Source organism: Mastacembelus armatus, chromosome 19, assembly GCF_900324485.2.
Source record: "Mastacembelus armatus chromosome 19, fMasArm1.2, whole genome shotgun sequence".
Lineage (NCBI taxonomy): Eukaryota > Metazoa > Chordata > Actinopteri > Synbranchiformes > Mastacembelidae > Mastacembelus > Mastacembelus armatus.
The window spans coordinates 13,486,659-13,759,514 of NC_046651.1; the positions used below are offsets into that span (position 1 = coordinate 13,486,659).

Below are 272,856 nucleotides of genomic sequence, written 5' to 3' on the forward strand. Positions count from 1 at the left end.
AATAGGCTAAAACATGATGGTGAAAATGGGATAAGTTATACTTGCAAACTATCAACAAGCACTGTCATTGTGAGAATTTAGCAGAAAGCACCACTGTGCCTACCATGAGCCAAGGGGAAAGAATTTGTGTCTATATGGGAAGTATATACAGTAGCCTACATATAGAGGAATAAAGGAGACGGAGATCCTGGTCAGATCCAAAATCTAAGCTGTCACATAAAAATACACAAGCTACACACACTGATTGGTGCGCATGTCGCTAGTAAGCTACAATTACATTATTTGGACTAAATTAATATTCAAAAACCTCAAATACTCAAAAACCCTCCAGCAGTCAAATTTGCATGAATATAGTGTGGTGAAAATTAATATTTTTGGTTTGTATGATCACAGCTTACTACTGTGAGAGTTGCTATATTAAAACTAAATGTTTGAATTTCACACTGTTTATGAAGAAGTATAATAAAACTTTGATACAATCTTTATATACAGTATATACTTTTAGAAGGTTGACTACACTAGACCTGCTGTAATGTTAATTCCCACAGATTTTTAGCTCTTACCTCCACTGATGTCACTGTGGTGTGTATCTTTACTGTGTTTCCTTAAGTCAACTTTTTTTAAACTGTCACTGTGGGCAATCCAAGGAGAGGCTTTCCCATTGATCTGTTTCCAACAAAGGACAGAGTTCAGAAACAAGATGGATTTCATCTATCTATTATCTGATGGGACTCCTCCTCTTTAAGAGGATATAGATTTTCTGCCACTGATTCGAGGAGTTAGGTAGGGCTGAGGATCCCCTTCTTCAAGAGGTAGCACCCAGTGGATTTTTTTGGGAGAGACAAAAGGGTGCTGTACTGTATAAACTTCAAGCCAACATTTATGTTTTTTGGTAACCTGGAAATCCTGTTTCCCAACACAAAAATGCTGTGCTAATGATTTTTTTCATCTTGGGTGCATTAATAACCTGCAGAATTTGTCTTCCATGTTTTTCATTTCAGCCTGACCACACTGGCTGTGGGTCTTCTTTCCTGTTTTTGCAATGTATTCTACAGCTACAAAGTGGACAGCATGCAGGTTTAGCAGCATTAGTGTGCCAGACTGTCCACAAATCATCTCCTTAGCCCTTCCATCAGACTCCCTGCATTTGGCTTGTGCTGATAAGGCCCCACCAAAATGACCAGGGGGTCAAAATTTCACTACTGAAGTCAATGGCAGAGATAGACCACTGTGTCCATCAAAGTGTAACTTCAGGCTGTCTCCACAGCGTTGTCATTTCCCAGGCAGTGGGATGCTTTGAATTAATCTGAAAAACATGGAGTGAGAGATAGCTTAGACAGTTGTGAGGACTGACACTCCTCTTAACCTCTATTTCTAACACATTGTCAAAACACTCATGAAGGTTGAATGCAGTTACAGAACTTCACAGTTCAAAAGAGGGACAGCAGTGATTATTCTATTTTATTGAAGATCACGTAAAGATAAAATAAGAATCAACAATTTGGTGGTCTGTATGCGCCATAGGCATTTAAGATATACCATAGTTACTGGATCTTATATATGCTATGAGCCTGCAGATTTTTAGAATATTGCCAGAGAGATAGATTTAAGCCACAAAGTTCCTCAGACATCTCCCGTGACATTTACTTTTTACTTGCAACTATGCTTCTTAATCTCAGAAGACTGCCTACACAAAAACAACAGGTGACTTTCTTAAACAGGGTTATTGAAAGTGTGATGAAGAAGATAGGAAAGAAAAAAGTATTTCTAACAACAAAAAGTATAAAATGAACTGTAAAATAAATATAACAAAAACAACAATATCAATAGAACTCTTTGATTATTACTGTTTAGCTGATTACAGTAAATAGCATAAATAAATTGGGCTCATTCACTCCCTGAATGACTCTTTAGTTGTCTTCTACTTTTTCTGGAAGGATAATGTCTTAACTACATTACCACCCTTAACTAAATGTACATGCACAGTGTAGAGATTTGCCTTGCCTGGGTTGATGATAATATGTTAATGCAGCAGTAATACAGTTTTCTGTTTAAGCACTTAATCGTTTCCCCTTAATAAGGGATTATACAATCTAATCTAATGATTACTTAAGATTTAACTCAGATAGGTACTAAATTCTTATATTTCAATTGTAAATATTTCAAAGCTTGCTGGGTCACAAACACAAACTATGTTAGTGATACGAGGAACACGATTTGATAGAATATGTATTTACATCATTACAGCATGATTGCAGCAATTTTGCAGACGTTGCGCCACTCATAAAGAGTTTAACCGTATTAGAGTGGTGCTGTATTAGAGTCATTCATCATGTTGCACTTGAATGAAAAGTGACAAAAATAGTTTTGTAAAGAATAAAAAAACTGGAGCATGACAGAGAAGTTCAGGCCTCGGCCCCTAGCCTAGACAATCAATTGGTTGAATTTACCATTAATATTTAAAACTATGCCAACAATTTCTGTTGTAGAACAACAGCAGAAAACAATCATGCTTAACATCCAGCGGGACACCTGACATTACACAAGGACTTCCTAAGGGCAATGCAACAACAATGCACACACATGCACACACACACACACACACACACACATATACACACACACGCATACACATACATATACCTTAAGACCTTAGAGAAGCTAAACCATCCTCATTTCAGCATTATGTCATTGCAAACTGTCAGAGGAGCCTCTTGTTGTTCTATAATGATGATCAAGTGCTTCAATCCACCAGACTTTCCTTCTTTGCTCTGCCAGGAGCCCTGTTTGCCAAATGATAAAAGGCCTTTTATGATCCCACTTTTCTCTTCCTATATGTATTGTTTGACATATGTTATCCCCTATATTTCCCTGACCCCTCCTTGAACCCCAAACATCCATTTAATGCAGCGGATAAGCAGCGGGGAGTGGGTCTCTGCTCTGGGACCTCTTGGCACTCAGTTCTATGCTGAAACACTTATCCCCACTCACCCACATCAAATTCATTTTCTGGCATTGACGCGGAGCAGCACCGTGGTCAGATCATTTTGAGTCAAGGTAAACTGCCAATAGTACACGCCATGAAACAAGATGAAACATGAAATATGTTGGCACACAATGAGAGGTGTTCATCTCCTCGCAATCTTCCCCTAACTTCCTCTCATTTTCATTTTCTCTCACTCTCACTTGAGCTTTACTGGCACCATAAACCCCAAAAGGCAATTACCATGACAACAGCAGTCAGGATTTGCACCACTGTAATTAGTGTGGTTAAAAAAACAAAGAGAATTATCCGTTTTTGTCTGCGAATTGATATGACAGACATCAGAGTGTAAGGTGCAGCCCTGGGGATGAACCTGTGGGTATAAACAAGAAAGTGAAAAATCTCTGAGCTCCTGAAGCACGAAAAGAGAAAAGCAGAAGGCTTGCTGTATCAGGTCAGTGTATTAAGATGTCCATTAATCACTATGATGCAGTCGAACCAATGAATTGTGCAGCCTGTCTCTGTGGAAGTGATGTCATGCTCATGTCTGTAGTAAAAAATATGGTGGAGAAGGGACCGCTCCTAATCTCAGCAGGGCTACAAAAAAATCATAAAACATCTGATGAAGAGACTCTTTCTTCAAGTATGTAAACAGCAGCTATGGCCCTTGATTCCACAGCGGGGGGAGAGAGTGGGAGGGCCATTTGTTTTCTTTTTTCTCATTCTCTTGAAATTCCCAGCATAGCTCATCCAGAATCTCATTGCCCTGGATCGCAGCTTGTTGGAGGTGTGTGCAGGCTCACCTCCAGCCTTGCTCAGCCGCTGTAATAGATGTGTTTGTTGCTAAGTGGCTGTTGTAATGGGATGCTTGTTTGCCTTGCTCAGTGCACTTTCATCCTTCACTGTAGTGCTAATGCCACACAGCAATTTGTCTCACGGCTGCACTGCTTTCCGGTAGGCAAAGAAAACAAAGAGTCGTGCAGAATCTTACACTGTGTATGCACATCTGAATGTATGTTGTACATGTGGGTTGAGTATTTGTAGTCATTTGCCACCAATGAGGGGGGTGAAAAGGCCATATCACTTTCTGCCTAAACCCATCATTTTATGCTGCTTTTGTGCAGATCATAAAGGGTCTCCGTGGGCTGTAGTCCAGTACTGAACCAACAAATCACATATACTGCAGTCCTCTATGAATAGAGGAGAATGAAAGATAGGCAGAGGTGGAGAGAAGGGTAAAGACAGCTCCAGGTTTCATCCCACACACTCAGACTGTCACTGGCCTCCATGAATCATCCAATCATGGATAATCTTCACTGCCCGGCACTGAAGAAAAGTCCTGCTGTTTTCTCACAAGCAGTCATTCCAATTCAAAGGGCCCTTAGTGTCGTGTACAGTTATTGCTGCCGTCAATGCATCATTTATGTGTCTGAGTATCTTGGCTTCTACGCAGGATGACCCGAGGTCAGCCTGTAGTGTCATTAAATATTCAATGCCTCTCAAAGTAGAAACAGACTTCTTTAATTTTTGGTTTCTGGAAGTGAAATCCTCCTTGTTAGAGCATCATTAAAAACTCTACTAGTTTCTTTGTCAAAAGAAGCTGCCATGTTGGAATCATTTCTATATACAGTGTGTATGTGTGTGTGTGTGTGTGTGGATGAGGAAACACTGTACATTACCTGTAAGTGACATTTAATTTAATTAGATGTAATCACCTGGTGGTGCATTCTTATGGGTCTCACCACAACCTGACTATGTGTAAAGAAATACCAAGCTTTGCTACTGTAGCTGTTACAGATGTAACCTTGTTCGTTTGTTTGGAAATGTGCTGTTTGCTAGTCACATAATTAGTGTCCTGATCTCAGGGGAGGTGTTTTTAGTGTATTTGTTCATCATTATTATCATGATCAAATTAATAAAATTGGAGCTCATGTGATGTCACAGAAACAGATCAAAATATCTTTCCTCAGAAAGGAAGCATTGGTTCATTAGGATTTCTTTAATATCTAATCTTTACAAATACGACTCTAAACTACAGTAGAAAATGTTTCACAAACTCCAACTATTTCTGTATTTTCTATCTCTTTGTTTTGCATGTGATGTTTTGAAATGTGGCCAGTGACAAGCCTTGAATGGATTCCACGCTGTGTTTTGATAACTGGGCACTGTGCTGAGTCCTCACAGTGGACCCAGAGGAGGCTCTGATTTCATGCCAAAATAGGGCCCAGCTGTTTGAAACAGAAATCAGACTCTTTTTCAACAAATGCATTTTCACCTTGGTTTCATAGTAAGTCACACCATTCAGCGCTAAATGACAATTTGTCTAATAGTAAATACATTTGATAACAGGCTTGGACAGTTCATTGTAAATATGTATCAGCTGGGTATTTTGGAAATACTCCAAGACTCAGCTGCCATTGCCATGAAGAAGAAACCAGACAGAGGTGCAGATCAGAGGAGTTGCAATTGTGAACAAAACACAGTACCTGCTGCTGCTGCTGAATTTATCTGAAATTGACCCAGAATTTAAAAGCTATTATTGTTGCTGTTGTTATATTAGTTAGTGGATCTTTAAAGGCAAACACCAGTGAGAAGTTTAACTCTAGATCCTTCCTTGGCTTTGTGTCTTTACTCGTGGGACTCTGGTGTATGGCAGTGAATCCACACAGCAGATCTCTCTACCCATTCACTACACAAGGCTTTGCCAAATCATTTACATAGAGCAGACGTAGTATCTGAGGTTCACTTGGTGCGATGTGCAAATGGTGACTTACCTTCACATGATGCTGGGGTTGAAGCAGGCCAGTCAAGGTCACAGCCAACTGTGGTGATCAATTCTGGAAGTGGTGGGTTGTATGCTCAGTGAGCTTTGGTTTGGGTCCACACGTGGTCCGATACTCCAAGACACCACAGACAGCAGCCCAGGGCTACATGATGCTGCAGCTGACCATCACAAGAGATGGGGAGACTGCAGACAGGCTCACTCAGCAGCTTCAGTATAACTGGCTTTGGTTGTATCTCCACACAGAGCTGTGTAGAATAGCGGAAGAGGAATTAATTTTATTGTGTGACCTGTAAAAATGTTGAGGTACAGCTTGACATCATGGTCTGCATGATAATATTACAAAGACTTTCTGAAGAGCTGAAGTTAATTTTCTCTCTAAAATCATGAATCCATCATCATGAAGTAACTAAGGGATGAAATCCTGGATGTGCGCTGAAGGGCATGAGCCAGGATCCACAGAGAGGGAAGTGTAATCTGCCAGCACCGACACTGAGCATTGACCCACGACCAAGGGCTGATGGGATACAATTTCAATCGACAAGCTCAGTCATTGGTCGGTACAGACCTGAAGCAGTTCAGGTCATATTTCTCTGGCCTTCATTAATTGGTATTTTGACTACAGTCCTCTCTCTTGTGGTAGACCACCCGTCCACCCACATGAAGTCCTTGAAGTGTGACATTGCAATTACACTCACCGTGACACATGGGAGAAAATCCCAGTCTGTTAATAGAGATCTGGCCAGCCTCTTCCACCCTCTGCACTGAAAGGAAAAAGGAATTTTCAATAACATGGCCATTTATAGCTGCTACCACATGGAGGAGTGAAGCAGAGAGCAGAGACAACTACTCTTCACTACTGGTGATTGTATAAATGCTAATGGTTTGGCAATCAATATAGCATTACAGTATTCACAGTAAATAGAATTAGAACTTGGAAACACTGTATAAATGATCACATGATTGATATGGTTAAGAACTAAAACAGCACATTATGACTTGAGCATATATGCAGCACAAAGAAAAGGTCAGTGCAATGGAAAAAAAAAATTATAATAGGTCAATTTCCTGGTGTAACATTATAATTGTCAATGGCGATGCTAAAACAGAGCCATTTTTTAAAACTAATCACCAAAGTGTCTTATTTAACTATAATATTGCCTGTAATGAAAACACACTTCTTCCATAATCAGCAAAATGAATGCAGAGCATCTTAATGCAAATATCACTGCCATTATTCAAACATGGTGCCTAAATATACACAACTGGACCAGCTAAAATACAGTGCAGACATAGTAATTATGTACATGTTATATTATGAGCAAAGATATATATATATATATATTTAGATCTACAAAAACTTGCTCATACAAATAAATCACGACACATTTTACATAGAAAATATTTTATATGGTGCTGTTCATTTGAACTATTTAACAAAAGCACAGATGTTCCTTTCAGGTTCGGCGCAAGTTGATAAAAAAAATAGAAAACTGTGTGTGTGTGTGTGAGAGAGAGAAAGAAATCTCCATAAAAATCTGACTTTGGCTTGGAGGCACAACTTGAATTCCATGACTAATAGTATTTAGTGACTAAAAAGATTCTCTCTTATGCAAACGCAGAATAATTAGTTGTTTTCTAATTAAGAGGAGGAGCTGCAGTTTACATACATGTAAGAAGTTTCTCATACAGTGTCTGTGCTGTCAAGATTGTAACACGTTACTGTGATTATAGCATGTCTCTGAAAGTATAATCCCTGTGCAGTGAGATATCCAGCCTGCACTTTGAAATTCAGCATCTGCAGCAGATGGATTTAAAAGTCTGCCAATGCTTCCAGTGGGTTGAATGCAGGGGATGTTATTTTAGGTGCTGAATTCAATTGTCCAAACTGGGTGAAATTATTGGTCATGACATGAATGGTATTGTCTTTTCTTAGCTATCCACTATATTAACAGTATGATATATTAAGTAATAGGCGTGCCAAGACCCTCCCACCATTTCCACGGATTGTGATTATCTTAAATATTCTCATTAAGCTCACTCTGCTTGGATTCATTGACTACACTGTTTGGAATAGGCAGCTGGAAGAAAGGTCTGCACATGTCACTCAAGACTCGAAGTGTCACGTGGAAGGCCATTAAAAGCTAAAACTGCATGAAGAACCACAAAGTGACAGGACAGAAGGTTAGCTAAACATCAATAACAGAAAAAAATACATCTCAGTGACAGGGGGCTCTAAAGCTGGGCTTTGGCCTCCAAAGGCAAATACTTAACAATTTAGACTCTTTATTTTCTTCATTCTTAAAAAAATAAAGAGATAAATATTTTGTTTACTTTTTGAAATTCTCTGGTGGGTTTCCTCACAGTTGTGGTGCATGGGGCAGTGGTGCTGTGTTCTTGGTAAAGCCCCTAATACATCACTGCTTTGCTTTAGCTGGTAAACCAGCTCTTCATGGATAAATGCACTGCATTTACAGTACATAATGCTTCAGTCCAAAGAGCTTATACAATTTGCCACTCACCTACTTCTAGCACCAAGTTACCATGCATTGGAATAACCACTGGGAACAATCAGTGCTTGCTTCAACTTAAATATATGGACAAGAGAAGCCAGGGATCGAACCCCCCACTGTGCAGCCAGCGGGAGACCTAGATACTCTAGGTTAAATGAAGAACATTTTAAAAAAAGCTTAAGTTACATGCCACTATACTACACAAGGTTTTACTTCCAGCTGATGTGAGCCATTACCAACAACCCTATTTTTTTTTTTTAGGTCTGACAGATTCTGAAATATGGCAGGAATGTGTTCAAGTATTTTAGAGCGGCTCTTTTTAATTCTCTGCAGCAATTGATTTGGAAATATTAAAAACAGATCTACATATAAGCATCTCTCTTTAAGAATTTCCATTTCATTTGAAACAGTCCTGCTGATTGTACTGAAGAGAGTTGGTAATTTTATCCATTTAAGTGAAACTGTGGGCCATTTGTGGAGCATACCTTATTCAAACCTTGGTCTTTGAATAATTGATAAAGGTATGAGAAAGAGTAAAACTCTCTGGAGAGAGTCTCACAGAGGTAAGCTATGTTTCAAACACTGCAATCAAGTTTTTAACCAGTCAAATGATAGAAAACATTGTGGAAAACATGATGGGAATATGGTATTTATGTTAGTTTTTAAGTATTAATTCGAGAAAACCTCATCTCCTCATTGGTTGATGCACATTGTACCTAATGTTTTGATCTCCTGCTGTTTTTTTTTTTTTTTTGGCTTTCCAGTGACATCACATGCATTTTTGTCAAATCTGTTTCCACTGCATAAAATAATGTTTCACTTACAGATGAAAGATAAAAACTGTTGTAACAAGTAAAGTCTTTTTGCTTTTAATTTATCTATTGGTAAGGAGGATGCTTTGCACAGGCTTTGCACAGGCTTCTTATTGTCATTTTTCTTTATTTTTCAAAACAGAAATGGACCTATGGGACCTCAGTGTGCCACACATTGACAGTCTCTCCGTACACTCTCATCCTGTACAATTTTCCTTTCCTTTTCCTTAGAACAGTCATTCCCTCCTACTTCTTGTGAGCTTCTTTTTCCTGAGGAGGGGAATAAGGGGGACCTCATTTCTCTCCACCTTCTTATCCCTAAATCCAAGCTGGTTTCCATGAGAAACTGGGAGGAATGTGTTTCATTAACATTCTTTGTGCAATGCATATGCACTTCTTGTTCATCAAATCTAAAGCAGCCTACCGCCTCCCTAATCGAAAGCAGCCCATGACGCCTTTTAAGTGGGGCTCAAGTGTCTTCTAAGAAGCAGCATGTCCATATGAATGCCACAAATGACCACATGGTTGAGTGTGTTGATCCACAACCAGTTTCGTGTGATCCCCTAGCTAGAAAGAAAGGACACAAATCATTTTGGCAAGATTATGGGAGAGAAACGACATGGACTGCTGTGCTGTCAGCCCTTTAGAGGTGATTAACTGATTGTGTCTTAAAATCTAACTTCAGCTGTAATTTTTGTCATGTTTTTTGGGGAGTTGTTTTCCCTCACTGTCATATATTGTTCCTGCTTCGATATTTTCAACCTGCTCATTGCCAGACAAGAGCCAGGGGGTCTTTTTCTAGTTTAGAACAACTAAGGGGCCCAAGGGTCATGGGGACTTCCACACTAAAGTAACCTCTAGGGTAACATGGTTTGAGTCTGGAAACACACACACACACACACACACACACACACAAACACAAACACAAGGAAAAGTGGGTCTCATATAGCTGTCTGTCATTCAAACACTTCACATGTTCTGAGTAGTGACATGCAGCTCAACAAACATGGATACTTCAGTGGCAGCAGAATGATAAAACTATCATAGCAGTAGATTTTTACCCAAAATCCAGTCGGCTCATGAGAAATCTCTGCAGTGTGATGGATGTAGTCATGTCTTTTTAGTAGGATGTAGTTTTTATCTGTGATATGTCTTTGAAGAATTTTGTTGACTTTTTGAGGGCCTACATTTAAAAGGATGGTTTATCCAAACTGCAAAGTACATGGTGTATTTTATTGTTCAGGTTTTGCGTGTGGGAATGAAGATACCATAGTTTTGGTTTGTGCAGCTGAGAAGCACAAATAAAATCCCATTGACCTCCACTGATTTGGGACAAGGCTTGTGACTCAAATGTATATGTGGTCAGTACTCAAGGAGATGAGCTGATGCTTGCACAGAGACTGGAAGGAAACTGGTTGCAGGAAACACAAAGCAGATCAAAACAGGCTCTGGTTGCTCTGTGTGGTCTCTTTGTGGAGCGGTGGATGTGGATAGGCAGCAGAAAATCAGACAGAAAGTCATTGATTTTCCCGTGACATGCCCAACCCCCCAAAACACACCCCTTCAGAGTCAGACGACTGGCGTGGTGAACATGCACACCATCTCACATACAAACACGCTCCTCAAACCCGGAGCCCTACCCCCCACCTCAGCCCCACGACCGCCCCCTTTTCCCCTATCTCTCTCTGGCTGTCTCTCTCTCTCTCCCCCTGTCTCATTTATGCCTTTGCGGAGCAGCTGCTGCCCAGAGAACTGAGGGAGAAGCATTCACATCTGAGCACATTAGTCACCAGATGTCACCTTTTGCTGCCAGGCCATCGAACATCCAGGCAGACAATGCCCCATGCATTCTGAGCATCTGACTTACGACGTCTCCTACAATGGGGGCTGGGTGGCACTCTGGACTCCAACAGCCACGGCTGATGGAGTTCACAACCACGTCGACAGTGACACCTACAGCTCGTCCACACACACTTGAAATGGAAAGCTTTACTCTCGAGGCATTAATATCAAAGACTGCCTTGAGATACACAAGCTGATAAGAGATGAGATCTCTTATGCAGACTGGATAAAAGCAAACAGATTTCACACCAAAACTGCAACTTTTTTATCTTCCCTAAGCATTTTATTCAAAAATGTGGAGAGAATTTTCAGTGTTTACCTGTTTTCTGTATCCTAAATATGTCTGAGCTGCTCAGAGATCTGAGTCATGTGGCGAGATGCTTTCTGACAACCCTGATGTTGCCTCCGATACCTGCAACAGATCTGCTGCTGTCACCTTGAGGGTATCAAATCTGTGTTCAGACTGAAAGATGGCAGCTCGGCGTTCTCTGCACTACAGACACAAGAAGACAGTTTGCATGTATTTGCCAAAGTAGAAGGCTTCAGTCAGAGAAGTAAACAGTGGTAGGAGTACACAGAATAGTAAAAAAGGGCCCAGAGGCACAAAATGTATGAATTGCGGAATTCCATTAACTGGCACATGTACTTTTTTAAGCCTCAGGTTGAAGTGAAAGTTTTCTTTTTCGAAATATGCATCTCTTCCAATTGGATTCACTCACACTCTTGAATAATTCATGGGGTTTGGGACCCTTCCAGGGGTCGCAACATAAATCTGAGGGGTCATGAAATAATTAAAAGAGTATTCTACCAATTTAGCATTGCACTCCTATAACACTGTTAGATTCATAATAGACAGTTAACAAGAAAAGTAGAAAAATCGATGCAGCAGAATCAGCAATATTCTTTTGTATTCTACTGATTCCTCCTGCTTTTTCTTACAGTGTCCACATTGTCCACTGTGCAACTCAACTTTAGTTAATTCAGTTTTCGTTGTGCTGGTGGCAGCTAATGTAGCCTCTACTTTCAGCAGAACTAATGCATCAAGCTCATATTTATCCAACTCTTGCTTTATGTGATCTGTAGTTTATGATGCACATATTAGTTGAATTAGACTTTATTTACATGACCTAACTGTCCTTGCAGTTTAATCAATCCATTCATCCATCCATCCTCTATACCGCTTAGTCCAATTCACAGTTTAATCCATACACGACTATTTTGCTTAAGACAGTCATATATCCACAGATCAATGATCTGAATCAGACAAAACAACAATTTAAGTGCTCCTTTACCCTCAGTGTTTATCCTTGTAACACCTTATCTCCTCCCTCATCCTACATCCGCCCTGCATCTCTTTCCTTCCTTCTCTCCATATATTAAACGATGGGTGGTGGATGGTTTCCCCTCACAGTGCTATCTGCTACGTCGAGTCACCTCCAGACACATTAGCATATTTATCATCAGCTTCACAGACTTCAAAGTCTGTGCTTGCTTTACAGAGAGATGGGGAAGCGCCACCAGGAAGCTGGCGCAGATTGCAAAGCACTAGGTGTTCCCCAGGGATCAAATATCTATTTAGGTAAGAGGAGGGGGGAGGCTATAAGCAGAATTTAATTCATTTATTTGCAGAGGTGATGATGTCTTTAGCAGTGACTTTAAATATTTGCTCAGTGCTAACCGCAGTTTTCACCACAGTTTTGTGATGTTAACACACAGCTAATGCTGCAGGGAGCACTAAAGATTTTTAAGGGTTTTACTGGATGCTGTCAGGAAGATTATTTACATGCCTCACAGCATAACATATATCAACAAAGCAAACAGAATGGAAGTTGATTTACCTGAAATGCCATATCAGAGTGCAAATGAATACCCTTTTTTTTTTTTTTTGCGCTTCTGTTTCTAGATAAATCCTCTAATCTGTACATCCATGCTGCCAGGAAACTGGATAAACAGTACACTAAATCTTCTGTAAATAACATCCGTCATACCTGCACTTTTTCTGCCCATAAAAACAGACAGGGTCAGGCTGCATTTGTCCTCTCTAAACGCACACTTGACAGCTTGTCCCACTGTGTTGCTGGTGAACCAGCCACTCAGGTTAAAGAGAGGTCAGTGAGCAATGGGTTTCCTGCTGCATTACTGTACATGGTAAACTTAAGGACATACAGTATGTGTGTACTGACTAGGGGTTGCACTCAAGTTAAAGTGTTCTAATAATAATCTTATGTTTTTGGAATGCACATGTCCAAAAAATGAAAGGGTAAGATTGTAGTGGCAAATAAAAGTAATATAATCTCTTTGAAAGATATAGCAATGAAAGTTGTGTATGGAGATCATTACTAAACATACACACGTATGTCAAAACAAAAGGGTTGTCAAGAAGCTACAGAGTAAATCTCCACAAATGTTTCACATCAGATGCAGCTTTGCTGAACTTTGAGATGTGAATTGCTTCTGTTGGCCAACAGTAATTTGTCTTGATGGTGCTGACTTCGAAGCAAACAGAGCTGGTCAGTCCAAAATGGAGAAAGCTACCATAAACTGTTCACTATGCACCATCCACTGTTAATGAGACCTCCTTTGTCCAAGTATAAACGTCTGCAGGTATGGCTGCAGGTATGACACTTGCACAGGTCAATGCAATGCAAAACTTGAATTTGTACCATTTATTTAATTTAGTTTTGCCCCATTAGCAATCCAGCTAATAAGATTACTAACTCAATAAGGTTTTTGTTTTTCCTCTTCATAAACGTCTTGAATGAAATAATGTAAAGTACGAGGAAAATAAATTTTATTAACTGTCTGATGCTAAAGCGTGTTCCTGGCTTTCTAGCATGTTAGCCATTAAAACACCAGCTGGTCCTGTAAGTAGCCCCTAATTCATCACAGTTTCTTAACTCTGACCTTTGCACAGTGCCTCACCTATGCAGAATGATGATGATGAAGTCAACATTGACAGGGTACTATTTTTGTCTACCTATCACATGACACTTAAAGCTCAGGGCTTACTTTTGTTTTGATCCTTTTTAATGTGTAGTGACAACTACCACTGTGTAAAATGCATCCTCACATTCTCTCTTGATTTTTAAACATACATGCTCTGTTAATAATGTGATTTGAATCATTAATACACTACATTGTAGGCACCCTTTGTAATTGGAAAATTAGTTACAGCACAGTGTCTAACTGCTTCCTACAACACTAATGCCAGCCCTCTCTCTGTGTCATCTAAACCCTATGCTAATGAAGCCTGGGCCCACAACATGCAGGAGGTTGAATATCAATTTAATCAGGCCCTCCCTGCAGGGGCTTTCAGAGAGAAATGACAGCCAAAGTGCATTAGTAATTCTACTGCTGTCACTTCTCATAGCTACTTACCTTGCAAACAAACTGCTCTAATGGCACCTGCCTGCTGGGCAATTTGGGCACTGTAGAGGCAACAGAACATGAAATGGACTGGAGACCACTGACCTAAAAAGGAAAGGGCCACATCTAAACAAGGAGTGGCTGTCTTATCGTCATAGTGGAAAGCATGCGGGCAATGTGTATGGAGAGCTCATAAACCTTATTCAATGTGTATCTCCACCTCTAAGACAGCACTTTGGAATCAAATTATGAGAAACGTAGCAATAGCAGCAACAGTTACATCAATCAGAAGCCTTCCTCAGGAAAAAAAAAAAAAACACCTGACCAGAAATGCCTGCAAATTTGTTTTGTCATCAAAAGTGGCTTATCCTTATATCTTCTATTTAAAATCTACAGATAACAGGCACAAATAAATACTTTAATACACAAATGAATAGATAAAAGGAAGAGTTCATTACCTCCACTCATACAATTGAATTGCTTTGACATAATCCCCTCTTATTCCTCAAGGGGATGGGGGAAGGAGGGAGAGAGCATGATGGGATTGGTGGTAGTGTGTGCGTGCATATGTGCATGTGTGTGCTGTGGGTGTTATGGCTCATTTTAGTGTCAGCCTCTGTACGTCAGCAAGGGGACAAAATATGTCATTTCTCACTGCATCCAGCATAGCAGCCCGTGTTTTCATTCACTCTGTGTCATGATAACACATTGATGATACTCTGTGGCAGCTTTAGACATGAAAACTGGTGAACTAGCACCCCCTGTTGTTAATACTAACATACTGACTGACTGATCTACCACAAGTGTTATATTTTTTATATTTTGAAATGAATCTATCATGCTGATTTTTTGTTGTACACTTTCGCTCCTGGTTTTCAGTGTCAGACCAGGAGAGAAAGCCGCCTGCTTGCTCAATATACTGTGGCCAGATGCCTCTTAACAGCCAGGCCCCTACACATCAATATGTCAGGTCAATAGTGTTGGGTGTTATTGAATGTGTCAGAGAAAAGAACTTCACTTGGGGAGGTGGTGGGGTGGCAGGGAGTATCCAGGTATCCTCCATTCGAGCAAATCTATTCCAGGACTGCAGAGAAAGACAAAAAACCCAGGCCGGGACCAGTGGAGCAGGAGAGAAGGATAATTTATTCAAAGTATAAAAGCATCTCTAAAGCCTCAAATGACAACCACTTCTGAACAAGACTCTGGATTTTCTATTACATGATGCTGTAGCTGATGCTCTACAAAACCCCAATTCCCACTGTCACACAGCAGCAGACAGACTTTGTACATTGCTGCAGACCTTTTCACATGTGCCCCTGGTGACATGATGATGTGTATGTTGTTCTCTGGTCTTTAACATGACAGAGACACGACGGAGCATTCACTCACAGGCATTATGCAAGCCCATAATGAAGAGCAGCCTGGTGTGATTAGTATTTTCTGGTGCCCATATTACATCCTGATTAGATGACACAGAGCAAGACTAAACATTTCCCATCCAGTCAGGGCGACTGCTCATTTAACCATGGCAAACTCTGTGGCAAAGGGGTGTTTTTGCACGTGTTTCACCACCACGGCTGGTTTCGTTCCTTTAAGTATGGATGAATATTTAAGTGCCGTATGTAGTTGTTGAGACCATGGTCTGCTTAACCAGGGTCGGCTGCTTTTTCAGTGGACTCCCTCTCGTCTTTAACTACTACAGCACCCCAGTGAGAGTCCCCTTCAACACAAGTGATTCATGGTCTCATTGCTAAGGGCTGGGTAATCACAGCCATAGAATCAAATCTACCACACTCGTGTTGCACCAAGGAGAAGAGTCTGTAATAAAATAAGCCTCTTCTCTGCTCTCTGTTTTTATTTTTTATTGTCTTTTTGGCTAATGGCATCCAGATTCAGGAGTTGGGTTGTTGTTGTTGTCCACTGATGGAATTAAGGAAAATGATTTCATTACAGAGTATATTATTGACCTTCTGACAAGTCAAGCCAAAGAACTTGATTTTGTTTATTTGTTGAAATAATTGGTCTCACCAAAATCAGCTAGTGGCACCAACATGTTGAACATGAAGGCCTTAGACTGATACGCTGAATATGCTCTTGAAAAGGTCCGGGTTGCATACAGACTATTTCCGTTTTATACATGCTTATTATGATCTGGTTGCATGCTGAAAGGTTTGGCTTTATCTGCACAAATTTTGAGATACCTACATTTTCTGCCACTGTTTCAGTACAGTTGAACTGAAGGATCCTTGGCCACGAATCTTTCAATGAACAACAGCTTACTTACTCTGACTAGTCCACACATCTCCTTGTAAAACATTTTCACATGTACTAATTCTGTAGTAGAAACTAGTTCCAGATAAAACTTTTAGCAGCAACAATGGCTAAGAAGAAAAATATGTCTTTTTGTAATTTAGGTGAACCGACCCTTTACAAAAAGAGACTCAAAAAAAAGAGGTGTGCATCAATAGACACAGATGCACTCAATGCCAGAACACATTCACATACAGCTCTGATCTTTTGCAGTATGCAAATGTTTTGCCATCAACTTGGCCTAGCGGAGAATGACAGGAACATTTGATGCAGTGTGGCTTTTTAGTGGAGTCCCTGCAGAAAGCTATTTTCACAGGATGTTATGTATGCATTTTTCAGACAGATTGCTGCAGGAGACAGGAGCTCAGGAGGGGAGCAAACACGACTGGAATGAAACACAAGCCATAGTCTGCTGAGTGAAGTCAACCACTATGCAGACCATAAAGCAAGCTGCAGTCATTTCACGTTTTTACAAAGTACAAATAACGTGTTCAATAAACGTTGAAAATCTTTACATAGAGCTACCCCAGGGGAAATGAAAGGTAATTTTTTAAAAATCAGTTTATTTCTTGGATACTTGTTCACACAAATGAACAAGCAATACTTCATTTATTGCATATACTACTCAACCAATTACACAATACCTCTGAAACACTATGCATCTTTGACTCCACTGCTTCTATAGTTTATTTGCATAATATAAATGTAAAATGTGAGTGAGTGCTATGCTGTCCTGCGTACAATATACATTAAGACACCTTTACAGAATCAAAGTGCACAACCACTTTTTCTCAACTAAACATTAGAAAAACATACAGTTTATTGATAATATACATTTTCTTCATTAGCTCCCGCATGACTAACAGAAATGTGTGTAATTTCTGACCTACTTGATTTAAACATACAGGCTAGAGTGGCCCTAAAAAGACAATTATCACATGTATGACTTAGATGCTGACTCCCACTTTATGGATCCAACCTGTGGACAGTTTGAGTGAAGGACTGACAGCTCAGACCACACAAAACTCCATCACAATTGTTTGATTTCATAACAATGAAAAGCTTTAGTTCATGCCAGATCTCATTTGTGCAGCCACTTTTGACTGTATGAATCATTGTTATATTCCACATATCCATCATCCAAGCACAGTCACTTCAGCATAGTAGCAAGTAATTTTACCCAAACATTAACATTATTACTCCTTTATCCCATGTCTTCTACACAGATAATGGACTAGTAAAGGTTCTGACCTTTTGCCATGGATAGGTGCAGCTATATCCTCAGTTTCTTTAGCATTATATAAAGCATAGAACCAGCTTCTTTTGTTAAACAAATGAGATGTTTTCCACTAACTCACAATGTCTAAGCATAAGCTCATGCATTAGCTCAGGCTGACAAACTCTACCAGCAACAATATCTGACAATGCTAAAAACTAGAAGGCTGCCATTGTTTATTTCTATGTTAAATCATGGTTTAATAATTACATCTAAATGATTACTAGCATTGCTTCCTTAACATGACTCCTGAAAACTACAGCATAACCAGGAAGTGGACAAATCATCATAATGATAATAATCTGCACTGTCACATACACTGAAATACCTGTCTATCTTTCCTTTTGAATTATGGTGCCATTTATCTTTGCTGGATTCAACAAGCACAGCTACAGAGTGCTTCAAGAAATCTGTATTTTTCCTTGGCTTCCTGCTGTTTCCCCGAGACAAGCCCAGACCCAACCCTGCCATCTGCTGGCTCCATCCAGGTGAACAAAAACACATACTGGCAGATAACCCAAACCACCTTGTGTTCTCACTATGAAGAAAAAATGTCACATAGTCTAATTTCTTTTTTGTGATGATTCTGAATAAAAAGATTGAGACTTGTATGAACAGTAACAAGTGATCTTAAATAATTTTGGTAAAAACAAGTTTAGTTATGGAAGAAAGAGAGAACGGGAGGGGAAAACGGAGTCTGCATGGGGAAGAGAGAGAAGGGGTTTCAATGCTTCTGAGAGGTGCCTCATTTTCCAGCACCATCTGTTCCTGGTTCTGAGAGCTGGAAGCCTTGTTTGTGTCAAACACCTCCCACATGCTCTGAGCAGCCAGACATCAACAGCAAGGACTCCATCACCTGTTTCAAACAACTGCACAATGTGACCCACTGCATCCTTTAACTACTAATCACACTGTGTTTGATGATGTTGTTAACCTTCTCCTTGAGAGGTTCCTTCCCTGAGGCTCCTACAAAAGTACCAACCAGCCCTGAGCCACTGATAATCTGTGCTTTGGAGGTGGATGACAATGAAAAGGTTGATGGAGGTAGAGAGGTGGAGGACCAGACTGGACCTGGAGGCTCGTGCTGGCCCTGCTTCCCCCCCAGGAGGACGCAGCGATAGAAAGAAGACAGAGGTGTATGAACAAGGCCATGCTCCTCCATTTCAATCAGCTGCTGCCGTCTCACATGGCAGCAGAGCATCCGGAGGGGAGGCGCCGTCATGAATCCTAATTGCTCCCTTTTCACCACATTGCAGGGTGTTTCTATGCAAATCTGTCCAGAGAGGTATCTAGTTTATGCAAGGCCAACTGTATGAACTGAAATGTGAGCAGGAATCTCACTCAGACAAAAGCCTTGGTGGTGGGATGCTGGTATTATAATTCATTTGGATAAATTATTCATCTTGCACATGGCTCTCCTGAGTGCAGGACAAAGTGCAGTTTCACACACGTAGCTAATGTTTTGACATGTATGTATTCCACTACATCGATGGGCACTGGCCTCAAGTTAAGATATATTGCTTTAATAAGTGTGACGAAGATGCAAAATAACGAGTTGTCTGGGAGGTGAGTACGGGGGTGTCCACGGAGAGATAGAGAGAATCGAAAACATTACTCTTTAGCATGTGGACCTGTGGCTGTTGCTGAGACTTCTGCCACATTTTTATGTGTTTCATGAATACTCACATTTGCAACTCCTACATACATACCTTACACGCCAATGCAGTTAATTGTGAATTTGTAAAGCTCTATCTGGGTAAATCCTTAGATGTGTTCATAATTAGTACTGACAAGCAGCAGGGACTCTTACATGTGCTGGCATGATGAAAATATGTGACGCTTAATATTAATCAGAATGTTTATTTTCTACGTTATTTGCTGCTTGAACATCACAACATGCAGCCAAGGACTAATACAAACTACATTAATTTCATGCATGTCATGTCACAATATTATTTTACAAACCTGAATAACTGCAACAGAGGTGACATGTTTATCTTTCCTTGCTGTATATACAAACTGTGTGACAACTGATTGTCTGGATACCATGTGATGATATGTACATATTTATTTTTCAAAGTTCCTAATGCTGTCAGGATATAAAATAAGAATCAGCATCTTCCCTTATCCCTGATGAATAACACCATAAACATGATGTTTTGATTGAAGACTAAACAGACCTCACAGCTCAAACATCACTCTTGTGAATCCAGCGGAATATAAGTCCATGTGCAATCAGTGCGAGTTATGAGAAGAACACAGTGAAGCCCTCTCCATCCCCACTCAGAACATACATACACATAAACACAGATGCACTCTGATACAGAGCTTTTATTACAAACCAATTTTTCCTAAATAACTATAATCTATACTGTGCTCCCAATGGCTCTCATAGGAAGCTTTTTTATCTCATCTTCTTTCAGTTTATTTCAAGTAATTCAAACCCACTAAATCCAAATATAAGGAGACATGGAGCCCTGCTGCTTTGACAAGTTAAATGACTACAGGCAATGATGTGCTTCCCAGCCAGTCTGTAAGCAGCACACGTCGCCAGCCACCGCCTCACTGTGTGTTTAACGGAAATGTGCGTATGTGTGTTGACGTGCATGCTTTTCCCACATGCACTTGCAGCCGCCCGACCCTCTGCAGCATCTTTTTGAGGTGAAATTGAAATGGATTGTGTAGCTCAATATTTTATTGACACCAACTTCACAGAATGTTGCTACAGTGACACCGAGGATAATTATTTCACCACAGATTTCTTCCTCTCTGCATTTCACTCCCTCTCTCTTTCTGCCTTCCTCCAAGCCCTTCCATTCCTGTAGAGAATTAGTTCTGCATAAATTACCCAGTGGAATATTGAATCAGTCTCCAGCCACCAAAGGCGAGTCTGTGTGGCTGATTACTGAGCAGTGTGCACAACATGCATGCAAACACACACACACACACACACAGAGCAAGAGAGAGAGGGGCCTCTAAGCGAGGAGATGACACCATTGCAGAAAAAAAGAGGAAGACGAGGAGGACAATGACAAGAAAGAGGGGGGACAAAGAAGGATCAGCCAATCGGAATATAGAGAGTGAAAGCTGTATTAGCTACCATAGCTGTACACTATTTGCTCATTACTTAGTCATTAGCAGGGGCATGGTTTTAAAGGAGGGAGGGATGAATCAATTGTCATGGGTCAATGTTTTGCAGCCCCATTATGAACCTTGGGTGGCTCTGTAAATTAAGCCCAGTAATTACTCATGTTAATTACACAAAGATGGTGGTCACATTGATCCACAAATACATTTTGCATAATGTTATTGATATAATGAGTAAACACTGGGTTGCACTCAAGTTGCACTTATCAGATGAGGGAAGAAGACAAAAAAATATTTTGGTAATTTATTAATTAAGCCATTCATCAAGCAGAAATGCCAAATATTCCCTTGTTCCTGCCTCTCAAGCATAAAGATTAGCCACTTTATTTAATTTAGATTTTCAATTGAATACTTGAATGATGAACTCTAGGTTGAACAAACCAATTTAATGACACCATGTTGACACCGGGAACTTGTGATGGACATTTTTAATATTTCCTGCTATAAGAGACAGACTGATAAGTTGGTCAATTGGAAAAATCATTTGGGGATTGCTGGAACTAGTCCTTATTATTATTGATTAATCTCTTGGAAATTGGCACAGGGCATTATCTGGTCATCATGTGCAAACAAAAAGGCTTCAAAAAAAACAGAAGTGAACAAAAAGGAAATTTCCAAATCATCTAAAAACATTGATCTGAATCTAAATTTATTACAGTTGCATCATACAAGGACACTGACCAAAGCCCATGGATCCCTAGTCCTGAGAGGCACCCTGTTTTCCTCGATCTGAGCAGTCTGACATGTTCAATTCCTCCACAGGGAGCACTCTGTGTGTGTGAGTGTGTGCCTGCTCATGATTATCCCACTGTACTTTATTTGATACCGTTTTGTACACAGAGATACTCAAGAGGCACTTTAAGAGGCACTGAGCTGCTCATTCTGAAAAATAGTGTTAGCAGCTGTCCCTCAAGCGTTTTTTGGGATAATTTCTTATGCTCTTCACATATATTTACAGACTAATACAATAGATCTCTATGTCCTTAAGTCACATGTTCTAGATGTGAAGAGTTAGATAGACCACACTCTTTGGGGACTTGTTACCCATGAGAGACAGACTCAGGGAGCCCAGGCCATGTTGAACACTCTATCTGAGGTTTAATTAGGGGGCTCTGTAGATCTAATTGGCAACAGAATTAAAAAATGAAAAATCTGATTCAGCCAAGCAATTTTCACTGTCGGTGCTTATAAGTTGACAGAAATATTAATCAGCACAAGACTGTTGTGGAGCAAAACCCTCATCAGGATGTCATCAGCCCCTATCAGTGCTTCCATGCCAATGCATCAGCCAGCACAGGTATAACAGCAAGGTTGTTTAGTCTCCGCACCTCCTGGAGCTGTACACATCTAGCTGTTTGAAATTCATTTAGTGCCATCTAGTGGCTGAACTCCAGAATGTGACAAATATAGTGTGTAGCTATGATGTACAGGCACAAAAGGGGTCAAATAGACATCAACATGCATGGTAACACACAACACACAAATGCTTATGCAAATATCAACATATATTATTATAAATGCTAATATATCAGCCCATTAGAATACATTCATCCCCTACTAACTAACTCTTACATATCAGTATTAACAAACTATTAAAGTAATATAAGATAACCAAATACACAATAACTTCCATCCAAGTGGGATATTAATCTTCTTAGAAAATGAAAATGAATAATCTAAAATATCATCTGTCCCAAAATGTCATTCTTTTACTTGATGCAACACAACGCTGAAATCATTAAATACACAGATAAGTTCACACAAAACGCTTCAGATGTGATTATTTCAGTGGTTTTTCGTTGTAGATGAAAGTAATGAGACTCAACACCAAACCTTATGTGCAAACATTACAGGTTTTGGCCGTTAGGTGTCAGCACTCACCTGACACTGACTGTGACATGACTCTCTTTTCCGTCGTCGTTGTGCATGGGCTTCTGCTGCTTTCAGGTACTTCTTGTAAGCTCGGAAATTCTTTTAAAAAAAAGATATGTATTTATACACGCTTAAATGTCGCATCGTGGCGTCTGAGATACATCTCAGCCATTTGTCATTAATAACATGTTAAAATCAGTGACCCCGTTAGTTTTTATATTTCCAGACCCTCTTTGCAAAATTAGTGCGATTGGCAAAGCGTTTTCGATATATTTAGTGTTTCTTCTAATTCTGTATTTTAATTCATTGTTTATTTCCACAAAAAGTTAATTTATAGTAACTATTAGGGCCAGTGATAACTATGAATTTATGTTTCAGCACAGGCTTCTCTGTGGGGGTGTGTAAATAAATACCACACTAGGTGACACGATAACATTACTCACTGGTCAGCTGATTGAAAGTCAGCATGTTTATTTTAGTGACGACTGTACTTATCAGTTCATGTTATATTTTACTGTTCAAAAATGAATACTTACCATTCGTTGACACGCCACACTACTTTCCTCCATGCTCCTTAAGTAGTCGAAAAGTTGGCAGACTTTTTAAGGTGAAAAATCCCTAGATTCCCAACGACCCCTGAAGGCAGCGCTGCAGTTCTTCACATGCTATCAACACATCGCATGCTGCTGCTAGCTATTCTACAACATGGGACTGTGAAGTGTCAGCGTGCTGGTTAAAGGCTGGCCTGCTGGGATGAGGACAGGATAACAGATTGTTAGTCGTGTTGTTATCGGGTTGGAAGAAGCGGCTAAAATGGTGAAGGAGCAGTTCAGAGAGACAGATGTGGCCCAAAAAATGTGAGTATGACAGACAGGAACACTTCTCGCTTGTTAGCTTGCCGATTAGCCGGTGTCAGTCAGTTTGCAATGTGGCTAATAGTCACAGTCGTTTATTAGCTTAATGTAATAAAAATCATCATTGACCCCATTAACGTTTTAAATGATTCAGTGGTGACTGTGTTCACTAGTTAGCTGTCGTCCTGACACCTGAGTTAACAGTAGTTAGCTAACCTAGCTACCCTGACTCAGGCGGTGAGTTGAGAACTGTTTTATTTCATTAACATGTTATTACATAAGGCCATTTAAATAAGAGCCAACTTTTAAAACGAGGTCCTGTTTACTTCTCATTATATATACTGTGTCTAAGCTGCTGCTATTACAGGAAAGGAAACATTAGACTCATATTTTGCTGCTTGTATTTTCACAGAAGCCACATCTGCTTTGGGATGAAATCAGCTGAGCAGATGCGCCAGCAGGCCCACATCCAGGTGGTCAGTAAGAACCTGTACAGCCAAGACACCAAACACACTCCACTGCCCTATGGAGTGTTGGACCACCGTATGGTAGACTATTTATTTACCTTTATTCACAGTGACACAAGAAAACCTGTGTATTTTTCAGTCTGTGAGTTGGAGCCATTATTAACAAGCTCTGTATTTTGGTTCAGTTTGACTGTTTGTCAAGATAATCTCACCTAAACCTATTTTAATAGAACTAATGTAGCATTAGCACATATTCCTTTATGCTGCTAGAGATTTTATGTGTTTATAAATTTTGCAGTAAGTTCAACTGCATGATGTCTTCATAAATGCCTAGGGTTGAACATGAATGAGTTGTATGCATGAATTTAAGAAGAATAACGTACTGTAGCCGTAATCCGTCCTCATGCTGCAGGCTCATTCCTCCGATATCACGTTTCCTGCAGGGCACCAGTGAGAAAGACAGGCCATGTTTAACCTGTGGGAAGAATTTGGCAGAATGTCTGGGACATTATGGTTATCTGGATCTGGAGCTGCCATGTTTTCATGTTGGTTATTTCAAAGCCATCATAGGAATCTTACAGGCAAGTCTGATGTGGTTATTAAAGCACATAACAAATCATACAAATTTTACATGTTATTAGAAAACTATATAGTTGAGTCATTTGGAGACTCAAACCTTTTGGGAAACAGTAAACTGTTAACATAATCAATATGGAGATAAGCCCTTACGCTCATTTTGCACATTGTGACAGTTCAGGCCTTGATACTACTAAATTACCTTGAACAAGATACCTCATATGGAATGCAGTAAAGCAGACATATATTTTTTTTTTTCCTTTAGGTGTCACCAGAGTATCAAAATTAGAAACTGGTAGAATATACTGTTTTTAAAAATTCTTGATTAATCTTTCCAGTGTCCTTAAAAAACCAGCTAAATAAATCAAACTCTTATTATAGTTTTAACTCACATGCATATTAAATCATCGTTTATAAAACACTGCAACCATAATTTTACCATTAACAATATGAGGACTTTAATGTGGTATTTTATCATGTTTCCAGATGATTTGCAAAACGTGTTCAAGCATAATGCTGACAAAGGAAGAGAAACAGCAGTTCATGGATTACTTGAAGAGGCCGAATCTAGCCTATCTCCAGAAACGAGGGTTGAAAAAGAAGATCTCTGATAAATGCCGCAAAAGGACAATCTGTTTGAATTGTTCAGCCTTCAATGGTGAAAATAGAGATTTGCAGTTGTGATATTTACTTAGTTTTTTTTTTTTGTGCCAGCCATCCTGATGGGATTAATGCAAAAGCTGATTCCTATGTCACTTTTACTTTTAAGGGCCAGTGAAAAAGTGCGGCCTGCTTAAGATCATCCACGAGAAATACAAAACGACCAAGAAGGTGGTGGATCCTTTTGTGTCAGACTTCCTGCAGTCCTTTGATATTGCCATTGAGCACAACAAAATGGTGGAGCCTCTTCTGACCAGAGCACAGGTGAATCTTATACACCCTTTCACACTGTTGGTGTGATAAACCTGCTCGGAATGAAAAAAGGACCTCAGAAATGGGTTGGTTATGAAACCTCAATCACAAATAAGTTCTTAATGTTTTCTTCTAAATCAGAAATAAATTGCTATTTTATAGCAACACCAAAAACTAATTAATTAAAAACTTTGACTTATTTTACTAAATGACAAAAAAAAAAGTCATAATTATATTCCTCAGACTATAAAATCTGGACATGAGCAGTATTACTTATTTGTTCTTTAGGAAAACCTGAACCCTCTGGTGGTAATGAACTTGCTAAAGAGGATTCCTCAAGAAGACATCCCCTTGCTGCTGATGAATCCTGAGGCAGGGAAACCTGCAGACTTAATTCTCACGCGCCTCCTGGTACCTCCCCTGTGTATACGCCCCTCTGTGGTCAGTGACCTGAAGTCGGGCACTAATGAGGACGACCTCACCATGAAGCTCACAGAAATAATCTTCCTCAACGATGTCATCAAAAAGGTTACTATTTGTCAGTGAAAGTGTCTTATTACCCTTTATCCAGTGTGGGGTATATGCAGGGACCTATAAAGCTTGGGCCTGTAGTTTGAAGGCAGTGAACTTTACACTGATGGATGAATCTACTTTACAAATAATGATCTGTGGTGGCTAGTGATAACTTAAAGCCTTCTGAGTTGGACTGCTTTGTAAAGGGGCTTACTGTGTAAATTCAAACACCCCCAAAAGCTGCCCTGGTTTGTTGTCAAATGACTTGTAACATGAAAATGTCCTAAATGCAGTTACCAGCTGTTTTGTTTTTCATGAACATAGCTCATATTATCAAATTCTTTTATCATTCAGCATCGTATGACAGGTGCAAAAACCCAGATGATCATGGAGGACTGGGACTTCCTACAGCTGCAGTGTGCCCTTTACATTAACAGCGAGCTTTCTGGCATCCCCCTCAACATGGCACCTAAGAAATGGACCCGAGGCTTTGTGCAGAGACTGAAGGGGAAACAAGGTGGAGTGTATACATAATTAACTAAATGTCCTGTTCTGCGTAAAGCACTTCATGTTGGCCTATTGTTGAAAGGGGCTGTACAAATAATCTTGTCAAAGTGAAAGATATAGTAATCATTAAGATCCTGCTAGGATCATTATTTACCCGCTGAAGTAACTAATCAACATTTTTCTAAAAAAATATGTTTACCAGTTATCAGTCTTAATCAAGTATTCTAGTACTTTATGAAACATTCATTAAAGAGCAGTTTTTGAGCATACATGAAGCTTTATTTACTGTGATAACTCAGGTCGATTCAGAGGAAACCTCTCAGGGAAAAGAGTGGACTTCTCTGGCAGAACTGTCATTTCTCCCGACCCAAACCTGAGGATCGATGAGGTGGCTGTCCCCGTGCATGTGGCCAAAATCCTGACGTATCCAGAGAGGGTAAGGCCTGCTCCACAGCTGCAACAGATACATCAAACAACCACTTCCCGTTAGAACTGAACTAAATTTGGTATCTTGTCATAGGTAAACAAAGCAAATCTGGAGCTAATGAGGAAACTTGTTCGCAACGGTCCTGAAATTCATCCCGGAGCCAACTTTATTCAGAACTGTCACACAAAGATAAAACGGTAAAGCTGGCTGCTCCTTACACAAATTGAGACCCATTTAAAACAAATTTTTCCTTATATATTTTTCCTGTTTCACAACCAAAACTCAATCTTTGCTTTACTGTCAGGTTTTTGAAATACGGAAATCGTGAGAAGATTGCTCAGGAACTGAGATTTGGTGATGTGGTGGAAAGGCACCTGATAGATGGAGACATTGTCCTCTTCAATCGACAGCCCTCTCTGCACAAACTCAGTATCATGGCCCACATTGTATGTTTAGTTTTTGATTAAAAGTTAAACTTTTACTCCAATTGAACAATAGTAGAGGAGGTGACTTTGATAGAAATTTGTCTAGTAATTTGTTCCAAACAGATGTTACAATAATTTGCATACTACTAAAAAATGTGTGTCAGTCTGTCAACCAAACTAAATGATTTAATGTGTTGTTGTTTCAGTGAGTTATGAACATTGGGGTTAAACCAAAGTTTGAAATAGTTTTAATTTTACTTTATTTTGATCATGTAGCCATAAAGTAAATGGCTACTTCATGTATGACATTTATTTTTATGCTTCTTAAATTAACAGGCCAGAGTCAAACCGCACAGGACATTTCGGTTCAATGAGTGTGTGTGCACCCCGTACAACGCTGACTTTGATGGGGATGAAATGAACCTCCATCTGCCTCAGACTGAAGAAGCCAAAGCTGAGGCTCTGATCCTGATGGGGGTATGTATCGTTACACTACACATGGTCTATAGCATGTATGCGCATTTCAGTGTTGATGTCCAGCAGTGAAAAGCGGTCTCTGGGAACTGCATTGGACACAAATTATCTTTTCTTCCAGACAAAAGCGAATCTTGTCACTCCAAGAAATGGCGAACCTCTGATTGCTGCTATTCAGGACTTTCTGACAGGTCAGTGCCATGATGTGCGGCAGCCAATTACAGTACCTTGTTGTATGATGTGACGCTCCAAGTGCTTTTAAGTTACCAGCAGAGAACAGTGGTCACTGATAAAAGGAAAACTGCAATTTACAGCACATGCATATACCTGGAGAAGCTATTTCCTGTGGTAAATAAACCACTAAAGATGTAATAAAATCCTTATAACACAAAACACCTCTTTAAATGTCTGAAAAATCAATATGTATTAAGTAATCATGGTCTACTTGGTTCGGGAGCACGTTAGCCATATTTGAAAATAGGCTTTAATTGCCGTTCATTTAAGAGTATATGTCTACCTTCTAGGGGCCTATCTCTTGACACTGAAGGACACCTTCTTTGACAGAGCAAAAGCCTGTCAGATACTTGCATCAATTCTTGTGGGCAAAGATGAGAAAATCCGTGTCTCTCTTCCCCGTCCTGCTATTATGAAGGTACAGTGTTCCACTCTGCTGAGACCTACACAACGTCTGTTTTTGTCACTTGCCTCTAATATTTCTCTCTGTCCCCATCAGCCCATGGCTTTGTGGACGGGCAAGCAGATCTTCAGCCTCATTCTGAAGCCGAGTAAGGAATGTCCAGTCAAAGCCAATCTGCGGACCAAGGGCAAACAGTACTGTGGCAAGGGAGAGGATCTCTGTTACAATGACTCATGTGAGTTTCTTGTGTAAAAACATCCACAAAGTATATCAAAGTAAAATGTTTAAAACAAAATCTTGATTATGTTAGTTTTTTTTTTTTTTTTATAAGTCACGCCAGAATAGTTGCTTTTAGCAAAAATGCAACATGTCCGCCTCTCAAGCACCCCATCACCTTGGTCGTGTTTCTATCAATTGTTTTTTTTTTTTTTTTTTTTTTGGTCACATACCCAGTCGTGGCGATCCACAACAGTGAGCTGATGTGTGGCAGCATGGACAAGGGCACACTGGGATCTGGATCCAAGAACAACATTTTCTACATCCTGCTGAGGGACTGGGGTCAGCTGGAGGCTGCTAACGCCATGTCCCGCCTCGCAAGACTCGCACCAGTGTATCTCTGTAGGTGGTCTTCAGGATTTTCACAACCAAAATATTTAGTTTTGCTCTGAAAATTGAGATATTGAGAAAATTGTTGAGCTTTGGCAAAATAACCTTAGAAAACATAGTAATTTTAAGTGCTTAATCAACACCAAATAGTTCTAAGTACTGAATAATATACGTAGTGATATTAAATTTACCTTTTTTTTTTTTAAACCCTTGACTTTCAGCCAACAGAGGCTTTTCTATCGGTATTGGTGACGTGACACCTGGCCAGGGTCTGCTGAAAGCCAAACAGGACCTGCTGGATGATGGCTACGGGAAGTGCGATGAATATATTGAAGCTCTGCAGACGGGAAAATTGCAGCAGCAGCCAGGCTGCACAGCAGAGGAGACTCTGGAGGTAGATGGGACAGCATATGTTCATTCATGAAAAATGTTAGCATTCAAGTAAATTTGCACATTGGTAATCTGGCTCTTCAATGCTACTTCTTGCTAAATCAGCCACATTCATACTGAACCACACTGAAGCTCTTTCAAACTCCATTATATGACAGAATAGTAGCTTACACAGTGTAATCAAGTATGACCAATTTATGCTGTAGATGTACCATCAGGTAATGTCCTGTTTACTTTCATTAGTCCATTTCTACCCTATGTATGCCCTGAAAGCTGAGATTCAGTGTCATTGCAGAGATTGAACAGAAGGTTGAGCGATATGAATGATTTCCTATGGCGCTTACTGAAAATAGTCTTAAAGGGAGATTTCAAAAGGAGTATTCAAGTGTTGTTGTCTCAAAAGTTTCTAAATATGCTCAAGGACACAGTGTGTTTTGGGTGGTTTGGCCTTTGCTATATTATATGTTTGCTTGTCAGCTGCCAAGGTTCTGTTTGTTGTGTGTGTTAATAGGCTCTCATCCTGAAAGAGCTGTCTGTCATTAGAGACAGAGCTGGCAGTGCCTGCCTCAGAGAGCTCGACAAGAGCAACAGCCCTCTGATCATGGCTCTTTGTGGTTCCAAAGGTAAGGTCATTGGAAAAGAAACTTATAAAAGATTTGATTTATGATTCCATATTTTCTTGAATGAATATCCTTTTTGGTGAATATAGAAGAAATGGATCGGAAAACCACAACAGAAGTAGGGGCTCCAGAGGTTTTAGGATTCATGTGACCTGATCAGTTTGATTTAGTTTTATCAACAATCCCACATACAAATAGGAGAAAAAAAATACTTACAGACATCATAATGCGAACACTGTTTTTTAACAAAGAATTATTTCTGGAAATGATCACAGGAAAATTTGCTTTATGACTCTTGTTCAAAGAGAACTGCACTGCACTTTTTGCCTACCCCTGTGTTCTGATAACCTTCCCTATAGCAAGGCATTGAAATAACTGTTTGAAAGAGAGCAAGAAATCACTTCTGCCTCACAGTCAGCGAGAACACACACACCTTTGCCCTGAAAGAACAGTAGTTATCACGGTACAGTAGACTAAGGACTAAAAATGTGTCACCAGCTGCCAGGACAAAAGATCTTTTCAAAGGGAGCAAATGAGATGAAATAATGCAAACTTCTAATTTTAGTGGTCAGGGTTGACACAGAAGTTTAGTTAGGAGTTAGGTAAAACCAAAACAAAAAATATCTTTGAAAAATCATGCAGTTCAGCCCTGATAATACATCATCATGTTTCAAGCAGTTGTGTAAGTCTCATAGCCTTATTTTCAATAATTATTGATTCTATTTTCATTATAATTAATGTTCTTGTTTGTGTCTTCATCTATCTGTTTTGTATACACATAGGATCCTTTATTAATATCTCTCAGATGATTGCTTGTGTGGGCCAGCAGGCCATAAGTGGCTCTCGAGTACCTGATGGTTTTGAAAATCGCTCCCTCCCTCACTTTGAAAAGCACTCGAAAGTAAGATTCGGCTTGTTTTAATTATTTTCCTCATGCACACTGTTCTCTGACTTTGTTTGGATATTAAGTGGGTTTTTTGAGCTCTGACAAATGTAACAACATAGTGCAAAGTGTCACACAGACTCATCTGTGCTGAATTGCAGCAACATTATTTTCCACAGTTCTTATGCATCCCAGTCTGGGATAAGCTAAACCTAAAGGAAGCATCGGCACCAGTTATTACTGTAGTGTCTCTGCTGATGTTTCTGTTTCTTCAGTAGAAGAATAAAAACCAGCAGGATAAAACATTAAAAGTTGACAACAGCAACAACAGTGGGCACATTTTGCATGTGTTTAGAATGCTCAGAAGCCTCCTAAATGACTTAATGATTTTTCTTCAGCTGCCTGCGGCTAAAGGCTTTGTAGCTGATAGCTTCTATTCTGGCCTGACCCCCACTGAATTCTTCTTCCACACAATGGCTGGTAGGGAGGGTCTGGTGGACACTGCTGTGAAAACTGCAGAGACTGGCTACATGCAGGTATTGCTTGAGGATTATATTTTTCCCCTGAACTCACTCCTATTGCTTTTATAATGTCACGTGGCTGAATGTGATTGTGTCTAGCTGTGGTATCCTTAAAGGCCTGTATTGTTAGTCCAGAAAATATGGTATGCATTTATACCACTTTTTGTATTTATGAAAGTATGAGCTTGGGTGCCACACAAACTGTTTGTTTGGAGCCAATAGGCTGTTGATCTATAACTTTTTTTTTGAATTACTTATTCTAAATGTTAATATTTATAATCTCAAGTCTACTTTGGAAAAAAATGAATCAAAAGTACCAAGTACATGGTACTGAATGGGGATAGATTTCCTCATATATATATATATATATATATATATATATATATAGAGTACTTGGGCTGAGAGTAGAGTTTCTGGTTAGCCCAGGTAGTGTACTCATTTCTTCTTTTGTGTTTGTCTACAATATTTTTTTGTGTTCCTACTGGTGTTTGGATAGAGACGACTGGTGAAGTCCCTGGAGGATTTGTGCTCGCAGTACGACCTAACAGTACGCAGCTCCACTGGTGACATTATTCAGTTTATTTATGGTGGCGATGGTCTGGACCCTGCTGCAATGGAGGGAAAGGATGAGCCGCTGGAGTTTAAGAGAGTCCTAGACAATATTCGGGTGAGTTAAATCAGAGCAGAGTTTATGGTCTTAACTTGGCATCATTACTTTCCTCTTAGGATGGTCTATGCAATTGTTTAAGCACTAATCGGTTACACAAAATACAAAGGACAGTTGTGTCACTGAAAAAGCCAAACCAAGCTCTGTCACGTACTATTGGCTCTGGGAGAACAAACACGAGTGGGAGTATTGTCTCACAGAGAACAGCCTATTGCCAGCCACAGAGACAGCTCATTAACAAAGAGGCTGCTTGTGTGCAAAGACAAAGGAGTTAAATAGTGAAAAGTACAGCAAATTTATTATTTACTGATGAATCAGTTAATTGAATAAAATTACAAGGAGTTTTAAATGGATTATCTCTGCAGCAAAGCGCTCTAGCTGGCTTAGTAATTTGATTAGTTAGTTCTGTTATTGGCAAGATAAATCATTTTTCCTAAATGACACATCTGAGACAATATAGAGCATAAAAGAGAAAAACAGAATAATAAAGAAGGTTGATCATAGTAAGACAAAGTTATTGTCTGTCTCTATCTACCATCTATTTATGCTTTATCACTTGATACTCAGATGGTTACAGCCATCGATCAAGAGATCAAGACCAAAAGGTAGTGATTTATATGTGAGTACCAGCCACTGTATGGAGGTTAGAAAGAACTTGTATGTTCTACTCAGTAGGACATTTTTCTTTGAATTTGCTGTAATTTCAGATGCACAGAGGAGCAGCTAGCTGAAACCGTCATTGGGCAGTGAATGAGTAAGTGCTTGTCCCATGTTTGGTCCTAATTATCTCACCCCCCCACCCCACAGGCTGTTTATGCTTGCCCGGACGAGCCTGCGCTCAGTCAAAATGAGCTGGTCCTCACTGCAGATGCTATCATGAAGAGAGCTGACTTTTTGTGCTGCAGAGAAAGCTTCTTGGAGGTAACCACATTACAGCATGACGGTTTCTATTAAAGTTCTATTTTGTTAAGAAGAGCAGGAAGGCTCAGAACTATTACATTTATTGACATTGTGGACAGGTAGTTATACAAACAGTTACTGAATTCCTAAGGTGAAGTGGTTCATAAGTAGCTATACAAGTAGTAAAGTGTAACTGATGAGTGGACAACAATGATCTAAACTACAAAAATACAGTGATAATATGTTATGAGCCAACATAACAATAAAGAGCTACAGCACACAATGTTATCTACAGACAAGAGTAACATCTTAAGTACAAAGGTGTTTTTCTGATACTAACCAACTCAAAATAAACTACACTTCACCATAATTAAAGAACATGTCACCCAATGCAATGCTGTTCACTGCTGTGTATCACCACAACAGTGATATAAGAGTAATAAGCTATACGAGCTGTATACAGTGTATTGCCAGCCTTATCCTTTTAATTGGCAGAAATGTTCAAGATGAGAACAGTGGTATTTTCTAGTACGATAAATGCTGCAGGATGTCTCTACAAGAATACAATCAAGGAAAAATATATAATTTAAAGGAAGGAAACCAGAAAACTGGCAATCAGCTTTCAAAATTTTGTGTAAAGGTTTTGAGGGTATTGTCACAGGTTAATTGTGCATAGAGAAAATCATTAGCCCTCCTGTGGCTATAATGCATCTGTACCAGATATTATGTTCACACAATGATTTAAATGTATCATATGGCTCAGTCTTTATTGAATTTAGACAGAATTCGATAGAAACAGGTAATTATGCTTCATTTAGAAAAATAGTTATATTTTATAATATTCACAGTACAGAAAAATAATGTCAGCTTCCCCCTTTTTTTGTGAAGGAGTTAACTGACACAGGCTCAGAGAAGTATCTGGAGGTATAGTGAACAAAAGCATGCTGGATTGTGCTTTAACTGAATTGAGAATGGTGTGCCAGTGAGATTTGGAAAGGATTAAAAATTTCTATAATCCTGTAGGTTTTGCACTTTGATTATACAAAACTTTATATTATATCATGTTATTACCTTTATGTGCTTAAGAATCTTAGACATTACGATTTTTTTTTTTTTTTTTTTTTTTTGAGAAATTATTCAGTTACTGGGAGATTGTATTCTCCATACTCAGCCTTTTTATGACAACATCTAACAACTGCATGACAGTGTGCCGTGTGTTGGACGGTTATTTGTTCTGAAAGATGTTAATTAGCCCTTGGGATAGACCTCTGAAAATGATTCTCTTTCTTCAACTGTAGGAGATAAGGAAATTTATTAAGAGCATCTCAGAAAGGATCAAGAAGACCAGAGACAAGTATGGCATCAACGACAATGGCACCAGTGAGGTAGACATCACGGATCACTTTGCTCTAGCAGTGGCTTCAGACCCATTCACTTCTTGTACACTTCACTGTTGTTGTATATTTAATTGTTAAAAGATTACAATGGCCATTCAGTAGGTCTGAATACTTTTGGCAACCACTGTATATTTCTGAAACGTAATTCTATTCTATTTTGAATTACAGCCAAAAGTTCTTTATCAACTTGACCGCGTTACCCCAACCCAGCTGGAGAAGTTTCTTGAAATGTGCAGAGACAAGTACATGAGGTACAAAACTAATGTTGTAAAGTTTTCTTATTTTGTGATTATTATTTTTTTTTAATCTAGTGACTTGTTTTTTCCCTCCACACGAAAATGTATCTATAAATGAGGAGTGTTGAGATTGTCAGTTTATTGAGTGGAGTCAGCTGAGCTACTTCTCGTCTTGCTTTCAGAGCTCAAATGGAGCCCGGCTCAGCAGTAGGGGCCCTGTGTGCTCAGAGCATCGGAGAGCCTGGTACTCAGATGACCCTGAAAACTTTCCACTTTGCTGGTGTAGCATCCATGAATATCACTCTGGGCGTGCCTCGCATCAAAGAGATCATCAATGCCTCCAAGAACATAAGGTATGATATGATATTACAGAAGTGTTTTTTTTTTCCTACTTCATCTGTCATTTCACAGAGAAGAAAAAGATGATCTTTCAGAGGCTTTGTCTCGATGTCTCCTGTGTAATTAGTTGGAAATTATTGCTGCCAGCTAGAGCACAAAGTCATTCATGATCACTCCATCATCAGTTGAATGAAAGTAATTCTCCAGTTTGACATGCTGCCATTATCATTTTTTAATTTTTTTTTTAAGAGAAAATTTTGTTGCTTAAAAGGGTTTAACCCACTTTCAGCAAAGCATGATTTGTTGATCACTTGTTTAGGTCCCTGGCTTAGATGCTGAGTTAGTGCATTTAGCAGAATGAGCCATGCTAAGTGATATTGTCTGTGCATCGCTGTAATTAATACATAAAAATCATATACTTTCCACTCAGCACCCCTATAATCACTGCTCATTTGGATGTGGAAGATGACGCTGACTTTGCCAGGCTGGTGAAGGGGAGAATTGAGAAAACTCTTCTGGGAGAGGTACACCAAACTGCAACATTTTGTAGACACTTGACTTACAAAAGAGTCATTTCAAAAGAGACTCAGATACTTCAATAAGTTGAGGTTTGGAGCTTTTTTTTTGACTTGACTTGTCCTTTACAGATTTCTGAGTACATAGAAGAGGTTTTTCTACCAGATGATTGTTTCATCTTGGTGAAGTTGTCACTGGAGAGAATACGGCTTCTGCGACTGGAGGTACCACAGCTTTCTTATTTTTGCTGACAGTGTGAACATTTTAGATCTATCCCCTTTCACACCTAGACTCATTAAAGCATAATTCTCTTTGTTACAACTTTTTTGAAACGTTAACCTTGCTAAAGTAATTCTTGAGATCTTGGGACACAAAGACTTCTTTTTATCCAACTCACAAAAATAGTTCAAATACAGTAGTATCAAAGTTGAACCAAAGTTATTCTTAACCATAGTAACTTTTAAAGTTACACTATTTTAAAATCAGTCAACTCACAAGCATGGCTGCCACTTGGTCTGGTTTAACCAGTAGTTCATGGTGGTTAATATTGGTCACAAACTAATATTAAACCAATATTGTAAACTTAACATAGCTATTGCTTGCTGTGTTAAATGACATTAATTTAGACAGACTGAGGCTAGCTGTTTCCTGTTTGTAGTCTTTGTTCTGAGCTATGTAACTGCTGGTGATAACTTCAGATTTGCCAGACATGAGTGGTATAGATCTCTTCATCAAACTCTAGGCCAGACAGTAAAAAAAATGTCCTAAAGTGTCAAACTATTCCTTTAAAGCTATTGACTTAAACCAATCCTAATAATGTGAAAGGTGAGTTATCTTCACATAGTCCTGTAAATACCACCTGGTCATTAAAAGTTACATGGTATTGCTTTACTGTAGGATTGCCACATACATAGAAATGCCTGCACAATTTACAGACCCTGTGCTTCTACAGACATCAACAGGCAGCCAGGCCATCAGTAAAGACCAATCAGGATAGAAAAAGCCAGGTTCACAAGATTTTCCACGCAAACTTATTATTCATTTAGTGCTTATGTACTGCCCTCTTTGCAGGTTGTGTGATCAGATCAAAGTGCTGTTATGCAAGTTGGTAATCTCACATGCACTCATAGGCAGTCTTTGTTCTGCTACACAATGCAGAGCATGTAAAGCCGACGCCCCATTGCTTTTTCAGCAGCTACATTTTCTTTTCCCTAGTTTATTATGTGCGGCATTATACAAGGCCCTTTTGTGTTGCCTGGTAAGTGTAACAATGGGAGCCTTGCCATTGACTTCTTTGTTGTGTTGCAGGTAAATGCAGAAACTGTGCGTTACTCCATTTGCATGTCTAAATTGCGAGTGAAACCTGGAGACATTGCTGTGCACGGCGAGGCAGTGGTGTGTGTGTCTCCACGAGAGAATAGCAAAAGCTCCATGTACTATGTGCTGCAATCATTAAAAGAAGAACTTCCTAAGGTGAGAATATGGTATGTGCCATTTAAAAAAAAAAAAATTAAAAAAAAGTTTGCAGTGAAAACACTGTTTGGCTTCTGTATCCTGACTTTGTTTCATGCATATTTAAACATATGCTTTAGCAGAGTGATAACTGGTATTGGCTTACACGTCTCCTGACTGAGCACATTCACCCTTCTTTTTTTTTTTTCTCTCATGTTCATATCACTTATTCTTATATTTATATCTTATAACAGCACAGAAACAATGAAACAAATTTTTTTTTTACCAAGAACTTCTGTGCTGCATGGTCCCATCATGGTCCAGGCTGAAGAACATAAGACAGGGAATGAGGTTGCCTGAGGAACAAAACCCTTAGGAACACGGATCACACAGCTCTCCTCATCTGTCCTGAATGCCTGTAACATTAAAATCAGCTCATTATTCCTGTTAAAATAGATTCAACCACAATTTTGACATTTTCCTTTTTTTTTTTTTTTTTAATCAAGGAAAAACATAATTTGATGGTTCCAGCTTCTTAGATGGGGTTTTGTTGCCTTTCCTAATTTTATATTTAAATTAAATATAATTTGGTTTGGACTGTTAGACAAAATGTATTGTATTCATTTTAATGTTAATGTAAATGTCTAGTTAATACACAAAGTATAAAACAATTTTCCTCAATCAGTAGTCAGAGATATTTTTCAGTAATAAACATGAATCAATGTTCAGTTTTTATCTGGCTGAAAAGGCCTATGCATCACAGAAACAGTATTTTGACTTGAGATATTTGCATAATTTCTACTTTTCTTAAAACTTTTTCTTGTTTCTCACTTGGAAGGTGGTGGTTCAAGGAATACCTGAGGTTGCCCGAGCTGTCATTCACATTGATGAACAGAGCGGCAAGAACAAGTACAAACTCCTGGTGGAGGGGGACAATCTGAGAGCTGTCATGGCAACGCACGGAGTGAATGGAAGCAGGACTACTTCAAACAATACGTACGAGGTATGAGTCTAGGGAGATTTAAAGCCATGGTGCTGCAGCTTGGATTAAGAGCTTGTTTGTTTTGGTTCCGCACCTCACTGTTTTAAAAAAGAAAAGAAAAAAGAAAAGGTGAAGCTGGTGGCTCACATATCTGATTAGGTGAATATTAAATGTTTGCAGTACAATATAGAATTACCTGAATTATCCTTTCATTTTCTGTGTAAATTTCTAGGTTGAGAGGACGTTGGGTATTGAGGCTGCTAGATCCACCATCATCAATGAGATTCAGTACACCATGGTGAACCACGGAATGAGCATTGACCGACGTCACGTCATGCTTCTCGCAGACCTCATGTCCTATAAGGTAGAAGCCTTGATATAAGAAATGTCCTTGTTGTGCTTGTGTTGTTAGACGTCTTATACCTGAGTGCATGCTGTCCTCTGTCCGTAAAGGGAGAGATACTGGGTATCACCAGGTTTGGTTTAGCCAAAATGAAGGAGAGTGTCCTTATGCTGGCATCCTTCGAGAAAACAGCTGATCATCTCTTTGATGCTGCCTATTTTGGACAAAAAGATTCTGTTTGTGGTAAGCTGGTGCTTTATCTATAATGAAACTGAATTTCACTTTTTGTGACTAAATTGGGTTTTAACATTTCCTGTGCTGTCATTCTTCCAGGTGTGTCTGAGTGCATAATTATGGGTATTCCGATGAACATTGGAACAGGACTGTTTAAACTTCTACACAAGGCTGACAAGGACCCTTCTCCAGTTAAAAGGCCTCTCCTTTTTGACAGTCCTGACTTCCATATACCCCTCGTTACATAGCATCAAAGAAGAAGCAGTAGGTGTTTACTTTTTGGTTGTTTTTTTTTTTTTTTTTTTTTTTTTTTTTTTTTTTTTTAAGGGTCTGCTGCACACTGATATCTTAAGATTTTCAGCCAATAGAAAGATTGAATCACATTTCTTTCTTGATGATCTAACAGAAAATGGGATCATGTCTGCTATTGCTGGCATGACATTTTTGTTGATTAGACTACAAAGGCAGTATGAATATGTCAGAATTCAGATTTTTTTTTTGTATTCTCAAAGATTTAAACAGCTATACTGGACGTTTACTTGGAAAACTGTTTCCTCTTAAGATTTTACATAATCTTAACTTAAAGAATTGAATTGCCTCTTCTCACATTTAACATCTGCAGCATAGATTAGCTGATTAGTCTTGTAGCTGGTCCCTGTTGTTCAAAAACAAAACACAGCACTGCCACGCACTAGTGTGCTGGGAGACATGTTTCTCTCTTAGAGAAACTTAAGACTGGAATTGAAGTCAACTGTGCATGTCAGAGAGAGATGCTGCTTATAGGGCAGGTAACTAGCAGACTGTAAAAGCAAAGATCTCTCACATACGGGGGTTTAAGGTTTGAACTTAGGAATACAGAAACGTGTCTTGCAGTGTACTGGTGTGTGTCACTGATGTGTTCTTAATCATTTTTGAAAAACAAGAGGTCTTAAAGACAAACTATCCAGGTTGCAGATTGACAGAAATGAATCATTTGGAGAGGAAATCTATTTGCTGGTTTTGGTCTCTATGAGGGGAGCACTGAAAATTACTGCTACTATAAAAAATTAGCAGCCTTTACCTTTAATTTGGCTTAGCACTAAACACTTAATTCTAAGTTTTTGGCAATGTTTTGTATGTAATAACATAGCCCAGTTACATAAACATTGTGCAGCAGACTCCTGAAAGATTGCTGCATAATCATGAAGGAGACTGACTTCAAATTTGGCCTTTAGTTTGCATTATCTTTATCAGTGCGTCTTGAGGACTAAGCTATTAAGGCCACATTAAGGGAAAAAATTGAGAGGAATAAGAATTTTCTTTTTTTGTTTGTTTTTAGTATTTTGTATCCATTTGCCAAAAAGAACTTTTCATTAGCATGTGAAAATTCACTTCAGGAATGTACAGTAGTTTGTTTTTGTTTTTTTCCAGCAGGTGTTCAATCAAGTTGAATTTTGACAGTTTCTATCCTGTATGAAGCTAATTCATATAATAATGTATATAGTGAAATAAATGAATAAGAAAATCTGTACAAAGTGATTTCTGTTGCTGACCTCAGATACTATCAAAGGCAGTCTAAATTTCAATTTCAATCAGTTTAGGCATATGAGCACCAGAAATCTAGGAGATAACGGTGTTGGCCAATTTTTCCAAAGAGTGTCACAATTTTATGAATCCAATTCTTTATGATTTGTCTTTTAGACTGTTTTTTTTTTTTTTTTTCTAAGTCAGATAGTCTAGCTGTTTTTAACTCAGTGCATATGGAAACAAGTTGTAATACATCAATTTATTTGATGGAAAACTTGCTGCAAAATCCTGTTCTTAGGTTACACAATTTCTAAAATAACACTCACCCAGTCGTCACAGGACAATACTTGTGACACAAGGCAAAAACAGAGCTTACTCGTATTCTGATCCAGAGATCTGCGTTTTTGAAAAAAAAAATATTAATAAAAGGGAAAAACGTTTTTAAATCTCATATTCAGTCCAACCTGCAAAGACCCATTAATAAAAGCCAAGCTGCCATTACTAAACATTACACAGCCTGAACACACAGATATAATATGCACTTGAGTTTAGACATCACAAAATAGTCCACGACAACGTTAAGCAAACACAAATAAATAGTTAAACCATGATGCCAGAGATCACCTAAGGTTTCAGCCCTACCAAATCCATTTAGTGCATTTGCTTTTGATTACTCATGTGAAATGGCCACTTCAGTTTTACTACGGGTTTGCTTTAAACAAGGCTGAACTGAAATCCTGAACAAAGTACATTTAACTCTTCCAAATGCTGAGCCACATATCTGTTTTATACAGTGGCTGCATTTGTAGGGTCATCTGTTCATCTAACTGTTCAGTTGATAAGTAAAAAGTCAAATATTTACACATTTAATTTAATACTTATAACTGAACTGAGTTTCATGCTGTATACAAGTAGCTTGCTGTAACTAATGCAAACATACTGTAGCAGTGACATGAAAATAGAAGCGTCTTCTGTGGTTGCCCTTTGCTGTTTGCAGTGCAACCAAACAGAACCCAGTGTACCTGAAGAAGCTTTTTGGATGAGAGGTGAAGCATTTAGAACCTCAAGCAAGTTCAGTTCTAGTCAGTCCACTTTTAGCACTTCAGATAAACCATGACCTGGTTGAATGAGAATCTCCACAGACATATGTCAGTGTACTGTAATACCACAGTGGTGACAGTCTGAACCCATTTGAAATGTGCAGAACACAGTTCTGTCCAATAAATCTAACTGTTCGCTGAGAGGCTGAAAACCCCTGCAGGTTGCAGAGATATCTCAGTACAAATTATTTCTTGATTTAGATGATGAACTGGTGTTTTGTCTCACCTCTGATCCTGACTCCCAGGGCAGTATTTATAGTAGCATTGTCGCTTTTTGAAATTCCTTAATTTCTTTCCAGTTGTGCTCTTGACCAGACTGAAGAAAACACTCCCTTCTGGTACTAGAAAGATATGTTTTGAAAGCAGTTGCTGTTTTAATTGTTTGAACTGCAACATGAGACCTAAAATCACATCAAACGCACCTGTAGCTGCTAGTGTCAAGTGGCAGTGATTGAAGGCAAACAGTAGGAGTAGTCGAGTTCAACAGCAAAACACCCACACTTTGAGCCACTTTCTTCTCATTTGACTTGAGAGGAGCTGTTCACTGGGAGCTCTGTTTGGATTGTGGACATTTTTTCTCCTAGCATTTCCAGGGAGCTCTCTCCATGAGATGAACTTGAAGGGGTTTGCTCAGCTGAGTGCTGCTTTGCGCTGTCGCCTTCATCAGATTCTAAGAAGGCTTCCCTACTTTGTGGTTTGATAAACTGCACGCTTAGTTTGGGAGCCACCACAGCGCCGCCATGCTGGCTAGGTTTTCTGATGCAATGAGAGAGTGTAGAGACGCAGCTCTTCTTGAAGTTCTCGTTCATGAAGGCATATACGATGGGATTGTTGAAGCTGTTAAAGAACCCAATGGCCTGGACGATGGCGACGATCATGTTAAGTGTGACTCCATCATACTTCTTCTCAAGATCATCTGGAAGCAGGTCAAAGTCACAATCAGCACTGACACTTAAAATGGATGACAACATGCACTAGCTACGTCAAGGAAATAGTTCCTATTTACATTTTACATTAAATTCATTTTGACTCTATAACCTTATGTATTGCGCAATACTTACAGTACTCCAACAGCATGTGGACTGTGTGGAATGGTGCCCAGCAAACAGTGAACAGCAAAACAATGGTGATCATCATTTTAACAGCTCTCTTCTTTCTCCTGCAGAAGACCACAGCAAGTGAAGAAAAGTTCATAAAAGAGCTCAGTTTGCTTAAAAGACTCACTACTGTAGTAAAATCTATAGTCTGTACATTTCACTGCCTTAGAATCACCCACAGGAATGTCTGAAAGCATGTAAGAATGTTCTGCTGTAAATAATTTATCAAAAACTTCAATTACTCAGTTAAAAAATAATGCATCAAATCCTTTACATTCACTGAAAAAACTGAAATTCCCAGTGTTTATGCACTTGAGGTTTTAACATTACACTTGCCTTGACTCAGATTTAAGGTGAGCTCAGGGAAATCTTACTCAGAAAAGTCAATTAATGTCAGAAAGGCCTCATTTACGAGCTCCAGCACACCTAGATAGCACAGGAAAAGAAGCAGCCAAGGTACAGAACAGTAGCAGGGACCTGCAGAATCAGGTAGTCAATGTGATAAAATTACCGCTCTTCTGAAGAGATGCTATTGTTCAAATGCTAGGACAGTGAAACATTAATGATTTACTTTAACTGTAACACATGTCAGGTCTGAACTTTGTTACAAGGCATTGATATGCAGAATTACAATGCATTTCTTAGTCTTCCTGTTTTTAATTTGTAAGCAGTTTTAGATTTAAACGGTTCAAACATGGATACATTATATACCAATTCATCCACTCAGTGCTCTTTGCAAATTCTCACGTTGCTATTTATAGTAAGCAACAGTAGTCAAAAGCTCAAAGTTTTAGCTTTTTTTCTTAAGCTGTGCAAGTTCTCCATCATTTGTAACAGTTATCATCTGCGCACAAACAAGGATGTGATCTCTGCTTGTGTTTACACCCACAGTCACTGCCAATAATGTTAACTGGAATGCAAAACCATCCAAAAAGAGTTTATTTTTAATCATTGCTATCATTACATGGACCAACATGAATCCTCTTATAGTTAACTCTACTGTATAGCCTACCTTGAGATCTTACTGATCTCCCTGTGGTTCATTGTGTCAAGAACTGAGGAGTCGCCCACTCTCTTGCGGATCCACAGCTCAATGCCAATACGAGTGTACAGAAATAGCATGGCAGCCAAAGGGAGTAGGAAAAGAGCCACCATGATAAAGGTGGTGTACGTCTGCCTGTGAGTCAGGGAGCGCCAACTCTCCTGACAGCACACGTGGTAATGATCATACAAGAAGTCATACTTCACCTGAAAGATAAAGGATGAAAAGCTTTTAGTACCTGCAAAACAGACAAAGTAGCTGACTGACAGGGTAGTGTGTACTGCATGTGAGACTTTGAGACACAGTTGATTACATTACAGCTGTGTCTCGTAGAATTGCTCATGTAAAATCTATTGTTTTAAACCATTTTTGCCACTTTATCAGACAGCATGGTTGTAGTTTAGGTATTTTACATACTGATCATTTTCCAGCCTTAAGGCAAAGGTCAGATTCTCCATATATCTGCAGTCAAGTGATTTTGTTGGAGGGTGTGGCTGCAACCATTTCCATGTGATAGCTTTTTACCACACTGTCTTCAGAATTTATCCTGTGTCTAAGAACCCCTTTGATGAAATTCAAATGGAGTCACACAATATCATAAAAACATATTTCTCAAGTACAGCAAGATGGTGTTATCTGTAGTTATCAGTCTTTATATTTAGAAGATTGCTGTGCTCTTTTTAGGTTTTACATTCAGTTGTAAAAAAAGTGTGATGTGCTTTGCAGCTGAAAGAAGCTAATGAGAGAAAATTTGTGATGAGTTGCTTTGAATGGGGACCATTTACCTCTAGCTGTTGGACAAATAGCATTGGTGAACCCACTATCACTGAGGCAATCCATACAAGCCCTGCAGGAGGCAAACAGATATGAAATATAAATAAATTCAGTCTGTCGACGTACATACAGTTGAATGAGTACCATAGCTGCAAAGAAGAGCAACCTGCATGTGGCTAAGGACCAACAACCACAGCAGCTGCACAACTAAATTCCTCTTACATGTAATTAACAATCATGTTGAGTCTTTGCAAGGTTCCATTGCATTTCTTTGTTTTCAATTCCAACAGTGTAACATACTCACAAAACTGAATTCAACATGACACACTACATGATGTGGAGTTTATTCACTTGATTAAGGATAAATTCAACATTATGGTCCATTCTTATGCAAAACAGAAACCCTTGTCAATTAGTAAATAAACTTACACTGACAGGTTGAACATTGAAGGCTACTGCCATTTGGGTGTCATTTTACAAATCAGTGTGTGTTTCTTTTTTATCCTGAATGGACTGGGAGTATGACATATGAGAAGTGTTCACTAGGAAACCATGCCATGTTTAGCATACCACAATATCAACTTGGAACCTTGTAATATAGAAAAAGCATCATGTAGCTGTGACACCAAGTTAATTATGTAATTATGTACACTTTATAAATCATTGCAATTTTCCATCCACTCCAAAAAGCACAAAAAGCCACTCTTGCCAACACAGAATACCTAGCATTTTGTAGGCTCTCTTGGATGAGTACTGCCTCCTCATTTTCAATGGAAAGACAATGCCCTGGTATCTCTCAATGGCAATGCAGGTCATTGTGAGGATGCCTGTCACTATGGCTGTAGTTTGTACAAATGGAACCGTCTTGCAAACCAGAACCCCTGCAGAAAAAAGTAATGACACAATTAGGTTTGTTGGTTTGTTTAATTTGATCCCCTACTATTAGCTGCTGTATCTCATTAGCTATTCTCCCTGTGATGACTAAATGACAACCACAAAGACTTAAATATAACAGTAATAATTATCACATATTCCTGGAATTATATTCCCAATACACTTTTTTTTTTTTTATGTGCCGTTTTCTCCAGTGATCAATCTAGCAAATTCCATTCATACATGGCTCTATATAAGACAGTAAGGTCAACTGAATTTGCCCTCAACAACTAATCAAGCTGTGATAAAACCAGAGATTGTGTTACTAAGTGTAATGTGTCTTGTGTGAAATATTTAGAAATCCTCTTTATTCCTAGCAGACTATTTCCTCATTCTAGTTACTTTCTTATCTATGTATTTAGCCCATGACAAGTGTCTAACAAGCTACTGAGAAACAGCAGAAAACATGTATTTCTATCAAAGTTCACATCACTCCTGTTTTTTTAATTAGAGACTAGAAACCTGTGGGGTTTCACTGAAGTGGTAAAATTGATTCAGCTCTTTCTTGCCTGAGGTTAGAGTGACTATATGTCCAGTGCCCACCTGGTTGAGATAGTAACAGAAAACTCTTCAAATACAATTATTTGTATAGTAAAGTATGAAACAAGAATCCTTTAAAACACCATTAATTTGCCCTTAATTTTTTTTAAGTGTTAGTATTAGTACCATTAGTGTTAGACAATTTCCTTCATCTGCAAAGTGTAACAAGAGCATCAGAAACCCAGCAACAACTCCTCTTCATTAATAGACTTTTGTCTTGGATTATGAAAAAAACAGCTTACTTGAGTTACATTGTACATGTGGCACTCTACATTTACTGATCTGTGTAGAAATATTTATTTTCCTTTGAATATTTACCATGGCTGAATGAAGGTGGGGTCAAAAGTGCAAAGAAGAGGATACGGGTTTGATGGCGACTAGAAAATATGATTAGAGATTTAAAACTCACCCCCAAACCACTCAGACGAGATGTTCTGCAGCAAAGTAAAAGGTATGCAGAAGAAAGTGATGAGCAGGTCACTGACCGCCAGAGAGCAAATAAAAATATCTGTCGCCGTCTGTATCGTCCTTTTCTTCACAACTATGTAGATGACCAAACTATTTCCAGCCAGAGCTAGGACGAAAATAACCACGTACATGATCACAAAGGTGGTTTTAGCGCTGTACGGTAACTCGGGGATGTAGACGAGCGGCTGGATGTTGTAAGTGTTGATAAACTCCTGTCGGCTCAGGTTGTAGTACTGGAGCATCTCCTGCAGCACTTCAGGAGTTATTCTGGTGGACCCCTGCACCGCATCTGTCGAAGTTGCTGCCATCCTGATGAGGCGTCTTGAATCCTGAGAGGAGCCTGTTTGGAGGCAGAAGAACGGGAGGAAAAAAAGTCAGTTCAGAGCTGAAAGCCTCTCGTTAAGCCACAAGTGCGTGTGGATGTTGCGCTGCGTCCTTCGCACAGAACCTGCAGCTGCGGCTGCTGTGCAGTGTGGGTGTGAAACGTGGAACCAGCTGACTCCGGAGACACAGGGTGACAATCCAATGACAGCTCTGCTGACATAGTTCTTTGATATAGGCTAATTTATCAAATGGTGAGCATAGCCACAGTTTAGTCCTCTCATGTATGAACACACATGGTCACAGCGGTAAGCCTGGATTTCTCTAAAAGTTAATTGTTAAAGGCTGAAATCCACGCTCTAAATGTACCTCTAGATGCTTTACCATTCTCAAAAAGAAATATTAGCCCAGTCCTCTTGCAAATCAAAGGTTAAAATTCATGTACAATAGAAAAACACTGTAGTTCACGTTATTGCACTCAGCCACGACTTTTTTTATTATGACAAGCAGCTTGTCCAGTGTTGTTACTGATATGACTGTTCTACTTATTGGTACACAAGGTTTTTGCATCGTATCCAATTTTCCTTTTTGGTGGCCTCACTTTAAAACTAAACTTAATAGTAATTACAAGGATGAAACACAGATAACGTTCTTCCATATTGTTTGATTAGAATACTATTTATAGACCATAAATACCAAAGGCAGTGTCAAATTCTTAGATTCTGAGTTAAGTGTAATTAATTTGCAAGTTAACAAAACTTCAGTTGGTGCACACCAAGTCATCTCAATGCAAAACTGTAAAAACTGTCCACAATAACAGCAAACACAACATTTTCCAGCAAATAAATAAATAAATCAATGGTCAGTGAATGTTTTTAGGTTTAAAATTTGTTATTTAAAGTAAATTCCTCTACAAGGCAACAACTGCTAATAACAACTAAAAAAATACCCAATAACTCTCTCACAACTTTAGCTCTATTTTCCTGTAATTTGCAACTTATCACATATACATAATATACATAATTCTTCTATTAATTCCCTGATTAAAAACATGAATGCTGGCAGCAGTTGTAAGCTGTAACATTATCTGTTTAAAGCAATTTTGCTCTACCCCCTACTCCCTTAAGAGTCTAATTTAGGTTTCAAATTCTGACCCAGACTGCTAAAAAGTGCATTAACAGTTAACTGACATTTTCTCATGGGAGAACATGGTCCATACCAAATGATGCAGGGATAGTATTCTGTAAACATACCTGGCTGCAGGTAGTTTAAAACACTGCGTAAAGAGGCTGAGGAATTTGTAAGTAAACATTGCTTGTTTATGTAAACTGTCAATGAATTCCACAAGATCTATCAAAGAATTCATTTTTCTTGCACAAACAGGACGTGACATGAAAGAAAACACTGAATATTCAGATGATAAATGGTGTTCCTCTAAAAAGAATGTGGGTACTAGGTATTTCACACTCTTCTTCGTCTTTTTTTATTTTTAGGTTTCATACAAGAAAATAATTAAGGAATAATTAATGTAACTGTCCCTCAGTGATGTTGAGGGTTAGAAAAATATTTCCTAACACACAACATTTATATATGAGAACATCAGGACAATTACTAATGACAAGATTTCCTATGTTTCTGTTACTTTAGGCTCTAGATCCAACTTCCTCGTACACTGCAGGGCAACAGTAGAAAATGTCTGATTAAAAACTGCAAGAAATATAACACAATTGTTATTTTACTTATAGGACTATACAGCCATTAATAAAATGTATGTATGTATTTTAAATTAGAACAACAGGAAAATGCTGAAATGCTCGGAGTGATGTGATCTTTTCTGGCAGAAATTCAAATCACAGAAGCATTTTCATTATATGCAAATTAACTGAGAAAGTAGGTTTATGAATTTACAACTATGCTAGCAGCTCTCTAACGCACCACGTAGGCACAGTTTTACTCCTGCATTTTGCTATGATGAAAAATTCAGTTTAATAGAACCAAAGCAAGTTGTTCACAATAAAATGTGGAACTAACAATTGTAAGATGATGAAAACAACAAGACAGAGACAACACACACAGAAAAAGGCTGCATTGAAATGGGCAAAGAAACTTAAATTAACTTTGTAAAGTTTGAGAAGTCCTGAAAGTGAGGGTCTGCCACTATTATTTTTCTCAAACATGGCAAAAACATGGGCGCTCTAAACTGAAAAGGTCTATTTAGACAGCCCAGATGACCTCTGCCTGAGGAATTCAGGCTGTACTGTGACTCACAGAGGACATAGGGGGAATCCACATGGAGTGCCTTAAATGTTACATGCAAAATAAATGCTAAAATCATACTGTACCACTCAAGGGAGGCAAAATGAGGAGTAATGTGTTGTATTTTCCTGGAATTTCTTGATCTGAATAAGCAGCTAAAATTTTCAATAATATACTATTATCAAGTGGTTGAAGCTGTGAGAGATAAATGTATGTAGGAGGGGTGGGTGACAAAGGTGAAAAGGAAAGGGAGCCGTCTTTTAGAGAGGTGGGTGAAGGGCCGAATTACAGATGTAGAGCTTGGTCTTTGATGTGAGCCAGTCCACTGAAAAACAGAAAAGAAAAATTTATATCATTAGAGGTCAGAGAAGTGTGGAAACTAACATGAATATTAAATAAGTAGGAATAAATCTAGGCATAAAAACAGATAAAAGAAAACACTAAAAACAGCATTCAAGTTTGGAGGTCTGCAGATGAAAACACAAAAACAGTGATTTTATCATGAACCCTAAAAGTGATGACATTACCAAGATGAACTTAAGGTATCTGGGCTGATGTGAGCACAATAATTGCTCGCCCAACTGAATACCTATAAGAGGAGGCCATTGTACAGAATCAGTGCTATTTTAATGCACATTGTACTGTGTCAAGATACCTCCACATTTCAACAGAATCAAGACCTTATATGCACCGTAAATCAAATTTAGGAGCGATTTGTTTTTAATGTGGAAGGAGCCAGGTGCTGCTACACTTAATACTTCCATATAAACTGCCTTATAAAGCCTTAAGCTATCTGAAATGCACCTGATCTAAAAAATATAAATATATGGCAGAGTCATATATATACACACACACACACACACACACATATATATATATATATATATACACATATATACACTACTCACAAAAAGTTAGGGATATTCGACTTTCAGGTGAAATTTATGGAAAATGTAAAAAGTTCATACTACAGTGATAGTATATCATGAAAGTAGGGCATTTAAGTAGAAGTATGCAATGGTAATTTCTTCATCTCAAACAATTTATTGAAACAAAAGCTAACAACAGTGGTGGGTATACCACAACAAAAAATTTCAATGTCTCAATAACTTGTCAATTGTTAGGTGTCGTCTTGGTCTCATGATGTCAAAATGTGAACAGCATGATGAAGAGGACTTTAAATACGAACTGTCATTGAACCAGAACATTTAGTGGTCGATGGTCATGGATCAGACACTTGTTGTAATTTTTGTGGTTAATCACCTTGTTAGAGAACACCCTGTTATGCAATAAGTACTGAAACATTGAACAGTTGGACATGTGCATTCAAAAGTTTAGAGAAGGTCAAATTAAGTTCAGCTGAAAAGGTTATAGTGCATTTTAGGTGCATTCTGAAATTCTGAAAAAGTCAAATATCCCTAACTTTTTGTGAGTAGAGTATTTTTACAATTAGGTATGTTTTTACCAATTTGAAAGAACATCACTAAAGTTCCGTTTAGATATCTGGGATGTGAAAATTTTGAATCCTTACTATTTCACATTTATGCATTATTCCTCCACCAGAGCATCTGTTTGTTACCCAAAAATGAAGACCTTTATTAGAATGGCAAACAGACAGACATACACCAACAGTTTAATACACACACGACAAAATTATTCAACTGAACCTTTGAAGACATAACATTCCTCCTTAGCACATTTGAACAACCTATTGCAAACTGAAAAACAGGAAGTTACTTTTTTAGTCTAGACAAACTTGGTGTGACTCAGAGGAGACACTGACCAGCAAAACACAGATTTTTATGTTATGCTTTTTTTCCTTTTCCTTTGAGATTCAAATAAGGCAGTGAACTAATAAACTGATAAAATTATAGCCTGTGGAAAATGAGGCACCATCTTTGAGCACTACTGACTTGATTTTGAGAGCCATATTGATCACTCCACTGAATGTAAATTAGTTCTGTTGCAAAGGTTATTCACACGGTTTGATTTTACTGAAACATAGTCTAAATTTTCCCTAGCTATGTGCCAAGTGGGAGGGGAAAAACCTCGCACAGTGTACATATCAGAAAAAAGCCATGACAGGATTTGAATTGCCAGTGCACGCCCCAAAGAATACACCTGCTGCACCAGGTTGACTTGCATTACTTGCCTTACTTTGTGTTTTCCACCTGCAGAGTTTGAAATTTTCCCATTTTCTCATGTCTTCACAATCACTTTTTTTTTTTTTTCACAGTTTTATAGCAAACTGGCATTTTTTGTTATAAAGTCGATTAAAAATCCTTTGAAGGTTTTGGGAGAATATGGGATGACTAATTTTGTTCAATGTCTTCCATGACCAGTGCATTCATTCAATCATTGATGTTATGAAATACACTAGGCCACTTAATGTTGAATGAAAAGATTGAGGACATTGATTTACTACCTCACAGGAAGGACACATATTACAAGAATTAAATATGTAATTGTAAAAGTTAACACATAAGACTAAACAAAAACATATCTATCAATATCTCCCATAGATACACAAGGACCTATGTGCTTACGTTATCACAATTGAAAAAAAAAATGAAAGCATTGTGAAGATACTGTCAGCATCTTTAATACGTTTTCTTTTAATTCTGTAGCAGTCAAATGGTCAGCAACTGTGATGTGTGCTACAGAACTACAGAAGATCTAAACTATTCAATTGTTATAACAAACTAATGCATCTATTCTGCTCATGAGACTAATGACCAATTTCATGACTGTAATTGATGCACTATTAGACAAACATGTGCTTTTGTCGTCCATGATTTAAATGTCAAGTTTGGGCCTTTGGTAGTATTATATCAGGCTGTAATGCTTCAGTATCCAGGAAGGCATATTTCAGCTTCACCATCAAGAGTTAACAATCAGGTTAATGTCTCTGTGTTTCTTAGCTCATATATGAAGACTTGCAGAGTTAATCTAAAATTTCTTGCCATCTGTACTCTGAAAGCACCGAAATAAGAGCATGTGCATGTCTTATTTTTAGTGCTAATTTTTAATGGCTTTCTGCTTCTCGTAATTGGACATTAGCTTGCTTACTGGCATATAAGATGAGGTTGGCTCACAGTAACAAGCTACTTAATTTGAACTAATTAAAACTGCACTACTTCTGTAACTGCTCACAGCTGCTGTTCTCTTATAAAACAAATGTTACATTAATTATCCACAGGTGTACAGTCACATGATTTGCAGGAGCTAACACGTGATGACAGACATTGCAACAAACACACCACAGAAACAATAAAACATAGATTTCTCAGGATTGACAAAACATCAGGAAATAAAATGCCATTATTGTAGCCTGTTAAGTGACAAGTCAAAGAAAACAAGAATCACAGCTGTTTTTTCTAAGACCATGATGAAAAGAAGGCTCTCTGAAATGATTTCTTTTTACCTGGAAATCTCTGAAACAACAAGACTGCATAAAGTCACTGCTCCCAGCTGTTACTCTCCAGTAGAAGGCAACAGCTTACAAGTTAAGGCATATTTTTTTAACTTGGACAGAACCAGGCATATATATTTCCTCCTGTTTCCAGTCTTACGGATTTCTACCTCTAGAAATGCGTTTAACACACTACTGAAACTCAAATATATTTCCCAAAATGTCAGACTATTCTTTAAAAAAAAAAAAAAAAACAGACAATACATGTTAAGTACTTTTAAATAGCAATTTGCACGACCTATGTTGATTTTATGATTAGGATTTCTTGCTGATTTTCATAAAATTAACAACAATGTTCCACCACTAGTGTGGCTGTTTACTTTACATACACTCAAGCACAGTAATATAAGTTAGGTGATACTAAGGAATTATCCTGAACTGCCAGGGGGTGTTCAGAGGCCTCTTGTCAATAACATGCAGACAATTTCCCAACCAATGGGGATGAATTCATGCCTTGCATGTGTCAACATGTATTTGGTTTCATTCACACACTGACACTTTTACTAGATTTATTTTGACATTTGTAAAACGCCTTTTAGCCCAAGTGATCAATTGTTATGGATATTCCCCTTGATTGATTTTGCTAACCTTTCATTGAGCATCTGGTTAAAATATGACTAACATTATCTTTTTCTTCAAAAGCCTTTTTAACTCCAACCTGTTTTAGTGTGATAAATTGACTGAACAAAAAAAAAAAAAGTTCAATTTAAATGTGATATGGTTGTGTCAACAGCATTCCTTAAAAACCTGTTACTGTAAATAATAAATTAAGGGTGCTTAATCAAAATGTGGTCTACTCAAGTTTAAAGTTGACAAATGCTGCAAGCATCACAATATTTTTTGATCAATAAACAAGGATTTTACATATATTTGCAGTGATTTGATACATTTGACTAATGGACTAATGGTTGTGCTGTCACAGGCAGTTATGGATTTAGTTACATCACATTTCCCCTGTCATTTACTGAGGAATGGATCTGCATACTGACCACAAATGACTTATTTTCAAGCCTCATAGTTCAGATGAGAAAAAAATCTGAAATCAAATGTTGTGAGTGCCTATATCGTAGTTGCCTTAAGTTTAAAGCAACTAAGCATTGGCCTTTTGTCCTGATATTCTGCCAAATGTATGCCAGAATTCAATATCAATCAAAGATAGAGCAATAAAGCAGTTAGGAGTTAACATCTTTTTAACCAGCACAATAAAAACTTTGTGTCGCCCACCCTCTTTGGAAAGAAAGCTTACACCATGTTTCATACCATTTGCTTAGCTGTTTAAGGGTACACTGTTTCACTAATAAAACCTCCTTTCATTTATGCTAATAAGCACCTTGTTTAGAATATTTTTTTAAAGAGCCATATATAACTGAAAACCATGAACAACACAAAGCAGCACCATTAATCAGATTCAGAGCACAAGCATGAATATTTACACCTCTATCCCACAAAAGATGCTGCGGAAAACTGAACCGATATTTATGAGGTATATGGTGCCTCCATTAACTTCCTTGCAGGTTTTTCACTACTGCAGTGTTCATCTGAGTTATTTAATTAACACCATAAAATAGCTCAATTCCTGTTGCTATGCTAATGGAAGTCCAACCCCAGAACCAGTTTCCAGTCATTCACTGCACAGATACCATTGTTTCTTGTTTAGTCCCAGGTTTCTTAGCAACAAAGGCAACACAGAGCATTAAGTACCAGAGGTTTTGAGCTGCAGGCTGTTTTTAAGAGGTAAAGTGGCTCTTCTATGTTGTTTTACCTAAATCTAGAAGTACTGTACTGGTAGCATACAACACATATGTGGTTGGTCAAATTTGAAGTGATAATTTATCTCAGGACTCTTAAAGTACATCAGGTAGGCACAGTAAGTACTGTATGTCCTGTTTCTTGTTAGAATTAAGTTTGCAAAGGCTTTTTTGCATGTGTGTCACAGCTTTGCAACCTTAAAAATTACATTTCTGTTTTTCATATTACCTCATAAAGGAACTTCATTTTGGAGTGCTTCTTTTACTCTTTCAGATTAAGACAATCATCCAGTGGTCATTCAGATATGTCAGTAGCACGCAGTGCAGATTTCCGGCGGATGACGGGAGAGACAAGCTATGGGCGTAATCAAAAGCCATTTACTGCTGAATTTGCTAAGATGCTGACAAAGAGCAGCCCACGCTTTGGTACTTTAAGTCATCACTCATTCTTCTCTCGCCACAACCCTCATCCACACAGGGTGAGGCACATCCAAGGTGAGAGAGCAATCATAAACAAATTCACATGCTTTATAAAACTGATTTTCTTCCAGCAAGTTGATTTGAATTCTGATTAGAAGTCATCACCTTTAGTCTCAACAGGGATTTTGTTGGTTTTATTTTATGAGGCTATTCCTTTACTTTTTCACAATTTGGGAGCATTTTACTTCTGTGAATATTGTGCCTCTTTACCATAGGACTCAATGGCAGACCTGTTTGCATGGTGAGAGATGATTGGTTTGTCACCTCGTCATTATTTCCTCATCCACTTCTTAAAAGCCATGCCCTCAGGAGAGCAGCCGACCCATGTTTTGCTTTTCCACCTGCTCAGAATCTTTATGGAGTCAACAGTAACAAAAATAAATCAGGTCTGTACACACCCACATGGCCCCTGAATTTTTTCATTACTTTTCTAAAGCTGCGCCTCCAAAGAATCCAATTGAGCTTTGGAATAATGAGAGTATTTATTCCTCTTCTTTTCACAGCACTATTCTCAGAAGCCTGGAGAGATGAACTTAAAGAACTTGCCGCAAAAGTTAATTTGTCTTCTGAAGCACAAAAAGACAAAAACAAGGTGCATGTTTTGCTGTAATCCAAAATATTTCAAGGTACAGTAAGCTTCTACTTATAATTAATAGATCTTTCTATTTACTGTACCAATATATTCCAGGACCAAGCTGAGGAGGAATTTGTCCATCGAAAGACTCAATATTCATCAGTAACAGGGAGAATAATCCCTCCATCCACCAAGTCCTACCAGCGCAGATCCCATTCCCACACTCTGGCTTATCCTCAGCCCTTCCATGATCAAGAACTCATGGTGAAATAATTGTCCACTGATCTTCTCTTTTCCACGGTCTGAAAATAAGTGTCTTTTGGGATGGGATTTAAGTGAAGCACAACCATGTCATATTTTGCTCCAGAGAGGGAAGGTTAGTGGCTAATCAAAAGGAGATCTCCAACAGCTGCAGCATGCCACTTCTACCCAAGATTAGACTGTGTTTGCTCCCAAACCTCAACTCTGTCACCAGCCATCCTGGAGAGTTCACTAATAACTTGGACATATATTTATGTGGTTTGTCATCTAACATTGTGATCGTCTACCACTCTCCTTAGGTGTTGGAAGTACTTTGTCAGATCCTGCAGACAGATTCCCTGTCTACAGTCCAGCAGTGGCTTCTGCTCGCTGGTCAACGAGGTAATATGCTTTATTCAACATTGACAAAGGTTGTAGGTTTTGTAAGCTACTATATCTTGCTCTTACATATATTTTATTAATATTTATGAATAGAGGTTCTTAAATCACTTTCTCCATTTTTTTAGTGTTTTTATGTTAGTTGCATACCATGAACATTACATTATAGTGATACTGTAGAAGTTTAGTGTTGTACTTTTATACAAAGAGTCAGATTTTTAAGAAGACACATTCACATGCAGGCAGTGAATTTTAACATCCTCAATTTACATCAAAAATTTTATTCACAGACATAACACTAGATTAATTTTAACTTAACACTTCCTGAGGATCTCATTATTACTGATGCAAACAAACAAACAAACCTCAAAAAACTCACCTTCAGACAACATTTTTTCCGGTATTATGTCACATGTGCTCAGAGAAGGACTTGGTGATGGGGATGATTAGACAGGCTCTGGATGGTGTTGACCTCTCAGGACATCAGCAGCAGCTACAAACTTTTCATCCTGGTGCTTCTCCACCGGTATACGGTCCATCATTTAACCAGTCATGGGGAAAACCACGGAGAACAAGGTCAGGATGATCTCTTGAATTTTCATCTCTTTTTGTTCTAATGTTTTTCATGCTCGTTTTTAACATTTATTTCTTTATAGCTCATACCAAGCAAACCAAGGTTTCAGCAATGACAAACCAGGTAAAAAAAAAAAAGGTCTGCTACTTTTTACATCCTAATTAATTCTAGCATTTTCCTACTACAACACAGCATATATCAACTAAGATTCTTTATTTGTCATCAGTTTTGTATGGCAGGGAGGTGGTCCTGGGTGTCATTAAAATCATTTTCACATCTCATTGTTTTCAAATGTCCCTTTACTTTGCTTATCATCCAGTGAATTCATTTTGGTTTGTCCATGATTGGTGTGTCTTTGCTCTGCTCTGGAAATAACTATGAGTTTTTATATTCCTTATTTTAATTTTAAGAACAAAAGTGCCTGTGTTTTTCTATAAGTTTGACTTGAATATGCTTTTGCAGAGAGGATAGGAGATGCAGAGGTCCTTGAAGTCCACACAGGAGCTGAGAATCATCTTCAAGATAACCCATGTCAGCACACAGAGAATTTATAGAGGTTCCTGACTTTTATCATTAAACTCTTTCATTAATCTCCAATTGAATATATTGTTGGTCTGATAATGTTGCATAATACTGTGGCTGATGTTACATAATTGTATATCAGCTGTGAAAAGGACGACTTAAACTAAGAAGCAGCATGAGTGGTTTAATCTGTAAACTTTGTTTGCAGAGAAATTTATCTTAAAGGCTGTAAAAAAATTTCTCAACCACATTCTTATTGTACATAGGCAGATTCTACAAAGATTGGGATAGTTTTGGTTAGATCACATTAGAAATTGCTGCATTGTTTTCTCTGTGCTTGTGTGAAGTAGGTGGAAATTATCTTAAAAAGATAATGTCATGTCCATTTGTGGACCAATCAGGATTTAGCAACATTTGAATCAGCACCTGGAGAGTTATTCAGTTGCTGTCAATTGAATGTGACCATCTACAGAGTACTAGAAATGTTCTTGTTTCCAATTTTGACTGTCACTTATTTAATTGTGAATATGTTATATTAAAATACTTCTACAGAACACTATGTCTACAGTACCCAAAATGCATCTTAAACACAGACAGCTCAATCAGTGTTACCTTACATCTGATAATGTGTCACTGGCAGTTAAGCACTTTATTATGTGTATGTGTGTATATATATGCACATACATCTGCAGCACCTTATTTTCTTTGAAAAGAATTAATGACACCAGCACCCAAGGGCAAACTCATTTGCGAAACTGATTCACACCAAAATTCATAAATAATTCATTATCCATATAAGTACCATTCTGTACAGCAGAGCAGCTCCTTCTTTCTTAATATATATATATAGGTTTTTGGCTTCTGCAGCCTACAAGAATTTATCATTGCAGGTCAGGTTAGATTCTGTAAACTTATTCAAAATCAACCTGACCTAATCATGCAATGAGTAAATGAATATCTCACGTTACCTACAGAACTGCAAGTGCAAGTGCATCAATGTTAACTAAAAACAACACAACTCTGGTGACAAAATAATGTGTTAAAGAGAGAAAAGATGCATAGCATAGTTTGTTCTGTAGCAGAGCACCAACATACCTCAGTCATTTCATTAAGGTGAAACACAGCATGACAAATGGCACTAAGCACGACAAAAAGAAAGAAACAATTGAATTGATGGTAAAGGGAAACAGTCCAAACTTTCATTCAAAAAGTTGAATCTGTTACTTAAAAAAATGCTACATTAGATGTAGTGAGTGACATTGATTTTGAGGAATCAACTCATTTCCCTGTCTATGGGATATTTTCATATTTTTTTTCCAAGAAGCAATTTCAAGTGGTGTCACATCACTTTAATGAAGCCCTCAGAATATATTAGTAGAGTGTCTTGCAGAGTGTTATAATTTCTCTTCTCTTGAGAAAAAGTAGCTAATCACATTCACCCTAGTGATAAATTTATGTCCTTTTTGCATGTCTGTCTGGTCTGACTCAGACTACTATGAACCAAGGACAAACTGCAGGTGGCTGCAGCTTACAAAAAACTCATGACTGCTGTAACCATCTATTAACACAAGAAGACATCTCTGTGGAAAGGTATGCTTGAAATAGAAGTAATTGTAAATAGTTCAGTAAGAGGAGAAATGAATTATTTCTAATGTTAATACATGGCTGGGAAAATGCATTACTGTCAATCTACTGTAGAAGCTCTGAACAGTGGGATTTTTGGGAGGTTTTTAAACTTGCTTTGGTTATGAAATGGTACCACTGGTATCTTTTCATGCAAGGAACTTTGACAAGATGCAACAATAACTTCAAGTTGAAATAAATACTGACATTATAACTGGGCAGATGCATCAAAGCCACACAACTACACTAACAAGGGAGATTACCAAGCAAACAAATGCCACTAAAATTAATACGAGCTTAAATAAAGTCCAAGAAGTGAAAACTGAAGGCGAGGGGGTCATGAACACAGAGAGGTGAGAACACTAGCAGACAGATAATGCTGACAAACAGTCTCACTTCCACAGGGAGTCTGCAAGATGCAAAGTTTAAAAATCTAAATTACAGAAGAAACTGAATCAGACAGTAAAGGCTAGAATGCTAAGGCTCACAAAGCAAAGTTAACAATCTGCTAGATAACAAGGGAAAACAAACCTGTAGCTGATGAATGCAAACAGGTGTGGAGGAAGTGAGAGTCAAAGGGGGTAGTTAAGGAATGAGTGGCAACAAAATTTGAACAAAGCCTTTTGCACATCAAGACAGTGAGAAGAGACAGTCTCCTAGCTTTGGCAGAAAATTGCATGATGACTTTGGAGGGGATTTTTTGTTTTGTCTTTTATACTTACTAATTAGCAATTTTGCATTAACAGTAGACGAATTAGCAGTAGTTCTCATTGTCAATTAATATGCCACATAATCATAAAACAGAAACAGTCACAGGTAATAGTGATTTGGAGATGAAGCCATTTCCTAAATGTTTACAGATAAGAGCTGAAATATCTGCTTTTTGTCTAAAGAGAACACAGACTACATTTTATAAATAGTTCAGATGTAATTATAGTTCAGATACTTGCCTTCATAATGAAACTTCAAGGGGAGAAACTGAGAAGAACTAATGATTTTTATAAAGTAAGGTGAACTTTATAACTGCAGGGAAAAGTAAAGTTACACTAGTGGCTTAAAAATGAGTTGGATTAAATTTAAAAAATATATGCTTATATTTCCAACTGTACCATATGCCACTTCAGGAAAATTTCCAGTCTTTTCTAGAACTACGCAATCAAAAACAAACTTAATTGTCAAAGAGGAAGGGAAGCACACAGTTCAGGTGGAGATGCATATTGTGACATCTGTATAAAGGTCAAGCCAAACCTGAGAGCTTTATAAAAGTTGGTCTATCTACTGACTCCACAGAATATCCTTTTTTTTTTGAGTCACTAAAAATTGAAGTTGTGCAGTCAGATAATGTAAGTAGATATGTCCTACAGCTTCCTTTGTCAATCTGAAAACACAACTAAGAAATGTAGAAAACAACATATATAAAAGAAGGAATGAAAACAATCTGTTACCAGGTTGACTGTTTACAGGTTGAGCAAATATGCAAATGGACTAATTTGTATGTATTTTGCTCTAAACTGCTAGAAACTAGTAAAGCAGCCAGCATAACAACCAAGGGCAAAATGCATCTCAGTAACTACAGGTCCCGGGGAAATTCACCAAGTTGTTCTATGCTAAAACACATTCAGCTGTGGGCAGTAAAATGTTTTAGGTTGCATTATTTCAACTCACCGGTCACGAACTGATCCCGCTCCAATAACCCACAGCTGCGGTGGCTTGTGAATACACTTCACGTAGCGTGAACATAAATGGTTGATTATCACAACTGAAAGTAACAACAAATAAACAAAACTAACAACAAAGTTTAGCCACATGTTGTTACAACCACACTCAGTGTTTTCGTCCATTCTTCTTTCTTTAACTCTCAACTACCACCGGAACTGAGAACTTGCTAGCTAGCTCGCGTTTGACGTCGTTAGCGTGTTCACGTACTGATTGGATGACGTATGTTGCCCTCTGACGTAGGTCTCCTGTGATTGGTTAGAAGGAAGAGCCTCGGAAAACTTTAACAACATCAGCAACATCTGCACACTGCTGCCAAGCTGTTTGATGAATGTGGGTCATAGAAGCTCTTGAACGCACCTCTCCATGTTCTGAGGGACTGAAAACATTTGAAAAAAGTTACATCTTGTAGTTTTAACATATTTTTTACAGAAAATGATTTCTAACAAAAGTTACTCTGTCCCCCCGAACTGTAGGCCCAACCCCATGCAAAGGTAATCAAGATATAGATCAATGAAATATTCCCCTGTCACTTTTATTGAAATATGTAAGATAGACAATCAAGAAAGGTTATTTTCAAATAATACTTTCATCTTACACTTTCTCACAATATAGTTATATTTAAAGGCCAATTTTCCCTGTAGACTACATTTAATATTATAATTTTTGAGTAGTCCGCCCATAGTAAATTATATGTGCTGTGGAAAATTGGATAACTTCATACGAATGATTACAATAGCTGTAACTATAGATGGCTGTACTTAGCAAGGAGTTAATTAGCGTGTTTAAAAATGAGAAAGAAAAAGAACTGTCCAGCACAAGCGACTTACCCAGTGAAGAGCTGAATAAAATGTACTCTATCATTTAGAGACAGACATATATGAAGCTGACAAAGCAACCATAAAGCTGTTAACTATGAGAGTAGGATCCTCTCCAAAGATTCAGAATAAAAGCATTATATCACCTATTAGTAGAGACTACTTCAACAGTTACAGAGGGATTTGTGTCATAAGCAAGGCATTACAGGGCAACCTAAATGGCAGAACACTTAGCTTTATAAAGAGTCAGGCCATACAGAGCCTCCATAATGTTCTCAGTTTTTCAAATGAAAGACCAATTTCCCTGAAATTCTATCACTAAAATCGATAATGGACACAGTGTTCAGTGTTCTTCCCTTTCAAGAAGTCAGGAATATTTGGTCCAAATTTGACTTCTTAATTCAAATTGGGAAAAAAGGAAAGACACTAAGTACAAAAACTAAGTACATTGCTTTCTGCACTTTGTACTAAAGTATTTCAAACTGTTTTTCAATTTCCAGTGTTTCCCAGAAAATGCCATCACAACTCTAATTTTCCCAAAACACAAATAGGCAAATAATTACTTCAGGACCAATACCAATAAGATATACGTGATATGAGTCTGTTTGTTCTTTAGCAAAAAATGGGCCACCCCTAAAACATACCCCAGCATAATCTTTAAAACTTTCCATGTATGTTGTGCTGTCATTACTGCTTGAGTTCTTTTGTTGTCTACTTGTCCTTCAATATCTGTGTTCTCCTTTAATGTATATGTGGGTGTCTAATTACTGAGCACTTATTCATTTGTGTATTGACTTAGCTGTTAATGTCATGCACATAAAAAATAACCTGGCTACAAAAACACAGAAAACATTGATTTTAATGTCATATTTCAAACTCTCAATAAACTGAAGGCCAACTGGGTGATAGTCTCTAGATGAAGTTAACATTCCTTTTTGTAAATGTGAAAATAATTATAAGAGTATATATAGTATTTACAAAGTAATAAAATGTATTTTTTTACAAGACTGGTTTATCTGCTGATACTTAACACAGGCTTTGTTTTCAAAGCATCATGAATGATGTCTCAAATTACTAAATAGTTTAGAACCAAAATACATCCCTGATGTCTTTGACCTCTGAGTACACAGACTAGCATCAAACTGCCAGAAGATCTGAGGCCTGTCTTAAATTAGTTGCTGCTCCTTGATAACAAACTTGTTCTGCAGATAATATGTGAGCACAGCAAGACTCTAGCTATCTTTCATGCATGAGAATGCATTTAGTGTAACATAAAAAAGACAACTGAATTTGCAGGGAATGTTTTATTCACCAGCACTTCATGATTAAAATGCATCTTAATGACACAACCTGCAAATCATGGATTTGGTGCCACCTGTTATCCTGAGAGAGAAACAGGTCCTTGTGCTCAAAATGCACTTCATCATACAATTTATAATGAAGGCTCATTCTGATTAGCAAGTTCATGCTGATGGGTTTCAGAAAAAGTGAGCACCTTGCTATTCGTAAAACAAGTCCTTGCTAATCCTCTTCCTTGGTGGCGTGACCGCAGTTTGAAATCAGCTGGCCTGGTCAGCAGTTGAAGTTCAGCATTCACGTCATGAATCCTTCTCACAAGGACACCTGCTGGCTCCGGGTGATAAGAGGCAGCTGTTTTCTGGTTCTCAGCAACATTCTCTCAAGGCAGCATTGAGAAGAGAGGGTGGCACTGAGTCCTCTTCTACATATTTTACAGATATAACTGTAACTGTAACCCCCTTCATACATATACTCAACATAGACCTCATATTATATGAGGAGCAAAAGATGGAGTGACTCCAGGAGTGGGTGAAGTTGAATGTAGATGAGTTTTTCTCTATTACAAAGATAATAAGATGGGCCTCATGCACAAATTAATTATCAAAATTAAATGGAAGCATAAATCAAGAGTGAATGAGTGAGTGAATGAAAAAATGAATAAATCAATGAAAATTGTGCCTGGAGATTAAGCTAAAATTTATTTAATAATCCTTAAAGAAAGGAAATGAAAGAAAGAAAGGAATGAATGAACACACAAGTTAATCAATATACAATAAATTTATTAAATGAAATTAAAAGATGAACCTTTTGCTAAATATTTTATCTTGGAAACTAGATAAAATATTTTTCTGATCTTTCTGAAACTGTATATCATCTTGGCCTAATATATCTGTTCGGTGCAGGGGAGAGAGGATGAGAATATAGAATCTTGGGAATTCAAAGGGAAAGGATATGTAGTGCAAAGGGTCTAACCACCACCTGCATGAGATTTATGGTCTCAGTCACAACTTATCTGACGTTTGATGATCAGTTTGCCTAATTGGTGTGCAGACATTTCACAGACTCATGGAGACAGCAAAGCAGGCCGGACCTCTAGTACATGTTATTCAAAACCCCATAATTATCAACTAAGAGACTCCATGTATTGTGAAGACCATTAATGACTTGTAAAACCTTATGATTTTCTTTAAACAGTGCAGTGTATTATGATTCAATCCATTCACTTCTACCCCACAACCTATGGCTCCAGTGGCAGATTAGCCCATTGCATGATAGCATGCACATTAGTACAGCTGCACCTTTTCACAGTATCCACTGCTGTTTTTTCAGTGTGACAGTTGTCCTTAGAAAGCAGCTCTAATCTCTGCCGCCATTCAGGGTCACATTTCAGAGCTACAGCCAAAATTGACTGAAATTTTTTCAGATTGCCTCTTGTCCCTGGAGACCTACAACTTCTCAAACCTGTAATAGTGGTTCAAGCCAATTAGTGGAAAGGGCTTGTAGAAGTGTCACCTCAGTTGCAGCAGCCAAAGGAATATGGCCCCTATGTTCAGCAAACAAAAACTAATCTGTGCAGACAATTTAGTAACTCCTATCTGAAGTCATTTAGGCTTTTGGTTTAGCATTAATTATCACCTTTATGCCCAGGAAGTGTGCACACCTCACACTTCCATCTAACCTTGCTTGGATTTTAACTATTTATTTAAAATTTTATCTTATTTTGATGTTAGACTGATGTCATTTTGCTTTATACACACCTCTCTGTAACATGTAAGTCTACAGATGTTTACTTGCATCGTCCGAGATGCATAATTCTAGACAAAGTATATGATAAATAAAGAGCATGAAAGACTGAATCATCTGCATAAATTGTTAATTAGTACATGTGGTTAGGTTCATTCTTCAGAACACATCCAAAGCTCTGCTGATCTTAGTGAAAGTTGATGGAGTAGATAGTGTCACAGTTTCGGCCTCAGAGCTACTGAGCCCTCAGGGTCTGGAGAAGAATTAATTTTCCCCTGGATTTCTTTGTCCATTAGCCATACAGCAATATTGATGTTAGTCTGAAGCAAGTATGAAGGATAGCATGTATCCAGCTGATTGTAGCTACTCTACACAGAGTTTCAAAGTATCACACACCACCTAAATTTAGGGAACTCATAAAGTGCAAGTACTTTGTATATAATAAAGATGCAATTCATTTTATTCAATTTAGCATCCTAAGTAAATCAACAGAAAGGGTCACTGTGCACATTTGCAAGAAATGAAGCTAATATTTATATAAATAACATAAATTCTTACTGTAAGATTTTCCTCTCTAACTTGCATCTAATGCTGTTTTACTTACTAAAACTCTCAAGTGCGGCCTTCACAGTAGAATACAGAAGAGATCCTATCTTTTTCTTTGCCCTTATCTCATGAGAGCGTCCTTCACAGCCCATATAAAAACCCGAGAGACACTGTTTCTTTGCTGTCACAGCCAAAAACAGACAATATGCTGTCTGCAGTTGTAAAGCTCTGCTGTGGAATCTCCTACCCACATCTGAGAAGTATGGCAGGTAAGCACACCTAGTAACTAAAGTAAAGACTTCTCTTTATTCCTATGTAATCTACTGTGGCATTATATGCAAGACTCCTGACCCATGTTTTTCTTTTGCATCTCAACTGTTAAAACGCACAGGACTTCAACGCCCAGCTGTGGCAGTGATAGGCCAGGAGATCACACATCTCCAGAGATGGAGACAGATCCATCATCACACAAGAATGCCTACGGGTTTAAAGTGTAACGGTAAAAAAAAAAAAATTCTGATGGTTTCAGATACACAGTTTATAGTTTACTGAAATTTTGCTAAAAAATTTTTGCAGAGCCCATACCTGAGGACTTTAATCCTGTGCCACTGAAAGAAGATCAGTTGTTCTATGTGCAACAAGGCCAAGAAGCAATGAGGAAGGCTGTCAGTATGCTGGAAGACAAAGACGGATGGAAAATCGAGATCACAGAGGTAAAGTCTGTTTGATCAAAGTGCCATTGTGCCTAATAAAGGTACCTTGTATCATCTCCAAAGTTCTTTTGCCTCCTACTTCTATTCTCTGATAGTGACCACTATATTGCAATTGTACACCTGTTGCACTCTTCTAGAGCAACGGGGATGTGATCTCTAGTAAAGTAATCCCAGGGGCCAGGAAGGTCTTCAAGCTGGAGGCGGTGCTGGAGGCCAATGTGGATGAGCTCTATGACCTCCTGTTTGTCGGAGTAGAGGAGATGCAGAAGTGGAACCCGAGCATACAGCATATTAAAGTGAGCTGCTGATCTTTAATCATTCCAAAAGAGGTTGCTGATAATTGGAATTTTTTTTTAAATTACTACTAATAAAGACATATCACAGGTTAGACAGTAGCACTTATAGGAGTTTACTAACTATACATCACGTAAAACTTTATGAAACACTAGTTTATAGCCAAAACAAGAACATGCAACAATAAATGTATTCCCACTGTTAGACCTCTCATAAATTGCAATTCCAAGTCAAGTTAGTGCTCTGCAATTCCAGGCCCACATAATGTTCCACATCTCTTGTATTGCAGGTTCTAAAACATGTTGGACCAGAAACAATCGTTACTCATGAGGTTTCAGCCGAGACAGCAGGAAATCTGATTGGCCAAAGGGATTTCCTGAGCGTCAGGCACAGTTGCAAACAGAAGTCCTGCATTTATCTTGGAGGAGCAGCAATTCAGCTGGAGTCCTTTCCTCCTCAGGCAGGTTTTGTCAGGTAGGCGCATTATCTACAAGCCATGCAATAACTTTTTTAAGTGAGCATTAATCATAATATGATAAAATATATTCAACACTTTCATTAAACTGTCACGACATACTGCATCTGGTAATCTCAGGCTTGCAAGTAGTAAAATTTCAGAACAAAATGGAAACACATCTTCACCTCACAGCAACAAATGAAGTGTTTAGACTAAAATGGACAAGCATGTAATCCATAATCTTGTATGTTTACAGAGCTGAGAATGGACCAACCTGCATCATCATACAGGCTCTGGAGGGGGATCCAAGAAAAAGCAGCTTCACATGGCTTCTTAACATGGACGTAAAGGTAAATCCATAGGTAGGGCCTATTGTAGTCTCCATTTTGTAGTAGCAAACGCAGCTGCTGAGTCCAGAGTGCCTGTGCTGCGACTTTCTTCATTTATGCCTTGGCTTTCTATACTGTCTCTTTTTGTTTGGCATCTTCTTCACCCCCTTCTTAGCAAATGAAATAAAAAGGCTGCTTGCAACACTCAAGGTGTAGGTAGTAAAAGAAAGGATTCAGCCTACCAATCCTGGCCTAACTGGCTGTGAAACCACTTTGATTTTAGGCAAACTGTGCATTTGGTGTAGGAATAATGTTACAGCAGAAGTGGGCATGGTTAACTCACCACATTCCCTTTGTTCAGTTTGAACAGGCTGTATTCCCAAATGTATGCTAAGGCTGTGTCCACTTGAAGGCCAGATAAGCACAGGTGCTCCCACATGTCTACCCTGGAGGTGTTCAGGGACCACAGTGACTGTAGGTCACATGTGTTTTGGAAGCACTTTGGAGCCCAAAACACGCTTCAAGATAACTTCAGAGCATCTGTCAGGGCTTGGTAAAAATTGTCCACATTGTCCACAGTAATCAGGATATTTATATGCTTCTCATATACTGTATTATGGCATATGCAACTTTGAAAAAAAGGGTAGGTACAGCAAAAGAACACCAATCATAACTATGTATGGTGGCGACTGAGATAAGGAGCCAGACCTGAGGAGACATGAGGTGGTGAAAGGAGTAGAGCACAATCAGTTATTTTTCTGCCTTTCCTTTTTTCCAGCTACTTGTTATTCTTGAGCATGAGAGCGCATTCTTGAATCAACAGTTTGCCAAGAATAATCTTAAATTGGCACTCCGCAATTGTTCATTTTTCCATTTTCCAAGATCATTTTTATTAGTCTTTACTTGGACCCAGGATCTGAGATTTTTAACAGAAAGACTACATTACACATTTTCTATCAGTTTGCATCGTGGGAAATGTAGGATTCATTGTTTTTGTTTGACCTAGATTTGACTACAGGGAAACATACTGACAGGCTGGCTAGTATGTTGTATTGTTTACTAAGACTGATATGCTCGAAAGCATAACTCAGGTGTCTAACCAAGATAACTTTCTTGTCAGGGCTGGCTGCCAAAATCCATTGTCAATCAGGCTTTGCCCCGAGCACAGCTTGATTTCACCAGACACCTCCGGAGACGCCTGACAGTGAGCACCGCCCTGGGATGACTGAGTGCCTGATGCCCACACAGCAGCGGCACCCTGTCATCACTCAGGGGGAAAACTGGGAGATGGAGACAAGGTGACAGCCGGGCTGCAGAATCGCTGCCAGAAAGAGATGCCCTGCAGAGCAGAGCTGGCAGACACCAGTGTCAGCCTCCCGCTGCCAGCCAGCCTGGCAAAAGAGCTCTGGATTATTATAGGAATTATTGTCAGTGTGCCACTCAAACCTCATTAAGATTTCTTGATTAGGAGTCAGCGTTTGTCTGTTACCACATGAGTCTCTGCATATGACTGGACAAAATTAATAAAGTACTTGAATGTGCCAGCACTCACCACACTACAAATATTCTGAGTTTCACATCAACAGCAACACTACTTAACAGGTGCCTCAGCTCAGTTCAGAAACAGTAAGTCGACGTGAGTGAATTTAGAGGAAATCTCTAAATTTGTGTAATTTCTTTTCTGTTAAATCAAAGACAGTCAACCAGAAATGCTGTTAGAAATGTTTCATCACAGTTGTACATTTCCAGATCTAAATGGAGGCCAAACAAAAAAAGAAGAGCAAAGCTGAATATAGCAGCAGTAAATGTAATCTAAATAGAGGAAAGTGAAACAAGAATCTCTGTTTTTTACTTGGTTCTCCATACCACTTAAAAATTCAATAAATATTAACATTTAAAGCTTCCATTCACATACGTATATACAAGAACTATACAATAAACATAATGATGTTATGAACTGCACTGCAGGAATGATGTAACAGTATGACCAAACACAGTCTGTAGACTTACAGCATTGCCTGTATTTTCCAATTGCAACTTTTGTTCAATTCCTGCTTGTTAATTTGTTTTCAGAACATGAAATTTACACTATATACATTATTATCTTCATCAGTTACAAAACATATCATAATGCTTTTTTTTTTTTTTTTTTTTTTTTTTTTTTTTTTCTTAAGTCTGTTTCTAAAGCAACTGGCTTCCAAACAGGCAACCAGAGGGCATGCTACAGTGGGGTTGGTTTGCAACAGTTGTGATCTTTTTACCAGTGAGGATGATCACCAGTATGTTGGATTTAGACAACAAAAAAGAGCACCAGGGACAGAGAAGACATTAAGCTCTCTGCCAGGAGTGATGACTGTGGAGTCTGGAGTGTGCCACTGGAATAATTATAGACTTATTACAGACTCAAGTGTTTTAATATAACAAATTTGATTCATAGTTTCCAACTATTTAAGCTTATAACCCTTTAAAATGGGCAATGTCTTTTTGCATGCAGGATTCATTTACCTGAAGTAGTAAAATTATGCAGTAACAAAAAAATTAGAAAAATCTGAAAAAATAATCAAATGTTAAACTCTACCTTTAAAAAAGCTCTTTGGGATGAACCTAATGTAACTTTTAGCAACTATACACTTTAAAATGTTATCGGAATAATGACATAGCAGACAATGAGTTGGGATAAAGACCAGAATTATCCTGGTGGCGCACTTGAAACTCCATATGACATGCACTTCCAAAACCATGAGCTTTGACCTCTTCTTACATGTTATCAATATAACTTCAATAGTAGTTCTAATGCACTTGAAAAAAACAGGCTTACACAACTGTACACATAAAAACATGAATGTAGCAATGCAGTCATCACATTTTTAACACGTGGTCGTTTTAGTTTACAGCACCTTCGGTTTAACTTATTTTTCTTCCATTTCATATTTGAAGCACAGAGGGCAGAGTGACGTAGTAAATCGCTCTGGAGTTTTGATGAGGTAACCATCACTGATCTGGTCTAAGTTCACTGGCATGGCAAAAATCTTTGTAAAAAAAAAAAAAAAAAAAGAAAATATCTGCAGTATGTCTATCAGATGCCACAGAGTGTGAGACTGTCTCACTGAGCAGCATGTTCACAACATCGCCCATTTTCATTTCTGACCTGACCGGGTTCTGTGACTTGAGTCCCTCTCGGATCCTGAATTGTCCCTTCTTGACCAGGCAGCGCGTGGCTCTAAAGTGCTGTTTGGACTGTGTTCATTCAAGGCACCTCCACTGGAGTCTACTGTGTGCTGTGGAGGCCCTGGAGGTAGAAGTGGCCCCGGGTCTGAGTCTCCCTTCCCAGCTGTAGGGATAGAGCCACCAGTAGGACCCTGGGGAAGAGCAGCACCTGTGGATGGTGAGGTTTCAGCAGTGACAATGCTAGTTGGCACTGGGGCAGTAGATCGAATCCATCTGCTGATGGCTTTAGTGGTGTACAGCGGGCTCTGAGTCATAGCAGGTACAGGAGCCTCGGGTGAGGCAGGTTGAGAAGGAAAGGAGGTCTCTGGTTCAGCTGAGGACACTACGATGTTTTGGAGTTCAGGTGCATGAGTGCCAAGGTTTCCTTTCTTGTTGCAAGACTCACAACAAAGCTTATTATACCCAGGGATAGAACAATAACGAGCAAGAACTTCCATTTGGCAGAAAATCGATTTATCCCCCAGACATGGCTCATCTAGTAACAACAGTACATAGGATATCACTGAGACTGGAAAAAAGAACACTTCTATTGTAGATGTTTAAAGTGAGTGATTTCTGAAACAAAATAAAATATGGACTTACTAGAAGAAATTTTGTGGACAGGATTTTCAGGAACCTTTTGGTGCATAGCTTTATCCTTTCCTGTGGCATTTTCCATTGTTTCAGTGGTAAGAGATGACACTGACTGTCCTGGAGAGTGCAAGAGCAATGACAAGACAAAATTATGTTAAAAATATTCCGAAATAATATGGTAAACAGGAGTTATGAGGGCCAAGAACTGCTTTTTGCAACCTCTTGTAACAGTAAGAAAACAGAATCATGTTGTTAGAAGCCTATAATAAAGCCTGGTGCTATTTGCAGAACACAGGCCACAACTTGAAAAAAGAAAGAAATTACAGATCTGAGTGGAAGTAACTTGAGAAAAGCTGCAGGAGGGCATCAGAGCAGAAATGTTTTGATTCAAGCTGAAACTGATTTCATTTTATACAATTTTATTTCACTATTCATAAACTCCAGTCAGACACACTTCACATAAGTTAGTATGATTCATCACGGAAAGAGAAAAATATAGTGAATCACATGGTATCCCAGGGTGATGAAAAATGTTCTAACCTACTTTAAACATAGCTGTCGCAAGAAAGCTGATTATTTCACTGCAGACTTGGAGATGGGTTTGGCCAAATTCTGCTCATACTGACGGAGCATATATTACGTACATGGTTTGTTCTGGCTGTGAGACTACGTGTGCTTTAGAAAAACATAAACTATGTTAAGTTTTCTTATTTTGGTCTTTCTTAAATTTAATGCCAAAGGATTACTAGCACTGATTACATAAACCACCCACAAGGAACAGTCAATCTTTTTATATCCATCATGAAAGTTGAGTTGTTCATGCAGAGATAGGTTTACTCTAACAGTTCATGTAAGATGAGCTTTTAATTCAGTTCAAACTCTAATGGCATGGATGTGTATCTCACCTGGACAAGAATTTAGTTTACAAATAAGGACTGTTTCCGGCTTCCCGTCCTCACATTCTCCAACGCTGTTGTCGCTGGCCTTGCAAACCACTTGCCTCTGCTGAATGCCTTCGCCACACGTCACTGAACACTATCCAGCAGGCAACAGACACAAACATTAGTACACATGTTAAAGCTGCAGGGATTGTATTAAATTCATAGCACTAAGCTTCATAATACCATGACTTAATTTAGGAATAAAGAGATGATTCATGTCACATGTCACAAGTCAGGACAACCACAGGCAGCGTCTGCCACACATGCCAGTTTAATCTTTTTTTTTTTTTTGATCTGACATGGCATGTCAATGCTGAGGACCCCATGAAAATGTACATTCAAATTTAGTTACATAATCCATAATCCATTCAGTTTAAATTAATTATGTTTTCCTGCTCAGAGAAGAGTGACCTACAAAACCTTTTCCATAATTATTTGTGTTATTCATTGATGTGTGTGTTATTCATTATACTTTTTTTAATATTCAGTTTGAATTAAGAGCAGCTGGTGCAAACAGCTCACCTGAGACCACGCCCCTGTCCTCCACTGGGCAGGGCATATGGTGTGGTTACATGCTCGCCTTGTCTCCGGACGGTTCTCAGTGCAGTGTTTGCTGTGGACGGGCCTGCTGGTACCATTGTGTAACATCTGCATGCACTGCACCACCCTGGTCTGGTAGCTGAGCTTCCCGCAGGTTTTACTGCAGGGGCTCCATTCTTCCACCTCCCACCTGTCGGCACAGCAGACTCCTTGAAAATTTCTATGCCGCATTAGAATTCGGTGTTTCTCCTCTGTTAGTTTTTCATTCTCTCAAAAGTGGAATAAATCATGTCAGAGTAGACAGATATAGGCAAAACCAGGTTTACCACTTGTAATTACCTACTGAAATATAACAGTATGGACACACCATCTATAAACTGCAGTTAGAGGACACTTACGTGGGTGGGCTGCACTCCTGGACATTGCAGCGTTTGCGGACGGGCTTGGGCTTTTTGCTGGTTTCACAAAAGTTACGATGCACCAAACGGCTGTCACTCTTTCTCCTGCATCCATATTTTGTGTACTGTATGCCTGAGGAATAGAAACCAGATAATATACTTTCAAGGTCATACAGACATCTAGTGTAGTAAAATACACAAATCTGCTGTCTAGACTGTGTTCATACAATTACCAATATCATCAGAGTCCAGTTATTTTTTATCTGACTCACCACAACTTAAAACAGAAAAAAGAAGCTCATCTTCAAGAAACTCTGGCACTGGCATGAATAATTTAAATGATGATCAAAATATTTGTCAGTTAGTTTTCTATCCACTGACTAATGGAGTAATAACAATCAATTAAAATCATCTCAAGCTTTCATGTTGCTAGATCAGACTAGACTAGATCTGTGCTTTCATCTATACACACATAAAATTAAGACTTGTAGCTTGAATTACTTATTTCTTTACACATACACTGACTGACCTCCCCCACAAGGTTTGGAGCACTGAGACCAGCTCTTCAGCGCCCACTCATAGGTGTCCAATTCAGCCAGAAGTACATTGTTGTTGGTAATAAGAGGTAACAGGTCCTCATGTATTATATACTTATACGTCAAGCTGACTTTCGCGTCTTCTTCCTGAGGAATGATCTGCAACAGATTAAAGACAGTTGGTTTGAAGGATAACTAATGAAATCAAATTAATCAAATTAAAAAGTGATGATCCTCCTCCACTCACCAGCACTACAATGCCTTCATGAAGAGGGCCAGTTGTTTTCAGGGTCTCCTTCCCAGCTTCAATGGAATACTCCCACTGCAAACCAGTTTCAATGAAGGTCTTTGACTCAGCATCTTCGCTTTTTGCATTCAGGATGAAGTTTCCAGTAACTTGATTCTTCACAGCTGTTAATTATGATAAAAAAGAAGAGTTTCATGAAAATGTCCAGATGATGTACTGTAGTTATTTAATAATCTTAAAAACTGAATAGGAATTTGGGATCGACCCTCCCACTGCCAAACAACTCTGATATTTTCCTATAAAGAAGGACTGCGTCAGTATGTATTTTGGCATTCTGGTTAGCCAACAGTAACTCCTCCAAGTTCTGTGTCATCTCTGCTTCCCATGAGCTAATAAAAGCCAGAAAGGAAAAGCGTGAAGAAAAGACAGGAGGAAGGGTTTGGTTGAATACCATGATGACTCAGCCCCATCACTTGCACAGTGAGCTGCTGAAAGCTGAAAGATATCAGCCTGCCACTCCATCTTATACCTGAAGACATTTTAAAGCTTTCATCTAATGACATCTGACACATTACTTCATACTGCAAATTGCATTTACTGTATGTATAAAGCCTTACTCAGGACAGAGTGGTTTATCCACTCAGCTATACTCAGCTCAAATTAAAAGTCAACAGAGCAGCTTCAATCAGAAAACACTTACCTATGATGTGACTCATAAGCTCTGACACTAACTGATTTCTCCTTTACAGTAGCAATGCACACCGATACTGTAGTTTTACTGTAGTTACTGTAATTTACTGTAGTTTACTTAGTCTAACTGATTGTGGTAAAAATATTAAAACTCTAAACTTAACTCAGATGAAGGCATTAAAGGGCAAATGTTTTCCTATTGTGAATGCAAATAAACTGTTCTCATAAATCACTTGTACTTTCCACTTAAAAATAAATCTGTTTATATGAAATTCCGACGCTATTATGGTTTAAAAAGGCTATTAGACTCACTCACCTATTACATGAGAGGAGGTCTCGTTCTCTTCTATAACAATATGACGAGCTCCGACTGGGATGTCGAACATTTTCAGCATTCCTAACAAGACAAAAAGACACAACACTGTGAATGGGAGTCTTAAACAGCAGACATTTATTCTGGGTTGTAAGTCTTTGATGATAGTCTGGGAAGCTGTTATGGTGTCTACAAATATGAGTTTGAATAATGACAGCTATCTCATGCCAAGACTCAAATAAAACAGAGGTGCTAATTTCAGCACTGGCCTGTCTACGTCGTAAATAATTACCATTCTTTTTTGGTGTCTTGGTGAGTGTCAGCTTTACAGTGCGACAGTGGGAGTTGTCTCCCTCACACACTCCACATTTGTCCTCTTGTTTGTATGAGCCAACCTCCTTGTCGCAGCCAACATGCTGTAAGAGGTAAAGGATAAACACAGTGAAATCAGTGCGAACCCTGTGTCCACCTTTAATACAGACTGAGATTGCACTGCTGGGAAAATGCTGACATGGGAAAACATAGCACACATCTGGTTCGGAGCCGGGTTTATGATGATGCATATTGGAAACACACCCAGACGTAACAGGAGTATAGCCAAAACACAGAGTGACTGACCTGCAATAATAAGTCTGAACTTTATGCCCAAGGTGAATATTGAGACAAAATAAAGACTGTACATGTGTGCAATATTTTTTTTTAAAACTATTTACAGTTTAACACTTTCTGAGGCTACTATGTTTATCATTCATATTTCGTCATGTTTTTGGCAAAAATGCGTAGAAATTAGAGCACACGTGTTGATTGAATTTACAGTCTATACTGTGGAAGCCAATCCTGGTTCACTATGCAACTTACACAAGTGTGATTTGGAAACTAGAAAAAAATGAGTACAAACAAGATTGGTAATGACATTTTTCCATGAAATAGGAGACATCTTGTGTCCAAGAGTTTAACTTTTAGACAAGGTGCATTATGATACACAGCGCTACCTACTCCTATACTTTGCTTTGAAGAAGAAAGAAGAGCATTTCATGTCTAAAACATGCCATGGTTTGTGTTTGTGAGTGCACAGTTTTACTAAGGACATACCAGACACTCTCCTCTAGCACACACAGAAAAGGGGTCTGAGTAGCTGCAGCGGGTCCCGTCATGCATCACCTGGTTCATGAACACCACCTCTCCTGTTTCCTTTGACTTACAGCTCAGTTCACATTTGCGGGCCTCTGAAAACACAAAGAACACTGAGAACATACTTGGTTCAGCCAAGTATCTGACTCTTCTGTTGTTCAGTATACAACTCACAGAGCAGCTACTTTTGCCACTTGTATCTGTGGATTTGTTACTTTACTGTAACAAACTGTCAGAAACTGTCAAGCTAATCTCTGGAAGAAAGAATCAACTTTCACTCTTTACTTACCATCTGGATGCTCATATGGTAGCCAGGTGTGCTTGATGTTTTTGTGGTATTTGTTGCTCCTCTGGATGCACTGCTGAGCACGGAAGTCCTCATAAGGGCCAGCACACTCCTCTGTGTTGCACATCTGGTAGTCAAAAGCAGAGCCAGGGCAATCACGACCACCATAGGCAGGCCTGATCAATGACACAGACAAAATGATGGCCTGAAAGGTGCTTTCCATCATGTCATTTTCAAATTCAAATTCTGAAATTACACCATGCTAACACCTCGAGAGAGTTCTCAGAACAAGGCTTCAATCTTAACCAATCCTGTTCAAACCTACTTTTTTCCTACTCAATAAATTCTATACTCATATAAAAAAGACAGAAAATGGAAGATAAGAGTACCAGTCAAAGGTTTGGACACACTTTCTCATTCAATTCAGTGGTAAAGTGTATCCAGACTTTTGACTGGTAGTAGAATATGTACACTTTCATATCAAATTAATCAAAGCCAGTGGTGGATCAAATAGGGGCTCCAGCAGACATTCACATATCTGCAGTATGTCATCATCTGTTTGATGAACACTGAGAGCATATAAACTATTAATATGTCATATATAAACTATTCAGTGGCCAGCACTGAAAAATGATCTCTGTTATTCTCTTTTTGCCACCAAAATGAGTTTCCTTAATGCCACAGCACTCACGGAGGGTTGCTGCACTGTCTGCTGCGGGAGCGAACCCCACCTCCACAAGTTCTAGTGCAAGAGCCAAACTTTGACCAAGAGCCCCAGTTCCCATCGTGGCCCTGAGGTTCCTGGCTGGTTCTCCAAATGCAATGGCCCTTAAAACACCACTAAAGATATAACACAGACAAGTGAAAACACAGTGTGACAACTGAAATATAAAAGAAAAAAGTTGAAAAAAAAGTTGTGACTAACAACACTGGACAACTTTGAAATGTTTTTGCTTTCTTATTTTCTTTCTACAGCATTTCCAGTCTCCTCTGTGTATTTATTGAAGAATGAAAAATGATGTAATTAATTCAGAGACATTTCCCACCTTTCCTGGTGCACACTCTGTTCCATCCACAGGAGGACCTTTTTTGGTCTTACAAAAATACTGGTTGTCAGGATGGCTGCACCACAGTTGCTTGCAGGGGTCATAGGTTCGAAACTAAATGAAGAAACAACTATTTTGAGCTCTATGTATTTTTGTTGGAAACAGGTGATTAATGAGAGTCATGAGAAAATTCACCCTGTAGTCCGTCCTATAGTCTGTACCACTATGATCTATATTTAAGATGAAGCACATGTTTGAATGTTTCCAGTGCCAATATACAACATGCTCTTATAGCCTCGATGTTTTTTTTTCCAGACAATCCTATGTATAGAAATGACTGTATTCTGTGTTTGCACTGCATTGTCATATGTCTTTATTATAATCTCTTATAAAGCTATGTTATTAAATATCTGTATAGAGTATGTGACTTACAGCAGTGCACATTTTATAACCAATGCCAAAATCAAAGCGACACTGCTCGTCCATTGAATAATTAATTCCAGGGAGCTCAGGAAGTTTGGGCCACTTGTGTTCAAAGGGATCGTCCAGCAGACAGTCATAGGAGCTGAGGAATAGATGAGAAAAATAAAGTCATAAATGTGACAAAAATGAAAACAGACCAGGAAAATGTTCTAATGCTTTGCAGAATTAGACTCATATGGGGCAGAAAGTGAGTTATGAAATGGGAGAAGCAAAACTTACTGGATATATCGATTGAGCTCTTGCTTACTGCAGCGTGACCAGTGATAACGGTGAAAAGCTGCTTGGACAAGTGGTGCCATAATGCTACCCATACTGGTCTCATCAGCACAACGATTCCCCTGGCCATCATGCTCCATCCCTAACCTGACAGGAGGGAAACAGTTTGCTGCTACAGACTACAGTTACCATAAAAAAAAACAACTAAGGCTTAATTTGATGCAGTGCAGACCCTCTGAGAATCTGTGGTCCTTTCATAATCATGCTTTTACTCACACATGGCCAGTTTCATGAGCCACCACAAAGGCAGAGGAGAAACCATCCTCATGGTTCAAAGTGCAGCTCCTCAGTGGGTGGCACATCCCTGTCACTGGAGCATAGCCTGGGCAACAGAAAAGACCACACATCCACAGGAATCAAGAAGCAGGATGGATGGTGTGACATTCTCATACAGTGCTAATGATCAAGGCAGAAAATGATCTCTTGATGTGACATGACATTGTTGAACATGGAGAATTATATACACTGTAATTCCAGTCATTGTGAAGGTCTGTTCTTGGTTTGTGGCTATGATGTACCATATAAACATGTTTGGTATCAGTGTCACTACAAAGTAGATTTTAGGGCAATTCCTAATCAACGACATGCCAAAGTCGAATACTAATACTGTCTATGTTAAAACATCCTAAAAGCACTTAATTTAAGGCAAGTGATCTGCAGATACTATAAAGAAGTGGAAGGGGAATGAAGGAGCCTAATAACATAAACAACATCATGAAGTTAACAGCAAGCTCAGATGAGCTGTCATCATTTCCCAGGAGACATCTGCCTGATATCACAACGTGGCACACAGTTCATCGGGACAACCAACCATTAAGCAAAGCACAAACATGAAACATGACTCGATCAAGTGGTGTGCAGCGGTTCAGCTTAGTGCATTTGGTTTGGTTCAGAAGCAAACTGGTTCTGGCCTTCTTTAGGCAGCTTTCAGATAATTTTCATGCTTTCTGACCATCAGAAGACTTTTTTGGCATGCAGGTAAAAAGCAGAAAATGCAGCAGACAGTCAGGCCCGGACAGACTGTTGAAAAGCATGTCTATTTTTTGTGGTCCTGAACAAAGTGAAATGTCTGCAGAAAGTTATATCAGCCACAGCAGAGCGTTTTTTTGTTTTGTATGATATATGATGACTTTGTGAAGGCCAGTTTTCAATCTACATGGTTGATGCTTCTATTTTTAAATGATGGATGTATATAGCACCATGAACGTAAGTGAAATGGCAAGAACATGAAAGCAGATGGCAAGCATGCCCCTTTATCTAAGAGGCGGATAAAGGGAACTCATGAGAATGTAGATTACATTCTCTTGAAGAGGCCACTGGGAGCTTTGCATATTGAAGCAAAAAGTTGCAGCAGCAGCAGCTTTGGGTTTCTTTCTATATTGTTGATATCTAGGGCGAGGAGATGGTCTGACTGATAAATACTAAATATACTGCACAATAAATAAATCAGTGTCAAGTACAGCAGATCAAAAACATTGAAATTTTTCTTGGTATTTGATTATTCTTCTAAATCTTTACGGCTGAACTGAATGGATTTTCTTGTTTTTATCCCACAGCCCAATACGTGTATGTGGATACAAAAAATACCATCTCACAGTTAAACTTTGACAAGCAAGTGTGATGTCTCTTATAACCCTGAGACACAGCACAAAGTCCAGCCCGGCACACTGCAAGGTGCCATAGAAACTGGACTTGTTATGACCACAACACAACGGTAGCTATAGCAACCATACGTAGGTGTGACAAGCAAACCAGGTATCCTCAGGTCGTCCGTTAAACATGTCACGTATGCTTTAAAAGTTAAAAATAGACACAGGTCAATGCAAAGAATTAAAGCTGAGCACAGAGGATGTTTGTTCATTCTGGACCCAGTTTCTTGGGGGGATTGGCTGCTCACTTCAAATTTTGTTTTGAAGGACTGAAAAGGAGAAATACAGTGTGAGACAAACACTAATACTGACAGGTCAACATGTATGGTAGACAACCAAAAATTCTTACATACATGTATTATTAGATTGGAGAATTAGCTACTGATTATTTATGAGTTAAGAAAAGTTCATACTGAACTGAACAAAACAGATTTAAAAAGTTAGTTAGCTTAAATAAATGACAACCTAACAAACATTTCTGTTTTTTTGTCTACATGCCAAAACCTTCTTCAACACTGTCAATTTTCACATCCAGGGTGGCATCAATGTCAAGTCAGCAAGGTTTTGGAACAAGGACAGAATCTGGTTCGTGACTTCAGCTTCAGCCTCCATTTTTAAGTTTCCTTTAACCTTACCTGGGCAAGACTTGAAGCCAACCCCTTTGTCAATTGAAGCAGATACCAGCACTCAGTCTGCACAGGCCTCGATCGAGAAAAATACAGTACCTTGCATACCTGCAGGACCAAAATCTTGCCTTGTGAGGAAGATGGCATGATCGTGGTACTCGGCGTGGTCAGGGTCACGGCGCTGTTGCGTGTTGGCCCATCGGCACACCTGCTCCAGGCTGCGGGATGGGTTGCCACGCTCGATTAGGCTAATAGACTACAGAAACACAAGGACCAGGAAGAATATTTTGCTGCTCAATACATGTAACATTTCTCACCATGATATTTTCACTTCAGGTGTACACATATTCTATCTGAGAGTATGAATTTCATGAATTAAGATAACTTCCCTCTGAAAGCTACAAAGAGGGAATTTTTACTTAATAGAAAATCAGATTACATACACTTTTAATCTGTTATCCAACACATGGGAGCAATAAGGCTGAAATCCATATGTCAGACTTAATTTATCAAGCTCCAATGTCTGCTCTAGTGCTTTAGTGAATATCAGGCTGAGAATCAAAGCGTGGGCAACAGGAGTCCAAGACTGTAGGTGGTTTACTGTTAGAAAATTTCATTACAACCTTTGAGATCTGTTCTCCTGTGCCTTAATAACTTTTCAAAAATGATTGTTGGCTTACTTAAATCTTATGTAACCCTCATTGTGCTGTTTATCATGATCTGTTTTAAAATATATCTATACTACTAATACCCAGTCATTACAGAACAATCAATGGCTTAAAATTCATAAAGTTTTGTGATGTAGCTAGTAGTACTATAAGAAATGAAACAAAGCCCAAATTTTGAATCCTAAAAAAATGAAAAACTAATGCCTCCAAAAGTGCCTGATTGACAATGCACTAATGACTAACAATGCAAAACAGGAAATGGAAAAATCCTATCTTCAATGTTATAAAATTCTATTTAATTTAGCAAAAACTTGGCAGTGTGATTGAACACTGTGGTAACTGACAACACTGCTCCTATGAGGCCAGGAAAAACCAAAGAGTCTAGTGGTACTGCAAAACATTTGCATTTTCTCAGTTTGTGCTGCAACCGGGGCTGGTGACACATTCAACATGTTTGAGCTCATCTAATTGGTGCTGTGTAAACAGTATCTCTCTGCTTTGGCAACCAGTCTCCAGGCAGCATCAGTCACTATTGCAGATTAAATGGTAAAGTCAAGGAAAGATGGACTCATGTGTAGCTGCTGCAAATGATGCACTTCTGTTTCCATTTAATGTGTAATCTATATTTTGCAGTCTGCTAACAACCAAGGAGTAACCAATGAAAAGAAAACAAATTCATCCATACATGAAAAACAATAACATAAAATAATGTCAGTGTTTTGACTTTGATCACCAGCAAACTAATGGATTTCTTTGCTTACTCCCTACCTGCACTCAAAACAAGCAGGAGCTGGTTTATTTCAGTTTTATATTATTGATCGTCATAACTTGTAGTGTTATTTGTTCCTGCTTTGAGCCACACCAATACATGGGACATGGTTAAGTATATTGACCTGTTTTTCTTTGGAAGTTGATGAGTTTGCTGGTGTTCTGTTATCTTTTCTGTTGAGTCATGGTTGTGAGCCCAGTCCTTTGTTTAGACATTGTACTGGTGAACAGATTTGAATCACTGCTGAGTTTTGCATCAAAAGGACTGTCAATAGATATTCATTCATATAGTTTGTCTTGTTATCATTATATGATATTTTGCCTTAAAGCTTTTTGAAAATATATTTGCAAAAAATAGAAACATTAAGTGTCTCATAACTCACCTGTCGGTAGCCAACCATTATCATGCGGACAAGGACAATGTTTATGTTGGTTCCTAAAGATTCATCATGATAGATTTCATCGACCTGAAAGGAAATGAACAGCATCGGTCAATTATATGGAAGATGCAAAGAATTGAATTTTGAACACATACAAATAATATACAGCTCATTCAACAAACACAATCACAGACATCTGACATAAACACTACTACTGATAGCAGTGCTAGGCAATAAAAGTCCCTAATCTGTCTACAGTAAGTACCCAATAAGATGTTCAACATTAGTTTTGTAGGAGAAAGCATTTAAAAGGCTGAACTTGTGTCTCCCTTTAAAAAAAGAATAGGATTGGAAACATCATGGGTTCCTATTCTTGTGAACACTCATTTTGTTTTTTTGTTTTTTGGAGTTCAGAAGAAGATTATAATTAGACAGTCTGCAGAGGTCTGCAGGTCATCCAAAGCAGCTTGGTCATCTCACACTGATGACCCTGCAGAATGCATACAAGGGCCAAAAACACAGAGGATTAATACAAACAAACTGCAGATAACAGCTATTTAAAAGAAATGAAAAGTCAAAAACCTAAAGTTTGTGTGGGCAGAATTTGCAGCAAACCATAACTCAATGAAAACAAAAGCAGAAGTCTTTCATTAGGTTGTTAGTCTAAACCTCAGTAGTTTCCAAGGGATACAGCACTGAGTAATAAATGGGTGTTTAATAGTCAGTAGGTACTGAAAAAGATAGTTTTTCTTAACTGTTAAGACACTGGCAACCATTCAATGAAACCATCATAGTTATGAAATGGCAGAGAAGCCTGACCCAAAAAAGTGTTGCACTCCTCTGGGGCCTCATAAACTATGTCAAATGCTTCACTTATGGTTGATTAGTCAAGTTCAGAAAAAACTACAGGCTAAACATTTCTTTTTCCATAAATCAGTGAGTCATTTGAGTGGAACGTGTTTGTTATGGTTTGTAATTAATGCACCAAACAAACTAGGCACCTCTTGGTGGGTAATTACAGAGTCACTCAGCTGAGGGGAAAAAAGAGAGGGAACATGTTTTATAACTGGTATAACTTTTATAACTATAACTTTTAAGGGATGTGACAATGTGTCTGACACTCTTATATGAAACTTGACAGTTTGTTGCTGTTATGTTACAAGCTTAGAAAATAATTCATGCAATATCTGTGCATAATTTATTATCATCCTTCATCAAGCTTTTATTGAGAATGAATTATCTGGTCATATCAGTTCAGCTGTTCCAAGTTCAACTACAACTTCCTGTACTAAAACGCATTATTAACAAAGACGTTCTGCAAAAATCACAAACAGCGTATCTCTTTCTCTCGCGATATATATATTTTTCCTTCTTATTTTTATTCCAATTATGTCGTGAATGTGTTTACATCTCCACTCTGCCCGTCACCTCTCATCCTGTCAATACCGTGCAACACTGATCTGTCAAAGGTGATCAGTTAATTGGTGTTACTAGACAAATCTGCCCTGAGGTGAAGTCCAATTTTTCATTAATGCCACAGCAGAGTTGTTGAACAGCTGCAATGTTACTTCTGTATATAAGATTGAATGTCTTCAGCTGCATATGCATTGTGGTTCTTTGTGAATAAAACTCTTGGAACAAGAAGCAGCATATGAACATACATATCTGCAGAATTAGGGACAACAAAACAAAGACAACCAGCTATGGATAAGTGCAGAAGCTGTAGCTGTTTTCATCATCAAAGCAGCAGCTTGTTTTGTTTTTAAACACAATTTCATGGCTGTTTTCTCTCCATTTTTCTTCTTTCTTGGTTAAAGACTGAGCATCTAAATTTTTTTGTAGGTGTCTTTTCATTTATTTCAAGCTTTTACAGTGTCTGCCATAGTGCAGGCAGAAATAAGTGCTACTCCGCTGCTGAAACAGCTGCAAGGTTCACTTTTTCTTGGTAAAATTTATGACCACTCAGAACAAAACCTCTGTCTCTGAAGAAAGGCAGTCTTGGCTTAAATCCAAATTTGCTCTGGGATGCAGGGCTACACCCAAGCCATTTAAGCAAATATTCCATTCACAGAAGTCTATTCAAGTCAATAATTGCTCTAAAGAACACTCGAGTGACCCCAAATTCTCCCAGATTTGTTATGCACTCAAATTCCTAGACTGGCCTGTACTGACCTTTATACCTATGTTTATGTTGGACCTGAACCAGGTAAGCTGTTCAAAAATGAAAAATGCTTCAAAAATAGCATTAAAAAGTTCTGTGATGACTTTTGTAAACAGTGAAGTTGAATAATTTCCTGACAGGACTCACGTCTATGTATTGAACCTTTAAAAACCTTTTTGTTCAGTCCCGCTGAGGGTTGGATGGGCCAGCCCCATGCATTTAGGGATAATTACAAAGCCAGGAGGAGCACACAAAGAGGACTGGATTTGCACAGTTTTGGCTGAAAATGAGAGTAGCAGCTGTGGACTACAGGGGTTGCAGGGGCTAGGTGTCCCTGGCTTGTGTACAGCATCACATCGACGTGGACAAAACCTGGTCCATGCTCAAACAACATGGCCATTGTGCAGCAGGCACCTCAGCAGTCACCTTGGCTCCGGGCAGACAGGATGTTCAGTAATCAATCCCTCAGGGAGAGTTTCTCCAGGTGGTACTACAGATTCTGAAGCCACGGAACAGGGATTCAGAAGGATTTGAGTGGGCAGAGCTCTTTCAGACACAGCAAGCCTATGGCTTACGAGTGGGACTAAAGCATTTGACCCTCATTTGTTTCAACTGTGCCTCTATTTCTGGAAGTTGCATGTTTCTCTTGTCAAATTTTACTCAGCATGAAGGGGAATATGTGAATTACTTTTAAGAATTTTACCTGATTTTACTTACTCAATCAATTAATTCTCGAATTTTCAAACTCACCTCTCCTGCCAGTGATCTGAAATATTTTTACATCCTTATCAGAGACACAGAAGACTGAAAATTACACAATGTGTTCTCTTAGGCACTCCACAGTATAATAAGCCCAGTGTTATTAAAAATCAGATATTTCTCCTTACCAAAGATATTTGGGGATGGACTGTGAATATAATATCCTAATTTTAAAAAAACACATCATTCCACGTAAGCACAGCTTGGCAATGCAGGGAGATATCTGGCACTGGTTTCCATGACTGCTCTAACAGCTCCCAGTCAACTTTCTAATTGGTCTAGTGCAGCTAATCAGACCACCATGCAGGTTCCAAATGGTAACTGTTACAGAGTGAAACCAGCACCCTGTGAAAATCTGACTTGGAGGATTTGTGCCTAGTAAGTAGATTATGGTGGTAGGAGCTGGTGGAACCTGTAATGAGTGAGCTGAGAGTTTCTTTTCCCTCCTTATTGGTAATCCATAAACATCTAGAAAAAGTTGGGCTCTAGGGAGAAGTGAGGCAGGGTCTGATGTCAGAGAGGGCAACAAGAAAAAAAATATCTCCACAAGGTAACAAAAACAGAAAAAGGTCACCAAACTCACCACCAGTTTCATGTAATCTGCACTAATTTAATACAACAGTCACAAAAATGGAAGTAATTTAGCAGTTCAAGCTTCTTAATTAATTTTTAGCCTTTGTCTTATGTAATAATTTAAATATCATTGGACTGTTAGTCCATACAGGTAATTTAAAAGTATCAAGTTTGACTGTGATGGGTATTTTTCACTACATAAAGGTATATGTTGACAACTGCAAAATAATCATATATTTTCTGATTTTCTGAATCTGATGAGCATTTTATACAACAACCAGATTCAACTTACTATGTTCATGAGTGTGAGAACATAATTCTGCACATGCTCCTTGCCATGGAAGCGCACCACCGAGTCATCCACAGCCAGCAGCACCTCGATGTTGTAGTCGTCCTTCTTCGCATGCCTCCTCTTACGCTCAGATTCAGTCAGTTTAGGTCCGACGAGATCCAGACCTGCGGGGAGGGCTGCAATCCCAAAATCTGCTACTGCAAAATATAACCAACACGTAATCCTCTGTGATAAAACTGAAAATTGAATCGTTATCATGTGAGACAAACACTATAGAGGCAATAAACTGAAAGCACTCAGAGGGTATCTCAATGTCACAGCTGCACAATAATGAAAACTGTCATTGGTTCTGCATGAACATACAGACTATTTATATATATATATATATTATATATATAGATTATGAGATACATGTTCCAATTATTTTTAACAGCAGTTCATTAGAAAATAGTTACGTCTTACCTTTTAACCAGATTCCTGTAAAATCTGTTACAAATGCGTGATGTTATTCGAAAAACCAAATAAACAAATCAATACACAATCAGACTCAGCTGTAATTGCACAATGTGTTGACACAGTGAACATGTCTAACAGAAACAGCCTTGTTCAAACATTCATGTGTCATAAAAGCCTACTATCCTGCCTGAAGCTATGGATTATGACAATCTTTTGTAATAGCCACTTCATTTCAATGTTATTGATTCAAGCCTGCCAGATAGAAATGGAGACATGACAGTTTAGCTTGTGCATACCAGAAAATCCATTGGGCAAGGTACAATGTAGAAAATGAAAATAAATGACAAATGTTGTGTTCTGTTAAACTCATTTTAAGAACTGGCTCTGTGCAACTCTCTTGAGAAGGGTTTTATTCTGAATAAAAGAAGTAACAGATAAATGCATAACAAATGGCAACTTATTTGCACATGTTGCATTAATAGCTCTGTTAAAAGCATTTATAGATGTGCAAAAAATGGACACGGGGAAACAAGAATTTGACCTGAATTAGAATTATTGACTCTTGCATCAGATGCTGCTTAGTGCAGCTTAAAATTAAGGTTTATTAAGGTTTATGAAAAACATCCACATTCAACAATACAACATAAAAAACACAGTGGCATCAATAATAATAACTGGACAAAAACTTAGTTGCCCTTCTTTAATGTAATATAACTCCAGTGCTTTAAATGCAGTTAAACCACTGCCTGTATTATACTTGTTTATTTATGATTATGAGCTAATAATCTTCTGGTATTTATTTTGTTATATTCTTCTGTGTCTGTTTAATGTTTCAAATTTTCCTCCTTGTGAAAAAGAAGTTATAATCTACTGTATGAACTACAATTATCCAACCCTTGCTATTATGAAGTGCGCCTTATGCATATACACTTCCATGTGCACACCCACATGCTCACACACAGTCAAAACACACACAGAATGCACAGTGCCTTCTGTTTCCATGGACGTCACACTCCCTATGCTCACCTACCTTCATTGTGGAGGTCCTCCCTCCTTTGGCCCGTGTCCCGCTTGATGGCAGACCTGCGGTAGACCACATGGACACGCCCCTTCACTTCCACATCCTGTTGACCCTTCTCGAGAGGCTCGATGAAAAACTCCCCATTATCAGTCCGGATTAGACCTGCCTGGAAAAAGAGCACTTTAAATTAGTGCACCCCTCCACCCTCAAAGGTCAGTAATTCCACTGGAGCCAGTAATTACAGAGTGCCTGATCAATTGGAAGATTTTCAGAACAACTGGATATGGAGAATGACGCAGGTAGACATAATTTTGGGCCCTTTGAGGCCTTCACAGAGATTTATTGAGTGCCACCATGATTTCACTCTGAATGAGATGATGAATAGCAATGTCTCAATCCAGCTGAATGTTTCTGTCTTCTTTGTGTTTTTTTCTGTTTTTCAAAAAGCCCTCCAGTGAGAGTCTCACCATCTGTTTCAACCTTGCTTTGAGTACTATTCTTGAATTAGCAATTTCTTATACTTCTTAAAGTCCTTTTTAACCACACAGAGAGAGCAGCCACGATCTTGCTGCTTCCATATGAAGATGAGGGGACAGACAGAGAGACTGTACTTTTTTTACAATGAGTTTGTGCACCCTGTGGTGGCCATGTTGACTGTCCTGTCAACACCTGATATTCATTTCTTTTCGTAGCATGGAATTATGGGTGAGGAAAATATGCTGTTTGCCTCTTATAGCGCATTTCTATCAGATGGTTGAATGTGAAAAATAGCAACTATGGAAAAAGGGTTGCTCTTCCATTCAGTGTTACAGTGAATTTACACCTACATTGACTGCTGATTTGGGTAACTATATCTGGCTGTAGCTGCACAGAAAATATTGTTAAACTGTGTTTCAACATCAATGCTTGCATGCATTGTCTCATCCATTTTCAGAAAGTGAGCATCCTGTGTTGTAGTTTTCTTTGTTGCATTCCTAATGTGACTGAGTGTAAATATTTAGATGGACTGTAGAGGGAAGCCAACATCCAGCTGTACATCACTCCTAATATACAAACATCAGATTATAAACAGGTGGTGAGGTAAAGTATTAATGTGGAATTTTTCTTTTTTGGCATCTTTTGCAAACAGATGACCCTGTACTTATTAGTGTGTTACATCAATGCAATATCAAAGTTTTTAACAGGAAACAGTCGCCTGCTGTGGCTGAAAAAAAAAAAAAGCAGTGTGACTGAACCAAAACAGTCAAACTGTGAAAGAATCTATACGGCTCATTAAGGCTAAGAGGAACTGCAGCTGAGCAATAGTTCTTGGTTTCACTTTAATTACTTAGTATATAAGTATACTTTTAAAGTACTTCTAAGGATACAATCTTATTTCACACATTTCTCCACAGCCTGGTTGCTATTGTTACATGCATAATATAGGAGAAAATAGACTTATTGAGATACTGAACAGTGTGAGCGCTTATGCAGTCTATGTAGACATCTGGACAGATTAGAGTGTATCTGTTTCACAAGATTAGGTGTGACACAGACAAGTGTAAAACATGGCAGAAACACCTCATATGGATACTCTGTAAGAATTTTACCTCCAAAGACAGGCTGGTGAAACATAAAGTCCAACTTATAGCAGACAGACTATATTTTGTTTGTTTGTATGCTAGAGGAATCTCAGTTCAGGGGCTGCATCCTTCAAAGACTCCACTTGGAGTGGCTGATTGTGTCACAACAAGGCTGTCCCATTTTGAAAGCTCCTTCCACTGTGGCCTTCTCTCCCTGGGCAACATGTAGATCCTTCATCCTAACATTCTTTGTGCAGCTTTGTAGACCACATCCTTCAAAGGATGTAGCCTCTGAATTGAGCCAAACCGGCTGCCTCGATACAAATCTCACATTATCGAGCTATGAGTTCACAAAGGAGTGTTATTTAACATCTACGTCTGTTAGAATTCAATATTAGAATTTGTATAAAGCTATTGTATTGTATTGCCATTGCTATGCATTAATCTATCTGCCACACTCATCCTTTGTTGGGTTAGAAAAGGACAGGGGTGATCACAGAGGACGGATATGCAGGTCACCTCAGGTCACCAGTCTGTCACATGGCTGAAACATTAACAGGCATTTCACAGTCACACCCACAAGAAAAAAATGTCATCACTTAAGATAATCCAGATGTCTCTGGACTGTGGATGGACAGTTAAAAGACTTGTTGAAGGAAACACCGTCAGACATCACGGGTAGACCTTTAAGTGGTAAGTAATTCCCATGTCCATTGATCATCATCTTACAATGTACAAGAAGCTGGAGCCAATCCCAGCTGACATTAGACGAGAAGCGGGGAACACCATGGGCAGACTGCCAGTCTATCACACAGACACACAGAGACAGGCAAAAACGCTTAGTGACCATTTAAAGTTGCCAATTAATCTAACCCCAAACTGCATGTCTTTGGACTGTAGGAGGAAGCCAGGGAGAACCCATCCAGACTCCACACAGAAAGAACCCAGGTCGACCGGGGTTCTAACCCAGACACATCACAGCAGTGATGCAGCTCCTGATAACAAGCTAAATAAATCTGACATTAACACCTTTGTGTTGCCATCATGTTTCTATTAAACTTAATGAGCACAAACTCTGCTGTCTGAATACACAACACACTGCAAATAACTTTTCTCATATTCTGGCTCCTTACTGTACCGAAAAAAAAAAATCTATCCAGCCTGTCATTACCCTCATGAAGAAGGCACACCAACAAGATTCTGGCAAGTCCAATTGTATTTACAGCTGCGAAAAGAAATCTAAATACAGTGCAGAGAACACTGTGCCAAAACAAAACAACAACAAAAAAATCTCATCACAAAATCCTCAGTACTAGCACACAGAACTAACAACACAAGCACCATGAACTTGACTCTGAAGATGTGACAGTCAGGGCACAAAGGAGTAAAACAATCAGTCCAGCACCAGATCAGGAAATGCCAAGAAAGACATGCTTGAATACTTCCTCTCTGGTGTCGTATTTCAGCAGTGGGTGGAAAGTGGAGTTGGTGAGGGAAAAGAGCAGCAGCATCTGGAAGGGCCTACACAAGAATCATATGTAAACAAATGTGCTGTGTGGTAAATTCTGGGCTGGAGTATAAGTTTGCTATAGGGGAGGGGACACAAATGCTATTAGATTTTCAAAAGTTCTGTGTTCATTTTTTCCCCCAAGACCATTCAAAAAGCTTCATTATACTCAAGTTGTGTCTGTGGAACTTCGTGTCGGGCTGCATGGCACTACAATAAGAGCGGCCAATGAAATGGTTGGGGCAGACTGCATGTAGACCCAGAGGCAAAACCCAGGGCAGCAAAAAGCATTTGAAGGTCATAGATATCTATATACACTTACATATATACACTTGCTCTCATTTGGATACTCACAGGGGCTAATTACAGGGACTATATTTAGAAGGATTTTAGCAGGTCACTTAACATTTTTATATAAGTGTCTTAATGTAAAACCTGTAATACTGTCAAACAAATGTAAATAACAAAAGTCAAAGCCAGAATTTTTATTCTATTTTGGGATCTTGTCATCCTGCTGGAATTAGTTCTTTGCACCCACATAACTGATGAGATGTGAATGTTTGGGATTCACTATTACCTATTTGCAAGTGCAAATAATGTGTTATCAACCATCGAATTCAAGTCTGAGGGGTTTCTCTTCATTTGTCACGTTCAGATTTCCCATGGTGATGCTAATCAAGAGATGAGCTTTTATAGGCCAAGAGAGGTCAAGTGATGTGGTGGCCTCAGATTGCTCCAAGTGATGTGAGTGTGTATACAAATGAGATCATTATGAGCACTGCATTGCTTAGAGCAGGGCACAGTTAAAATCAGTATGAGGTTCTTCGAGCAGCTCCTGGGTCTGCACTGGAAAACATTTTGAAGCTGAGACAGTGAGGCAACTAGTAGTGTCACTCACACTGTGCAAAAAAGGCAAATATAGCTAACCCTTAAGCTCACCAGTGCACTAAATTCCACACATTAGTGAGAGCAACTGTTTGAAGGTGGATATTTACAGTATAATAATATCAGGTCTACTTCATTATACCCTGTAAACTACCAGATGGAGGCTGTCACTATACACATCAAAGCAGGGAACAAGTGAGGTAGGAGCTGGTGCTGATCATTATTAAGCTCTGAGTATATGGCAAAAAAGTCTGTCAAAATATTTATAAACTCAGATCTCCTCTCATGGGGACTGTGACAGCTGTATAATAAAAATAATTAAAAGTTCATTTATAATGGTAAATGTGAGGGGGACAAAAATAGATGCCCTACCTGAAATCACTCACTATATATAAATAGACACATGTATTGCAATTGGCAAAAAAATAATTCCGCAATAAAATACTGACATTAAGTTGCTGGGGACACACATCAAACTTTTTTCTACAATATCTACAAAGGTATAGTGACTCCATATGTTACATGATGGACAAAAAAAAAATCTAAAAATGGTCATGAATGCTTGAGGAGCAACATGCAAGGAAATCAAAGTCTAGACGTCATTCCAGGGACGTAACCTGTAATTTGTGGCAAATTGTTTAAAAACATGTAATTTTGGGAAAGGCAGAGAATAAAAAAGGTAACCCACTGTCAACCACTGACATCAAGGTATACATTCTAATTTTTGCAGTTTATTGCATGAACTTTAGTCTCCAAATCCACACCAAAACTGACCTACAGCAGAGAAATTAGACTTCTAATACAATACTCACAAAATACTGAAAAGGCAGCGACATGTTGGTGAGTCTGGACAAAAACGTGGGAAAATCAATGAGCCAGGGAGTCAATAGTGGCTGAGTGGAGCTGGACTCAGGAGAGTTTTGGTTTGAAATAATAGTATGAGACAGGTTGTGGGAGGAGGGGATTACTACTTGATTCCTTTTTATCAGCTTTCTCATCTCAGTGTGCCAGGTCACAAAGGCCATGCATAGCTGTGGTGAAGGAAAGGATTATTAAGAGAAAATTAAGCTTAAAATTATCAGCACTCATCTGCATGAGACTGATATCATCCATCCATTCATCCATTATCTACCACATATCCTTCAGGGTTGCAGAGTGCTGCTGAAGCCAATCCCAGCTGGCATTGCGTGAGAGACAGGGTACACAGGTCACCAATTAATCAAAGGGCTGACATATAGAGAGCAACACTCACATTCACTCCTATTAAAGTCACCGGAGTAACCTAACCCCAATCATCATGTCTTTGGACTGTGGGAAGATGCCGGAGTACCCGGAGAAAACCTACACAAACAAAGGAGAACATGCAAACTAAAGACCCCATGGACAAACATTTGGATTTGAAACTGGAAACTCTATGCTATGTGACAGTGCTGACCACCACACGGCTGCACCGCCTGGACTGATATCAAAGAGGATTAATATAAACATAATTCTGACATTAGGTAGAGCATTTAATTGAAGAAGATTATGCTTTTAGCACCTAATTGGTTTTCATACAAAAGCAAGTCTGTTTAAAAATGTTTAAATTACACATAAAAGAATGGATATTATTTTTACTATTAAGACAAGCAGCATAAGTACATAGTAGTATCAGTGATGAAGAAGAAGCATTGGTAGTAGTAGAAGGAGTAGTAGTACAGCATTAACAGTATCTTGTGGAGGTAGTAGATCTCATAGAAGTGGTCGGTAGTAACTGTATCATTAATAGTAAACTGATAAACTAGTAGTTCTAGTGGCAGTGGCAGTATAAGTAGTAGTACTGAAACTCCAGAGGACACTGGAACCAGCTTTGTAAGGAATTCCTGCAAAAATCTCAAGAATATAATCTTTTATGCAACTATTTCCAATGGATGGAAACTGGTCCACCCCTCAGAGGCGGAACTTGGCAAACTGCTGACTGTTGCTAGGTGGTTCTCTCTTGTTTTAACTGATAGATACAGAAATAGCACTCTTCCTCCTGCAGTTATCTGGCACTCAACTTTCCATCACACATGTAACTCAATCAGTCATCTGTGCTAATTTCCAACACGTGAGCAGCACCGATATAATCATAGCCATCACTCATTGCTCCACAACAATAGCTCGTCTGGACACCACAGCTGTTGCCATCTAGCAGGGGTCACAGTCAGAGAGTAAGATGTTTCACCCGTTTGGAACTCAATAGTAAGACACCAGTCAAATCATCTGGTTATCGCGGACGGTTCACAATAAAGTGAAACTGAAAGTGCAGGTCTGTTTTACAATATCAAGTAATTTCACAATCTCAGCTGATTTTTCTAGCTGTGCTGTGAGGCTAATGGGGATCCTAACAAAAAGACTGAAAGGCCAAGGGTTGAATATACAAGATTATTTTGCAGCTTTATAGATATTTTATCTGTCATGAGCTTGGAATGCCATGAATCATGCAGCTGCAGGCCATGGCAGGAGACCAAATTAACATGATGTGTTACAGTTATTGTCAAGCCTCCCTATTTTGGTTATTATAACTATTTGGGCGCAGCCCCCCTGCAGAAGATACACTAATATAAAAGGATGTTATGAAAATTCTATTGTATTAATGAGAATAAAGTAGAGGAAAAACTGCACATTAAACAGATGCAATGCCTGATACTGCATTCCTGAAGTCTAAGCAGTGTTTGCCAAGGAACACATATGTTATAGGAGTATGGAAAAACAAAAATGATCTTAACAACTATGAAATACATGTGCTCCAGTTCTGTCTGTTCTCTATGAGGGACCCATTTAAACTTACTTCTGAAGATGGTATGCCTATATGTAAAGGCATACAGCACAATCCACGATAGAGATTTCACCCACATGAGGTAGCCATGGTCCATGATTCAGAGTCTTGTTCCTTTCAAAGTCTGTCCTTTCATCAGCCATGATCTCTTCCAAGTCTTCCACATCAAGCAGACACTTCAGACTAAATAATTTGCCTATGAGCTTGATGTACAAATGCTCTCTGAAGACCCCAGCGTGCACCGACAGGTATATGTTTATTTTGGCTTTGATGCAAAGTAATGCATGAACGATATTCCAAAGAATGCAGCCTTTAACGGGTGAGTTTGCCCAAATCACACAAAAACATCTTTACCCGCAGGCATTGAGTGGTATCTAGTCATGCAGATCCCACCGAACTTTGGGTTTGTTTGCCTGCTATAAGGCTTCTGTCATCACTACAGTACAACAGAGATGAATACAGTGTTGTTTGTGATGCTCAATGCTTTGAAATCTGGCATTTCAAAAAGTCAACAGCAGCATGTGTTTCCACACACAATACCCTCGAAACTGCATAATACAGAGAACTCAATGGTAACAATTTTAACTGTAAACGGTATCCTACTATAGGTGATGGTTACTCCTCACAGAAAACACACTTTTTGTGATGCTGAACAGACTTTTGAGAGAAAGATATGTCAGACTGTTCTATCAGCTTCAAGTATCTAACACAAAGGACACAACACAATAAGCACGATACAGATAAATGTTAGATTACATGCATTTTAGAGAAAGAACCCATGCAAATCCTATGTACAACTGTATAAAGAAGGATCCTAGACTTGGGTCTTGTCTACATTACAAATTTATTATGCTCCTTGTCTCTAACATTATGCTTTTACCACACTGGTTATACACGTCCCCCAGTGATGTTGTTACTGTCTCGTGCCATCAATACTGCTTTTGTTTCATTTCTTTCACAATAAATTGTGGCATAGAGTGAACCCACGATGATTGATTGCTTTCAGTATCTCACTATGCAAATGGCAACGTGGCTGTTTATTTGGGGATTTTATCCAAAGAAAAGGTTTCTTTAATGGTCCCAAAACTACAATACAGAGTCAGAATAATATCATTTATATCAGTTTCCAACATATAAACAGCAATTATATCACAATCCAAGTTGTAATTATGAAAGAAACTAGATTTTTCAAAAACCTACGATCTATTCAATTTGATGCTTAGTAATACAAAAGTGTCTGAAAGCCAAACAACAATGGATGTCCAAATGTCTTCAAGGTGCACAACTCTACCTTTGTGAAGGCTAGAATACTTTTAGTATGCATTGTTGAACAAACTAACAGGTCTTTTAGATTTGGTAATATTACAAGGCTGCCAAATCTTACTGTCCAGTACAAATGTAGATACCATCTTAGCTTAGAGTATGGTTGAAAATGAATGTTGACAATTTACACTAAGTGCTGAACATTCACAGAAGCTAGCAGAACAGAAAGCCACAGAGCAAATAAGGTATAAAGGTATATTTCTGACTCATTCAGAGAGTTTCAAAAGCTTCTGTATCAGAAGGTCATCTCTCACTCTGCATATCGTTTTGATCTGAAAACTACAGAGGAGTAGTCTCAGCTTAGTCAAGCTGCAAATTCATATGTCAGATGTGCATTTAAAGAGTCACTCTAAGTTGCTCGGCTGCAAACATCCATTAGTGGCTTGAGTCACCAGTGCTCTGCTCTATCACAACACAGTGTAGGTTTTAAAGGGCTTGATGATGCTGAAAGGCTGCATTAAATGCGTGATGAATAGATTGGTTGCAGAGTGGGAGGAAGCACAATGTTCTGGTAGAGGCACAGGTCTGCTGGTATTGTGCCCTTTCGTGTGAAATTATTTTGACCTTGACCTCAACTCTATTACTTGCTTCATTTGAACATTGTTAACAGTAGAAATACTTAGTGACTAGTTAATGAGATCAGCAATTACCAAGCACTATACTCTAGAACAACCATTGGCTGGATGGCAGACAAATACATGCTAACTTTTAATACTCAGCAGCTTCAGAAACTTTGCCAAAGAAGAGAGAGCATCTTTTCTTGCTCCTGCTAAACCTCTCGCTCTAACTGCTTGAAGTGTGCATTGATGACTTACCAGTCCGTCACAATTGCTAATAGCCACAGAGGCCTCCGGCATGTCACTCACATCCCCCGTGAAAACACAGTCCCCGTGGATACGTTCCTTGGCCTTTTCCTCAAAGTCCTCGTGCCATTCCACAAAAGCCCCAGGGGCCACGAGCTTCCTGTTGGCCCTCAAGCGGAGGTGCAGTTCTTTCCCAAACACAGTGACATTGAAAAACAAGTGCTGAGCCGGAGAAGAGGTGACCGAGGGCATCACAGGGGCACCGCGGGCCACCCTTCGTCTGCTGCCAAAAGCTGTGCTGGGATCAGCAGCAGCACCACCACCTTTACTTCCACTTCCAGCAGAGACCACATGAGAAATGTACCGGCCATGGGAGTCTGTGCTGAATGGCACGATAAGACCATATTCACTTAACTTTCCAGAGAGTTTTTCTGATGGGACAGATAGTGTCAAGTGAGAATCACATTCACAGACCTATGGCAAGTTCCTATGGAAAAGACTATAAAGTAAATTATGTTGAATGATTAAAATAGACATGCTGTATGATGAATTGAACTTTTTACATCATTATTTCTATTTCTTTCATTCATTTAATTAATTATCAAACAGATAATTATATAAAGTAGCACAGAATTACTCTTCTCTTTATGAAACTGGTATTGTAAGTAAAAATGCTGTGGACATACAGGGACATCCGGTAGGTCAACACATACTATTGATTTTGTTCATCCAGAACAGTAAAGCTCTCAGGCTGAAGCTGACCTATCAATAAGGACAGGGCATCATGTTTATCATTCTTCCCAAACATTTCCACTTTAGGGTCCATTTCTGTACAGAGCAGCAGAAAAGAAAAGAAACTCACCATGTGTTTCTGCAGCGAAAATGCGTTCCAAACATACTTGACTGAGTGAAAAGCACATCAATAAATACATACAATCCATAGCGAGGCTATAATGTGAGAGCTGCCACTTCAGCGCTGAGTTTTCCTTGCTGTTGTAAACTTTGAGCAGAGTCCTTCCTCCTGTTAAAACAAAAAAACAAAAAGAGCACAAATGTAGGAGAAAAGTCCTCAGAGTGAAGCTCCAGCGAGGCAGCCGGGCATTTCTAAACGTTTCCCTCTAGACGCCAAACTGACGGATATTCACTGGATGTTTCCAATCTTTTGGCCTGTGCTGAATTGCATAGACCAAGCCTGTCCCATCCATTTAGGAAGATAAGGTGGGGGGTGGGATATATGGGGGTGTCGATGACGACAACTCCCCGGTAAAAACCGGGACGTTTTGAAGGGGTAGCCCAGTTTTTTTCTCCTTCTTTTCCTCCCTCAGATAAGTTTTAAAAAAGGCAGGGAGGCTGCAAGTTAACGCACGCCTACGCCGAGGAAAAAAAGTCGGAAGGGTTCAGATAAAGTGTGCAGAGACACAGTGTCCCGGTGGTGAAACATCTGTCGTCCAGTCGTGCACCATTACGCACCAGTGGTCCGGCTGTGGGACTCACCGCTGCTCAACTCAAAGCCAGTACCAGCCAACAGCGGGAGCGCCTTCTCTCCACTACACAACTCAGAAATATAGACCAGAGAAATGACCCAATGTACCCCAAGTACACACTCACATAAAATAAACACTGAAATACACCAATACCAGTACATCAATTGTAATGGAAAACGCTGTCCTAAACCAAATTAGGATTAAGGGTACACTATTTTTTCATGTCTACCTTCAAATAATACTCATATGTACACTGGGCATTTTTGCACGTTGTAAGTACTTCCTTTCTCCATTAAGCCTATGGCTGCAGAGATCAAAACGTGTCTGATGTAAGTACACACTTTCCATGTCTCTGGAAGACAAAACACACAATGCATTATCTTATTTAATGACCTCATGCAGCTTGTCTCTCGGGTTTTCATAATCTGGGCTAATCCTGCAGATGTCACTGTGAGCATATGTTCACCTTTCAGAAAGGGAAGCAATGCAATGCCATGATTAGAAGCTTAGAATGTGTGAAAACTGCACAAAGGATTTCATCAGAGGAATGACGAAAGCCTGTTCAAAACTTTGGAGGACTACTCAAGCAACTTTTTTTTGAATGGCTCAACCAGCTGGAGTCCAGACTTTGTCAAGACATGACCGCGCCTGGACCAACAACATTTTTTAGAAATAGGTGTCTAGACCAGCCATCCTTTTTCCTCCACTGTTCGTCACCTGTGTCTGGGCTCTTTTGGTATGAATCCCCCCCTCACCCCTCTCATATGCTCGTTCTGCGGTTAATTCCGTCCATGCTACTAGGATGGTCAATGTAGAGCAGGTGTGGATTTTATACAGTCATCCCCCAAGGGGGGCAATGAGAATATTGGATGGTGATTCAAAGCTTTGCATTAATAAGCAATGGAAACTAACCACAGCATTAAGTGATGGAAACCATTAAACTGCCTTGTAAGATTTTTTATGCTCTTTTTCCATACTGTTGGGAGTCTTTTTTTTCTTCATGCATATCTAAAAGCCAGGATGGCATTCCACATTATAGCACAGTATTCAATTAGAAGCCTTGTTTTTCCCTTCTGAAATGAATAGCTCCACTCACAGTCTGTGGTTAAGTCCACACACCAGAACAATTTTCTACTACAGCGCTTGCATTTGAACACTCTCTCCTTGACAACAGGAGTGTAAAAGCAAAACCTTAATACACCCATTTCAAATCAAACCCAGCTCTCTGATAGTTTAACAATGTGCTACAGATATTCATTCATTCTCTAAAGGCTTTAAAATATAAGAAGTCTTTCCCTCTCAAACATCACAGAAACAGATTTAATAGATTTGATTTACATCTATATCCTAATTTTAGTCCAGTCTTCTATGAGAGTGGAGCTGCAAAGAATAAAACCTCTACCACTGGCAGCAGGGAGAAGTTACAGTACAGTAGGGCTGTGGATGCCTCTGTGTGTGCTGTAATGTGGTCTAGCTATGCCAGCATGCTGAGAAAATATGTGACTTTTCATCTCTGAGATGCAGGGAGATGCAAAGCAGCTGCTAGTCTGCCCGGCAGCTTGAGGGAAGAGGGCTGTCTGCATTTGCCAAGTTACAAACCAGTGACTTCAAGGAGTTGTTATTAGAGTCCTCTGCCATATGGATGGAGGGGATTTGGAACCGAAAGCTACAGAACGATCGTTGAGTTATGACCCTGCTCAGGTCTAATGACTTTCAATTGGTCTTTTTTAAGAAAATTGGATTAGTCTGATTGTGGGAGTCTTTTGCCAAAGGTATTCCAAATGTGTTGCTAAACTGCCTTTGCGTCAAAGCTTTTGCCTTCGCTACTTCCGCCACTAAATATGAGAATTCTTTTCAGTCGAGAAAATAAGTAAGTCTTGGCCAACTAGTGCTGGAAATGAAAAGCTCAGTCAAAGTTGTTAAAAGACACAGTAGGATGGCACCACTGTTTGCAGCATGACATATTTTCATTGTGCCCTTTAAAGCCATTATGAGTCACTATCAAAATGGTTCAATGTGTTTTATTATGGTAAAGTGATTTGATTAAGGTTTAACTATAGGCTTAGGGAAATATTATGTTTTAAGTTTTTAAAGAGTAACGTTACTGTCTGGTGAAGTTAAGGGTGCTCTGTTGCCATAGCTAACGACAACATTACAATAAAGCGCATTTGGAGAAAAAAATAATTGGTCTGTTTTTTTTTTAATCTCACATGAACTTTTCCTTTGAGTCCCTAAAGTAAATATGTCTTTGACTTAAAGTAATAGATGTTTTACTTACCTTAAATATTTAGGGTTACCTTACAACAGGAGTGGGCAACTCATGTTCCTCAAGGGCCTCTGACTTGCTTGTTTTCCAGCCATCCCTGTCCTACCCACTGCTGATTACCTGGATCAGGTATGTTCAACCAATCAGAAGCTGGAAGATACCAATTCACTTTTTCTTCCCCCAGTCCAGCTTTATCTGAGATGGTATCTTCCAGCTTCTGATTGGCTGAACACACCTGACACAGGTAACAAGCAGCGGTTAAGACAGGGGTAGTTAAACACAAGCAGGGCAGTGGCCCTTGAGGAACATGGGTTGCCCACTCCTGCTCTACTCATTTAAACAGCATCATAAAAACATAAATATTATGAGGCTAAATGTGTTAACTTATTAATAGGATTTTCAATGTTACATAGCACAGTGCACACTAATTGCTAGCTAATGCTTATTAGTTTAAGTTAAATGCTTAGCTTGTTTGCTTGTTGTTACCAGTGTTTTTCATTAACATTAAATTAGACACCTGCTTCTCAGGCGTTAACAGAAGAACCAATTAGATACCTAGTTACCTCTCAAACTATAGGGGCCATAACACTACACCACTCTAGCAAAGGCATAATACAAAGTTTAGTTAATTTATTTGTTATCTGTAAATTTGTTATCTGTAAAACTGAAATACAACAAATGAAAGGCGGATCTTCTTATTTGTGGCTCAGTGTCGTATTTGGGTAAAGACATTCTTGAAATTGGAAAAAGCAACTGACACTAACACTTTCTTTGTGAAACCACAAAGTCCTTTCATGCACAAGCCTAACAGTTATTCAAGGTTTGTATTCAAGGTCCGACTTGTTCAGAATTTAACCAAGTCACAACTTATTTTCAACGCTTTCAACTCTCAGGTTAAATCTTTTGGGAGCTACATCTCAAAAAGGTGCAGGCTTATTGGAGGCATTTCTGCTTTAAAGACTCACCAGTGGCTCCACTTCAGGACACTTATCTTCTCGTGTTTTAAAACTATAATCTACCTTAGTCAATGGGATGTATTTCAAAAGATGGAGAAAAAAATGCAATGAGTCCTCTATCAATTCAATTACTATTTTTCATCCTGCCAGCTAAGGCCTTTCATTACCTTGCTCAGTGGGGTATATAGTCCCTACCCTCTCAGGGATTGTGTGTTATTGCCCACAGTGAAGGCAGACTGTAAATGTGTATGACATATATTTGCCAATACAGATTTAAAAATATGCCTTCATTGATTATCACCTTGTCAATGTTGATTAAATCCTTCAGAAGGTTTAAAGATGTGCAACCACAGATGATGGCAATGCGCCCGTGCACCCCTTGCACCAGCACCATCCCTCCTCTCCTAAGCAGCTCTCTCATCTGCACTGGGAAGCTTTTCACATGAAGTTCATTACATCCCCTCTCCCTGCTCACCTCTCAATGCTGCTCTTTGTCCACCATAATCTCGGGATCCTTCAGAACTGCTAGCTTGAGTTTCACATTGGGGAGTATCTCAATGAGTCTGGAAAGCATTTCAAAGGCAAGGGGCCGCTATATCATCCAAGCATGGTCCTCATGTCCTGAGCTTATCTTGACCTGGAGTCAAGTTGGCCACATGCTGCAACTGAATAGCTCCACACCATATCCTCATGTTCTTTTAACCAATTTGTCTCTGTTGGTAAAGTTAAGAGAAACAGACACTGTGCTCTATAAAGGCACGTGTTTGTGAAACTGTAAATTTATCTAATACATCTCCTAGACACTGCCAAAGCCCTATCAAAGAGGAATAAGGAAGCTCATAAACTGAGATGATGTAGGAAGGAAACAAGTGTAACAAACTATAAAAACAGCATTTCAATCTGGACCACTTGGTTTCCATTCACAATAATCCAGGAATGGCTCTGGTGTGATAAAATCCTAACAACTTCCGCACTCTACAAGATAAGCTTGCTATGCACTTACAAGATAGGAAGTGATCTGGGATATCAGTCTTTCAAAGCAGGCCAGCAAAGCCAAGTGAGCTTCAGTGATGTGCCGGTCAGTGGCTTTTAATCCTCACACTGCCCTCCTTTCTTCAACCTTTTTTTTTTTTTTTTTTTTTTTTATAAAGAACTTACCTGTCCACTTCAAAAGGAAACTCAGATTAGTCTTTGATCCACCTAAGCTCTTTATTACTGTATATGGAATATGTTAAGATTTTAGCCCAACAATGAATCACCTGTTTTGTGTAAATGTATGCTGCTCATAACCTGCTCCGCTATTCAATGTTGGCATTAACATAAGACAAAGTGGCCGCCCGGATATGTGAGTGGTTCCTTAGCGGTGCATATCTAGAGCTGAGGATGATTGCTGAGATAAGCAGGAAAAAGAAAGAAAGCTGAGGAGAGAAGAGACACTTATTTGGCGCCATCGCTGGATCAGAAACTTCAATGAAACAATCCACGACACGAAGCTATGTGCAAAATACCCATGGTCAGAAAACCCATCCACATTTTATAATCCAAATCCTGGACATGAATGGATCCGTTTCAGAAATCATACCATAAGCAGACAATGGACTTTAAATCTATTTGAATTATTTATTTTAGTCCCATCAAAAGAAAATAAATGGCACATACAGTGACTAAAATATAATACTTTTGCTCCTATTTAAAAAAATTAATAAAACAAAACATTAAATTAAGAGCATAGCTAAGACATTAGGGTGTTATTACAACCTGCACAGACATATTCTGTGTCAGGACACACAAGGATGGGTTTGTAATAGATTTTCTCAGTCAATCTAATAAAACAAATCTGAATGAGGCATCAGGATAAAGGAATTTTTTCTTTTTTTGTGGCTTATCTTTCTGGTTTTAAGGCAGCATTCATGGTTCTTAAAGCACACTTTAAGCTACAGGTTACAAACTAAACATTAGCTGAAAGAATAACAAAATACAAAAAAATGTTGCAAAGAAATACTGTACAGTAAAAGTTGGCAATGAAATTGCTGAAGTGTAGGCAGGCTAAACAGTAATAGGCATGTGCTGAACAAAAGCAATGGTCTAATTGTTGCTCTGTTTTGCTGACTCTGCAATTATAACTTATTGTCTTGAACAGTGAATCATCCAGCTTTTGTCTGCGTCCACTGATGCCAAACAAGCAGTAGTTAAAGGGTATATTTATCCTTCATCAATTGATAGAGTGTTTTTTTAAACTCAGGATACACCAAGTATTTGAAGGCCTGGTTGCTTCCAACCATAAATTTTACAGCTAAACATATAATTTGGTTCCTGCTGATGGACTGGTGATGTCACAGAAACTGTAACCGTTTACTGACAGGGGTCGTGAAGTCTGTGAGAGCCGAGCTGATTAAAGGGGGATTCTGTCAGTTTCTACACATCAAAGGCGGTTTACAGGTTTCGGGGAGTAACTGCTGTACACATGACACAAAAGTTGTATCAATCCTGTGGCTTTATGTTCAAAAGTGACTACAATTTTAAAAGTGAAAGAAAAACCTGAAAGAAGTGAACTGTCAGTGGTTGAGATGCATTGTTGGTAATGTATTTACCAGATTTAGACAAAGAAAAATGCAACTTTAAAGGAATCTCATAAAAAAATGTGTACATTTGTAGTTTTTACACAACACTGCTCCAATGTTTACAAAGGTGAATACAAAGACACCTTCAAAATAAAATAAAACTGACAAAAAAAATCCTAACATACTGTACTGTTAGTACCTGTATCATGACACAATTTACAAAAGAATGCAAAAAGAAACAGGTACTGTTGCTATGCTGTAACAAAAAAAAACTCCGATCAAGACCAACACTTATCTCAAAAACACCCACTGGGACCAGCTTCATTACAAACTCAAGGAAACAGTACTTTTAAAATAACAGCCTTCGTATATACACAAGGAATCTTCTCAAAAATTAGAAACCTCAACTGGAACAAATGCTTGGCCACTGATGTCAGCTGTGCGGACAAGAAAACAACAGAAAATATCAGGTCTCGCAACAGCAAACAGTTGTGACATACAGCCAAAATTACTGGTTGACAAAAGTGGAATCAGCTTTTCTCCTCCATAACAACACTCAAACTTTTCTCTTGTTACAACTAAAGTTTTAAAAGACTGTTACTGAAAAAAAGCAATAAAAAGAAGTCTGAAATATCAACTCGTAATAAAAAGCATCATTCTGCTAAAACCTAACATTAAAAACATCACCAGTAAGTTTGGAGAAAAAAAAGCAGTGGCACAAAGAGAAGAGGATGTGCACACATTTGTAATAGAGGGATAAATATAGAAGGCAATGTAAATGTCTATTCTGAAAAGCACAGTACTGTTTTGGTGCATTCACAGTAAACCTCTCTCAGATGAACTCCCCTCTGAAAGGAAGTGATTGAATGCTTTGCTGTTGCCAGCGGCAGCGCAGACTGGCCAGCGGCGTGTCCCCCGGGTTTCCAAACTCGGAGAAGCCCAGCTGGTTGAGGATGTCATAAACTCCAGCTCTGGCAGCCACCTAACACAGAAACACGCAAAATATTAATGAACATGCATCACAGCTAGCCAGGCAGAATTTTTTATTTGTCCATCGTGACCACACATACCTTCATTTTTTCAGAGTGAAAGTATGTTACAGTATCTGATGTGCAGGAGGAACAATACTAAGTACAGTGGGACTGAAAGGAAGTCATATTCAAATTCTTCACTTAATATGAACACCACAATGTAAAAATGCAATACTGTAAGCACAGTTCCAATTTACCTAAAGGGACTTTTATGCATTAGGTTTAGTTGAATGTGAAAACAGCTGAATAATGTCTTCTGTGGCATTGGATGCCGCTGTCTGAAGTATAAAGTCTTCTGGGTCATTTGATGAGTTGAATGGTATTATGGGAAGCACTGCAGAATAGAACATCACTGTTTCAAGGAGCTTATATATAACAAGCGTTGGGTTGCAATCATTTTTAATTCTGTCTCTTCTAAGTTTTAAACTTTATGAATTAAAGCACTAAATTGCAGGAGTCCTCTTTAAGAAAAATGCCTAACTAGTAAATATAAAGTCTCAAAAGAAAATAATCATTTTCATCAGTGATTAAACACTGCATTGAGGATGAAATAAAAAACTACATCATCCCACAGCAGGAGGCCCATATAAATATTCTTCAATGGTTCTTGTGCAAGTACATACACCGTCAAAACACAGTGTTTGCACTACGCAGTGATTATAAGCTACTGAAGGTGTGGCTGTGGCTCAGCAGGTAGAACAGCTCGTCCACCAATCGCAGAACTGGCGGTTTGACTTCTGCCTCTTCCTGCCCAGGTGCTGGGGTGTCATTGAGCAAGACACTGAACTCCAACTTGCTCCTGATGATCTTGCATGTTCGCTTTCTGTCCTTAGTGTGTGAGTGAACGGGTGAATAAAACATACCTTGTAAAATGCTTGTGATGTCTTACTCACAAATTTTAAAAACCATCAACCTCATTATTGTCCTTGAGTACAGTAATGGTGACTGCCTTGGTGCAACAGCACAGTCTCCATTATTCAGCTTCTGTGACTCATTACTGAATGATTGAAAAATGAGGGGAACATGGTGAGATTTCTCTTGGGAGAGAGTTCAGTGTCCGTGTTAAGCAGCAGGTCACGCTGACTCAACGTCTGCTGTGGCTGTCAAACTGCAGGTCTGATGGGAAACACTACGGACAACCAGAAACATCTGGTCATAAAGCCAAACAGTACAAACAAACACAAGCAAACCCAGCAGACACAGACTCCCCGCAAAAACTTGACTGAATACCCCATTATAAGTGTCACAGCTTGCCCAGTTTACTCTAAAGGAGACACAACTGTGCTGCACTCTGATGTTCAGACACCATATATAAAATTAGAGAATGCAAAAGTCAAATGTAAACGTATCATTTGTCAAATGTATTCATTTGTAGTGTCGAGTTTCACATTAAAACCCATTTATTTTAGAATTTCAGTTAATGTTTAAGGGGAACAAGACTATGAGAAGTTCCAGCAGCTTGCAACCTCAACCTGGACTTGACACAAGACTCAGCTAAACCACAGCTGTTAGCTAATTAAGATAACTCTAGAAGACGCTGAGGCAATGACTCAGTGGAGGTAACATGCCCTAAAACACAATCAACCCAATATAACCTCTCCCTCAGCTCCTCAAGCGGTCAATGAATCTGCAAAGTTTGGGGTGCAGAGGAATGTGCAAGAGAAATGTTTAAATGTCTGGGTAGATTAAGGCATCATTTGTGGAAACATAGCTAAAAACTAAAGAAAAATGAAAAATTAGACTGTGGTTATGTCCTTGAGGCTGTGAGGTAATCCTGAATAAAGTGCTGTTGGGGATACTTTTAAAAATGCATTGTCAGGTTAAATGCTGAGGACAACATACTTTAACAATGAACAGGAATAATCACATTAAGATATCATGAAACAATGATTATAGCTTAGCTGACCAGTTCTGTGCAGAAATAAACACAGGGCACCACATACAGTGGTCTAGATTACCTACTGGCTGACCATGCAAAATCAAGTCTTACAACACATATAGAAAGGTAAGACTTCTGCTCTGTATGGTCAACACTGGCTCAAATTTTTCTGAATGTACTGAGCAGTTTCACTCTGCAAAAATGATGATGCAGCTTCTATTGTCCAACAGTAATGTACTGATGTATCTTTCGCCCCGAACATGTTTGTGTTTTGTGTACTCCTGAACAGCTGGCAGTTCAACCACTCTGTGCACTCTTTGGCAGGAACACATGAGTGGGTGCAGCGGAACCATTAGTCAGTGGATAGGACTCCAAGGAGAAACTCTGAATCTGTGCAGTTAACCAGGGAAATTGACCTGACTCATCTACCCCACAGTCCAGCTGTCTAAACGTTACGTGTAAAAAAAATGTGAAACACTGAAATGTCGGGTTATTTGTGAGTTTGATTTCCCCATGAGCAGATGGATCGGCTCTATCAAGGATTTCAAGAGGATGCTGGGGGGCTGAGATGGAGCCAATCAAGTGACTGCATGAGATCTTTTTGGGAAGGAAATGAGAAGGTTGACATTTAGTTCAACTCTTCATTTTTTTAACCCCCAACACTCACCCCATCTTTAAAGATTGCTCCTGAGGCGGATTCACAGCTGTTAGAGTAAAAGGGATTTTGGTGCTGACACAGAGGCATAAAAAATTCTGAAGTAACCTGCCACACCAACCCTGCAGTAAAATATACTTCACCTTATATACAGTAAATAAAAAAAAAAAAAGAGTTGGCAAGTCTGGCAGGTTCTCATGGCATCCCAGTGTGTGATGGTATTGTGGAAATAACAGCTAAAGATGACAGTTTTACACCGTAAAACAAAGAAATATATCAAAGCAGATCTAATCTTAGAAATGTACATTGCTGCATCTTTTCCTCTCTGTTGAATTCTGTTTGGAAGTGATCCTGAAGTTGCCGGGTGGTGACAGGCTTACTGGGTGACTGTAAGCAAAGCTACTGGAGAGATGTCTTTCATGTCAGACTGAAGACATACACTGAAGACAGACGGCAATACTAATTAGGCGTCTGGAGCGCCGGGAGGAGCAAAACAGTGCGGAGGTACTGGCACTTGATTCTCCTACAGTCGGCTGTCTCAAAGGGCTGCACATACTGGATCTGTGCAGGGGGACAGGGAGACCTCTGTGCCACACATCAAAACAGCTGGAGTGACTGATAGGGTACCTCTCCTGCAGGCATCTATGGTATGCCCTGTACACAAGTCCTGCCATTGTGTAAAGCTACATGTTTTGGATTAGCAAACATGATGTTTCTCCATCCGACTACATGGGTCAGTGATGCACATGCACACACGGTCAGTAAGAACTATTTAATTCAGACAGTATTTAAAAAAAAACGCTTTCACTATGGAAAATGTTCAAACCAATATACATGTGGTATATTGGTTTGAACATTCACTGTTTTGTGGCAATAAGCATCTTGGATCCTGCAGTGGCACGACACCAAACCATGCTTCTGCAGTTCAAACAAACTGCAAGCATAACAACAGTAAGAAGCAAGAGCACAGAACAGATCAGAGGATACATATATGCTGACAGACTGCTGACCTGCATGACTGGGAATACAGCGCCACTGCTTTAAACTGAGGCAGAAATCAAATCAGTCCATATGTGCACGCGTACATGCACGCACACACATGCGCGCGCACACACACACACACGCACACACACACACACACACACACACACATACACAGTCAGTGTAGGACAGACTGTGCTGCTCAGATCTGGCTGGCTGTGTAATGGTGGCTTCAAATACATAACCAGTGATGACCATGATGCCTGACTACTGCCCCTGGCATTGCAGTATGTCAATAATAATCCTTCCACTCTCACTGGTGATAGGATAACGATTATGCCTTTGGGTTGGTTGGGTTAGACTGGCTGGGCTGCTGCCAGATTCTTCTATAAATGGGTCAGTCTACAGGACAATATTGATGGGAGTGGGGGAATAATGCATCACATATATCACTGGACTTTCCTGCACAATTTGCCTTTGACTATTGTTGGTGTGGTTACTTAAGGGATTACTCTTTTTAATGAAGGTTTCATGAACAGAAAATTGATCCTGGAGGAAGGATTTGAAAGGCTGAAGCATTTTCACTTTAACATCACTCAGTGATGGCAACACAGCAGAGTAAAATGTGCATCACATACACAAAACAACACAGAAAATAACATAACATAAGTGGAGGGTCGAATGTCTATGTAATTTATATGACTGTAAGTTTCATGTAGGCTCAGAAATCAATCAGACACAAGATCTATTTAAGAGAACAGCTAGTCCTAACCATAATGTCAAAGAGAATGGTTGCTACAGCAACCGTCTCACCTCACGGAGTCTGACTGGCTCAAATCAATTTAGGGCTTTTGTAGGTATAAATTATTTTAATGGTAAGTTTGACGACATCTTTTTGGGCTCAACAGTGCTGTGTTGTGTGTTTTGTTAATTTTGGAGTGCACTACAGATTTCTTTCTCCAAACAAGCTACTATGTTACAAAGAACTGAAATAAGGATCAGAATATGTCGGTGAATGAGAACGTTCTGATTCTGATGTCATAGTAATTTACAGAAACCTTTCATTTTGTCATTATGGGCAACTGAGATTAGACTGATGAGCAAAAATGTCACATTTAAATATTTCACATTAAATCTTCAACACAACAAAATGTGCACAAAGTGCACAGAGACAGAACTGAAGTATACAGAAAGAAATGACTGATTAGGTTGTGGCTGTAGACATAAGCCTACATTGACATTAATTCTGACTATAAAAACCATTTGATAAATGGTGCTGCCATCTGAGTGATATTTGCCAGTGCAGCTGATAGATGGCTGTAATATACCAGCACCATTACCCTTTTTCCCAGTGATCCTTTCCAGTGGCCATAGCAGTGGATGGTGACTGAGACATCTGAAAGACATGCTGGGTCATTTTGTCCTGCTCAGACATGGCCAGATGTTCTAGGAGGTACAGACGGGTCGACAAAATTTTGTAGGTGAAGTACAACATAAACACCTCCTTTGTTGATAAAGCTGCTCATGACTGATTATTGTTTCTCATACTAAAAACTGTTTCAAGTCAGAAAAGATAAGATGAACACTAAAATGGCAGAAAGATTGTAAGAATTGTAAGGACGTTTGCACTTTGTGTTTTATCAAGGCTAAACAAGCCCAGAGGTAAGAGGTGTGAATTTACAGCTGTACACCAACATGCTGGATATGGCTGACACAATTTAAAAGGCAGAATAATCACAATCTATATTTCTAAAATAGCAATGAATCAAATGACTGTGAAAACAATAGCACAATGGGAAACAAATCACTTGTGGTAATGAACCTACAGATAATTATCACCTTGAGTTGCAGCTCCATTTGGCTTTATGGAGCTTTGCAGTGAGTCTCAGCTCACTGTTTTGTTGTCTGGCCCACAGCTTAAACTTTTTGGTTCACTCTCACCTCTCGGGATAGTTTTTCAGCCACAGCAGGCAGCTGTCTTTCAGCAATAAAAAAAATATCTAAAACCCCACTGTACACTACCTGCTGAGCACCAAACAACTGTATCTGTTGGTTGTTTGGTGCTCAGCTAGCAGGTGAGCACAGTGGATATTTCCCCCAAGAGCAATTAGAGGCCAAAAACAGAGTTAAAACCCACTCGCCAGGCGTCCATAAACACAACATTAAATGAATGCTCATTTTGTTCCGTAGCAACTTTATGTGGTTGTAATTGTCCCAGTCCTGGGACCAGAACACACTGCTGTGAAAATTTGTGAGTTTTCACAACAAAAGCAGCTTTAGTTGGAAAGAAGAACAAAGGAAATGAAAGATATACCAGCAAAACAAAAGGATGAGAAAATACAGAAATAATATGGAGATAACACTTATGTGATAATGAAAGGGCTGTTGCCTGCTCTATAGCAGAGTTCCTGACATCTGTGTGCATGCATGTATTTTCTCATGGCATAACTGGGCCATTACAGTCACTCTGATGAACCACATATATTTGCTATTCATAACAGGAAGAATATGCACCGATTGACCATGCATATTTCAGTGACAATTGTTTTCACAGCAATTGTTCCAGGCTGTTTTGGAATTCCGCCTTTTTTTCCTCTGAGTTTATTCCACCTCAATAAAGACAAAGAAGGAAGAGATTTTCACTCAGTGATTTGGCTGTGTTTCTTTGGGACATCTGCTCACAAATAAGAACAGCAAATGGATGCAAAGTCTAAAGCATGACCAAGGCTTGGTCTAAGGGTTAGGGTCAAGGTTCAAGGTCAAGGTTAGGGTAAAGATTGAGGTTAGGCATTTAGTTGTGAGGGTTAAGTTTAGTGTAAAGGGATAAGCACTGTATTATGTCAATGACTTTCCTCACAACTATAGGAAGACTAATGTGTGTGTGTGTGTGTGTGTGTGTGTGTGTGTGTGTGTGTGTGTGTGTGTGTGTGTGTGTGTTGGGCACCACTTACAGACTACTCATTTGTTTGGAATGCACATAAATTCTCGGCTTTACTGTAGGGGCACAGCTGGCCAAACGATTAATATACCAACAAAAACACGGAGCTGAGACATTATGAACTTCATTGTGTGAAGAACTAGGCTGCAATAGAACCAGAACCAGCTTGTAAATTCCTGGAGGAAAATCCAAATGAAACTTTGGTAACCAGTTCACAATGTGCACAAACTTGAGTGTGAGAAAAAAAAAAAGAAAAAAAAAAAAGCTTGTCGCTCCATTTCTGTTTTTTTTTTTTTTTTCATCCACCAGGCCACTGACACAAAATACTGGGCATAATTAAAGATTTGTTACTATTCCACCATTTTACTGAAGCTCTGAGCATATCCAGCATGTGTAAAACAGCAAAGGGAGAGAGAGTAAAAAAAAGTCTCAGGACACCAGCAGACTTTTTTACTACAGCATGAATCTAACCTGCAGATGGCTCAGCTGGCAGAGCTTTTCTGATACGTTTTAAAGGGCAGTCCAAGGAAAGACTCATTATCAGCAGCTTTAACTTGACATTTCTATCTGGCACAGTTTTAATTTTGAAACAAGCCAATTCATAAAGTGGTTTAATTAAAGACATTTGCTGTTGTAGTCTGGCTAGTTAGCAATCACACTCCCTCATGTTTGTATGTATAAAACGCATCTGGATGCAAATACGGTAGCAAAAAGGAGAAAAGCACCAGAGATCCTGTACCTGTTCCATCCAGAGTGTGAAGGAGCGCTGCCAGGAGTTTTTCTTCTCCAGATGCAGGTATGTGTTGAAGAGGATGAGGTAAATGTAGCGCTCCAGGTACTGCAGGCTCCTCAGCAGCAGCTGCTGACACTCCTTCTCTGTCTTACCGGTTTTGATCTGAGGTCAGAGGTAGACAAAGCTGTGTTGGTATCAAGTGAACTCAACAAACGCATCTGTCTTTCAATTAGAACAAAAACTAACATTTTCACATTTGTACAGTATCAAAGGTTGGGCAGGTGTATTAGCTGTCTCCCTTCCCTCCTCTATGCAGATTACTTTTTATTAGTTACGTCTTTAACCTGCTTTGATAAAAACAGTTCCAACAACAATTCCATTACATGTTCTTGCACACATTCTCTTGCCACTTCTTTGACAGGGCTGCATAATAATGACAATATATCTAATCTAATCTTAATCTAATCTATATCTTACTGAACTAACACAAAATTAACACCATTAAAATGAACAAAATTTGCTTTGATTCATTTAAGTGCAGTAATTCACAAAAAACAAAAAGATTCGCGGGACCCAATCAAAAGCAAATCACTTGTTCATGACCTAACCCTCCAGCATATTTCACTGACATTTGTTGATCCTAATAAACAAATGTGTAAACTAATCCAACAGCAGGTAATGACACATAAAATTCCATATTAACCAAAATTAAATCAGAAATAAATAAAACATACACGCATCATATTGTGTGACACAATTTTAACATTTCTTATTTTGGAGCTAATTGTAGAGTGACAAGCAGCAGCCAAGCACATGTGTGCTGACCCCGACAACCACTAAGACCAGATCTGCTATATTTACCTCACCCGCCGCCACGAATGTTAGTTCTTCTTAGTACCAATATAACATTGTTCATCTTACTCTCCCTCAGACCATCAGGGTATGACCCAGTGAGTCTTGAATCAACAGCTCTGACTAACCCAGTTTATTACACGGGGCAATATACGTTGTATGAACTCAGATAAATGTAGGAAAACCTCAAGAGTAACAATTGTTGAAATCAATTTGCCTCTATCCTGCTCATGTATTCCTCTACCTAACCTTGCAAAAAGATAAAAAACTATCTTAGATTTAAAAGAACATTCAACAGCTTCTGATTTCAACAGTGCGGGTGATCGTGTTTATCTGGCCAGAGAGGCAAGATACTTCTAGACAACTTCAAGCTGTGCGTTTTATGAGTGACACAGTGTTAGAAAAGAAAAACAACTTGCTCCACAGGAAGACCATCCTGCCTTACTGAGCTTCTTCATCCCATCTCACCTTGTGTCTGCTTCAGAAACTCTTTGACCGATAACACTTTTACATTTGAATGTTCAGTTTGTAAGCTGTACCCACAGTACACATTAGTATTTACAAATGAGCTGTTGGATCCCTGTGTGTCCAAAGACCCTTACCCTCCACAGTTTTATCCAGAAATATTATAGCTACATGGTTATTCAAGATAATAAGATACTAGCACTCTCAGAGTTTATCTGAGCATGAAGAAAACCCTTCGCAAGCCAACCTACACTATATGAAATACCATTTTAGATAAAAGTTTTTCCAAAGCAGAACTCTGAAGCTCTGTAAAAGCACTAGTACATGCCACAAAGTAATTGGGTTGCTCTCCGCTTGCTGGCTGGAAGCAGCAATGAGGTAAATGAAGACAGATTTTTACCAATGTGGCAAATCAGTGTGGAGATGTTTTCACTTTTTTCTCTTTGTTCTTCGCTGATTGCTTAGTGCCTTGAGCACTTCCAACCATCTAGTGACAAGTTCTGCCGTCCGGCCACGTGTCTGTGTTCTGGTCTGTGAGGTGTGTGCTGGATTGAATAACATGTTGATTGGGATTAAAGAGAGAGTAACAAGTGGGGACAGGGTGTTTTATAATGTAGTTCAGTGAACTGTTTGCATTGACTGCTTGCCGTCTTTGCTTTTCAAGGTAGAACAGTGCACAGGTACATTCAGGCAAACAATAGATGTGCTGCCTGTTGTCTACTAACTCACAAAGGGCACAAAGGAAGAAAGAAGGCATACACGCAACTCATTTTTCTTTTTTTTGAGCTAACGTTACATGCAGTGAACAGGGCAGGTTAATACAGATGAACCCAATCTCCCTGAACACCCTGGACCCCCAGGGGGCTTTCAGCATTTCATCTGTTAGTCTGAAAATCCACCGTGCCAATGCCTGGCAGCTGTCTGTGCACAAGTTACAGCCAAATGCTGAGCTCTCTCTCTCGGTCTCTCACATGCGCACACAGACACACACAGTAACACACATTCTCAGATCAGTTTGCAAAGATTACATAATTCACACATCTACAAGCTTTCAAACTAACTCTGTGGCCTCCATCTACCTGTCTTTATGTATTGAGCCATATGTGCAGTTGAGGGCCAGTCATGCAGAAATTCCTTCAGAAAATAAAGTATGGAAGATGTGGTAAAGAAACAGATAAATATAAAGGAGACAGCCTTGAAAGCTTTGAATTATTTTAAGGTCTAAAAGAATCATGTGCCTTGCTGATAATTTACCTCTCAGCATTTCAAAATGTTATAAGAATTTTTATTTTCTGCACTGAGAGATGGAAATCAAAGGGTTAGGGTTTGTCTTTACAGATGAGATATTTCATACATTTTAAAAGTGTCTCCTAAGTTGGTGAAGTAGAAGAGAGGAGGAAACAGTGGAGAGCATCCTCTTATCAAACCTGGCCTTTCAGAACAAATGAGGTGAATAGTCGGGCTTATCTCTCTATCAAAGGTGACAACCATCGTTCAGACAGTTGCTGGTGTGTGATAATGGATGTCCTCAGCTCTGCTTCGTCCCGACTGAGATGGGAGGCTGGCCAAACACAGAGCACATACCATTGTTGAGACACTCCATGAATGCTGGTTGACTGAGCAGAGCTCTGAGCAAGGACAATGTGAGAGAGAGAGAAATGGCTAAGAAAAAGTGGAGTCAAAGTCTGTCATCACTGCAGAAATACTCAGAGCTTTCTGTTAGATTCATGTCTGCAAAAAAACTTTAGTACGAGCACTACAGATTAGAATACATCTTACCACTTTCTGTGAAGACAAAGCACATACTGTACATAATGACTGCATCATTAAACATACCTTCTTACTCATTAAATCAATGGAATTAGACCTCACATGATGATGCATACATGAACAACAGAATAACTGATACCCTCCTGTTTGCAATTTTTAGGCCAAATTTAACTAAGAAGCTTCATAGAGTACTGAACAGGCAGACATGAAAGAGGCATCACCTAACTATTTGCAAGAAAACAAATAAGTGCATGCAAAAACTACTTTTCTTGGCTGTAAGTAAAAAAGAGGGATGGGGGAAGACAGCGATATTTTTACCGTTGCTAATATACACTAAGTAGGAAATCCACTCTACAGAAGACAGTCAGGGTTTGTACCATCATTAAACTGGGTTACCACATTTAAATGACCTGCAGCCCTGTATTGAATATGCTGTAAAATACAAAAATGGCAGCAAAACAACTCAAACTACACTCAAAATGTGGCTGTTGAGGAGAACACACTTCTTTTAATATGCTTCCAGTGGTCAAAAAAGGCACATCCAGTCAAGACCTGGGCTAATGCTGTATAGAGAAGCAAACAGTCTGAGAGCAATGTTTCCAATTTGACTCAGTGATCTGGACTTATAAGTGGATTTAGTGGTTCATGGAAATAATCCCTGCACTTTACCATGCATATTTGTTTGTGAGTCACATCAATATGGAAATAATCAGACTTATAGGACTGATGTGAACTATGCTGAATTTAAGCTTTAATTTTATTTTTTTTCTCCCTTGTCATCTCATCTTTTTTGAAGTGCTTCAGGCAATCAAGTCTATGTAATAATCTTTCTGTGGTTTGATTTGCATTGTCCAAAGATAAATGTAGTTTGCAGAAAATAAATGAATATTTTCCATGTTTACAAGAAGCACTGACAGTGCTGACATCTCATTGGCCCGTTTTCATATTTCCTTTTAACCTCTTAAAGGCAGTGAGAAGAACATCACACAGATTGAGAAATATTTTCATAATTAAGCAATTATTACATATGTCAGCTGTTTTTTTTTTTTTTACCCTAATATTCCTAATATTTGTCTGCGGTACCTAAAACAGCTGTTGTTTCCTACAGCGAATGATGCACAATTTCAGCCCTAAACACACCAGGCTCCTGATAGGCCATCAGCCTCTGAAGGACTGCTGCCAGGGCTGACCACTGTCTTTACTTTTTACTTTACTTTTCATGTTAGGTAAAGATGGCACTACAGACATCTGAGCACGGTGAATCTGCAGAGGCTGTCACTAAAAGAGCACTCCCTGATTGACGGCCAATTGGCATGAAAATATTAAGTTAGTCTTTCCACAATGCTGAGACTTATGAATGGACTATTGTCATGAATGTTCCTTTAAATTTGCCATGCTAATGTTTTTCCAAATTGACAGGTGAGGTTTATTTATGAAGAAAAGTAAAACAAGACCACTGGAAGGAGCAGCAGAGTTTAACCTGTGAACTGTGGCAGAAACGTGTTAAGGGTTGACCTTTGAGTGGGCTCATGTGTGTGAGCACTGAAATGAGTAGCTCACATTATGAAGAGGTTCGTCTGGTTGACATATGGTGCCAATTACCAGCTGATGGGGTTGCTAAAGTAAAAAGGCCAATCCATACCAGCCCTTCCCACCCAAGTTTGCACAAGCAGCCATTCATCAGACTCTACAAGAACACCTCCCACCCAAATCCTAAACCAAACCCCGACCTGTCTGGAGTGGACAGGCAGCCTACACATGGCTCATTAACTCAATGTGCAGACAACTCAAAGTCATGCATACATGCTGATTTTTCAGGAAGATTCATAACGTAGACCCAAACAAGGGGCCAACAATATTTGGAGCTACTTTCCACCCCCAAACTTGTTACCAAAGCTAACAGATGGCATATTTCAAGAGTTCATAACTTGAATGACAATGGGACAGTGTAAAAGATGATTAAATGAAATGGTGATAATGAATGTTTAAACGTAAGATGTCACTGTTTGTTCCCCTCTGTCCATTTCTGTCTCACAGACATAAATAAAACTAATTTCCCAAGTGACTCATCTTGGCATAACTTCGATCTGTTTTCAGATGCCACCACAGAGAGACTCACGATCTGTACGATTTCCATGTTAGGACATCTCAAACTCTGTAAGCCCTCAAACTTGGCTACACTTTAATCAAAGTAAGATGCATTTAGACTGGGCTGTAAAACTAAGCTGGGCTTTGACCTGAATGCTCAACAGCTGCAAACTGTGGATATTCATGTTAATGTATACATGCTTAGAAAGTTCAAATTAATAGGAAGTACGAAGAAAGCAGAGATTATGGGAAACTGACCTCATTTGACTCATAGCCATGTGTGGGTTCATGTTTAACAGATAATAAATCTTCACCTGTTCAATCTGGCAGGACATCTACCATGTTACAGTATTAATATCCATGTGGATGTTAGCTGGTTGTAAATGCCAACATTGTCAAAGTGCTGAACATGTTCGATGATGGAAATTTAGATATAAATTTGTGTATTTCAATTTTGCTTCTCATAGACTGTGAAATATAATTTTATCATAAATACTACAATTAGTTGTATTAAAGCCTTTGTCCAAGTGTGCTCATCACTCCAATACTGAAAGAGAAAAGTTTGTTGTATTTTCTTTTGGGTCCCATGTGCACCTAAGCAGCAGTGCGTGCATGTGTGCTTGTTTTTTATATTAAATGCAATTTTTGTGAATAGCTAACCATTCACTCACACTGTCTGCCAGAACTGCCAGTAGTAAAGTTCTGTATCATCTGTTTTTGAGCTCCAGAACTGACCTTTATAGATCAAGATGATGCTCAAAACGCCTTTATTTTATTATTTTTTTTTGAAGGAGCAGGGAAGTCATGTAGCAGCCAGTGAGAGGAAGGGATGGAGAAGCCTTTACGTTAATGGTTTCTACAGATTGTCTTTTTTCTTTTTCCAGTCACTCAGCCATACTGCACTGATTAAATCGAGTGACTGAGGTGGATGTTAGGGGCAAGCTGTGTTAGTCCACGTAATGTATATGCAGAGCTACCATCAACCCACCTTTATATTTAGCCAGAAACCTGAAAATAACAATAAACAAATGCAGCTCAAAGTCCAAATACTTTGACATGGCATCACAATCTGAATCTGAACAATTAATAGCTCCAGTCAAAGTCTCTTAAGACAAAAATCCCCCTCAAAAATAACCAAAAACTCATGGAACTTCAAGAATGTACTGTGTAATCAAAGCTCAATAAGCATTTGACTGGCAAAGACCATTTCTCAAACAAAGACACAAGCAAAAGTGCATCATATGTCTGGTGAGCGAAGATTACAAAAGCCACAGGAGGAGACAGGGCTCATCAACTTAGCCTACACACAGACTGGAATATCTGCCCACATTAACCACATGCATTATGGTACATTCTGTACGTGCACATGCCTGGCAATAGAGTACATGAAGACTCCCACTGTGAATCAATCATTTACTGGGCTATCAAAATATCTTGTGCATGCCAACTTAACTCTGGGGCATTAAAATGGCATGCCTGGAAGCCCAAACTACTCAGATCCTCAATATTTCAAAACCCACTGGAGTTCATCTATTCAAATTTGTACTTTTGGCCACAAATGACATTTTGTATTAAAAATGCATGCATTAAAATGCATGTTAACATATTAGCAAAACAAAGTTAGGATGTCAGTATGAACAAAGTGGAGCTCAAATACACCTGAGGCAGGAAAGTATAGCTGAGGCAAAGCTGGAGCCAAAAATAGAAATTGTTTTAAAATGAACTCACAATGAACCATACATGCTTGTTATTTTTGTGCCCATTTTTCTGTCACTACTTTTATTATTCCCTGACAGAAGTTGATCCACCTATTCTTAATCCCACAAACATAATGTCTGTTCCTAAATAACTGAAATGAAGTTGTTCTTTACACAGCAAGTGTTGCTGGAGTTTTAAGTTCCCACACTGACTCCCTTTCTCCATGTGCCGTGTTAGTGAGTGAACATGCGCCAGGAACCTCTACTTCAATTCACTCTGCCACCGCCCTCAGACCAAACACAGTTGTTTGCCCATGTTAAAACATAATAGTTGTTTCTCCATTTTTCAGCATCCAATAATTTTCTGCTGTGTAACAATTCGACTTTCTTCAGTCTGATCACTGAGTCACAGAAACAGCAACACAGACACATCACCACCTGAGCAGCTGCCTTTGTGGGTCAATGGAATATGTTTGAACCATGAACGTGTTTCATATTCACATATAATATATGCAGTGCATGTTGAGTCTGAATGCCAGCACATATAAAATGTGTGTCATCATGATGATTAGTTCCAAGAGTGAAACAATGCAGACAGAAGTCATGGTGTGCTGTGTTGTTAGCTCCTTGCTGACTGTGTGAGTTGTTGGTATGTTGGGAACAGTTATGGTGTCATTAACATGGGATTTATCTGTTGCTCAAATGTCCTTGCATATGAAAAATGGCTTTCCTGCTGAGGCAGTGTGAAAGTGCAGCTCCTGGAACAACTAAACCCCATCATGACTTCTGCATATTCACATGGTTGGCATTCAAGTCATTCCGGCACAGGGATTGTGTTCCCACAGGTAGCTAGTGTTAATGCTTAAGACAAAAAAAGGTAGACCCTTTCTTGGTTAAATAATTTAGGGCTTAGCAGGCTCTGACAAATACTTGACCACAGCATCTTGGACTTAAATACTCATGCATGGTTTGAGAGGTACGTTATTCTTGGTCTGTGGGCTTGGGGATACGATAGGTTTAGTGTGTGGAGGTAGGAAATGGCAACTGTTCTGTGCAGCATCCAGTTAGGTCTGAAACGTTGTCCTGGGGCCATGAGGGAGGTCAAAGCAAAGGGCAGGCCAAGGCAGTTCAGTTATTTAGGGTAGAATGGGATAGACTAGACGGCAAACACAACATATTCTGAGTAGTTACCATGTAGACAGGGAGGCAGAGCATAAGACCTTGATCCCTTTCAGGGAAGGTGTGAAATAAACACACAATATAAAAACAGCAGCAGCCTTTGGCAGTGGCTGCAGGCTAATAGAGTATTTTGCACTGCATTGCAGAATAACTCTCATTTGTATTTGCAGTGGCTGCTGTGCAGCAAAAGATTATTTATACATTAAAGCAAGATAATATGACTGTTTCTGAACAGCAGGAACAATTAGAAGACACAATGAGGAGACACATTAACAAAACACGAATCTTCAATACACATAATCTTCTGTAACCCAGTTGTTGGGAAACTGAATTAGTAATGTCTGGTTTATAGCAATTGCTGGTCTGCAGCAAATAGCCTGAGATTATGCAACACCGCATTCTATTGGTTTTCATCTGAAAGATGGAGAGAATTTATTACTGAAAATGTTACAAGGATTTGCTATTTGAAGGCTTGTGTAAACATGCTTATTAAGGACGCTAAAAAGGTTGCTAACTATCACATCCTTGTTAACACTACAGTAGGTGATGTTTTTAAGACTATATAACTGAATGAAATGTCTCCCTACAGCTTTTTAGCAGCCTTCAGTCGTCCATTATTTCTGTTGGCTGATAAAAACAGAAACCACGCTGGGTCATATAAAACGACGGGCAGCTGCTCCCAGGACTCACACAGTCCTCAACACTACACAATGCTACCTGCCCAGTGTGAAACTGTAGCTGAAATAAACAGGTGGCTGGTGGGATAAATGAAATATCTGACCACACAGAGAAAGATATTTTTCTCATGGATTGGTGGACCAACCCAGGACTAAAATATTAAGAAATTTTGATTTTAAAAAACAGCAGGTGTTTGTATTTTTACTCTATAATAGATATGAAATCATCCAAGCATAAATCACTAAATGGAGCTTAAAAACAAATAAAATTACTCAGATGAGCACCAGAACTCACAAGTTCTGATTGTAGAGTGTTGTAATGTCGAAAACAACAGTTTAATTACAGCTGGTGGAGTGCATGCTGGTTCTGGGGGTAAATGGGTGAACTGGAGCTAAAGAGTACAAAGTGATTAAGCAATTAAACTCTCAGCAAAGTCAGAATAATAAGCAGTTTATATAATAATTTATATTATAACTTATATAATAATATAATAATAAATAACAGTTTATTTCTGAATAGTTGTTCTGATGTCACAGTGAACCAGGTGATTTCACTGATTAGGTCCCCTTTTTTTATTTATTTAGTTTTTTTTTAAATAAAGATCTGCTAATCAGTGAAATTACATGGTGTAGCATATGGCTTGAAAAAAAAAAAAACTGCATATACTCATCCATCCACAGAACATGAATGGAGTGTGATTGGCCTGGACTGAAAAGAGATCATCCAAATATTCAATTCTGTCCTGTCAGATAACCACTAAGAGCCTGTTATTTTTCTGCTGCACATGTACAGCCAACTCTACAGACACTAAACAAAACATCATTAACAGAAAAACATGAGGTTAGAATCAATGTTACAGGTGAATGCAGCAGGCCTCTCGTGAATCATCAGTATTAAAGTCACATCTGAAGTAATTTAGAGCTGCGGAAACTCCCTTAAAATAAATGAGCTCCTGAATAACAACTGACTTGTAGCAGCTGCATATCCTCATCCATACAACAGTATAACAACTCCCTGCTCTCTGGACCCTGCACAAAGAGACAGCATTATCCATGTGCACATAACTCAGCTGGTTGCACCTGCTCAGATGGGATTTGGTCAAAATAAGTCATTTTGTAGACAGCCACACCAAATAGCACTATTGGTGTTGGCATGTGAGAGGCTGGAAATTCTGAATAAAAACAACAATCTCTGGCTCTCCCACATTCCTCCCTCCCACCAGGCGCTGGATCTAAATAAGGGCCTCTTTTAAGCAGTCAACTCACACCTCAGGGAAGAAGAACCTGTCTCTGGTTCAGGTGGGTTTATTTTTTGCCAATATTTTCTTTGGCTATTACCAAGTGCACTTTGTAATCGGCCACTTATGTCAATGACTATTAGCAAGATAGGCAAGATTAAAGTGCAAAACTGTGAATTACAGCACTAATTTCAAAGTGCACAGTCTGGCATGTTAACCTTAGAGCAGGTCTGTCTTCCTTTCACCACGTTTTCCCTCAATCTCATGTTCTTCCTTTTTTGTATAATTAATCAGGCTGTCAGGGCTGTGGTGGTCCCCTGAACCTTTGCAAACGTGGAGTGTTTGGCTCACATTGCTCCTTCTTCTTTCCTAAAGATGTCCACTACCTTCCCTCAAGAAAACCTGCTCACAGCATTCTCCCCTTTCTGAAAATATTTTTCCACTGCCCCCTCCAAACCATGAGGGCCTTTTATTCGACACACAGACTCAGTATGACTTGCCACTCATTCACTCTTGCTCACTGCCTGGGTGAAGAAAGCATTCAAATAAAAAAAAAGGAAAAAAAGTGACTCAGGAAATAAAAAAATTACCAAAACTCTCATCCAACTAAAAAAAAAATGAGGATTTGGACTTTTGAGATTGTCAGATTGGACAGTCTTCATTTCAACAGCTTTCTTTGCTTTGCTTTAATACCCCATTGCTGGGTGGAAGCCAGTGATCTTCAGTGGTCACTTTCTGCATGGCGGGTGTGAGGAGGCAGGCAAATGTTTGTGGAAATGGGAGCTTTTGTGCTGGTAGGAAATTAGGATAACGTACACCCCTTTTACACTGCACACTTAAGGTGGGATTTTTCTGCCAATCTGATGCCACGCTGTATAAAACGTGAGCGAGAGCGGGGGCAGAGGACTGTGACATTTTGATTCTGTGTGATCTTTGGACACGGTGCCAGGAGACTTAAACTAAACCTGAGTTATGCCATAAACGTGCAGGACAAGCAAAAGGACATGACCCCTCTGTTCTGATATTGTTGTTTTCAAAGCAACAACGTTTGCTTTGTATTCCTAATGTATGTTATGATTCACGCACAATGCCATGTTAAACATTACATCTCTAATACTGTGACATCATTTTTTTCTTTAGTTCAGTACAAATAGATAAGAAGGCCAACCTAACGCCAACAAGGTGGAATCTGTCTGAAAACAGATGCAGGTAGATGATAAAAAGGAAAAGCAAAAACACTGAGAGGGGTCAGAGACGTACATTAATAGATTGTCAAGATGTTAGTGCATCAAATGAGAAGCATGTTACCAGCCCCAGGTAACTGATTCCTGTACAGTAGACAGGAGGAGGAGGAAGAAGTATCCGCTCTGCTGCATTGGCCCTGATGTAAAGAGGATGGATCTGCAATGTGGGGTCATGCCTGGTCGACAGCAAGGATTTACAGGCCCTTCAAAAAGTTCCCCCCATCCCTCAAAAGCCCCACCCACCCGACCTCCCTCCCCACCCCCTTCCTTGCCCCCCTTCCCAGGCCCCTCTGGGAACTGGCGGAGGGTTCAGGTCCCAGAGTAAATATATTTTTTTCCTCTATCAAAGACACATTTTCCAACCACTGTCAAAGAGGAGGAGGGTGGGCTACGAGAAGAGAGAGCATGGGGATGAAATTTTTCCTCTCTTCTCCCCCACCCCCCTTGCTCCCCCTTTCTTGTCTGCTGCTGCCTGCTGGGTTTAAGCAACATCTGGCGCTGTTTATCACCTGGTCTACTGGTTTAGGCGGGAGGGGAAAGGCTGGAAGGGGGAACATAGTGCCAACTGAGGTTCACTGTTGAAGGGTTAAAAGAGATTTATCACAAACTCGCTCCTTTTTCTGTCACTGTGGTCCACAAGACACAATGCAAACTGTGAGGAAGCACAACTCATGGGCCAACTACAGTAGTCACCATTGTTAAAAAGTCAAAACTGAACTAGAGAGTCAGTTACAACAAACAAAATCTCCAAAAGGTCCAATGTGTTCATTACTGATAGGAATAATGGCCACCACTACAAAAATAAGAACTAAACTGTAACCAAAATGATCTTTTTGAACTCTGGTATCTGCATTTTACAGTATATATTCATAAAAAACAGTGACAATGTTTTCTTTTTAAAGTGTACCTGGTTGATTTTAAAGGAGTCTAATAGGGAGAGTTTTGCTGGAGCCTGGCATCAGAAAGTGACAGACAGAGAGCGAACATAGGCGAAAGAGTTCATGGGACAATGAAGCCCATTGATACGGTGGAGACAGCACCGGGTGCCGCCAGTGCACTGAAGACGGCTGACGGTGCACAGAGGCACAGTGATTACAGTCTGAATTACAAATGGCTAAAACAGAGCCATGGGCCTGCAGAGGCCACAGCACCCAGAGACCCTAGTGTAAATAGGTCTTTAAAACCCCACTATAAGCTAAATGCTTTTTATGGCTTGTTTAAGTAGAGATGTTTTGCCTGTTTTATTCAGGAAATCCAATAAGTTCAGCTGATCAGTGAATCTGAGATTAAAAGGCATTCAATGGAGACAGCATGTTATTAAATACTACTACTTAAAACATGAACAGAACAAAATATTAAAACTTCAAGAGGTCAAGCCTCAACATCCCACAAGTATGCATGTCTTTTCCTTTCACTCTTTTCCATTAAGTCCCAAAGTAATTCCATCATGTGCTAGAGATAACATATGATCATTATTTTTCCACGCTACACGACTTGTGCCTACTGGCCACTGGATCCCTTTCATTCATGTCTCTGTGAGCCAGGCTTTGGCTGAAAAAGACAGTGAAACAAGTTTGCGTTGCCATCTACAGGGCTCAGGTGAAACTGCATGTGAAGTGTCCCAACATGAAGAAAACAGATTCATATTTCTGATAAGATTTACTCCCTTGAGACAAAAATCACAATCACCCAAACAACAATTCAGACAGGAGGTTCAGAGCAATGTGTGATGATGCAGTTAACCAAACAACTGTTTGCCCTTAATCTACGACATGCAACTAATGAATAGTTTCTCCCTTTTTTGTTTGCAGTGCTCTCAGACTGTAAATCCACCTGTTTAAGATCTCTTTTGAATATACTGTCAATTAACTGTCGTCTACCTTTAGGACCAATTAGTGATTACTCTTGTGGTGTACCTGTCTGTACGTGCTGATGATGATCTCCCTCAGATGGTAGTGCATGGGGGTCATAGTCTCGCTGACAGAGTCCAAGGCCATGTCAACCTCTCTCTTCATCCTGTAGCCATCAGGGAGCAGACGCACCAGCTGCATCACGACCTGGACACCAGAAAACATCAGACAGTGAAACAACTTTATTCTTCCACAAATGATTCAAAAATGTTTCTGACATTGTGACAACAACAAACAAACAACAACAACACTAGGTTTAGCACATCTGCCCGAGGTCGGCATAAAAGCTGAAACTGACTGTTTATTTTTTATTTTGGACAATGTCGTTTCAGCTGTTTTCATATAAGATTCCTTGTGCTGAGACAAATGTATCAACTGTTTCCATGGTCAATAAGTTGGAGGTCAATCAACTTCCAATCTCATCTTCTGAAATGTTTTTTGTCTTTTTAATAATCTATACAGAACTACTAGTTGATTATAATAACTAGTCAAAGCTTCTGTCTCCTGTTGATAAGAGCTGACTAAAAGACAACTACTGTTCCTGATACTATTGCAATATTGTTGCAAGTGTGTGTGGGTATGTTCATTTAGTGTTGACCTGACCTGAGCACATTAAGTGGTATGCTAAATATATCTTGGTACTGATTTTCAGAGGATTACCTAACGTTACATTATGATCACACCAGGAGTTTCTCCATATCACCAGGAGAAGATTATCTAACACTACACCAGTTTCTCTGTCACATAATACTTTGGACCTTACAGCCATAGCAACATCTTTTTTGGCAGATAAGGCAACAGACAACATCACACATCCTTCAGAGGCTGAATTGGACGCAGGCAAGGTCTCCATGGCGACCACTCTGTATCCCAGAAACTCTGGTGGCAGTGCTGCTGTGACTGGCATGCGGCATTGTGTGCCTGCAGAGTGTGGCCTCTTTTTGAGTGTCTGTGTTTACAGTGCTAAAAACATAGGCAGCAGGTTCCAACCACTGATTCATTGCCACAACTGTGAATCCAGAAAAACACTCAGTGGCTTCAATTCACACACATTATTCAGACCAGAGGAGAAAAGCTGTGGCTTCTGGCTTTTCTGGCTCAACAACTTCAGTCACAGGTGCAAACTGAGAAGTTTGAAAGCCTTGCACTTTCCTTACAATGAAGTTAGGGTAAGTGACAAGTTACATGTTTAAAGTTCTGCAGTTCTCTTTGTTTTACTTTATCACTAAGGTGATAAAATAAAACTGTTTTAAGTACACAACAGAAATTTAAGGTTCATCAACAGAGAGTTAAAGGGCTGAAAAGTTAAAGTGTCTGTTCTTGTGAGAAATAGTCATTTTCCATCCATCAGCCACTTTATATAATTGTCACTATAGTTAAAATCAAGTCAAAAATGGAGACACTTTTCATACATTTCCAAATTGCAAAAGTCACTAAAATAGTTTTTAAAGTGTTCATACCTCAAATTCTCCTTTTGTGTACTTTGCATCAGGAACGCTCACAATCTCATCATCTGCAAACTCTGGAAAACCCTGCAGGTGGAAGACATGGTTATGTATTATTTTTCATACATTTCTGCCATAGTTTAGATAAAGTGGTATTAAACACTGACAAGTTTAATGAACATGGAGAAAACTTAAGGAAGCAGATTACATTAAAGTGCCACAGGGTCAGAACTGCGATGACCATGGCAGTCGTGGTCCGGCCTTTGCCATTGGGGCAGTTAAAGATGAAGGCTGAGTGGGAGTCCTCAGCCAAGGCACTCTTCATGGCCTCCAACAGCTTATCAAGATCCTGAGAACAAGAACATCCCCACACAGAGTTCAGTCTTTACTTTACACAATCTTTTTTTTTTTTTTTTACTTAAATATATTTTCATCTGAACAGCTATCATAAATATTCCATAAAATAAATGCAATTAATGCTAAATCATATTGATCCAAACCGATTCCCAAATTTCTATTTAGATACACATTTCAATAGAAATCTACAAAGTGAATGAATAACAATGAAGAAAATGATAAAGGTGAGTGGTTTTGAAAAAATGTGCAAAACAGAGATCAGATTTTATTGTTGTTGTAAATGAAAACCTCAGTACAACAGGAACATTCTTTACCACTAGAGGGAGCAGAAGGATTATTCTACAAATGGCTTCATCTGAAACCTATATACCATTTCTGCACTATATGCCTGCATGTTTGTGCATAGTATGCAGCTTGGCTATTTCCATCATTACCTCCTCTCTGGGTGCGCTGCAGTCTGGGAGAGGGATTCGTTTGTAGACAAGGCCCTGATGGGCGTTTTTGTGCTGGTTGAAAATTTCCTGCACTGTCAAGCAGCTTTTAAACATCATCATCTGTTTCTCCTTCTCCAGCTTCACCTCCAGCCACTTCTGAGCTTGCAGGATCTCCTCCTTCAGAGATGTCTCCATTTTCTGTATGAGAGAACTTTTACTTTAACTGAACTAAAGCTTGTGATAGTAACTGCTGCAGGCATTCTTGAGTATTAATTTGATTGTAACAGTCCTAAAAAGCATCTAAAAAGTGTCATTTTTACTCTACCTCTATTAGTTGTGGGTCAGATGATGGGATGGAAATGTGCTGGTCCAGACATGAGAGCTCCCTTGGTGTGAAAATCTGGCCATTTCCTTCTAACACCAGCTCTTCCTGCAGGTTCACCCACAGCACATGGCTGTGCTTCCTCTTTTCATCTGTTAAATGGGCCAAAACTGCACCGGTAGCCTGCATAAAGCAAATTCATAATTAGATAACAAGATGCTGGAAGAAGTCTGGCTTGAGCATCCTGAGCTATGAGTCTCCAAAAAAACAATCATTCCTCTGAGTCTGTACTCATGAATATTCATGGCTACAGTGGTGCATAACAGTGATGATTAAAAGTTATTCTGTGCTAAGGGACAGATGCCAAGTAAGTATCTGAAAAATATACACTGCAGGCTTTCTCTTTGTAAGACAACTGCAATGCCTAATCAATAAATTACTTAGAGACGTTTTACAAATACACCCTGTCTGGGGCTGGAAGTGGTAATCAAAGTAAACAGTGGAAATCTTTAATCACTTTTTTATCCTTATTGATTATGTGACAGAGTACATAAGAGCTTTTGTATTGATTTGATGAGAGTTTGAAAGTTTCTGTTGCACCTCTGACGTTGGCTGAGCCACCCCATAAATGGGCATCTTGGGAACTCGTCTGAAGTTGACTGCCTTCATCTCCTTCACTGTGCCGAGAACATCAGGAGCCAAGTACTCCTCAGCAACCTGTGCAGACACACGCAGTTCTAGATTACTCATAACATATAATACATAGAAGATCGGAAGCTACAGATACCACAATTATGTGAGAACATCAGGACAGATTTTATAATATTAAAGAGTACAAAAATACTGATAAAGCTCGCCACATGATTTCACAGTAGCAAAATTCATATATGTCCTGCATGACATGATTGCACACACACATATATAATCAAAATTCTATCATCAAACTGAATGTGAGCTGGATTTTGGCTCACCAAGATGCGGGCTCCTTTGGTGACCAGCTTTGGTGGGGCTGACAGCTCTGATAGGTCCATGCAGGCCAGCAGCCTGTAGAGCCATGCATGGCAGCACATCCACTGACTGAAGTTGGATACAAAGGCAAGAGGATACTGCAAAATGCAACACTGAGTTAAAACTCAGATTATTTACATTAAGTGCAAACTGTTGTGTGAATAAAGAAGTTTACACTGAAAAAAACAAAATGTACCTGTTCATGAAGGTATGCATTAAAAACAATTAAGTAGAAGTAACGCTCCAAGCTCTGCATGGTTCTGTTGAGAAAGTAGTCTTTGGTACTGCTTCCCTGAAGAACAATCAAAAGATTGAATATTTATATATAGTGTCATCACATCTAAATTTGCATTAAAGATCCTGATTCCTTGACAGACAAGAAAATGATGTTACAGTTTCAGCCCTCTAATGTTATTTCTTAAGCTCTTCCATTAGCTCTTCTGGACTATTTCTGAAGTATTCACCCACACTGATAAGAACATTTTACACATCATCATCTTTGATTACTGTCTCACTGTTGCTTTATTTAGCAGCAGAGGTCTTTGCAAGTTAAGGCTGCTGTTGCTGTTGTCACCCAAAACAATTAGCACTAACCTGAATTTGATAATCTTCTCCAATCCCTTCCAGCTTATTCTTGTTCTCATATATTGCTTCTTTTATGTTATGCATTTCTGAACACAGGGTGATAGCCTGGTCGACCTGTCAGATGAAACAAAATATTATCAACATGTGTTACCACTTTACAATTCACAATTTACAGTCCATCAGAGTTAAGTATTTGCTTTACCTCTTCCATGACTTGCTGTCCATTAGGCAGCTTGTTGATCAGAGACTGGATGACCTTGAACACTGGTTTGGGTTCTGAAGCTGCAGCCTCCTCAGTTCTGCAAAACAAAGCAAAGAGGATCAACTGCAATCTTACCTAACATCCAAAAAAGCTGCATCATTAGCCTGTATTATTATAGCATGTGATGAAGTCATTCTCCATTTTCAAGATGTATGTGATGCCAAGTCCTTACTGAGGCGGTGTTTGTAAATCTCCCCTTAGGTGATTCATGACCAGTGTCCCCAGGATCATGGCTAGGTTGGTGCGGCCAACTCCCACCTGGCAGCTGAAGAGCAGCGCCGGCAGTGGCCGGGAGGCAGCATGGCCCAGAGACAAGCTGGGACTCTCCTGAAAAAGAGAGCAAGTACAGTATTGGGGAGAAAGTGTTAGTGATGCTCAATTCCACTTTAAAACACCTAACTGAGATGAATGCTCTCATATCAATTTAGTTTTAGTGGTCTTCAGGTCAAAACACATTCAATTAGGTTAAAAAATAAACTTTCAGCACAGCTTGCAGCTTTCGAATATATTTTTACCAACTTAAATATTTATCATTTTGGAAATATTTCAGGTGAGATACAGAAACCTGTTTTTTTAAGCCTTTTTAAACCACAGAAATGGGAAGTGACAAATGAAAGGAATGGAAAGATCTTTAAAAAAGGCAGACTTTAGAGGGAGAATATCGTAACTAAGGATGACGACAAGAAATGTTCTGAGATGGCAGGACTGAAAAATCTGATCTGAACACTGTTTAAAAGGGAGCCTCTTTCCAACCACAGGGAACTGGACCGGCTGCTGCAAGTCAATCCATAAAAGGGCAAAACAAGAAGAAAAGAACATCCTGTGTGAGTGAAGGGCAGGACAGAAACCAGGCAGAGCAGATGACCGGACAACGGAGCAGACATTAGGTAGGTATAAGCCGCAGGTTTTCTGTGTTTTGTTTGAATAGCTCTCACACTTATTAGTGATTGATTGCACAGACAGGACAGATTCAAAAAGCCAAATGTGCATTAAAAAAAATGTTACTCTGACCTTCTAACCACCTCAGTGAGAAAGTCCAGACACCCTCCAATATTCCAACCATTAATAACTTTAATGGTACATCAAAAGACAATCCCAACAATAAAAGCAGATCCAAAAAAGGTCTATTAAATTGGTGGACTTATACCGTGATTGGCGTTTTTACACGAACTTACTCTGAGTATGTTAACAAATGTATCGAAGTCCTCTTCCAATGGTGCTCCCTCCATTGGCAGTGGTAATCTGTAGTACCTGCAGTAAAACAGATTATTACACAGGGTAGAACCTGCACATATAATGTGTCAGTGCTGCCCTTATATAGATCACAACCTCAATAACCGTGACAGCTAGCCTTGTTTGTGGTGTTTACTAATCTCATGAGGAACCACACCTCCTCCCAATGGGAGTGATCTGAATCATGAGATCATTAAATGTTCTACACTCACCACCTGCACTTTCAAACTAAAACATCCTGCTTCTTTCTTCTGACTATAAAAAGAGTCAGGGACGAGGCTCCAGTGCACTCCTCAGGGGATAATATATTCTCTTACCCTGGAAATGTCACAGGCAGCTCGTGACAACTTAATAAAGCTGACTCTGCTGATCTGATTGCAAACAGGATGCTGAGATCTTTTTTTACACCCCCTTTCTTCTGAAAAAAAGCAAGGCAACGGTATTTGCACAAACAAGCACCGTCTGCGACAGGTTATAAATAGTGGCGGTTATAAACGGATTATACATTTACATGAACAGACGCACATACAGTAACATATTCTACTCCATCTAAACTGACGTGTGCGCTGAGTAGCTACGTCCTAATAAAGGAAGAATGCAAACAACCTGTAGGTTGGCATGGTGAACATGGGTCTCTTATAGACCTCTTCAGTCATGTGGATGTCCTCTTCACAGGTGATAGAGACCTTCTGTGGCTCATCTTTAAAGTGCTCGATGTCGTTATAGACGTAGAAGATGTTTTCATTGAGCTTGGCGAAGTCATGGAGCTGTGGAGTATAGTATACTGCTATGAGCTATATACTGTGCCAAAAATCCAGCTTTGTCACATGCAGATGCTGAGCAAGTGTGTGTTCATCACCTCCTTCCTTATGGTGAGCTCCAGGCTCTCCACCAGCTCCTCCTTTTTTAGGCCATGAAGGTTCTCATGTAGGTTTTCCTTCCTCCTGGGTGTGTATGGAACAAAGTCGTCATCCTTGTGCAGGAAAACCACTGGCTCCTCTCTTACACAGAAGAATATAATTTCCTGTTTGCAAAAGCACAGCAAGATAGGGTTCAAATAATAGGTTTTTAAAGTAAATGATCGTTGCCTTCAACCAACTACATCACTTCCAAGAGACACTGGAAAAAATCTGTTGTCACATGACATGCAGCCCATGAGTAAGAAGTTTCAGAGAGGCCTGATGTATAATTTTGTCATTTTCATTTCAATTACGGTCAGTTTCTAGCTGCTGTAAGCAAAGAGATTCATTTTCCACTGGTACAAATGACCACAATTTTCTGTTTGCTCAGGCCTACAATTCAGCCACAGCCTCCACTGAGCACTTGACTCCTCAAATATTTACAGAGAACATGACTAGAAAGAGGCCAGGCAGAGTTGCACAGGGAAAATAAAAACTACCAGAGAACCTTTTAACCATCTATGTAAGCTTAAGTGTCTGGTTCCACCATTCTGCTGGTAATAATATGAATATTTAAAAAAAAAAAAAAACTAACAGTGACCTCATGTCCTTGTGCCTGGAGCCTCTGGAGAACCTGTCTGAAGCCATTCAGACTCGGCTGACCCATGCCATACAGTGGGAAGGATCCCTTGACTTGGCGGAAGTTGGGTGCTCCATAGCTGCCCGTGGTATTCAGGACATCTGCCTTGCTGTACACATCCTGAACCATGAAGTACTCCTCCTAGAAACACAAAGTAACGATCACCTGGAATTATCTGAGAGCATGACCCTGACATGTTTAAACTTTTCTCAGGCTTCTACTCCAGCTTTTATTAGCATTTGTAAATTCAGCAGAGAAAATACATCAACACTAATTTGGTCAGATAAATCTGAAAATGGTGTTTACAAGTGGAAATGACTTGTACCCTCACATGCATTTTACCATTCTACTGAAACATCAAAAATGTCTACATCTCTTAGTCTTCCTCCACTTTCTGTTGCAAAAATGGTCACAGTCTGGCTATTCTGTTTTCAACCAACCAAACAGATTCAGTCAGGGATTTGTAAAGACTGTTAAGAGGTGGAGATCATAAAAAGCTGACTTTTTAACATTTCTAACGAGCAGGCAGATTTAACTGTTCCAGCAAAAAAACTTTACACATGTCCACACACCCTGTTTTGATTGTGGAAGACCTAAACACAGGACAAATAGTAGATTTATTCAAATGCTTTTTCTGGAGGTGGAACTACTGAAATAGCCATACTCGTAAATAGAAGCTGTGGGTTAACACTGACAAAACACTGAGGCCTCAACGGCCACAGCAGAGGTGACAGAGCAGATCAAAGCCCTGATGGGAGGGTGACAACATTTCTATTTCAATGGTTGCCTCACGTCATAAAACAGTGCATGACAATGTTCCTACACCAATCTGCTATTTGGACATGTGAATGTGAAAAGGGCAGACAAAAAGACAGGTGAGATCATTCCAGCTCTTACTATGACAGTCTGGTGATTTCTTGCAGCTAAGAGGTTTGTGCTCCAGCTTACCTGCACCAGGTAGTGCTCGGGCATAGTGTCTGATATCCGACCAACTTTGTAGTTGGTCTTGAGGATGTCATCATGAATCTGAAATTCCTGTCTGCAGTTATATCTGTAAAACAGATATAATTCAATTCAATTATCAGCTAATGTTTGCCAGCCTGGATTGACAAATGAGTTGAGCACCAGGGGCAAACCCTTGAGCTGCAGGGGCGGGGGGGGGGGCCCGCCGTGATCAAAGAGGTTTAACACCCATTTGTGAGAACGCAAATTCAGGGAGGGACTTACGTGATGACGACAGGTGCGACTTTGTTGGTGATAATGGACTTGGCCTTGTTGTGGATACTGACTGTCGGAAAGGGGCTCATGCTAAGAGACTGCCTGCTGTCGGCCATCCCGTTGCCATGGACACTTTCAAGCGGCGACGCTACGGAAACAGGCTGTGGTGCGGCACTGGCAGTTGTACCCATGCTCCGCGAGCAGCTGTGAATGACATCGCAGTGGACTCAGAAACAGGAAGCAAACACACTCGCACACCTACAAACACAAAAGCCTGCACACAGTGGCAACAAATCCAGTATGAGTGGGAAGTGTCACTACTTTTAGATGTGTTTAAGGTGCGAAAATCATGTCTCAATCTTTAAGACTGTGAATAAGGGAGAAAACAACTTACATTTTATAAATAACATAAAGACATTTTTGAAATAACCTACTGTTTTTTCATTTTAAAACACATTTTTAAGGATTTATGCAGAGAATAAAGCCTACAGACTTTTCTCTAACACTTTAACATTACATAGCAGGCTGTTTTTGGCTAGGTTTTAAAGTAGTTCTGCACTTGAGGTAATAAGATTATTCGCTTTCTTGCCAAAAAGATAAATGAGAAGATCAATAACATTTTCATATCCAAATGATAAATAGCCACAGCCGGCAGCTGATTAACATATCTTCATATATAAGGACCAGAAATATCAAGTGCACTTCATTTAAGCTACTGTAAAACCTACTATTTACTTTAAGTTAGAGGGGCCAGTAGGTAGATTTTTTAAAATAAAAATCTAAAGTCAGGCAAGTTTCTCTTGAAACACTCGAAATACTGTAAAACTCATCCTGCTATCATTTTTTTTATTTAACGCATGAAAACAGTACTAAAAGTCTCTGTATCACAAATGCAAAAAAAAAACAAAAAACTGAGCAGGAGTAGGTTTGTGAGTATTTTAAGGTTTAGCTGATAACTCATGAAATCCTCAGTAGCACCCAACATACATAAATTTCATATCTCAATTTGAATCATGCTACTGGGCGATAAGAGTCGAGTGTGACATTATGTATAGTTTTATCATACAGCTTGATACAGAGCACTCAGACCACCACATGAGCCAGCCGCAGGTTTCAAGCAAACTTCCTTCCCTCTGAATAAACAGTGAGCTCTGCAGGCAGCCTTGCAGATAAACAAACAAGTCTTATGACAAGTTAACACACAGTATCAGGGGTAACCTTACTCATAAGCATCACTTTTAACATGCAGCTGGTCAATCCATTATCACAGTGCGAGACACATATCAGTGGTATGGAAGAGTTTTCTAATACCACCTGAGCTCTAGGCACCTCTGGGTGACCTCCAGCATTGAATAAAGTGAACTCTTATTATACAGAGAAGCTCTGTGGAGAAAGAAGTGCCCGGGTGCTCTCCTCTTTGTTGCGTCTGGAGCTGAGTGGGCAGGTCAACCTTGTACTCAATGACCTTTTGATTTGGTAGAGAGAGTCACTTCCATCAGGTGAGGATGACAAATTTGTAACTTTGTCTGCTGGCAGGGTTAAAACTACACAAACAGTCTAAAATGTTTTCTATGGCTTGACTTGAATAACTGTATAATTGTAGTAAATATGCAACAATTGAATAACTGCAAAGTAAAAGACCCTAATAGTAAAAAGAGGCAGAAATTCTACTCAAGTTCCATAAATGGAAGCTAAGCTTTCAAAAATACTGTGCCCAAATCTATTTAAGTCCTCACCGCATAGTGCGCATACCAAAGCATTTCTGTTGCCATAAACTTGAAAGACTACCACAAAAAACTAAAAACCCTCCATACTGCAACAAGCCAGCAAAATCTGACATCTTACACATAAGATGAAGCGGGATCTGCACTTCCAGCCCTTTTTTCTGCCGCTTGTTTTCCGCCATGGTCTAAAGGTTTGTGAGAACTTGGCATCACATCCAAAAAGAAATCTTACTCCTCTGAATCACCTCGCCCACCCCCAGTCGGTGGGAAACACCACAAGCGGGATCTCAAAGTAACCAGCTGCTTGGCACTGGGCAAGAACGTCTGGTGTTCAAGCTTCCAGACAGCGTCCACTTTGTCCCATCCCTTGCCTGATGTTGGGGAGTAGATTCATGCAACAGACTCAAGTCTCCACGGACAGGACCGGGGAAAATAGTGGTACATCTGGCAGCCAGATGGCCACAGTTCAGCTCCATTTCACAGGGACAAGTTGTGCACAAAGACGACACAGCTAAATCCTGTACTGTACTGTAAGCATTGAAATGATAACTCAATGCACTGATGGAAAGAAAAGCAAAATCTGCAACAGTTTTTATTATTGATTGAAAAATTCATGAAGCAAAAATGTCTAATATTTTCTTGTCAAATGTCAGGGCGTGACATTTTGTCATGTTTCATGAAACTGTAGGTCTAATGTTTATGGTTATGGACTGTGTACGTAAATATGGCAGCAGAAGATCTGGAAATTTTGTGATGGTCGGTTTTCACAATTTTTAGCATTTAATATGCTAAACACATTACTGTGACCTCAAACACAAAATACTACCCTCAATACATCCATGATGAAAATGTTCGCATATTACTAAGATGATCTCATCACTCCACAGACATCTGACTTTTTCATCTGCTACATTTTTTCTGCAGAGCAGCAGAAGGTTCGGTGTCTAATGATAGAGGTTATTGTAGGCTATACAGATTGTAAAGCCGTTTGAGGCAAATTTGTAGGGTGTGAGATTTTGGGCTCCATAAACTTGAACTGAATCAAATTAACAGCAAATAAGATAAACCATGTCTTCTGCACTAAAATTACTTTATTCAGCTGAGTATATGACGTATGATAGAGTTGACATGTCTTCTTCTTGTCCTTGACTTCCCATTTAGACTAGAAAACAGATCATGCAGTCTTTGCATTCCTCACAGTAAACGGCATTTACAAAGCAAACCCTGTTGAATCTCTGTCACTTTAAGGACATTTAATGAATAGGTTTCCTTTACCCACCACCACAGTCATGCATGGTAATATCCATGTTCCTATGTGGCTCACTTGAGAGCTATAAAAACACTGTCAACAGATTCTCTCGTTATCCTCATCAACAGATAACTTCCTACGTCTTATTTAATGCGGTGTTATTTGTCTGAGTGTTAAATGAGTCCTGACTAAAGCTTAGTTTTTCCAAGCCTCCAAAAGAAAAGGCAACATTATTAAATCTGCAGCACATGCAGCAGCTTGCTCAGTAAAACAGGTAGATCAGAAACCCTCCACTGACCTACCTTCCAGCCATTCACCTCTGCTGCGAGACCATGGCGCGCACACATTCATATGGAAGTCCCTGCTACACACGAGCTCAGCTCATCAGCCACACAGACTTCAGCATGGGCAGGCTTGGTCTAGTGGGCAGGCAGCTGGGGTGGAGGCCTGAGTTTAAATAGCCCTCAGTCATAAACATCCTCCTCTAGAGCCAATCAAGGCAACTCATCAGAGAGCCTGTTTATCCCAAATGTCAGCCAGAGAGCTGTAGTACTGCTCATGAGGCAAAAAAAAACAAAAAAAAACAAAAAAGATAAATTCTGATTTCCTCTGACAACGTGGAACAACAATGTAAATAAACAGCCACACAAAAAGATTCTCGAGTTCACCTTTGTGTGTTTGTTTACGATACAACCAGCCAGGCCGTGTCATTCTGCACTATTATTTAAATTTACTGATGGCTCAGTAAGAATAGGACCATGGAAACTGGAATCTCCTGCCAGCCTATCAGCATTGCTCCATTCAGCGCTGCCCCATTTAAATTCAGCCGGTGTCCCAACTTTGCTGTAGCAACGTCTTCAGACAAAAGGGTCTGAGTGCAGACAGGAAAGAGCATGCAGCTGCAGGATGCATCTGCTGGTGGCCCTGAGGAAGGATGCAGAGCACTCTTCATTCACAAGAGATGCAGGGGTTCAAGAGAGATGGGTATCAATCTGTAACAGTGAGAAGATCTTTCAACGCAACTTCCCATATCAAGATGGAGAAGGGAGCTGAGGGTGTGGCAGCACAAGCCACAAAAAGTCCTAAATTAATGCAACTTGCTTTGTCTGCAACTTTATGCTTCCTGGTTAAGAATGCTCAGCATTTCTGGACTCCAAGGAGGCCACTTGTTCAGTCTGACAATGTTTGGCCTGAAAGCCTACTGGCTGCACAAAACCATATAAAAACCTAAGACTGAATACAATAGAAGCCGATGCTGTATGATGGCCAGGTCGTCATTCCTAAAGCAGCACCACATTTATTGGTAAACTCTGTCAAAACCTAATTTAAAGTATGACAAATAAAGCTTTGTAATCCAGTCCTACACGTCTTACTTATAACAATGACACAACGTCTCACTCATCACAGGATATTAGACTACCAAACTCTTCAATACAACCCAGTCACACACCCCAGGCAGAGGAAGTGTATGCACACCTTGACAGGAAATGCTAAATTGTACTCTCTGAAACTTCCTCTTTGTAGCTGTACACATATTTTACCGATGAGGTTAGGGGTTACATGCAGACATGATTCCACAGGACATTGCTAGTTCCTGAACTAAATATTAATGCTGCGTGGATATGAGCTCAGTACTTCCTCTGCAGAAAATCTATTTTGCTTTCCTTTAACTGTTCCTAAGTCCTCATTGTGAGTTTGTTTCAACTTCCAGCTCCAATGTTTATTTCTGTCTAAAATAAATTGTCCAACAATCTGTTCAGAAAGAGACTGTGGTAAAAAGGAAGCCATGCAATGCATTGTTCAAGGATGCAATTTCCCAATCTGATCAAATTCCCTAAAATAGATTTTGCAACAAAGATAGTCCAGATTAAGAGTCAAAATACACAAAGTGGCTGAAAAACAACTAACTGAATTAGACTTCTTTTCTTGTGAAAGCAGCAAATCTGTTTGGACTCTATGAATGAGCCACACATAATAAATATGTAGTGACTATGACAAATGAGCTGAATTGCCTTCTAAATTTTGCTGGTAAAAAGGGAATGCAAATCTATTTTTTAAACCCTCTCTGTAATTTATTTCATTTCAAGATGGTAATTTTATCTCCCTATGATTTCAAGGCTGCAGTAATGTGGCTTTCGTTTTTTCTAAACCCCAGCGTCTGACCACCATAATCCTCCGGCACTGCCAGGTCGTCTGACAGCATTTTAATCTGCCACAGCCTCCCCTGTCAACAGGAAGCTTTTACACTGATTTGTTAACATGTTTCATCTTGCTTACCACTCAGACTGAATTAATGTGTTATGCCAAACAAAACCTGACTTACTACCTGCATTTTCTAAGTTGACGAGATCCCAGAATCCATTCAAACAGAAGCAGGTCCTCTGGTAAAGCAATAACAGCTAATGAACACTTCAGAGAGCACTGGTATCACATGCCATGAAGAAGAGTGTAGATCAAAATGACTGGAATTATAAAATGTGTTAACTTGCAAAAGTAGCATTAACATTCTATGGCAGGTTGAAAGAAATAAATGTTATAGTTCAAAAACACTGAATGGTTGAGTCATTTCAGTCTGCAGTCTGAGATACAATCACGCCGAGCATCTGAAGTGATATTTAGACAACAATGTATGCCATTTCCTTCTGTATCCTTCAGAGACATACTGATGACACGAGCCTGCAGCAGGAGTAAAGTATCATATCACAGAGAATGTAAAGTATGACAGCTATACCTGACATGCAGTTTTTCAGCACACTGTCCAAGATGTGCTCAGAAAATAGTGGATCTAAAATAGTCAAAATGAGAACTCTCCAGCAGGCAGCGGAGCGGCACCGGTCTCAGTCGGACATCCTCGCTGGCATCTCTTTCTAGTCAGTGAGCAATCTGTCACTGTCCTGTGATCATACTATGGCAGGCAGCAGTCTTGCATCATTGACGCGTCCTTATAAAGCGAGTCAGTGAATGTGTCCTTCAGTGAGGACAGATCCCAGACAGGCACTCAGCAGGAGAAACCCGAGGGGGGGTGGCACAGCACTCCATCTGAGGTTTAGATGGGCGGGTGGATGCTCCCTTGTTGGTTTTACGTTACTTTTTTATGCGTTCTGCTGTGCATGAGGTGTAAGGTTGCTTGCGCATGCAGGGATTTTTGTGTGTGCAACTGTGTGTGTGTGTGTGTGTGTGTGTGTGTGTGTGTGTGGGGATGTGTAAAGAGGATGTGGGGGCGGACCCACAGAGGCTTACTCATCATACAGTTCACTATCCAATCAGTAATGGAGCCTCCCACACATGGCAGATCTTTCAACAACTGTTTCTAACACATAAATTAAACCTTTCCTTATTAAACTTATCACAGCTGGTAAACCCTCACTGACACGATGTAATGCAGACCTGCCAGGAGGCTGACAATCACAGTAACAACTGCACACAGATGACATCCCGTAAGCCTAATTCACTACAACGCTCTAATTACTCCATTCATTAGTGGTTAACACAAGCCATGTTGAAGGCAAACAGGCTTACAGCTGGGCAAATACTTAGTCACCTTAGTCACTTATTCACGATCTCTTGTAGCCGTAACCCTGAGGTCACATAAACTCAGCATGCACTCAGTGTCCTATTTCAGACTACAAGAAAGAAGCTACAGCATCAAATGATACAATACCTGTAGAGGCACAAACTTCAGCAGCCCCCAGCCCATCAGTTTTGCTAAACATGCTCACATTTGACAACTGCAACTCCTGCCTGTGAGAGGATTTTGTCTGTTGCAATCAACAGTTTGTCACAAGGCCCAAATTAAGCATTTTTGCAAAAGTAGTGAGTGGTTTTTGAGATATGGATGTAAAAATCTACTGTTGCCACACCTGTTCCTTCCTTCCTGCAGCAGCGCAGACCAAGACTCTGATGTTTTTGCAACACTATAAATGTGAAACAAAACCCGCCCAATGCCCCGCAAACCTCAGAACATGAATGAATCAGTCTGGGGAGTGAGCAGTCATAAACATAACTGTTTGCTGCACTTGATTGTGTAAGAACCAATTTAAAAAAGGGAGAATTTAAGAGAAATAAAGCTGCAAAATGACACATTGACTAGTACAAATCCTTAATTTCCATCAGTTTTAAAACAGGAAACATGTCTAAGTAGGAGGATGAAGGGAATATGGTTTGTGACAGATTCAAAGAAACATCCTTTCTGCTAAAAGGGAAAAAATAGCATATGGCTAATATCACCTTGTCCAAATTCTTTCTCTGGTCTGGTGTCTTTCTAACCCTCCAAAAAGCCAATTTGTTAAAAGCCTTGTGACAGGAAAAGAAAAGCAGGAGACAGTACAGAAAAATATTTCACCTTAACTTTAGTTAAGCGTGTTTGGATCAGTAGTACATGATGTCGTAAAAGAAACTCTTTATGAGTCTCAATTATTTTCACATTTTCTCACCGTATGGTAACTGCAATGTTTTTTCTTCTTTCGACAATGTAATCAGGTTAAACAACTTGGGGAAAATAAAAATTTCAGTGAATTAAAAATACCCTCCAGACCAGTGACCAAATATGACACCTTGTGGTAAAAATTCTCAATTGCAGTCAGGTGTGTACACAAGATTACTAGTCTCATGGGACACAGACGTTCACTATTACATAACTCATTCATCTCGAAACAGGTAACTTGGTATAGTCACTTTAAAGGCTGAATTTGGATTCAAGCCTTTTATGGAAAACTATGAACTGAAATTATTTCTCATATTTGCTGAAGCATCACTGAGCTTTAAGAGGTTAAAACTGCCCAAAGCAACCTAAAATGGACCCTTTTCTTGAGTTGATCAAATCTTAGCCAATACCAATAAATAGTTTTAAAAAGCAAGTGTTTTGACAACATTACACAACTTTTCTAGTTAAACCTGGGAGGAGTTTCTGCTCTCTCTTATCAAAATAACCCCAAAACAAACAGCTCAATCATTTCTGATCCAGGAGTCCATTCATCGAGGAGTTTCGTGCTCTGGCTGTTGATTAATTGTGATATTCACGGTTTAATTTGTGCTCTCAGTTGTCAGGAGCCAGTTTCTGTTTTCCCCCAGGATGTAAGATAAAGTGATATGAAGAGAGGAGACTTGATCCCAGCTGGGGGAGCTAAATCAAACAAAAGCCAGGACGACAATACATCAAAGAGCATCATGTGCTTTGTCTTACTGCACTAAAGTCATTTCATACTTTACACTGCACCCAATAGAAGAATGAAGAGTCTTTATGTAGTGAATGATGTTCATGATTATAGGCATAATCTTCCCTCACACATTTATAAATAATGACCCCAAACGCACCAAATGGCCAAAACATGCCTGGATTGCATTTAAAACAAAGCATCTCAGAAATAATAATCCACAGATTTCCACAGGGCTAGATAATGTAATAAATAATAAACATCATCCAGCACTTTAGCAAGTGTCACAGCAAGTGTCAAAAAGGTTGTGTACATGTGTTTTTAAAGAAAATAAACGCAGAAATGTGTGTTTACTAACTATGAGCACCAACTGCAGGCCGGGTTTACATCGTTGGCCAGATGCAGCGGCACAATACAGTGCAGGCATGGGGAGGGGGGTGCCAAGCACATGTATATGCCCCATCAACCACACAAAATATACTTCACATCTTGTCAAACTGCTTTGCCGCAAATATTTGTAATGCATAATTGATAAAGGTGTTCGAGATCTGTCCGACTCTTAGCATCTAAATCAGCGTGAATGTGAACTTCCAGCCTGCCAGGCTCCTCCGACAAGAGCCGTAAACTTTAAAGCTACTCACCATTTCAGCACACGGCAGCTGAAAAAGCGTCTGGCTCTGAAGAAATCATGCTTTCAGAACCTGCTTTGTCCGGTGTGGAGGATGTAGCCGACGTGCACCTCTTTCTCTTCGTCCCACTAGAAAAAACACCCATTGATTTTTTTTTTCTTCTTTTTTTTTGGTCCTTTCTCGGGTAATTTACGAGGAAAAGGATTTCGCTATGTGAACGCAGACGCACCGCGCATGCGCAGTCTGCGGCCATCCTCGGACTCTGCAACAAATACTAAGATCATGCAAACATCCATCGTTTGTCCCTTAAAGCACGGAATATTTGTTTTATACGATCAATCTAATATGAATTTTATAAGTGAACATCAAGAAGTTAAACATGACAATAAAGACATAAAGTTGCATTTCTTCTATTGCTGGTTAATTTCAAAATAAAGTTCTTATTGACCTGTATTCCATGTTTTATCTTAATGTCTTTGTGTGGTGCACATTAACCTATATACTGTACTAGTTATACAACAGATCTTTACAATAGTGTCACAAATCTTAGACTATTCATAATCCTGATAACACTGATTCTTCTGTTGTTTCGATCTGTGTTTTTAGGTTCATATGTGTCTAATAAGCACAGCAGCCCAGTCCATTTCACACAGTATTAAGTACACTACATGACACTATGGGAAAACCTAACAATTAGTGCAAGACAAATAGCTGAAACAATTAGTCCGCGAATGGAGAATCAGGATGCAGATGCCCAGAGAACATTGGCGCAAACAAAAAGTTGCGCTCCTTGTAAACACGCACACAGGCGCCCCATTACCAAGTCAATGGATGATGAGCTGTCAGGTAACACATCTTGAGGACGCATGTCAATTTCCTTTAATGTTCTCAGCTACTTGTTAAACACGAAAGGGGGTGGGTGAGGGTATATAAGACACCCCTAATCTCCCAGTAGAGGAATTTGTCATTAACCGGTCTTAAACATGCGCTCATTGGGAGCTCTGGGTGCTGCGCTGTACGGATCTCTGCTGGTGCTGCTGGTTCAGGGGATTCATAAATCCAGAGACGGAGTTTATATGAGGCCGCTGCACCGTTTTCCCCAGATGGACCGATCGTATCACCTGCCAACCTACATGGTGCATCTCTACAGGAATTTCAAGACCAACTTTTCCAGGCCGATGGATACTATGGAGCAGGACGCAGCAAAGCAAGCAGATACCGTGAAGAGTGTTATGGCTAAAAGTAAGATTTGGTTGATAGTTTTTACAACGTTTACATGAACTAAAAGATAGAAACTCTCATTTTAGCGTTAAGGGTTTGCAGCTTCCCTCTTGAATATTAATTTTTTTTGGCTCAAGTGTTGTCCTGTCAAAGCTGTGTGCCAGACGACCTCAGAGGGGTTCAATCCACATCCCACTCAGAAGTGAATTACCATGGAGGGATCAGCGTGTGAAAAGACCGCTTTTCTATCTAATTCTCAAAGCAAACCTCTTTTTTCTTAAATAGCTGATGTTGATTAGACATCTCGCCAGACATCCCCCTATACAAATCTCTTGTTGAGTCAAATCAACAACTTCCCTTAGTTCTTTTTCACACTTTGCTTGATTAGATTAGAGCTCAGGATTTAATGGTGGCACAAGCAGCCAACAGAAAACAGCCTTCCCTGCTGCTGAAGCCAATTTCACATCGCTGCTAGGTGTTAGAGTTTTTACCTACTTGTTTGACTGAGGAAATGCAGAAGCCACAACACGCACGGATGTGTTAAATGATTGGTTTCGGGTTCGGTGCTTGGCTTGAGTGGATTAAGGAGCGAGGATGGTTTGCACTTTTGATCAACAGTCTAATCTAAACGGGCGAATGCACTGGGTAATGCAAAAGTTAAATGTTTAAGATGCTTTAATCCTGTAGATTGATTTGAACCACACCTGTTCATTGAATCACAATGACCACCCCCCATTACAGATGTGAGCGCAGCACATGTTGAACACTGACTGTTGACTTTCAATCATGGTGTAGAAGCTATACCTTTATGACAATACTCATATATATATTGTGAGTTTATTTTACCACCAGTGCAGCTCAGTTGTAAAATGTAACACTTGATATACAGACATTTAAAAGGCACAAATTCTATTTCCTAGAGGAAGTGGTAAATCATGGAGATGAACACAAATGATCTCAATTTCAATGAAGTGTTTAACAGTTAAACTTTATTTTGGTATTTTCCTAACATAACACGTTGGTTCTTTGGCTTTTTTTTTTTTTGTACAACTGGTAGATTCTGCTCCTCCTGGAAAGCTCACATGCACATTCATTTATGTGCTGTATGATATCCTTAGAGACTGTTCAATCATGCAGAGCTACCTGATACAGTGTGCATCCCAATATTTCTAACCTTTCTCTTTCCATTAGGTTTGACATACAGACAGAGGCACTGGGTTGCGACCTTTGACCTCCACACCTTGCTGGTTGACAAACAGATCCAGGCGGCAGAGCTGAGAGTCAAACTTCCTGGGACTCAGAGTGCTTCCAACATCACTGTGGAGGTTTATCACCAGCATGACCAGGCGTGCCATGTGCACAAGAGCTGCCAAGAGCAGCAGCTGGTGGGGCTGCTCACCGATTCGTCACTGGTCACTTCATCACAGAGCTGGAAAGTGTTCAACGTGACGAGTCCTCTCTTGGACTGGCTCAGACAGAAACCAGCAGCAAAAGTTCGACAGAAAAGAGCATCCAGAAGAAGGAAAGTGGTGAAGACAAAGAGAGGCCTATCATTTTCTGATCAGTCTGTCTACGTGGCGAACTCTAGAATAGAGCAGGATGTGAGTGACCGGGCCTTGCTGGTTGTCTTTTCACACACTGGCTTTGATGAAAACTCAAAGGCCAAAGCAAGCTTACTTCATACAGCTGAACAATCCAAGTTCTTGTCCCCTGCTGAAATCAAAAAGCCCCACTGGCCAAAGAGGGGCAGGAGCAAACGGGGCCAGAAAGAACAAACAGCAAGAAGCCTGCAGGTGTCCAAAAGAGAGAGTGAAAAATCTCTGTGCCGCAGAGTTGACCTGCATGTAGACTTTAATCAGATAGGCTGGGGATCCTGGATCATCTTCCCTAAGAGATATAATGCATACCGCTGTGAAGGCTCCTGCCCTGGGCCTCTGGGAGAAGCCCTCAATCCAACAAATCATGCTTACATGCAGGTGAGTGTTGCAGCTGACTTTTCTATCTGATGAGACTAGAAGTAACTATACATAGATTAAAACTAAAGCTACAGTTTTATTTCTTTTCTTTACCAGAGTTTACTGAAATATTACCAACCCGACAAAGTGGCACCACCCTGCTGTGCCCCAACCAAAATGAGCCCATTAAGCATGCTGTACTATGAGAATGGAGAGATGCTCCTTCGACATCATGAAGACATGATTGTGGATGAATGTGGCTGCCAGTGACGGCTGCAACCACCCTGTGTGAATGACCAGTGTTGCTGAACAGCAGAAAAATGAAAAACAAAACACTTAGCCAGAAGGAACAAAGCTCTTCGATATTTGTCACTGTGCAGTGTGCATAGATGGGACTTTACTTTGTGATGTGATCTCTGGTTTGTAAGGAGAACATGGTTATTTTAAGATGTGCGGAAATAAAAACTCAACAATCCATTAGCATCCACACAACCAGATGAGTCATGATCTTATCAGTTTAATCAATATAAACATGAAATTGAAATGTAGTTTAATATTCCAGCACTGTTTTGTTTTACACTACAATTTGTGTAAATGTAAATTAATGTATATTTATTGTAAATATTAAAAACATGTATTTATGTACATTTTGTATGTGGATTATTTTCTCATATTTTATTACTTACACTGTACTTTTTGGCATATAAGTAAATGTATGTAATATTTACCTGTTTAGCTGCAAGAATACTATCCAAGCTTGTTTTCAGCACATAATCATTTCATTTCCACTTTCTATTATTTTATATAGTTGTTGTTTGGCTTGCACAACACAACATACAATATGTGCCCCTGCTTGGCTCACTGGCATATTTACCTCTAACTACAGTGTGTGTAGAAACAAAAGAACTGACACACCAAAAGAGATGGACTTTTCTAGTTTCAAACTGAATCCCCCAGTGAGTCACAGCCAAATTCCACTGATGGTTGCTACTTCAAAATAAAGCACTGTACTATATGTGGGAAACATCCAGCAAATACTCTAAAGTATTAGCTCTGACAGTGCTAAACTAAATTCTATTCTCCTAAAGCCAGAATGCTCATTGTATTCAAATCCTGTGAAAATACACTAACCAGGAATTTGCCAGCAGTCAAACTGGGACTAGTTGGCCAAGATACAGAGGTAAGACTGCATTTAACTTCCTAATGTCAGCCTCAAATATTGAAAGAATATTGAATGTCAGCCTTAAATATTGAGCTCTTGTATATATTGAAAATAAGTCTCTAATTATACTTGAAAATAATCTATTAACTGCTGCAACAGTTAGTGATCAACAGAATATTAACCATTTTGATAACTGATTTATGATTAAAGCAGTTTTTCGGTCATCTGGTAGTTCCAGCTTCTCTAAAGTGACATTTCTTTGCTTCCTCGGGTCCCAACATGAGAGTAAATATCAGTCTCGCTTTTTTTGGATATTCACTAGGTCAAATCCAGTCACCTGAGGACATCACCTTCGGCTTTGTGATGACCATTTATAAAAAACTATTCATAAAGAAAAATAATCAGCAGATCAGTTACAGTGTTTAAAGCTGATTAATTGATTAATGAATTTAAAAGTAATCAGAAATTATTCTGACAATCACACTGTTTTTCAAGCAGAGATCATATTAATTAATGTCGCTCCGCTATTGATCTGATTTTGTTTGAGCGACGTTACCTGCGACTTGACAGCGCAGGACTGACACTCGTGAGCTCCACTTATTCATATTCGCCTGGTTGCTAGCAGGCTAAAGCTAATCCATGCTAAGTTAAGTCGACAAGAAACACCGAGTTTCCACCCGGTTGGTGTAGTCCCTATTGGAGCTGCTGCTGATGTCTCTCACTTTACTCATGAGCAGCTCAACACTCAGGTGAACTGCCCTCACCCCGGGATAAAAACACACACGGACAGTAGTTGTGTTGCAGTAGCTAATGTTAGCTAACACTGGCTGTAACAGTAGCTTCTAGTTTGGGTAAGTGGCTTCATGGCCTAGTTTTCATTAAACACTAATGAAATAACGTCCATTTATGTCATTTTCCATGCAAAAGTACCATTAATATTATCTGGTAATTCTTTATTAAAGTATGTACATTTACAGAAAACATTAACTCTGATTCAATCAGGGAATTTGACTTTTTGCCTCCCCCCTTGTCAGCAGCAGTGTGTTAACTGCATGCAGCTGAATACATTTGTAATAACACATTGTTGTTATTGCTTAGTGCTGTTTATTCATTAAAACTACGTCTAAGTGTAATGTTACATGACCTCCATTTGGAACAGTTACAGCAGAGAAATGGCTCAGGCTGTTGCAAATGTGGCCCGGAGGATTAATGCGACTGTAGAAGATGGAAAAGATAGTCTGGGTAAGACTTCACACATCTTTCTCCATCTCTTACAGGCTCTTCCACTACAGTTTCTGAGCATGTGATTATTACTGATTCAGTACTGTGAGATTTCACCAGCAGATGGTGACAGAGGCTTGTTTACTGAACCTTATGTTGCAACAATCTTCAATGTTTCCCTGCATGTTTATGCTTTACAATCTTAATGGTGGTGTTGTTCTTTTCTGCAGACCTGTCAGACTGCAAGCTCATCTCGTTCCCAGACGGTGTGTTCAAGGCCCTTAGAAGTGTCTCAGAGAACATCTGCGTCATCACGTTGGCTGATAATGAGATGAAGGCCATTTCCAGCAAGTTCTTTTCAACCTTCACTCAGCTGAGAGGTAGTAGATAATACAGCACAGTTATTTTTTGGCTCAGTTTGACAGAAAAGATTGTGTTGTTCACTGTGGATGTCATGTACTGCTCACCTCACAAATGTTGACACAATGTCTTCATGCAGAAGAACTGATAAGCGATCCCTCATTTTACTTGTGTCTTGCAGAACTGGACCTGCAAGGTAATGTTCTCACCAAACTGCCTGACACTGTGGGAGAAATGCAGCATCTGACCAGAATCAATCTGGCTAATAACAAGTTCTCAGTCTTCCCAGAGAAGCTGACTGAAATAGCCACACTGGAGTGGATTAACCTGGAAGGAAATAGCATTGCTGGTAATAAGAATATTTTGGGTGTATTCTGCATATTTGGAACGAGGAGTTGTAATTTCTTACATAGCATAGAGTTGACCTTGAATTTAATCATTTATTCTATATTTTACTACAGAGGTTCCACTGGAGAAGTTGTCTGCCATGCCAGCACTGAAGTGGCTAAACGTGAAGTCAAACCCTTTGAACTCAAACACCCAATCTGCTCTGCAATCACCCCACAAATTTGACATTTTGTCTACAACAGAGTCCTAAACGGTGTCGGAAACAATATTTCACACCAATAAACTGCATGCTGTGTGCCTTGATCTCCTTCAGCTGGATACTTTCGTGTGCCTGGGAAATGAGAAAACATTATACTTGAAGATTAAAAAAGATGGTGTGAAGATGGTGTCCTCTTTGTTTGAGTTTTTCATTTCTGCTGGCGACCACACTCCGAGGCCTCTACTTTGTTCTCTGTATGAACTACAAAGAGCTGAAGTTGATGTTTGCATGTGATGCACCATTGGACATGAAATCAGTCCATCTTTGTATGCCATTTGACCTGTCTCAATTGAGAGATACATTGAGAATGATTTATTTATTGCTTTCAATAGTATAATAAAAATGTTGTTAAAGATTATATGCTGGAACCTATGCAGTCTTTTGTCATCATTTTTCACTGGGAATCAGGTTTCGACAGACTATAATTGCAGCTTGGGTTACTTTGCAATGATTTAATTAGCCTGACAACTACTTTCTCAATTAAGCAATCACTATTTAATATATCAAACATCAGAAAATGTAAAATACTCATAACAATTTCTCAAAGTTCAAGATTATGTCTTCTAAAGGTCATTTTTATAAGACCAACACCCCAGGATATTATTTTTACAGTGATTAAGCAAGTTGCCAATTAATATTCTGGTAATCAACTAATCAGATAATTAGTTCAGCTTTAGTGTACAGGGTTCTGTGTTAGGTTCACACTCATGACAGACATCAAACTCCACTGGAGAAAGCAGCAAAATGTTCTGAAAATATCCAGTCACTTCGCCAGAGACATTTGATTTAGGTTTTTGTCTGATTTAGTAATGGAAAGAGGAAACAAAGTATAAATGTTAATCAAGCTGTTAAATCCTCTGTCTGCAGACAGGAGACAGTATGGAAAAAGCAGCGATTCAAAGTATTCAGCTGAGGCTTTTCGAGAATTCTTTAAATAGCAACACTATAAAGCCTATATCACCTTAGCTGATGTTTTGGTTCACTGTAATGAGCTTTTGTGGCATATCAGGACAAGACATGCAATTCACTAATGACCAGATTTATTTCTATCCATTTTCAGTGTGAAAAGGTTTATGAAAATACATGTTATATGTGAGGGTGGGCTGCCAGCCTCTCAACAACACCTACAAGTCAGCCAAAGGACAATGTCTTCTGGCCAAGAGAAGTATTTAGGAAAGAGACAGGATTATAGTGCCATGTGACTCCCCTGCTACCCAGGCTGTGATTCTGCCTTGCCACTTTGCTTTAATGATTTATGTATCTGAGGATAACTTTTTATTTTCATATTGTTATTGTACAGTTACTGACACTTTCCCCATGGTGGCATATATTCAAATTATATTTACACTGACTGGTAAACTAGATTGTGTGCAATTTCTCTAAATAATCAGCTCCTTGTTAATAAGTTGTATATGACATAAACACGAGATTTACAGACTACATTCATTTAAGTCTTTGATATTTGTAATGCATCAACTTGTATCCTATATCTGTAATATTCCAAAAGCTTTGCAAAATGTCAAATAAACCTGCTTGGATTTTAGCCACACTAGATTATAAATTAAAGGTATATCAATCAGTGCAGTTAATAACGTACTTTGATGTAATCCATATGAAAAAAAAAGACAAGTCAAATATTTTTAAACATAATGTTTCTCAAAGTAGCCCCACATGAAGTGTAAATAGTGAAATTGAAGAAGACCCAACATGAACACCTAATCCTGCCTTGTTAATTGGTTTACAGCTAATGCCAGGCAGTTCCATCTGTCTTTGTCTGAAAACAGCTCTGAAGGGGCAAAAGAGAAACAAATCACATTGCTAAAAAGGTTGAAATAGAAACAACACATTTTGAAATGAAGTGGCATGTTAGGTACAGATGTCAGTGCTAATGGATGTGATTAGAATTCACTAACCATTCAGAAACAGACAGAAGTCAGCCATTACACTCTTCATACAGCACTCCTGTTGTCACATGCAGGTGGCTGTTGGGTCTCAAACCCTCACTTTAAGGAGTACGCATGCTCCTGTGCCTCAATGACTGCATGTCAGTCAGAAGCTACTTAGTTTTCCTGAATTAGCGCACAGATCAAAGTGGAAGAGTTGAAACCATCAACAGACATGAGCTTTACCATCGAGGAGAGGGGCAGGCCGAACAGCCAGGAATACAGGGTGTTTTTCAGTAAGCACAGCTTTGTGAATCAACTAGTTTGTGAGGTAGTGCACAATAACCTCTTCTGGATTGTGTGTAGGAATTCAAAATGTACATTTTCTTTACACAGAAAACTCTGAGGGCAAATACATCTCTCCATTCCATGACATACCAATCTATGTAAATGAAGCAGAGGTAAGCATCATGTGTTTAATTATTGTATTCTACCGTAAATACATACCATCCTCATGTTTCAGGTTTGTAATAATATGCTGCAAAGCTGTGGCCTATCTTTCATTCTGTAATCTTTTTAAGACAAATGTACATAAAAGAAATGTATTAAAATAGAAATTCATCCTCCATTTAACAAAACTGTTTTCTAATCTTCTTGTAGAATATTTTTCACGCTGTTGTGGAGGTTCCAAGATGGACAAATGTAAAAATGGAGGTAGGCTATATATAATGCATCCATTTAGTCCACATGGCCCCCAGTACTCTGGTAATACTTTATAAATCTTGTAATATAAGACAAAGGTAAAGCTAAGGGTAAATCTTAAAATAAGAACTTCCACAGCACTTGTCACGGTGACCACCATGTAGGCCAATGCTTCCTTCAGATTTTGGTTATTTGGTGTTAATGTGTTTTTGTACTCATGCTTCTCAGATTGCCACTAAAGATCCTTTCAATCCACTAAAACAAGACATGAAGAAAGGGAATCTTCGTTATGTTGCTAACGTGTTTCCTCATAAAGGTTATATCTGGAATTATGGTGCTATTCCACAGGTAAGTCCTACTCAGATGAAATAAGAAGAAAACAGGACATGTTTCTTTTTTATCAGAGAATCATGTGGTTTTTCTCATTTGACAGACATGGGAAGATCCCAACCACAAGGACAGTGACACTGGATGCTGTGGAGACAATGATCCTATTGATATCTGTGACATTGGAAATAAGGTGCTGGAATAACTATGGATGTTAAACAGAATAAAATTCAACTGTCTGCAGATTTTCACAAATGTGTCTTTGATTCTCAGGTGTGCTCTCAAGGAGAAATAATCAAAGTGAAGGTGTTGGGAACTCTGGCTCTGATCGATGAGGGTGAAACAGACTGGAAGGTCATTGTGATCAATACTGAGGACCCTGAAGCTGCTGACTTTAACAGTAGGAATGTAGGAATAGAAGTTTTTGGCACTCCTTGAAAATGTGCCACAAAGATATTCTGAATTTAGATTTTTTTCTCTGTTGTGGATTTGTTGCAGATATTGATGACGTTAGACGACTTAAGCCTGGATATCTGGAGGCAACGGTTGATTGGTTCAAAAGATACAAAGTCCCAGATGGGAAACCCGAAAACCAGTTTGCTTTCAATGGAGAATTCAAGGACAGGGTAAAAATTTCAAAAATGTACTCATGGTATTTACATTGCATTTTTAAAATGTCAGATTTCCTTCCTTGTATTTGTTAAGTTGTGTCAAAACAATAATAATAATAATAAGAAGAAGAAGATGAAGAAGAAGAAGTGTACTTTACTAATCCCCAAGGGAAAATTCAATTGTTACAGCATTTTTTTTAATAAGCTGTCAGAGTAAAATTTTTAGAGGTAAAATTATTCATAATATCTGTCACTGTTTTTTTCTTTTATATCCAAGTATATCTATTTTTTTCCTGGTATATTGACTGAAAGATGCAAATGAGGGAAATATTTTGTGCTTCTAGGACTTCGCCATTACAACAGTGAAGAGCACCCATGAGTTTTGGAAGGCATTGATCTCTAAGAAAACTAGTGCTGGTGAATTAAATTGGTGAGTGGTTCCTTATCACAATATGCTCCATAATATAAACAGTATAATAATGTTAGAGAAAAGAATATACACTATAGCTACTCAGACTGTGAAGACATTCTTACTTGTTTAGTAAATACATAAATGTTAAAATAGGCCTTTCAAAGTCCCTTAACAACTTAAAGTTAAAATCTCCTTTGTTTGATTTTTTGTGTCAGCATGAACACCACTATATCAGATAGCCCATTCTACTGTTCTGCTGGAGATGCTGAGACTGTGGTAAAGTCTGTAAGTCCACTTTATGTTTAAATTCATACCAGCATAGAAATGATAACCTGGTAACACGACAATCCTCAGATCAAAAGACAGGACCATTAGTGGCAGAAGAGAGAAAAATGCTAAAGGCGGTTCTTACAATTCACTCTAAATGATTCAGCCTGCAATAAAAGGGTACTGGTTTTTACTTTAAACAGAAACCAGCACTTTAAATTAGAAATCTCACATGTATTCCTTATGACCTCCACTTAATAATTTCACTCTAACTCCTTACAGGCATGTGCTTTTGGAGCTGAAGATCCCATTCCAAGTTCAGGTGAGTGCTTGATTACTTCTTTGATTTATTACAGCTACTCTGTGTATGGTATCACAAAATAACATCTACTGATTTATTCCTTTCAGTTGACAAATGGTTCTTCTATGAGAAGTAAGAAGGAAAAAACATGGAGCTGTGACCTTTCGTTTCCTTCCCGCATTCCTTCCTTCACTCCTTTCTTCCTTCATTTGATTTCAGCACAGGTCTATTTTATGTCACATTTTTCTTGCTTATTTGTTTGCACTTGGTTGTCTGATGTTGTTGTCAAAACTGCTCAATGTGACTGGCACAAACCACATGAATTAACTTTCATGCTTTTTCAACACTTATATTTCCAGATATTTTATTCTATCTCAAGCCTGGTTGAACACTATAATAAATTACACTGCACAGAAGCTGAACCTTGCATCCTTCAGTCCTATAATATTGTGCATGGTATTGATTTTATTGCGACTATTATGTCATTATCATATAGATCTGAGCTTATCCAGAGTATTGATCTAAAGTGGATAATGGTGTCCCATTGGGAAAAGACAAACAAAATGAACTCACTCACTGTAATCCTTGAAAAAAATGCATGCACTAATTTCCATAGTCTATTATGCTACATTTGTGCTTACAGGTATTTGCAATAGCTGATGTATTTAGTGTTTTTGAAATGAAATAGGTATTTAACAGCACAATGTACCAATGAGCTTCACTGTAAGTGTAAAGGGTGCAAGTAGAGAGTAAATGAATGTGAACGTGAATGAATAAGCACTATGGGCTTTGGTAGTGTGAATAAAAAGTATATTTAGAACAAGTAAAAGGTGTTCTCATGCAGTTAGCAGGATAATATTTACATCTGTTTTATACATAATTTACAGCAGCTCAGTGGCTGGTACTGAACACTGCTCAAAGAAAAAGTTTGTTTACATGCATGCAACATATTCCAGTAAACACTCAAGACTGTCTGTAAAAAATGTTTCTTTTTCTAACTCAATCCCTGTTTTCAACAGAACATTCAAAAAGTTGCCTCGTAAACATGGGATGTAGGAAATAGTAAATGTGCACAGTAATCACGTGTCTGTTCCTCATCATTAAATTCCAACTTCTCATAACAAGGATACAAATGTGTACAGGTCATTGTATGAACTAGAATAGTTAATAACACGGTAAAAAAAACTCTGTAAGCCTACAACATCACACTACTATTTACTGTATATCTTTCCTTACTTGGATTCAGCGTGGGTGCATGTTGGTCGAGTTCATCTTTCAACATGTTCAGGGGTGTTTTACCGACATTGTCTGAAAACAACTTCCCTGTCTTTTTATGCAGACCTGAAAGAAATTTCAAAAATTATCCACCAATTTCCAATTTAATCGTAAATTTATGAGATATTTAGCTTAGCGCTAACAGAAGTAAGCTAGCTAACTAATCAGCATTAGCGTGTGAGCTAACGATAAACCTCCGGTATTTTCTGACCTCATTTTACTCAAAACAGCAAAGACTTATTAGCAGATGTCAAACATACAGTTGTTTCGTGTTATTACATCAAACTTATTCTCCAACTCAACTTAGTCCTATTTACTCTAGTGTCCAGCAGCCCAGCGCCCGGTGGTGTTGGTGGTCTCCTTGGAAACAGTCGATCGCAGGTGCCTCTTCTTCTTCGCGTGTTAGAATTCCCCGCTCTGTATTCAGTTTACAGCATTAGCGTCCCCTCCTGGCGGCTGCCAGTCAAGTAGCTTCCCTTTTAACTTAATACTTTTTAATTCTGCACTTTTATCTGTCACTGTAGAATTGATAATTGCGTTGATAAACCATTATCTTTAAAGGTTTTCTAACTAAAACACTAAACAAAAAGAAAGATGATTCTGTGTTTATTTAAACACCATAATCAGTTGCAAAGCTGCAGCAGGAAGGATCTCTGGTCTTGTTTGTATAGACTCAGCAGATTAAAACGACCACACAGTCTCTTCTGAACTTTTATTGCTGGCATGGGATTGAAACGATTGTCAGAGCTTCAGTCAGGCTCTTGAGAGGTTGCTCAGTTGGCCACCAGATGTCACTGATCTTAGTTAGACTGAAGCCTTGAAGCTTTTTCGACACAATTAGAAGGAAAGAGCTTCATGAGGCTTCACCTGCCCATCACAAGTAACAGATACTCATATTTAGCCTTAGGCTAAGCCTTACGGCTAATGTCACATCAGAACGCAGCCAAACTGCTGTAATTTGTTCTTCCAGCATGAGGTGGCAGCTGATCACTAGATATCTCAGCAAATACCCTCCATCTGCATTTTAGACACTTAACCAAGAGACTGCTTTCAATCTCCTCTCGATTTTATTTCACTGCTTTGTGACTGTAAATGATTAATTGTTTTTAGTTAATGCCTTGTTAAACACAATCAGATGTAGTGGCAGGCTTGGATGTAATAAACATCAGTAACCGGTCATTCAGACTCCAGGTGTGGAACCTAACGGTGAAGAGAAGGTCCTGTGCTCCAAAATGTGCATCCAAATGATGTTTTCTAAACAAATGACTTTTTGTGAGGAAGACTGGGGAGGTGCTGAAAATGGGATCAGCTCATTTATGCTCTGTGGTTATGCTCAATTTGAAAATCGGTTGTGGTAAAAGTATTTTAGTTGGTGATCTTCCTCTGATCTTCCACAATATGAACAATGAGCCTGCACACACACACCTAAACACTGTGTTCCTTTCTTTATCTAACAGCAAAATTCATTATTAAATACAGAGGGAGATGGTGTGTGACGTGATGGCACAGGAGCCTCAAACCCAACCTAACCGCTCCCAAGATGATCACCAAAATATACCAATAAGATTAAAAGATTCAACTCACAGCTTGGCTCCAGTGCCTTTATTAGTAAAGTGCTCTGCCTAGAAGTACATTCTTATTTACTAACATGCAATACTAAAAACAACCAAATGTTTGGCCTATCAATAGCATGAATGACAACATGGCAACAATATTCTCATAGAAAAAAATATGTGAATTCAAGTATACACACAAAACTTCAAGTAATGCACACATTTTTTATAAACACAAAATACAGATTTTCAAGTTGCAAACAAAAAAAAAACATTTGTGGCACATTCTTAGACATGTTTTTAGAGTTTGCACAGGAGAGCAACTAGTGGTTTCTATTCTAAGTGCAGTTTAGGTGATAAAAGTACATTCTACAGGTTTTCAATAAAAGTCTTCTGATTGGAAATGGAGGTCCTGTATAGTTCTGTGCATCCACCTAATTGTTAAAGCATGTAATATTTAAAAACTGCTATGAGCTGTGGTGCACCTTTATCATAAAGGTAGTCTGTAACTGCAGTAACCTGAAGTCCTCTAAACCTGCATCACAGATCATTTACACTGGATTTATATACAGAATCAGCGTGGAAATATGTAATCACACAGTACCAAACTGCTTCATAGTTTAACATTTTGAGAGGTGCGTATTTGCTTTCCTGATGAGAGGCAGATGAGAAGAGTATTACCATTCTCTGTGTGGGAAATGTGAAGTTACTAAAGCAGGAGCTGGCTAGTTTAGCTTAAATCTGCAATCACCACTTTTTGGCCAATTTGGGGCAGTGGAAAAGAGCCATGAACACAACCGTGACACATCATACCCTTTAAGGTCACGATTCTTAGCAAACGGTTATTTACACATCGAGCACATGCAGAGCACCTTTAAAATTCATTTGGAGTCAGACTTGTGTCTACCTGATGAATATAAAATATGATATTCACTCTGCGATTTGGTTTCTACCAGCTCCTGAGAGAAATATTCGGCTCTTTCGCTACTAAATGCTCTACACCAGCTAGTCTCTAACTGTGCCTGTGTGCTGTTTGTTGTTGTGCAAGTAGTGTACTGTGTTAGAAACTTTTCACTGCACACAGCTGCCTCCTGTGGACAGAAATAACACTGAGATTTAACTCTCGACAAGAAAGCAAACAAGAGTGTTTTCCAAAATGTTAAACTACTCATTTAAATTCTCATCACTAGTTATTCCAGTGGGATGGCGACTCTAATACTCAAGCAATTGTTTACACAATACAAAATTACTGGTCATTTCTATGCATAGATGGTGGTCAGACAAGATAGGAGTTCTGATGGACTTTAGCTACCTATGGCGCAGTAGTCAGTGGGTCCTGCTTTTCAGGACAGCAAGAAAACAAAAAAGCTCTGTTGATCAAAAACAGGGGAGAGAATGAAGCGATTACACATATCTAAGACAAAGACTGGGCATCATCTCATTGATGGACCTGCCCACCACCACGTATCCCACCAGGATGATACACAATTCCATGCCTCCCAAGTCCGAGCCCATAACCTTTTGCTGTTAGGAAAGAGCCATCCCTGTGAATCTTCAGGTCAGCAGCTGTGACTCGGCTCTTCACGTGGGCTCAGACAGTTCTACCAGATGTAGCCTCCATCATCTGCCTCGCCTTCCTCCTCTTCTTCCTCTTCTGCCTCCTCCCCGTTGTCCTCTGCCTCCTTCTCCTCTTCATCCTCCCATCCCACTCCACTCCCAAAATCTCCAGAATATCCTGCCACTTCATCTGGAAAAAAAAAACAAAACATCTGGATCTGTCATGTATTAGTGCTAAAACAATTAATTGATTTTGGTTGAATTTAAAATTGATTGATTAGTAGAATGGCATTTTACATTTTAAGCAAAAATGTCAAACATCTGCTTGTTTTACCTTCTAAAATTTGACATTTTTTTCTTTTTCATTCTAAATAAAATATCTTTGAATTTTTAGAAAATTTTAAAAATTTGTTTTCAACGTCAAAAAAAAAAAAAGATTTCATATGAAGGAGTTCTGGCTGTGTACAGTGTGAGACAAATCTGTTTGTTAATATGCCCTCTTACCGCAGTCAGGGTTGCCATGGATTCTGGTACCCATCATTTCTCCACCATGCTGATCGACGCACCAGCACTCCCTTCGGTTCTGGTCGCACTGCACTTTCCTGTAGTAGCCATCCTCATCACAGCTGGGAATGTACATCCCTGCAAGGACCCATACACATTTGCATCTAATCAGGACCCTTTAATGGAAATTTTGGTGCCCGAGATAAAACAGCCAGTGGTGATTGATGTTTTTGTTAGTATCTTTAGTGCAGTGTTTTCTTTCTTTCTTTATAACAGTGCAAGGGGTGCATTGGATGTCAGATATGGTGTCTGAAAGGTAAAGTGAAAATCATTTCAAAATATTTCCTCCTTCTCTTTGGCACACCCCTAGCTGGCTGTGCCCTAGCTGACCCCCAAGCTTGCCTATGCCTAAAAACAGCTAGTTGTTAAATATTAATACTCTCCGTGCATGTAGCTGCCTCATGCTAATGCCTGAGATGAGTGGCATAAACGAGAATGCCAGCAAGCCTTAGTCACCCTGTGAGAAGACCATCAGTCAGGATGGAGGGGCAGCTTTTTGGCAAAGGATGCCACCGAGACAGTGAAAGTCTCTCCTGTTTGTTTTACACAAGCATGCATATGGTGGTAGATGTGAATTTACACAGTATGTTGCTATTGTTGCAGTGTGTTTCCTTATGCTGTGAGAGTGGCATGTAAAAATGCAGTGACAGCCTCGGTGACAGAGCTCCACTGTTTCAGCCTCCCTCAGGACGCGCTTGTCAAGCCTGAAGCGAAGTTCTCTAACAAGCGCCAACCCTTTCCACCCCACCCCACCACTGTGAAAACGAGAGAAAACACAAGCAACGAGACAAGTGGGCTTCAGGGATGAAAGAACATATCTCTGGGTTTGTAGTTGGAGACTGAAAAGCAGCTGTGTAGCATGTTGAGCATATCGTAACGTGGGGTTTCTCAGGGAGCCCAGCGTTAGCCTTGCTCTTTTCTAAAACCAGCACTGCCTGTTAATCCCCCCCAGGCTAATTAGGGCCTAATCGTAGCTGTGTGCTTCTGATCTCTTTAATGAGCCTCCTCCAGCTTCTCGCCTGCTGCTCCAAGCAGACTGTTATATAAACACATCCAGACCAGACACCCAGAGTGAGGAGTACACAACAGTCAGGTGATACTAGTACCTGGCCACCATGGTGTGGCTTTGAAAGTCTCTGAAACCAATCAATTGTAGTTTCTGGGCAAAAGGTGCCTCTAAGCAAGCAGGAGGTTTTTAAAACTTCTATCCAATACTTTTTGAACACCACAGTACTGTCTTGAGCAATGTATTTACCTGTCTTCTTCTTGGCTGCCTCCTGCACCTGGAGCTTCTCCAGCTCAGCAAGGCATGGTGGTTCTGTAAGATTAATACAGGAAAAGTGATGACAGACAATATCTAGAACTGTTCTCCACCAAACTTTATCTCAATCAATGCTTTTCATAATTATACTTTTGGCCTGTATTGATTTGTTTAAGGTGTCATATTTCATTCCTTCGGTGCCTGATCGATTGTCGAGAACTTAGGTGAAAGAACATATGGATGTAGTCGGAGAATGACAAGGAAATGAACTTCTAGAATAGACAGAAATAGAAACAATGAAAAGAGATGCTTTGTATTGACTCCCATGGCAAGAAATCCTTTCAGTATTTGTACATTTTCACAGAAATATTTCTGTTTTCTCAGCTGTACAGATTGTCCATAAAGATAAACTCACATCTCTTATCACTTCTCTGAGCTTTCATTTTCAAGTCGTTAAGTTACAGTAGCATGCAGTCATTTTTATAAATACGGTATGTTTCTAAATAATTATCACACCATCAATACTTAAAGGCTTAGCATGAAGTAGTTTATAAATACTGTCAGCGAGTAATGAAAAATTGATTAGGCAGTCAGTGCAATCTATAGAATGCACATTAAAAGACAATCAAGTTACTGCCAGGGATTTGTTAATTTGTTTAGTAAAGGTCAAATGATGCAGACGCTGCACATGAGCAGAACTGAAATAGCACTGAGTATAGTTTATCAGTGAAAACACACACATAAAGATGATCAAGTGGATCATTTTGTATTTTACAAGGCTGTAACTACACATAACGGTGGTTTCAAAACTAAGCTTCATTATAAAATAAATCTCCAAGAACACCAGCTCTTTTTGATTCTAATTATTTTCCCTATTAACAAAACTGACAATGCCACTATGTAATGTGGTAATTTGACTTCACCTTCTATGCAGCTAATAGATGAAGCAAGTTTTCAATTTTGCTTTGGAGGGCTACAATCTCAGTAGAAGTTTTTTGTCAAAATAATAAGACTGACTCAAAGCAGACCCTAAAGCATGTTTTAATATTTACTGATATTTAAAACATCTCTAGCACTAATATGGGGCTATTTTATGAACCACATAAAGCACTAGAGTACAAGTTATGCACCTGATATCACCATATAGCACCTGAAACTATGGGTTTACATGTAAAAAATTGTTCAAAGACTTTGTTGTGAGAAACAGCTGCTTGTACTTGCACTTCAGTAGAGTTTCATGAGTCTGTGGGGCTGTGGAAACACAAGAAACCAACAGTGAAAGGAGGACGGGGGCCTGTGATGCCTGGTTAGACCAGGGGACCCTTAACCAAGGCACTGACTGCATTTTTTGTAATGTGGTGGAAAGACAAAACTAAGTTGTGTGCAGAGTTCAGTGAGGACATGGAGAAGAACTTCTGAATGGCCAGATGGTGATTTGGACAAACTGTGAGATGACTCAGCTAAAAGGGGTCTTGTCCAGATTGGATGGTTGGAAGAAGAATTCAACCATAAGTTTGTCCAAGTTGTCATAAGTATTGGAAGAAAAACAGGAAAAGACAACCAGAATGTACTGAGAAGGTATTTGATTAGGTGGTCAAAACCTGCTTTCAAATAGCAGTATGGCCACTCAATACCACTCTCATATCTGTCTGATAAATATGGAGCTAGAGTCAGGAGGGCATTAAATTAATTTAAAGACAGGAAGCAGGGGAGAAACAGCTGGCCTGGCTCTGTCAAAAAATAGTAGCACCTTTAAGCTGTACACAAACAGAGCAGTAAAAATAAAAGTCTGCTGAGTTCTGTACTATTTCCTGCTTTAGAAGTGCTGCTGGTTGTATTCTGAAGCATGTCGTCCCCTGACTGTAACTCATTCACCAATTTAGAGAGTTGTCAGAAATACCCACTGCCCTCTACACTGCTTCAATAGAGTTTCCTTCACTCACTTTCTCTCCAGAAGCAGAGACACCACTCCGCTGTAGAGACCATCCCATCTTTGTAACTGTCGCAGGAGTTAAAGAAGGGTCGGATGCAGACCTCGTATTTGTCCAGATTAATGGCAGCCAGCTCTGCCTGGTCCAGATACAGGTCACTGTTGGTGTCCAGCTTTGAGAACATCCAGCCGATGGAGTCCTTGCAGCTGGCTACCAGACTCTTGTCCAGCACTATCAGAAAGAATTTGCACTTACTTTTTGTCTTTGCACAGACAATTGAGTTGTAAGTTTGGAGGCAGCAGAGAATAAAGCCGCTGTGTGAGTTTCTAACCTGAAGCCGTGCCAGCTCCGAGCTTGCCAGAGTTATTGTTCTTTGCGTTTCCATGAAGGAGTTGGAACCAGTCTCTCAGGCGGTCACCCAGGTCTGCCAGGTCCTGGCCAGTGCAACTCTCTAAGGGAGCAAAAACAGAATGCTAGCATTAAAACCCCTGGCAGAAACTTAGCAGTAATCTGAGTGACCTTCCCAAAAGGCAAACAGGGGCTGCTTCATGTTGCTTATGCTGCTGTACAGTAAACAGAATGAAAGCCAAAGGCCTCCCTCAACCTTAAAACTGTTTAGCTTAGGCCTACTGTTGGATTTTCTGTGATTTTTAAGTGTATGAGCTGCCAATCAAAGAAAACATTATTTTGCAATTAGCTCTACTGCAGCAAATTGCTGTTATCCAATAAAATCCACTTTTAGTCTGAGGCTAAGCATTTATTCCAGGCTACAGATGAAAAACAGGAGTAACATTTCATCCTTTTGATCAATTGGAATTTTCATGTGCCCGAGAGGCTGGACAATCAATACTGTTTGGCTGCAATGATAGATAGTGTACACTCTAAATAATTAATTACTACATGATTGAAAGAGCAGTTGAACCACATCAGGGATATTTGGCTAACACTAATCTTTGAAATTGGTGAGCATTGATCTCCTAACATTAAACATCAGGTTGATTGATTCTCTGAGAATATTAGGGTCCTATCCCACAGGCACACTGCATGTTGGCACCAGGGCAGCATAACTTTCTTTTTTGAAAACTTGATTCATTAAAGCAATGATGGTGATGCAGACAGGGAGGTGTGAATGCCAAAATTAACATGCGTAATTATAACAAGGTAAGAAAAAGGCACTTGCCACGTTTGGCGTCCGTATTTGTGACTGTAACTGGGGCTGTGGCACATGGGCAAAAGCCAGTGCACATGACGTTCAGGTCTTTGCCTGTGAGGCAGGCCTGCTGCTGCAGCTTACACTGTGGAAGAGAGGGAGAAAGAGAGCGGGACGAATGCAGTTAAAATATTTATGGGGGTGACCGCAGGAAAAAGAGATTGCTCATTGAGATGAGACACTGCACTTAGAGAAAGGCAGCAAGAATGAGCTGTCATTTTCCGCCGTCTTTTCATGCAAGGTCAAAATTAAAAACTATACATAAATCAATAAAGAGGCCTGGCAGGGGCTGGTGTACGATGATGCCGCTCAAAACAACGTCAGCCATTAATCATACGGCCATACAGAGCCGGTGCACTTGTCCTTCTGTGAGCAGTGATGAACTGTGCTGCCCTGCTGCACCCACGTATATGTCAGCGCAGCAGGAAACAGCACTTGACTGGACGCCTCTCATTATTTAAAACGATGACACGGCCACTTTCCATTTCTTTTCAGAGGTTTTATGATGACAGAATCCAGCAGTAAATTAAAAGAAAAAAAATCTTAGAAGTACAGTGACTGCTTTAAAAGGTAGGTGCTGGTTCAGAATATTTCCTCTTACCTCAGAAGCATAGTTATGCCCGTCAGAGCCACACACAGGTGAGGAGGCAGCCACAGGGCAAGGCTTGCAGCTGCTGTCATGAGCTTCCAGCTGCCCTGACTGTTTGACTCTGGTCATTAAAGGAAAACAAAAGAAAAGTTTAAATGTCAGTACAGTCAATTCACTAAAAAAAAAAAAAAAATTGTCATTTGGATCTAGTGGTGTCTAACTATTTCTTTTTGAAGCCATAGAGGTGAAAGGAATTTTAGTTGCTAAACATCAGCAGGTACTTAGCACTAACCAGAAAAGTAATTAAGCATCATCAGTGTTAGCAGGATTCAATCTTTTGAGGCTGCTGAATGACTGTACACAATTTCACAGTAATCTCTCCTGTAGTTGTACACACTCTCAGCAGTTCTCCTGGGGATCATCCAAAGTAACACAAAACACACAGTGCCCATCACTGCTCATCTACTGCTACAGGAAGAAAACTCCTCTTTTCACATTGTCTCATTTCTTCACGCAAATGTACAAACAAAGACAAATATAAGCACTTTTACTGTGGCAGTAAATGTGCATTTCCAGTTTTTGAAGGCATCTAGCTTGTTCCCGTCAGGTTTGAATGCAAATATAGTAGGTTGTAGGTCTCACCACGACTGAGGTGAGACCTATTGAAGGTGGCTTCAATAGATCTGTGCTGGCTATTCACTCCGCCCCACCGGCAATTCCTGCCGGACCTGAGACTCGAACCCACAACTTTTGTGTTAGTCCAATTGGGGCTGCCCGGCTGCCCGGCTGCCCGACTGCACGACTTACTATCTACAGTAACAACTTGCAGACAAACACAACAAAATAAGACATTTCTGGTCATAATTACCAGAAAGTCATAATCTGCCTATTAATATTTGGATGCAGTGGTTCATAAAATTCCCTTTGCTTGCTTTCCTCTCACACATTGATTGGCTTCATGTTCAGTGAGTAGAAACATTCAGCTCTCTACATTACGACTTCTGAGGCTGCTACTTAATGATGCTAGGGTGGTTTAGTTTGGTTGCGTTCGTGATTATTACCCATTATTCTACACAGTCTCTCTCATCTCTGGACTGACTCTGTAAATGAAGCACTTTATTGAAAAAGATAAATGCCTGTCACGGCAGACAGACTTTGCAGGTAGTAATAATTCACTCCATTAATTCTTTTCAGCCTGCAACCCCACTCATTTGTTTTTCAGTCAAAGAAGAATGAACAGGTAAGGGAATAGATAAATGCTTTTCAGTGAGGTTTACTAAAGGAAAACCAAGGGTCTTTGTGGAGGGAGGACCATCTGAAATACTATATTAATTGTCAAAATGTAAATAGTCAGAGTTGGTTTGATCAAACCTTTCATTCATGTTCGGGTTAATACATATACAATGACCATCCACAGAACCTGGGGTACATATTAATACACAGTACAGCTGACAAGGCTGTCGCTACAGCCAGTTTCATGAAGGTTCTACAAGCATAGTGTCAATTCATAACAAAATATTAAATGCTCTGAGCTAAGAAAACTGTGTCCACTTTCACCAGATTTCAGATAATTTCATGACTTCAACATTGTAGTCTGGCTCAACTAGATACTGTATATGTACAAGTCTATAAACTGATGATCTGTGTAGTTTTAAGTAATTAAAAAGGTAGTAGTGGCTTTATTACTAATTAATGCTGAGCCACAGGAGTTCATTATACATCATGCATTAGATTATGATTAGAGTCAAGTATTAGGTTAAGCATTAATTAATCATAAGGTATGTACCCTTGACATTAAGTGTTACCCATTAAGCTAGCATCTTTTTCCTCTGTATCTGAAAGGAGCAGAGCTGTTAGTGTGCATTAAGTCTACCCATGAAAAAAGATGCTCTATGCAAGCAAATAATTGCTATGAGACTTACAAGGAACTAAATAACACATTTTTAAGTTTAATGACTAGTGATAAAATAGCATTGAAACTCAAATACTATGCTCATGGTCCAATTGTTGTGGTCAAATTCAGCCTATGAAATTATAATATAAAAATTCAGATCTGAACAAGATGAATATTTATATGCTATAAACTTGTTATTTAAATTTCAGGTTTAAGTACTCAGAGGCAAAAACATTTCAAAATGATTCAATTAATCAAAGTATTCTGTTGAAATAGCCACATTTTTATGGACCTTTTTGCTTCCATAACCATCTGTGTTCATTTTATTTCTACAGAGTTGATAAGTCATTACTCACTATGAGTGTCGCAGCTAAAAAAGACTTCAGTCCCGACTCATGACACTCTTTGGCCCTCTTACACGGTTTAATCAATAGCTCTCCAACCAGACGCTGAAAAGCTTTTAACTGACACACAAGCTTAGAACACAAAAATGGCTTTCCTGTATAAGGGGCACAAAGATCTTCTAAACCTCTGCAGTAAGTCTTACAAAGACAAAACAAATCTCCACCTACCTGTGCTCCAGTTTCTTGCGATTGACACACATGGCCCTTTGGTAGCCCTGAGCGACGCAGACCTTATGCCGGCTGCACTTCACATTCTGGCATGGGTCCTTAGTGGTGTCCACGGCTGCAAACACAAAACAGCAACGCTGAAAATCCAGGGATGTCCATCACAGCAAGTGTTTTAATTCTCTGTTTTTGTCACCTCCTGAGAAAAATACTGAGCTTCCAGCTGCTTTTTATTTGTCTTTTGACAGAGTTATGTGTTCAACGCATTGATAGCAAAAAAAGCTGCTATTTTATGTGTTGTATAATCAAGTTCTGTACAGTTACACCATTTAAAATTGTCTTCTGTCCTCACAAAACAATCTTTTTCAGAGGCATATGCAATAAAAGTCATCAAATGTGTAATGAAAAATATTTTAGTAATGTGCAAAAATGAGTCCATTGATTTTATCTTCAGCACTGCTGAAAACATGGATGCCTGGCTGTCATTAGAGAGGCAGCCCATCATCAATAGTACTGCCTGCAGTCTCTAATGGCTGTCTCTGATTGCAAGAAAACCTGACAGCACTGATTGAGCATCTCTTTCTCTTGGCTTGTCACATCTCACTTCCCCCATGACAACTTATCACCATCTCTCCTCGGCTTGCTTTTTCTTTCTCACACACAAACACACACACACACTCCATCTTTGTCTCCCACGTTCCCTTTCTTTCCCCGCTTGCTTTCTCCCCCTGCATGCCTCCCCTCCCCTGCTTCTCTCTCTGTACTGTATATATCGTCTGAGTTGAATGGTTCAATGCCAGCCTCCTTTCCAGTGATAGACTGGAATTGAAATAGCACTGTGTCCTCCACCTTCCTCAGTCTGTGGTCAATGGCATCCAAAACGGGATGTCACACCATCCCAGTTCATTTCCTGCATTGCTGGAGAGGCCTCGGAAAACTCAGGCTCAGATGAATTTAAGAGTGAGTGGCAAGGTGCGGTCGCTGACAGAAATTTAAGCTGTGAAATCCTGAGTCAGCTTTGAGCAGCTGCTTTGTAGTCAACATGGCCAACAGACTAGTTGATACTTTGATGCTACACGAAGGAAGTATGAGGGAAGAGTCGACTCGTGCCTGTGCTGTTTTATACCCATAAGACCTAGTATCAAAATAAACTAGTGACTGTAACTGTAGTTCATGAAGAGCTAAAGCCCATCCAACAGAGCCTGAGTGTCACCAGCACTTCCTCCACACTGTACCATCCTTCATATCATAAATAGAGCAGTCTGACCAAAGTTTAACTGGCTTGCATGTTATCTGAGCTCTGAAGCTGCTTAGCATTTTCACAGACAGCAACTGCCTGCAGCGGACTTAAAGTCATTTCACAGATGAAGAAGCACAGAGTAAAGCAATCTACTGTAGTGAGTGGAAATAATGGATTTAAACATTTTATCATTCTATGCAGACAGAAGACGATACAACGTGCAGCTGGATAACAAGTAATAAAAAAATCTTTGATTTCCCTCCTAAGATTTGCACAGGAAATGAAGTGACTGAATGATGGAATATAGATGGTACTGAGGCTGCAAATTGGGCTGGAAATATCAAAACCATTAAACTCTTGTTCATAGAGTTCAATTCAATTTAGCTAAAAGTTAGACCGTGACCCAAGGAACAACTGATTAGGTTTTTTTTTTGCACATATACTGGAATTGCTTAAACAATAATTTTACACATTTTGAAGGATGAAAATATGATTAGTTTGAGTCTTTTGGACGTCTGACAACAACTGGATGTAAACACTCCACTGCTGCTCAAGTGTGAAACAAGCTGTTGTTGGGGTGAGACTATTTGACCAGGTGCAGTTACTCTAAAAAATTTGAAGATATTTTAGACACTTGTATCATATTAGCATGCATATATGTATTCATTTATTTATTCATAACCAAAAACAGGAGGTAGCTTTGAGTTAGAGCAGGACTTTAGCTATATTAGCATAAAAACAAGCTATAGCTATGTTTAAACCATATCAAAGACAATAGATCGTAAATAGTCAAAAGGTGAAGAAATTAGCATCATGTGATACTACTATCATGATTACAGATTGATTTATCTAAATTCCTCTTCTTCGTGAGGAAGAAGCTGATAAAAAATATAAGCTGTAGCATTTAGTGTCAGCAGAGGAGCTCAAAGACAGATAGCTGGATTCTGGCAGTGCCAATAGCTCATAAACTTAAAGCAGTCATTCCATATAAATGATTTTGTGACCACTTGACTTTTATTCACTTCATCTGTTCCAACAGGTATTCTGCTCTGTCATGATTTAACCCCACACTAAACACTATCCAGACTGTATGGCTGATGGTACGTTTGTCTGCTAGTTCTCTTTTGATTTACGCCATAAAACCTCCCAAAATCACCTCAAACTGTCACCACACATATCAAAATAAAATCATCTCTTATATCCTGTGCGCCTCAATTGATCCCATCAGTTCTCTTTAGTGAAACTTTTCACAGGGATGAAAAGTTTGGGGCTACCTTCAGGCTATCTTCTGGTTTATCTTAAAGAAACTGTCACTATATATTTTGTTGGCGGTTGCTATCACAGTATAAGGTTTAACATTTCATTTCGTTAACACGGGTACCAGTCATAGACCATAAACTTTCACAGGGGCAGGGAGCCAAACTAAGTTTTTTTTTTAGTGGTGCAATTTACTGTAAACTACTCCCACTTTATTATTGGACATTTTATTATTTTTAGCCAGTTGTTGTACCTGCCGTCCACTAATGGAGAATCCAAACCTACAGACTCTTCTTGTGTTATTTTAATATTTCACATTTTTAATCTGAATCTCATTCCAGATCTGCATTATAAAACACATTGTGATAGACAACCATTCATCACGGCGTGGATTGTTGAATACCTAATTCATGTCTGGGAATTTTAAGGCTTTGCACAATGCCAACACTTTCAAAGAGACATACTTTTTAAATGTATCATGGTTCTTTGACTGTGACACTAACAGGCGAAACATTTAATTTGCTTTGTGTTTGGTGGTAATGTACATTACATTTTTTGTCTGGAAAAGATACTAGTGGTGAGACTGAACCAAAAGTAAAACGTTTTGTTGTAAAACTCTAACAGTGACCTGAACAGAGCTACAACTGTTTGGTGACAGCAGAGTTAGGTTGTAGCACATTTGATCTGTTAATGCAGATTATAGCAATATTTTTTAATAAAGGAACGTTAACAAACAGTTTGATATTTAAACATCCTAGCACACAGCATATTGTTTTATTGTATGTTCCCATAGAAATGCAGCTTGATGTTTTCAGTATAGTTTCAGATGCTGATGTGCAGCTCTCTCATTATTTAAAAGCTCCTTCAAATCTGCCTCTAAGCAACAGCTTTAAACCAGAGCTGTCACTCATACAGTGTTGTTATACAACTCCTACGTACTGATAATGAAATCCAAACACAAGTGTGTTTCCCACCTCACTTCCTCTCTTGGTTCTCTTTATGTGGCACTTCATGTGTATTGGCCATTATGGGTTTTAAATCCTTCTGTAATCGTGTCAACAAACGTGATTTGACTACACTGAGCCTGCATCCAGTCTCTCAGAGATTATTATTATTGCGCCGTGATCAAAAACATGACTGCTCTCTCATCCACAATCAGATTTCTCTGTGTTGTCTGTATGCACACCTGAATTCTGAGCATGATGTTTTGCTGTGGGACAGGCTGCTCCATCAAAACCTCTTTTATCAATCGTGTGTCTGACATTCAAATTCTCAGCGTGTGCATTTTATAAAGTACTTTTAGTGGTTCTGTACACACATACACACACAAAACTCTGTGAAGGAACAGTCAATGGGCTTCCAAGAAATAGTAGTACCCATCTGACATCAAAAGGATTTAGCTCTGAGAGATCTAAAAACCACGAGTGAGATAGGCCCATTTGACAGCTCTGGGTAAATTAGTTTCAAATGGATTTGCAATTACTACCATCTTAGAAGATGCTTTTCTTATCCTTCCATTTAATTGGTGGCCACTGTGTTAAAGCAGCCTGCGGCTTTTTTTTCTACTCCAACAGAACTGTGAAATTATTTGCTTATAATTAGAAAGGATACAACACGCAAGTTCACCTCTCATTATTTTTTAACACATTATGTCTGAATTTTTTTCTTGACATTGATGTACAAATGGAAGCATAATCACAGTCACTATTTTTTTGGATCCAATTAGTAAAATGTTTCCCGAGGCACATAAGAAGTCTATATATCTGCTCAAATAAAGGAAGTCAAGGTTAAATATGACAGCTCCTCTGAAAAGGCCCTCAAACACAGAACAGACTCTGCAGAGCTGAGCTGACATCTCAATCAGTGTGCTTAAAAAAGGCACCAACGGCGTCTGAAGTCTCCTCTTAGGTCTTTTGTTCTATGTGGAGCTTACAGGTACACCTTGCTGGAGTCTCTGCTGTCTTGCTGAATTTGGAATGACGAGGACCTTGATCAATTAGGTCTGCAGAATTAGTCCCAGTGGGAGTTGTGATGGGGACGAAATCAATGGTATTCAAATGAACATCGCCCACACTACAGCAAGTGAGGCATTTTCTTGACATTACCTTAGTTAATCCCCCTGTGGTAAGAACGGATAACTAGGATAATGTCTGGAGCTGCTTCTTCTCACATCTGTCTCCTTTGAGGAAAGCCTTCAATTGCTTCAGTCAGTGTGGGCATGATGCCACACCCGACTTCCCACACTCATCACACTGCAGGAACACACTAGGTACCTTATGGGCCTGCTGAACTGATTATGACATGTATGAATATTACCTCAGATTGTCTAATCTGTGGAATGATTCATACATTATCAAATTCACCATGAAAGAGTTAGCATTCGCTAACAGCATTGGCTTAATCTTAATCTGCAGTTCAGTTTAAACCGCTGATTTCAAGTTCATTCCACAGTTGAATGCTAAGATCAGTCTGACTGCTCTGTTGAAATAAACAGTAATCTTAAAATCAGCCAGTCATGGCAACATGGCATACAACATATGGTCAAACCAAACAGTGGACCACAAGACTACAACAATGACCCAAAACCTAAAGTGCTCTGCAGACTTGGTGGTGATAATTGAGTTCATCACTAAGAGCGCTTTACTTCACATGCTAGTCGATGTTAATATGAAACATTGATTATAGCTAATAACAGTTAGACCACCAGCACTTCTCACTGGAAACTGTATATTTTAGACTGAATATACAGAATTAAAAACATTAACGTAAGCAGCACTGTCCTTGGTATACTGTACATACTGCTCTTGAGTTTCTTAAATGCTTCGATCAATACTATTGAGACTAGGTAACCTTGCCACTTAAAAATTACACTTTGTAAGACAAAATGATTGTAGAAGTGTGGATTCTTTAAGTACATTGTATAAATTTTCCTTTCAATTGAACATAAAACATTTGAGTGAAATAACATGAAACTGTTCATTGTGCTCACACTCTCATATACTCCTCCACTGCTGATTTTCTAAAAGTGAGATTTTTTTTTTTTTTTTTGACCAGGAACAGACCCACTGGAGGTAGATGGAGCCTAGTGGGAGTTAGGAGTTGAGCCCTGAGCAACAAAGGCAATTACAGCAGGCTTTTCAAACTAATGGATCCATCTGAAGGCTCAGCATCTCCTATCCTGAATCACAACTGCGTTCTTACCTTCCACAGGTTATGACACCCCAGACCAGCGCTCACCACAGGTTGTTGACCTCAATCAACTGCTGCAATTAAACAAGGCAGCACTTCCATAATGTGCACCCATGCTATTTCATTGTCTGGAGCTGATGCACAAAGGTGGACACCTCTTAGCATTTATTATGTGAGCAGAATCTGCAGGTTTTTGTCTTTATGGTAGGACTGGCCATTTAAGAAAATCTGCTTAAATATTGGTGGTCTTTGAAAATCATATTTACATAAAGTACAGCAGAAAACCCCTCTGGCTGTGATTTGAAAACACACAAAACTTCAAATGAAACCACTCATCCATCCTCATTTGTCCACAGCACAATATCTTCTAATCAGATAAAACAGTTTTTTGACTTACTTTCATCAGAACCCATGTTCCCTTCCATGGTTTTGATGTAGTCATCCTGGGAAGAAAATATATTTGCATTAATGAATTTAATAATTCATTTAATAATTCATAAACAACACTGAGGAAGAAGTATGCTTCTGCTCTCATGCTTAATGATTTTTTAACCATTAAGAGAACATTCAGAGGAAATAATATAGGAAAATAATATGCATGCAAAATGATACAGAAACTTTCCTACATGCCATGAATGGCAGTTTAAATGAGGATGATTTTAGCAATTCAAATAGATTCATTGCTTATGCTAAACTGATGGGCTTCAAGAGCTATCAAGTGGACTAAATGCAAATCATAAACCACACACAACCTTTATCCAAGGTTTAAATAAACTGTGTCCCTTTCTGTGATTATTTATATTCACCATATACTCTGTGCTCAATTGACTGATTTATTTTGGCCTTTAGGTTTAGATAAATGATAAAATGTAACCAACTACTTGTTTAGATTACTGATAAAATAATGAATTAGAATGGAGAGATTATATAACCCACTTATATCATTTAAGCTAAAATTTCACTCTTGCCAATGACATTCGATTATAGTTTGCATTAAAATCTTACATGACTTTAAGTGAATGGATTTAAATTAAATGATGAAGACCAAGTGATATGGACCTTGGGTTGAGATTGTTTTACTCACTGAACTGTCAAACGCACCAATAACTTTTTTACATGTACCCGTCTTTGCATCACTTGTTTCAACACTATGAAACCCTTATTTTGAATATATAAATATCATAATTATTATATTTGTTCTTCCTGTTGTGGTTGTTGTAGGTGCAGCTTCTAAGTAAATGACCGCAACAGGACTCTGAAAATATAAATGTATCGCATAAAAGGATTGAACTATCTTAGCTGCTGCACTGTTGCAGAGGGAATATTTGCAAACTAACTCTGTTTTTTAGATCGCGTCTCTAGCGGCTTTTTGCTGGAACGATAATAAAAATTCAGCATCCCCCTTCTGTATCCATTCTGACCCATTTCTCTCTCTGTCAGGACAGAGAGGATCAACTATAAAGCGGTTACTACTCGGCACAAGGCCTAGACAGGACCCTGAGGATCAGGTCTGTTCAGTTTAGCTCAGTCTTATTCTGCTCAGGGGACATGAAGACTGAGCTCTCAAGTCAAGCTGAACAAGTATAGCCGAAGGCATCTTAAATAATGTGCACAGGGCGAGGAGATAGAGAGATAGATTTTGTGTTTGTACTTCTTTTTCTACAATGAATTGATAGTTGTGAGCCTAAAAAGAACACATTTTCATCTATGAACCATATCACATTTTCTTTTATTATTATTGACAATTCCATCTATTTTCTAGGAAGCAGTAGTTTACGCTTGGCACACTTGTAAATTTGATATTATTTATGTTTTACAATTTGTTTTTCTAAGCTGTTTTGTCTTTATATTGCCCTGTGCTGCTGTGTTGCAGTTTGAGCAGTCAAAGATGTTACATTATATTGTATTTTTGCTTTTTAGCCAAGTTGAGCTTTTACTTATCAGGCAGGTGACACCTACAGCCTGAAACAGCCATCAAAGGAAAGACAGTGGATTGTACACAGCAAAAGAAACACTAACCTCAACTTCCTGTGGCAGTGACAAGCAGTGGGGAAGAAAGAAATAGAGAATCATTAGAGTTAAAGAAACACTTAACATTTTGCTTCCATTCAGCATGCAAACAGTGGGTTGGTTTATTACAGTTATGGCGGCAGTTAAACTGTCAGCCCTTAATGCATGCTGATTGCAAATACATGTCTTAGTCTCGCTCCTCTCCTGGGACAACATAAGACATTCACAGAGGATTATGAGCGCCTATTAACGGAGGATGATCAGCTGCCACTTCTATGAGCTGGCAGGGGTCCCGATCACTGAGGGCTCATTCTCTGGCTGTGTTTACAAGTGACTGCCAAATGCCAACCTCCTGCCAGCTCAGAAGTTGTGGATAAGCTATGACACACCACATAGGCCTTGGCAAAAATACAGGCAAATTGGTGGGAATCTGGAGTCAACAGGCTGAAGTGATTTAGATGTTTTTTATAGTTGCAGCAGACACATAGAGCACATTTACTAAGCGTAGCATTGACAACACAGACAGATATAGCTCCTGTAAAGTACAACCTTGAGTTAACAGGGGAGTGACTGCTTTCCTTTCATTCCATTTCACCGTTTTGGGTTCAGTCCAAGGGCTGCACACATCAATACCCACCTCAGACTCTCCCTGTGTGTTTCATCACTCAATGCTCCGGTATGTTTGAGAGAAATATAGCACTGCATGGTTTATTTCAGCAACTCATCCCAGTAAATAAACCTAATTCTTATACACACATGCCAATACCGATCTACTTAACAAGGCTGTGACAGAATCTTAAATATATCACTTTGAACATCTTAGTGGCCACACTAGGACAAGCCAAAAAACTAGTGTAAGGCTTTAAAAGATTATAGCATGACATTCATGACTAGATTTCAACTCAGAGGCTATTTCTTGGAGATAAATACTTTCTCTGTGGAAGAGAAAATGCCCAGGTGCTACACCTACGAGCAGCAGTGTTAGTGTTTGTCATCTTAGAAAAATCTTCCAAATTGGCTGGATTTCTGTGACAAGAAAAAGAACTTTAAATATGTGATATGTCATGTCTTTTTTGTGGCATTTTAAAGGTTATAGCTGTAACACTGAACTTTCAGGGTGACACTGTTGTTTAAAAAGAGCAAAAATAATTGCTAAGCCCTTGAGTTAGGCACAGAATCAGCTTCTGCAAATACCTTGAAAAAATGTGGAGGATCATAAAATCTAACAAAACTGCCCTCATCATAAAAGATATGACTGTCATAGCATGTTGCACGTCAGATGTAATGAGTACTTAATGAATTATTTGCATCAGTTCTGCAATTACCAAGCTAACAGTGCTGCAGGGACCGATAGGAGCCCTACAGCATGTCCTAAAGGCTTGAGTGCTTATCTTCTCCCAACAGCAATGTGACAGCAAGGACACCAGGCTGAGGCTGCATTTAGTCCTTCACCAAGGTTGAGAGCTAACGCTGTCCCGCTGAATTCCAGCCAGGCTGCTGCTATAGTTCAGAGGAAGCCCAGGCAAGAGGGAGGGAGAGAGAAAGGGAGGAGTGGAAAGATCAGGGAGCACAGGGGTATGATATTCATGGTGGAGGTCCCCTGAGCTATGTGATTCATATCACACACACACAGCCTCTTCTGCCATTTGTCAACAAGGCTGTAATGCAGCCAGTGTAAAACAGAGTCGGGAGGCTAATGGAGCTTGACTATCCAGATGCTGCGACTGCTCCTCCTGGAACGCTCACTGGTATTGGGCTGACAGCATTTGGCCACAAGCCTGACTCCGCTCCTCTGAGTTAACGTCTATCTCACCTCGACCGAGCCTCATCCTCTGCGAGGGACATAAATACCACGGATAACCCTGAACCATCCAACCCTAACATAATACACAACACACACATATGCACCTATCCTGGGCAGTGACACCAAAATGTTCATAGACATCCCAGCTCTGCATGACAACCACAGGAGTAAACTGAACTTTTCAACTACTGAATGGCTGTTTCTCACTTAGGGAATCCCAATATTCAGTATAGATATTTACCTAAATAACAGAAAAAAATCAAACATTAAGGATGTTAAAGTGGCCAAAGAAACCTTATCATGTGCCACTAACACCATTTATGCAAAATCCTAAATTTCACTTAATGATAACATTTTAAAGAAGGTCTTCTATACCTGTGTACAATATGATTAAGCAGATAAAACAGTTAAGTTGACAAATGGCATATTGCTTCATGCTTTGAATGCTGGATATAAATCAATAGGAATCATCTCATACAGATGCAATTCTGAGACATACTGTGCCGAGTGAGACACATAACTGAAATGTCTCATTTAAATCTGGCTGACCATCTGCCTCTGCTAGAAATTGAATGCATGATGCAAAAACAGTCCAGTTCAGACTGTTACAGAAAAAATATGTCATCAAATGTAATGTGAATACTTGTACAGCCGCAACAGAAGCATAGCACATGATAGCAGCAGTCACATGAGTTACAGCACATGGATGCCATCATTAAGTCAGCTGTCTGGACTTTTTCACACTAAAGGAAAATAAACAAATGGCAGACTTTACATTTGTGCAGTATAATCAGTATTGGGAGGCTCAGCAAACACCACAAACTTGATAAAACTTGCAAAGCATCATGAAAATGGTACAAGCAACATGTGCCAAGTAGAAAAGCTTTGGCAAAACAGCCAAGATTATTGGAATGTGCGAAGTGTTTATAATTCCCACCAACAAAACAAGCGATAATCATTGGATTTATTTTGATGGATGACCAACTGCTTTATACAAGAAAAAGTCTTACTACAAACCCTTGTTACAAGCCTCTCTGAATTCCTGTTCTCAGATCTGTCAAAGCAACAAGTTCCTTAGAAAATGCTTTTAAAACTGACATTTGGAGCTTAAATGTGTCTAATGAGTCATTTGAATCATTTTATGAACATTAATGTATGTGATTTAAGTCTCACTATATATGCATCCCCTCCCATTTAGATAGCTGTCTTGGCAAAGTGGAGACTGTGAATCATAAAGAGCTTAAGTTAGTAAGAGCAGAAATGCGCACTGGATTAGTATCAGTAATAGCAGACACTCTGTGTTATCTGTGTTTAATCTGTATCTTAAAAATGGTGAGCCATCTGTAATGTTTACATGTGCTTAGCCATCGCTTAAGTGTGGCTCAAGTACAATTCACAGTAGGTATACTGCAGCCCTGACCTCTGATGATGAATAAAAACTAAGTGTAAATCAAAAAATGATGGGGGTGGGGGGGCTGTCTGAAAAGATGAGTTAAAAAAAAAAAAAAAAAAAAAAAAGCCACAAGTAGAAATTCTGAAGAGAAGGAGCATGACCTCTCTTCAGCTTGCCGGAAAAATGCTCACAAAGTGTAAAAAATAATGTCACAGAAGAAATGGGCATCAACTTGCCCTGCTGCAATGACCCATCGCGTGCATGAAACTCGTTTGTTCTGTCAGTGCAGCTCATCTGTTCCTGTAATGTGACAGGATTGAGACAGAACGGCCTTATGTTTTTGTTAATTGATTCTTTATCTATGGATAAGGTATCCAAACAGCCTCTTCACATGAATATGTCATCCTGCCTATAAAACACATTTAGACATTTTGGTGAAGACAATTTCACTTTTTTGGCATCACCCCTCCTTTGGCTAAACAGTAAACCTGATTTGGCTTCTCTCGCTATGCCTTAGTACATAGACTTAAAATATGGGGGAACAGCCATCCTGGCTGCCAATTAGCATGTTTTTCTGTCAGTGTTCATTTGGAACCTGATGCAGATTTCGACATGGATTGTTAAGCAATTCCAGCAGCAAACATGTGTTGGAAATGCATTTAAAAACAGACATTGTTGAACTCAAACAAATTTTAGAGTTTAGTTCAGAAGCTTTGGTTTTCAGATGAAAAATCCATCTCTGTCAGAGTGCTTCATCCTTTGCAATATGCCTTATTGATATTCTGAAGGCAGTATTTACAGAGAAGACATCACTTAGAGGTTAAATGATGATCTGGACATTTTGCATTTCCTCCGGTTTCCATTTAGCCAGCTTCATGACGTCATTCACTTTGGCTATGACTGGATAAACAGAGGCTGATGGATGGATTGGTGATCCAGTCATGTCTCTAACAAACAGAGGTCTGGAAAAGGATTTTTCCTCAGCTGATTCCTCCACTTTGGGTCGGAGCCGTTTCATCCTATGAGATCGCTGAGGTATGTCTGCCTCTCTGACTGGCAGGACATTGTCAACCCATCATTCCCCAGGCTGTCATTTGTTCAGTAATGTGCTTTGCCTGATTAATGTAGCTGAATTACTTTGTCTCCCTGTCTACATTAAATTGCGGCAAAAGGGCACACAGGCAGAGGCTGTCATGAATCTACATTCCACCCTTCGTCTCTCTGTAGTTACCAGGGAGCAGCGGGAGCATCTCGTCTTTGTCGTGTCATTATGGCGCCCTGATTCAGCATGCTGAGGCCTGAGTGGTGGAGGTAATGTTTTGCTCAGCTTTATAACCCGCTGTCTTTGAAAACGAGGGTGAAATCGGAGAGACGCTAATGGTGCAGACCCACCACAGATTGAACCACTTAGAAATGCATTAGACTGTTCCAAAATGATGCTGTGTGTCTTTCACTCTGAACCCACTGACTTCAGATTGGCAAAATATTACATTTTCACTTGAACACAAGGCAGCAATCACACAGAAACAGCTCAGGGCATATTTCCACATCTCATGTGATTCCACATACCAGCTCTGTGTAGTTCTAACAATTGTATACAGAAACGATTCCTTGGTTTACTCTTATTGAACTGTGACAGGTCGAAAACGTCTACACCATACTTGCTATAGCAGAAACTGGTATGATCTGTGGTTGTTAAAGGTGATTACATGCTGTATGTATTGAAAAGCATGAGAATTTTCATCACACTTCAAAAATAAAATAAGAAACCCATGGAGAAAAACGGTGGTGTCTCGATTGCAACAAAACACCACAGCATTATAGGATTAAGTCGCGACCCAGCAACAACAGAGCTGGATCAAATTGATCATCTGAGCTGAAGTGCTTGGGGGCCTGCAGGCAAAGGATGCATATTGTTTCACAAGGTAAGACGCTTGCCTGCAATGCAGCACAGTACGAAGCACAATGTGCAGCCATCACAGCACAGCACACTGAAGGGCACGTCTCTCTTTCTGAGCCACCAAGTTGCGAACTGTCAAGCGTGCATCCATCTGAAACATTTGCACTGCACTGAAATGCAGAAATAATCAGGCTGACTGGGGAGTTTAGCTCTTGCCTATGAATGCAAAAAAAAAAAAAAAAAAGAATTAAGCAGCACAATATCAAGTCACGGGCTGGCTTACTTGTGGTTAACATGAAAGAGATTCTTTTCAACCTGAAACAAAAGTAAAAACATTCAGACCTTTTCTTAAGATCTTCAGCTAAGACTACATTTGTGCCATCAGCTAAGACTACATTTCATGTAGTTACATCACAGATGAGTCTTTTCCTTTCTCAGGAGCCCTTTAGCTGTGGTCTCCGAATCACTGATGAAGTGGTACATCAAATAGTGGCCAGGCTCATGTTCGTTTAGCAGTCTCCATAGCTGCATCAGAGCATTTTACGCTCTAAGAGATGTAGTAATTGGAGAGGCGTACACAGAAAGATGGATTCTGTTGGACCCCACTGCTGAGCCAAGCAGAACCATGGAACAGCAGAGTCTCTGTAACACCTTATCGCTGCCTCTCCCCATTTGCAAAACAAAGAAGCAGAAAGAAAAGCATCGAGGCTTCAGGTTGAGCTCCACACAGATGCCCCAGGGAGTTCACAGCTTAAGCAGGGCTGTCTCTACTGTACTGAGCCATGCTGCTTCTGCACACAATATTAGCAGAAAAAAAATAAAAGAAGCTTAAGCATGTTGCTACAAACAAAAATACAGAATGCCAGTATGTTTTTTTTTTCACTTTGTAGTAGCTCGGCCCATCTGTATCGATCTGCAAAACACAAATCTTCTCAGCATACATAAAATAAAGAATGAGCTTATATCTTCTTTGTTGTTGGAATGCTTATCTAACCCTGGAAACCTAAATCAATATTGAATGTGGTGGAGGCTAGAATAAATTCCACTCCAATACACTAGCAAACCGGCAGTGTTTCCCTGGAGGCAAAAAAAAATGAACCTTGCAGGTTTTATTACTTAAAATACAAGGTATCTCTGTGAACTGGTCATTACAGAGTTGTGATTGATTTGGAAACTTTTAGAGATTAAACAGACATTTTCAGGGCCACATTCATTCATTCTGCTTCTTTTTATGAACACACCCAGGTGCTATTAAGGTTTTGTTTTTATTTTCTCTGTTTGGTCAGTTGTTTCTTCAGCCTTCAATGAGCACAACACCAAACATATTTGCATTGGTGAGCAAATCTGACATGTGGGCTGCAGTTTAGAAGCATTAGACCAAGCTAATAGACACCATCTTAACACCAGCCTTTCTTTTAACTGGACTGATGTGCTCAGTAGCCAAAAACCTGGGTTCAAAGTGCTATGCACTGTTGCATACCATCAGCACACGTCTTCAGCAAGCAACAGTCAACAGCACAGTCTGTGATTATTATTTTTGCTGTTTCCAAATTTTTAACAACTATGCCTGCTGTTTAAATGAATTATGAAGTCCATTTAAGGTACAGAGCTCATTTATAACCGTCAGACACACGGGTTTAGAAACCAGCAGCATGGTTAAGAGAAGATAATGATGATAACCATCCCAGCTGAAATGCTGCAGGGATCTGCATGAGACAACTCACAGGGGTAGCTAAGTTAAATATTCTAACTGGCTGATTACATTTAATTCCCCCCGTCTGCCATGGCATTGAGAACAAATTGGGTTGTTGTGGCTGCTGATAATGCTTATCTCCCGCAGTGGCAGCGGGATATTACAGTAAAACGAGGAGCCACATTGAGATGTCACGTTATGTCTTTAGGAAGGACTACATCACATATAAATCAGACTCTGTCGGGTTCTTTCAACTGAGAAAAAAGCTATTAGCGCTTTAGCTCTGTGCCCTATTCCTGCCATAAGATTTGCTTGATTAAGGTCACTTCAATATGACTTTGTAGAGTGTATCCATTATCCTGCCAACTCAAGAAATTAACAGTCTCTGTCTCTTTCCCAAACACACACAAACCACACATACTAAATACAGGTTGTGCACAGACAGGATCACAGGCCCATCCATGCATGTCCTTGACACCTCCCTATTGCTCTGATAGTTAATACAAAGAGGAGGCGTCGCTCTCTTTGCTTCTCCATATGCAGCTTTGGGACAGACGAACCAAAGACGAACAGGCACATGTCTCATACAATGTTAACATCAAACATGCAGACAACAGTAAAATAGGCTGTTTCACCCCAGGCAAGAGCATGTCCTCAAAGTTTTTGTAGCTGCCTGCCCTAATTGTACAGTATTTGCCCTGCTGTTTCAACAGTGAGTGATTTGTGGCCTAAAGCAAAGCATTTATCAATGCCAGGTTGAACCTGAGCACCTTGCATTATTACACCTAGTGTTACTCAACATAAGCAATATGGCCAAGTTTGCTTAGACCATGTGTTTCATGTAGTTTGGTACTAGACAATTCATAACAATAACGGGAGCCCCAAACACACATCCATCACCCGGTGCAGACCTGAATATATTCAGGACAGCACTTCTCTGCAACCAAACTGTATTTCCATCTAGCTAATGCATGCATAGGTTTTTACCCAGTTAAGGGTAAACTGAGGTTTCTGTCTCATGTCTGTGAGCAATAACAATAAATGTCAATATGATAAACAGATGTCACTGTAGTTGAGGGGCAGATAAATTTCCAGGTGACAATAAATGCAGGTGGATTGCTTGTATCTATAGTGTATTTTATATTTAATTTTACCCAACTGTAAAATACTTTTCTAAGGGAATAGCCTTGACTAGTTTTGATAAATCTAAATCTTACTGGGAATGTGTAGAAAAGATCCAAAGAACTATCAAATAATAGAGCTATTTACAAATATACAAGATGTAAAAAGGATGTGTTTTTTCAGTATGAATATCTGTTATTTTTTACATGGCAGCCTTTTATAATATTAATTTTTTACTCATTTTTCTTACATTTTTGCTGCATTTGGTATCTGCTTTATAGCCAAGGTAGCAGGATGTTACTGTTGGTCAGTCCACTGGTTTATCCACCACTTTGGTCCTAATAGAAATATGTCAACATTCGCGGTCCCTTTAGGATGAAGCCAATAATTTAATGATCCCTGACTTTTCCTGTTGCCCTACCATGAGGTTGACATTTGTGGTTTTGAAAGAACTTTGATACACAGATTCATGTTAATGTCTTTTCTACTATCAACAGTAAAAAAAAAAAATATAAAATATAGCCCAATACTTTGATTTATGAACAAATACCTGCTAAATTAATGACAATCCTATCCACTTCAGATGTATTTCATGTTACACTAAAGGGGGCCTTGTAAACAATAAAAACCCAATGTTCTTTCGATTTCTATTACGGGCTCATTGTAAATAGTGATATAGGTCAGTTTGTCTGTAAAAAGCTGTATCATTGATAGAATATTGGGATCGCCATCATGCCAGCCATGACTGAAAACAGACATAGGTAGAGTGGCAGCATTTATCATTTCTGCCTGCAGCAAGGCATAGACTAGCTTCACCAGTACAGAGACAACTCTCCGGCAGATGCCACTATAAATAATGCATGAACAATAGAGCCAGAGAAGAACCTTGAAACAGCTAATTATTCTGCCTGACATTTTAGCAACTCACAGAGAAGTTAACAGTAAAAAAGAGATGGAATTCAGGCCATTATTTGCTGCTGGTGTGTGTTAATACACTGATGGAGTAGGCGCAACAAGGCTCTATTATGAAACACATTAATCTACAGTACTATCCTATCTCAACAAGCAGCTTCCTCATGCTCAGCTCAGAGATTTTGTATATTTGGGCAATCTCTGCGCTGTGGAACATTACATTTATTCTGAAAATGCTTTTCTGCTGTTCAAGTCAGTCGTTAAGCTTCTCTATGTGTTGCTTTTGTTGCAAAGCATATCCGGCAAGGAGAGATTTTCCACTGGAGCAACAACACAAAACAGCCTCTCCACTCAATTAAGAGCTCCCCACACTTGCGTCATGAAATCAACAGGATCCCCTTTCTTCTATGCTTCCACTGTGAATCCTATCTGAGCAGTCCAAACAGTAAAATTCACCTCAAAGACATGCATGGTAATGTCAGAAGACAAGAAAGCATACATCCATTTCTGCCATTTTGATCTAATTAGTGTGCAACGAACAGATCGCCAAAGATAGCTGATTTGATCTTCAGCTTAACACAGCAGAGCAATTATGAAGTACTTCTAATTGGAAATGGGCCTCATTTTCATATTTTCTACGATTGCATGCTGTCCGCTTACTCTAATTTTTCATATTCGTAATTACACTGGCTGTTAGTGCTGGAGCATAAATCCTGTGGGAAGCTAATAAATGGCTGAGGTTGAAGCCTGGAGCAGAAAAAGCCCACAGCTGGCAGTGTGTCTTTGAGATAAGTGAATGAGCTCTGTGGTACTTAGGATGCAACAACATCATATTCACTGTTCATCTAAAAAAAATAAATTAATTAAAAAAAAAACATGCAAAAAAAATAAAAAGAAACCCCCAGAACAAATCCTGATCTTACATTTTCTCACAGAAGAGCTGGATCAGTGACTGGGTCTCTGTCATCTCACTAACAGCAGCACACACAGATAATGGTTCTGATCCACGCTTGGATGAAGCATCTGGTTGCAAATTTGTTCATCCAACCTGCTCGCTGTAGATATTGCCGTATAAAAAGCTTGACTGCCATTGTGGGATTAAAAATTCAGAATTCCCAATTGTCAAGATAATTTCGAGATTAATTGTTGAAGTCAGACAGAAAGGTTAACTGATTTCAGCTTCTTTAAGTTGAAATTTGGCACGTCTTAGGTTTATGTTTTTAAAGGAAGAATGCTGATATTAACACTTGGCTCATGGCATGGCTGTGCGTAAATATAGTAAATATAGTCCCAGGGCTGTTGGCATGGCTGTAGAGTCTTAGACTGGCTTTGACAAAGAAAGCAATGTAAATAAGATTGCAATAATCATTACATTATTGAAGATTCATCTGATTATTGTTATTATTATCAATTAACCATTTTGTTTATATTATTAGAGAAAATATTGAAACATTCATTATTCAAATGTTGAATCAAATAATGATGTAGTTGCAAGCTTAAACGTATAGTAAAACAAAACATTGATTATTTTCTTTTACTACATTTTTTCATACACAGCTTATTGATATGATGGCATCATTTTCACCACATACTATGCTAAGACCTATTTTTTCACCACATACTATACTAAGGCATCATTTTTACCACATACTATACTAAGACCTATTTTTTCACCACATACTATACTAAGGCATCATTTTCACCACATACTATACTAAGGCATCATTTTCACCACATACTATACTAAGACCTATTTTTTCACCACATACTATACTAAGGCATCATTTTCACCACATACTATACTAAGGCCTATTTTTTCACCACATACTATACTAAGACCTATTTTTTCACCACATACTATACTAAGACCTATTTTTTCACCACATACTATACTAAGGCATCATTTTCACCACATACTATACTAAGGCATCATTTGTATAGTAAAACAAAACATTGATTATTTTCTTTTACTACATTTTTTCATACACAGCTTATTGATATGATCGATTTAAGCACATTGAGAAGCGTGTGTAAATTTTAAGACATCCTGTGCTAATCTTAACAAGTAAATGAGCTGACAAGCCTTTTACCAAAAAAGATGTAGCAATTTTCCCTCATTAAAAATGTAGCTGGCAGTAGAGCAGGTGCAAACCTTAAACAGCCTTCTGTGGTTGACTGAAGGGCTGCACAGCTCCTTAATGAGTTCCCTCTTTGCACTGCTCAGAGAGATGGGAGAATCTGGCTGCAAATGAACAGCACAGTATTGTTCACATGAGCAGCGGCCTGAGCTCCCACTGAGCAGATCCACCCGAATGCACCAGAATGCAAAGTGGAACTTGTGTTGGGGCAAAAAAAATATATGAAGTATCCAAAGATGTGTTTTAAGTGATGAGAAGATTCAGGAAGATGCAAACAGTTAATTACAGCTGAGATTAATTTCCAGGCTATGAATTTGTAACATGTTGGTCTGCTTTCAGTGAATTCTGTGCGAGGGAATATAGACCATGAGATTTGATGTCTATACATTTGCAGTATGTCATGATTACGGCTTCAACACTGATGCTAGTCATAATGGAGCCTGTGTAATATCCTGTAACCTGCTCTGGATCATGCTGACACCTCCTGCACCTACCACCATAGGCCTTCCTTTCAACATTTGGTCATTATGTCAGAAAATCATGTGTACACAGGTCCAGATGAATTAAGCTACCATCATTGTTTAAAAAGCCCACATGCTAACTTGTCCCTCCTCTGCTTTATTTAGATGTAGTATGAATGTTCCTGCTTAATGTTTTCACACCACCTGTTTGCCAAGACAGCTAGTAAACAAATATGACTGCCTTATATTTCAGATGGTGTATCTCACTGCAGAGCAGCACAGAATAGACCTATCTGAGCAGAACCAAGCCAACTCCACTGTCTCTCTCCCTGTGATATCACATCTTGTGCTGTGGTTCAACATTCACCTTAGAGAATCTATAAAGATGCTGTTATGTGTATATTTGAACTGTGGACAGAACTAGGCTAGCTGTACCTCACTGCTTCAGACCTCTGCTAGTTCTCACTCCCTATGTATCATATTAGGTAGTATATATATTAGGTATATATTAGGTAGTACAGTAGTGCCAGTCATCTAATACTCTCAAAGGAAGCAAATAAGGGATAGGATCCCCTTCTTGAGTACCTGACAGAAAAAGCTTCATGTCAAAATTGAAAATATTCAATTTTACTGTATGAATATATTTTTCACTGTTGCCAACAAAGATTTTTAAATCAGCAATGTGAAAAAAAAAACATAACTGTTCTTCTTGTTTATGAAAGGAGACTTAATAATTTGTTATTTCGTAATTTGTCCGTCTTGATTGTGCTCCAGTAAAGCAACATGTGACAATAATCACTTCATTTTAATTATATATTAACTTGAATTTTTCTTCTCAATACCAATTCTGAACCTTTGAGGAGGTCTTGACTGCATACGACTACACCCATTGAACTGCACACATCACCACAGATTAATTAGACTTTAATTAATCTGTTTTCACATTTAATCCTCTAATGATCAGTTGCAGAAACCCCTAATTAACCCACTGGGAGCCAAAGTTTTAAAACAACAAAATCTCAGATTCTAATGGTGATAGAATGACACTAGATTAATCGATCAGACAATCAACCAAAAAAGATCAGAAGAAAAATCTTTCAAGATATCACCGTGGGCTCTCAGAATTTATCACACGTTTTGAATGGGAATCCTCACCTTTTAAATCACTAACGACAGTGTGACATTAGTGATTTAATGACTTTAGTGTCACACCATCAGTGTGCCATTCAATATATTTGTGTGTATATCTGTATATTTGTGTGTATATGATGTATAGGTTGGTTATACTCATGTAACAAGGTCAAGATTTTCTCCAACGATGTGTCAAATTTAAATTCCAGATGCAGCTGAGCGAAAACACATATAACACCCAATATCTGGAAATCTCAAACAAATCTTTTCAGGACAGCGAGTCAGCATGCTCCAGATATGGTGTTATCTGCCAATAGTATAGAGCCCAAAGGTAAACCACTCCAAAAAAACAGCAAACGAATACTGAAATTTGCACCACAACTTTTGCAATTCAACAAACTTTCTGTGCCCCTGGGGCATCCAGCGCTGTTACACATATTCCTGCATGCTACCAAGCATGGTCAGAGGTAATACAGCTACGGCCTGGCTGAGACTGATAAGACAATCTATCTGAGGCAATATTTCTCAGCTACGAGATCAAATGACTACCAACGTGTCAAGGTAGAGGCTTGGATCTGAGTGTTGCTATCCAGCTTCTTCATGTCTAGCATCCTGATTCACTGTCTTTTGTCTCTTGGCACCACGGAGCTGTCGTCACTGTACAGATGTGGCACACCTAACATCACAGCCTCCTGACGCCTTACCATACTGCCCCCCGCATCATCCACATATACCCTGCTGCTTGTGTTTTGGACCATGACAGGAGGGAGTGAAAGGCAAGACTGGGAATATTAAATTCTGCTATCCCTGCTATAAGTGGAGGGCAGACTAAATATTATAAGCATCATCCATATAATACAATATAGCACCAAAAACTACAGCCTCCAAAATGATCATGAACTTAAATCAGCACCTCTCTAAAGGAGTTCCAACAAAAACTATAACCTTAAAGAAAGTAGAATTTATTGCTTTTCTTTGTCCTGCATTACAGGCCACTGAGGGAATATTATCACATATATTTTCTTGTATTTACTCACTTACCTGTACTGTGGACCAGCACAAAATTTGTGAACCTAAACATAAGATCAGTATTGATAAAATCTTACCTTGTCCAAGTGGATACATTATTCCAAGCCATGTTAAATACAGTGTTTTTGTGAAATAACATTCGTTTTTGTTCTAATTGGTTCAGTCAGCCACCCACTTCACTTGGAGTGCCAGTCCCTGGTCTCATATCACCTTATATAACAATGATTTCAATGAGTTACATGCAGTGAGGTCTACAGGGTTCAAATTTCAGAAAAAAGAGAGAGCACTAATGCAGATTGTTAAACTACATGGGATTCAAAAAAATTCAAAACCCAGTGATATGCAATTCACTATCTTGTATGGCAAAAAAAAAGCAGCAGTTGGCCACATTTGAAAAGGCTTAACTAGAAAAGTTTAGCATTTCAGCCTTAAAAGCAGTTGTCAATGAAATTACTGTCAAGTGATAATAGCTCTAACCATATGAAATAATCTAGATTTATTATAAGATAACATTTGACTAGTTATTAGTGTTCATGACTAATCAGATCAGATTAAATTAACACTTCCCCTTTACCGTCAGCTCAGCAGATCCACATGAGAATAAGACGTTTCTTCCCTTATACTTGATGGCTGTAATTTACCATATACAAAACGTATGACTTGCTGTGAGGCTTTTTAGTCTGAAAGCCTCTGAACTGTGATACCTACATTTCATGTGCAATAGGGCAGATCAATAGATATTGATCAGTGAGCACAGACACAGTTTCAAGCGTCACAGTCACCCAGGAGGACGTGGGAAACGAATCTTGAGACCTGACTACTGTCACATCACAGGTTTCCTTTGACTTGTGGGGCCTATTACATTTACTGTCATAGGAAGGTTCATAGGTAGAAGTGTTCGTTAAAACATAAAATGACAATTAAAGAGACTGGCCATCAACGAAATGTCATGTGCAACACAGGCACCTCGCTAAAAGCAAGGAGCAATATATGGATCTCTCAGGCTGTCTCATTAAGCACGACCGCGCGCTCGTACACGCACGCGCAAATGTTCGGACCTGCAATTTTAAAAAGCCACTCTGCCGTGTCACATCTCCCTGCTCTCAGGTATTTATTTTAGCCAGAGAGCCACGGTTCACTGTGCGTAAAATCACCTGAGAAAACAGCATGCGTTACCTTCACGGGCAGCGTCTCAAACACCAGCACGGCTGCGATAAAACACGACAACACGCTTTTATAATTAGACTAAACACACAACTCACGTCTCTGAAGCGATTCCAGTGTTTGATCTTACGGCTGTACTGGGAGATGGTTGACAGCCATTGCTCATCTTCCATAAAATTCCCAGCTTTTCCTGCCTCTTTCCCACTTTTCACGTCCACCTGGAGCGAAAAGCCCACCAGCAGGCACAGGCAGGCAGCGATTCTCACGAAGACCATGTTGCTCGGGCAGTTGGGTCTGGGATGTATCCTGCGGCTGCTGCTCTCTAGCCAAGGAGCCACATACAAGACTGCTGCTGCTTCAACAGAGTGAATGGAAATGAGAGAGAGGAGGAGGAGGAGGAGGAGGGGGAGGAAGAGGAGAGGGAGAGGAGAGACAGAGAGAGGGGAGAAGGAGAAAGAGAGTTAAAGCAGAGTTTAGATCCTGCACTAATCATTTATTTCTGCTTATTTGGATTCATTATTCCAGCGTCTTTTTTTTTTGTTTTTTTGGAAGTGTTTGTGTTTGTAAGCAGCCCACACTGATGGTCACACTGCACATGAATCATACAAGAAGAACAGATGTTTATTGTTTTCCAGCTGATCAATCGGATTTTATTCATTGTATTCAGATGCATTTGGCAAAAGGCCAGTGTTTGTCTAGTATTTATGGAAACAAGACTCAGTTAATCCAGCTGTAACAGAATAAGAGAGTGAAATGAGAGACTCAAACTATAAAGCTGGAAGAAATGTTAGGAGAATTGCTGCAATTGAGCTAATGCCATAAGGCCACGGTGCTTCACAGACAGCTGTGGGTCACTAAACGACTCCCAAATGGCCTCAGGGTAAATGAGGTTCAATTCATTAGCAGCACTGGGAGCGACTCAGATCAGAGGTGTTTTACTAGAAAATCTAATTTTATTCCCCACACATATACCACTACCTGGCCCTGCTTTTTATGTGAATTATTTTACACAATTCGTGGAAATTGAATCCTCACCATGTATCTCGGTTTATTTTAAGGTTCTTCAAATAAAAGACATTATTTCTGTTCATCACAGTACAAAAACAGTGCCATGTTTTTTCTATAAGAAATGAAATAACAGCAAGACTAAAGCTGACACAATAGAGTCTCCCATCAGCAACCAACCTCCCAGACTGAACTGAACTTTTCGAATGTTGGAAAAAATAACCAAGGAACACTTCAAAACAGATACAAGCTAACCTCCGAGATCAAGGAACAGCAGTGTTGCACCTCACGCTGCTTTTTGAATTAAAGTGGAGAAGAAGAGCTGAAAAGACCCAAGTTTATAAAGAGAAAGATGAAAAACTGACTGAATATGTTGACTCTGCCCGCACTGCTTCTGGAAGATTGTCCTTAGGACAGAACAGGATTTTTTTTTTGGCAAATCGAAAAAGTTAAGCTGTCAAATGAAAGAAAACCATCCCCACTTTGACACATACAGGAGGCTCAGTTATGTGTTATCGTGTTGATTTGCTGCGTCTGCCACAGGATGCCTTACGTCTGTGGATGGCACGGTGATATCAGAAGATTATCAAGACTTTCTGGAGTAAAACACACTACCTGCTGTCAGAGACCTCTCTCTCAGTCAGCATAATAACCCAAAACGTAAGCCTAAAAGCACAAAGACTGGGTGAGGAAAACACTTTGACCTGTTCTGAAGTGGCCTGCCATGAATCCTGATCTTCGTCCAACTGAACGTGTATGGGGAAAGCTGGAACTCCCAGTTGGGCGAAGGCAACCATTAACCATGAGGGACCTGGAGCATTTTGCAGAAGTGGAGCAAATGACCAGCTGACAAGTGAACAAGGCTCATATAGAGCTACAAAAGCACTTGATTGGAGTGACGCCTCAAAACCATGTGCAACAAAATATTAGGTTAAGGATTACATTGTCATTTGTGGCAGTATTTAAAACAGTAAAACACATAGACAACATGACTTTTCTATTGAATATCTGTCAGTTTTACATCTGTAATTATGTTACTTGCATCAAATATTTGTGTATATAATTTCAAGCTTAAAAGGTTAATGCCCAAGGACTGTAGTATGTTAAGCTACACATTTTTGGTGGCTGCCATAATATAATGAATTCTTGTAATATTTTAATACAAGGTGCAGGTCAGTTTCACTCCAAAGGTCACACTGGCTTTTATTCATCTCTAGAAATCCAATGCTCTCTTGTTATACTGTGTATATAAAAACTCAGAGCTGAAACTGTTCTAGCTGCTAAGGCCAATTAAAGACAAGTATTCAAATATAAGACACATTTTTCTATAACTTACATTAGAGGGAAAAATCCAGGTGTCCCATTCATGTCTTGTTCATTTACATTTCCCTGTAAATCCCCAGAGCATAAGCTTTTGTGATATAAAAACCTTGAGACCTCGACTAGAATTAAAACAATCTTGGAGAGTTTGAACAACTGTCTGCACAAAACACTGTAAAGACAGACTTCAGGTTTGAAGAGGTAAAATTATATACTTTCCTTTTTCCCCCAACAATCTACAGAGTTTTTCTGTACCTGTGCATCATTTTAAGTCTACCCACGTTATTGCTGCTGCTCCTTAAACTCTCTGTGCCCTCTCCCTCTCTTGCTTCCTCAGCTCTCTAGTTCATCCCCATGGAGATAAACATAATCCAGTGTTCTGCTTAGATTTGAGTATAAGGTTACCAGTATTGGCTGAGGATGAGGAACCAAGGGCAGGATCACATTTCTGTGATGCTGCTTAGCTGACCAACCTAACTCTGCCATCAAAACAGTGGATGTGGCAGAAGTATGCTTTCCTGAGTTTGCAGAGGTACACATTTGGGAAGTAAATAGCAGCAGGAGAAATGCCCCACATCATCAGCCAGCTGTGCCATCAACAGTATGAGGTGTTGGACATGACGAGTTAATCAAAAGGTCATCATCAGTCATGTCACCACCAGGATCACTGTGCTGCAGATTAATGGTCACACTGGTAAACTGGGTCACTCAGAATCATTTAAAGATTGTGTTCTGCTCTGCACCATTAGCTTTTAAAGACTGAGAGCTGAGGCTATCCCTAGACTGTGGCTGTGGAAGTCTCCCAAGGGAGGCAAAAACAGCAACAGGAAATGGAAAACATGTTGATGAGAGGCTTTGCATTGTTCATCACTTCAGACAATATGTTTTAGGGATGGGAAAACTCAGAAGGTCTTTTTTTTATTGCAGAGGGCTGTTATGAACCTGCCTCTTCTGCTCCATCAATCAGAAGTAGCAGTACAGTAGCCAAAACCCCCAAAGGACCAGTAGTCACAACAAACCTTTTCAGTACATAAGGTTCAGGCAAAAATCTTTTTCTAGAATGTTTTTGCTTCACTGGTCAGATCAATGTCTCCAGCAGTTTAATAATTCCAGCTGTGATCTCAACCCTCCATCTCTTTAAATGCAGCACTAACAACGTTTGAAAACCCTCTAAAGGTTGAGCTTAGATCATACAATATCTTCTAAATGAGAATGCCCAGACAATTAGATTCACTTTTTAAATTGCAGTAACCATGTGTGCCCTTAGTCTGGATGACAGTGACAACAACCTCAGATGCCATGAAGCTAAGTCTCATTCGATCACCTCAGATTGTCTTATTAGCATTCAGCTACAGCTTCACGTTCCCATAAGGGTTTGACAGCCCTTTGTTGGCTGAGTGATGATGTTGTCAAAAAGCTAAGATAGCGATTTTGTATTTGTTACAATAATGAGGTGTTTAAATTTTCCTGCTGAAGACATGTGTTAATATGAACAGAAAACATTCAGCTTTTTAATCAGCTGCAATGAGAGGGTGGCACTCTGCTTGGATTACTTAACACTCAGCTTTTATGCTTTTTTAACTTTTTGTTTTGAATGTTCTTGTTTTGTACTATTGGTGCAACCTTTTATGTCTTGTCATCTGATCTATCACTATTAAACACAAAACCATATATCCCAGAAATACTAAAATTTCATCACAGACTTTTGATAAATATGAAGCTGATGGGAAATATCTGATGAATATTGTATAGACCAAAACAGCATAAGAAAATACCTGTAAGTGAAACAATGTGCCTTGTGTGTCTTTATCAGTTTTACCTTAATAAGATACTGCAGAAAACTTGATGGTTGTTTAGGAAGTGCAGCTTCCATAAAGAAAAGTAAACTGTTGCAGGTTTGGTCTGCAGCCTAAGTTACCATAGAAACTGATTTTTTTTTTTTAACTTAAGCTATACCTGAATTCAGAATGAATTTCCATGCTTTGTCGCTTCACTCATTCAGCCTGACATCGTGTTCACTATAGCTGGTTTCTTGTTGTTTTTGTTCCACTTTAACCAAGAGAAATCAGTCTTGACGACACATTTGTCCTGTCCTGGAACTGGGGTATGTGAATTCTAGTTTTCAGAATTTTCAGCGAAATTGTCTTGACTTTTTTGTTCTACATTCGTTTATCAAGTGTGTATATAAGGTGTCAATATAATAGTCTCCTAACAATTGCTTCAAAAGTTGTGTTTGAGTTGACAAAATGTGTGTACACATCCAGCAAATACACGTAATGTGAAGTCTCTAATATTTAAACATGAAACAGCTGAACTTGTTTAAAGTCATCGTCTACATATCAGAGTTACGCTGTGGAAGAGTGCCTTTAATTGTAAAGGGATTAACTGATGCCATCAGTTCCTCGTGTTTCGCTCTAGACAGATGTGTATAAAACTCATCTATCCTGTTCGCAAAGCATAATCAGTTTACACAAAAGCAACTGAAGGGAGCAAAGCTTCATTTGAACACCATCAGACAAGACAGCATGCAGATTTGAAGGCTTGTTTATCTATAAATATTTGCTGTCTACAAATGTGAACAGAGCACCACCATATTCTTTAGGAATTCCCAGTAAACAACACAAGTCAAGGGGTGAGTGTGTTAAACATTTATTTCTGCTGAATTTATACAGAATGTTGAAGTGTTTCACCTCCTGCCAAAATACAACCCAAATGCAAATTTTCCAACTGATGCAAACAAAAGATTCAGGAAAGATGCTACAGCACTTTAAAAGTCCATTCAAGTTCAGCAAATCTGATGGAAAATTGTTAGAGCTTCTTAATCAGGCCCACTGAACACTTCCCATTCTGCTGCCATGTTCATTGATGACCTGAAACACATAATCAGTGATCAACTGTTGTACTTCAAAGCCCCAACTAACATGTTTTCTCATCAGCAGGTATTAATATATCATGTTGTGTGTCCATTGTGTCCGTTACGCTTATTTACTTTTAATTACAAGGTGATGTGTTTGTAAGTGCTTGTTCAGAACCCAAATATAATGAATTAACATTAATATAAAAAACAGAATCTGCAAATATTTGGCATTTTTGCTTGCAGTAAAATATGCGTGAACAAAACATTCAGCCTGAATGTTCCTGGATAGCAGCAGCACCAAAAGAAGTTGTATGAAAGTTGAGTAGAAAATAAACCATATCAGGATGCATTTAATAAGTAATCTCCAGTGACTTACAGCTGTAAGTGGAGCTGCCATAAATGTGTATAGATTTAATTCACTTGGACTGAAACTGGGTCACACAGCTATTAAACGTGGAAAGTTAGTGGAGAGCAGTCTCGGAGCATTTTTGGAAGCACTGTAGCGGCTATTTCACACTACAGGCAAATGTAGTGCTGCACTTTTTTTTAAATAAAATGTAGAAAACAGACAAACTCACATAAACTTTAACCAACTATAAATGACAAATCCCCATCAGTTTCACTCTGCATCCTAAAGACTCTGCATCTACATAAAGTGCTGCGTGAATGGATTTCACGCTGCTACACTTCACAGTGGAGTGATAACAACCTTTACACATGAGACAGGAGGTAGAATTCTTCAACAATTTATAGCTTATAATAAGACAGAGAGAAATTACAGCAATGAATCATCACTTTTGCATATTAAACGTGCATTGATCAGTTTGAGTGCCCTTCACTTACACTACTGAAATGAAAAGTTGATCCAAAGAAAACTGTTTGACCATGATGCTCATAAATCACCATAAACCTGGCGTCATTATTCTAGTTTATGTTTTAAAGCTGCATTAGTCAATATTTTTTGTTGTGGTGGAAAAAACTGGCAAAAATAAAAATCTGCTAATGCCGTTTCAACGTGACAGAACGAATTGAAGTTTAACCTCATCCTCCCTCTGTAATCCTTCACTGCTTTTACAGTGAAATTATTTAGTCAACCCCTAAAGATATGAAAATAATGTTGAAAATTGAAATAAGTTAATCATGTAGCAGTTTATCAGCTAAAAGTGCCAAACATTTTGCATTTTTTCACTAGCTCTGGTTTTTCGATGTGTACATAAAGTAAACAGCAGGTCTGAATGAATACCTGCTACTCAAACAAGCTTGGCTTTGCGCCTCTGCCCCCCCGTTTGAATGCCTCCAGCAGTAAACAGACGTGGACAGCTGCAGGCAGCCTCCAGACTCAGCACTCTGAATGATAAAGAGCTGCTGCAGGGATCACCTGCCTTTTCACTGGAGACACAGATTAGACATTTCAAATACTCCAGCGCTGCCTGTCCGTCAAAGTGGCTCATCCCCATTACTGACAGAGTGATTAGTGCAAAATTCAAATGGCGGTGACACTACACTGGAGAGTCACATCCAACATTAGGGAACAATCAAAGAAACTGTCATACTTCACCCCCAACAGTATCGGGCTTGAACGAATCGTCAACTTTGTCTGGTAAAATCACCTAAAGAGCACCTTTGTAACTTCTCATGGATGGATGCGGTTGATGAAAACCACTGTAGGACTCCGGCTTGTTAAGGGAAATACATGACACCCGGAGTTCATCCTTTCAGTTAAATGGATTTGGTTTAGAATATTTTATGCATCACTCTGTTAAATGAACCTTTAAGGCACACAACATGCCGTGACCTTAAAATGTAATTAGGTGCTTAATCGATGTTCATGTGTTATTAGTTATTCTGAGCATGCAAATCAAACATATCTACTGTATTAAAAGGTCACATCTGTCAAGCATCATCTTTTTCTCCCTGCCAATGAAAGCTTCTTTTCTAATTACACTATGAAAAACTGCATAGGGCACTTCTTAATATCAAAACCCAAAATGAACAAAACAGCTTGACATTGATCAAGTAAGACCAGTTTTAAACAGCCTTTGCATAAAACTGGCATGAAATTAAATATGCAAATTGGATACAAGCCTACATATACATGATAACACAAGCCTTCAGCTACCAAACATGATATGAATTCTCATTACTGAAGGGTTCAAAGTTTTTAAGACTGTTCAAAGTGATTGCTTTAGCCTTCACTTATTTTAAAAATTTCTTTCAATACATTTTTTAAAAAAAGGGAACATAAGTAAGTGGAATTGATGACACATTTTTAATCAGATGATTTTACACTGCAAACACAAAGCAAGTGTTTGCAGTGTAAAATAGTGTTAGTGACCTGGCCTTTCGAACCGTACAGCCCATGTAATCCATGTATACAAGTACATGCACACATGCCTGCAAAGACACCTAAACAATAGAGCATTTGAATAAAATACCCAGTTCCAACATTTATTAGGCTTGCTGAAAGGGATGCTAGTTTTCAAAGCTCAAGGGTTGTGCTGGAAGTTCCCACAGCAGGAGCTAACAAATAGGAGTGAGAGATTTGGCTAAGACAGAAAATATGTATGCTGGGCATATACAGCACCCACACAGACATGCATAGCAACATGATTTGGTCAAGAGTCAATCGAAATCACTCTGTTACATGTAACTCAGTGGAAATCAAATATGTAAAAGATTTTCAAATCTATGATTAGTAGAAAATGCAGCATTGTCTCCACTCTACAAGAGGAAATCAATTTATCAACTAAAACATTTACTGGTTCCAGCATACACAATATATTACAATAGATTGGGGATTTGAGTTAAATGGTTGAGAAAAAAAAATTCACCTTGGGCTTCGGCAAACTAGCATAGATATTTTATAAATTGTTTAGTTAATCAAGAAAATAAACAATTGACTACTGAAGAACACTTATTCATTGCAGTACAAGTCCAATATGTAAAACACATATGGTCATTTAAATAAACATGTAGTCCTAACATCTTATATTGAAATCTCCTAAAAAATGAAATCTGTCTTCAGTGTCTGACTCTGTCTGTGGATGACTTATGTTCCTTCATGTGTTTTCAGCACAATCATTACGGAGGACATCTGCCCAACGAATCCTTAATCATGTCCCTGCCAAAAGAAACAAGGATGAACAGTCACAATGAATTTAATTAACTTGCAAATTATCGTCCCTCTCTCTCTCTCTCTGTCTCTATGCGCTTATGAGCGAATGCATCGACAATTCCCCAGATCTTCACTGTATCTATGACCTGAGAGTGGTGTTATTCTAGATGTGTACTCCTGACCCACTAACAAGCATGTTCTCAGGAGACAGGGAGCAGATAATTAGGTCCCTTTCCTGGTCCTGAAAAGATTTATGCCGAGACAGTGCCACAGTCAATACGTACGCAGCTTGGCCGGCTAGCTGGCTGTTTTTTTTTTTTTTTTTAATGCTGAAATTTGCATGTCCCTGTCTAATGACGTCTGTTGACATGGCTCCAGGAGCACAGAAAAAATAAGAGTCACGCCACTGGAGAAATGGGAGGGTGAACAGCATAGGATGGCAGAGCTGACAAACAGAAAGCACCCTCAGTTTCTAACAGTGTAACTTTTGGCCACTCTGCAATTGCCCTCCTGCATACCAAGCAGAGAGCAGCGGCAGCTGAGGGGAGGACTGAAAAAAAAAAAAGCTCTGACGGCAAGGGCAAGTGCCAGGCTGTGTGTCCGACGTCTGTATTCACTGACACACACACGACAGACGGGAGTGGGAACAAGGTTGTGGTTCATGTGGGAAGGACACTGATAAAGCAATGAAAAAAAGCACAAGGCCGTTGTAATAAATCATGTCAGTGACGCATTAACACATTCATATGAGGCAGTGAGACGAAAGGAAATGGGTCATACTTGTCTGACTTCCAGTATATGTATAAGATGTGCCCAAATCAGTGTGACTCTTAACCACAGTGGTGAAAGATAAAAATTCCTTAAAGTGTGACACTTTCTTTTTTCTTTTTTTTTTAAACTATTTCAAGGCAATCATGAAATATTAAAGTATTACAATAGAGCAATATTGGCAAAAAAAATGTTAGGAAGTCTTCATGAACTATTCCAGCTGTCGAGGCTGACGGAGGATTTTTAAAACATTGACTATAAAAGAATATTATTGTGTTTTTCTACTACAACTAACAACTAACTCGCAAGACATTCTATTTTGAAAAAGAGATATTTTTTCCAGATACAAGGGTAAATTGTGAATCGTGTTTATTTCATGTTTTCCTTCATTATATTGCCTGTTCCATTAAAATGTATTAGCTGTCATTTACAGCAGAGCAACAGAGGTTGTTTTATTCAGATTCCCTAAAGAGAGCAAACTAGAGACTAAAATATAAAAACCTTAATTCAACTGCCTAGAGGTTTTAACAACAGATTAGCATGCATGTTTTACCTTATGAATGAGCTTTAGTCTGAAATTTAAATGATTCTGCACTCTGGTCATTTCATTTTTTTCTATATAAACTATTCACAAGGGGTTTAGTAAAACAAAGAATTTGATTCAAGTACAGGTGTAACAAGTCATTTACAGATGTAAAAAAATAAATAAAAATCTATGCTGCCACCTACTGGACAACACCATCAAGACTGCTAGAATGTTATCTTAAAATTTCTCACCTCAGAAGCTCATGATAAGTTGATGCTCCCTGCAGAGGTGTAGTAGCCCGTGCAGTCTGTTGAATATCTCTGGGATAGCAGGACGGTGTTCAGCTCAAACTCTCCAAAACAATAAGCACCAAAGTTCTGTAACGAAAACAGCAAATGTCACAAAAAAAAAAAACATCATTATCATGTTTATTATATCTAATGCATTTTCCCCACTATCAGTGAATGACTGAAAATCAGCACTGTGTTTCAAAAATCAGTCCAACTTGTTACGACTGTAGAGAAAAGAGGAAAAGCTGTCAGTCATAGCGTTACTGTGGTAACCAGAGACTCAGCATTTGGAAGCATTTATTTGAGAAAATATTCAAACAAAGTCTGGCTCTGCACCAGAGAGGAAAGGAAGATGAGCTTTTCATCTGATTTATGTCAGATATCAATTGTCAATTACAAAAAAAAAAACTGCAAGCCAGCAATTCACTCCACTTTCAGCAGTGGTCATTCAGAACACCTATAACCACCTTTGCCTTCTGGCATAGTCAGACAACATGTCGCACAAACTAGTTTATTTTTAGCACATGTCAGCCCAAAGAGGTAATAAATGCATCTATTTTCTTGCATTTTATTTGTTAAAGTCTTAAGGAAGCACTGTTTTTAAAAAAAATCTAATATGTAGTAAAATCTAAATTCTGAATGTTTAGGACTTTTTACCTATTAGATATACATCTGAAATAATGGCTATAACCAGCCCACCTGGTGATCACTCGCATTGATCACTTGTATGAAACATTTAACATACAAATGGTTGTCTACTTGTTAATATGCAATTGGTTTGACAGATGTTATTTTCAAACACATCTTCCAACATTAATTTGCAATTGTCATGTAATATAATGTCTAATTCCTTGACGTAATAACAGCTTTTTGTCAGCTAGCATGTGCCTCCCACAGTGACTGCTGAGTCTAATGCCTGTCACACACCAGAGGGCTTAGAGAAAAACTGAAGACACTGTAATGACGCTTAATGACAGATGGACTTCCCTGAGTAGAGTCTACAATGTGGGATTTTTAGCTAAAACAGGACATCATCACCATAATTAACCAGAATGAATCAGTGTTCTCCTCACTATTACTGACTGAAGAAGAAAACCATCAATATTGCTGTTGTTTTAAAATATGCATGGCTGTCCCTTAGAAGATCATTTAATTATGTATCTTACCTGTTTTCTCAAATTTGATAGGTGTTAGTCATGGTCAAAATTAACTCAGTTGTTCTGTGTGCATGTCCCATGTCTCTTTATTTAAAGATCTCGGAATTGGCTCCCATATTCCACAACACCCAGTGCGGCAGAAATGTTGAATACAGATATTACATCAGTTTGCAATGATATAGTTGTATTTTAGTTAAAACATTACCTTTCTTATTCTTTACATTTAGGTACCATTTGTGACAGTTATGAAAAAAAGATTTTGTGCATACAACTGCATTTGAACACCTACATCTATGCCATAGCTAAAAACTATAACAAAACAAAAAAAATTGTAATTATCATCTACTTTTTACAGCTGTGAGTGCAAGTCTGGATGACTGTTACCAATAGTATTTGAAGAGAAATGCGAACATAAATGTCCTCTAACCTTTAATATGTTTCTGGCATTAAAAGCCTCTCTCTCGTTCATGGTTTGTCTTCCTTGACCACCCAGGTCTTCAACTGAAAAAACAACAGTGTAAAAGACAAGCTGGACAATGTACAACCATACAAAAATACATCTCCTAATCAAATGTTCATGTTTACTTGTTGCTACAGCTCTTTGGTGGAACAGCAATGTTAGAATCAAGGACATTCTGATTGTAACAATTGCTAGGTTGGGAGAGGGACTACAGAGGAAAAAAACAGAACCTTATTAGGATGTGATTACAAGCTGGTAAACATGTTCAGCAGTGACATAGCCTCTCTCTTGTGCTGTGTTGTTAGACAGTCGGGTAAAAATTTGAGAACTGGGGCTGAACTTGAACTACAGCCAAAATGAATGAAGCCATTGTCAGAGTACTTGGAAAACACGTTGCTTGGTGCACGTAAACAGAGCTGTGGCCAAACAGAACTAGCTGGCCTGATGCTGGCTCGCTTCAGGAATTTGGTGTTGTAACTGTCTGTCCTCAGTGCAGCGTCAGTAATGTGATCACAGCAAGTCACTAAGGTTATTTTCACACAAGCTACAAGCACAGATGCTGTTGACATTAGTGTGGGTTAACTTGTCAGATGTATTAAGTATTTTTACCTGTGGAATCCTTTCTAAACAGTGTGTTCATAACAGTGCCGTGTAGCTTCACTCTGTCCCACTCCCTGACCATCAGCCCTGCAGAGACAAAGTGCTCCACCAACTGGTCTGCAATCACCTGCAACCTTCAGTGTGAAAAAGGGTAAAAAAACAAAAACAAAGAGATTAAAGGGGGGGCAACACTTTTATATTATATATAATATTTATAACAGGGTTTCATCCATTTATTTTTTTCAGGGAATTCATTAATGATCCACTTACTTGTTGGATCTATCTTTCACACTGACTTTGGCATATAAGACATCCACCATAGCTGGGTCATCATTCATGTACTCAATACCAGACACCACCAATGGAAGAGGTTTTCCTTCTGTGATGTCCCTGATGGCAGACAGCACATTTCAGATCATAACAGCTCACCTGGCACAAAATTTAGGGTTGCCCTTAGGATTTATGCTTTTTTTGTCAATAATAAGGCAAATATAAAATGTGACCAGATTTATTCTTTCTGTTTTAATAAAATCTTGTTTCTGTCTCAAATAAAGAGAGTGTTTTAGTTGCATCTTAGTATCATGTAATAATCTTCTAGGTCTATACCTGATGAAGTTTTGACACTCTGTGAGGTGTTCACATGCTTTTCTGACTTCCATATCATTTAACAGTGCCAGGGTGCCGATTGTCAGGTGAAGCTTTGCAGGGTTCTGAAAGATGCTTTGCTCTACGCCATGATCCTACACATCAGATCACAACAATTAGTGTAAAGAATTATCAAGAACATAGCTGGTTGATCTTTAAGACCACATTGTCACTATTCCCAGTCATTTTCATAATCACAGCTATTCCTAATGTACCTGGGAACACTGCTTCAACACCTCATCTTTAAATCTCAGGAATCCTTCTTGAATTTTGGGATCATTTAGTGGAAATGACAGGAAGTGTGTGAAAGGCTGCTTTTTCCGGAAGCTCTCAACAAGGACCTCAACTCGTGTGACCGCAGACGAGACTGCAGCTTTGTGGGAGCCTGTGATAACTGTCAGGGAAAGAGAGAAAGTTAAGAATTTTTTTTTTTTTGGTTTCTCTATTATTTTAATTCTTACCAATTTGTCCTTCCACTCCTTGTTTTGGGATGCTGATAGAGGTCTTTGTGTCAAACTCTAGACGTCTGCGTGTCTCTCCCTTTTTCCCTATGATGTATCTGCACAAAAACACAAGCAAAGAAACACAGACACATATCACGCTGCTTAGAAACAAATTCGGGAAAGATACAGAACAATAATGATCATTTTGTACACCACTCACTTGTAAAGTACACTTGGGACGTCAAAGGCACAGCGGTATCCTTTATCAGTCTGTTCAATCAGGTAGGTATCACAGGCTTCATCTGCTGAAAGCTCTTCCTTTTCTAAACATGGTAAATCATATAACGTTATAGGATTTGTTTTGTTTGTGAACAACCTGACAGCATTATCTGAAACGTGCTCTAATTATTAGATTCTTAACAATGACAGGTCTAAACTTACCTGGTGGTCCCATGCAAGAGAAATCCTCTTCTTCTTCTCCTCGATAATGTTCTTCCTTAATGATATTTCTTCGGTATATTCTTCCATTTATTTTTATAAGAGGTGGACGCAAAACGTCCATGATATAAACAATTAGCTAACCTTAGCTAAATACGAGCTAGCCTAACAAAATAAATGTCTGGTCAATTCGCTAACTACTTTGCTAGACGAAAACTGGTTAGTTTATTTAGTTTTCTAAATCTAATAACGTTAGCCGGCTAGCTACCTTACTCATAAAGTTGGAGTCAGTTGACGTTCACTTATCAGTGGCGTCGCGTAATGTCTTAGTAGATTTACAAATGGAAGTGAAAGATGACTGCACGAAAGACGGCGACGACGACCCATCCCCATTTGTTGGAAATCTATGGTAAGAACTTCCTCTCCACTTCAAACGTAAAATGATGTATTTGTCGTAAAGTACGGATAGGACAGCTAAACAAACAACAGAATCAACGCGGAGGATATAAAGTCGTTATAAATTCACTCCAGGATATCGACGGTATGTTATGTAGTTATAAAATAGTTAGTAATTTGTATGTAGTAACATTAATGGTTATTTCCTACAGTGGTGTTAACAGGATAGTTAACTGTTAGCGTACTTGCTAGCCACCCTGGGGTTGTTGTAGTTCATGGCTTGCTATCAGATTGTAACGTTATCATAAACGTACCAACGCTAGGCCAAGTCTTCCTTACTCCATGTTTCACAAATAACAGGGGTGGTAACGACAGGAATTGTGACTGACTTTGACTCTGTGTGTGTGTGTGTGTGTGTGTGTGTGTGTGTGTTAAAGTTCCCTAAGGTCATGGCAGCGTCTTCTTCGTCATCTTCTGCGGGAGGTGTGAGCGGTAGCTCGGTGACAGGCTCTGGATTTAGTGCTTCAGAGCTCATCCCTCCCAGAAAGGTGCTGTACACATATCCTAAAGGAGCAGGTGAAATGATGGAAGGTGAGATATAACACCTGTACCTCCTCCCAACCACGCAGGAGATATGTAAATCATACATCTGCACAGAGAAAGCACTGGGGCTTGTGTATCAAAGGCTCCTTTAACAAAACAGAGCTCAGCTGAGCATCTTTTTGTGAATGATACATACAAATCAAATTCTGAAAGGTTTGACTCTTCTACATGTGACAACAATAAATAACAAGATCAAAAGTAAAAGTTTACACAATAAAGAACCTTAACTGGTCTATTCAATTTTTGATTTCACAGTGGGTTAGGTCATGCAAAATATCACAGCAGGCATCCATCTTTGTTTCATTAAGAAACAGTCGTGGTCTAGGAATCTGGTTACAATACTTTGCAGTAGACTTTGTTTCTACAGCCACAACAATTAAGCATTTAGTCAGTTTAGTCTTTTTTAGAGCAGAATTGCCTCTTCTTTGTTGTACATGACAGTAAGCTGAATATGTTTGGGCTTTGCACAAACAAGACAGCATTTGCTTTATTAACTAGCACTTTATTACCCCACATGTAGGATTTGTCTGTGGGAGCAAAGGCCATCTGTCTCTTTACTCATTCTTTGTTGCCTGTCTAGCTCAAAATACACTAATTAATGTGGTTAGTTTGGCAGCAGAATGATGCTATTTAAAAACAACTCACAAAATGATGACTAGATCTGCAGTGATGCTGAAGGTCTCGAGCTGTTCCTCTGTTTCATGACATTAGTATTTAGACTTTTAAAACTCTAAATGCTAGACATGATGCTGAAAATTGCATAATTTTAATCTGACATTATCTGTCTTTAGTAGATTCAAAGCTCTGTTTTGACATTTTCAGGCTCTGAGGTTTTAATTGCATTTCAGCTTTTTCTTTATTTTTGTTTGTCTCTTTTTAGATGGCTCTGACAGATTTTTATGTGAGTCAGTATTCAGCTACCAAGTTGCCTCAACACTGAAACAGGTTAAACATGGTAAGTTAGTAGCTATGTATGCAAAATGTGTTTATTTTGGTTTCTCCAATAAAAACTGAAACCCTACCGAAGTAATTACTATGTTTCATTCCAGATCAACAAGTGTCACGAATGGAAAAACTTGCAAGCTTAGTGGAGGAGCTGGAAGCAGATGAGTGGCGATACAAACCAATTGAACAGCTACTGGGATTTACACCGTCTTAAATAAATAAATTCTAATGCCTTTGGTTAATAACTCAGCCAAATAGAAGAAGAGAAGGAGATGGTTTATTTCAGTTCATAAATTATATTCCTTCTTTATGGTTTTATTCTCTATCTTAAGTGTGAAATATTACCTGGAGATAACAAATGTAAGATGTTACTTTATTATTATTGTATGAGCATGCTTTGCTTTTTTAAACAACTTGGTATATTTGACCCACCATGCTGGAATGAACCTGTCAACAACAAGCTTCTTGTATACTAAAAACTAAGCAATTCAACATTTTCTATTGAATTGTTAATAGGTTTTTCAGCGTTGGCTAATAAAGATGTTCTTCTGGTTCACTCTGCTATTAACATCAGTGTAAATGCGGAAAATATCTTTAGTATCATAATAAAGCTCTTGATGTGAGACACTGCGCTGCCTGTTCAGTCTCTCTTTCCGCCCTGTGGAACAGTACTTGGAGCAAAACAAAGAGAGCTTGTAAATAAAGTCATACTCGGACATTCCTTGGGTCAGTTGCGGTTTGTTTGCTTGGTGTTTTGTCTTAACCCACTTTACTGAATACATTTCTATTTTGTTGTGGATGGTTGAGTAAATTTGTGTTTGTTTTGTATTGCCTGACTTTACATAGCTTTTGTTGAAAAAGTACAGCTGAGGTGGCTGCTGTGCTGTGTTGACTACAAGGAAATGTGCAGATCTTGATGTTTTCCTCACTGAATTAGTTTTTAAAGCAAATGCTGGGTAGGAATGTACAGAACGTACTGTTCTGATTGAAAATATCTAATGACAGCCCTCCTGGACACACCTCCAGCCAGAGCTTACATTTCCTCGTAGAGTTCAATAGTTTATGACACACTTTCTAAGGCATCAACTTTACATGCTTGCCTGTTTGCTAACGGTTAAAGTCTGAAAGAGTTTGCCCACAAGCCATAGAAGCTTCTTTGTTCACATTTTTTGCTTATGAAAACTCCAAAACTCTGGTTATACTTAATTCAAAACATCCCCCTCAGAACATACTGTGCTTACATGTGTTTATGTTTTTCACTTCCTCCCTAACATAAAGTACAGTACGTCCCACACACGTGTAGCAGTACAGATATTGTCTGGCTATTTTCCAAAAACCTTTCTATGAGCAAACACTGACTGTGTTATGTATTGTATGGCCCAGCAATGGCCATTTCTGCTTTGCACCACTAATTTTCTTTTGCCATCTGGATGTATTTCTATAAGGTATACCAAAACACACTGCAACAAATTATTGTACTTCATGTCTATGCAGTGGTTTTTATGCTTTAATGCATTTTGCAGACACCAGAACATGTTGTATGACAGTATTAATTACAAGGGAAAAAATTAAATAATAATGGGTATGTTCCCATTGCTTTGCATGGTGTCATTGAATTGAAGGCACATAAAGACAAATGTTGCACATCTTTATGGATATTAATGTTTTTAACAGCATTGTATTGTGCACCTAGTGTTGTGTTGTCTTATGCGTCCGATTGAGTGTTGTTTGCATCTCTGTGTGGCAGAAGGAAAGGTCTGATGTAATGTTTCAGCAAAACAGGTGACGTAATGTGCACTGCATCTCTGAACCAGCTGAGCCTAGACTGCATGGACTTTATTCAATACTGCCAATACCCTGCATGCACATACAGTAGAGCTGTTCATTAACGTCTACGTAGGTTATTAAACAAAGAAATAGAAAAATGATCCTTGCAAGCCCAGGCATGTTCTAGTATATTTCCATAAATCTGGTTTGCTGCTTTTCTGCTATTCAACCCCCCTTCTCCTCCTCCTGTTTGTCTCTCTTCGCTGCTGGCATGTTACCAGGCAAGATAGGGCTCGGACGCGTGCCTCTCTTTTTGATTGGCTGACAGGAGGGGTGTGGGCGTGACCTAACAGCCCCTATATAAACATTGTTGCAGGACAGACCGCAGAGCTTAACAGCTGGTGCGGGAGGGCAGACGTGGGGAGAGAAGTTTCCAGACAGTTGTTGTTTTTTTGTAGACAATAACCCTTGAAACACTTCTTTCCAACACGGAAAACGGACTCGAACAGCGCCGTTTTAAAATAAAACGTAAGTACTATGTTAAAACTGCTAATTTTACTTGCTTGGTAGATAATTTGAACAGTTTATTAGCTGCTAAACAAAGACGCTCCTGCTTCAAACCTGCTTTTAACATTACTAAGCTTGATAAGCTTGACTTTAAATTTCTGTTAGTTTCTATCACTTATCGTGAATTTGAGTGCTTATCTGTTGTTTCTGTGTCCTCATAAACAGCTGTTCACAGGAGCACCTGGTACTGTTCAGCAGTGCAAAGAGGACAAAGATGCCTGCTCTCTTCGCAGCCACTAATTTTGTCAGCTCACCTCCTTCACCAGTGGACAACAGTTCCAGGAGGTTGTCCTGGGGCAAACTGGTGCAAAGACTGACTGATGTCAGCACATCTGCCAGCAGCAGCATTGATTCAGGGTCCAACAATGGCAGCAGGACTGATCTCTCAGATTCAGGTAAGCAATGCTGCCAACCTTTGATTACAGGTTATTAGAGTCCCCTTTTCATGCATGGTTCCAGTTCTGACCCACTGTGTCCTTTTCAATAGGGACCTACAACCTGTCTCCCAATAATGACGACCTGTTCTATGATCCAATGGAGGAGACAATCCTGAAAGAAGTAGTGGACCTTATTGCTCAAAGCCTAAAAGAAGCCAAAGACTCAGACTGCGCTTTACGATGTACCAAACTGCTCATCCCTGAGAAACTTCTGGAGCACATCGGAGAGGTGCTTCTCCACCTGGCAGCTAGTGAGCCTTGCGGTTTAAGAGGGGCTCTCATTGACCTCTGTGTGGATCAAGGGACTGTTTGTGAACGCATGGGACAGCTATCTGTGGACCCCTACCTTGTCCCCACCTTTCAGCTGACTCTGGTATTGAGGCTAGAGTCAGGTGGGCTGTGGCCTAAAATTCAAGGACTTTTTAGCACAAAGTCTCCTACCACTCCAGCAGTGAGACAAGCTATTAAACTAAGCACTGGTTTCCGTGTGATCAAGAAGAAACTGTATTGTTCTGAAGAACTGCTCATTGAGGAATGTTGAAAAATTGAAGGGGCATCTACATTGTATTGTCTGCATTTTTAAAATGTCCAGTTAAGCTCACAGAAGGACCTTATTACTTTAACTACAAGTATGTGATGCCTTTTGAAGGATAAGTGTGGACTCATGGTGTAGCCTAGTATTCCTACTGTAAGGGAGCTGAGGTTTATGGTCCTCACTGACATTCAGATTTTCAAATTACAATGTGTAACCATCATATTATATCTGGTAAATAGGCATTTTGTGAGTATTAAAAATGTGTACCTCAGTTTCTATTGAAACCATACAATGGCAGCTAGCTATATGGTTGTAGTCATTAAAGACCATAGTGCTCTTTCTTTTTTATTCACTGCAGATAATTGTATTGTACATCGAACCCCCACCATTAGGGATTTAAATGACTTTTTGAATTCGAGCTATGGCCTACCAGTGTATGTGCAAGATGCAGCTAAGATTTCAAATGTGATTTGATCCTATGTCTGTCTAAACCGGTTTTGCTTTCAACTTTATTTATTTGACATTCAAATACCCATACCATTGCACTGTTTTTGTACTGTCACGATTGCAAATAAATTATTTTTTTAACAATTGTCTTCTCTTGTGTTATTTGCCAGATATAAATGAGCCAAGGCTAACTTGCATCCAAGTTCAATTTTCCTATTGAAATTTGAGAAATAAACAAAAAAGGATGTTTTTAAATTGTACTGTATAACAAAATAATGAAAGGTGCCTTTTATAGGACAATGCATGCTTATGTCTCTTTGTCTTTGACAAACATTGTCATATAAACCAGCTGACACATACAGTATATCATGCATAGCAATGGAAAAAAACTTTCAAATTTGCAAAAACAAAAATCGGGTGCAACATCTGCAGCAACAGCTGAGCACATTTGCGGTGAAAGAATGTGACGCAGCAGTTCCTGCTGGGCACATGCTGCACGTCTCTTTAAAATGTGAACGTGCACCGAGCCATGTTTCCTTGTCTCACTCAGTCAGCTGGGTTTTATGTGCCAGATCTGCTGACTGAGCTTCTCCACGTTCTGCACTTGGTCTGCTCTCAGCAATGAGTCACACGTTTAAACATCCACATTTATTTCTTCTTCTGGGAGTAAAAACATGGTGGAAAAAGTGAGCAAGATCTGTACCAGATCATCAGTCTGTTAATCCATATTTAAATAAATAATACAAAGAATAAAGTGCATACTATAAACCTAAAAAGTGTGACAACATTTTCAACAGATGATGTCCATCATGACATTATACTCCTAAACCACAACGTGTTAAAGTCCTACTTTGTGGAGAGGCACATCTCACATTCCCTTGGCATTTACTGTGAAGTGCCATGAAGTTCTACAGACACTGTAATTCTAACCTTAATGCGATTAAAGGAGGCAAAGTGCAAAGGGACATTTACTAATTGCTATATAACACACGCAGGAGAAGACAGATCTCAAGTGACAAACCTTAGACATGAGTGTATATTCACCAGAGGTTTCACATTTTTCCTGCATAGTTTCAGAATGTGCATTTCAAGTCAAATCAGCAAATTCCCCTCTAACTCATCGCCTCTCTAACCTGACTGCATAAAATTTAAAAGGAAGCATTTTCTGTGTTTTGTAATCAACTGCTACATAAATAACATCCATATGACTACTACCAACCTATGTTCTGTTTTTCATACTGCATTCTCACAAAAAACATGAAGGGACCTCTTCCATCTTCATGGCTTCTATTCAAAACTGGGTCTTGGAGTTTTTCCAAACCCACGTCTTGTCATGAGGACAAGCTAATTCAAGTAGCTTTTCCAACTTAAATTAACGTTGTATTTTATTACATCACATTACCATATTTGAAGTTTACATACTAAAATAAAGTTCTAACCAGTTTATGTGATCAATTTGATGCAGATTGGTGCTGGTTTGTTTGTGTCCCTTGCTATGTCACCTTCAATCTCCAGATTGTTAAAGCTCATCTATTTACAGCCAGTATTCCCCTGTGTTGATTCTAGAAACAGGGAGACAAAAAGGAAAACAAGAAAATATTGAATGAATGGAAGGAAACATGCAGGCATTCAAAGGGCAAAGTGTGTAGAAATGAGACAAATGTCTTAGTATTGAGGACTTGCTTTTTACTGTGAAAGCAGCCTCAGCCATGTAACAAAGCTGTGATCTCGGACAGCTTGGCGCAGCTTGGTGTGCGAGCCCTCTGTGCCCTTTGGTACAGATCAGTGTCTCCAAAATAACGAGCTCTGTACAACATGCCTTCCTCTGCAGAAAATACAGAACATACATTCATGAAGGATATAGGAGGGTAACGGAAATTGGAATATGTAATGTCCAGGCTAATAGTTAATAGTTAAAATAAAACAAAATACATAAGCACAATTTTTTTTCTGGCAAACATACTTTGTTGTTTCTCTTTCCAGCAATTGTTGCGAAGGTTGGAAATGTAATCATTCTCCACCGTCTGTTCCAGGTTCTTCAGATTCACTCCGGTGAACTCTTTGGGGAACTGCTCCCCCACATAATAGGGGACTTTCAGATTCTCAGTTAGCCTCTTCTGTGTGTAACCTGCTGACCTGCATGAAAATAGGACAAAGTGTGAGAGAGATATCATAAGACTGAGGGCAGGACAAGGATGACAGATCTGGCACCAACATGACTCATGACTGATAATGTCTCACAGAGGTGCCAGTAATCACAGAGGTGTTTCTCAAACAAAACTGAGAAACAACATGGGGCCAGCAATCCTTGCACAACACACAATGGATCTCTTCTTATTAGGTAAAACAACAAACTGAAAATCCAATACAATAAATCTTGTATAACTTCAAGCACTAAGAAAGCTAATCTATTTTAGGCTGTTTTGTCTGAACCAGCAACATTTCAAACTCATTATTCTCTGATCTCTAACTTGTGCAAAACTTGCATGAAAATACAACAGTGAACAGTCAGGGAATAAACACTGGTTGGGTTATACTGAATTTTATGTAACATTTAAATAATCTTCAGTCCCTTGCAATCTTTCAGAACAGTTAATTTATAGGTAGGAGTTCAGAACAAAGATCACACTCACGGCCTGAAGCTGAGGCTGTAGGGGGGGCTGCTGACCATTATCTGACTGAGGGCCGACACAATAACCAGGATGAGGATGGGCATAACCTGCACAAAAAGAGCAAGACCTCCCTGCAAAAGAACACATGTACAAGCAGCTGATTCCATCGCCCCTCTCTGTTTTATGAATCTTTGAAAGAGACAATAATACTGGATGAAATTCAAATGCAAAATTCAACATGGTTAAATGTCTCCCTCTGCTGTTCATCATGAAACACTGCATTATTTGCAAATCTGCAGTGTTCAAGAGCTCCAGTCGTATCAAACTTACATCTCGCTGTCGCTCTCTTCTCTCTCGCCTTTGGTAGCGCATCCGCCCATTAGTGTACACATTAGCATTACCTAAAATAAAGGCACGTATAGCACTAAATAGATTTATCACTATCAGGATTAAAAAAGAAAATGCTGCATTTCATAAGTGACACTAACTTGTTGGGTAACCTCCTCCAAAGAACATATTAAAGAGGTCTTCAGGTGAAATATCTGGCTCAAAGTTTCCGTTGCCTGGTCCGTGTCTTGAAGGATGTCTTCTCTCTTCTCCACACTCATCATACTGCCTTCTTTTGTTAGCATTACTCAAAACAGCATATGCATTGCCAATAGCTGTTGGAAAAGGCAAATTATTAAATCAGGTTAGGTTTGAGAAAAGAAGATAGGAAGAGTCCTTCAGTAACTGTAATTATCACCTCTAATGTGCCTCTTTGCGGTGTGACATAAGCCTCAGTGATGAAAGCAGATAGCAGATTACCTTTAAATGCTTCTGTTGCACCCGGAGCATGATTTTTGTCAGGATGGAATTTCAAAGCAAGTTTTCTATATGATCTTTTGAGTTCATCCTCAGAGGCGTCTTTCTGGACCCCAAGAATTTCATAGAAGTCTTTACATTGTTTTATCCTGTGTAGAGAACACGTTTGTTAACGTCAGTGTACTTCTAACAACACCAGACATACATGATTCTCATGCTTACGTACCTCTTCACTGCATCTAGCTGATCTGATGTGTAGGGTTTTGAGGTTTCTTTGGGCTTTTCTTCAGACCTGATATCTTCATTGGTGGTCTGCTGCTGTTGAGGCCCAGAGGAGCCACTGAACTCTGACTGACCCCCTTGTCTTGGTGTAAATCCGTTCTTGGCTATTAGGTCCAACAGTACTAGAAGGCATAGAATACTAGTGTTTAGTCTCCACTCTATTAACTGTACATGGGATACACAACAAAACCTGCACTATGATCAACAAAAACAATGTCCCACCACAGATGTTGACTGGATGAGGATGGGGTTTAGACCTTTAAAAATCCACTACCATCTCTTTGGTTTTAGGGGTGTTCAGCAGGAGGCAGCTTTTGTGACTCCAGCCACTGAAGGATTTTATCAGGCCTCTGTCCTCCTCTTCCTGATACATGCAACAACAGCAGTATCATCAGAATACTTCTGAATATGGGTAGAGTTAGTATTGTATGTGAAGTCTGCTGTGTACAGTGTGTAGAGGAACGGAGCCAAAACAGTCTCCTGTGCTGCTCTAAACTCTACCAGAGGTGCAGTTGCCCAGTCTGATGAACTGTGGCCTTTCTGTCAGGTGATCTGTGATCCAGGAAAAGAAGGAGGGTCCACCAGCATCCCTTTGTGCTTGTCTCTGAGGATGACTGGTTGGATGGTTTTGAATGCACTTGAAAAATCAAAGTACATTCATTGGCTGATTACTATGTACATTTTTCAGATTTGCTGCCTGGCATGGAGGACTGTGTACATATGTGCACATGCACTTGCAGACATTCAAATATGATGTGTCATATCACATAAACCAATAGAACTAACAGGTACATATTCAGATACTAAACACACACACATTGTTTCATACATACAATATCTATAACCAGTTTGTGTAGGAATGACCACATTGTGACACAGTACAGCAGAAACGTAACTGATCTGAGCTAGGTGCCGTGCTATCCATCCAAGGCCCCGGCTACAGGCGCTGCAGAGCTCATCCTGGATGCAGGTGATGCTGCAGGTGATGATGCTCGATGCGTCTTTACAGTGTTAACTCACCCTTGGCCTTCTCTGTCGGGAAGAGTCTCTGCGCCTTCTCCAGGAACCTGTGCGCCTTCTCCGGCTGGTCGTTGGTTAAAGCCGCAGTCGCAATGTCAATGCAGCGCTCCGCCTCGTCCCTGTTCACTTCCATCGCAGCGGAGCAGCAGCGGCTAACTGGACCAGAAGTAAATAAAGTCGCCTGCTGATGGCGTCATGTGGATGCTGCACGGAGAAAGTCTGTCAGGTGGTGTAAATCTGTCAGTGTGTTCTTGTTGCTGGTGTCTGGAGATTTTGGAAATAGGTTAGCCCTGTTTGCGCGATATGAAGCCAGTGTCGACTCTCTGTGCTGCCACATTTGTCCACTAGATGGCGACACATCGTCTGTTTTCAAATGTAGGTCACGCAGCTAAAAATCCATCTCCATCCGAAAACAATTAAAGTGATCCGACATTTTATTTGATGAACGATCCGCTGATAGTGGAAATAACTGTTGCTTACAGCCTAACAGGTAATATTTGATTAAATAACACAACCTTGCTCCAGGATTTCTCTTTGTTAATTTATTAACACAAAAACTGCAGCAATTCGATAAGAAAAAAAAAAAACTTTTTACAAAAGAATCACAATCAGAATCACGTTTATTGCCAAGTATGTTGGACACACAAGGAATTTGACTCCAGTACAATGGTCCTCAGTGTGCTGTCACAACAATTCACACAATAGACTATTTAAATATAGGTAGGGAGAAATAGAAATAGAAATAGAAATTAAGTCATGTTCACAGAGTAGAAGGGCCTCTGGATGAGTGTTGTATTTTTACAGTATTCACAGTTGTTTTTCACAGTTAAAGCTGAGATAAATAAAACAACCTTGGGCACAGACTATTGACACAAAATGGAGGCTCAATTATTCAAATTATATAAACTTAAACCTGGCAACAGGGGCCCTTGAGGGCCTGAGAGTCTCTGGGGTCCCTGCATATGCATTTGCCCTATTTTTCCATGTTGGCTGTCCATCTTGGTTAAAAACGTTCCTCAGTCACCTAATCCTCACATAGTGTTTTAATAGTTTACTGGCTCTAATATTACTTGAATATTCCTATTAGACTCCTGCCGTGTGAAATGTTTAATTCATGACATTATTTGGTGAGGGGGTGAGAGGGTGAGGGGGGGTAGACGACGTGACAGAGCAAGCATTCCTATGTTTTCCCAGCGTGTGGGGTTTTTTTTGGTGTGCAGTCACTCGCTTGTTTTTCGTCGTTGAATTTGACACTTCTCCACTCTGCTCGTGTCCCAATTAATCCACGCGTGAATGGAAATATGAGTGTAATTCAATACCTGTCTAGACAGCAGCAGCTGCTCTCCAGGGGCAGTGAATATACATCTGGCAGCAGAATGAATAAAGGTGAACAGCAGATAAGCAGGCAGCCAATCACAGCCCAGTTTGAGGCGGGAATCTGAGCGCTGATTGGTCGCTGTCACCTCCAGCTCCAGCGCTCATTGATGCGTTTTCTGCGGATCGGACTATCACTCTCCCATTCTGGGCTCCTGTAGTTTTGGGTTGAACGGACCAGCATCATCATCTCCGCAACAACAAGACTCCAGTTTCTACGTGTTTGCCTCTTTCGTGAGTTATTTACTTTTTTTTCTACCGGTGTGATATCAGCGTTATGCAACGCAGCGAGTGTCGTAGCATCCGCGTTATATTATCATCCAGCGTCGATCAGCGATTTGGCTTAAAAAAAAAAGAAGAAGAATTAGTCCCAATGCGAGGAAGGTGTTTTAGCTTCCATGATGGTAGCTCGTCGCGAAAACAGCCAGTTGACTGATTTGTGTCATCTTTGCCGCACAGAGCATCACCAAACAGCCGCGATGACGGAAGCGGAGGCGTTGGAAAATGAGCAGCATAAGTCCAGCAACGGTGATGTTCCTCCAGAGGCCACCAGAGAAGATGTGTTTGACCACACATACAAAGAGAAGGAGGGCCCCAAACCTCCCGTTGTCATCGTCTGGAGAAATGTCATTTTGATGTCTCTCTTGCATATAAGTGCACTGTACGGCATTTTCCTCATCCCTTCAGCATCTTCTTTGACCTTGCTTTGGTGTAAGTACAGAAAAAAAAATTCTCTTGCTGTTGGATTATTTCTGCACGGGCTGGGAGTTACAGAGTTATAGTTTCACCACATCACAGCTGTTGTGTCAGCACAGTGGCCCATTTTCTCACCACTGGCGCATGCATGAAAAAAGGTGGATGCATTGGTCTGTGCATGATCGTCCCAGCAGCCAGTGTGTAGGGGGATTATAGATGAGGCAATATCAGTGGAGATTTAATGTCACAGCATGCGTCTTTAAAGCCGAAGGTTGGGTAGTGCATGCTTACCATGGCTTTTAAATTCATTAATAACATAGAAGAAGAAAATTAGTCGATTAATCAGATCAAAAGAAGAGTGAACTTCAACTATTGTTATAATAGTGAAATGTTGAAGTCATTATAAAACTCATAGGACAAAAAAAATTGCTTGTCCCCAGTCTTTTGATTTTCTGGTTCACTCTGACATATTATCTTAAACTAAATCTTTTGGGCTTTTGATTGTTTTTTTTTGTTTGATCTGTTTAAATCACCAACAAATGAATCTAATAACAATGCACACAGTCATCAGCTAGTTTTATCCATCCAACAATCATCTGACGTGATGTAATTGAATTACCCAGTGTGTGTCACATTTCTGTGCAACATGCTTTGCCTTGTTCCTGGTTTTTATAATGACCTGTGACACAAATAGACAAGTACTAACTGGTTCAATCTTATTGTGAAAAACACAACAAATATGTTTCCTTCGTTGGAAAGGAAAGGCCATATAAGTACAGCAATAATTATTGTTTTTGCATATTGTAATATTTTAGTGCTTTTTAATGTGAGCCCTTGTTCAGTTACATAGATATGATGCTGTATCCTAGATGATTGTCTTCAACTTCAACAAGTGCACAAAACATCTGATTCACACTGCTACTTACAATGATGTGCAGCATTAATGCAATAAAGGCTATGGCAGGAGCAGATAGCAGAATGTGGTCAGGCTAATTTGTTGATGCATTTCTCTCCACAGCCACGCTTTGTTTCTTTATAAGTGCTTTAGGAATTACTGCAGGAGCTCATCGCCTGTGGAGTCACAGATCCTACAAGGCCTCATTACCTTTAAGGGTCTTTCTTGGTATCGCTAACACCATGGCATTTCAGGTACCTAAAAATGACAGCTTACACAGACCTGCAGCCTAGCAACCACACACTTAACGTTGTGATAATAGCAGTTTTCCTTTGTGTGTAAGTGCCATGTTGTGTCTACAGCAATCTCTGTCTGTACTTCCACCCATAGAATGATATCTATGAATGGGCACGGGACCACAGGGTTCACCACAAATATTCAGAGACAGATGCTGACCCTCACAACGCTGTCCGGGGTTTCTTCTTTGCTCACATTGGCTGGCTGCTAGTGCGCAAACACCCCGATGTCATCGAGAAGGGTCGAAAACTGGAGCTCAACGATCTGCTGAGTGACAAAGTTGTAATGTTTCAGAGGAAGTGAGTAGCTTCATCTAACACTGATATATCACTGTGGTAGTGTTCACTCTTAAAAGATGTGCACTTTACTCCTTTGGCAGGTAGTGTGGTCCACAAATAAGTGGCACTGTGTACATTATTATGTTAAGTACAAATAAAGTGCTAACAAACAATGAACACAGTCCTTAACCTGCTGTCATTTTCACACTACTTCTGCTGAGATGTGTCTGTGCAGGTTTTATTTGTCACTGGCTCAACAAAGAAACAATTACTAACGTTCATTATGCACAGTGAGATTGGCTCGAGGGAGGCTTTAATGAAAATTGTGTTGTGCAGCCCCATGATTGACAAGCAATACATTTATGTGTTTTTACTGCTTATGTTTTAAATGAACACTGAGTTTGATTCTTTCCTCTTGCTCTGTGTCTTCGACAGGTATTACAAGCCGTCTGTGCTGCTCATGTGCTTCTTCATCCCCACGATTGTGCCTTGGTACATGTGGGGGGAGTCTTTGCTGGTGTCGTACTTCGTCCCGGCTCTGCTCAGGTACACCTTGGTGCTGAATGCTACGTGGCTGGTCAACAGTGCGGCTCATATGTGGGGAAACAAGCCCTACGATAAGAACATCAACCCCAGGGAGAACAAGTTTGTCACATTCAGCGCTATAGGTATGGAAAACACCTCAAAGTGTGCGCTCACTGTAACAAAAGAAAAGATTAACAGAGGATTTAACAGCCGAAAAGTAGAACAGCCCAGTGAATAATTCAGGAGCTAATGCTTTGCTTTAGTTATGTTCATGTTGATGTTTGAGTTGATGTTTATTCAGCTAATTGTTGCAGTTCTAATTCCTTTTTGATGAGACATGTCACTGCCCTAAGCCTAAATGTCTCATAAACATCATCCAGCTGTGCAGAATCTGAATTGTTTCCTGTGCATTGTATGAACTGATCATTTCTGTTTACTGTTCCTCCAGGTGAGGGTTTTCACAACTACCACCATACATTCCCCTATGACTATGCCACCAGTGAGTTTGGCTGCAAGTTGAACCTTACCACTTGTTTCATCGACTTCATGTGCTTCTTGGGCCTGGCCAAAGACTGTAAGAGGGTGTCTCATGAGCTGGTCCTGGCTCGGGTCCAGCGCACTGGAGACGGAAGCCATCGCAGTGGCTAAGGCTGTGAAATTGTGATCAGCTTCAAGGCAAAGCAACCGAAAAGCTGAAGCTTCACAGTCCTTTGACAGCTATACATTTTTCATATTTTAAGGAAAAAAGTTAGCTTCATGAGGGCCTTGACCACATTTTGCTTGTTTTTGTGGTTTTTGTAGCTGTAACTAAACAAATTGTCCAAGATGGATAAAAAAAGACATATTTTGCTAAGCTCTTGGCCTTGGTCTTGGTCTTGTTCAGTCAGGCCATGATCTTGCAAAGATGTTTTAGATTTGAAGTAGATATATATTTAAATCTCAACTTCATACTCTGCTGTTTTTGCCACTTTGGTGTGCATTTCTTCATGCAAGATCCGTCATGTAGCCAATCATTTTTATGTAACTCTTAACAATTATTAAGCAAAACAGCCAAGAAGGTGGCAATGTTTTAACTGATAAGACTCAATACTGATTGGAGAGTGATGCCTTCACTGCAATTTACAGCACATTTTTACAGTTCTGATATAAATTAACATTTTGAGCACTGAGATCTGTGTTTTGTTGAAAAAGCTGCTGAATTTAATAAAATATGGCACTTGATTGAGTGAGGAAACCCAGACCTTCTTATAAACTGACTATACTGACAATCAGTGTGGCAAAACTGTCATGAAGTGTGGAACTTGGTTTTCTTCTTCAGAGAACCAAATGAAAGAAGCACTTAGCAAAAGATTAGCGCATAGTGTATTTACTGTGTGTAGATTTCGGATGGAAGATTAGACACACATCATTAAAATAAAACATTAACAAGGATTGACAACTGTCATATTAGCTTAGAAACGCAATGTTCAGTTTACTTTTGTGTTTTTGATGATTATTGTAGTGCCAAGCAGTTGTTGACATATTTGCAACCATGTCAGTGGTCCAATAGAGCACACAAGTCAATATTCTTTCTTTACTCAACATCATTGTGGAACTTTTTTAGCATTGGTGAATCAGTGGCTTTTGCTTCATCTAAAAATTTGTTCCAACATGTCATCATAAAAACATGTGCAGCAGAAATCTCATTGGCCAGTTCTGGTTTCAAAACAATACGCCACCCATGCATGATGATATACTGTAGTAGGTGTTGTATTGAGGTGTTTTGTCAGCGACTCTAATGCCAGAACTGTATCTATTTTTGCAATGTGCTGTAGCGCTGCATCGCTTTTGGATTATTGGAACTGTTGCCGTGGTGATTTCTGAGATGGGGTGTGGTTTCCCTTCGATGTCTACAAAGCTGATTGTCATTACAAAACTTTAGGTACATTGATGTTTATGTACATCATCAGTTCTATTGTGTGGAATGCTAATTTTGTTATGCTTATGTATTTAGTTACATTTTTTCTTATTGACTAAAAAAATTATAGATTGCTGTAATGTGAATTGGTTTTTTTGCATTCCAAAATTTGGCAGAATATAGATCGAACTGGAGAACATTTTTTTTACCTAAGAGTCAGGATAAACAGCCTAATGCCTTATGACTTGCATCCATTCCTGAGCTTCTTCACACCCTTCATGTCAGTTAAGACAAAAAGGTTGTTTGTGTTTACATATTGAAGCGTCAGGTGGAACATTGTTTTTATGCTTACACCACATGTATGTTTAATTTAGGCAAATGGTAGCACGTCAACTAAAAGGTACTGTAAATGCAAATAGAGGCTCATTTTCAGAGAATCAGATACAATTTTAATGCCTGGTGCAGATTTTTAGTCATTAAGATTTAACTTGGCCACGATGGACCTGCCAACTATTTTCGACTCGTTGTGGCAACACTTCCAAACCAAGGTGCTGTGAAGAGGAACTTTAGAGTATCATCAGACACTTCCCAGGACCCCACAATAAACATTACTATGAACTTCTGCTGTCCTGAAAGCTAAAATTGGCATTTTCGTAATTATGAAAGGGATCAAAAGATTGTCTGAATGATTATGTCAAATCTAAACTGTAATTCTGAAATAAAATTTGCAATATTTTCAATACTGTATAGCAGTTGTTGCTCCTCCTTTTTCCTATTTTTATTCACTATCTTGTGCAAACCTGAAAATTACTGATTTGTTAGCATTTTTAATGACTCCATGACAAGCTTTAAATTACACAGTCACACTGATTCTCCCTGTGGAGCAGTGTTTTTTTTTTTATATCAAATATTGAATTCTGGTGCAAATGTTTATTTCAGCCATCTGGAGGTAATTTGCCATTTTAGAGTTGTAGTTTTAATGGTAGTTCAGCTTTGACAGAAGTGATGATCCAGATAAAGTTGCAGCAGAAAAATGAACCTGAAAACAAGAAGCATTTATTCTTGATTCAGTGAATGAGGCCAGACGCTGTCAGAGCTTCTGCTGTTTGAAATGAACAGGGCTGGATTCATGTTGTCTCATTTCACAGTACTGAAGACGAAGCCTGTTCTTTTCTGGCTGATGCTGGAATAGGAATTAAGATCAAGTAAAAGTAGTAACAGTCAAGTACAAGTGAACAACGTTCAGTACCATCAACAAAATGTACTGAAAGTATTGCTGGTAAAAAAAAAAAAAAAAAACTGCAGAAAAAAGCCTCCTGTGACTGGCTGGGAAAAGTGTGGCTATAGACATCTAGGCATTTCAGTCCATTGTTTCCCAACCTCAGGCTCAGGACACTCCACAGGTGCACAACATAAATCTGAGGGGTCATGAGTTGAGAGAGGACAGAACAAATTTTTCAGCTATGGCACAACGCAGATTTCTGGTCAAAATCCAACTTGCGCTTGTCTTGATATTTTCAGTTCCTTTTTGCCTTCTGCGGTAACAAACTCTAAACATCCAGTTCACTGCTGATATAAGTGTGCCAGTCGAATCAATCCTGTCTTTTTAATACTGCAGTTATTAGCTCCTGCCTGCACTCCCAGATGGCTTACGCAGCTCAGAGAGGAATGTGGGACCAGTGTGCTGAATAGACATCAGACTTTTTTAGGTTGACAAGTAGCTACATGTTTTGTGAAAGTTATGATTGCTTCCGAAATATCATTTCAAAGAAACAGGAAGATGCCACTTTGGACTGAAGAATTTGTAATGTGCATGTCTGCTATTTTCTTGCATTACACAAACCAAAAAGTCATCAAGTCCATGGTGTAAAAAATACTCAGGTCTTGCAATCAAAACTTAAAGCACTAAAGTACGATTGTCAGGGTGAAGTGCAAATAGCAGAGCCTAAATTACTCAAATTCCTGCGCTGGTATGTCAAAGGTACAGTCAGCACATGAGAGTTATCTAAAACTGAAATCACAGGGTCATTCAAGGCAGAGTACAGCATGAGTAATACAGGACGCTTCTGTGGCGTGATGTGCTGTGAAGTAGTATTATATTACCATAACCCCAGACTGACAAGATCGAGGTTACTGTAGTTCAACCCCCCCCCACACACACGAGCTCAACAAAAAACATTCACGCCACGCATTTCGCAGCGTCTGACTGAAAGCGGCCAATCATCTCATCGGCGAGGTCCTGACTTATGATCCTTCTGGACCAATCAGGGAAGGGCAGATGAACCACCTGTGCCAGCTTGCAAATACACGCAAGTGTTCCCAGCTCCAGGATGTGCCCTGATGTGAACTGGGAATGAAACTACTGACTTGTAAAAACAAGAAAGACTGCCAAGTCTTCAAACTGAAGCAGAAAAACGTTTCCTAAATGAAGTTGGTGATGCATTGACGTGCTCTTATAGGAAAATAAGGAAAAAGTAGGAAAAGAGAGTTGCGTTTAACTACGTATAGGTGTTGATGCAGATCAGGCTATGATAAATGCTGGGAATTGCGGTTTGTTATACAGTCTTACAGCATCATTGCAAAAGTACAGCGAATGCATTAAACCGCAAGTTAAACAGAGACGCCTATCGTAAAAATAGAAAATCTGCAGAACAGGATATTAAATAAACAAAAGCAACAGTGGCTCACATCGTCAAGTGTCCGTTCATGGTGTTAGAATAGCATATATATATATATAATATATATATATAATATATATAATAATAATACATATATATATAATATTATATATATAATAATAATAATAATATATATATGTGTATATATATATATATATATGTATTATTATTATATATGTCAGGTCCTCTACCAGAGGCCTGGGAGTCTGAGGGTTCTTCACAGTATCTTAGCTGTTCCTAGAACTGCGCTCTTCTGGACTGAGAGCTCTGATGTTGTTCCTGGGATCTTTGGTGGCTCTGACGCTCAAAAGTCCTCGGCCTCCTCCCTTCCTCTTAGTGTACAGTCTCAGGATGCTGGATTTGGGTTTTGTGTGTGTGTATGTATATATATATTTATATATATAAAACATCACAATACACACGCACACACATATTGATGTTAAAGACTACCATTTGAAACACCTATTGTGAATGCACAGTGGCTTTATGAACTACTGAACATAACTTCACATATCCAACCCTATGCCTTGGCACAGTCCCTTCATAGAAGCTAATCCCAAAACAGGTATGTATCACGTGATAAATTCAGGAGTTGGCGTGTTTGAAGAAACTGATCAAGTCTCAAAATCTCTGAAGTGGAATTTTATTTGAAAAACATACTGAAATGAGTAAAGTAAGCAATATGGATTGTATAAATATCTGTGCAACCAAAATGAGCACACTGAGGCACTTTACTGCCTTCTGCTGCCATGACACACCAAACTTTCCAGCTTTATGTCCAGCTACAAACTTAAAGATATCACTTTTTTTTTTTTAATTTCTCAGTTAATTTATTTGTGATCTAATCTAAAACAAATGCAATGAAAAAACTGTAATTTAAGACTTACAAAAGGATAAGATGCAGCTTGGGTAGAAAGATAAGTATGAGCATTTTAACAGGGAGGGGCTAACATTACAGGTGCAGCTTAGAAGTCAATTAATTTGCATTTCAAAATAAATGTGATTTTTGTTTATGAGCTGCCATGTGAACTTAGTGAAGAGGTTATGTGAAACATGCACACTGAAGCAAGTCTGAGGGTAAAATGAAACTAGAGTCAGTCATTCACATGAGCTATCAGGCAAATACCAGTGGTAACAGGGTAAGTCAACACGGAAACAAACAAACAAAAAAAACAACTTGATAATCACTATATCACATTCTTATGCAGTGCTTTGGCGCCAACCCCCCCCCCCATGGCACAATTAACTGGACACAATCTGTTACAGCAGGTGAAGAAAACAATCAGTACATAGGTTACTTTTTTTTTTAAATGCTTCTGATGCTTGTTAAATAAGAAACGCCCAGTAAAAATAATGAGGTGTATCAGTCTGTTTCTACCTCACAAAGTACAGTAGATATAGGAGTTTCTAGCCCCAGATGTTTTGTGCTGAAGTGAGAAAAAAAAAATGCACTGGTGTAAATTGTTATGTGGACTATGAAAATGCACCTCTTTACACAAACACTACCTTGATTCAAACGTTGTCCCACTTGCTTTGCACATTACATCTACTGTTAAATTTACACATAATCACAACGTTCAGAATACATTCATCTTATTGTAAAATGACAACAGCAACATTTATTCATCTCCACAAAAATCCACCTCACTGCCCAAATCAGCCAAGTCCTCTGGGGAGAAACATGTATGGAGTGGTGAAAATCACAATCTGCAGTATTACCTGTAATTATTCTCATTATCGAAGCATGTCATCAGGTCAAAAAGAAATAAATACATATATAACAATATGATAACACTGAAGTCTGGGTGGCAGCAGCCTCCAGGGTTAGACACCCAGCTTGTTGGCGATGGTCATTACCACTTTGAGGATGGGCATGAAGGCGGAGATCTCACTGAAGTTGCTGCTGCTAACCACCTGGGTGTGGACCTCCAGGCCCCGCTGGTAGTTCTGACTCGCCACACAGCGGCTGATCTCGTGAAGCCCGTTCAGGATGTTGTGAGAGAGCTGAAACAACATTACAATATACGTCACTGTGGTTTCTGATGTTTGAACTATAACATGTCAAGACTCAATCGAAACCCTGAAAACATTCAAATTACCAGAATATAAAACAGAAAATATACACATCCTCATACTGATGAAGCTGGAACCAGAATATGATTGGCATTTTTGCTGGATGAATGACTGAAATGATTCATTTTACTATAATTTGTTTTTACCAGCCTAAAACAGCTTTGTACAGTTTTGCCATTAAAATTCTGCAGCATGATCCTAAACAAGTTTGCACGTAATAATTCCTTACCGACTGCTCTCTCAGCTTGTCATACAGGTGGCCCAAACGTTTGGCTGCATCATCAAGTTTCCTTTTAGTTTGCTGAAAGGGACATTTTTTGGTCTTTTAGTATGTACTAGATAGATTTACTTAAACTCAATAAATAATATTACTAACTACAACTGCAGCAAATTATCCATTCTGCCACACAGACTATAAGTCTTACAGGGTCTCCTGCTGCTAGCTGGCAGCGCTGCACCAGGCTGTCAAAGGTGGATTTGAGGACCATGTGTTCAGCGGGGATTTCTTTCTCCTCCACCCTCTCTGATGGCAGCTGCTGGAGGAGCTGAGTCAAACAAAGATACAAATAAACCGTGTTGACACGTTTGCTGTGTTTACTACTGTTGAGAATTCAGATAATGACTCCTTGTCACACATCTACCTGCATGCTGGGCTCCTGAGGGGCTCCAGGGGGGACTTGCGCATGATCGTGAGGCTGAGGGCTCTCCACTGGGAACCCCATCACAGGGGCTGTGATGGGGGCTGGTGGAGTGTAGTTTTCAGGGACCTACACACAATAGGAAACATCCAACACAACACAACCAGCTGGTGAGAAGATGTTATTCTTATTCTGCATAATTTAAGACAAACAACGAAACAAGGGTTAAATAAACGCTTTAATATTGATAAAAGCAGCAGTACCTTCTTCTTCCTGGGTCCACCTCGTACTGCTGGTGGGTCATTCCAGCCTTCTTGTGGTCCTAAATTAGAGTGGGAATAAGAACGATTATTTTTCTGTGGTCGAACTCAGACAGACCAAGATTGCCTACATGGGACAATCTATTTTAGCTAACCTTAGCTTATATTGCAAAAATGATTAGAGTAGGAAAACCTTAGGCCATAAACTTAAGCAAATATGGCAAACCATTGAAGCAGCATCCTATTGACCACTCAACACCAACAATATCCCAATGCTGATTGATCATAAGCATCTAATATATCCTTTTTGAGCTCAAACATGTATGTATCAACAGCAAATGTTCTACTTTCCACTGTTAATGTCAAACTGTGTAAGTTACCAAAAAAAATTCTTGAGCTCTTAAGTTACTACATTTCCCTTAAGCAAACAGCAGAACAAGCAAACACCACCAAACATACACATAGTGACCAGAAAACCAATCAGAAACACCAGAAACACAATCTGGTTCAGATGTTACTGTGTTACTTTGTGTTACACTGCACATGTGTTTCTATTTTTCTTGTCACTTGGTGCATGTTTCAGTGCACTTCCAACCCTAACTCTGTCACCTTCATGGTCACACTGGGATTTCAGCCAGGGAAAGTATCCTGCAAGTCAAATAAGGAGTGACAGCTGAATAGGAGTAAATCACTACACATCTGTAATGCTGTACGCTGCGTAGATCTCTATCTTAAAATATTAAAACATAAACATTTGAAAAAGCAAATACAATAAATGTAAATGTGCTTATTTGACTAAAAATTAACAATGTGCGTACCTGTAGGAGGAGGGCCGGCAGCAGGCGGTGGGAAGGGCTTTGCAGCAGGAGCCCCAGGGCCTCCTGGTGGATATCCTGATCCGAAGGGAGCATAAGGACCTGTTGACATGGAGGGTGCATGTCCCTGGTTGTGAAGGCCTCCTGGGTACATGGGAACTGGTGCTCCGGTTTGAGAGTTGGGTGGCAAGTGACCTGATGGTAAAGAGGTAGATGGCATGAGGCCTGCTGGTGGCACACCGGGACTCGGCATCGGAGACAGACCACCAGGGGATGACGATGAAGGTGGTAGTGAAGATAAATTAGGAGCAGGCATGGAAGGACCTGGAGGGAAAGCTGATGGTCCACCCATGGGGACAGGCTGAGGCCGGAAGGGCTGAGGGGGAAGGAAACCTGGGGGAGGACACAAAGAGGAACCATCACACCAAATCAAATGAGCCTGGAAAATTTGTTTGTATGACTGTTTTGTGTGTAAATGGTCAAACCTGGAGCTGAAGCAGGATGTTGGGGGTAGGGAGGCCTCATGGGTGGGCGGGTTGCGCTGGGCGGCAGTACATGAGAAGAGGGTGGTAGACCAGGCCCTGGGTTGGTTGGAGTTGCTTGGGGGGGGAAACCCGATGGCATAACAGGCTGTGGTTGTGCAGCCATTTGGGAAGGAGGACAAGGGTGATGCTGACTCTAATGGACAAACACAAAAAAGACCAACAAAAAAAAAAAAAAAAAAAAAAAAAAAAAAAATCAACCTAATGGTTTAATCATCCATACAGGAAGGATCGTCTCTGTAAATACACAAACAATGAAATGCTTCTGATTGCTAACTATTCATACCACAACTTTGGGTGCACGGGTCTGAGCAGCAGGAGTTAGTTTGGCTGTGGACACATTGTTAGAGTTAGGAGGCTGCTGGCCAACAGCAGTCTCTCCCTGAGCATGGAACAGTCTTTCTCTCAGCATCCGGATTCCAGGCTGAGGAAACAAAATGATAGAAACACACAATGTTGTTCGCTACAATCCAAATATGAAAAATGCTCATTTTAAAATTCTGCGAATTCTTCAGCAAATTGATATGTATCATACCTGGTCTGAGTTCTCAGGCAGGTATGTCAAGGCAGTGGACAGACTGCCCTCTGCAGCCAGTATGCCAGCATAGCAGGTTAGCTTGTCAGCCAGGAGTGGGCTCTGGACTGCCACCTCGCTGTTCCGGAGGCGTTCGATTGACTTGCGCAGCATCATTACTTTCTCAACTAGATCCTGAAAGAGAGACACTATGACTGTGACATCCTTTATCTCACCTCTGGGGTACAATGGGGTGTTGTATGTGCAGCCCACAAAGTTCTTCTTCAACAGCTTTACCAGTTTTGGATGTGTCACTGCATTTATTTTTAATGGGTAAAAAAAGGAACCATTCTATATTGACTTTACTGAGTTAGGATCCTCCTGGTATGTACTCTAAGTAAAATAATTTTAAAAAAACCAAAACAAATGTTTTCCAATGCATAATATTCTGTCTCTTCTCTGAAAAACTAATTTTCATACATGATGACTAAATATAATATTGTGTTATTACACAGCCAACTTTATAAACATTATACCTCTAGACCAAGAGGGGAAGAGCAGTCTTTGTGCAAGGCCCAGCACTCCACCAGCTTCTCAATGTTCCCAGAGCAGATGTAACACAAACATGCCTGCAGGCAGCGCTTCTCTGTCCCCTCACGCTCCAGCCGGCCTCCCAGGGTGTCTACCGAGAGGAAATTACAGACAGAAACCATGTGAAGACAAAGACAGTGGAATTTAAAGTATAGAGAATACATTCAGACAGCAAGTAAAACACACACTGCTGAAAAAGTAAAGTTGTCCTGGAAGTGGAGCAAGTCACAGCATGATCCAATGTGTTGCAGCAACTTACCGCACAGACGGGCAAAGTCTTCTGGGTGAGCATATGTCAGCAACGCAGCAAGAGCTTCCTTCCAATTGTCCAGCTCACAGCTTTGCACTATGTCTCTCCAGTTCTGGGTCACCACTGATGATATAAGCTACAATTGTGTAAAAATAAAGTTTAATTTCAGCTAAAATATTTTCTCTTATGTTTATAACCCAATCAGAATGACTCAAACTTTTACCATTGAAATACTGTTCTTTTGCTTGCTTAGGTATTTTTGCTGAGTTTTCTTGAGTAGCTCTTCTCCCCCACTGATAGACAACAGAATGGCTTCAGCATAGCGACCATCATTCAGACACAGATCCACAGCTCCCTCAAAGTTTCCAACCAACAGCGCCTGACTTATCAAGCCATCAGTATCTTCAAAACAGCAACAAAGTCATAGTACAGTAAGCTATGTTAACAGAAGAACTATCAAATAATTAACTGTATTTGCAGGTGAGACATTTTTACCACATGACACAGGAATCTGGAAGTTGCAGTTTTCCTTTGGGGTCTGGCTGAAGAAGTCTGCTGGTGAAACAGAGCCTGAGGTCCTAGCATCAGATACTGCTGCTGCTCCATCACACCTCTGGAAGTACAACAAAGAATACTTTATAGTAAACAGGAGCTCATAATAAAATGACCAAGGATCTGATTCTGCATACACACTTGCTGACCTCAGTGGACAGCTGCTGCATCTTTTCTGCCAAATCTTTGGCATCTACTCCATGCCCATTGGGTTGAAAATTCTTCCCCAGGCATTTTGAAATCTGAAAAAACATTTTTATAACTAGGGCTCAGAATATGATTCAGTATGTTGCCACATCACCTCTTGATACAGTATGCTGATATAAATATTAGATATAAACAAGCAGCTGGAGTTATAACCCAGTGATAAAATACCTTTTTCTCCAATTCATCTTTGCTGAAACCCAAAAGTCTCAGAAATTTTATGCGGGCTTCATCCTCAAAATTTACCTGTGAAAATTGGGAGCAAGTTAGCCTAAAATACAATAATTCCACATTGACTGCAAGACTTAGGAGGATGCAAGGGCCCACCAGCAGAAACTTCCATATGTCCTGTTCAGCGTCTGACTTGGCGTTCTGAATCTTGGCCTGGCAGTAGTTGCTGAAGGAACCCGAATGCAAAGCCGCCTGTAGCTCCCTGGAGCGCTGGAGGAACTCTGTCTCTGTAGTAACCTGGCTCACAAACACTTGTCTGGAGATGGGCTGGGGGCTCTGCACTGGAGGCAGCTTGGGATTGTCGAAGGTTATCAGCTTTCCACCAAACTGAAAATTATTTTAAAAAAAGCAAGGGATGAGTCATAAAGAAAAAGATTTTGCACATTTTAATATCTTTTGTATGAACATGTATATAAAACATTATAATAATAACACTGAACTCACAGCAAAGGAAGCACCCACTGGTCTGCGAATCCACTTAGGTGGTTTCTTCAGAGGGGGAACTATGGTATCCTGTGCAGTAGGCTGAGGAATTTGCAATGGAGGCAGCACCTGCCCTGTACCAAACGGATCCATTGCATCAAATGAGGAGGAAATCTGTTACATAAAACAGAAAATGTTAATATCAAACAAACTCAATCTGAAACAATACAGAATTCATCTTGAGATAACTTTTAAGCAAAAATATTAAAACATATTTAGATTCTTGCTTCTCCAATGAGAATATCTGCTGAGTATCTTTGAGTATCTGTACGTGTGTCCCTATCAAAAAGTTCACGTGTCAATCCCTTCACACCAGCACCATCTTGTGGACATAGTGCAGCTTAGCACACAACCTTTCGAATGACATACATCACATCACATAACACAAAACAGTTAGTACCTTATCTGCTGTGCTTTGCTGCTGAGCCTTCAAGCTCCCTCCCATCACAGAGTAGACTGTAATCCTCCCATCAAATGATGCTGTTGAAAGTAGGGCTGGATTCCTAGGGCACCACTGGACATCGAAACACCACTGATTCGTTGTTGGAAGTTCATAAATTACCTAAAATTGAGAAAATGGCACACAAGAACCCATGGCATTGTCATCAGGTCACAACACGTGTGTGAGGTAAACCAGAAATAGTAATTAATGTCATATACCTCTCCAGTGTTCGGATTCCAGCAGAGGATCCGGTTGTCTTTAGCACTACTCAGCAAGAGCTCAGAGTCAGCCTGGCTCCAGGATATGGACAGAATTCCCCTGTAGAAAAATACCAACAGAAGGTGTCCACAAGATTGCCCCAAAAAAAAAAAAAAAAAAAAAATACAGAAAGCAGCTTGATATGCAAGCTGTTAAAACCTCACCTTGTGTGGTTCTCAAGGACTTTAAGAGGTGACGTGGCAAATCGAAGGTCCCACATCTGAATGACTGGCATGCGGTCATCTTCAGATGCTAAAACTAACTGGGTGGCCACATCAGGGTGCCAAAGCATTCCTGAACAGTGCATCTGATAACATAACAGATGAGACTCTTATACAGGGCACAGATAGAATCTGTAATTTGAATGCACCAGTGGTCAAAACCTGTAAAAACACTGCTGACCAGTTTAGCAGTAGATTAAGCTAGCAAATGCAATCTTTGACAGAACATGGGCCTGCTGTATTAAAGCACTAACCCTATTGCTGTGGTCACTGATTTTGATGATGGGCTCATTCTTTCTTAGGTCCCACACAACTGCTTTCCCGCTGGGGTTGGCAGAGGCCAGGATGTGCTGAACCTGCCTGTTCCAGGACACGACACTGATGTCTTCAGTTGGCTGAAAGAAGAGACAAAGGCTGTTACGGTCAAAACAAAACTGACTTCAAATTGTGTAACAAACAAAAGAGTCAAATTGTGATTCATGGTCTGAACCAAGCAGGTACAGCTGATAGTTATTTAATTTGCCCTTTATAGAAAACAGTTGATAGTGATGTAGAATCAAGATATTGAGTAAGATTTTAGGAAATGGCCTTTTTAAAGAAAATATTTACAGGACAAGGGGACATCTGTATTCCTCATAAAAACTTGTGATGTCTCAATCAGACACCCACCTGTGTCTTTGCTCCTGGTGTCATTGGACTGCTAAAGTTGTTTAGATCCCAGATGTATATCTCTGAATCATTTGCTCCTGATGCCAGCAGATTACTCTGAGAGAGAAATGATTGAGAATGATTAATAATGACCAAACCTAAATAACCAGTGAAGAAAAGTCCTTCTGCATATATTATCTCTAAAGACACAGGAGATTTGAAATGCAGGCATTTACCTGAAAAGGGTTGAAATCTAGGGCACGAACAGGTCCTGTGTGCTTGTCAGACTGTCCCACTACAGCATCTGGTCCAGAGCTCATTATGGCCTCTGGGCTATATACAGTTAATGTGCCATTTTCACTGCCACCAACCAGTCTCCCTCCAGTACCATCAGCTCCCATTCCAAAATTCACCCATACTATACTGTGCAACCTATGGAGTATGAAAGGTATAGTGAATAATCAGTTTATTGACAGACATGTCACTTCACAGTGGTAGAAAAGTAGTAGTTTTGAAAAATGTATTTTATATATAGATTACCTGTTTGTAATGGGTAATGATCCTTTGAGCTGCATTTCCAGAGAGTGGTCAGAAAAATCCATCTCGAATATCTCAAGAGCAGCTGTGGTACTGAAAGAGGCATCAAGCTGCTGTGCCGCAGTTCCCAAGGCCAGGTAGACAGGATGGTGTCCAGCAGGACTCCACGCCTGGTGGGCAGTCCTCTGGATCTCCTTCAGCCTCATTTTTTGTAAGTTTGAAGTTCCGGACAGACGATCGGAGTCCACTAAATCAAAGATAATACATCCTTTAAAAACTGAATGTTAAATACATTTACATTGTTCAAAGAAGAACTGTGCTACATAAATCAGCGCTGCTCATGCTTCCTAACCTGGGTGCCACCCTCATTGACAGATTGCCTCCGACTATTTCCTGCAATAGCAATAAATTATAGCACCCTTTGCCCACCCGTGTTGCGAAATGTTTTTATACCAACATTTTACGTTCATTAGCTACATCACCGGTAATTTCGTAAAGTTCTGGGTTTTATTAGGTACACCTGAAGTTTATTTGAGGTAAAATTACCTGTAGCTAACGTTAGCGCCGACAGCTCCAAACACTTATCGGCAGCCTTGGTCCAGCTAACGCTCCTAAAATGTGTCGATAGTTTGATTGCAGTGAGGAAATAGCATTAAATCGCCCCTTACAGTTCTTACGCAAATAATTTCGCATGAAGACCACCAAAGAAATAAGAAATCATGAGCTCTTAACGTTGCACCTTGCCAACAGTGCCCAGTGGTTTGATTCCAGTCTATAACCCGATCCTATGTTGTAGCTAGCTAAGAAGCTAACAGCCACCACCCTTGTTAGCGTTACTATAATTCAACTAAACGAAAACTATTGTGCATCTCATGTGTTTCCCTAGTGGAAAGACAGATCTGGTTTTGAGAGTAACTCACGTCAACTGTCTGTATCACTGCGTGACTGTCCGCATCCACAAGCGGGAGAGCTACTTGTCAGCCAAGCTAGCAGCTTAGCCACAGGCAGATTCCGACCAAAGTGCTCTGCCGTGTTGTCACTATGCTACGGTGGCCGACAGGCACATACATCCTCTCGTGTACATTACGAAAATTTTTCACACAGAAAAACCTCTTTGACATTTTTCCCATACACACAAAAGAAAAAGCCACACAAACATGAAATTTAACGGGTAATTTAATTATTTATTTTAAAGGAAATATATATACACAGAAGTAGGTTTAAACTTTTAGTCATTAGATTTCATAATGTTTGACTTCCTCTGGTTGTTTTTCAGGATCTCCTCCTTTCTCCACATACAGGTTGTTGTAGGGATACTGTTTCGGTCCCTAAAACAGATGCAAATGCTTTCGTTAAAATGTGCATGTTATTATATAAAGCACCCAGTTAAAAGGATTTTATATACAAGTGGCACAAAACTACAAGTGAGTGACATTAAAAAATATTCAAAAATTAGCAAGACATATATTTTATTATTTTCATTAAACTCCTCTAGAAAGCTACAAGCTGTAAGTCATCATATTGTACATTGCATCTATTTGGCTGTCTCTATAGGTTTTAACAGCTGTAAATCTGAGTAACATTTTGATGCTCTAAACACTTATTAAAAAAGAAAACCAGTTTTACACATCTATCAGATAGGTATATAACTCACTGTCAAGTTATCTAAGATAGTTCCCTTAAGTAAGTTAACAAAATGACCTTAGATAACAGTTACACTGATAAAATGTTACATGGAAATATGTGCTAAAAGTAGTTAAATTATATTGGGATAATGGGTCCAGTGATCAGCCCAGACAGATGAGACACATGACAGCATGACACATGATTGGTGAGATTTATTATCTATTCATAATGTTATCACCATATTTAATAGCAGTTATGTTCTATAGTATACTTCTGTCTGTCAGCCAAAGAGGAAGGTAATTTGAGCAACTTTTACTCTGACTAGTTGCTAAGAAAAAACACAGATGAAGGAAAATGAGAAAAATGAAAAACCAGATCATACCTAGCCAGAACGGTAGACAGGCATCCTCCCTCTTTTAATCTCAATTAATTATTCATGTCATTTCACATTCCCTTAAAATAGTATGTTGTGCATATAAATCCAAGCACTGGTCTGTACTTACAATAGCTTGATAGGCTGGGAACTTTTCTCCAATATAGAACATAAACAGCATGAACCCAATGAAACCAAACAGCTGTTTGCACATAGAAGACCAGGACACAGGGCTAGGAGTTGTATCCACACGGTTCCTGGTGTACATGTCAAAATCCCAGTGCATCTTAAAACAGACAGAGAACAGTCACTAAAATGGCAATGGGGGACTTCATCCTGTAGTAGTTATTTAATGTGTCATCTAAGTGTAAAGGTAATTGCACAGTGGTACTGTTTAGTGTAGAAAAAACAATGCAAAATCTAAAGTAATAATGATGCTGTTTTTAAATTACAGAGCACACTCAGGCAATATGCCAGTACTGACTACACACAGATCACTATCATGCCTCACTAATAACTATCACACATGTTGTGCAAGTATGACATTTGTTTTTATGAGTAAAATGTGTGAATCTGCAAAAACCTGAAATATACAGCAATAACAATACTGATGGTTGTTTTTAAATTGGCATATGATATCAGCCCAGCCAATTTATCTGTCATGCGTATAAACATGATGTCACAACAACAAATAGTAGAAAATATCTTACTGGCTCTCCCCAGTTCCTCCTCAGGTCAGGGTGGTCCCACTGGTACCAAGGGGTTCTCTCTTGCTGAGATGTGTCTGGTAGCTTTGGATAGTCGCCGAAGCTTAAAAAAACAAATAACGACAGCATAGAGTTATCTGTATAACATCTTATTTAAAGCTGATTAAAACCCATTTTACTGTGTGCATTTGATAAACAACCACGACTGACCTGCACACCTACTTTGACATTCAGATTTGACACTGCAGAATAACAAGCACCATTTACACTAATGTGAATAACAGATCTTTTCAAAATAAAGCTCACCCCTCGCCGTTGTCGGGATATGGCTCATAATCCTCAACCCTCAGGTTATACTTCTTTGCAGCTGCAGCTCTCTCCTCTGGGGTCTTCGGGTATGGACCAGGTAGACTATCCTTTGTCATGCCAGAGGCTGAAACATAATTGCATATGTAGAAAAAAACAATGTTTTGTGTCTACTCAATAGCGGTAGCTATTCAGCTAGCCCAAGTAAATGTTAGCATGTCAAGGTTACGTGCGTTCAAGGCTTCAAACTTTACATTCTCACACAAATTCTGACATAAACTCACTACACTACATTACTAACATCTAAAAAACCACTGACCCGATCTACATCCCGAAAGAAGGGCTGAAATGCCAGACCGTTTCCCTTTAGAGAGCGCTTCAACCCACCGTCGGAAACCGACACCAGCCATGTTTACTGGCTGCTGCTGACTGATGGGCTAACAAATACGCATGCGCAAAGCTGAAACTACGGGTTGGTGTAAGGATCAATTCTATCGCCACTGTCGAGATCCCTTTCACAGGCATAGCTGCTGTATTAATTTATAGCAAGAGAAAGAATATATTCACCATAAACTAACTAATAACTCTATTCCCGTAACTAATTATAAAGTAGTTACATCTCTTGCAACCAACAACGATAAAAGGCTACTTCCATGTTAATGCATATAAACAATATCATGATAAATAAAACAGTCAGTCACAAGGACAAAACTCCTTTAGTTTGCTATCTTCAATACATTTTGATGACAATATTTCTTTTACATAAGTAGTAAGGATTGAGAATGAACTACTTTTACTTGTAATTGAATACTTTGCCTTTTTTTTAATGATATTTTTACTTACAGGATTGAACTACTTCCACTACTGAGTATAGTAGTCACTCATAAATAACACAGGAACTCGAACCAGGAACCTTTTTGCTCTGAGGCACCAGTGCTAACCACCAATCCACAGTGCTACCCTCATAAGTAACTCAATGGTTAAAGTAAATTCAATCAGTAAATAATATAATAGTACAGGGATTGACAAAAGCCACTATGACTACTTAAAGGGTTGTTTTATATTATTTTATTAATGTTATTTTTGTGTGGAGGACACCAATCACATTAGAGAAAAGTGTGACATTAACTTGAAATCTCCTTTAGTGGCTGGGAGGAACTTGTTCTCAGAGTGAATGCACTGAAGCTCTGAGTCCTGTTCTTCTTCCTATCAGATCCAGCTCAGCCGCATGTGTTGCATTTACTGGGGGATCGTCACTCGGCCACTAGTGTTAAACTCAAAAAATCCATTAAAGAAGCTCTGCTATGTCTTTCTCCACTTTCTCAATTGGGCTGTGAAGTTCATACCTACAGCAAAGAAAAAATGTTAAACCTACAATTACACCTTGGTGAAAACCTAATAAAGGCTTTTTTGGTTTCTAACTTTAAGTTTAAGGTTCATGACTTCACCTTTTGAAAGGTTTGCCATCCACAGTGATGAGAAATTTCTCAAAATTCCACCGAATATCATTAACTTTTATTGGAGACCAGTAGAATTTTTTCATATCTCCAATAACAGGGTTCACAAATGGCAAAGATTCCTGTGGCAAACACAAAATGAAAAAGCAAAAACATGACTAAAAATAAAAACCAACAATGTTATATATTTATTTAAAACAAATACAATACCTTTAGATAGGTGAAAAGAGGTTCTTCATTTAGTCCATTCACCTCAACCTTCCCAAACACAGGAAACTTTGGCACAAAACCCCCACCAGGTCTAACATACTTCAGAATATTGAGGGTTTCATGATTCACCTCTGAAAAAATTAAAGCATAAAGTTATTGCGAATGCCTTTGTACACATGACTTAAGAAAACGATAAGGCAAATGTTCATAGCTTTGTTTTCAGTATCATTTGTCAGGGAAGCTCTATGGACAGATCTCTTTGTAGTGGAACTGATAACAACTCAGACACATCTGAAACCTGAGAGGACCCCAGTAAGACATTGATTTTTAGTAAAGCCCAAAGAACCTGTAAAGTAAAATAAAGCTGTTAAATAAATGTAGGGGACTAAAAAGTTTCTACATACCAGGTGACTGAAGACCAAATTGATTGCAGGGGAATCCCAGGACAGTGAAGTTGAGGTCGCCAAACATTTCCATCAGTGCATTCAGTCGGTGATACTGGGGGCACAGGACACAAACCAAATTAATTTAATAAAAATGACTGCATGGATTATGTGTTATGAGATAATACGATCATACTGTAACCAATCAGTGCTCTTGCAGATTATTACCTCCTCTATTGTTGACCCTCAGAAGGTGGCAACATTGACGATGAGAAGCGCCTTACCCTTGTAGTCACTGAGTGGAACCAGCTGCCCATCCAGGGTCTCAGCAGAGAAATTATAGATTGATTTATCTGACATGCTTGTAACTTTAGGTGTATATGGTGTTGCAGTCAGTCAAGAGTGAGAGTTCATTCAACTATGCTTTTGGCTCATCTCATTCACTGAAACACAACTCATGGGTCAGCAGTTGTTCAGCGTGACTGACTTCATTGTTCTCCTGGACAGAGATAAGCTGGCAGGAGAGTTGTTTGAAGTTGTTTAAAACATGTATACCAGTAAGAGTAGTAAATGATGGCAGCTGATTGTGACTTATAAAATTAAATCAGCCAGTTTTGGCAAATTTACAATTATAACAATATAGATGGCCTGTATAAAATATTTCAGTTATTTTCTAATCATTATAGCCAACCAATAGCTTTGCACATTACCATTAAGGTTACCGTTGACGTAAACCAGGAAAATTACAACTGCTGCGTTCACTTGGTACTCGTAAGAATTATAGACTGCATACACTTTTATTGTAGACTAAAATCGCTGTAAAATTCAACCTCTCTGCCATTTAAATAACATACCTTGGTGACAATTTACCACCAATTTAATTAATACGTTGCTGCAATGTACTTTTTTTTAGTAGTAATACAAGTGGTCTAAATCCGGGCCACTTTGTGTTTTACCAAGAGAATGAATGAATGGGAGAACACTGCCTACAAAGCATGGCTAGATTATGCATTGAAATAATTTATACTTATATACATTTACCATCAATCTTTGTCTTTTCGTCTTCCCTAAACGCAATGTCTGCATGTTATAACTCGGGCACAGCAGTCTTTGTACATTTGTATATTATTGTACATTGTGTGTAGGTTTCATGTTGTATTGAATCAATGTTTTTTGTGTGAGTTGTCTTATATATGTGTTATGTCTTGGTTGTCTTATAACAAAATTAAGCCAAATAAAACACACCGTTGTGTGATTATTCACGCGTCGTTAATGTATATTTTTCCTACAGCCCCTTAACGCAGCATTGGGTTTGGGTTACACCTCAAATGCTTACAAGATGCTAAAGGGAAATACGTTATTTTGGCAGTTTTTTGAAGAAGAACACGTCCTTAAAAACTCTCTATAACATAACCGGCTCAGAATGGATGAAGAAGCTAAGATGCGAACGTAAGTGTCTTTAAAATTGAGTTTTTTAGTTTAAAAAAACAACTGGATTTATGGTCCCGGTAAGCTAGCTTCTCAGCTAACGGTGATAGCAACAACAACCAAGTCAATAGGAAATGTAGCCGGTTGTTGTTGTTCCAGTTTATTTAGGGCAGCTAACTTTAGCTTATTAACATATTACCGGGACAAGGCTGACGGCCCATGTTGCAAAGATGAACTACTTCTATTATTAATGCTTAATAAAGCGTTTGCTACCATTTAAATGCATTTAGGAATGTTCCCTTTAACCGCTGAAGCTTTTCATGCAGTTTCATAGTTGACTTGCAAGAAAAAAAAAAACAAGGTTTGCAAATCTTCAGCAGATGTCATCTTCTGGACCTGCCATGGGAGGATGTACTTGTTCCACATATTTTATGCTATTTGCCACTACAACAGCTGGTCAGCCTGCAGAGGGTGAGCAAGCAGTTCCACAGCCTCATCCAGGTGTATCTGGCCAACTGCAGGGTTTTTGATCTGTCCCGGGTAAGTCCTCATGAACTGAAGTGTGGGACTGCAAAACATTTCAGTGTTGCGTTTCAGGTTATTTACCTATAGGCCTACAGTGTTGTTAGTAAAATGGATAACTGTTGCTAGTACTAATAACAGCAAAAAATAGTAATAATATATAATGACATGAAGCCTCGTGCATGCACAGTCTACTCTTTGCACCAGTATCCCATGCTTTTAATAGGATTATGTTGTCCTCTGACAGACCCTATGTACAAAAACATACAGCTAATGTTACTGTCTGTGTTTAAATATACTTTTTAATACTATATATACCCCTTTTTTGAGAGAACTGAATTTAGTGTTTTAAGGCTATTCATATATACAGGTAACCTGCTATTTAAATTGATACTTGCAGTATGAGTTAAAGGAGCTCTTTTACTGTGTTGTGATAATTACAGGTTGCGCCATGTGTTCCCAAGGAAGCCTTTTGCTCCATGTTAAAGGACAACAAAGTTCTTCAGAGCCTGTCACTTCAGAACTGTTCAGAATGGGTGACAGACAAGGAACTGATGCCAGTTATTGGTCAGAACCAGCATCTCCAGAGAGTGGACATGAGCGGATGTGTCTGGCTCACTCGCCACTCCCTGGTGGCTGTGTCATTGAGCTGCATGTACCTCCAGCACCTTGGCCTGGCGCACTGCGAGTGGGTGGACAGCCTGTCCCTACGCAGCCTGGCTGACCACTGCGGGGGGCTGCAGTCGGTCGACCTCACTGCCTGTCGCCAGCTGAAGGATGATGCCATCTGCTACCTGGCCTTGAAGTGTTTGAATTTGAGGTCTCTGTCTTTGGCAGTCAATGCCAATGTCACTGATGAGTCGGTGGAGGCGGTGGCAAAGAACTGCAGGGACCTGGAGCAGCTGGACCTGACAGGCTGCCTGCGGGTCAGGAACCAGTCCATCAGGTATATCTTGATTTCAAGTCCAATGCAAATAACTTTGTGCCATGTCCACACTTTGACATGCATTGCCTCACCTCACCTTATGCACCCATCCATGTTATCCTGTGCATGCTGTGCTCACAGGACTCTTGCAGAATACTGCCCGAAGCTGCAATCCCTGAAGGTAAATCACTGCCACAATGTGACAGAGTCAAGCCTTGATCCTCTACGGAAGCGCAATGTAGTGATAGATGTTGAGCCACCTTTACAGAGGGCACTGGTACTTCTTCAAGATGTGCTGGGGTTTGCTCCTTTTATCAATCTCCAAATATAGCCAAAGGGCAATCTGTCTGTTCAACCAGTGCGCACAGGTAGGTAATATCAGCACTGCACAAGCTTCTGACATATTTATATCCAAGACAGGGCCAGAACTCAACATCACTGTGTTTATTACTTGCATATCTTGCATATTTCCATTAAGAGCAGCAATTAATGTCATTGACAGATGATCGATAATCAGCATTTGTCTTTCTTGGATATAGGTGTCTGCAAAACACAGCTGACCTTCAACTGCTTAACATGGGCATGCCAAGACAATCCAAGAAGACCTGGATTTGTTGTACTCAAGGTTGTGCAGCTAAATAAAGTGGGAGTGTGATCAAAGATGCATAATTAAAATGGAACTGAAAATAATGCCACATGTGCAAAATTCTGAAAAAAGCCATGTACTTTAAAGAATTGCTGCCTCATGTCCAAAAGATGTCACTGCACTATTTCTTAATCATCCAGTGTTGTAATAATTCTTTATAGAAAAGAAATTCTAGTCAAAATACAGTTTATTGTTGTGTTTGTTTATGAACAAAGTACTCTGTGTATACTCGTATATGGCATTGTCAAACACAGTTATCATTATGTTTCATTTAGAAACATTTAAACATGTTTGAGTTTAATTAAACATTTAATTCTGCATGTTTGTGTCATCTTGAAGGATCATTTCACTGAAATCCTCACATTTTTTACTTGCCACTAGTCTTGTCTAGCCTTTGCTTTTTTGGTCTAGGTTTCAGCAGCTCCACCACAATACAATAAAAGTGTATGCAGTTTTATTTTGGTGCTGACCATGTGTCTTCCAGAAACAATGTCCTGGCTGACAATTTATAGACCTCATCGTCAACAGTTTTAACAGTTTGAAAACACCAAAAGTGCATGGCTAGATGGTACTAGGGTAATTAGAACAATATATTTTCTGGTGTGAGTGAAGCGACACTTTAATCTACACTGTTAATAAATGCATACTTGTTTAGGGTTGTAAGGTTTGGAAATAAGAATAGTTATTTATTATGACTGTTTTCCCTTTATCCTTTGGAATGAATTTTGTAAAAAGCACCTATGTTGAAATGCGATTGCTCTGTAATACAATATGTGAACTATGTAATAAATGTTACATTGTAATATACAGTACTACCTAAAATGATTGTCAATATTTCACTGCATAAAGAGGCGTGAAAATGTTGTAATATGATGAACTCTTTGGAAATTCAGGTTATTGTTACTGCAATTGCTTGACACGTTGTTCTACCCAGCTGTCAGTATGGAATTCCAAGATTATAAAAAGTATTTTTCAGTTCACTGAAGAATACTTTTTATTTTTCAGTTATATTAGTAACATGATCTTGGTTAGGTGAAGGAGCAAAGACAAAGTTTCAGCAGTTTTTACTAGATTTAACATGGAAGAATTCTCAAAACTGGGACCCAGGACACTTAAATGTTTCTAGATAAATGAAAGATGTTGGCCTGTATCTGTAAACTGCTCTGAACAAGCAACCAAGACTCCTGTAATTCCCTTAAATATGAAGCATAGGAGTATTGCGCTGGTGTAGTTGGGGTTTCTCTCTTCAGTGCAGTGACTACATGACCTAAACTTACACAAGGTGGCAGCAATGAGTTGGTATATTGGTCTGGTTTAACTGTGTCGTATGAGAGGCCGCATAACTTCCAAACTAGAGTAGATTCAGGAACCACAGTGATGCTCTACAGTGTTAAATATGTCGGAAGTCTATAAAAAGCCCAAGGACCTATTTTTTTCAAAGATTTAGAGAAAGAGTTTAATATTTGATTAGGTCTGTTGTAAAACGAAACATGCTTTACAATTCTGTTAACACCTGATGCAATGAATGCACAGTAAGTAGTAATTCATCCCCTTGTTACCGCAGCTACATGTTAAAAATCCCTCCTACTCCTCTGGTGGACCGATTGGCAAGGCTACATACTTGTCTCAGTGACAACACAACAGGTCTATTTTCCACTTGATGGCATGGTTTACCCCATCTGCTGCGTGCTGTCCACAAGCTGAATTTGCACCAACAGAGAGTTGTGTTAGGAGGGCTTCAGGGATCGACCGGCATCCTTCTGTTAGTTGTGCTGATCATCATATTGTACTGCTGTGCCTCAGAGGAGACATCACAGTGTCATTAGTTATAAAGTAAATCTTGAAATTTCAATTCATGAAGCAGCTCAGGCTGCATATCATACAGTAGGTACTCACATTTGACCAAACTAAGCAAGATTTGGCTGATATTCTAAGCAAGAATTAAAGTGGGAAGTGGCTGGTTATTATGATCGTTTCGCCTCAAAATAGCAAATGATGCAAAGTAGATCATCTTTTGTCTCTGTGTCATAATGCATGGAAAAAAAGAACTTCTCAGTCTCACCTGCAAAGACAGTAATAAATATAAAAACCATTCAGTAGTGGCCCCCTTGTTGCTGCTCAGCAGCATGTGGGTTAAAAATGTTTCAGAATACATTCATCATGTAGGACCTCAATTAGCATCGATCTGCAGGGGGGGAAGAAACATCACTGCGTTATTGTATACCATGGAGCAATTTCTGTTCCAGTGATTGAGTGTATGGGGGGCTTTCTCAAACATAGCCGGCCTAACATATTTTGTCTTCCTGTCGATAATCTGGCACTTGTCTAAATTATTGATCAATAGCAACTGATCATTTTATACTAAGGCACAACAATGAAGTTGGTTCAGTTTATTCAGAATGCAGTTTTAGCCCCTGGCAGTGTGTAATATACAGCAGTTATTAAAGCAAAGAAAACATTTAAATTTCTCTGTGGTTGCTTTCAAACTCCTCTCTGACAGAAGAATTCACTGATAGATGGCAGCTAACAACCAAAAGTGATAACTCTATATGTTCATATATACAAAATATAGTAACAGCTACTTCAGAGCTTTGTCTGTGGACTACTAACATGTTCTCAGACAATAGTTGGGTTTACATTGCAGGCTTTTCTCATATAGTTTGCAGTTCATTTGTTCAGTACACCACAGATCTACTATATGTAGTTTTGGGATCACAGAGAAAGAAAGCTAAAAATTATTTAACTTCATTCACTTTTATAATCAAGAGTTTAATTATGAAAAATATATAGATTTGATAGAAATTACAGACAAATATATTTAGAGACATATCCAGTGTTTTAATAGTGTTTGCCATGGTTTTGATTTCTCACAAGCTCGTCAGAACTCAGCAACAGGGAATATTTGCCATTAGCAGTTTCTCAGCATTTCTGTTCCACCGTCAACATAATCATATAATACATTCACACCACAAACACGTTCTTAGTATGGAAAAACAGTAGCCTTTAACACACAGAGAAACACATATAACTGCATAAATCCATTCATCCATTCATGTGCTTCTAAAAGTATATTTTTGCGTTTACTTTAGGATTATAAATTTTTTTCCACTTTGTCATTGCCATTTGTCTTCTATAACAAAGAATCCAGTTAAATATAAAAACTCAGTTTTATTACTGGCAACTGTAAATAATCCCATATTTTAGTAAAGAAAGTTAAAAGGAAAGAACACAATTAGAAGTAAGTAAGAATCAAAATATTTATAGTCATTTATATGACTTTAAGAAATTGTTTTCATCTTCAGAAAACTAGAAATTGGTTTAGGCAACTTCTCTGTTTCTTATTAGTTAAATGAAGTTCATATAAGCAGGAGAGAGAATTGTGGTAACTGTTCTGAATGGTCTAAAACTGTGTCAGAGATTTTCTTCATTTTCATATTTTTAATTAACAGACTTTTTCTCCTCCGTCTTCCATCAGTGAATGAGTCTTTCTTTCATTTATTTGATGTAGTTTATCTCCACCAACCATTCATATACAACCTTATTGGATCCTGGGACTTAAGGATCCATCTTTTGGTCACCAGAGAAGCATAACTAATGACAACATTAAAGTGGCTTTGTGAGCGTGGGCATCAAAATGTCGATCAACCAAGCAGGAAATAACGTAGGATTTTAAAATCAGCATGAATAAACATGGATGTTTAGAATCTGGTGAACTCCAATATCTGGGGCTCAGTTTAAAAAGATTTTAAAGGCGCTGATGGACTTGTGGGAGATTCTGATGAACTGACTAACTCTTCAGGATCCATGTATGCCATGAATGTGAAGCTTTTATTTAAAAACAACTTTTATGTGAATACTCAGGCCAAGCGTGTTTCCAGCCTCTGAGTGGATTGAATGACGGTGCCACACAAGCTGTCTTCAGAGTGCCGTTTAATCAAAGCGACATTTGAAGCTTTTCAAGGACTCAGAACTGTCAGACCCTTTAGCATCTTCCTAATTACTATGCTCCTAACCCCAGACTAAACAGAAAACACATCACCCAGCTACTGTAACTGCTACTGAGATCATCTCTTCATTAAGACTATATTTTTTTTCATTTGTTTCAAATGAATGCCGCATCTTAACCAGGTTGACTGAACAGCTATTGACTGTTTGGATGAAAAGTGTTTTGGAACAGCACATACATGTTGCTCTGTGTAAGCAACACCTTCACATTGTTGGTCTGTTACAGTAATTAGTGAATTATTAGCTCTGAAAAAAGTTGATAGAAACATACTCTTGTCTCATTCCTTCCTTTTGGAGGCAGTATCTTCAAACTCTCTTATAGCACTGTTTAATGATGAAATGATGACTAGAAAACTACATAATCAACTCATTTTTGATCACTGATTTAAGCTGCTTCATCTTGAATATTTTGGGGTTTAGATTGCTGGTTGCATATATCAGGAAATGTGAAGATAGCAATCTTAGCCTCTGGGAACTTGTGTTTATTGAGGAAAGAGTAATTATTCAGTATAAAATAACAATTTTAATTTGTAATTTAACCTATTATATTTCTATGTAGTCCTTCTGTAACTGCAGTACCCCCTCACAATAGTATTGTCTATTATAGTCACAGCTTATTTATAGCGGTTACTCGGGTATGTCCACTAGATGGCGCTCCTTCTTTTTCTTGTATTTCACGGACACATGCTGTTTTGCCGAAAATTGATTTAAAAAAAAAAAAGGAGAAATAGTTTTAAATATATTTTAAACTAAGTTTGCACAAGAGACGCTTAAACTCGCAGGGTAGAAAATGGTTGTGGCCGCTGTGCAGCAGGAAGTAAAACACTTGGATGGATTTAATGAGCGGGCTGCGAAGGGAAATGCTGGATGTGACTTTGGGAGGCTAGCAGGGCCCGGACACCTGGCACAGGCAGAAACAGGTAATTCTTTTATCCAACTTGTTTGGTGTTGATAGTTACCGAAATGTTCGTGCTCCACGTTTGTTTAGCTTAGTGAGTTTAAAACACAGACGCCGACCACAACAACAACGAAGCCAACTTGCTGTTTCCGTGTTAGCATCAGTTTGCTTATTGTTAGTAAACATTGGCGGAAGCTAGCTACGTGTCGCTGCATGTGTTTCTGAAATGGCAGGTTTTGCAGGTAAAGACCAGTTTTGTTTATTTCTTTCATCTTCTGAAAGTTTCTAAACGTTTGTCTTACATGCTTTTTATGTCTGTATTTGAGTATTTTGTTATTTTGTACTGTTCGGGTTTATTTACTGTGCTGCAATGCCTCAAATTTAAAACCTTTGCTCGACTTTGAATCACATGTCTACAGTACATTGTATTGGCATTGATGCTGGCTTTACACTGTTATGCATGTGGAGGTGAAACCATGAACTTGAAAATTTGAAACACTTAACAGCAAAAGAAATGTCACATTCTGTGACACAAATTATCTCAATCATATTGTAAGTAAGTATAAGTAGTTTAAGCAATTCATTGATGTCTGTTAACAACCATACAGGCACTTATTTAGACTGAGATATATAGGTTTTTAGGTGGACAAAATTGTTTGTTTTGTACCCGGTTCAAATCCTTGCTGGTGGTGTTTCTGACACTTTGGTTTCCTTTTTGGCAAGACATTGTTTATTGATGTTCAGGGACTAGTGCTATTTTGATTTGGTTATGTCTCTTTATTTGTTTTTGCTTGAAATGAGGGGTAGAGTGGAAGAGCCCTGTACTTTGTGGGGTAGCATTTTTCAAGGTGACATACATACTTACTTCTGGTACTTCTTGGTCAGTAAATCCCTCCAGAAATCAGATGTTACATGTTGTGGACTTCACAAGTCGTGGCTCCAGTGATCTTTTAAAAACAGGTACATTCCTGCATTTTCACAGCCTTTTGTCCTGTTGTTGAAGCAGTGACCTTCCTCCTGCAGGTCCTTTGCTCTGACCTCCAGCCTTCTCCCATCAAAGCTTGAATTCATCGCAATTCTGAGCATCCAATTCTGGCAAAGTGTTTGTAGCTACGCTCAATTTGCCTGCGACATAAACACACTCATTTACCTAATAGAGAATATGTATCCAATATGCATGACAGGGATTTATCCTGGCAGCAGCACTTTGCCCTCTGACTAATCTGTGCTGCTAAATTGTAAATAACCGGGTTGAACTTGTGTTCTCCAGCCAGCAGAGATCAGGGTTCAGCGTTGTGCCATAATCACAGATCACATCTTGTTATGCTTACTGGACACAGAAAGATGTTAGGTGCACTTTTTTTTTTTTTTGTATGGAGACAAAGATCTGATTTAAGCCAAAGAAAGCGAAGTCAGAATTCAGTTCATAAGGATTAGAGGCTTCTTAAATCGTAGAACACGTTGTCTATGAATGGGGAATATATGGAAAGTAGTCTACACCTTTGAGGTGACTGATATCAAAGAACTCCAAACCAAAACATAAGCCAGGCCTCCTCTGTCTAATTTCTGCTGTGTTGCTTCACTCTCTGGAATCTGACATAAAGGGAGCTCTTAGTATTATTTGACAAATGGAGCACAAACAGCAAAATATGTGTTTAGTGCGTGTCTCGGCCCGTAGATTAATGACATTAACGAAGTTTCCATTAGCACAGCGATCGGGGGAGACAGAGGCGTCCATGCGTAAATCCACATGACTGAATCACTGATAAGAGAAAATGAAACACATCTCTATGGGCCAAGAGGGGCCAGGAAACGCCACTCTAAATTAGCCTGCGGCCCAATTTGTTGTTACTTCATTAACCAACAAGCATCTGTAGAGCAGGGGAGGGAAGTTGTGACCCATCTCTTCCCAAAAAATTCTCCATGTTGCCTTTTCTGGGCCACTGAGGGAAAAAAAAAAAGTTCCCTGTGAAGAAAAGCACCTGGGGAGAGGCTCAGCAAAATGACAGCTGAGCACAAGACTAGACACAGCAGTCATAATATGCTGAAAGCAGTTGAAGTGTCATTTGAAGATGACAATATGAAAGCAAATGTTTTCACCATTTAGAATATGCATGTGGTTATAACATCATAAAAGGAGCAAAATAAATGAAAAATAAAAATTCTAGTATTGGATGAAGCTTGTATAGTTGCAGCACATCAGGCCTCAAGTGGATCAGCTGAGGTTCAGGTGGAGCTGAGGGGCCTTTCAGCTCTTAGCTGCTGATGGAACTGGCTGTCTGGGATGGCTAGTTTCTTATCTTCCATGGCTCACTAATATCCTCAGGGGACCAACAGCGTTTGGCACCCTGAAATCCTTTTTCCTACACTGGATGGGAAATCAGCCTGGGTGGATCACAGGGGGCTTGAGTCATGGATGCCATATGGCCCCGATTTATTCTCTGTGGAGTTCAGGCTTTTGGGATGCCCAGCAGCTGAATGTACATGTGAGATTTTGAAAATATGTGATTTGACAAAGGCATTTTGGTAGTTGTTTATTACAAGCACATCACTGAGTTTCATTTTTGAGTACTTTGGTGAGTATGTGGTGACTGTTACTGTAGAGGCACAATACAGGGTTTATTATTATTGTCAGAATCATTGTTATTATACTTAGTCAATTTTTATGGTAGTTTTACTAAGCTCAAGGAGAGACAGGCCACACTTTCTGCAGCAATTATTTGAATTCATAGAGAGAGACCTGATTTTAGTTGACTTTGCTGATTGTTGTCCTTGTCCTAACCTACATTTTCAGAATAAAATAGGTTTTATTTAGGATTTAGGAGTGAATAAACTCTCATTCACTATTTTAGGCTTGATTGACAGTTTTTTTTTTTTTCTGCCAAAGGGTGCACTACAGTATCTGGCCAGATGAGGACATGCTTTCCTCAGACTGGGAAAAGGAAACATATAGCCTAATAAGGTCCGACCTACCCATTGTAATCCACCATTAACATCAGATTCAATGCACACAATAAGCACCAGTACATGGAAATGCAGTTGAGCATGTACCCTGATAGTCTAAACAGTAGCAAATGTGCATATAAACATATACGAAGAATAATGTAAAGAAATGACAATAAACAGACGGAATAATAGTCACCAAAGCAATATATGAAATATGCAGTATAAATGTATGTAGCTGTAGTATGTCAGTGGGCTAACTGTAAGTTTGCACAATGTGTACCTGATAATGTGTACAGTGTAAAAGAGGATAAAGTCTATGTTGTTAAATGTGACATCTCTTCATGAAGAACAGTTATTACTAAAAGTGACTTTGTAGCTTACTCTGAAATGGCAGTGAGATGAACCCACCACAGCACAATATGTTTATGACATAGTCTTAGAGACCTCCATCAAACTTCTTTATGAAGTAGATTGAGGACAATTTTCCTGCTGAAAGGTGGTCTACCTGGAAGGCTGGGGCTCACTGCCAGCTGCATGTCATTTCTATCAAATGTGGTTGGGGTCTGTCGATTAAGAAAACACAGGGCAATCTGTGGCTGCTGAAAGAGATCCCCTTAGCCTGCTCTCAGGCTGAGAGACGGCCTTTTGTTCCCAGGCATGTCTCACATACTTTCAGAGCCCAGATAAGCTCAGGCTTCATGAAGCCCTGCTTTATATTTGCCCACTGTAATGTCTCTGTGGGGTCAGGGAATATGGGGAAGCACTGTCGGCGAAAAGGTAATATCCCCCCTCCCACACAGACATTACGGGGTCAGGAACAGAAGCCACAGGTTAGGTGGTCCTGAGGCCTGGCCAGGGGACTTTTTTGCTGAATGGGCCTCTCCTCCCATGTACCTGCCCTTGATCCTTTTCTACCTCTTTCATACAAAAGATATGAACTGCAAAACAACCAAGCAGTTTTAGCCGTTTCCACTGGTACTTTGTGCCTGAATCTGCCAGTGTGGGGTGGTCAAATGTGTTTTACTACCAGCTGGACCACCCACAGACAAGTAAACAGGTACATCAAGGTGGGTTGAAATATAAGTAGTGGGGAAGGGGCAGTCTGAGCCCAGCGGAATTGGGGGGGGGGGGGGTTGACGACTATGACCTCTTGATGATTTGGTGTCATTGTGGTTTATCATAAAATAAATCTTGAAAGAGAACTAAGGAAAATACCAGGCATTCCTTTTAGATGGTACTCTTACCTGATTTATCAGATTTATTTCCATTTTTACATCTTTTGTTGGACTGTTTCGTATTGTTGTTGTCCACAGTTTCACATGTATTTTTTTGTTTTCAGACAGTAGTTTCAGTTGTTTGCTTTTATTAGTTTTTGCGCTTTGTTATTCTGTCCTCATTTTGATTGCTGTGCATCTGAGGAGAAAACACTTTTTGCTGGGCAGCTTAGATCATCTCTAAGGTGACAACAGTACGGGAAGCATTTCCTGTTTCATCATCGCAGTGCCCCTACCATATGCATAAAGCAATAATGATTTTATCAGTCTGGTGTGGCTGCAGTGATTCATCGATTAATCAATTACTCTGTCAAAGGAAAGGAAATCAATATCTATTTTAATAATCATTTATTATTTTTGATTTAAACATGCCAAAAAATTTGCTGGTTGTAGCTTCTCCTATACAGCTATTTATTGTTTGTCAATTTTTGCCTGGGAAGTTGTGAGGGGTGTTTTTTTACTACTTTTTCACATTTCACAAACTAAACACTTAAGTGCTGAATTCAGATGTATAAAGACATAAACTGCAGATTCATCGATGATGAAAATATTGATTAGTTGCAGCCTTTGTGTGGGAGAAGTTGATAGACCTCAACTCTGTCTATCACCTTTGTGATGATGTGGAGCACCAGCTGTGAGCCAGACCATATCACCAAAAATCATTGCCTGACCTCAGCGACACTAACCAATCCTGAAGAGTGGAAGCTGTTACAGCTGCATATTAATACCCATAGTTTCAAAAATGGTATGGGTGTAACTCTGGGGTGTCCACACACTTTTGGCCGTACAGAGTATATTAGATATGTGCATTTTTATTATGGGTTGCTCCTTTGGCTGTTGAATGTTTCATATCTCTGGGATGCATGTTTCATATGTTGAATACATTTTCTTATGGTCACACAAAAACAGCATTTCTAGCAGCTCACATGTTGATAGGGCAACAAAGCATTGCATCTTGAATCTTGAATGATAGCAGTTGTTAAAATGTCCACTGTTATTTACATTAGTTATTTTATTCTCTTAAATGTTAATGGTGGTCATAGTCGTGCGTGTAGTCATTTCCTTCATCATTGTCAGCAAATTGCCCATGCAGGAGTGCAGTATTTAACGTCCACCCTGGGTGTGGTTCCAATAGATAGCTTTAAGACCATGCTGAGTGCTCTTGAAAATTAGTTTTTTGGCAACTTCCAAGGATGCACAGTCTCCCAGCAAGCCGCCAAGGCTTTGTCAAGACCGCGCTGGTTTAAGCTCGCAGCTTTTCAAGCCTCCCATTATGCTTGACTCAGTCGGGCAGAAAGCAAAAGAGCCTTTTCTGCAGTCATGTGGGCATACTGGCATTATACACAGTTCAGTATTAGATATTTGTGAGTCATAAACAGAAGGGAGGGCACTGAAGCTTCTTGAAGAAAAAAACTTTATAATTGGGGAGTTATATAAGTATCTAAATCCCCCTCCGGGGATTTAATATTTCCCCCATTGTGTGTTTTGAAAAGCCAGAAGACCTCACAGCAGAGGTGACAAATCCTCTGACAGAAATCACTGTGCTACAGTTTAAGGACTGTAAGTGAAGCCTTTGAGTCTTCAGGTGAGGGGTAGTTAACTGCCTATTGCTGTGATTCTTTATTCAAGATTATGCAGTTATTTTAAACTAATACCGGCCACTTGCTTTCTTCTTAACAGTAAACGGAAAAGTGGTTGATTCAAGTAAAAACAGAAACTACATTGCTAAGAAAATCTCTGCCAAAATGATTGAGAATTTATATATATATAAAAAGTAAACCACATGAAACGTATTGTAGAAACTGCAGAACTGGCTAGTCAACTAGGTAGAGCTTTAGTTGTTTGCACTGCTTCAAATATATTTATCCTTTTTCAGCATCGTCTAAAAGCGTCCCAGTTTTTGAGTCTCCTCTCCTTTTAGACATTCAGGTCTGTTTGGCCTCATGCACTCTTGTGTAGGTTTGTTATGGTTCTCTTCTTCCTTCTACAGCTTACCCCAATTATAAACTATATAGATTTCCCCATAGCGAGTCCCTGTCCTCTCTTCACATCTACAGTGTGTGTATCTGTGAGCTAGTTGTATGTGTGTGTGGCTCCCTGTTGGCCCAGATGCTGGGGTGTGTACAGTGTGTAAATCTGGAGCTAGTTGGGTCGCTCAGGCATGACCTGGACTATGTCGGGCCTTGTCTTCTGAGCGCCTCCAGCAGTGTTTCCCTCCTCATCTCTGACCAGCCACCCTCACAAACAAGGATTTAGGTCATGTTGACCCCCCTGCCTCACTCATGAGCTTAACGTTATCATCGGTGTCTCTGATGATCTGTGGGTGCAGTTTAGGGTATTTACAATATCCTAAACAATACAATAGGTGTTTGTAGAAACCACATTTTTTTGTCCTGTTCTTATTTTTAATTCTTGGCTTCATATTTAATTCTGCAGCACCAGAACCTATTATTACAATGGTTTTGTGAGGCAACAGTGCATACTCAGCCAACAAACTCCAACATTAACTCTTCTTTTGTTTTGGCTCCTACGGTCTCCTTAGGGAACTATCTGGCTCTGTATCAGCTACAGGTAACCAGCAACTAGTTGCAAATTCAATGAAAACAAATGTGTGAGTGTGATCCAGAACTGTAAAGGTGCAGGTTTTAAAACCAGAACAGTAAGCCTAAAAGTGCTATGAAACTGTATAGCGTGAAACTCTGTCGATTTAGGGGACAGCTCTTTGTTGTCACTTCAGGCATATTACACATACTTTAGCATAAGTCTCATGGCATTACACATTGTCATCTGACTGTGGTTTATGTAAAGATCTCATGTAGAGCAGCTGGAAGGTCCCTATATCAGTCCTTTTCCACCAAAAGTTCCAGGAACTTTCAAAGAATTAATGTTCAGTAACTTTCCAAGATCCTCCAGCATATTGTGATTTGCATTTCCACAGCAGGGCCAAAAGCCCCAGGAAGATTAAGCAAATTAGTTCACTGATGTATCAGATGTGTGACAGAAAAAAGCCAGAACCGTACAAGCATTGAACGTATTTCAGGTTATTCCAGGGTGGGTGGTTGTTCGTGAGCAGCTCACATCGCTTGTCTTTAGTTTTTATCATAGGCAAGTTTTGTCTAGCTTTGCATCATTTCTAGGTAAAAAATAGGCTAATCTCATGACTAATGGCAAATGAACAAGAATCAACAACACATTTTATATGATTTTCCTGACCTGGCTGTGGTATGTTGACAGTGTAGTCACAGAATCCATCCTCCCCACTCAGTGGCCGGTAACAGAGTAAAAAAGTCGTTGCTTTTCATCACCTGTTTGTTGCTGCTTTACAGCTGTTTCACCTGTGATGCTGTGAAATAAGGTGGTGATGGGCTCAACACTGAACTTTTTAAAAACTACAGATGAGGGAATTATTTTAAGTCTAACCAATGCTGTACTTAAGTCATTTTTATGTGCAAATCTTATTATGTATTTCATGTGTTTGGGGGGGTGCTTACAGGCACTCTGCACTTAAGGGAGTGCAAAGGCCGTTCCTAGAACAGGCATACCAGTACATTTACATGGTGCCTCTGAAATCAGATTATGTATGGGTTCAATTGACTTAATGGATTTGAATAGACTAGATCCTATTAATGAATAGGCTGCCCTACGGCACTGCCCCAACCAATAGCAAGCTAATCTGGCATGCAAATTAAATCCAGCCTCAATATGCCTGCCTGTATAATGCGATCCATTACACAGTTTCACTTATTTATATATACTATTATAAAAGAGTAGGCTTATAAACTAACTAAGGGAGGGGTTTGCTCTATAAAAGGCGCTCTGCTGGCCTTTTTCCTTCACAGTGGCCCCAGGGCTGGTGGAGAGAGCAGCGATATTTGCTGACAGTCACTGACAATGAGGCTGCCTATACTGTGTACAAAATAAATAATTACACTCATAGCTACCTTAAACCTAAAATCACCAGTCCACTTTAAACTTTTTTAATTTCACTTTCCAGTGAAGCTCTTCTGCTAGTGTAATTCTTTTATTGTATAATTTTTGGTTTTACAGTGCATATGCATGGAGCTTTTCCAGTGAGGTTATATAATGCATCATGAGAATATGTTTAGTGTGGGGATTTGATCTGTTTCCGATTTGATTAAGCTGTGGCTGAAACATTTAATCTCCTCTGCCTCTTTTTCACTTCATATTGCCCAGTTTCAGACCACTGTGCTGCAGGGAGATGAAGGATTTCTAGGCTGTGGTGTGCATTTGAAGTTTTAATCTGGCGTATGATCACACTGATGGCCAAATGGAACATCTGCTAAGGAACATTGGTGATTCCAGTGTCATTGCTTCTGCGTTGGTACTCTAGAGCCTGCTTTATTAGTGTGTAGAGGAGAGAACAGGGCAGATTCCACCTAACCCCTCCTGAAATATTACAGCTACGTTTACTTACCAGCTGAGGACAAAACCGGGCATCCATATGAGAAAAGAGGAAGTGGTTAATAAGGGTATTACCAGAATCAAATAAGGCTTTTTCCATTGAGGAGGTTAAAACAATGCCCTGCTAGTGTAATTTCAGTCAGTCCTCTGCAATGTATTGCCTAAGCATGTCCCCTTGTTGCCTGTGTTCTCATGTAGCACTGGCCTTACTGAGCATCAAAGTCTGATTCAATCTGGTTCAACTACTTCCAAAGCATACTTCAGCACAACTGGCTTTTTGAGCAAAATTGAATAAGACGTGAATTGAATATTTTCTGTTTATCTGACATGGGTTCCCTGACAAATATAAATAAATAAAGCCTTCCCAATGCAGGTATGCTTGAGTGTGTGCACCTCATTTCAAGCACAATTAACTTGAAATGGAGTGCTGCAGGATCAATAGTCCCCATTTGATCCAGGGGGGGTCTGTCACTCCATGGAAATGGCACACATATGGTAATACAGGCAGCTTAACAACAACTTAGAGGATTTACTGTTGCCATTTTCAGGCCAACATGAATAACAAACAGTGGGCCACTCTTGTGAGCTATCTTCTTTTATCCCAGCTTCAATTAATCTTAAAGAGAGATACCATTTAAAGCTAATGAACAGGGGGTAAAACTAATGTAAAGCGTTACCAAGGGGTGAAAGCATCAGAATAAGATTGTCTGTAATATTCAGAGCCATAGGAGGGGGCTCCTGTTTTAGAATCTGTCTCTATAGGCAGAATAGTGGCTTGCTTCTGGAGCACAACGTAAAAAGATAAATGAACACTGAATGGCCCTGATGTAGCTCTATTCCTTCATCATATAAATAACAAAAACCAGAGCGAATAAAGCAGACTGTGCTCAGGCCAATTCCCCAACGGGTGCTTATATGAAATGCAACTTTGAGGCGTTCTCCCTGCTCAGAATGTGGCATTTATTTGCGGGACTCTGTTTCAATTTAAAGGGAATGGCAGCTGAAGGAGGCACAGGGGACAGTGTCTCATCACCTCCACTTACCACTCTTATAGGCCTGCTGCCGGGGAGGAAAGCCTCAGCAGGCAGCTCCACTTAAATGGTGAAGACCTCTACCAGTCAATGTAATGTGCAAGGCTCTGATAGTCTCATATTCTCAATCCTGTTTGAGTGTGTGGGTGTTTGTTTGTGTGCGTGGGTGTGTTTGCTCATAGTGCTTTTAAGGAACACATTTTGTAATGCCTGATATGTTTAAATATATTCTTATATATTTTATTATTCTATATTATTATATGATAATATTATTTTAGTGTTTAGTATTATTTTAATACTTAAAAGAAAATATATTTGTGAATTTAAAAAGTATATAGTATTTTATATAGTATAATACATGGGCCAGGTGAATACATAGGTTTCTGCCACAATTTCACCTCCTTAATACATAGATAAAGGAAATGCTTCAGAATTGTCAGAACTATAGCAACACTTGTAGCATAAAGAATAACTTCATTGTTATTCCTCAAACTGTGACTTTAATAAGGTTAAGCTCAAAACACATTACTGAGCATATATCTTTTTTTCCATCTTTGATGGAAAGGTATGATGACCTAAAAATTGTGTCTAATAGTAAGGTCATCTTTACACAGACCTTTTATGAGTGCCTATAAAGACCATGCTATAGGTCACATGTTCTGCTGAAAACAAAATTAATTATCTTGTATTTACACCCCAGGAGTCATAGAGAGAAACCACACTAACCAAAACAATATGAGTTTCTGCCCAAGGACGTTCCTTGGACCGCTCTTGAAAAGACAGCATACGGACGTCCCTCGCCCAAAGGGTTAATGTTGATGAAAAACAAACAAACATCTCCATAAATAGGTGCTTTCCCTGGAAGAAAAGCTTTATATGCTACAAGCTCATTTGAAATTCAGCTGAATGTCTCACACAATGGTTGAACATACAGAGCTGACGATGGGGGGTAAATTAGAGCTTGGAGATGAATTATCAAACAATTAAAAAAAAAAAAAAGTGAGGCTGAGCCAAAGGGAAACAGAGCACAGATGATATTGGCAATGATTTTTGGAGATACTCTTTCTAGGTTAAGTCAGTCTACCTTCTGATGTTTGCTATTCTGTTGGTTTTGGCTACTGTGATGCACCAAGTAATGAGTTGTTTGAAGCTCAAAGAGTGGAAAAGTGAAAGGTTTATTTTTAAATTATTAAATCAATGCCTTAGCAATCAACAAATCAAATACAAAGTCTCATGAGCTGACAGTGAAACCAGAGATATGGTAAAGGATGTGTCCATCCCCACCCCCACTTTTCCTCTACCCTGCTCTCTGTGTTCCAGCGATATTCATTTTGATTTCAATTAAAGATCCTGAGTGTGACTCTCGGAGAGAAATTGCCTGCCTTTAATTAGATAGTCTAAGTTCATGGAAGCAATTGTTGTTTCCCCAGCACTTTCAATTTGATGAGCCAAGGACTCCCATTTTATAGCTATGAATGAATATGGTTCCTTACCCCTCAGGTTCCTTGTCCTGTTAACTGTCTTGCAGCCAAACAGAATATTACTTGTGTGTTTGTCATTAGTCGCTGGGGTTGTGCTGCTGTGAGAGTGCATGTGTGTGTGTTCAGTATGTGTGTCCTCTAGCTTCACTCTGGTCTGCAGGTGGGCTCCTCCATCTGTGATGAAGAGGTCAGTAGCTGGCTAGGACCACATGGTGTGGCGCAGGCCGCTGCCCGCTGGTCAATAATCTATTACAGGACATCCCTCCTCCTCCTCTACTTGACTAATGCACTGCACAGAGATGGGCTCCCAGAGGTTAATGCTGGTCGGCTGACCCTGGTCCCTTCTGACAAACACTGTTGATGCTTGATTTGGGAAACCGCTTCCTCAGCCAAATATCTGTTTCGTGTGTGGGTGGTTAGGGATTTACAAGTCTAGCAATATGTCAAGTTTATGCATAATTGTCAAGTAGAGTTGCTGTTAGAAGAGAGGTTATAGACTAATTTCCTTCTCATATCAAACTTCTTTCTGCTCAACTTGTTTTGGTGCAAGCTGCGTGTTCATTAGCTAACCTGAAGAAACATGCAGTAGAGCAGTCATAGGACCCTGATGAATCATTCATTGTGTGTCTGATCTTCTGTTTTGTTAAACTTTATTGAAGCAAAGTCACTATTTTTCCACATCTTTTGCTGTAATTTGAAGACGTTTAAAATAACAGTGGATGAACCAATGTTTGAAGGGTCACTAGATATACACTAGATTGGCCAAACAACTTAAAAAAGCTGTGAGGTGTACATAGATGTGAACAGTAATTGCCCCTTGATGTCAGCACCTCAGCCTGATAATCATTTTTTGAATCCAAATCTGATACGCAGGAGTACAAAGCCAACATAAAGAAAATCATATAAATGTCCTGACTGCACTGTAACTGTCAGGTATTACGTTACTGTGCTCTGCTGCGATTGCGAGGTTGAAGGTGCCTCACTGGGTGCTGTGATAAACAGATCTCTTTATAGAACCCCGATTGGTAGAACATGATGTTATTCTGACAACCCTCACTTCCAATCAATTTATGCCACAAATTCTAACTCGCATTCAGTCAAGCATTGCCTGTGGCCTTGTTCCTCCATTTCCTTTTTCCCTTGTTGGCTTCTTCAGCCTCTCTCTTTCTCTAGCAGTTTGATAAGCAGCAGTGAACAGGACCAAATATTTATCAGTGCCTCTGTGTTCACATCCCCTCAAAACGGCATTTCAGGGCAAAAAAATGTCAGTTTGTTTTCCAGGCTAATTTGTAATGTGATATTTGTACTCTAGTTATATGCCTCGTAAATGAATTGGATCATGGTTTGTGATCACTGCACAACCACATGTATTCATTGTGGATAAAATTCACAATATTAAATTGAGGTCTCTTTGTTTCACTGTTTTGTTTTAATAAATCACCTGCTGCCTCTACAAGAAGCAGTCATTTGAAATTCTAGCAGCGGGACTCGTCTAAGTGCGACGAGGACCATGGGTAGGCCTCATGTCTGCATGTGGAGCAGAAGGAAATTAGCCGCACCTGAATGACAAGGCAAAGGCTCCCACCCCCAGAGGGACTGTGATCTACACACAAACTCCCTTTTAATAGACTTACACCTCATTTGGCCTCTAAAGCTTGTTGAAGGGTCCCAGAGGATGGGGAGGGGGAGGCGGGCCCCTCAGAGGTCAGCCCTGCTGCTCGCTGTAAACCAGCTGCAGTGAAAGGGAGAGCTTGATTAGATGGCCATTCACACCCAGAAGGGGACCGCTGTGGAGGGACAGTGCCGCATTTTCCCTTGCAAAACAACAGGGACATTTTGTCTGGCCTGTCGCGAGCAATATCTGTTATGTTGCGGAAGGCTGTTTGAAGAGCTCAGAGGACACTGAGTGATCCTGTATGTGGAGACGAGACCGTTCAACTGCAGTCACCCATGTTTAAGCAAAAGTCCATGTTTCATGGTGGGTTTCGAAGAGGCCAATTTTATATTATTGGCTGTTAAACTAAATTATATTTGATATTATGTATGCCAGTATTTTGATAGAGGTCTTCACCCTGGGTCTGTGAGAAATAGGCCATAAATAACATGGAGAGCATCTTATTGGTACACAGTACTACTAAATGAGCCAAGTGTATCTGCGGTATACATGTATACCTCTAATGCATACACAAAATAATTTTGGTTAATAGTTTTATTCACCCTCTTGCTGAGTTAAATTAGAAGACTGACACCACCCTTGTCTTTAAGCTAATTATGATGCTGCCACTCGTAGAAGGCCAACTTAGTTTAGTATAAAGACTAGAAACTAGAGGAACAGTCTCTCTCTGTCCAAAAGGAACCAAATTCAGATACTAGCACCTTTAATCACTGATTAACTCTTATCTGTACAAAAAATGCAGTGGAAAAATGACAGTTTAAGGAAGATTTGCACCCGACTGTTTCTAGGTCAGGACCATTAACATCTTGGCCAAGAAATAGTTTGGCACATAGAACTTTGCATAATATTTCATTATAGTATCTACACTTCCCTTTTTATAGGGATAAAACACCCATGATAAAAGTGGTGAGTTTTGCGGGTGACGGTAGTTGAATTATGTTAACTTCAGAGAGACAGGCTAATTATTTACAGTTGAATTATGTTTTCCTTTAAATCTTTTTTTGGACTGTTGCTTGACATCCATAACAAAGTCCTGATGTTGGAGTGTAAGCCAGATTACATGTTCAGCTCTGATGCTTGTTTAATATGTGAAACATTCAAATAGATTCAAAACTTTAACTCTATATATTGGTCCCCACTTTACTGCTGCTCCTGCTCTGCTCTTACATCAGTCTGCAGTGTGTTTCTGCACCTAAAGAGGCCCTTTAAACACTGTACTAATACCATGTTCTTTGTCTGAGCTACGCCTTGTAGCCACAGGCATAATATGAATTCATTTTGGCACATTTGTGGATCAAGGACTCTTAGCTTCCTGTAAGTAGACAGATAAAACACAAGACCTGTACAATGTCAGATAGCAAGAAGTACAATGGGTATCAGTTCATCAGAGAATGATGCATGCATTAAGTAGCAAAATAAGCAATTTGTCAAGGCTTTTATTGTGACATTCCAGCTCAGTAAAGTTGAGCTGTTCCACTGCAGTATCATATTAGACAATGTTCATATGAAAGCTAGCATAAAAAGGTTTGAATTAGTATTCATGGGTGCGCTATAAAATGAATTTCATCAGTTTTATTTTGGGGGATCATAAATATACTTTTGGTTTCCCACAACTTTGAAAAATTCTCCTCATGGTGTTGACGGTGCTTCTTCTTGGGTTACTGTTAACCAGTGAGTGAGGTTTAAAATGTGTACACATGACAATAAGCTGGGGATTCATTGTGTTTGTGTGCCTAAGTCGTTACTCTTACTGTTTTTTTTCCTGTACACTTCATTCAATGACATCCAAAAGCATTGATGGTTAATTATTTCTGAGGCTTTTTGCATAGCTCCTGTATCCCTGGGTTAATTCAGAAGCATTCCCTTATCTTCCCAGGGGTATAGAGTTTGCATTTTAAGTGAGGCACAGCACAGACACTCAGCAGCATCTTAACTTCCTGAGTTGAAGTGTGGCTGGGGTTAAGTGGTCCCTATGCTCACAGCACCTATCTCAGCCCAAACATGACAGCTGGGGACTTGACTGTTGCTATGGAAATCAAAACCCCTCTTCCTCTCTGCCTGTCCACCCCCCCAAGTGCATGAAAATGCCCCAGACTGCTCATTTGAGACCATACAAGTCCTCCTCCTTCTCCCTGTGTTAACAAGTCGACTTTTCTGTTGTTCTGCCCTGTTTCAAACGGGGTTTATTGCAAATGGAAAATGGCTCGGGGTGCACTCGGGTGCTTAACGGTGCTCAGCTCGGCTTTGCAGCTGGAAAATTTCCTAGAATGGGCTCCTGTAAGCTGTCTGTAGACGACTGAGAAATAGTTTGCTTCACAGTCTGCCTCAGTTTAAAATAACCACAACTAGAATGTCATGCAAACACATTCTTTATTGGCAAGATGTATTTTATAGATCATTGTTGTCTGGTGAATATTTCTTCTAGCAAGATAATAGTTTTCATAATTTCTATGATTTGCACTATATCAAACCGCAATTTCTATTAAATTAATTAGTGGTTTAATAGAATAGTTGCTCCTTGAGTAGGTTGTATTGTCACTGGTAGTGTCGTCCTTTCCCATGCTGGATTCGACAAGAAACAGTGCCTGCACGTAGGCTACACGAGATGCATCAGATAAAAGCTTTTGCAGTTTAGCGTTTTGCATAATGCACTCAACAACTAGTTATCACTGAGATCTCACGGATGAGAACTTTAAATCAGGGTCATATTTTTGCTCTCGCATGAATTTTTGACTCGCCATTTGTTTCTGTTATGTGTTCTCTGTTACTTCACAGTATCACTTGACAAGTCTATTTGTGCTGTTTGCAGTTAGGTTGATAGCTATATCGATATACATTTCTTGCACACAGATACTGTGCATGTTTTCATATAGGTGCACATGTACATTACGTATACATCCATGAGTATACAGGTAAAAAATCAAGAAAGCATACAAAGTAAAAACTAAAACGACTACTTATTAAAGTTGCCTTTTTTTTTTTTTTTCAGCCTAAATATATTGTGATGAGTTGCAATGTTCTGTGAAACTGTCATGCATTGCCCCTTGTGTCAGAAAGTGTCAGTGACACCTTTAATTCTGAAGTTCAATGCAGTGGGGCCAAGAGAAGAGAAACCGTCCATGTGTCAGAGATAGTCACACTGATTTCAACCCTAGACTATTAGATATCTTATTTGAACTACACTTAGGTAATTGGTAGGCACTCGGCTGCTGCCTTCACATCATGTGTCTTGTTCTGTAAACATGAACTGCTGACTGGGAAAAAATGTTCATCGGACTCCTGTTGCTAACTGCAGGAGGGATGTGTATAATTTTGATATCTTTTACCTGCATGATGTTAGAAACTTTTTTTCTTCAGAAGTTGTAATCATAGCAGGAAATCAAATAAAAGGAAATCGGTTACCTGAAGAGGTACTTGAGCAGAACAAGGTTTGTTAATGGACATTTTGCATGGATCATATATACAAAAAGTCCTGTGGAGTCAGCTATTTTAACAATTTTAAGGCTTTAATGTTTAACAAATTTTCACTTTTTCTGAATTCATCTATTTACTTTCAACCACAAATAAAGAAGTGTTAGGAATTAATCTTAAAGCCGTCACTTCAAAGTTTTACCAACTTGTAGTGTAAACAATGTTTATTCCACAAAAAGCTGCCTGCAAAAAAGTGCTGGAGGAGCTTCATAGCATCACCACCATAAATAATTATCTGCTATACATTTCATCACTCCCACTCCTTTCCTGTCTCAATCAATCCTGAGCCGAAGAGCCTTGCATGCTGCTGTAAAATGACTGGAAGCTGATGGATACAGTCTCAAGCAGAGCACGTGACCTGACTCCATCGGCGCCTATGGCACTGCATTTAATCTAAATGTAGTCCTTGACAACAGGAAGATCCTTGCTTAGCTGTGTGAGATCTTTGCAGCTGGAAATGTAATATATACATTTTCCTGTCTGCAGTTTTTATTCTAAAGGTGGTCAAGTTATACCATCTGTTTTTCTTTTTTTTTTTTTTCTTTTTAGTTTTTTTTAAATTTTTTATATCTTCTTGGTTAAGATGCCATAATTCGAGTAGCCTGTAGCATTTGAGGGGATCTGGACAACAATTAGTCTTAGCCTAATAGTGACATGATTTAAAGTTGTGAAAGTTATGTGAGTGTTGGCTGTGTGGATGCAGGTTGGAGTGGGCCAATCCTTTTGCCAGCTCTTCTCCACTCAGCTCCTTTCTCCAGGGCAAAGCGCTGGCCTGCTGAGAGCACACATGAGCGGTCCACGGAAGGGCCGAGATCCTGACAGCTCTAACCCCCCCGCCGACAACTCATCCGTCTTGCAGTGTGTTGGCACTGTGAAGGGTAAACTGGGCTGATCTGTGGGACAGGCGGGGAGGGCACAGGAGAGCAGCCTTCCCACTGGAGCCCAGGACCAGCACGCTCAGATTAGAGGAAATTTGTTCCACAATATTGTGGCCTCCTGCTTTCCAAAGCTGGGCCCGCACAGAAGGCAGAGGCAGAGATTTGGGCGGTGGCCAAGCCTTTTCGTTGGTCTCCTCGTTCGCACCACATGTGCCGAGCTCGACTCCCCACTGATCCTTCTAGCTTTATAGCCTCCCTGCCTGATGGAACAAATGCTACATTGCAGAAAATAAACTTATCTCATTTGGATGACAACACATTCCCCCAGGTTATAATGTTGCACCATTTTGAAAAGGCAGACAGGGTCAATTGTACATTTCCAGCTCAACCAGGGAGCCTTTTGCTGTGAAAATGCCTGTCTCTCCACATGCCTGACAGTGAATTTGGAACAATTTGCCTTATTGACTCCCTTGGTGTTTAGTGTAAAGTATCCCTGTAGTGTAGTGCTAAACATATATATTTCTTTACAGATATTTCACCTGAACTCACATCTTCTTTTTGTGAAGAATGGATGAAGAGAGTAGTTTTGTAATAGGTATGTTTGAAACCATTACATCAGCCAGTATTTTTTTTTTTTTAGGCTGGAGGTTGCATGACATGATTGATGACCTTAGTAGATTATCTCCAATACAAAAGCCATCATTGAACAGCAGGGCTGCCATTGTGTGTGGGATGTCTCCCATTGATTTAAGTAGTATATTTTCATGATCTATAAAGAGGCCAGCTGGAGAGAAAATTGTTTGCTCTCAAACATTTAGTGTCTATAAGCCATCACACTTGTGATTAGAAAATGATGCTTTGAACTCTTTTGTGCTTTTTTCTGTTGTTGGGCAATGGTATAGTTACATTCTTGTGCATAGTAATAAACCTGTTACCTAATTCTATTATAACCATTCTAAGTAAGGAACAGGGTGAGATCATCCAGATTACCAAAATTAGTTGTTCTCTCTTATCCCAGTGGTATCTATCTGTGCAAATATCTTTTACCTTTTATTTTAATTGCCACCTCCCCAGTATTATTGACTTCAGTTGAATCACATTTGTGGCGGACAGAGCATTTAAGCAACTCCTTCAATATATGCTAACACTAATTTGGCAAATAATTTTTGAGAATATGTCCATTCTACCTAGATTACAGAAACTTTGTTCATATCCAGAACGTGTAAGTCTTGCATTTTGCAGAAGTTATAGGGAAGAAATCATGGAAGAAAAGAACCTGGGTGGCATTACATTTATTACAACATATATGCTCTTAGACGTTATGTATCAAACTATCCTCTGCAGTGCTGCATCAGAAAAGGGAACGTAAGACTCAAAATCTGTATTTCTGTTATATGTTGTTTGCATGCACTGTATAGATCTTTTGGTATTTGTACATGTATTTTTGGATACATGGTATAAGCGGATCCCTTAAGGAAGGACCAGCAGTAAGAGCAGAAGGAAACTGCATTTGAAGATAATAAACCACAACAGCTACAATCGCTTCACAGCTGATTTGAATAAATGAATCAAAGGAATCAAGCTGAAGCTCATCTTGTCAAGCAGAAGTCAGCTCGGAGAAGAGCAGCCATTTGTCCTCTCTGTTATCAGTCTGCATCCTTTCTTCTGCTCTCTTCAGCCAGTCCTCCCATTCATCCCTAAACGACTCTCTAATAGACCTCTTCAGCCCACGGAGGAGCTATTAACCACAGATTTGTTTTCATCCTTCTGACAAGTCAAGAGAGGAGTGTGCCCACCACGCAAAAGAGCCCAAAAGAGCCATGAAACCGAAATGTGAATAAAAAGACTACAGGATATCATTATATACAAATTAATTCTCTCCTGAGCCATTGCTGTGCCTTCTTTTGGCTAAGAATTGGAAAGTTTTAATTGCTTTATCTCTTAGCCTTGTGCTTCACCGCAATCAAGTTGCTTCCATTTAAGTCAAGTGACAAGATGGGGAGAAGGTGGCCTCTCCCCGGCCCTGGAGTGTAATACACTGTGTGTGAGACTAAGGATACACCCCCAAATTGGAAAAAACTGGGTAATAGATTAACAGAAATTAATATCATCAGGAAATTGTTTTTTCCCTCAGTTGTTTTGGAAGGCAAAGTCACACTGTGGGCTGTAGTGGTAACTCTGAATGATCACAATGTTTATTTTTTTTAGCTGGCCCTTGTGAATATTTAAGAACTTAGGGATTTGAGACCATGTTTAACACCAATTTACAGTTTTAATTAAAATCAGGCAAAAGGACTTCTCAAAACTTAATCCTGATTACAAAAAACTTCAGTTAAAGGATATAATATATATAAAAAGTTATATATTTTTGGACCAATCTGAAGAAAAATATCCAGGGACATTTTTATCTTTTTGTGAAAAACAGACATTTTTGCACCACAGGCTCTGACTGGAAGCTAGTTAGCTTAGCTTAGCTATTATTCCACTATCTGAGTAGCATGCAAAGTTAACAGGATGATGGGTTCTCTTAAATGTTGAATGTTATAAAGGGATGGACTAATTCAGGGTGTGTAGCTTAGTCGAATGGTTGAACAAGGAGGAAATATCTTCTATCAAGGTCACTGTGTCTCCCTGCAGTGAGTGTGCTCAGAGGCCTTCAACTCACTGTTACACTGGAAAAATGGATGCACAAGAGCACCTTGTCATTTCTTACACAGAAATTAGTATAATTCAAGTTTCAGTTTGACTGAATCAGATCTCTCTGTGATGCATCTTTCATGGCACAAATCTAACGTGTAGATGTTTCCTCACACGGTAGACATCTGCAAACATGAGACTGTTCACTGATCTTGATCAGCGAAGGCTGTTCTCACACTTCTGCAGCGTTCAAGATGGATGCGAATGACAGGTGCATGAAATAAAATCCCTCATCACAGGGAGCCTGCGTTTTGGTTTTATATATGACATGTATCTGTTTAGTATGTTTGTTTTTGTCTTTCTGCAAAACATTAATGACTCACAGACTTCAGGGAAGTTGACAGTATTTGTTTCTTTTTAGCCTGTCCAAGTGCACCAAACTCTTCCTCTATCTCCCTTTCAGGTTAATCAGGTGTAATTTGAAATCCAAAATTCCTGACAGTACATTTTCTGATGGTATTGCCTGTATGTTCTGCATGGCTGTTTGGATCAAAGACTGGTTATCTCTTCTATTGAGCTGTTCTAACCTCTGTCCGCTCTCATTACAAGCAGGCTGCGGTGAATTTCCTAAGCAATCAGGACTAACATTCCCAGGCAGGTATAGACTACGACACTTTACCAAGTTAAAATGCAGAGCCAAGTAGAACATTAAATCACAGAGAATGAGACAACCGATACCCAGAGTCATTAAGCTTTGAGCAAAGAGAGGAGATAGTGACATGCCTGTACATACATACAGCTGGGAATCAGATATTGTAGAAATAGAAGATGGATGTAGATAGAATTGTAAATGATCATCTATTACATTGTAAGGCTTTAGAGTGTCAGATTCCAGATCACTTCTCCAACTTCTTTTGCTTGTCTTCTTTTTAAACTTAGCCGACCTTTATTTTTTACCATATGTACACTACCTTTTAATTGCTTCAAATACAATACATGGAATCTACCGATGATCCTTCTTGCAAAATGGAACATGTATCTGTATCTATAATACTCTTCATCAGAATAAACACAGCATCATTCATTTACTTAAACTGAGCTATGTTCTGTTGGCCTTTTATCTTAGTGGTGAGAGTACTGTGATGTTGTTATAGTACCATGGGGTGGCACTAGATTTTTTTCAATGACCAAACCTTTTCTATAAAATTATTATTCCTTAAATTTATAATCCTTAAGATTTTTTTTATCACCTCTTTTGCCCAGAGCTCCAATATAACAGAACTAGACTCAGTCTTTGACTTGACATTTTTAGTCTTGTTTCACTATAACACAGACATATCAGTGTCCATTGTAATAACTATAATTTTATACATTGACATTATTTTATTATCTGTTGCTTGAAAGCATGTTTTTTTCATATCATATTCTTTCCTCTAATGGTGAATATTTGTTATGGGCCACCTTGTGTTGATTTTTTTTTAATGTCCCATAATAGTCTTTAAGCTTTTTCAGTATCTTTATGACTCTGATAAATAATAAAAAAACAAAATTTAGGAAACACAGGGTACTTGTAATTAGACTGAACCCCTGTCTTTCCTGCGTTATGAATCTGGGGTATGCATGGCATTCAGGGGTAAACTGGGACTTTTGGATGGGGTGAGGTGCGAGGTGAGGGTAGATCAGAGACACACCAGCTGTGTTTATAGATTCCCACTGCACCTGCTGGGGTTACAGAGCAAGTGCACTAAGGGATTAAGCACTGGGGCACTGGGAGAAGTAGAACAAGGAACAACAGATTCATGTTAAGGAAGCATGTCAACACCTCCCTGGTGTCTGAACTTAAGCTATTCATTGTTGCTGGTTGCTACATAGGTTTCAACTGATCTGTGCTTGTTTTTTTTTTTCTTTACTGTTAATCAAATATGCCCAGCTGAGGATGAAAAGTGCCAACCTGGTAACAGAGAAATCTGTGCAGACAGAAAATGATAACATTTAAGATGGAAGATAGGGAAGATAAAAGCTTAGACATTTAAAATTAGCATACAGTAGACATTTACGTTTTGCTGGTGTGCTAGTTCTTGATTACAGTGTTGACATTTTACTTGGAATTAGCCTGATTAATGTCATTGAGCGTAAAAGCCCATACCTCAGCATTTCTCATGATCACAGGAGATGGATTAAGAAAGAAGGCTTTCAAATTGAATATACCTCTCCCTGCTCAGCCTGCTAATTGTGCCATTTACCACTACTTGAGTCACTGACCAACGCTATTTAGTCAAACTAATGATGATGCACAGTCTAAGCCATCCCTTGATAATTAAACGAAAGCTCCATCTCTTTTTCTGTATTAGCATTTTTTTGGCGAATTAACAGGTGCACACAAAAACATATCGAGCTGCGGCCGCTTCGTTCCTTTAAATCACTTGTGGCATTGTTACCTTGGAAATGACTTTTTTCAGGATCCATTCTCTGTCACTTGTTATTGATTACGCAAAGTAATAACTGTTAACATACGTGTTTTGAAAGTTTAGTCAGGTGAGCCTACTTATTAAGCACACACCATCTGTGCAGCATTTTGGGAAATATTAGGATTGGCATGTGTTCATAATTTCATTAATTTATTGTTCTTAAAGGTTTTATATGTTGTTAAATCATTTTTGACTGCTTGTAAGGTTCCACTTTAGGTTGTTTCTAGGGTGTGATTATTTTTTTTAAGTTTTGATCTGGTTACGTATCGGTGTTAAACATTTCCATTTCAGTCTGTAACTCTCAATCTCAATATAGCTTTGATTTATTAAGTAAAGACAGGTTTGTTTACATTGCTGTTGCTGTGATGTGCAGTGTGACATTATATCTGAACACTAGTGTAGGCGGATGGTTGGATCAGCAAAGCTTACTTTGACAAAGGAGGCTGTCATGTGCATTCTGTCTCCTATTAACAGTCAAATATTAGCTTCTTTTTGTCATAACCTTAATCTTTCATTAACCTTAACCAAGGTTTAGTTGATTGCTGGACCCAAATAAACCAAACACTAACCATAGACTGACAGATCAGTAAGAACCTTATTGGTTGTTTTTGTTAGGATCGTATGTGTCATTTTGGAGCAGGCAAACTAGTGGCTCCAGTTTGGCTTTATTCTTTCATAAAATCACCTACATGTAATACACATTTCCACAGTCTGACACCTTTTCCACATGACCTTTTTTGTCATTTACTGTAGGTATTGAGAGTAAACAGTCTCAGTGAGGATGTTTTTGCCATGCTGGACATGATGTCCACACTCACGTTTATTTACATTTCATAATGGTTTAAAAATTTCCGGCTCCTTCCAGATGGGGAGGAAAAAAAATCAGCTGTACTGTAATGTTTTCCCTTTTCTGGCCTGATTGACTCTGATATCACCACATCCTCGAAAATAAAATGCCCATGTGTCCCTGTAAACACACGGCATTTGTTCTGAGGCAGAGTGGCACTGCAGAGGGGAACAGAGCTCCTCTCCAGCAGCACAGAGCCTGACCAAGCCAGGGAATAAGTAAATGAATAAATAGGCTGATGTTGAATTTTCCCCTCACTTGCCTCCACTGACACAAATAGGATCTACAGTAATTTATAATGCTGTTAGAGAGGCGGCTCTCTCTCTAACCAAGGTGTCTGTCACCTCGCGTGCAGGAGTGGAAGACCTGCGGCATCCTGACATCCTGCTTTGCTATTCCACACACACGGCTCAAAGGCTAAGTGACATCAAGCCTCATTATTGTCATCACATGCCACATTTGTAACTGGTTAGCGAGCAAATTGTGATAAAATAGGCTGATGCCCCTTCTGAGCAGCTCTGGCTACACAAGCTGGACTTTCCATAATGTTGGAAGCCACATTTGTGTGGCAGAAAAACAGGATGAGAGGAGCTTTTTGTGGCAAAAATACAGGTATTCTTCCATGCTGTACAATGTTTATATAACAGAATAGTTCATATCAATAATTGTGATGTTATGTGTCCTGATATGAATCTGGGAGTGAGTTGAGGTTATTAGTTCTGTCACCTAAAATTGTCAAAAAAGAAAACAGAGTTTTGCAGGTTCTATAAAACTGGAATTGTATATGACACTAGTAGCTGTGCAGACTACATTACTTTTATATGCATACTATTTCTAAATGTGTGATATCTCTATGCTGTCTCCAGTGAGTTACCACAGGTTCATATACTGCTGTCTCAATTGTACAGTTTTTAAAAAAAAATTCAACACAGAAATAATGAGGAGGAAAATCTCTTGCTTGCATCAACTTCAAATTGGCAAAATGAAAATCTGTCTTAAACAAAGGGAAAGACCCCCATGGTGTCTGGGTCTACAGTTTCTGTCACAGATATTCCTTGGAGGTTTCATGTGACAAAACACAGAAAGTTGCTTTGTCCCTCCTCTTGTCACGTTACACCCCTTACCCATAGGTTTTTTTCCCCTTCCTGTTGTCTGGCTGTCTGTGCTGTCAGCCCATAGCCTGGCACCTGCTCTCATGTTCCTAATTAGTCTCATTTAATTAATTATATACTGCAGCACATCTTCTTATTTCTGGCTTCCTCTGGATTTCATCGTCTTTGTTTCAAACTTGCAGACAAGATCAGCTGGGCTGGTACTTAAAGTTTAGGGTTTCTACTGTGTTTATTTAAAGTACTGTGACACCTGTGTGGATGAAAGGATTGCATGAGAAATCATTCATCATTCCCTTGTGTGTTTTGTTTCATAAAAGTGCGATGTAATGCAGTCAGACAGGGTGACGCTGTTTTTTTTTTTCTTCTTTTTTTTTTCTGTGAATTTGTTGTGTGATCTAGGTAAGGAATACCTGATGGCTTAAGCAGCTTCCCAGCTGCCACTTCATCCTCCTGTTACACTGGGATGCATAATACGCTAAAGAAAAGCTTCCATCAAATATTTAACCACCTGATCAACACAGCACAATAGAGAAAGATCAAACCTTTGACTGAATAGGTCAACCATAGACTTATTGAGTTTCCAGCAGAGAAACTGTATCAGCCATAGTATTACAGCACTGTTACATTCTGTAGAAATCCCTGTTGTTGTGTTTTACTCTTTATTCCAATGATGGTCCTGTTTAAGTGTACCTCACAGGTTGCCATCGTCCCTTAAGACCTTTTTTTTTCCTCCAGATTTAGGCATTCAATAATAGCCTGCTTAGTCGGTCATTCATTTGTCTTTCACTTATAGTGACTTACAATATAAGCTTTAATTCACAGGTCATTGCAAGAAACCTGTAATAGAGATCATAGTGTAAGGGCAGTGTTTTAGTGACTGTAAAAGAAAATGTTAGTGTCTTTTTTTTTTTTTTTTTTTTTTTTTTTTTCTTAGAGAAACTGTTTAGATCGGGTCACAGTTATTACAAGGGAACAAAAAGGAAGCTAAGTGGTTGCAAGCTGAACATGCAGGTAGGAAAAAAAACAAACACAAACCAACAAAATTTTGCATGTAAAAAGATTTTGTTGGTCTGTTCTCTAAACCTAAAATATTGAATTGTTTTACACCAACATGGACCAAAAGGAGATATTCCTTTGTACTAAGAGGTCAACACCAAAACTCCCACAAAAACAGGAGTATGCATTCTTCAAGGGGTGTTAATCTTTGTGTTGTTTTTGTGACGAGAGGTCGTGAGAGTGACCTGACTTGCTGGAGCCCTTTCACTGCTGATCAGCTGACATGCCATGAGGCCAGATATTGTTTCTTCATTGACAATCCGGTGTTTACATTTCCAAAGAGAGATCACACTCCCAAACAATTCTGAGTATGACAATTGATTTTTTCTTTTTTTTTTTTTTTAACGCAGCCGCTGTTGCAACAGAAATATTTGTCTGCTCTATGAATAATTACATTTTTTTTCCTGCTTTGGTTTGCGTTTGATTCTAAAGGGCCTGTTTATGGAGAAGAAATGACAAGAAGTCGAGTTGACAGGCCTGGAGTGAGACAGTTAAATGCCCCTTGCTGCTCTGGATAATTAATAAATAAAGTACCAGGGGAGTCCTGTCATGGCTTCCTCTATGACAGGGGCTGTCTCCAGTGCGCTAAAGCATTAAATGACCAATTCCTGTCAGGCTAACTTCCACTGCACTCCCTTGGCACCATCTCTCTCATTCTCCCTTTCTCTCTCCCTCACACACACTGTCTCTCTTTCTTCCAAGGAGAGCTACTTTGCTCTCTTTACTCCGAGTTTTTCAGCGACTGATGGCTCTAGTTCATTTCTGCTGAATTAATTGGTCCCTGAATGAATTCTGTTGACAGGGCAATTCATCATGTGTTTGGCCTGACAGTGACTGGGGTGTTGGGAGCGTGATGGTGGAGGGGGAGGCGATGGTGAGGGGAGCTGCAGGAGAAACTGGGGTTATAAAGGGGGAAAGGATGGGGGTTGATGATTCTGGCCTCTTGTCTACCCGCTTCTATTATTCCTGCTTCTGCTAACAGGAATAGCCTGCATGAAAATTCTGCTTTCCTCCCAGGCTTCTCTCTGAATATTTTCTCCTCAGTTGCAAACAAACACACTTGGCTGACAGATCCAGCTGATTAGGGAGCTCTTCTGTCTGCTTTGGAGGATATCCCCATTACTAGCCAGTCAGGTAGCAAGCCCCTGTAGCCCAGGACCACCAGCGCCTGTTATGTGGGACCTGACACATTCGCTAAGTGAAGTGCATTGCATTAGGCTTTAATTGCATCATGTATCACACAATAGCCATTAGGGTAATTATTTACTGGTGAAGGGTAAATGAGGTTTGGCACTGGGCTGAGCCAGCCAGAAAAGCAGTTAGCCCCGTTTTGGCAGAGGTGTGGCACTCACCTATACACTAGCAGATCTAATCGCTAGTTGTTCACTTCATTTGGATATATGGTCATCCAAACCTTACTTCCACTCTACCAGTATCCCTGTTTTTCCTTTTTCTCACTGTTGCTTTCAGTCAGGCAGGGCACTTATTATGCCCAATCAATCAATGCTCACTCATTAGGAACCTCCCCTCAAGTATCCTCTGGATGGCCTCACACAGCAAGAGTCAAAAATGACCTCATAATTGCTGCTCAGGCATCATAACAAGCCAGGCTGCCCCACTGACACGGCCATACAAACAGGTCTAACACAGGAGTTGATGGATACTGGAGAATCGTATTATATATTGCCATATCCAATTAGATACAGCACATAAAGCAGCAGATCCATTCTCTCTTTTCATAACGTCCAAACTGCTACTCAGATATAAAGATGTGAAATGCATTTTCATTTTTTCCCCCCTCGACAACCCCCACCGCCACCACCACCCTCGTCTTGGTTGTGTCACTGCAAATGATAACATCCTGAGGATTTATTGTACATTTGACACACCAGTAACCAAATTATAATTCAGTTGCTGCGGCATATTCATAGAACCACTGTACAAATCACACAGAGAGAGTGTTCAGTCAGCATGTATTAGAACAGCACTAAAGGTCAACAGCTAGATTTGACACTGTGGTTTGAAGTTCTGCATGATGAGCTTCAGTGTTTTAATACCTGAAACAGAAGTGTTACTTACTGCTGTCACAACTTGAGTTTAGCACACATCCTACCACAGGTAGAGCTACAGTCTCTGTCTTTTAACAGATCATATATCAAGATCAGTTTGTTTATGTGTTTTTGTCTTGTTCAACTTTTAGGGATCATAAGTCCTTCAGGAACAATGTATAGAATGAGGTCTATACATTAAGATAATTACTCCTTATTCAATGTGGTATAATGACATTAAAGTCACAATTATCTACAGGTCAAAACATAGAGCATAAAAAAAATGTTTTTCTCTCAAATAAATTAAATCACAATTTTAGCACTTGTGCATTAAGTTGATTACTAAACTGGTTTTTCATCTAGATCAAACTCTTTATTCAGCCATCTTCTGGGGGGAACTTCATTTTATTTGTTTTATAAGCTGAAATACTTATTATACTTATTAGCTGTATATGTAAGCTTACACTTTTTTTATTCTGTCAAAGACAACCATGGTCATTCTGCTGATTTCACTGCTGATTTTTATTATTAACTGAATGTTTAATGAGGAAAGACAGTGACAGATGCTGATTGGAGCCAATCAGATCATCCCACCATTGTTATATATACGGTAAATAATATATATATTTATATTCCAGGGGATGCTGTTGTCATCTGGCATGCTGCAGTCAATTTGAGCTTGATTGACAGATACATCCAGGTTCACAGTTTATTGGTTTTGGAGGAGAGAGCCAGATATGCCAATTTAGACAGGAAAGTGACAAAAAAAGTTTCCGTCTAAATAGAATAATTCTGCTTCTGGGAATTCTCAGCTGGGGAGAGGAAAGAGTCAAGCTTCTTTTTTTCCCCACTCCTCCTTTAACAAGGGCTGTGAATGACAAACATATAAGACAGTTAGGGGCTGACAGAACATCAGCTTTTGATGCTTCACAGGGGAGCTATGAAATAAACAACAGGCAGAGAAATTGAATTACAAAGCAAAAAGAGGGTCTCTCCTCATGGACCCAGAGGCACCAGAGTGCACCAAAAAACAGCTCAGCTCAGTTTGGTTTAGAGAAGCCTGTTTTCCCTTTTTATAATGTTGAAATTTGAAAGTTAATAAGTGATAGAAGACAAAAAAATGAGTATTCTGCCAAATAAACTAAAATATTGTCATTTAATATTGTGTCAGGCAGGACCATGGGGTTAAATCTTTTGCCATTAATATAAGATTCAACGTAGTGTTTGGACGAAGAATTTGATGACTATGTTACTGTATTAAACATTCCCATTCTGTTTGACATCATTTGAAATGTACAACTTTATTATGTGCTCTTGCAGCCCAAATCCTTTGCAAATCGCACAGTGCTAATCAGGACAGTGTCCACTTGTTGTAAATCAATAATGATATAACTAAGTCATACAAGGCGGCAGTGGCGGAGGGATTACGGAGCGAAGAAAGAGTGAAAATAAGCTCTAAGAAGGATTTCATGCATAAATCTCTCACTGCAACTTAGCGCAAATTGAATTCAGGCACACTGCTAGAAAAATTAATTCAGCTTTACAAAGCGAGGAGAGGTTAAACACTTTATGTGCTGCTCAGTGATCCAAATCATGGAGAAAACATTCAGAGGCATTCTCACTGTAGCCTCTGTGTACCATGTGATCCTTATACCTGAAAAGTAAATACATTTATCTCAAAACAGTCTGATTTCGTACCTGAATTCATTGTGGTATATTGTTTATTGCAACAGCTTTGAAATAATAGTTATTTGTCATCTCAAGTACTATTTGTAGATTTCAGATGTATACCCAATATGGCAAGGCTTTATTTTAGCCCCAATATTTAGCGTTTCTAAGCACGTCATATGTTTTTTTTTTTCCACACTGGAATGTAGTTGCGGGCAACATTTAAGGACAGTTTCCACCACACTACTGACCGCCTTAATCGATTACATCTTGTCTCTGACTGTGCTGTTTTAATTTAAGTGTTAGCCATACATATCAGTAAATGCAGTGATTATGGAGAGCAGTACAGGTAGTGTGGAAGAAGTAGATGGAGTGTTTGTTTAGATTTCAAAGAACTATAAATCCTCTGCGTTGTTTTATACAGAACAACCACTCTCAGAAAGTTATTTCTTGGCAGGTTGTGAGATAATAAATTTAGGTGGAAGAGAATAGGAGTTATTACATGCAAAAGAACTCATGAACTGTATTTAAAGGATGCCCCACTATCATATTTGATCATATTTGAGTTTCATTATTGAGTGATAGAGATTTTATAAACTAATCTTTTTATATAAAATGTTTATTTGCCAAATAACTTCAGTGTAGTTGCTATATTTCATGTAGTGAAACAGAAGAAGCAGAAAATACTTATGTAAACTTTATAAATGGCCTTGTGGTTAAAATAAAGCATTGTCCTTAACCTAACTTCATATCTTTTTATTGATTTTAATCAAGTTCATAATAGATAGGGCTGTACGATGTAGTTTGTCCAAATTAGGGCCACAAATAAGGATTGTTTTGTTTTGTCAATTATTTTTCTAATGATCACAGAAATCCTTAAAAAAATTTCTTGAAGTTGCTGTTTTGTCACATTAACAGTCCAAAATCCAAAGATATTCAATGTACAATCCTATAAAACTGAGAAAAGCAGCACATCCTCCTATTTGAGAGGCTGACACTAGACATTTTGCAGCATTTATCGTGATAAATGAATGATTAGTCTTAATTTTTAACTAAATGTTTCAGCTATACTCCACAGATATTCAAAGACACCATGCAGCTCTTTTGCGTAAAAGATTTCAGACACTTTTATTATTGTACAAGTGAGACCAGCATAATGAAAGTGATAATACCCATGAACATGAAAGACATTTTTTCTTACTGTATTTACAGAGAAGTGTCTTCACATCACACACAAAAAAATCCTTCTACAAAATGAACAATTTGTAAATAACATAACATTAAATAAACTCCACCTACCTTTAGGTTTACAGCTGAATATGCATATGATGACCATCTCTGCACTGCATAGAATTTATACATACATACTTTCCCCCATGAACAACGTGGTTTTTCCCTAATAATAATAACAATAATAATAATAATAATACTGCTCTCATGATGCGTATAGGGGGCCTGTAAATAAACAAGAACTAAGTCTTTGGCAAATGCAAAT

The 272,856-nt window shown here is 39.3% G+C and overlaps 19 protein-coding genes across 33 annotated transcripts; 10 read left to right on the forward strand and 9 right to left on the reverse strand.

Annotated features, from left to right (window-relative positions):
• Positions 1–23,556: 23,556 nt before the first annotated feature.
• On the forward strand, positions 23,557–39,086 carry polr3a (polymerase (RNA) III (DNA directed) polypeptide A). The gene is made up of 31 exons (XM_026316181.1): positions 23,557–23,760; positions 24,170–24,305; positions 24,668–24,805; positions 25,287–25,458; positions 25,570–25,724; positions 26,001–26,240; positions 26,580–26,742; positions 27,032–27,168; positions 27,253–27,356; positions 27,464–27,605; positions 27,921–28,061; positions 28,180–28,249; positions 28,583–28,710; positions 28,792–28,930; positions 29,149–29,313; positions 29,523–29,695; positions 30,203–30,314; positions 31,094–31,212; positions 31,593–31,730; positions 32,212–32,382; positions 33,190–33,303; positions 34,581–34,667; positions 34,848–34,930; positions 35,098–35,268; positions 35,685–35,778; positions 35,902–35,994; positions 37,079–37,243; positions 38,061–38,225; positions 38,437–38,568; positions 38,658–38,790; positions 38,881–39,086. The coding sequence occupies exons 1-31, from the start codon at positions 23,717–23,719 to the stop codon at positions 39,027–39,029; spliced, it is 4,173 nt and encodes a 1,390-aa protein (XP_026171966.1). The 5' UTR covers positions 23,557–23,716; the 3' UTR covers positions 39,030–39,086.
• A 2,484-nt stretch (positions 39,087–41,570) lies between these two features.
• qrfprb (pyroglutamylated RFamide peptide receptor b) lies at positions 41,571–60,326 on the reverse strand. The gene is given in 8 exon segments (XM_026315608.1): positions 41,571–42,303; positions 42,449–42,546; positions 43,485–43,732; positions 44,312–44,373; positions 45,023–45,181; positions 46,183–46,581; positions 56,111–56,246; positions 60,116–60,326. Coding segments are annotated over 7 exon segments (1,377 nt in total). The 5' UTR covers positions 56,124–56,246; positions 60,116–60,326; the 3' UTR covers positions 41,571–41,905.
• Positions 53,804–58,335, forward strand: tbata (thymus, brain and testes associated). Of its 3 annotated transcripts, XM_026315611.1 has the most exons (10): positions 53,804–54,024; positions 54,313–54,533; positions 54,734–54,904; positions 55,022–55,110; positions 55,207–55,356; positions 55,653–55,734; positions 56,154–56,307; positions 56,388–56,428; positions 56,768–56,861; positions 58,317–58,335. In XM_026315611.1, the coding sequence occupies exons 2-9, from the start codon at positions 54,344–54,346 to the stop codon at positions 56,857–56,859; spliced, it is 969 nt and encodes a 322-aa protein (XP_026171396.1). In that variant the 5' UTR covers positions 53,804–54,024; positions 54,313–54,343; the 3' UTR covers positions 56,860–56,861; positions 58,317–58,335. The 3 variants fall into 3 exon arrangements, with proteins under 3 accessions (XP_026171396.1, XP_026171394.1, XP_026171395.1); XM_026315609.1 differs by lacking the exon at positions 58,317–58,335 and having other exon boundaries at positions 56,768–57,294; XM_026315610.1 differs by lacking the exons at positions 53,804–54,024; positions 58,317–58,335 and adding an exon at positions 54,052–54,157 and having other exon boundaries at positions 56,768–57,294.
• A 4,374-nt stretch (positions 60,327–64,700) lies between the features above and the next one.
• On the forward strand, positions 64,701–67,590 carry star2 (steroidogenic acute regulatory protein 2). Its single transcript, XM_026315454.2, has 7 exons — positions 64,701–64,841; positions 64,964–65,071; positions 65,149–65,285; positions 65,423–65,581; positions 65,869–66,053; positions 66,293–66,386; positions 67,486–67,590. Exons 1-7 carry the CDS (start codon positions 64,778–64,780, stop codon positions 67,588–67,590), a joined length of 852 nt encoding a protein of 283 aa, XP_026171239.1. The 5' UTR covers positions 64,701–64,777.
• A 928-nt stretch (positions 67,591–68,518) lies between these two features.
• adamts14 (ADAM metallopeptidase with thrombospondin type 1 motif, 14) lies at positions 68,519–96,741 on the reverse strand. 2 transcript variants are annotated; one of them, XM_026315445.1, is made up of 22 exons: positions 96,149–96,739; positions 95,299–95,717; positions 86,416–86,572; positions 84,930–85,126; positions 81,148–81,231; positions 79,428–79,584; positions 77,270–77,375; positions 76,997–77,140; positions 76,727–76,859; positions 76,295–76,408; positions 75,940–76,088; positions 75,252–75,424; positions 74,924–75,057; positions 74,124–74,247; positions 73,835–73,915; positions 72,829–72,992; positions 72,575–72,740; positions 72,046–72,178; positions 71,630–71,837; positions 71,072–71,201; positions 70,176–70,283; positions 68,519–70,068 (listed from the first exon to the last, which is right to left on the reverse strand). In XM_026315445.1, the coding sequence occupies exons 1-22, from the start codon at positions 96,225–96,227 to the stop codon at positions 69,503–69,505; spliced, it is 3,726 nt and encodes a 1,241-aa protein (XP_026171230.1). In that variant the 5' UTR covers positions 96,228–96,739; the 3' UTR covers positions 68,519–69,502. The 2 variants fall into 2 exon arrangements, 1 of the variants encoding a protein (XP_026171230.1); XR_003296175.1 differs by lacking the exons at positions 68,519–70,068; positions 70,176–70,283; positions 71,072–71,201 and having other exon boundaries at positions 71,701–71,837; positions 72,565–72,740; positions 96,149–96,741.
• Positions 96,742–101,598: 4,857 nt separating this feature from the next.
• pald1a (phosphatase domain containing paladin 1a) lies at positions 101,599–141,194 on the reverse strand. Of its 7 annotated transcripts, none has more exons than XM_026315446.2 (20): positions 134,139–134,307; positions 132,303–132,497; positions 132,024–132,126; positions 131,037–131,216; positions 130,396–130,560; positions 130,143–130,303; positions 129,479–129,554; positions 128,476–128,630; positions 128,244–128,340; positions 128,051–128,155; positions 127,653–127,748; positions 127,420–127,554; positions 127,049–127,165; positions 126,452–126,631; positions 126,127–126,324; positions 125,544–125,684; positions 125,351–125,422; positions 123,897–124,037; positions 110,777–110,932; positions 101,599–103,535 (listed from the first exon to the last, which is right to left on the reverse strand). In XM_026315446.2, exons 1-20 carry the CDS (start codon positions 134,225–134,227, stop codon positions 103,386–103,388), a joined length of 2,712 nt encoding a protein of 903 aa, XP_026171231.1. In that variant the 5' UTR covers positions 134,228–134,307; the 3' UTR covers positions 101,599–103,385. The 7 variants fall into 7 exon arrangements, with proteins under 7 accessions (XP_026171231.1, XP_026171234.1, XP_026171236.1 ...); XM_026315449.1 differs by lacking the exon at positions 134,139–134,307 and adding an exon at positions 141,061–141,194 and having other exon boundaries at positions 103,386–103,535; XM_026315451.1 differs by lacking the exon at positions 134,139–134,307 and adding an exon at positions 138,986–139,005 and having other exon boundaries at positions 103,386–103,535.
• Positions 141,195–142,031: 837 nt separating this feature from the next.
• Positions 142,032–144,494, forward strand: ndr2 (nodal-related 2). The gene is made up of 3 exons (XM_026315946.1): positions 142,032–142,290; positions 143,461–144,245; positions 144,342–144,494. Exons 1-3 carry the CDS (start codon positions 142,032–142,034, stop codon positions 144,492–144,494), a joined length of 1,197 nt encoding a protein of 398 aa, XP_026171731.1.
• A 1,475-nt stretch (positions 144,495–145,969) lies between these two features.
• On the forward strand, positions 145,970–147,942 carry lrrc20 (leucine rich repeat containing 20). 2 transcript variants are annotated; one of them, XM_026315661.2, is made up of 5 exons: positions 145,970–146,237; positions 146,546–146,628; positions 146,838–146,987; positions 147,149–147,316; positions 147,429–147,942. In XM_026315661.2, the coding sequence occupies exons 2-5, from the start codon at positions 146,559–146,561 to the stop codon at positions 147,563–147,565; spliced, it is 525 nt and encodes a 174-aa protein (XP_026171446.1). In that variant the 5' UTR covers positions 145,970–146,237; positions 146,546–146,558; the 3' UTR covers positions 147,566–147,942. The 2 variants fall into 2 exon arrangements, with proteins under 2 accessions (XP_026171446.1, XP_026171444.1); XM_026315659.2 differs by having other exon boundaries at positions 145,970–146,135.
• Positions 147,943–149,610: 1,668 nt separating this feature from the next.
• ppa1a (inorganic pyrophosphatase 1a) lies at positions 149,611–152,413 on the forward strand. Its single transcript, XM_026315654.2, has 11 exons — positions 149,611–149,753; positions 149,854–149,918; positions 150,118–150,171; positions 150,388–150,507; positions 150,593–150,679; positions 150,760–150,886; positions 150,985–151,112; positions 151,442–151,527; positions 151,725–151,794; positions 152,059–152,098; positions 152,185–152,413. Exons 1-11 carry the CDS (start codon positions 149,693–149,695, stop codon positions 152,211–152,213), a joined length of 867 nt encoding a protein of 288 aa, XP_026171439.1. The 5' UTR covers positions 149,611–149,692; the 3' UTR covers positions 152,214–152,413.
• Positions 152,414–154,956: 2,543 nt separating this feature from the next.
• Positions 154,957–187,271, reverse strand: LOC113135469 (testican-2). Its single transcript, XM_026315530.1, has 11 exons — positions 187,022–187,271; positions 172,186–172,194; positions 170,564–170,609; positions 164,484–164,598; positions 162,030–162,138; positions 161,399–161,513; positions 160,550–160,669; positions 160,231–160,449; positions 158,282–158,344; positions 156,967–157,104; positions 154,957–156,652 (listed from the first exon to the last, which is right to left on the reverse strand). The coding sequence occupies exons 1-11, from the start codon at positions 187,196–187,198 to the stop codon at positions 156,507–156,509; spliced, it is 1,257 nt and encodes a 418-aa protein (XP_026171315.1). The 5' UTR covers positions 187,199–187,271; the 3' UTR covers positions 154,957–156,506.
• A 4,610-nt stretch (positions 187,272–191,881) lies between these two features.
• On the reverse strand, positions 191,882–200,922 carry ascc1 (activating signal cointegrator 1 complex subunit 1). 2 transcript variants are annotated; one of them, XM_026316016.2, is made up of 10 exons: positions 200,551–200,922; positions 200,330–200,432; positions 200,128–200,225; positions 199,882–200,060; positions 199,628–199,761; positions 199,292–199,411; positions 199,031–199,155; positions 198,389–198,462; positions 196,766–196,891; positions 191,882–192,118 (listed from the first exon to the last, which is right to left on the reverse strand). In XM_026316016.2, exons 1-9 carry the CDS (start codon positions 200,669–200,671, stop codon positions 196,775–196,777), a joined length of 1,071 nt encoding a protein of 356 aa, XP_026171801.1. In that variant the 5' UTR covers positions 200,672–200,922; the 3' UTR covers positions 191,882–192,118; positions 196,766–196,774. The 2 variants fall into 2 exon arrangements, with proteins under 2 accessions (XP_026171801.1, XP_026171800.1); XM_026316015.2 differs by lacking the exon at positions 191,882–192,118 and adding an exon at positions 194,356–195,226.
• A 27-nt stretch (positions 200,923–200,949) lies between these two features.
• Positions 200,950–203,212, forward strand: anapc16 (anaphase promoting complex subunit 16). Its single transcript, XM_026316019.1, has 4 exons — positions 200,950–201,088; positions 201,381–201,534; positions 202,427–202,501; positions 202,596–203,212. Exons 2-4 carry the CDS (start codon positions 201,393–201,395, stop codon positions 202,703–202,705), a joined length of 327 nt encoding a protein of 108 aa, XP_026171804.1. The 5' UTR covers positions 200,950–201,088; positions 201,381–201,392; the 3' UTR covers positions 202,706–203,212.
• Positions 203,213–204,626: 1,414 nt separating this feature from the next.
• ddit4 (DNA-damage-inducible transcript 4) lies at positions 204,627–206,388 on the forward strand. Its single transcript, XM_026316018.1, has 3 exons — positions 204,627–204,786; positions 204,991–205,220; positions 205,313–206,388. The coding sequence occupies exons 2-3, from the start codon at positions 205,040–205,042 to the stop codon at positions 205,801–205,803; spliced, it is 672 nt and encodes a 223-aa protein (XP_026171803.1). The 5' UTR covers positions 204,627–204,786; positions 204,991–205,039; the 3' UTR covers positions 205,804–206,388.
• A 183-nt stretch (positions 206,389–206,571) lies between these two features.
• dnajb12b (DnaJ heat shock protein family (Hsp40) member B12b) lies at positions 206,572–211,259 on the reverse strand. The gene is made up of 9 exons (XM_026316013.2): positions 210,963–211,259; positions 209,887–210,064; positions 209,664–209,809; positions 209,345–209,518; positions 209,187–209,257; positions 208,878–208,987; positions 208,208–208,380; positions 207,928–208,069; positions 206,572–207,806 (listed from the first exon to the last, which is right to left on the reverse strand). The coding sequence occupies exons 1-8, from the start codon at positions 211,093–211,095 to the stop codon at positions 207,948–207,950; spliced, it is 1,107 nt and encodes a 368-aa protein (XP_026171798.1). The 5' UTR covers positions 211,096–211,259; the 3' UTR covers positions 206,572–207,806; positions 207,928–207,947.
• Positions 211,260–212,436: 1,177 nt separating this feature from the next.
• Positions 212,437–217,671, forward strand: scd (stearoyl-CoA desaturase (delta-9-desaturase)). The gene is made up of 6 exons (XM_026316017.1): positions 212,437–212,570; positions 212,796–213,047; positions 214,051–214,181; positions 214,318–214,523; positions 214,938–215,170; positions 215,476–217,671. Exons 2-6 carry the CDS (start codon positions 212,816–212,818, stop codon positions 215,673–215,675), a joined length of 1,002 nt encoding a protein of 333 aa, XP_026171802.1. The 5' UTR covers positions 212,437–212,570; positions 212,796–212,815; the 3' UTR covers positions 215,676–217,671.
• A 2,558-nt stretch (positions 217,672–220,229) lies between these two features.
• sec31b (SEC31 homolog B, COPII coat complex component) lies at positions 220,230–229,907 on the reverse strand. Of its 2 annotated transcripts, XM_026315835.1 has the most exons (26): positions 229,782–229,907; positions 228,865–229,108; positions 228,561–228,756; positions 228,346–228,441; positions 227,931–228,071; positions 227,620–227,762; positions 227,416–227,515; positions 227,156–227,317; positions 226,717–226,869; positions 226,369–226,599; positions 226,213–226,287; positions 225,987–226,079; positions 225,781–225,898; positions 225,509–225,687; positions 225,295–225,421; positions 224,981–225,126; positions 224,466–224,639; positions 224,217–224,354; positions 223,874–224,066; positions 223,392–223,781; positions 223,183–223,221; positions 222,577–222,635; positions 222,317–222,442; positions 222,101–222,220; positions 221,905–221,976; positions 220,230–221,606 (listed from the first exon to the last, which is right to left on the reverse strand). In XM_026315835.1, the coding sequence occupies exons 2-26, from the start codon at positions 229,065–229,067 to the stop codon at positions 221,427–221,429; spliced, it is 3,654 nt and encodes a 1,217-aa protein (XP_026171620.1). In that variant the 5' UTR covers positions 229,068–229,108; positions 229,782–229,907; the 3' UTR covers positions 220,230–221,426. The 2 variants fall into 2 exon arrangements, with proteins under 2 accessions (XP_026171620.1, XP_026171621.1); XM_026315836.1 differs by lacking the exon at positions 223,183–223,221.
• Positions 229,908–230,019: 112 nt separating this feature from the next.
• ndufb8 (NADH:ubiquinone oxidoreductase subunit B8) lies at positions 230,020–232,319 on the reverse strand. Its single transcript, XM_026315560.1, has 5 exons — positions 232,193–232,319; positions 231,874–232,000; positions 231,571–231,670; positions 230,991–231,146; positions 230,020–230,189 (listed from the first exon to the last, which is right to left on the reverse strand). The coding sequence occupies exons 1-5, from the start codon at positions 232,281–232,283 to the stop codon at positions 230,097–230,099; spliced, it is 567 nt and encodes a 188-aa protein (XP_026171345.1). The 5' UTR covers positions 232,284–232,319; the 3' UTR covers positions 230,020–230,096.
• An 810-nt stretch (positions 232,320–233,129) lies between these two features.
• LOC113135643 (glutathione peroxidase 6) lies at positions 233,130–234,449 on the reverse strand. The gene is made up of 5 exons (XM_074933701.1): positions 234,152–234,449; positions 233,945–234,038; positions 233,541–233,671; positions 233,322–233,452; positions 233,130–233,219 (listed from the first exon to the last, which is right to left on the reverse strand). The coding sequence occupies exons 1-5, from the start codon at positions 234,281–234,283 to the stop codon at positions 233,162–233,164; spliced, it is 546 nt and encodes a 181-aa protein (XP_074789802.1). The 5' UTR covers positions 234,284–234,449; the 3' UTR covers positions 233,130–233,161.
• Positions 234,450–235,212: 763 nt separating this feature from the next.
• On the forward strand, positions 235,213–237,762 carry fbxl15 (F-box and leucine-rich repeat protein 15). 3 transcript variants are annotated; one of them, XM_026314738.1, is made up of 5 exons: positions 235,213–235,372; positions 235,729–235,891; positions 236,317–236,819; positions 236,940–236,979; positions 237,338–237,762. In XM_026314738.1, the coding sequence occupies exons 1-5, from the start codon at positions 235,347–235,349 to the stop codon at positions 237,356–237,358; spliced, it is 753 nt and encodes a 250-aa protein (XP_026170523.1). In that variant the 5' UTR covers positions 235,213–235,346; the 3' UTR covers positions 237,359–237,762. The 3 variants fall into 3 exon arrangements, with proteins under 3 accessions (XP_026170523.1, XP_026170522.1, XP_026170521.1); XM_026314737.1 differs by having other exon boundaries at positions 235,214–235,372; positions 235,732–235,891; positions 236,940–237,166; XM_026314736.1 differs by having other exon boundaries at positions 235,215–235,372; positions 236,940–237,166.
• The last annotated feature ends 35,094 nt before the right edge of the window (positions 237,763–272,856 follow it).

Coding starts and splice junctions, on each gene's coding strand:
- polr3a (XM_026316181.1), top strand. CDS start 23,717: ATGGTGAAGGAGCAGTTCAGAGAGACAGATGTGGCCCAAAAAAT. Junction 31,213..31,592: donor ACTTTGAAAAGCACTCGAAA/GTAAGATTCGGC, acceptor ATTTTTCTTCAG/CTGCCTGCGGCTAAAGGCTT. Junction 31,731..32,211: donor CAGAGACTGGCTACATGCAG/GTATTGCTTGAG, acceptor GTGTTTGGATAG/AGACGACTGGTGAAGTCCCT.
- tbata (XM_026315611.1), top strand. CDS start 54,344: ATGTCAGTAGCACGCAGTGCAGATTTCCGGCGGATGACGGGAGAGACA. Junction 55,111..55,206: donor CACAAAAAGACAAAAACAAG/GTGCATGTTTTG, acceptor AATATATTCCAG/GACCAAGCTGAGGAGGAATT. Junction 55,357..55,652: donor TCCATGATCAAGAACTCATG/GTGAAATAATTG, acceptor CACTCTCCTTAG/GTGTTGGAAGTACTTTGTCA.
- star2 (XM_026315454.2), top strand. CDS start 64,778: ATGCTGTCTGCAGTTGTAAAGCTCTGCTGTGGAATCTCCTACCCACAT. Junction 65,286..65,422: donor GGAAAATCGAGATCACAGAG/GTAAAGTCTGTT, acceptor GCACTCTTCTAG/AGCAACGGGGATGTGATCTC. Junction 65,582..65,868: donor CGAGCATACAGCATATTAAA/GTGAGCTGCTGA, acceptor CTTGTATTGCAG/GTTCTAAAACATGTTGGACC.
- adamts14 (XM_026315445.1), bottom strand. CDS start 96,227: ATGGATTGTATGTATTTATTGATGTGCTTTTCACTCAGTCAAGTATGT. Junction 70,284..71,071: donor TAAACTAAATTCTTGTCCAG/GTGAGATACACA, acceptor TGCACTCTCCAG/GACAGTCAGTGTCATCTCTT. Junction 70,069..70,175: donor TGTCCACAAAATTTCTTCTA/GTAAGTCCATAT, acceptor TGTTGTTACTAG/ATGAGCCATGTCTGGGGGAT.
- pald1a (XM_026315446.2), bottom strand. CDS start 134,227: ATGCCAAGTTCTCACAAACCTTTAGACCATGGCGGAAAACAAGCGGCA. Junction 128,156..128,243: donor GACAGCAAGTCATGGAAGAG/GTAAAGCAAATA, acceptor TTCATCTGACAG/GTCGACCAGGCTATCACCCT. Junction 125,423..125,543: donor TGACCCTGTGGCACTTTAAT/GTAATCTGCTTC, acceptor TTCCACCTGCAG/GGTTTTCCAGAGTTTGCAGA.
- ndr2 (XM_026315946.1), top strand. CDS start 142,032: ATGCGCTCATTGGGAGCTCTGGGTGCTGCGCTGTACGGATCTCTGCTG. Junction 142,291..143,460: donor GAAGAGTGTTATGGCTAAAA/GTAAGATTTGGT, acceptor TCTTTCCATTAG/GTTTGACATACAGACAGAGG. Junction 144,246..144,341: donor CAAATCATGCTTACATGCAG/GTGAGTGTTGCA, acceptor TTTCTTTACCAG/AGTTTACTGAAATATTACCA.
- lrrc20 (XM_026315659.2), top strand. CDS start 146,098: ATGTCTCTCACTTTACTCATGAGCAGCTCAACACTCAG. Junction 146,629..146,837: donor AGATGGAAAAGATAGTCTGG/GTAAGACTTCAC, acceptor TCTTTTCTGCAG/ACCTGTCAGACTGCAAGCTC. Junction 147,317..147,428: donor GGAAGGAAATAGCATTGCTG/GTAATAAGAATA, acceptor ATTTTACTACAG/AGGTTCCACTGGAGAAGTTG.
- ppa1a (XM_026315654.2), top strand. CDS start 149,693: ATGAGCTTTACCATCGAGGAGAGGGGCAGGCCGAACAGCCAGGAATAC. Junction 150,508..150,592: donor ATTATGGTGCTATTCCACAG/GTAAGTCCTACT, acceptor CTCATTTGACAG/ACATGGGAAGATCCCAACCA. Junction 150,680..150,759: donor TCTGTGACATTGGAAATAAG/GTGCTGGAATAA, acceptor TTTGATTCTCAG/GTGTGCTCTCAAGGAGAAAT.
- LOC113135469 (XM_026315530.1), bottom strand. CDS start 187,198: ATGGTCTTCGTGAGAATCGCTGCCTGCCTGTGCCTGCTGGTGGGCTTT. Junction 162,139..164,483: donor CGCAAGAAACTGGAGCACAG/GTAGGTGGAGAT, acceptor TTTAATGACCAG/AGTCAAACAGTCAGGGCAGC. Junction 161,514..162,029: donor GGCATAACTATGCTTCTGAG/GTAAGAGGAAAT, acceptor TCTCTTCCACAG/TGTAAGCTGCAGCAGCAGGC.
- ascc1 (XM_026316016.2), bottom strand. CDS start 200,671: ATGGACGTTTTGCGTCCACCTCTTATAAAAATAAATGGAAGAATATAC. Junction 200,226..200,329: donor GTCCCAAGTGTACTTTACAA/GTGAGTGGTGTA, acceptor GTTTTTGTGCAG/ATACATCATAGGGAAAAAGG. Junction 199,762..199,881: donor TGTTGAAGCAGTGTTCCCAG/GTACATTAGGAA, acceptor TCTGATGTGTAG/GATCATGGCGTAGAGCAAAG.
- anapc16 (XM_026316019.1), top strand. CDS start 201,393: ATGGCAGCGTCTTCTTCGTCATCTTCTGCGGGAGGTGTGAGCGGTAGC. Junction 201,535..202,426: donor AGCAGGTGAAATGATGGAAG/GTGAGATATAAC, acceptor GTCTCTTTTTAG/ATGGCTCTGACAGATTTTTA. Junction 202,502..202,595: donor ACTGAAACAGGTTAAACATG/GTAAGTTAGTAG, acceptor GTTTCATTCCAG/ATCAACAAGTGTCACGAATG.
- ddit4 (XM_026316018.1), top strand. CDS start 205,040: ATGCCTGCTCTCTTCGCAGCCACTAATTTTGTCAGCTCACCTCCTTCA. Junction 205,221..205,312: donor GACTGATCTCTCAGATTCAG/GTAAGCAATGCT, acceptor CCTTTTCAATAG/GGACCTACAACCTGTCTCCC.
- dnajb12b (XM_026316013.2), bottom strand. CDS start 211,095: ATGGAAGTGAACAGGGACGAGGCGGAGCGCTGCATTGACATTGCGACT. Junction 210,065..210,962: donor CCCGACAGAGAAGGCCAAGG/GTGAGTTAACAC, acceptor TATGCCTTCTAG/TACTGTTGGACCTAATAGCC. Junction 208,070..208,207: donor CTGGAAAGAGAAACAACAAA/GTATGTTTGCCA, acceptor TATTTTCTGCAG/AGGAAGGCATGTTGTACAGA.
- scd (XM_026316017.1), top strand. CDS start 212,816: ATGACGGAAGCGGAGGCGTTGGAAAATGAGCAGCATAAGTCCAGCAAC. Junction 213,048..214,050: donor TTCTTTGACCTTGCTTTGGT/GTAAGTACAGAA, acceptor TTCTCTCCACAG/CCACGCTTTGTTTCTTTATA. Junction 214,182..214,317: donor CTAACACCATGGCATTTCAG/GTACCTAAAAAT, acceptor TTCCACCCATAG/AATGATATCTATGAATGGGC.
- sec31b (XM_026315835.1), bottom strand. CDS start 229,067: ATGAGGCTGAAGGAGATCCAGAGGACTGCCCACCAGGCGTGGAGTCCT. Junction 228,757..228,864: donor TCATTACCCATTACAAACAG/GTAATCTATATA, acceptor CATACTCCATAG/GTTGCACAGTATAGTATGGG. Junction 226,600..226,716: donor CAGTGGGTGCTTCCTTTGCT/GTGAGTTCAGTG, acceptor AATAATTTTCAG/TTTGGTGGAAAGCTGATAAC.
- ndufb8 (XM_026315560.1), bottom strand. CDS start 232,283: ATGGCTGGTGTCGGTTTCCGACGGTGGGTTGAAGCGCTCTCTAAAGGG. Junction 232,001..232,192: donor TCTTTCGGGATGTAGATCGG/GTCAGTGGTTTT, acceptor ATTATGTTTCAG/CCTCTGGCATGACAAAGGAT. Junction 230,190..230,990: donor TCCCAGCCTATCAAGCTATT/GTAAGTACAGAC, acceptor CATCTGTTTTAG/GGACCGAAACAGTATCCCTA.
- fbxl15 (XM_026314736.1), top strand. CDS start 235,347: ATGGATGAAGAAGCTAAGATGCGAAC. Junction 235,892..236,316: donor GGGTTTTTGATCTGTCCCGG/GTAAGTCCTCAT, acceptor TGATAATTACAG/GTTGCGCCATGTGTTCCCAA. Junction 236,820..236,939: donor GTCAGGAACCAGTCCATCAG/GTATATCTTGAT, acceptor CTGTGCTCACAG/GACTCTTGCAGAATACTGCC.